Source organism: Camelus dromedarius, chromosome 5 (genome assembly GCF_036321535.1).
Source record: "Camelus dromedarius isolate mCamDro1 chromosome 5, mCamDro1.pat, whole genome shotgun sequence".
NCBI classification, from domain to species: Eukaryota; Metazoa; Chordata; class Mammalia; order Artiodactyla; family Camelidae; genus Camelus; species Camelus dromedarius.
This window is the reverse complement of record NC_087440.1, coordinates 321,988-554,753: the sequence shown is the minus strand read 5'-3', so window position 1 is coordinate 554,753 and position 232,766 is coordinate 321,988. Positions and strand designations below refer to the sequence as shown.

The 232,766-nt window shown below is 39.0% G+C and overlaps 1 protein-coding gene and 1 pseudogene across 9 annotated transcripts; one reads left to right on the top strand and one right to left on the bottom strand.

The window, feature by feature from the left end:
- Nucleotides 1-53,530: 53,530 nt before the first annotated feature.
- HERC1 (HECT and RLD domain containing E3 ubiquitin protein ligase family member 1) lies at nucleotides 53,531-228,179 on the top strand. Of its 9 annotated transcripts, none has more exons than XM_064485448.1 (78): nucleotides 53,531-53,658; nucleotides 92,977-93,932; nucleotides 100,189-100,284; nucleotides 106,045-106,239; nucleotides 107,134-107,445; nucleotides 109,594-109,690; nucleotides 110,279-110,422; nucleotides 111,533-111,660; nucleotides 112,809-112,953; nucleotides 113,057-113,228; nucleotides 114,421-114,555; nucleotides 114,887-115,052; nucleotides 119,067-119,192; nucleotides 120,162-120,383; nucleotides 123,422-123,574; nucleotides 123,704-123,836; nucleotides 125,211-125,402; nucleotides 127,567-127,788; nucleotides 129,722-129,895; nucleotides 132,757-132,871; nucleotides 132,960-133,080; nucleotides 137,499-137,670; nucleotides 140,002-140,314; nucleotides 140,763-140,883; nucleotides 146,216-146,267; nucleotides 153,010-153,278; nucleotides 154,996-155,211; nucleotides 155,617-155,737; nucleotides 155,982-156,219; nucleotides 156,371-156,558; nucleotides 159,742-159,897; nucleotides 161,783-161,889; nucleotides 162,415-162,525; nucleotides 165,229-165,405; nucleotides 168,599-168,838; nucleotides 169,213-169,296; nucleotides 171,115-171,638; nucleotides 173,445-174,220; nucleotides 175,982-176,180; nucleotides 178,824-178,984; nucleotides 184,540-184,656; nucleotides 184,875-185,106; nucleotides 186,318-186,442; nucleotides 187,447-187,667; nucleotides 188,615-188,887; nucleotides 189,668-189,716; nucleotides 190,403-190,603; nucleotides 191,297-191,471; nucleotides 194,092-194,362; nucleotides 194,502-194,715; nucleotides 195,468-195,724; nucleotides 196,446-196,573; nucleotides 197,303-197,430; nucleotides 198,262-198,462; nucleotides 199,696-199,826; nucleotides 200,638-200,837; nucleotides 201,223-201,328; nucleotides 202,850-202,996; nucleotides 203,367-203,468; nucleotides 204,599-204,772; nucleotides 206,010-206,303; nucleotides 207,443-207,508; nucleotides 207,681-207,806; nucleotides 208,668-208,806; nucleotides 209,737-209,918; nucleotides 210,639-210,794; nucleotides 211,503-211,625; nucleotides 212,652-212,754; nucleotides 214,278-214,447; nucleotides 215,822-215,960; nucleotides 217,943-218,112; nucleotides 219,151-219,320; nucleotides 219,582-219,747; nucleotides 220,555-220,631; nucleotides 221,391-221,643; nucleotides 222,144-222,296; nucleotides 224,769-225,074; nucleotides 227,536-228,179. In XM_064485448.1, exons 2-78 carry the CDS (start codon nucleotides 93,003-93,005, stop codon nucleotides 227,719-227,721), a joined length of 14,634 nt encoding a protein of 4,877 aa, XP_064341518.1. In that variant the 5' UTR covers nucleotides 53,531-53,658; nucleotides 92,977-93,002; the 3' UTR covers nucleotides 227,722-228,179. The 9 variants fall into 9 exon arrangements, with proteins under 9 accessions (XP_064341518.1, XP_064341523.1, XP_064341519.1 ...); XM_064485453.1 differs by having other exon boundaries at nucleotides 53,531-53,663; nucleotides 165,232-165,405; nucleotides 173,469-174,220; XM_064485449.1 differs by having other exon boundaries at nucleotides 53,531-53,663; nucleotides 165,232-165,405.
- Nucleotides 84,965-85,347, bottom strand: LOC116153316 (SOSS complex subunit C-like; annotated as a pseudogene).
- Nucleotides 228,180-232,766: the final 4,587 nt, after the last annotated feature.

The following is a 232,766-nucleotide window of genomic DNA, read 5'->3' as shown; positions in this document are numbered from 1 at the left end:
GGAAAAATTCTTCTCTTCCCTCTCCAAACCAACCAACCAACAAATAAACAAAAAACACCATTATCATATGCTTGGGCCCAGTGCAATCAAGTGAGTCTTTCAAGTTTGTCTGATTAAAACAGTAATATTTCCCGCAGGGACGGCAGGGGCTGGAAGCCTCAATCACAGGCTCCTTGATTGGAACGGATTTCACAGGTTCTTTCCCCAGAGCAGATGACGAAGGGCAAGAGAGCATTTGCCCCCTGGTGTGTGCCCGGCGGGGCAGCATGGATGAGGGGAGGGTCTGAGCAGGGCACAGGAGGTAAACACACCTTCTGAGAATTTACTTGGGCCTGGCGGGGAGCTCGGCTCTGTTCCCAAGGAGCCCAGGTGCTTCCTCTAGTCGGTAAGGCTGGAGGCACAGGAGTGGATGAGGTGAGGGACGGGGTGGAGGTGCATCAGGGAGGAGCTGGTCCTTCTGAGGGAGGGGGTTTAATCAGAGGAGGGAGGGCCCACGGAGCAGGGGGCCTCACCACTGGTCACGTCTTGTCTTCAGACAGTGAAGGCTGCTGACAAAAACTTACGCCTGTCTACCACTGCTCACCTCTGGCAAGGTCCCGCCAGCCCGTGGGGCCCTGTGGATCTGGAGTGCAGGGCACTGGGTTTGGTGGGGATCAAATTCTCCTGGGGAGAGAGGGGCCTGAGAAGGAGGCAGTACCTGCCTACCCAGAGAGTCCAGGGATTTTGTAGAAGCTCATCCAACCCCACTGAAGACGCCCAGAGTGACAGGGAGCTCGGGGTCTCCCGGCTGGACCCTCAGCAGTTGGGGTCGAACTGTTCACATTGTTACAAATTCTTTCTCGGGTCAAATCTACATCCCCGAAAATCCATGTTGTCCTGGTTCCATCTCCTGGGGATACATCAGTTTAACAAATATGTAGACAAAGATCAAACAGACAGTCTGTGTCCTCATGGAATCCACAGACCAGTGACAAGGACGGCTAGTACACAGGGCAGGATGAAACAGGGCTAAGCTGGGAGCTGAGGGAGGAGTCCTTTATCCTGACTGACGGGGGCCCCCACCAGGGGGCGTCTAGAGGAGGCAGTATTTGAAACAGGTGTAAATGATAAGGGCTGGGTGTGTGTGGAGGGGGCCGTGGGGGTCCAGGCCGGGAATGAAGCTTGAGCGAAGACGCAGAGGCAGGAGAGAGCAGAGCCTGGCAGGATGGGGACCTGGTGTGGAGGGGAAATGTGGGGGCCATGGGGGCTGGATCCCAGAGGGGCTTGGAGCACGGCCTGGCCTTTATTCAGTGAGCCAAAGGGTGGGGTGAGTCCAGAGGTTTTGTGAGCCGCAGTTTACATCAGTGATTCTCCAAGTGTGTTCCCCGGCCAGCAGCTTCAGCATCACCTGGCCCTTGTTAGAAATGCAGATTGTCAAGCGGCACTCAGACCTGCTGAATCAGAAACTCTGGGGTTGGGGCCAAACTAACTGCTCTAAAAGGGCTTCCAGGTAATTCTGATGCAGGGCTTTGGAAAAGTAACCCTGAGCGCTGAGGGAGATGAGGAGGGGTGGGGTCTGGAGGAGGGAGAGCAGTTAGGGGCTGTTAGAACCACCGGGTGAGGCAGGCCTGACCTGGGCCTGACCTGGGGAGGCAGTAGGAAGACTGAGACGGACCTGGGTTCCCGCGCCAGCCCCTCACCTTCTAGCTTCGTGAACCTGGCCATGGGACTTGCCTTTTCCGGACCTCAGTTCCTGCATGGTCAAAGCGGAGTCCCGGCTGGAGGAAGGTAGGAGACGGTCAACAACCATTTCTGCTTGCACGGGGCTGAGGGGTTTCATGAGACTCCGGACTTTCAGTGCTCAAACCAGGAGCATCCAGGGTGAACGGGGATGGTTGGTCCCCCTTCCCTTACACGGGGCCCACAAAGAAGCACCTTTCAGGATGTTCACAGAGCGAATCGGCCGAGAGTGGGATTACTGGTGGCCCAAAGCTCATTCTGGAGCACTTTGGTGGCAGCTAAAGTTGCCGATCCCTCTGGCCACTGTTTCTGGTGCCTGTTTGGCCCCAGAGCGTGCCCCACAGGCCCCTGCCCCTGTCTGGCTGTGGAGACCAGCAGAAAGGGAGACCAGCAGAGCACAGCCAGGGCAGAACTGTGGCCCAAGTGACCTTGGTATGTCCCCATTTCCTTTGTGAGGCTCCTCCTCTGGCCAGGCTGTTGTCTTTCTACTGCCAGACAGCTTTGAACCCGGGAGTCACCCCTCTAGGCTGTTTTGCCTTGTTCTCTGAACCTTCCTGCCCACAGCCCAAACAGAACATTTTCACTCTAGCGTCTCCCCTCCCCTTGGTTCTGCCATCTTTGAGAAGACCAAGGAGGGAAGCTAAGATGCTTATCTGAATTGAGGGGTGAGGGGTGAGGGGTTAGTGGGCTCTTTAGTTTCATTTTATCAGGAGCTTCTGCAAACAGTGTCGTAAGCCAAAAGAGCAAATGGCCAACTTAGTAACTCCATCAGTGCCTGCCTGAGTCCCTCAACGTCCTGCACATTCGTTGTGATGTTTGCTCTCTTTGCCTCCTGCCCCAGACTCTGCGCTCCCTGAGGGCAGGGACTGCGCCTTGCTCCCCGGCCAGAGGAAGGGTTTGCTGGAGCCCCCAGGCCTGCCCGTACCTGGAGTATGACTGGACCTGGATCTGACTCTGTCTGAGGGGACTGTAGTCACTTTTTGAGCTCCCTCCCCACCTCAGCCAGGCCTGGAATTTATTCTTTATTAGCTGAAGAAGAGGCAAGAAGGAGGGGAGAGTGTTTAGAAATACAAGAAGCACACAGATTTCTCAGTCTTTTCAACACCGGGCCCTGCCATCACTGTGCCACAGAGCTAGGTTACTCTCTTTTGATCAAGGGAGTAAAGTTATTAAGAAGTAACTGAAGGAGGGGGGCGGTATAGCTCAGTGGCAGAGTGTATGTCTATCATGTTCAATTCCCAGTACCGCCATTAAAATAAATAAAACCTAATTACCTCTTCCCCCAAAAAATAAAATTAAAAAAAAATAACTGAAGGGAAGAGAATTAACATTTATCAAGTTCCTGCTATGTGTCAGCATTATTCTAGATTTGTGTGCTGACTTGATCGGACTTCTATCTGTACCCATTTGGCAGATGAGAAAATGAGGACCTGAGGCGTTAAGCCATATGATGGAGCCAGGGTTTGAACCCAGGTCTAACTTGAAAGTCCCTGTGCTGTGTGCTCCTGCAGGCTGCCTCTGGGTGGCTCCTTGGGACAGAGAGGCTGTGGATCTCTATCTAGTTGCTGTGCCTCATTCCAATCAGGATCCAGACAAGCAGCCCCAGAGGGCAACTTTGTGCCCACTGGAGCCACCTCCACCCAGCTTGTGGGCACAGGGCCACGTTACCCTCTGCATCTGCTGGGCATCCCCACAGATTTTTCAGAGGGATGCTTGGAATCATGTTGGACCAAGGCCACCAGGTGGCGCAGTGTAGGTCGTGGGACCTTGATTCCTGAATCTAAGGCCCAGCTGGTTCTAAGGAATCTTCTGTGACAGCCAAGGATTCCCCTAAGAGGTTCCTGGGGAACTCAAAAAATACAGGCCCCATCCCCAAGCCTCTAGTTTGATATTCTGGGAATCTGCCATTACTTTTAAGTTGCGTTTTTTCAATTTTCTGAATTGGTAAATTATCAATCACATAGTTCAAAATTTTTAAAGTATCAAAAGATTTATAGAGAAAACTTCTCTACTCCCCAGCAGGTATTTACCATTATTAGTTACTTGTGAATCTATCTAGAGATCATGCATATAATATTATGTAGTCATCTATATACAAGATTATATGTAAGAGCATACATATATCACATGATATAAGGATGTATATTCTTTCCCCCTTTTTACACAGATGGTTGCATATGTTTTTACTAACTGATTTTTACTTGGTCATATTCAATTTTGGAATTATATGTCTAATCATAAATTTTGTAAGAAAAAAGATATACCACAGTCTTCTATTTAAAAAGACTAGTTATCTTTATTACTTTTATTTATTTATTTTTTACTTTTTAAAAATTGAAGTATAGTCAGTTTACAATGTTGTGTCAATTTCTAGTGTACAGCACAATGCTTCAGTCATACATGAATAGATACACACATATATATATATATATTCGTTTTCATATTCTTTTTCACCATAAGCTACTACAAGACATTGAATCTAGTTCCCTGTGCTATACAGTAGAAACTTGTTTATCTATTTTATATAAACCAGTCAGTATCTGTAAATCTCAAACTCCCAGTTTATCCCTTCCCACCCCCCTCCCCCCTGGCAACCACAAGTCTGTATGCTATGCCGGTGAGTCTGTTTCTATTTTATATATAAGTTCATTTGGCTTTTTCTTCAGTGTTAATGATAAACACTTGCATGATGTCCTTAACTCTTGCTTGCGCAAGTCTGTTGAAAAACTTCTGATTGTTATGCTGGTCCCACTCAGATTTCAAGTGATCATGCTCATTTGACTTAATGGAAGCTAAAATACGATGCTTCTGATGGCTGTGCTGGATTCTTTCCAGAGGTTGCTCAGCATCTTGGCTTTGGGGAGGCTTGGCTCTTACAACCTCCGCTTTGGGAGTTGGGTCCTTAACCTCCCACTGTATGTTGACGCCAAACCACTGACTGTACATTTTCAAGTACCCTTGGGATGGGGTGGCACACGCCCAATTTCCCAGCCACGACAGCCTATGGGACCTGCATCTGCAGCAGGGAGGTTTGGTTGCCCCTTGGAGTGAGAGTATTGCTCATTATATATACTGTTCTGCACCTTGCTTTTATCCCATAACAATATAGAGGGGTTTTTTTTTTTTTTTCCCATATCAGTTCATGAGAAACTTCCCTATTCTTTACTACGGTTGTAGTAGTCCATTGTATGAATGAAATATATTTTCGCTGGTTCCCTAGTGATGATATTTGGGTTGTTTCCCTTGCTGTAGTGAACGAGGCTATAACGAACAACCTTACGTGCAAGTCATTTCATGCATGTGTAATAGCTGAGGATAAGGATCTAGTAGAATTACTAGATCAAATGGTATGTGCGTTTTTAATTTTTACAAATACTACAAAATTGCCCTTGGTAAGGGTTGTACCAATTTATACTTCTCCCAGGGAACTATGAGAATACTTACGTGTTACTCATCAGCTCCACCAAGACAATGTGCTATCACACTTCAGGAGTTTTGCTAATCTGATCATGTAAAAAATGGTATCTCGGCAGTTCTTTTATTATGAGAGAATTTGTAGGGTTTCTTTTTCATATTTTAAGATCTATGTGTATTTCCTTTTCTGTGATTTGTCTGGGGAATCTGTCATTTATAAAATATTCCTCACTTACAAACTTAGGCAAGACTCCAAAACACAAAACCCTAAAGGAAAAGATGGGACATATTTTGCTACCTTCAAATTACAAACACCTACATAATAAACAATGCCATTTAAAAAGTTAAAGATAAAAGAATAAAGTACATTTGATTTGGGAAAAAAAAAGGTTAAGATATAATAAGAAAAAAAATATTTGCAACACGTATGCACAACATAACCTGCAAATGAAGTTTCAAAAAAGGGGAAGGGGCCAGAGTACTGTCCACCACCCCTCACTGTCTTTATAGCTTTTGAAGGAAGGGCTCATACCACCTGACTCCTCACAAAAATCCCACTGAAGTGGGTGTTATCCTTTCACAGATGAAGACTCTAGGCTCAGAGAGGTTAAGTGACCTGCGCAAGATCACACAGCTGGTGAGGAGATAAGGTGGTGTTTCTCTACCACTCACAGCTACCTAAACATGGACACCTGAGCCCTGCTTTGCCTTGGCCACTACCATTAGGCAATGTTGGGCAGGTCTCTTCTCTGTCCACCTATAAAACGACTGGATTTTTAAGGTCCTTGCCAACTCTAGACTTCTGTGTGTGGTGGGGAGGGTGCAGGAGGGTAGGAATAAAGTGTGGGATGCACTAAAGAAGTGGGGCTGGGGGAGGAGAGGAAGAGGAAGAGGGAGGCGGAGGGGAGGAAAAGGGAGAGAGGGGAAGAGAAGGAAAAAAGCCACGGATAAACAAACTTTAAAAATTAAAACCTAAAACAAACATGGTAACAAATTAAGATGATACCTATAGATACAACATAACATTCCAGAGTTTTGCGCAGGCTTACAGGGCTGTGTGTATGTGTGTGTGTGTGTGTGTGTGTGTGTGTGTGTGTATGTATGTGCAGGGGGCTCCATTCCCAGGGCCTCCTGTGGACCGGTGAAGGGTCAGAGGAAGGCCTGCAGGGACCTGCTCCAGGTTCTGTGGCTTTCTGGATGACCCTAGAACGGGACCTGACACTGTATCTGCCTGGAGGCCTCCCCTCACTGCCAAGCTCAAACCAGCCTGGCAGCAGAGCGCCCCCAGGCCCCGCCCAAGCCTCGTGGGAGAGCAGCTGGGGGCAGCTTTCCCAGGCCTCCCCGCCCAGGGCCTGGCCCTCAGAGGCGGTGCAGACAGAGGGTCAGCGAGTCCTGGCCCGAGCTGGGAGGAAGTCCTCCGAAGGAAGGAAGTGGGGCAGGGGTCAAGGAGGGAGAGCAAAAGGGGAAGGCATCCTTTGGGAAACCACAGTGGCTGGGGTTGGGGCTCTCCTGAATGAGGACGTGTTTTTTTCTCAGCGTGGGGTTGGGGTGCAGAAAAATTCATCAAGTATCTTGGACTCCTGCCTTCTCTGTCCACTTAATCCTATGAGAGGCACTAAGAAATAAGGGGAATAAGATTCCATCCCTAATAAAACACACACACACTGGGAGTCCACAAGACAGACTGTGTCAAACGTCAAACAGAGGTTTAGAAACTGCGCCACAGGAGCGGGAAATGGGAGCGTCTTCTTAAAAGCGAGGGTGACATGGTGTCAGATCCATTTTATATAAAGCCCCAAACAGACAGCCCTCCTCTGTGGCTTCAGGACGGTGGCTCCCCTTGGTCAGCGGTCAGGGAGCAGGTGGTGGCGGCTGGAAGGAACATGGGGACGTGGGGGGCTCAATCCGGGGCTGGTTACACAGGTGTGCTCTGAAAATTAACTGGTCACATATGATATGGGTACTTTTATGCATATATATTTCAAAAAAGTTTTTTTTAAAAAATAAGAGCAGCTTAGATATTTCCTCAGAGGAGCTCAAATTTGATAGGGGAAGAATTGGAACCACTGAATACCTACCAGTACAAGCACCTCACGTACGTCAGCTCCCAATGCCAAGCACAACCCCCGTGAGGTGGTGCCGGTAGCCCCACGTGGCAGACAAGGCTGATGAGACCAGAGAAATTTAAGAATTTGTCTGAGGGTTCAGCTACTAAATGACCAAGTCAGGAATCAAACCCAGGCCTTCCCACGTTCTGCTCCACCCCGCTTCATCCCCATCTGGTAGGTCTTCAATAAGCCACAGGATGAGGCTTGCGAGAGGGAGCAGAACAGCCCGAGCAAAGGGGAGAAGCTCCCGTGACGGGGAGGTGGAATTCTACCTGGTGCAAAGCTAGGACTGGCTGGGGGCTCCCTCCCTGTTGGCAAGTTTTAAAGCCAGGCCAAGAATTTGAGCTCATTCCTATAATTAACAGTGAGCCAGGGGGAGGGTGTAGCTCCGTGGTACAGCACAGTGCTTAGCATGCACAAGATCCTGGATTCCATCCCCAGTACTTCCATTAAATAAATTTGTAAACCTAATTACCTATCCCCTGCTCCCTCCCCACAAATGAGCCGTTAAAGGGTGTGGGGCAGAAGGTGACCAGTGTCTTGAATGGAAAGACCCTATTCCTGGCAAACCCAGTGTGGATTTGAACTGTCCCCCTGTCCGTTTGCTGTCATGGTCCACAGAGGACAATGAAAGGGAATCCTTAGAGCAGTTCCCCCAGAGTCCTCCTCCCCCTCCTCCCCCTCTTCCCTCCCCCCCCCTCCTCCTCAGAGCTTAGCACTGTCCTGGGTACCTGGCTGGGGCAGGAGAAAAGCAACACAGAAGGTGACCCTGACCTCAAGGCGTTTATAGCCCAGCCTGAGAAAGGAGACATGTTCATATGCATGAAAGAGATTCTTTCAATGTGAGTGAACCTGAAAACATGATGCTCAGTGTAAAATGCCAGACACAAAACATGCCGCATATTATATGATTCCATTTATATGAAATGTCCAGGAGAGACAAATCTATAGAGACAGAAAAGTGATTGCTTAGGGCTTGTGGGGGAGTTGGGGTGATCGCTCAAGTGTGCAGCTAAAGTGGCAAAAATGTTGTAAAATTGACTGCGGTGATAGTTGCATATATCATTGAATATACTAAAACCCACTGAATTGCACGTGTTAGGTGAGTGAACTGTGGGGTATGTAAATTGCATTTCCTCTGTTAGAGAAAAAGAGAGATTGCTGGAGAGAGTAAGGATCGTAGAGAGCGGCAGGAGCAGCGCCTGCTGGAGGAAGCGAGAGAGGCAGAGAAAGTCTAGCGGGGACAGAAGGCTGAAGATGGGAAGGGCATTCGAACTGGGTCTAGAAGATGAGCAGGATTTCCAACGCCTTTCCAAGAGGAAGCAGAAGCCGCCTTCCTTCCCTCTCTCCTCCAGCAGTGAGTACACTAACCAAAGAGCCATAAATCCAGATCTTAGAGGAAAATCCAGGAGCCCATTTCAGGGTTGGTGGGGGTCCTGACTCTGGCACAAGAGGAGAGGCAGCGCTTCCTGTGGCCACAGGGAGGGAATCTGATGTGACTGGCAGCTTTCCAGCTGGTGGCCTCATGGGCAGGTCCTTGCAAGCCTGAGTGGTTGACAACAGACTTTCATCATATGTTCACTAAACATCTACCATCCTCTGCCTGTCAAACACAAGACACAGGAAGACACAAGTCACCAGCACAAGGAACTTTGAAGACGAGCCTGCTGTGAGGTCTGAAATGTACCACAAAACACTTCTTTTGGAGAGGTCAAGGCTGCTGATAGAATCGTAGAATCTTAGATGTTGAGTACAGCCTCCATTTTATATGAGAATTAAATTCAGTTTCTACCAGCTGTGTGACCTTGAGCCAGTCATGTGACCTGTCTGACCCTCAATAAAAAATGTGATAAGGAAATCTACTCTGCTGTCATCAAATTATCTCATGCAAATAAATATGCTTTGTAAACTAGAAAGTGTTATACATGCATTGGTTATAAAACTAATGACTACACAGGATTGTTCACAACAGCCAAAGGGTGGAAACAACCCAAATGTCCATCAGTGAATGAGTGGATAAACAAAATGTGAAATATACATACAATGGAATATTATTCAGCCTGAAAAAGGAACAGAATTCTGATACGTGCATGAACCTTGAAAATGTTATGCTAAGTGAAATAAGCCAGAGACAAAAAGACAAATGTATGATTCCACTTATATGGGGTTCCTAGAATATTCAGATTCATAGAGACAAAGTTCATGGTGGGTTAACTCTGCATCTCTCAATGAGGACTCGAGTTCTTCCTTTTTACAAATTAGGTTTTTGTTTATTTTTTCTCTTCTTTCTTTTTTTTCATTTTTCAGTTTTGTTAGGTAGAATTGTTACAATTTGACTGCACATATACAGTATATTGCATGTAAATACATGTATACAATATACTGCACATATTTTTAAAATTTATATATATGTACTGTGCATTGTTTCTAAGAACATTTAGAGCTTTAGCTTTTTAAACTTACATAGTTATCAAAGGAATAAAGGCAACCATGAAATAAGAATTAATTTAAAAAGATACATACACTCTGCTATTAACAGCAACATTATTTATAATTGCCAAGACATGGACGCATCCTAAGTGCGCATCAATAGATGGATGGATAAAGAAGATGCAGCATATATAAGTAATGGAATAAAACTCACTCATAAAAAAGGATATTTTGCCATTTGTGGCCCTTTATTCACTTTTTTCCACTTCAAAAACCAGAATTTTATGACTGGCGTAAACATTTCCATTGCATTAAAAACAGAAATAAGCTTAACCAAGGAGGTTACCTATAGTCTGAAAACTGCAAAACATTGATGAAGGAAATTGAAGATGTTACGAAGAAATGGAAAGATACCTTGTGTTCTTGGATTGGAAGAATTAACATTATCAAAATGGCCACACTACCCAAAGCAGCCTACAGAGCCAATGCAATCCCTGTCAAAATACTCACAGCGTTTTTCGCAGAACTAGAACAATCAATTCCAAAATTTATATGGAATCATAAAAGACCCTGAACTGCCAAAGCAAACTTTCGTAGGTCTTTTTTTCCCCTTCTCTTTCTTCTTTCTGTTCTCTTATGGTTTGATGACTAGAGAAGTTCCTTCAACATTTGTTGTAAAGCTGGCTTGGTGGTGCTGAATTCTTTTAGCTTTTGTTTATCTGTTAAGCTTTTGATTTCTCCATCAAATATGAATGAGAGCCCTGCTGGATAGAGTATTCTTGGTTGTAAGTTTTTCCCTTTCATCACTTTAAATATATCGTGCTGCTCCCTTCTGGCCTGTAGAGTCTGCTGAAAAATCAGCTGATAACATTATGGGAGTTCCCTTGTATGTTATTTGTTGCTTTTCTCTTGCTACTTTTAATATTTTCTCCTTAACCTTAATTTCTGTCAATTTGCTGACTATGTGCCTTGGTGTGTTCCTCTTTGGGTTGACCCTGGGTGGAACTCTGTGATTCCTAGAATTGGGTGACTGTTTCCTTTCCCAAGCTGGGGAAGTTTTTCATTACTGTAAATTTTTATTATTAAATATACTAAACACACAAAAAAGGGAAATGAACAGTTATATACTCGACACCCAACTTAATCCCATCTTAGTATTATCATATTTGCGGCCGATGCTTCCCGCCTCTGTTTTAAAAAAGTACAGATACAGACAAGGCTTTTTGTGGACGCTTACAAAACCGCCTCCTCCCCCTTCCCGCTAGAAACCAGTCATGAATATAGTGTATATCAACCCATAAACAGTTTTGTTACTGAGTCCAAACTCGTTCTGCTTGCCACACAACAGGCTAGTAAATTGAGAGACAAGGTGTTGGGGCAAGAAATAGTGACTTTATTTGGAAAGCCGGCAGATGAAGAGCATGGCAGGCTGAAGTCTTGGAGAACCATCCTGCTCCAGTCAGAATACAGGCTCCCTTTATTAAAAAAAAAAAAAAAAAAAAAAAAAATAGAGGAGCGGGTGTGGTTGGTTGGTGCAAACTTCTTGGTGCAGGAATTCTTTGTTCCTGCAGCTGTCCACATGGGCCAGCTCATGGTGCACCTGCAAAACCTCCAACAAAACAAATGTTGTTCTCTGTTCTGCAACTTTGTTGTCTTTACGTGAGTGCAGAGCTAGCAAGACTAAGCCTAGGAAACAGGGCACAGGATTAAAGCTTGAGATCTAATAGTCAGATTTGTTGTTTTCTATTACAGTTTTATGCTTTTGCCAACGTAGCCATAAAGATGATATAATGTTGTTTTGAATATTTCTAAACTTTTTGGTGCACTATCATATTGTGTATTTACTTCTGTAATTTTTTAAATTCGATGTTATATTTTGGGATTGATTCCTAATGATACATGTGGCTCTAGTTCAATGATATTAATTGCTATCTAGCATTCCATCGCCTGAACTTAACCACAGTTCAGCCTTTTTCCTGCTGATGGATGTGTTGGTTATTACAAACACTGCCACACTGTACGTTCTGGGTCATGTCTCCCTGTGCCCATGTGTGAATGTGTCTCTAGTGTGTATACTCAGAAGTGGAATTTGTGGGCCCGAGGGTGTGAACATCTTCAACTTACTAGATGTTGCCCCATTGCTCTCCCAACAGTTCCATCACTGTAAGCTCATACCACGCAGTACTGAACACGTCATTAACACCCTAGTGTGAGTCAGTGTGTCTGATCAATTTCCTTTGGCCAGCTGGGAGCAATTTTATTTGACTTTAAGATGCTTTTCTCCCATAGCATTTTGTGGGGCCAGAGTTTTGAGCAACACACTGGAGACCTTGGCACTGCTGCCCATCCCACCCCCTCCCTGTCACACCAAGAGCAAATCAGCAGCCCGGTAGCCCTTCATCCCCATTTTCCATTTTAATTCAACAAACGTTTATTGGGCGCCTGCTAGAAGCAAGCACTGGGGAAATTCAGTACCAAACAAGACTCATTTCTGGTCCTCGAGGGGATTACAGTCTCGTGAGCAGGAGGGAGCCAAGTATGCAAACCCTTTTCCAAACCACATGAAATCGTCCACGAATTAGAAACAAATCTCTGCGGGTACTTCACAGCAGAAATGAGTATTTTCTTTTCAATGAAGATTTTTGTTTTGTTTTGATTCTAAAAGTAAAGAGTCTTTTTGAAAAGAGACAAAATGGCAACGCTAACACCCAGAGGCAACAGATCCAGTTACTGTCAATGTTGGGGGCTTGCTCTAATGGGCAGTGTGGTCAGAAGGCGGCACATGGACTGAGAGGAAGAGGAGGGTTCGTCAAGACCAAGGTGGGGCCTCTGTTACCTAAAATCTGACCCCCTGGAGATATCAGCCCCTTCCTTCCTAGGGTAGAAATTACAATGTATGGGGAGTGGAGACACCTGTGTTTGAGCCCTGGTCCAGTAAGCCAAGGCAGTCCTGCCACCTCTGTGGGCCTCAGTTTCTCCATCTTCCAAATGATAACCTCAGGGGTTTTTGTAGGTTTCACACTTGAATGGTCTGGCCTACAGTTGGCATGCTGGATTTGTTTCTCAAACATCACAGATTATTCTGTGATCTTGTCTTTACTAACAAATGAAAGGAAGCGACACCAAACCCCCATCACCCTCTGACAGTGGCCTCTGTTGTCCCCACCTTCCTGTCCCCCAGCCGCCGGCTCTGGAGCAGCCCTGAGCAGTGGGGAGTTCCACCCTGAAATTGTCTCACACAATCCTGGTCCTGAAGCTTCTGGAACTGGAGGCACATCTGCCTCTGGGGATCCACAGAACATGCCGGGAAAGTGCTGAGCAAGGCTGGCACACAACAGTGATCAGGAGAGTGTAGCGGGTATTATGTTGGCCTACAAACCCTCCTGGCCCTGGTGGAAAATCCCCGAGTGCCAGGGTGCCTTCTGGAGGCCTGGCGGCTCTGGTCACTACTGCCCTCTCCTCACCCCCGGGGGCCCCCCGAAAAAGTTTGTAGTCGCCCCAGAGAAGAGTAACTTATACAAGGAGGGGCAAAGCTGGGGCAAAAGCCCAGGGATTCCAGCTCCCTGGCTGTCCCCTCGTCCCACCCTGCCCTGCCCTGGCCTCACGGAGTCAGGCCTCACACTCACCAGTCACACTGCAGGCCGGGCTCGTGCCTGGACCCCTCCAGGCTGAGCGCTGTGAGGAAGTCTCTGCAGTACAACTTCAGGGGTCCCCCTGGCCTGCTTATGGACACCCACAATCCAGACTTAGAAATTCTCCTCTTTGATACTTCCTTGTGCAGAAAAATTCTCAGTCTTCTCAGTCACAGGGAATCAGATGGGAATGAACTCAGGAAGATGCTTTCCATGGAGCAGGCTTCCGGGGGAGGGAAGGAGGGCCTGTCCCGGGAAATGCCTGGAACTCGTGGGAAGGGGGCTGATGGGAGCAAAAGGCACAGAAAGGGCTTCCCAGGGCCTTTCTTCCCCACAGTTGCGCGCAGGGCCAGCTCTGAGTGTGCTCTTCAGACTTTGAGAGGTAAGATAGCACACACTTGAACGCTTCTCCTTTGTCAATTGGAAGAATGAGCAGCCTGCCTCAGGAAGGTGCCTCAGCGTGGTCTTTGCAATGAGACACTCTTGGGTCTGACTTGGCTCTGTCACCAACTCGGTATGTGATGCTGGGCAGTCTGCTTCCCTCCTCTCAGCTTCAGTTGCCTCCTCTGTTGGAATGGCCTAATCACACCCACTTCAAAAGGTTGTTATCTGAATAAAGAGAATGTATCGAAGCCCAGTGCCCGCGCATGGTAGGCTTGCACTAAAAGCAGGCTTCCGTCCTTCCCTCCCTCTCCCCTGTTCTCCAGTCTGTTTGGATGGAGAACCAAGTGGTTCTTTGGTTGAAAGCAAAAGCAGAAAAAAGGACAAAACCAGCTTCTGGAAGGATTGGAACCAGAGAGCACAGGGATGGGCCTAGAGCTTAGCAGTGTGGGGTGCTGGCGTTGGAATGGTCACCAGCCTCCCATCAACGCGTCCCTCTGCATACAATGCACGGGAAAGAGCGTGTGATTGGCCGAGCTTGGGTCAGACACCCATCCTTGGCCGTGAAGCACTGAGATGGACAGTTTCTCCAGCACACGTGGAGTAGGGAAGAGGCAGTTTCCCAAAGGAAAGCAGAGTGATGAGAGGCTGGCTGGAGAAAACAGCAGGCATTAGACTCTACAGATGGAATTTCCTACACAGATGAAAACCAGCTGTGGACTGTGCTTTGCATTTAAAGCAGAGGCAGGACTTCAACAATGGAACAGCCAAGAGAAAGTCAGAGTTTACATTTGCTGTGGTCCAGTGTCCTAAGGCACAGGTGGAGTGGAAGAGAACAGAGCAACTGGAAGGGAGCCGGATGCGGAGTCAGGAATTTCAGGTTCAAATCCCAGCTCTGCTACTTCCTATGTGAGAATCGGGCAGGTCACTTTACCTCTTTAGACCTCACTTTCTTCATCTGTAAAATGGGGCTGATCCTCCCACAGGAATGAGCCGTGAAGGAAAACATGTGTAAAATGTGCTTCGGAAACTGTACCCAGCACAATAGAGGTAGCAGTAAAGGTGAATTACTTATAAAAACTCTTGACTCTGAAACCTGGAACCTGACCTGCATTTGCAGCATCTTGAATTACATCATTATTAGTGACTTTACTTCCTGTTGAGAATGCAGTTACCTGGGAATTAGGGATACTCACCTTCAGTCTGGGCTGTTTGGGAAAGTATTTTAGAGGGGTTCAAGGTGAATCAGATCACAGTGTTCTATCGGAACTGTTAGAAGCCCAGGCTACTCTTGCAAGCCAGTGAGGGGAGCAGGAAGAATCAACCTAAGTAGACAAGTCTCCCTTCCCTCTGTCTCAAAGCCGTGGGCTTTTAGCAGGGGTTCTTAAACTTTTTCGAGGCATGGCCCCTTTGGATTATAAAGAGGATTATGCAGGTGATTATAAAAGAAATCAATTATACTGGGATAAGTTTATGAAAATATTTTTGTTAATGAGTGTGTAATATAATCAATGTGTTTCCTAATTCACACTTTCTTTTTTTAAAAAACAACTTTATTGTGGTATAATTTCTGTAGATAAAGCTACACATATTTCAGATGTACAATTTGATAAACTTTGATAAATGTATACACCTATGAGACCACCACCACAATCAAGATACCTAAAAATTCTATCACTTCCCAAGAGGTGCAGATTCCAAGCTCCCAGATTATCCTTTCCCACCCTCTTTACACTCTGCTAACCACAAGTTTGAGTCTCTGTGTCTGTGAGTCTGTTTTGTCAATAAGTTCCTTTGTGTCTTTTTTTTTTTTTTAGATTCTATGTATAAGTGATATCGTATGGTATTTTTCTTTCTCTTTCTGGCTTAACTTCACTTAGAATGATGATCTCCAGGTCCATTCATGTTGCTGCAAAGGGCATTATTTTATTCTTTTTCATGGCTGAGTAGTATTCCACCACACACACACACACACACACACACACACACACACACACACACACACACACACACCACAACATCTTTATCCAGTCATCTGTTGATATACATTTAGTGTTTCCATGTCTTGGTTATTGTAAATAGTGCTGCTATGAATATTGGGGTGCATGTGTCTTTCAAATTATATTTTTCTCTGGATATATGCCCAGGAGTAGGATTGCTGGATCATATAGTAAGTTTATTTTTAGTTTTTTAAGGAACCTCCATACTGTCCTCCATAGTGGCTTCACCAATTTAAATTCCCAACAACAGTGTAGGAAGGTTCCTTTTTCTCCACACCCTCTCCAGCATTTATCATTTGTGGACTTTTCAGTGATGGCCATTCAGACTGGTGTGAGGTGATATCTCATTGGAGTTTTGATTTGCATTTCTTTAACACTAATTCACACTTTCAGAAACAAAATCTAGCATAATAACTGCCAGAATTTTGAAATGATGATGAGTATACATCATATTTTGAGATACTTGCAAGGAATTATAATGTGATAAGAAAATATCTATAATTTCTATTAATGGCAGAGTCACAGATACTGCTACTAGTGCTGTGGTTTAATGCCTGCATTCATAATCAAAGGAAATGCTAGGTTTCAGTTAGAGGTTTGTGATAATAAAGATGTAATTTTAAAAATTCCCATTCAAATTCAAGCCCTAATTTCTACCCACAGATTAAGGAATTCCTGGGCTTACAGAGACTTGTGACATGCCGATGAGTCAGAGACTAGCCCCTCACCTGCCAGCAGGTTCTGGGCGTGGGGCTGGTTCCCATTCCGAGTGTGCAGCAGGGCTGGTGCCGGCTCTTCCTGCAGGAAGGCTTGTCTTCTCAGCTCCGCAAGCTCTTGCTACATCCCCAGGAGCGTGGGCTTTGAGGACCTGCAGGGTGAGGAGGGCCTTGGGATGACCCTAGTTTCCAGCTCAGGACTCAGACCACTGTTGAGTATCACATGCTAATTCAGCTTGAAGGGTGTGTGTGGTGTGTGTGAGGAGCTTGGGAGAACTTTTCTTGAAATTGCTCTTTGAATTAGTTTTTATTTGGAGGATTTTCCTCATGTTAAAAGTCAGAATTCTTAATAAAGAAAATTTGGAAAAATAAAAAAAGAAACGAAATCTGCCCAAGTCCTCAAAATGGCCCTATTCAGATCTAACCACTAGGAATATTTCAGAATTTTCAAAAAAAATGCAAAAATGAGCTCATACTGTTGTAATGTTTTATTATCTTTTTAAAATTCAAGAATATGCATGTTTTTCCATGTCAGCAAATACTTTTTGCTGATATAACTTTTAATGCCTGCAAAACACTTCATTGTTTGAAAGTACCATAATGTTATTTATTTTACTCTATTCTGTTACTCTATTCAAGTAACTTTTAGTGTATTTCCAAGTTGTTACAATTATAAAGGGCACCATGATTGAAAATTCTTATACATCCTGGATTTCTTTTTCAATTGCTTCCTAGGATAAATTCCTCAATAGAATTTCTGAGTCGAAATGAAGACAGAATTTTGCAATAAACTGCCCAATTGCTCTCCTAAAGTTTATTCCAATTTATATTCCCATCCAGGAGTTGTTTGCATGTCATTTCTGCACATCCAAGTCCTTCTGGGCATTTGAAAGCTTTTTCATCTTAGTCAATATGAGAATTTGAAAAATAGTGTCTCACCTTAGTTTTAATTGTTTTGACTGCTAGTGAGGTTGAGTATGTATATTCACGTTGATTGGTAATTTATAACTTGTGTGAATTGCCTACTCAAACTCTGTCCATTATCTACTTGGATATTCATCTTCCAACTGGTTCGGAAAAAACCTTCTCATTGAGAAGCATAGTACCTCCTCATCTGTTGTGTGTGTTGCAAGTATCTTTCCCTTATATCTCATTTGCCGTTTAGGGCTGTTTATGGTGCATTTTCCCCCAATGTGAATAGTTTGAGGTTTGTGTCGTCAGATCTGTCTATCTGTAAGGTGGAGAGATAGTCCTGCTCACTTTGAATTGGTGCCTGACAAGTTTGCATTTATAGAATATGAACCTCTCGTATTTTTTCCCAGTGCCAGTTGGGATCTCTCTTCCTCCTACCAGGAGGGGTACTATTTGAGCTATAAAACAAGGCCCAGAGTATAGTCCTGTCTGTCTATCCCTGGGGCATAGTTAAGCGAAGAACCCTCTCCCAGCCCCACCTGGGGTCACCAGCCCCAAGTTCAGATGCCACTTAGTGAAGCGAATTCTGCTGGTGATGTCAGTGTTCAAGTCAGCCCCAGGTGTTCGGAGCATGTCCACCCACAGGCTACTTTGCTGCAAGTATGATCAAGGCCAGTCCCAGATAGCCCTCTCGGAGCCCTGTTCCAGGCTCCACCTTTAGTATTAGCTGAGACACTCCGAAGGCTGCCTGCGGCTCTCAGGGCACTGGTGCTGCTCTCTGGCTTTGCCCTGAAGCAGCTATGTTATGGGCAGCCTTCCTCTGCCTGAGACCCTGTGAAGAAGGCAGGCAGGCAAACACAATGTCTGAACACCTACTGCATGCCAGGCATCTCCGTTCAGGTGTCTCTACCCATGGTCTTAACAACCTTGGACTCATTACTCCCCCACTTTTGGGATGAGGAAACTGAGACTCTGAGAGATCGGTTATTATCTTCAGTGTATTCAGCTAGCAAGTTGAAGATCCAGGATTTAAACCTGCATTCTCGTTGAGTCTCCCAGGTTACTACCTACTCACCCTAAGGCTTAAACTCTCTCCTTAGCTTCTGGGAAAATGCATACGGGGAACTCATTTATCCTAGAGTGCAAATGACTACTATAGGTTAACAATATCCTCTTTCCTAGTGAGCTCCAAGATATGGGCCCAAATCTGACTTCTCTTTGTCTCACACACAGCCAGTCATGGCCTCGGGTGGCCATGGGCCAAAGAAAGTTGGTTTAATTGAACTATTTCTTTGGGGAATTCCCCCCCAAAAGCTGAGACATTTCCCTCTAGGTGTCACTGGAAAGTTCCCAAGAGCCCGCTTCCCTACCCTGTCTACTTAGTTGGCCCCAGGCCAGACGAGAGGTCAAGACAAAGATGTGGCAGATCAGGGGCTGGGTCTGCCCCTCCCATCCCCAGCTTGTTTGTCTGTGCCTCTGTCAGTGGCCTCAGCTCAGCCTCCCGATCCTTCAGGCTGGGCGATGGGGAGACCCTTGGCAGCCTCATTGTGAGGAGCAGGACTTAAAGGTGCCTGATCCCCCCAGGCCAGGCCTGGGGTTAAAGGAGAGGCGTAGGAATGGAAGCAATGAGGTCTTGCCAAAGCAGCCTGGAGCTCCCAGGAGCTGCTGCGATGGAAGTTGTCCTTCTGGGGGGTCTCCAGGCTCGAGGAGAGATGGGGGAATTGGGCTTGGATTCTGACTGGCTGGATATGAATCCTGGCTCTGCCACTTAGCACTGAGTGCTTTGGGGAAGTGACTTCATCACTCTGAGCCTTGACTTCGTTGTGGTAAAGTGGAAACACTACCTTAATAATGGGCTGTTGGGAGGTCTGCAAGAGGCAGTGCATTGAAAGAGTCTAGCAACGCAGGTGGCAACTTCAGTCACTGGCAGTGTCTGCCCAGAGCACTGTGTGGAGAGTCAGAAAGAGTGCTGGGATCTGGGATCAACCAGCAGTGTCTGCATGAAGTGAGATGCGGGGAAGGCAATGGGGGTGGGGGGGAGCTTTGGGGGTTGAGGGTGTTGGGGAGGGTGGAAGGGTGGAGTTGGCTCATAGTTGGTATTAAATAAATAACTAGAAACTCCCGGATGTCCCTTGTCTTCTCTGCCCCTAGGCACAGACTCGCTGAGCCACTGTAGGTCTGAGGCTAAGGAGCCTGGATTCCTAACTGCAGAAATCTCCCTCCTGTTTGTGCCTCACGGGGTGCATACTAAGAGCCTGGAACGGCTGATAGAATTTGCTTCAGATTGGGGAATGTGTCTTAACGTAACGTCTTTTTTGGGGGGAAAAAAAAAACATATACTTAGCAAATGACAGCAAGTCTACATGATGAAATACTAACAGTGGCGTTGTGCGCATTTCATGCCTCAGTAACAATTGTCTAGATACATCATATACATACTGCCTACATACCGAACTTCATTTCCTTTTTATACATTCGTGTATTTTCCAATGGGTATGTATTATATTTATGAGAAACAAAATCATGTTGAACAATACACTTTCCCTTGAATAACTGTATCAGTGTTACTTTTTCTTTAAAGGACCAATATCTATTTTGGCAGGTGGATCAAAGTACAGATCAAACAGCTTCAATGCCTGGCAACCTCTCCTCGCTCATTTTGATCCTTCCTCTTTTGGGTACCTATGAGAATCGCCAAAGAATGCAACTCAATATCTCGCCCCTCAGCTCGGCACCCATTTTCTGAACTCCATGCCTCCCAGCTCTGTGCCGGGGGCTGGGGGGTTATGCTGAAGACGGGTGATCCCATCCCCGAGTGGTTGGACAGATGAAGGAAGGAAATACGTGCCTTTCAGTGGCTGGCATTTAGAGATGAAAGAGTTATATACAGGAGGAGACGAGGGAGGAGGCAGCTTCCCAGCTGGGCAGTGGGTCACCCCAGCTGTGACGTGGGTCCCCCAGTGTCCTCTCAAGCTTTGCTGAGGCTTGGGGTCCCCAGGAGATCGGTGGAGCTCTCTAAAAAGGGCCCTCTTCCCTGCTGATTCCGAGGGCAGAACTGTTGGGAGCTGGGTCCCTGGGGTGGATGTTCTGGGGAGCAGCCACTAAGCCAGGCTTCTGTTGGCATATTCCCCACAGCTTTCCTGGGGCCCAGCAGGAGTGCTAACCCCGGGGAGCCCTCCGCTGCCTGTAGAGAGCTGCTCCCGGTCCAGAGGAAGAGTGAAGCCACGGTCTTCAGGCCTCAGAGACAGGCAGGCTTGGTGACCTGACTCCCGAGTGAGGGAGAGGGTGCCTGGCAGTTCCTCTGTGGACTGAGCTGCGGCTGTCCTCGCTGCCAGGGGTGAGGGCACTGGCCGCTCCCAGCTACCAACAAAAAGAACAGAGAAGCAAGGCCAGGGCATGGACTGGGTCCGGAGACCTGGGTTCTAGTCCCGGGTCTGCCACTAATTCTCTGGGCAAGCCTGGTAACACTTGTTACCTAGTATGTGCCAGACACTGTGGGAGATAGTTCACACATTTTTTTTTAAAGAATATTTACTTTCTTTTACACATGAGGAAACTGAGGCTCAGAGAGGCTCTGTAAATTGCACAAAGTCACACAACTGGAATTTCAATCCAGCTCTCTGGCTCTAAAGCCATTGCAGGCTTGCCCAGGCGCCACCTCTGTCTCTAGACCTCCCATCTCTGCCTCATCTGATAAAGAGGCTGGATTTGATGGCAGGAGGAAGCAGGAAGGAAGCCCTTCAGCTAAACTAGCCTGTGTGTGCGCCCCTCCCTCACCCAGGGGCTGACTGTCACTGCCATGGGCGCTGCTGGGCCGGGGTTGCCCCGCCATGGCTGAGTTGGCACCAAGGCTTCTGGTTCCCTGGGATTTGGGTCCAGAGTGGCCTCATCTAGTGACCTCAGACACTCCCTCCCACCCCCAGCAGTGGCCCCAGTCCACTCGGGGAGGGGGGGCTGATTTATTCTTTTCCCCTTTCCTTTCTTCTCCTTTCCTCTTCTTCTCCTTTCCTCTTCTTTCTCTTTCCTCCTTTCTTTGTCTTTGACCAGGTGAGGCCAGAAAATCCTCCTAAGAAGGGAAAATACAAATACAGAGCTTTCTCCAGAGAGAAAGGGGAAGCTGGGGCTGGGGCCTGCCTTCCGCAGACTTTCAGGGGTTCAGTAGGGTCTTCCCTTCCCCATCTGAAGCTCCCTGGTTCCAGGCTCCTTCTCTCCCTGCCTCCCCTTGGAGAGGGAAGGCCAGTGTGTCCTGTCTCCTCGGCTTGGCCAGAGGCCACAGTGCCCCAGGATTCTCAGAGAGAACTCCCTGCTGAGGCTCCTTCCTGCTCGTTACTTCACCAACAGCCCTGCTTTGTTGTGGCAGGAGAGAGGGGCCAGTAGGGCACATGTTTCCATGACCATTTGACAGATGGGAAAACTGAGGCTGTACAACTAGTAGGAGGTAGGCCTTCCATCAACCCTGGCCCTTCACTTAGGTGAGTGACTGTGGCTTCTGATCTGGTCATTCTGTGTTCCTTTTTTCCTACCCTCTCGAGTTTTCTTGCTGAAGCTGCCTGGGGTCTGGAAGGCAGCTTGTCTCCCTGAGTTTCCCAGGTTTGTGCCAGCAGCTCCCAGGCTGGCTCTCATGCAGGAATTGGAGCTTTCCTCTGCTCCACTCCTGCCGACAAGAACTCCTGGGAGCTTAGTTTCTCCCCCAGGAGAACTCAGAAACCTGACGGCCTGCTGAGGGCTCTGTCAGAAACTGCCTCCCACCACCTGCCCTTGTCTCCGTCCCCCCACTGCGGGAACGGCAACCCCTGTCGGTGCGCCGTGAGCTTGGCAGCGGGGCTTTGTCACACCCCTTGGCATCACGTGAATCGGGAACCAAACACTCGTGTTTGCTTTCCAGATAAGATAAAGGCTTCATTTTGTTCTTGTTGGGGAAGGAGCCGACCTTGCCAGGTGCCAAAAATGCTAATGAGGCCCCAAGAGAGAACCTGCCTGGTGGAAAGAGCACTGAACTTGGAGTCACACAGGGCTCTGATGATTCCCAGACGTGTGACTCTGGCAAATCAGGTTGTCTCTCTGCGGCTGCCTTAGAGGGTTGTTTGGAGGGGGTGATGAGGCAACACTTATGGCCTTACAAAGATGCTCATGATAAAAAGCAGGTTACAAAAAGATGTGTACAGTAGGCCCCCATCACTGTGAAATACAGAAAACAGCAGAGAGCCGTATACTACAGTGTTAATAGTGCTTATACTGGGTGATGGGATGGTGGATGTCTTATATTTTTCCCTTTTTACTTATCTATGTTTTTTAATTCTTTTTCTACAGTAAGCATGTATTATCTTTAACAGCTATTGCCACAATATTGCTACATAGCAGACCAGCCCCCAAACTCAGTGGCTTATAACGCAACAATTTATTCTCACGCTAGCGGGTTGGCAGGTCAACTGCAGTTTGATTGATGGAGGTTGGGCTTGGCAGGGCTGCTCTGTCCCGGCCGCAGGTCAGCTGAGCCTGCTTCTCACCGCAGGTCTGGCTCCGGTCTGCTCCACCTGTCCTCACTTTGGGACTCTGGCTCAAGGGACAGCAACTATCCAGGACTGGCTTCTCCCTCCCAGATCACTAGAACCTAAGACACAAGCCGAACCATAGGAGCATATACGAAGCCTCTGCTGACATAATGTCAGTAATATATCTTTGGCTGAAGCAAGTCACATGGCCAAGTCCAACATCAGCGGGGCAGGGAGTACGTGCCATCACAGTAGGAATGGGAGGGGAGTGAGCATATGCTGAATCACGACCCGAATTTATTACTTATTACTAGTGTGATAAAACAAACATGATGTGCTTGGTGAGATGCATTTGTATTAGCTACTAGGGAGATTTCTAAGGAGTTCTCCAAGAATAAGACAAGGGAGCCATTTTATAGCCTTGTTGTTGGAGGGTAGAACAAATGTTGAAGGGATGGGCTGACCTTCTCTGCCTTCATCCTCTCTGTTCCTTTAAGGAAGGCGGGCACTACCATTCCTGGCTCCTACCCAGGAAGGTGGGAGGTACCAACACAGGCTCATGGGCAATTGTGGCCAAAGGTCAGACCTTAGATAATTTCCACCCAGATCTGTCTGAATCCCCTTCCTGTTGACTTCCTTTCTTTCGTCTTCTCTCAGTCCACTTAGCCAGTCATTCACGATCTATTTATTGAGCACCTACTATATTCTGGTACTCTTTCAGCCGTGGAGTTATGTTGATGAACAAGGTAAGTGTTGATAAACAAGGAAATCTCTCCAGACTTTACATCCTAGAGGGGAGGTTGGGTGGGTGCCAAGTGTGGGGGCAAATGCCAGTGATGTCGATAATGCCAAGCAGTGTGAATGCTAAGACATAAATGAAATAGGGCAGTGCACCAGAGATGGATGGGGGCAGGGGATGGCTGCTTTGGAAGGTGAAGTGAGGGAGGGCTTCCTTAAGGAGGTGCTGTTGGAAATGATTGGAAGGTGCCTCTTGGGACCTGACGTTTTAATCTGGGCTCTCCAGTCCTTGACTCTGAGTCCCACTCAGGAACCTGGCTTGGCTTCTTCCCACCAGCTAACTCCCCACTTTGGCCTACCTTAAGGGACTCTCCTGTCCTGGCTGAATTTCAGGACTCAGCCCAGCTTCCCCCTGGCTGGCTGGTACCCGAGTCAGCTTAACCAGTCCTCAACAAACAGGAGACCCACCAAATCCCATTAGATCAAGCCAACCACTATTGAACTCCTATTGTATACTCAAATAGCAGGCATTTATTGAGCACTTTCTGTAAATCAAACCAATAAGCTTTTATTGAGTATATACTGTATGCCAAATCAGCAGTCATTTACTGAGTGCTTGCTGCGTATCCAAGCCAGAGATCCACATGGAGTGAGGTAGCCATGAAAGGCTTCAGGCAGGACATGAAGTGTGAACTGGGCTTTAAAGGACAGATAGGACTGAGGTAGGAAAGAAAGACAGAGACTGGGGCGGCATGGCTGAGCCTGGGATGTAGGTGCTTGGAAATCCTAGAACATAATTCTGAGCATTCATTATATGAGCCTTGTGCCCTCTCCTTTCTGGTTTGTCAGCATTCTTGTAACAGCCAGCTCATCCATGACCCCTGTTTCTTCTAGACCACAGCTGGGTTCCTTGGCACTGGTAATAATTTGCCTGGGTGATCAATCGCTGATGTCCCCTGACTAACGTTAGATGGGCAGCCCGGCAAAACAGTGCGTGTGATACTTTCTGTAGATGAGAGCGTGAAACCCACAAAGGTTGGGCTCAGGATGTCCAAGACCAGTGTGTTTCTAGACCAGCTGTCCTTCGGCCACTGAACGCAGAAGTCTCTAAAAATGATTATGTTTCTTTCCTCTGCTGGTGCCTTGAGACAGCAGCCAGGGCTATCTAGAATTGATTAGATTTGAGGGATGGGCTCAAAGGTCTTTTACACTTCTGCAAGCAGGAAGAATAATCTGTTATCCTTTTATTATTCTGATGGCCATTAATATAGTCTATCTTCCAAAAACCAGTCATGAGAAAATCTGAACTTATAAAACAACTCCATTAAGAATAATCATTTTTTTTCCACACTAAAAATATTTTCCTGGCACCCAATCTGAACAGACTGGGACTGGAGAAAAGGAAGAAGAAACCACAGATTCAAGATCCCTGTAGATAAGGAGTCGCTCGACCCTTTGAATATAAAGCTTGATTCAGTTTACGCTAAGAGTCTGCTTATCCAGCTTCTCAGGAAACCTCTTTTTCTTACATCGGAGTGTCTATTCCATCTGTAGAATTGCTTCACATTTTATTTATTTTCAGTTTACAAGGATTGTGCAAAGCTCAGGAGCCTTTGAACATTGTCATTGTAGAAGGAATTGTTTAGACCTTGGGCAAAGTAAAAGCTGAAACTGAGAGGCAGGTGTAAAACAGGCTGCAAGTCTCATTCTGAGGGGAAGCTAAACCCACCCAGGCTTTCCTCCCCACTGGGGCTCCGGGAGAAGTGAGCAGCAGCCAGCAGATGCTCGAGTTCCCTGCAATCGCAGAGGCAGTGCCTCTGGAGGGAAGCGAGCTGCGGAGGCAGGATGGCTGAGGAGCCCTGTCACGCACACGGTGAAAGAGAACCAGGCAGCTGGCTCCAGGTTCATCCCGGACCGGGCGCGTCATAGCAGGTGGCGGAGGAGTGAGTATGAGTTGGCCTAAATCCAGCCGGCTGCTCACCAGCTGTAGGGGCAGCGAGACTCTGCTGGCCTGGCTCTTTCAAGGCTTATTTATATGTGTAGAGATTTATTAGGCAAATGTCTGTGGGCAAAAAATGGGGAGAGGCTGGGAAGGCCAGCAGACCTCAAGGCAGGTCTGACCCATGTGGGAGAGAGAGGGAAGGCAGGCAGGCCTGGCGGGGAAGTTTAGGCTGTTACAGGTCTAAGGAAGGTGAGGAAGGCTGATGGGTGTCCTTGAGCCAAAGCCCCTCCTTCTGAGGAGTCCCCCGATTTCCAGATCTGTCTTGGTGTCCCCAAGGGGAGCAGCCTATGGGAAGTATGGCCTCAGAGCAAACACCTTGGGCAAGGTGTCTCACCTCTCTCAGCCTCGGCTTCCTCAACTGCAAAAAAGAAAGTTGTTGAGAAATTCCAATAAAACAGCATATTTAAAGTGTTTGGAATGGGGTGGAGAGGGTATAACTCAGTGGTAGAGCACATGCTTAGCATGCTTAATGTCCTGGGTTCAATTCCCAGTACTTCCATTAAATAAACAAACAAACTGAGTTACGTCCCCCACTGAAAAAAAAAAAAAACCCAAAACAGCAAAAAACAGTGTTTGGAATGGAATCAGGCACCCAGGAAATGTTCCATGATCATCAACTCCCTTGTCATACCCCACCCGGAGGCAAGTTCACCACAGCGACCTCCCTCCCCGCAGCCCTTCCATCAAGTCCCCCAACCATACACGCAAGAAGGCAGGAGTGTGGGCCCCCAGGCTGGGGCCTGAGGGCTTGTGCTTGAGCAGCCAGGCCCTTGAGCCTTTATCATAGACTACGTGGGGCTGCAGCCCTGATTCAGCCCTGGGGAGGGGAGGACAGAGACCCCAGAAGGACAGATGGCATTCTTACTTTGGGGAACTTACAGGGTATTTGGAACGGTACCGCCTGGGGAATGCCATCAGGGAAGACTCTCAGGCAAAGGCAAGCTCTGCTACCAAGTGCATCGGGCTGAGGTCCAGCTCATCTGTTGCCCCAGGACTACCAGATACCTTCCCTCAGAGGAAGACTTTGGGGATGGCTGTAAGGCAAGCCCCAGCCCCTACCCTGCCCACTATTTCGACCTCACCTCATGCTCCCGCCATGCTATTCTCTGCCTCTGTCTGTCTCTTCATTCCCCTGCCCCAAATAAACCCAGGCCTTTGTGCCTGTGGGTCCCTCTGCCTACAGGGTCCTCAGCCTCTTAGTGGATGCCTTCTTCCCAGTCCAGCTCAGTTGTCTCCTCTCCTGGGCAGCCTTCCCTGACCCAGTCCTCTTGCTACTGGACCCAGTCCCCAAGGCATGTCTCTGTGCCTCAGTTTCTGTATCTGGAAAATGGGGTTTCTGATGATGGTATAGCTAATTACAGTGTAGTGATATTAAATAAATGAAATAACGAAAAGCACATGTTGTAAAGGGCTGTGTAAGTGAGCCTCATTGTTAATGATAGGTGTGTGTCCAACAGCCACTAATCTATGACGAGTGGAGAATGGGGGAGGTGAGAGTCCACAGTGTGGCAACATGGAAGGAGCCCAGGACTCAGAGGCAAAAGACCTGCTTGCATCTTTGTTGCTGGGCTGTGTGTCCCGGAGCCAACTCTTGTCCCTTCTGAGCCTCAGTTTCCTCCTTTGCACATGGGCATAGCCTCCAAGTTGCCCTCCTGGCTGCCCTAGCATGGCTCAGTCTCTGGGTCCCATGCTCTTCCAGTGCTGCCTGAGCTGAGACGCGCCTGGCTTCCAGGCTGGACAGCTCCCGGGGTAGTTTTGGGAGGCAGCGGAGGCTCCCAGCGCTCAGCATTTGGACAGCGCCTCAGGCTAGGAGGATGGAGGCCCTGGGGGACCTCAGGCCTGGGGCTTGCAGGTCGGGTGCGAGAGAGCGGGGAGCTCCCTTCCAGAAGGGGACGGTAGGCGCCTGCAGCAGTGAAGAGCTCCGAGGGTGGGCGGGAGGCATCTGTGCAGACTCCAGCCCCTCAGGGGAAGAACCTAGAGACTGAAGCTTTGGGGGATTTGCCTGCAATCTTTAGGGCCAAGATCACCAAAGTCATTTAGAGTCTGATGTCTTGATTGGCCCTAATACAAGATATAGGATTCTCATTTGATGCTGTGGAAAAGAAAATGTTTCCATTGTGATTGTTCAGAATCTTATTGGCAATCAAGGGCTCTGTCTCCCACACAACTCTGGCATGTCCTAGACTATGGGAATTTAAAAAAAAAAAAAAGTCTTTTCATGTATCTTTGATGCTCGATCCAGTAATTGGCTGTTAGGTTTTAAAGGCTTGGCATTTCCACTGTGAATCATAATTATTCACTGACAAACTTCATGTATTGCTTAATGTCATTTATTGAGCCAAAAGATGAAAAGCACTGCATGAAATTTTTAAAAACTGCACTTCTTTAAACAGATTCTATACTGTACACGTTTCCCAGGTCTTTCACCCATTTGTTTATCAAGTGTTCATCCGGCGTCTCCTGCGTGCTGGAGGCTGTTCTCTTTCACACCCACGGTTTCATTTAATGCTCACAGCCACCCCATGAGGCAGGGGTTGTTACTCTTGTCTCACAAATGAGGAAAATGCAACTCAGAAAGGTTAAGTGACTCGTGCAAGGCCACATAATGAGTGACTGAATTAGGGTTTCACCTTAGGACCTTGAGCTTCTAGTTGTGTGTTATTGGCCTCCCCTCCCTTCCTCAGCTGCCGCCTCCAATAGTCCCCATGCCCTGCCTGCCCCCGACTATTTTGAGCAGAGAACACTGAGGAGAGTTATGGTTTGGTAGAGGAGACCCAGAAGGATACTCTCCAGGGTCAAGTGTATTTTTCATGTATCTATTCCTTCTTTCAACACGGATCCACAAGAACTAGCTAAAAAGGGACACTTGGTCTCAGCCCAGAAACCTAAAGTTGTTGGTCACCTATGACATGCCAGGTCCCATAGGGGTTCAATAGCACCCACTCCTACCCTGAATAAGAAGGGGGAATAAAAATGGGCACAAATAACTAGGACTTAGACAGCGCATGGCTGGTCCTATAGAAGGTGGCCTAAGAGAATGAGAAAGAGAAAATTTACCAGTTAGAAATCGAGTCTGAACTTGAGGCAGGAAAAGTCATCAATTAAAAAAAAATCCATCTTTTCCCACTAATGAATCTGATGAACATTAGATTAAGACGGTTTACATAGTGGCAAGATAGGGTATAAAACCATTTCCTTGGGAAGGAGTTGGGTGGGTGGGGAAACAGGGGCACAGGCGTTGGTACCCATCAAATCCTGGGCATTCTCTCAGGCAAGTAGCTTGATGTTCTGGCATTTGTTTCTTTAAAAGGGAGATGTTCCCCATCTCTCAGGATATTACAGGTAGAGTACAGGAGATAATATGTGCAAAGCCCTTGCTGCACTTCCTAGCACGTGGCAGCTGCTTGAAAATTATTATTTCAATTCCGTGAGTTATGTTAGTGCAATCGATCTGGAGTAGAGGGGGCCCAAAATCTGTCAAAAGAGGCCCCCCAACCAGGGATCTAAGGGTTAATATAGCATAGACATGAATCCTTGCAAAGACACGTTCTCTTCCCTAATGTATTGATGAGGCTCCCACATTCCATCATCACCTCATCATGGAGCTGGTGTAAATGGAAGTGACGTGAGCTCTGAGTTGCGAACTGTAATAGACCCTTCATGTGCCAGTGGTAAATGCTAATGATGATGGCAGAAAAAAAAGAGTGGCAGCTTACATAAATGGTCTTCTACATGTTCTGGAGGAAAAGAAACATTTATGTGACACTCCTGGTCAGGTGTTACAGGCTGAAGGAGACCAATACCATATAGGAAACAGCATGGGGGAGAGAAGCCTAGACTTAGAGCAAGAGGACCGGTTCAAATCCCAGCTCTACGTTCCTACAAGCTTTGAGTGTCCTGTCTTATTCATGGGCACAGTTGTCTTAGTACCTGCCTTAGAATTGTTCTGTCATAGAATAGTTGTCAGAACAAAGAGGTAGCCTCCTCAAAAAATTAAGCATAGAATTACTGTATGATCCAATGATTCCACTCCTAGGCATACACACAAAAGAACTGAAAGCAGGGACTCGAAGAGATATTTGTATACCCATGTTCATAGCGTCATTGTTCACAATAGCCAAAAGGTGGAAACAACCCAAATGTCCATCGACCGATGAATGAATAAGTAAATGTTGTACATACATAACAGTGGGATATTGTCCTAAAAAAGGGCTGAAATTCCGATACATGCTGTAACATTGATGAGCCTTGAAAACAGTGTGCTAAGTGAAATAAGCCAGACACAAAAGGACAAATGTTGTATGATTCCACTTATATGAAGTACCTAGAATAGGCAAATTCAAAGAGAAATAAAGTAGAATTATGGTGACCAGGGGCTAGAGGAGAGGGGAGTGGGGAGTTATTATTTAATAGCTACTGAGTTTCAGCACAGGATGATGAAAAAGTTTTGAAGGTAGATGGTGATGATGGTTGCACAACAATGTGAATGCACTTAATGCCACTGAACTGTACACTCAGAAGTGGTTAAGATAATAAATTTTATGTTATATATTTTTTACTACAATAAAAATGGTAATTTTTTTTAAAGAAAGAGGCAGTATAATGTAGAGGAAAGTACTTTGCAGTCGTAGAGAAATAGGAACCAATTAGCTGTGGTGAAGTGGTTAGGATGCAGTATTTACATTTGTTTATTAGAGCAACCATCAAAATTGGGGCCCTCTGAGGATGCTGAGAAAAGGGAACCCTTGTCCACTGTTAGTAGGAATGTAAACTGGTGACCCAAAACCACTAATTTGAAAGGATACATTCATACAACGTTCATAGCAGCATTATTTACAATTGCCAAGATATGGAAACAATGTAAGTGTCCATCAACAGATGAATGGATAAAGAAGATGTGGGGTATAACACACACACACACACACACACACACACACACACACACACACACACACACACACTCTGAAATACTACTCAGCTGTAAAAAAGAATGAATATTTGCCCTTTGCAGCAACATGAATGGACTTAGAGGGCATTATGCTAAGTGAAATAAGTCAGACAAATTTGAACACTATAAATCACTATAGAATTTAAAGAATTTTTCATTCAGTTAAAGAAAAGTCAATCGAAAAAATTGGGACCCTCACCTAGGACTCCTACTTTCTAATCTGTACAATATCAGAAGAGGAAGATACAAAGAAGAAACGGCCTCCACCACAAGGATTGAAAATAGTTCCTCAGGGAAATGAAAAACAGGAGTGGCGGGGACCGCTGTTTTTCTTAACACGCTTTGGAGAACAATCGAACACTTTAAACCATGTGTGTATACATCTGTTTCACAAAAACAAACAGAACTTTGGCCTTATCAGAGGCCAAATTAGAGAAAACAAAAATAGCAAGTGTTTCCAATTTATCATTTTATAATACTTCTTATTTACTATCTGTTCTAAGCCATTGACTTTCATTCCATAATAAAATGAGCCAGGCCAAGGAAGGACTGTCAGGAGGAGGTAACTGAACAACAAAGAGCACCCTGTGCTCTTCCTGTTTGCTTGCCAGGTGCCCAGCAAGGTGAGGGCCCTGCCCCAGGATCCTTGGTGTGTCCCCATTGATAAATGGATCAACTGGCCTTCCTGTTTTTCATTCAGTCTCTCAGGAGTCTGGAGCCAGGGCCTGGATTCTCCAGAGCTTGGTTCCCATGAGTGAGCTCTGCAGATGGAGTTTGACAACCTCTAAAACTAGGACCAGACCCAGGGTCCCAGAGACTCAACAGGTGCTCTTTGAAGCTCTTCCTGAAGCAGCCCGGAGATCTTGGCCTCTTTAATTACAACATTTAGTGTGAAATTAAATGATGAACTGTGTACACAGAGGTTAGTATATACCAACAAATGAAAGATCACTTTAGCAGTAAGTTGGCACAATTTCTGAACAGCTCTTCACAGGCAATAACTCAATATATCATTAAATTTTTAACTATTTTTAAAAATTGAAGTATAGTTGACTTACAATTTAATTTCAGATGTACAACATAGTGATTTAATATTTTATAGATTATGCTGCATTTAAAGCTATTACAAAATAGTGGCTATATTTCCCTGTACAATACATTCTTCCTACTTATTTATTTTATACGTAGTAGTTTGTATCTTTTAATCCCCTACCCCTATCTTGTCCTCTCCCCTTCCCTCTCCCCACTGGTAACCACTAGTTTGTTCTCTGTATCTGTGAGTCCATTTCTGTTTTGTCATATACATTTGTTTTATTTTTTAGATTTCACGTATAAATGATAACACAGTATTTGTCTTTCTCTGACTTACTTTACAAAATAATACGCTCTGGTTCTATCTACATTGTTGCAAATGGCAGAATTTCATTCTTTTTCATGGATGGGTAATATTCTATTTTATCTATATCTATATCTAATACATCTTCTTTATCCAGTCATCTGTTGTTGGACACTTAGGTTGCTTCCATATCTTGGCTATTGTTAATTATGCAGCTATGAACACTGAGGTGCATGTATCTTTTTGAATTAGGGTTTTCATTTCCTTTGGGTATATACCCAGAAGCAGAATTGCTGGATCTTAAGGTAGTTCTATTTTTAGTTTTTTTGAGGAACTTCCATACTGTTTTTCAGAGTAGCTTCCTGAATTTACAGTCCAACCAACAGTGTTCCCTTTTCTCCACAACCTTGCCAACATTTGTTATTTGTGCTGTTTTTGGTGATAGCCATTTTGACAGGTGTGAGGCAATATCTCACTGTGGTTTTGACTTGCATTTCTCTGATGAATAATGATATTGAGCATTTTTTCATGTGCCTGTTGGCACATTGATACTGTTTGAACTTCTAGATCAAGCCATACCCGAAGTTAGCATTATCTCTGGACTTTCTAATCATGTGAGCCAATACATTCCCTCTTTTTGCTTGAGTCAGTTTGAGTTGGACTTTGTGTCAGTTATTGACATTTAGACACACATAGGACATAGAGTCCCAATAGATACAAAGGATTTTGAACTCTTCCTGAATTTCCATCAGATACCTTTATATAATGACCAAAGTAAAATGCATTCCAAAGGCACTCACAAAAACAAAATATAGGTTATATACATCTCTGCTCATACAAATTAAAAGCTAACTGTGATAAGTGCCTGGGGTGGCAGGGAGAGGTGGGAACTGAATGTATGCGTGAGCGTAAAGAAGCATTTGAGACTTTTGTAAGGGGACGACATGGTTTTCTGAAATAGCTTCCCTCTTGTAAATATTTTTATGGAACAGATCTCCTAGAAAAACTATCCTAAGACTACACAGTTAGTAATATTAGGTTTCTCTGTGTGCTCCATGCTGTTTTCCACTCATAGGAATTAGTTCCCATTCAGGACACACATCTAATGGTTGCAGGTCCACACTGCTGGGCTGCATGAAGGAGGAAGAAAGATGTTTGTGAAGGCGCCAGGAAGAAGACACGTTGCCTGCTTGGCTAACCCAGAGAATGCGTGGTGAATGCCTTTAGCTGTGGCTCAATTTCTTGCTCCCCACACTTGGTCTGGCATTGGAATGAAGTTGCTTTGGCTTGTGACTGGATCTTGGGTGAAAGGGTGAGTGCGAGTTTACCAAGGTTACTGCTGGTTACTTGTCCAAGGTCACATAGCTAGTGAGAGGCTCGAGGGGTGCTTGAACTCAGGTAGTGGGCATCCAACACCCATCCTCTCTCCTCTCTGCCCTCTTCCCCTGTGACTTTTCCAGCTTCTCCAGACTGCAATTGTATGTAGATTACAGGAGTGTTTTTTTAAACAGCTTTATTGAGATGTAATTCACATACCGTACAGTACAAACATTGAAAGTGTATAACTCAATACTTTTTGGTATGTTCCATTATTAATCTTTAAAAATTGTGGTAAAATGTATATAATATAAAATTAGTCATTTTAAGCATTTTTTTTAAATGTACAGTTCAGAGCATTAACTACATTTACAATGCTGTTTCATTTAATCCCTACAAAGACACCGCTATATAGATGAGAAAACTGAGGCTGAGCAAGGATGCTCTATGAGAAAGTGGCCAGGCAGAGTTTCAAACTTAAATCTGCCAGCCCTAAAGGCTGAGGGTTTCCCAGCATGTTGTGTTGCTTTCTACCGAGGCAGAGAGGTTCCTTGGAGCTAAGTAGCCCAGAGTAGCTGGAAAGTGGGCTTATCGGTGCCTCAACAAGGCAAGGGAAATTGCAGAAACGCCTCTAACCCTTGCGGCTCCTCGCCTGCCCTCCCTCCCCTACTTTGGATCACGGTGACTTGTGCTGCCCTTTGTGCCCCATCACCTCCTCTCCTCTGAGGACAAACAGGCCACCCTCCTGATCAAACTTTGTGAAGGGACCCACAATTCTCTCTGCTTCCTCCTTTCTTGTTATTCCTCAGTCCACCGAGATGCAGCACAGATCCATCACTCCTCTCTTGCTACCCCCTTCCCTGTCGTGGTCACTGAGTGGCCTCCATGACCACAGTCAGTGGGCGCCTCTCCTGCATCAGCGCTGGCTTTTCCCATGGCTCATGGCATCCCACGCTAGCGGTTCTCCCAGCTCTGACCGCTCCGCCACCTCCTCACTCTGCCCTTCCTGTAAATGCGGGGTTTCCTGAGAGGTCAGTCCCAAGCCCTCTTCCCTCTGTCCTTCCTTACCCTTGACAACCTCCTGTGCGACCACTGTCCTGGGAGTGGGACATACTGGGGTCCAGGCTGCAAGGGACTTCTTCTGAAATGTTTTGAACTCAGGCTGCAGGACTCTTCGAGAAATGCTCAGAACCCAGGCTCTGAGGACATCCTGGGGAAGTGACGGAACTGAGGTTGTGGGACCTTTTGGGGAAATGCACTAATTCAGGCTGCAAGGCTCCTCAGGGACTCTCAGATTCCAGCTGGGGACTTCTCAGGAGATGTACTAACTGACCGTGAGGATGTCCAGGGAAGGCTACTGGACTCAGGTCCAACAGGACTTGAACTCAAGTGACGGGGCCTTCTCGGAGAGGGCATTGAACTCAGCTTATAAATGTTTCCTCTGGAGTTCACTGAACTCATACTGCAAGCCTGGAATTTTGCCTGCAGATTCCAAGTCCATGTGGCTTTCCTCTGCCACACAAACCCACAGTTACAGGACCTTTAGACAGGCATGGACTCAGACTGCAGTCACCAACAGGGACATTCTCTCTCTTGTGCACACACACACACACACACACACACCCACCTCTCAGCCTCCTCTCCTGGCTCTTCCACATTTTCCTGACCTCTAAACGCAGGCCTGCATAGGGCTCAGTCCTCAGACCTCTCCTCCTCTTGCAGCCACCAACTCCCTAGGCAACCCCATCCAGTCTGATGACGTCAAATACCATCTGTTTTCTGATGATTCTCAACTTTACATCTCCAACTCAGATCTTTCCTATTGATTCCAGACTCGCTCATATCCAACTGCATGCTTGACACATCCACCTGGTTAGCTGACAGGCATCTCACACCCAATGTGTCCAAAACCAGACTTCTAACCTTCTCTCCCAAACTCTTCCCCATCTTAACAAATGGCAATTGCATCCTCACAGTTGCCCATGTCTAAAAGTCGAGTCATCTGTGAGCCCTTCTTTTATACTGTGTATCAACAAATCCTGTTGACTCTACCTGTAAAATACATTCAGAATCCAACCTCCTATGACCATCTCTACCACTTCCATCCCGGTCCAAGCCATCATCACCTCTCCCCGGGTTATTGTTCTAGCCTCTTGGTTACCTAAATAGATCTCCTTGCTTCGATTCTTGCCCACCTCTAGTCTATTCACAATGCTGCAAAGGAGGAGGGTGAAGCTCAGTGGTAGAGTGTGTGCCCAGCATGCACAAGGCCCTGGGTTCAATCCCCAGTGCCTTCAATAAATAAATAAATAAATAAATCTAATTACCTCCCTCCCTCTCACCATTTTTTTTTTTTTTTTCCTAAAGACAATGCTGCAGCCAAAGTGGTTTTTCAAAACTATAAGCCAGATCAGGGCACTCATTTGTTTAAAACCCGTGTGATTTTCCTCCCACTGCGCTTTCTCCTTCTTCCTTTCCCGTCACTCTCTCCCATGTTCAGTCCACTCCAACCATCCTTGTCTCCCTGCTGTTATTTGAACATGTTAAGACCACTGCTTCTTGGGATCTACTTTTGTATTTGCTCTTCCCTCCACCTGCCATCCTTCTCTCTCGGATATCCACCAGGCTCACCCTCTCAGTGCATGGAGATCTCTGCTCAACTCCACTGCATGGAGGGACCCTCCAGGCACCCATTTAAAAGGGCAGTGTCCTCCTAGGCACTCCCCACCCCTTTACCCAGCTTTGTATTCTCTCTGTCGCTCTCATCACCATCTGATATGCTATAGATTTACTTGCTTATTTGTTTGTTGTGCCCCTCCTCAACTAGCACACAGACTCCATGAAGGCAAAGACTTTGTCATGTTCACTGCGATATCCCCAGTCCTCCAACAGTGCCTGGAATGTAGTGGGGCTCAATAAATATTTGGTGAATGAATGAATGAATGAATGAATGAATGAATGTTGGGAACCAAGTAAAATTTTGCTGAATTGAATGCAACTGGATCCCACCCTTGCCTTCTTGTGGGTCTGATGGACCCATGTCTTCCTTCTCAGAGATTATAGGAAACAAAAAGGAATTTTCTAATCAGTTGTCAAGGCTATTAGATGGGAAAATCAATACTTAGTCTGAGGGAACTTAGGACTTCTAGATCAATATGGGGTTCTTGAAGCATGACAGCCGAAACGGTAACAACACCTGTATTGGTTATGTCTGGTTTGGAAACCAACATTACTTTGAATAGTTAAAATGGAGAGATGTTAAAAAAGAGAACTGGGTACAAAAGTGATGGAAGAACCAAGAAACCAGTGGGGAAGATGATGCAATTCAGAGATGAGCCACAGCAGGAAGCCGTCTCTAGTCTTAGGTCAGAAGGTCAGTGGGAGGAGGCTGCCAGGGCACAGGAAACAGGGACACCAATAAAAGCCAGAAGAACACAGGGAAAATCAGAGATGCAGTCAGAGGTGCATGTGTGTGTGTGCACGTGTGTGTATGCATGTGTGTCTATCTTTCTGTGTGTCTGTTGGGGATAAATAGCCTGGCTTTTTCCATCTCCCTCCATTGCTTCCCACTGGCCAAATATGACAGACGCCAGCTGATCCAGGAGCCTGGGAAACACAGGCTGCAGGAGTCACCTCCTAGAAAACAGACCAGAGCAGGGGAGAAAGAGGAATGACATGGAGGGCGAACAGCACAGGCCCAGGACAGGCACTGAAGTGCTCAGTGGCTTCAACAGATAGAAGAGGAGAGGGAGAGACCTGGAGGGGAGGCAGAGGCAGCAGCAGAGTCTATGAGTCTGAGTATGGAGGACAAATCAGACCCAAAGTGCACTTTCAGTTTGGGCGCCCTCATATATGGTTTTATCGCTTGTTTCTGGCAGATGCTTAAACGGAGAGGAGCCTGGGGCTCCCGGCTGGGCTTTCAAAGCTGCTTCTGCTTTTCTGTTTCAAAGTAGAAACACAGGTGTTTTTGTTTTTGTTTTTTGAGTTTTTAAAAAATTTTATTGAGGGAGGTAATTAGGTTTTCATTTATTTATTTATATGGAGGTACTGGGGATTGAACCCAGGATCTCATGCATGCTAAGCATGTACTCTACCACTGAGCTATGCCCTCCCCCTCCTTCACCTTCAAGCTCTGCTGTTTGACATCAGTACAGGGCACTGCCTTTAAGAGCTCTTTATTATGTGGCAGGAAACAGACTGGTATTGTCCATGGGCATATGGGACTCTGATGGCACCCAGGGTATCCACTGATACTGTCAAGGTGCAGGATGGCAGAACACACTGCAGGTGCAACTGGTGCCTTTGATTTAACAGAAGCACCCTTCAAAGTCTTCACTGCCCTTGAAGTCTTGACCTCTAGAAGAGGGAGAGGGCTTGTTCAGCCTCAGTAGAACTGGGACCAATGGGTACCTTTCTGAGGAGAAAGGCTTAAGTTAAGAAAGAAGTTTTTTCTACAGCTAGAGCTGCCAGCAGTAGAAGTGGCTGTCTTGTAAAGGAGTGAGATTTTTGCTCTAGGAGGCACCTGGTTGTGAAGATGAAATAAAATAATTCAGGTAGTAAAGGTGCAGCCATTATGGAGAACAGTATGGCAGTTCCTTAAAAAACTAAGAATAGAGTTACCATGTGATCCAGCAATCCCATTCCTGAGCATATACCCAGAAAAGATGAAAATTCTAGTTAGAAAAGATACATGAACCCCAATGTTCATAGCAACACTATTTACAATAGCCAAGACATGGAAGCAACCTAAATTTTCTTTATCTATTCATAGATAAAGAAAATGTGGTATATGTATAGAATGAAATATTACTCAGGCATAAAAAAGAATGAAATAACACCATTTATAGCAACATGGATGGACCTAGAGATTATCATCTATCTGAAGTGAGAGAAAGACAGATATCATGTGATATCACTTATATGTGGAATCTAGAAAAAAACATACAGATGAACTTATTTACAAAACAGAAAGAGACTCACTGACATAGAAAACAAACTTATGGTTACCAAAGGGGAAAGGCAGAGGGAGGAATAAATTAGGAATTTGGGATTAACAGATATACCCTACTATATATAAAATAGATAAAGAACAAGGACTTACTGTACAGCACAGGGAACTATATTCTGTATCTTATAGTAACCTATAATGGAAAAGAATCTGAAAAAGAATATACATATATGTGCATAACTGAATCACTTTGCTGTACACCTGAAACTAACACAACACTGTAAATCAGCTATATTTCAATTTTAAAAATTAAAAAAAATTCAGGTAAAGTACTCAGCATAGTGTCTGAAACAGGAAAGGCTCAATAAACAATAGTGGTAGTTACTCTTGTCCCACTGGCTGCTACCACTACTACCGCTAGTGCTGCTGCTACCGCTGCCACTGGTACTAATACGGCTAACAATAGCAACGGGAGCACTGTCTGGCTGGAGAACAGAGCAGGTGCCGCGGAAGGATCAAGAGAGGCAGCAGCAGCAGTGAGGGAGGGTGGGATTAGAAAGGGGCAGACAGTGGAAGTCACAACTTCCAACTGCCTTGTGAGATTGACTTCGGAATCTGAAGCCTGGCCTGAGGGCTCTTGAGGCTGCAGAGGCTGACATCCCCATCAGTCCACTCCAGATCTGTGCTGGAGTGTCTGTGTCTGGGGGCACAGCCTCCTGGCTCAGAGGCCTGGACTCAGACTCATCAGCCACGGCCTTCCCCCTGTGCTTCTGTCTGGCCCAGTGCCCCCAGACCAGGCCTTGAGCTGGGGGAACACTGGAGGAATGTGGAGACATGACAGAGCCCAGAATTTCAGGCACTGGTCCTCCGCTCTGGGAGACAAAGCAGAACCCTGAAACCAATACACATCCATTTCCTCGTGTTGTTTTCCGGTTGAGAAATGTCAGACAGCAAAAAAAGTGCGAGCAAGGTACAAACGCCTCCTCATTATCTCCGTGATGCTCTTCCAAGGCCCTGCTATTGTTCAGGGGTTCTCCCTGCTTCTTTTCTTTGATGTGCAGACAGGCACCAGGTGGCTTTTCCCTAAGACACTGGGTTTTGATGAATAACACACTCAGACAATATGTTGTGGGTATTTTTAGCACCTAATAGGGTGGTTAAGAATCTTTCTCTGGAGTTAGATAAAATCTGGCTTCACATCCTGGCTTTGTCACTTTTTAGCTGTGTGGCCTGGGATAAGTTCCTTAACTTCTCTGAGCCTCAATTGCCTTATCTCTAAAATGGTTGTAACAGCAGATACCTTTCAGAGTTCTTGTAAGGAGAAAGGAGATGATTCATACATGGTACTCAGCCTGTTGCCTGGACTTTAGCAGTTACTGAGGAGATGGTGATTATTGTTAGTATTACTGTCAGATTATTATCATTTTCAGAACAAGCTTTGACTCAGGACCAGAGGCAGCCACAAGTCTAGGTGCCAACTTGGCTTTCCCTCTCTGTGTTGCCACAGCAGCCTGAGACTGCATGTGTGGCAGGAACTGGGAGGTCAGGTCCCTTTCTCCTGCAGAGCTGAGGAGGGTGAGCAGCCAAAAGATCTCGCAGGTGGGTTCAGCTAGGCATGGTTGTAAGAGACAAGAAAGAGATGTTGACCTGTTCCAGATGTGCGCCACAGCTGCTGTATTGGGGACTGGTGCTATCTGTCCTATCAAACTGTAAAAAAAAAAAAAATTCGTTACTAAGAAGCTGGTTTCTAACTTCATTTGTCTTTGGACAAAAGGGTTGATTTAGTTGACGGGTCGATTCTGTTATGACAGATGAAAACATACCTGAGAAAGTATGACACTTCAGGTTTATCTCAAAAGTGGTGACTAAGAGCACATTTCCCCAGAGTGCAAATGGAATGTACAGACTGAGACAAACGACATTTGGCAGGGCTTGGAATTCATGCCCCTGGAAACAACAACAATTGATGGGGATGCAGTGAAACACACATTCTCCTTCACTGCTGGTGGCGGTGTAATCACTGTAACCTCTGGGAATGTAATTTTGTTGTTGAACCCAAGTTCATGCGCCAGATGCACAGTGTGGCCAAACAAACGGAAATGCCAGAGTTGGGAGCAGAGAGAGGTTTATTGCGGGCGCCAAGCAAGGAGAACAGGCAGCTCATGCTTGTCTTCTATATCTGTGAGTCTGTTCCTTCTTTATTCTATTCACTAGTTTGTTTTATTTTTGAGATTCCACACATAAATGATAACATACAGTATTTGTCTTGCTGTCAATAAGTGTGTTATTTTATGCCACTAAATTTGTGGTGATTTGTTACAGGAGCAATAGGAAGTGAATATAATATATATAATAAAACTGAAACGATTAATATATATGCTAAAAATTAATTTTCCAAAGTGCCAACTATTACAAGAGTGCTATCAAATACAGTGGAATAATTATATATTTCTTTACACTTATGCCCATGACATTTTTCCTCCGAATGAGGAAGAAGACTGATTTGTAAGGCTTTGGAGGAGGCAGGCCTGAGTTTGCATCTCAGCCTTTCAGCTGTATGACCTTGGGCAAGTTTCTAAAAAACTTCTCTGATCTACATATAGGGGTGGACCATGAAATATGATCATTTTCAGCTGCAGTGGGCTCCAAGAAAGTGCACTTCTTAAATAATTTTTTGAAATTAAAAAAGGATATCACAAACAATAGAAAGTATAGAGGAAAATTCCGTAATTCCTTCAGCCTAACACGATCATGCTTTTGTGCATTTCCTTCTAAACTTTCTCTTATACACACATTGTGTTAGTCAAGATTCTTGGTTGGAGTAACCAAAACCCAACTCGAAGTAGCTTAAGTTAAAAAAAAGAAAAGGATATTTGTTGGTTCAGTAACTGGGATGTGCACTGGCTTTTGGAATAGCTAGATTCACGTGGTCAAATGATGCTGTTAGGGTCCTGTGTCTCTCCACGCCCTGGCTCTGCTTTCTTCCATGCAGCTTCAATACCCAGGGAGCTCTCTTATGTTGTGGGAAGAACAGCCAATAGCACGGTTAGAATTCTGTGGTCCTTAACAGCTCTTGATCCCAGAGGAAGACAAAGTATCATGCTGAGACTCTGATTGACCTTCCATGGGTCACATGCCTTCCCCCTGGAGAAGCCATTGTGGACAGTGGGAAGGGGCATCATGATTGTCTGGGCTGGTGGTGGCACACGCCCACTCCTACAGGCAGGGATTGGGAGAATCTGTGATTGCCACTCAACAGGGGGAGGGGCAGTTTAACAGGCAAGAGCTGGGCATGCAATATCAGGCTGCATCCTCTATGCATATTTTATGTCATGAGTAATTTGCATGTTATTCCACAGTCTTCATGATGATCATTTTAATAGATTTAGGATTTCAGCATACCATAGTTTGCCCAACCCTGGTTAAAACCTGTTGGCTTGTTAGAATCCTTCAGTTATAAATAATGCCGAAATGAACATTTTTGTGGTTATAGCTTTCTCTTACAGTTTAGATTATTTCTATAAGACAGATTCCCAGAAGAGGGGTTGCTGGGTTAAAGGCAGAACAGTTCATTTCGGCAAACTGTTTTCCAGGAAGGCTGCACCAATGCACAGGGAGTGGCGCAGCCGCTGAGACTGAGAGGTGCAACTGTGCTCACTCTCAAGGCTTGCAAACGGAGGTGGGTTAAGAGGATGCCACAGGCTGATGTGCACGAAGCAGCAAACAGGAAACATACTTACCCTGCTTAAAACCGAGATGAAACACAAACTCGCTTGTAGCTAGGGAAATGCATAATAGAACAGTGAGACACTCTCCTTCATCCATTTGAGTGGTAGAACTTGAAAACGCTGGTAACAAGCAGTGCTTGTCAGACTGGGAGAAGAGGCACTCTTTTAGTCAGCTGATAGAAATGGGAATTATTACTACCTTTTGGGAAAGTAATCTGGCCATATGGATTAACATTAATCTGAGAACACCTTTACTGCATCACATAATTACCATTTCTTTTGTGGGGAGAATATTTAAGATTTACTCTCTCAGCAACTTTCGAGTATACAGTACAGTATTGTTAACTAGAGTCACAGTGCTGTACATTACATCCCCCAAAAGTATACATCCTCAAATTGGAAGTTTGTACCTTTGACAGCCATTACCCCCTTCCCCCCATTCCCCATTCCCTGGTAGACACCATTCTATGCTCTGTTTCTATGAGTTAGGCTTTGTTAGAGTTTTTCTAATCTAAAATCTAATGCGGGAAAAGTGCACATCCTAAAAGTTGAGAATTATGTTTTATTTGGGGCATTACTGAGGACTATAGCCCTGGAGCCAGCCTCTCAGGGAGCTTTGAGGAACTGTTCCAAAGAGGTAAGGGAAAAGCCAGGATATATAGGAGTTCTTTCTGGAAAAAAGCAAAACAATACATGAAGTCAAACATCAAAAAATTATTGCTAGTGATAAAAACAGACATCTCAAGTTAAAGAATTTAGTGCTTTTCTATATATGGGAAGAGGCAAGAGTCTGAGCTTATTAAAACCATTCCTTTGACGTGCACCCCAACTATCCAGGGCCAGCATCCTGTTTTCCCCCATCCTGAATTCCCCTCAGGGTGCACCATCGGGGGCGACTGCAGTGGCTGATGGTTTTATGGCCGCAACATCCTTTGTTGACTGAAATGCCAGGTGACAATTATTTGTCCACAATTCCACATATAAGTGACATCATACAGTATTTGTCTTTCTTTGATTTATTGCACTTAGTATAATGTCCTCAAGGTCCATCCCTGTTGTCACAAATGGCAGGATATCCTTCTTTCTTGTAGCTGAATAACTGTGATACATGAGTGTATCAAATGAACACACTGTATGCCGTAAACTTGCACAATGTTATATGTCAGTTATATCTCAATAGAGCTGTAAGGAAATTGATCTGAGAATCCCATTTTTGTGAATACATTCTACAAAGAGAAGGTACAGTTCTGCTTCCTGTTGGCGTGCGTTTCTCTTTCTTTAGCTAGACCAATGGTATTTCTTTAGCCTTATCTCCAGGAGGTGCCACACCCATCTTTGTCTTAAACAAGTAAGCATTTGATATGGACTGTGTGGCGGAGACAGCTAGCTACCTCTAGACACTATTTCCCCCTTCTTCCTTTTAGTAATAGATTGCACAGAGCCTATGACCACCCAGTTACAGACCACATAAGCCAGCCTCCCATACAGCTAAGGTGGAGACATACGATTAAGTTCTGGCCAATAGGAGATAAGTGGAATGGATGTCTGCAAACTCCAGAGGTGAAGCCAGCAGATTTGTTCATCTAGAAACTGTGGCCTTTGAGATGTGAATGAAAAATATTGCAAACCATATCAGTAAACAATGCTGAAACCATCAAGCGGCTGCCGCCACCCTGCAGTGAAGACAAGCCTGCAGCCCAGCCTCTGTGGCCACTCACAGTGGTGCACTCTGAGGGGACTTAGAATAAGAACGGACAAGATACTGGCCCTAGATAGCTAGATGCTTGCCAAAGGAATGAATTCAATGAGCCCAAGTGTTTGCTTCCTCCCCTACATAGAAAAGCACTAAATTCTCTAACTTGAGATGCCTGGTTTTCTTTAGTTAACAAGTAACCTTTTATTGTTCCAACTACCTGGTCTTTGTTGTAAAGCTCCTATATATCTTAGCTCCTCCCCTACCTCTTCCGAGCAGTCCCTCAGAGCGATCTGAGAGAGGCTGTCATACCAGCTCGAGTAACCCCCCGCCAAATAAAACATAACTCTCAACTTTTAGGCTGTGCATTTATTTCAGTCGACAGAGATACCAGTGAATATCTGTAGGACTTTTGAGCTGAGAAGAGATAGAAAAGGGAGCCACAGGGTGGTTGTTTTCTGCCACAAGGACAGGAAACAAGGAGAGATGTTTTGCAAAGAAAGAAGAATGAAGCAGATACACAACAAGAGGCAGGGTGGGGGTACTGTGAGGTCTGAAGGTGCACAGAGCAGCTGTCCCAGTCCTGGCTCTCATTCCTCGTGAGTGAGGCCACGCTACTCCTGTCCTTGGGTCCTTTTGCTACATTTCCCATTTTCGTTCAGAAAAGTTGAATGATTTCCCAATTATTTGTAAGAAAAGGGGATTTACAAAAGATATAGAATAACCAGATAACACTTTCTTTTGTATATGATAGCCCAGAAGTTGTGGCAGGAAAATGTATTAAGATGTTGTATTTCGCTTTTGCTGTTGTGGAAGAATTAGAAAGAATAACAGCCATTTATTTGTTTATTTTTTGGATTTCCTCCTCCACCCACCCCAATTCGAAGAAGGCAGACAGGCTTTGAGCTTCACATCTCAGAGGAAGCTTGAGCTATGGGGCTAAAAGCGGAAGTTACCCAGGGCAGCCTGCTGTCCTAGGTTTGGTTTTCAAAAGTTTAAGTTCTTTGGAGGGGATTATTCTGGAGGGAGAGATAAGTGTTTTAGGGTGGTACAGTTGGAAGGAGAGAGTCAAGGGAGGGGTCTTGAGACAGGAGAAGGATGAAAGTCTGTACATTCTGTGAGTTTTGGGAACCTGCACTCTAACCTGTTCCCAGGGAGATTCCAGGACCTCAGAGGGGATTGGAAGCCTGGTCCATAAAATGAGATGGAATTCTCTTTCCAGGCCTGATTGTCACTTTCTGACAATAAAACTTCATTTATAAAAACAGGGAGGGTTTTTTTTTAATTGAAGTATAGTCGGTTTATAATGTTGTGTTAATTTCTGATGTACAGCATAGTGATTCAGTTATACATATACATATATATTTTCCTTTTCATATTCATTTTCACTACAGGCTATTACAAGATATTAAATGTAGTTCCCTGTGCTATACAGTACAACCTTGTTGTTTATCTATTTTATGTACAGTAGTCAATATTCGCAAATCTCGGACTGCAAATTTATCCCACCCTCCGTTTCCCGCCCTGGTAACCATAAGTTTGTTTTCTATGTCTGAGAGTCGGTTTTGTAAATAAGTTCATCTGGGTCACTTTTTTAGATTCCACATATAAGTGATATGATATGGTATTTTTCTTTCTCTGGCTTACTTCATTTAGTATGATAATCTCCAGGTCCATCCATGCTGCTGCAAGTGGCATTATTTTATTCTTTAAAAAGAGAGGAAGTTTGACATAGGCCACAGTTTGCTAGCCCTTGAATAAAAACATCATCATTAGGCAACCCTCAATGAATTAGTAGATATATACATTAGGCATCAGTAGATGTTCACATCTTAAAAAGGGAGACAACCAGACGTTGTGTGCCTCCTGTGGTCTTGCCAAACACTGCTTGTAGTCTTGCCAAAGGGACCTTATCTGAGTCTAATCCAGTCTCTGGAGGCAGCTCCATGTTTGCAGGAAACTTAGAGGACAGAGAAACATGTTGAACTGCACCACGAGTGTGCAATCAGCAAAATCTAGACTGTGGAAAGTTGTACAAGTCAAAAGGATTCTTCAACAGATTAAGTAAAGGGAGAGAGGGCGAGGTATGAGTTGAAAGAGATTTACTGATGTATCAACTAGGAGAATGGGCAAGACTAAAGTCCGGTTTAGGGATGTACGTTTGGGTGATTATTATAAAAACCAGGATGTAAGGAGGGCTGTGATTGGGAAGGTATCCAAGGATGGGGCTTCTGAAGTAGAGGGCAAGATTCTATTTCTTGATCTGATGGCGGTGACAAGAATGTTCACCTTAGATTGTGCTATGCATTTTGCTTCTGTTTTTGTTTTTGTTTTATTTTGTTGTCTTTAAAAAAGAGAGAGAGAGTGAGCTCTAAGGAAAACATAAGTCTGGGGCTGCTAGGTACCATGCCTCTTTTCTATAGGCAGAGAGCTGCTTTGGGAATGAAGCCATCCCAGAGGAATGCAGGGTCTAGGGACAGAATGTGAGACATAAAGTCCCTGATGATCTTGTTTGATTACCTGCATCCAGCCATTTCTAAAGCTTGATCTATCAATGGAATTTTCAGTTTTATGAACCAACAAAGTCCCTTTTTATGTCTACTGCTTTGGTTTGTAACCAAGTGTTCATTTGCCTATCTATAGGTCCTCAAAACGATCTTAACTATTCTGTCTTGAATATTTCTCAAGGAACTCATGGTTTTGTTGGATATTTGGTGATCGCTTCGGGTGTCTGCAGTAACTCACACTGACCTCCACACACGGGCAAACCTGTTCCTCATTCTCTCAATGCTCTTAAAAGCTTTATTCCGTATCTCATAACAATGGTGGGGTCCACTGTCATTCACTAAGACATGGTTCACTGTGGCCTTGTTTGAGGGTTGGCAGAGCTCACTGAGGGAGGGGATAGGAAGGAACATTCTGCCAAAGGAAGATAAAAATCCTGTTACCTGGAACAGTTGGTACATTTGCTGGGTTAGCCTGAAGTTAGGGGAAGTCATATATTTCAGGTATCGTTCATTTATTAATTTGCTATGTGTTTGTTGATTCCCAGGCACTGAACACGGCAGCCCCAGGCTCCGCTCTCAGGGAACTCACAGCTGGGGCTGGGGGTTGGGGTGAAGAGCTACATGGCACAGACCGGGGAGTTCTCAGAGGCCTTTGTGTCTCTGGCCTGTCTGACCCATCCCCCTCTTCCAGGTTCTGAAAATTCCATCATTTGATTTATTTCTTAAGTATCATTGCAATACTCCTAGGAAGTCCGATTCAGAATGCAAAAATGTGTTCAAAATGTGTTAACTAGAGGGATGAGCACACTTTAGGACACAATAGCGCTATGGTAAAGAGTAGGAGAGGGCGGATATGTTTTTGATGCTATGACAGTGTCTGGGAAGAGCATGCAGCCTGGAGCCCAGGTGTTGTTGAAGATACAGGCAGTATCCCTGCCTTGAGCAACTCTCCCTGGTAAGGAAGTGGGACTTACTATTTTGTATTGTAGACTCTGAAGTCAGACAGACTTGTGTTTGAATCTCAGCCTTGCTACTTACTATTTGGTGACAGGCACCAAGTCACTTCTAAACTCTCAGCCTCAGGTTCCTTATCTGCATAACGCAGAGAAAATATTCACCTTCCTGGATGGCAATGGGGGTAAAAGATATTAACGTTATCTTGAGAGCTCAGGAGTGAGCGCAGGCACATTGGTCTTTCTTGGTGAATGTCAGTTCCTTTCCTTGGTTGAATAATCCCAGTTGTTTGACAGTGTTCAGGTCAAAGAGAAGAGAAATTTCAAATGGCTCTTTAGATCAGCTATAAAGATGAATCTTTTTCGGGGGAACGTCTGTCCTTTGAAAAAGGAAGGAAGAAAAACCTAGTCCAAAGTCATTCAGTTGGCATTCCACAATCACATTTCTCAATATCCCACTTTTTAGTTATTTTGTAATATTTTAATTCCTGGCTTATTTTAGCCCCTATTAAATCAAGCCTACTTAACCCTTCTATGTCAGAGACAAGGGGTCATAGAGTTCTTCCCTTCTGTTTGTCTTCATTTTCTCAAAGTATCAGCTTCTGGTGCCCAAGGCAATCAGGAAATGAGGGGAGTCTCCTCTTCTGGGAGGCATATAATTAAAAATAATGATATATTGAGTGCTGGCTGTGCACCAGGCAAATGGTCTCTGCATCTTCCATGGCTTCACTAATCTTTACAATAATCCTGTGAATGGGGATTATCACCACAGATTTATAGAGCCGTGTAAGGTTGTTTTGAGGAATAAATGAAGTAATGTTTGAAAAGTACTTAGAACATCTGGATTCAATAGATGTTAGCTGTTGTTAGACTATTATTTTTCAGGTTGGCTAAGATACCCACCTGAAGTCACCCAGCTAGAAGATTGAATAAGGATCCTAGATCTTGCTGTGCAATGTGCAAAGTCAATGTGAGAGACCTATTATGTTTTATAACATTTTGATATAAATGACAAAATATGAATCAATTTGAACAATGAGAAAAGTTTCAACCCTATTTTAACCTGATGGTCTAGTGAATGTTCACCATAATTTTGGACCAAAACGCTTCCTCCCCTTCCTGATCTTCTGATCTGCTCCTTGTGTTGATGCCAACTTCAGTCCTTACCAACTCCCAGAGCACAGCCTTACAAGACTCTGCTTTTCCAGATCCATCCCCTACTTCTCATACCATTAGTGAGTACTATGGTGTACATCTATGGCACGCCCTGCCCTTCCTCTTGGCCCCCTGGGATTGTTCTAGGCATGGGCACTGATCCCAGCCTGGCCAATCAGCACTTCTTTCCCCTTCATTTCAAACTTGAATTAAGAGTAGTAGTCCCTTTCTAACGGTGGAAATAGTAAGATGTAAAACTTGGGGGTGCTGATATATGAAGAAAGCCCTTGAGAGAAAGTCTTGAGAGAAAGTGAAGCCAATGCAAAAAAGGAAGCAAAGATGAAACAAAAGAATCCTGGTGGTGCTGAAGTTCCTCGTTCCACTAGTTCCTGAGGCCTTGGTTCATTGCCCACCCTACCCACCCCAGCCCTCCCCACCACTTTACATTGACTGGTCAACACTTTTTTGGACTCCTTAAGCTAATTCTTCTCCTTCATTTTGCCAAGCAAGTTCAGGTTGCAAGTTTCTGTCACTTGCAACCAGGAGTCCTGGATAACATAAATACCGCATAGTCACAACGAACATGGACTGCCTGCTGACCCCAAGCACACTTCAGCTTATGCAGTTCTTTGTGCTTAGAATGTTCCACATTCTTACATGTCCAAGACTAACCACTCAATCTTCAAGGCCCCATTTCTCATGAACTTTCTCTGATCCAACCAGCTGGAATTCAACTATCCCTCTTCTAAGCTCCCCAGTCCTTTATAACTTGTGTCATAATTATTTGTATATACACTCCCTCTACTATTTTCTTTCCAGAACAAAGATTTGCCTTGTTCATTTTGTTCCCACTGAGCTACCGCTGTGCCTGGCATGGGTAGCTCCAGATACATGTTAGTTCCCTTCTTCCTTTCTCCTCATTGTAGCCACACGTATTTCTTTGTAGCTTTGTTTTCTTTCCTCAACATCAACATTCTGTTATTCCCTGCTGCTGAGTGAGAAAATGTTCATCTCTGTCTGCCTCAGGCAGTTGTGTTTTGATGAAACATTACTCACAAACTATAAGTTAATTTACCTAAAAATTGTTATTGCATTGCAGCCTTAAGGAACTAGTGAGGGAAGTTAATACTTTCGAGATAGTGAGTTGCCCTGGTACATGTGATATTTCACTTAGAATATGGATTTCAAGTCGGAACTCGATAAGGTTTGCATTCAGCAAGAAGAGGCTCTACCTGCAAAAGAACTACCTGCCAATCTTGTGGTCCTATTTTTAGTATCCCTGCTTCCCTTCAAACTCTTTGGCAGATCAATTATTCGTTAAAGAGGAAAGAAGTAATCAGTGTGTTCTCATATGTAGGTACATTTAACAAAAATTCTAGGCAATTTCTGTGTCTTGGAGGTTAGTGTTTTGAGAATACATTGTTAAACAGAATATGTAACTTTTTCATTTAGCTGTCAGCTTCCCTCTCAAATTCTATCACCTGGATGAAATTCTCTGTCTAAGAAATCTCTTTTCAGAATTCTGAGAATATTTATTTTCTGCACTAGTCTTTTAGCTCATATCATACTGTTTTTTTATTGATGGCTACTTTTTTTTTGTGCAAGACTTTGTCTTCCAGAATAATTTAAATTGGTCTTTGGTCAGTTTCAAATTTTACTTGTATCCAGAGAAAATTGCAATGGTTACACTCTCTTTAAAGGATGATGTATTCCAGAGGACCTACTAAAATACCTATCACACATCTATAAATAACAAGTTACAATGAACATCTTGTCATTCCTTTGTATCCTGCTTCTCTGGTGGAGCAGTTCAGTAAAAAATTTCAGAAGTAGGGGCCTAACTTTACAATTTTGCTAACTCAACTAATAAAAAATACAGAAGGATGGAATCCACACTGTTGATTATTTAGCTATGTTTTCATGGATATTTACCTCCGTCTTCAGTTTTCAGGACCTGAGAGGGCATGGACCTACTCTGTACAGTCGATAGTCCTAGCATGACGTCTTACACACAGTAGGTACCAAGAATGTGAGAACTGACTGAATGATATATACACTTTCTTGGAGCTTCTTTGTGGGGAAACATGATTAAGAACAAAGTGCTAATATCTATCTTGAAGTCTTTTTGTTAAGTAGAGTATAAATAAACACAAAAATAAAAATAACGTATGGTTTTACATTTTGGAAAAGCTTCTTGGCCTCTGATATGCAGTATTACCTGGATCAGAAAGACTGGCTGAAGGGAACTCTTGGGGACCAAGTTTGTGAGGTAGAATTTATTCTCTTTTTCTGGTGTTTAAACACAAGCTGTAAGAACAAAATGTTTCTAATTAAGATACCACTGATTTTTCCCTCCATTAATTCCATCTTTCTTCAAAGCTAATGGATATATACAATGACTCCACTTCAAAGACTCTTCTCTAATGGCTTAGGAGATGTGAGTTTTATTAGAACAAAGCAGAATTCACAACCCACAACAGAGCAATTTGTTGAAGTTATTTTTGAGTTGATTTACGAATCACTCTTTATGAAATGGGCTGGATCCTCATTATGTATGCATGCTCTCCTTCTAAACCTCCTTCTCCAAGAAGTGTTTAGCTCTGTCCTTCCTCTCACTCCCTTGATCCTTCTCCCCATACCCTTGTCACTTGCAATCTCCTCACATAGTATTATAATTACCTATTTTCTTCCCTATCTCTTCCCATTAGCCCATAAGCTCCTTGAAGGCAGGTATTAAAGCTTGCTCAACTTAGTATATTTAGTGTCTTGCACAAGTACCTGGATTATGATAGGCATTCAACAAAGATCTGTTAAATGAGTGAATAAATAGACCAAAATAATGTCTCACATTTATAGAGTTTCAGGTTCACAAGTACTTTTCTGTTATTTGACTCCCATGATACTCTGATGCAGGCAAGATACCCAGTATTAGCTCTATTTACAGCTGTGAGAAGAGGTTCAGAAAGACTGTGTAACCTGAGGGCAAATAGGTTGCAATTTCAGGAGAAGCCAGGACACCTGACTGTGAATTCCTGCTCTGGAACCGTTTTCTGGATACTGAAGTTGTTTGTTTCCTGAGCCAAGTGCCAAAGGCAAAACAAACTTACTCCCGGAATCCTTGTAACTTTCTCCCTGTTCAGCCTCTACACTTCACTCCTCTTAGGTTCCTTTCACCTCTGACTTAGCCCTACTTTTTATTTAGGAGCCATATATTTCCTATATGCAGATGAAATATGAAAAAACATTTTTTTTCTATTGATTCTCCACTTCCTCTGTCCGGGACCTCCTGGCTGAGATGTAGGATTGTGGAATATTTAGCCTGAGGTGGGGATGATGTGTGTGTGTGAGGAAAGATGTAGCTGACTGGTGTGGCCAGAGTGCATAGCTCAGAGGACTAGCAGGGCAAGGGTTTACAATGCTGAGCTCTTGACCTTGAGATTGCCCTTTCTCCCCACTCCCCTCTCCCATCTCCAACATTTTTCTCCAGGGAAATCTGTATAAAATGAACTGGTAGAGTTTGGTGAATGATGGTGACTCCAGCAGACGTTGATTTAGGTATTAAAGATTAAGTATTAAGTATTCAGGGAAGGGATGGAATGGTCAAGGTGAGGGTGGAAAGTATTTAGGGCTTGCTTGGTGACATTAACTATATTTGATAATTGTATGCAATTGGACTCAATTGTATTCAATTCTTACTTCCATACTGCCCTGAGGGTGGAAGCTAAGGAGAGGGCAAAGGAGGGAACCTCTCAGTTGGCCTTTAAAATAAGCAAAGTTCTTTTCTTGAAAGAGAACAGGCAAAAGTAGTATATTTTTACAAATCCAAGAAAAATGGAATGTCATGGGGTGCTCTGAGTGGCCAAGATGCCTACATCATCAGTAAGTTAAAATGAGAATGACGAGGATGCTTGTTAACCTTGTTTCAGTGTCACACACAATACCCAGATCATAAAGCTCTAGCAACAATGACATCACTCCATTTATACCCAGTCCCTCACATCTAGTTTACCAGACATAGACACACATTTTACACGGAGAAACTTGAAAGTTACACACATATTGAGGCCTAGCATTTAATGAGTAATTAATATGTGCTAGGAGCTTTACATATTATTTCACTCCTCACAGGAACCCTGTGATAATAAGACCTGACTTTTTAAGTTGACAGATAAGGACCTGAGGTTCAGAGAGGTCAAGCACCTTGTCCAAAGTCATACACTTGGTAAGCGTGATTCCAGAATTCTCACCTATGTCTGACAGTGAAACAAATTATTTGACAATGAGTTACATAACTCCTGGGCTAAACTGCCTCTCATATATCCAGTTTAACTCCACATACATCCACGGGGCAAGCACTCCTTCATCTACCTATACCATAATTCTTTACATTAGTGATACATACATGGCTTGTATGTTGTGTATTCCTCATATGTCCTCAATTAGATTGTGAACTTCTGGAGGGCTCCATGACCTCAGTCAATTACACATCATCGGTACTCCTTATAATATTTTCAACGAAGGACACCAGGAAGATGGCTAGAATTGCGGATTTTAGGAGTAAGAACAGGCACAGAAGCAAGACGGGGACAGGTGTAGTCCTTCAACAATTTAAAGAGCACCTGGACCGGTGTTAGGTGCTGGGAATACCATGATGACTAAGCCAGTTAGGGTTTCTCCACTCACGGGACTTCATTGTAGAGGTCGAGGTCAAGACCAAGGATGTAAGTCATCCAAAGGACGACTTACCTCCGTGTTCCTCAGCTGAAGAGGAGTTGCAGGCCCCAGCATATGCAGGGTTTTGGCAGTCCTGCAGGGCAAATACGTGAATAAGACAGAAGTCAGTCTAGTGACACGGTTTCACGTGACTGAACTTGACCTGCCAGAAGTCCAGGGCCGGGTGTTGTGGGCGATAAAGAGCGCAGAGCGCGTGGCGCGCGTCCGAGATAAAGAGGTGTGGCCGCCCGGCCCCTGCAGCCAGCTTCTCCGTGCGTCGCTTCGTCCCGCGGCACCAAGACGCCGGGCGGTGGGGTCTTCCAGGCCCACCACGAGGGAAACGGGGCGCGCTGGCCAGCCCCCGACTCCTCACAGCCCTTTGTGAAACGCCCTCAATTGTGCCTCATAGACGGAGTCCGATCCCCGCGGACGGATGGGGCTGTTCGGACTCGGCGAGGGCTGGAAGGCGAGCGCTGTGCAGTGGCGGGGTGTCTCCAGAAACCAGGCTCCCCACCCCCTTCAAAAATCCCCGTCCCTTTTCCTGTCCTCCGGCAACCTCGACCCGGTGCTCCTCCCCCAGCCCCACTGGCCTCCCGCGCAGTGCCTGGGGGGCGGGGCGAGGACTTCAGACTGCGCGAGAGTTCCACCCAAATCCCGCGAGACTCGCCTGCCGCGGCTGCCGCCGCCTCTTACGTCTTTTCCTTTGACAAGTCGCCGCTGCTGCAGCAAAAATAAAGGACGCGGCCACCGCAGCCGCTGCCGAGCCGGGTTCGGGTCGCTGGAGCCGCGCCCCACCCCCGCCAGCTCTGGAGCCGCGTATGGTAACGCCTCCTCTTATGCCCTCCTGGCCGACTGTGCGTGCGCCCCGCCGGCCGGGCAAGGCCGGCCGTGGCCGTTCGGGGGCTGCCTCAGAGCGGGGCCACCGGGGTCCCGGGTGGGCGGCAGGCGAGGCCTGAGGAAATCCTCCCGGCGCCGTGCGGCTCTCTGGCCCCAGAGGCCTCTCGCCGCCTGGGCGCGTACGGAGGAGCCGCGGTAGAAGCGGTGCCGCTCGCCCGAGAGGGCGAATGGACCCGCCCCTCCAGCGGCTTGCTGTACCTGTCCCTCGACCCTAGGGGGTCGCGTCTCTGACCTTCTCCCCCACCCCTTTATCCGCTAACGAGAGCCCCGCCCCCGGCCGGGGCTCGGACTGGGGGGTAGGGTGGCGGTCCAACTGGTTCAGGATCTGAGGAGAGTCGCGACCCCGGTGCCCCCGTCCCCAGCCGCCTTTTGAGGGATGGAGGTTGGGACGGCTTGTCTTTCCTCTTTCCTCTGCTTTTGGGTGGGGGCAGCTCATCATCTGGTAAACCTTTCTCCAAATCTTCAGGCTTTATAAAATTTTTAAAGCTTCTGCTACCAGGAGGGGAGACGAGCTGCATTGTTTAGTCTCTGGGATGAGATGAGGAGGATGATGACAGGAGCTGTCCCGAGGAACATGGTGAAACCTTTTTTTGTGATGGGTGGCAGGTTCCTTGGAGACACGAGGAGGACCGGAGCTGGTACCATCTCTCCCAGGAGGTTATGTAAAAGACATGATGTGCATCCTCGAGAGCTATGAAACACAGGGTCAGAATTTGCCTCAGTTTAAAAATAATGTCTTTAATACTGTGGAAAATATGGCTACTCAGAATAATAGGAATACCAAATTTGAACAAATCTATCCTTGTAATTCCATTTCCAGAGGTAGCATTTCATGGTTAACATTTTGGTGTAATTCCTAACAGACATTTAATATTTTTAAATAGTATTTGGCTCATCCTTGATTGAGACTTGCAAAATGATTTGTTTTATTTGAGTCACTTCTTTGGCCTGCTTGATTAAAATTGGTTACTTGTTCATTATCACTGGCTGTAGACTGTCATCACTGTTTCTTTCATTGGGACCTCTTCCAAAAGGATTGTTAGCTAAATGGTTTTAAAAAATATAACATTAAAAATTACAATCTTCTTGGATATAGTACATATGTATTTTTACAATTCTGCCTCTGGTGGGTACTGAAAAGAAGTAGTGTTTGTGGAAAGCAAATAAACTATAATTATTCATTGTGGGAAGAAACCTGTTTATCTCAAGGTTTTGTAACATTGATTTCTGTTAGTTATTTTTAGACCAAAATCATGTGACATTATTTTATAGTGCTTTCTTTATTTAAAAATATTTTGTATATGTATATTTTTATTGAAGTATATAGTCAGTTTACAATGTTTCAATTTCTGGCGTACGGCACAATGCTTCAGTCATACATGAACATTCATAGTGCTTTCTGATTGAGATAGGATGTGCCTTTGATTATGTAGGTTTCTTTTCTTTTTTTGGCTTGAGGGTGGGGGAGTGGGGAGGTAATTAGGTCTGTCTATTTAATTATTTTTTTAATGGAGGTACTGGAGATTGAACCCAGCTAAGCATGCACTCTACCACTTGAACTATACCCACCCCCCTGATTATGTACATTTCTATACTGTGTGTTTATACAAGTAAAATTGAGTGTCCTAGGTGCCTGTATGCGTGCATATATATATATATATATATGCATGTGTAGTAAGCATCTATACACATTCATAAATCTTGGAAGTGAGTTGAAATGTATTGTTATACTATTTGAGAAAAGAAAGCATTAGGTAGGGCAAAGAATAGTCTTGTAATATTTCTCCCAAATCACATGACAGGATTAGATGGCAGAATGAGACACCTAGGGAGGCTGGAAATGTGGAGGCTTTTAAAAATAGGATAGATTGTCATCTATCTGAGGTTGTCATTGGAATGGATCAAATGGCCTATTAAGGCCTCTTGTAATTCTAAACTTTTATGAATTTTGCTTTCCCTAAGGTTCTTATCACTTTGCTTCTTAAATTTCTAGTCATGCTGTTTGCATGTGACACTTACCCATTCATTTGCTGGTCATGTATTCCACTCCCAGTGCAGGCATCCTGGTGGTGCATGGAGGAGAAAGCAAATGTAAATGTGTCTCTGAATCTGTTTATTAATATAAACATCTGAAAATCCTATTTGATTAAAGGAATTTTGGAAGACTTGTTGGTTAGGCAGGGTTGGTTAGCAGAGAATACAGATGATAAATATAATACATTTCTAATGTCCCAAGCATTCCCACCCCCTAAAGACTAAATTACTCCACAGGACTGGATACATTGAACAGCTGATTTTTTAAAATTCAGATCTTTAGAACTTAAAATACTAATAATGATGACTTTGTGGTTTGGAGTGTGGAGAGAAGTTTGTATTACAATAAAAGCAAAGTGACTTAGGAAAAAACCTTAAATTTTATGGTTGGACAACTGTGTAATAACAACAAACTTACTACAATTTATTGATAATTTTTTATGGACATAAAACTTCAGCTTAACAGATGAAATGTGTTGTTACGGACACATGCCACAGATTTTCACGGTATTGAAAATATAAAAAAATTGGTCCTCTAAAATTTGCAAAGCCAGTAAAGTCACAACAGCCAGCAAATTTTTTTTCAACTGAAAGATGTATAAAGTATAAAAAACATAGACAATTTACTTTTTAGATGCCAGATCTGGCTTTTATGATTTTAGTTTGTTCTGCTCTCACTTACTGGGCTTTTTAAATTGATGGGAATATCAAACTCCAAATGAGATCCCTGAGCAAGGAAATATGACAGTTGCATAAAATGATCGATTGATGGATTTTATTTATTTTTAACCTTATTTTGAAATAATGTTAGACTTACGGCAGTGTTGCTAAGATAGTGCAGAGAGTTCCTATATACCCTTCACATAGCATCCTCTATGCTGACGACTTACACAACTATAGTACAATGATCAGAACCAGGAAATTCTCATTGGTAAAATATTATTAACTAAACTACAGACTTTATTTGAATATCACTAGTTCTTCTCCAGTGTATTTTTTTTCTGTTCTAGAATCTAATCCAGGATCCCACATTGCATTTAGTTGTCTTATCTTCCTAGTCTCACCTCCTCCAGTCTGTGACAGTACCTCAGTTTTTCCTTGTCGTTGATGACCCTGACACTTTTGATGAGTACTAGTTATTTTGTGTAATTTTTCCCATTTTGTGTTTGTCTCATGTTTTTCTCATGATTAGATCTAAGTTACATATATTTGCAACGAAACTACAAAGTGATGTACATGGTGTTGATATGTCTCATTGCTAGTGATATTTCAACCTTGATTGCATTATTAAGGTGAACTCTGCTGTATTCTCCACTGTAAAGTTACTATTCTTCTTTTTGTAATTGAGAGATACTTTGAGACAATGCAGATACACTGTTTCTTCTCAAACTTTCTCCCACTGATTTTAGCAACCGTTGGTGGATCTTGTCTGCAACAGTTATTACTATGGTGTTTGCCTACTGGTGATTTTGTATTTCCCTCATTCCTTTTACATTTATTATTGGAACTCTTCTGTAAGAAAGAGATGTCCCTTCGTCATTTATTTCTAAATTATTTATAAGTCTGATTTGATAGGTATTTATTTTATTCTACAGATTATAATCAAATACTATCATTATTTTGTTGCTCAGATTCTTCCAGTTTTTGCCATTAGCAGCCCTTTCAGTTTGGCCTCCACCCTTTTTGGAGTACTTCTTTGTATTCTGGCATCGCAGGCTATATTCCATGCGCAACTTGTATTTTCCCTTGTACCTGTCCTGGAATCAACCAGTTCTTTAAGAAGATTTGGTTCCTTTTATTGGAGAATAGAATTTAAGTCAAGATCTGGATGCTAGATGTGCTCACTGGGGTGTCATTGCTCCTGGCCCTCACAGGACAGAGCATGCAAGCGAACACACTCACATACCCATATACACATCTCTATATTTGTCTGTCTATATTAAAAACCGTATTTAAATGCATATTGATGTCTTCTATTCCAGTCCAGCACCACAAGCTTCATTTCAACCTTTTCTTATTTGTAACTTATTTTTTCCTGACAGTGAGAAACTTGGCTCTCATTCATTATCCATAGTATACTATCTTATTTTAGAATGTACATCAAGTAGTCCCCAGTTGCTAAGTCTTACGAAAAACATATTTACCAATTAGAGTGTAGTATTTGTATACAGTTTTTTTCTTATTTTCTTTAGCCTTATAGTATCTAGTCAACATACTGCTTTTCAAAGTTAGTTTTTCTTCCTCACCTCCTTTAGTGTGGTTGTATTATTCATCTGTAATTTAGTTAGGTTGTTTTCTTACTCTTTTTTTTGGGGGGTGTGTGTGTAGGTAATTAGGTTCATTTGTTGTTTAATGGAGGTACTGGGGATTGAACCCAGGACCTCCAGCATGCCAAGCATGTATTCTATCACCGAGCTATACCTTTCCTTGCCTTTTCTTACTCTTTATACTGTTTTGGGTTTCCCCAATTCTGGCTGATTTTATTTTGGTATATGAAACATTACTATTATTAAACATTCCATTAGAAGATACACTCAGAGACAAATACTCCTTATTCCTCCTGCCCCATTCCCATTGCCCTTCCTCCTCCCCTTCCCCACTTGTTTTCCATGCCCAGGTAACCAGCTTCTTTAGTTTCTGGTTTATCCTTCCATTATCTTTTTTGCACAAATGAATAGATTATGTGTGCTTGCTTTTTTTTTTTTTAATATTCCTTTTTTTGTCCTATACAACTTTTGTTTATTGAGATAGAATTCACATACCACAAAGCTCATCCTTTTGAAGTATATAAATCATTGTTCTTTTTTTGGTGGGGGAGGTAATTAGGTTTCTTTATGTATTTTTAAATTAATTATTTTATTTTATTTTATTTTTTAGTGGAAGTACTGGGGATTGAGCCCAGGACCTTGTGCATCCTAAGCACTCACTCTACTGCTGAGCTATACCCTCCCCCTAAATCATTTTTTAGTTTATTTGTAAGGTTGTGCAGCCATCACCACTACCTAATTTTTGAACATTTTCATTATCCGGAAAAGAAATCTTGTATCCATTAGCAGTCGCTTCCTAGTCCCACTTCCCCAGTCACTAGTAACCACTGATCTATTTTCTGTTTCTATGAATTTGTCTATTCTGGCCATTTCATATAAATGGAATCATAAAATATGTGGACTTTTGTGCCTGGCTTCTTTCACTTAACATAATGTTTTCAAGGTTCATCTGTGCTGTAGGATGTATTAATACTTCATTCCTTTTTATGGCTGAATGATATTCCATTGTACGAATATACTGTATTTTGTTTATCCATGCATCAATGAATAGACATTTGGTTTTCCATTTTTTGGCTATTATGAACAATACTGCTATGTACATTAATATACAAATTTTTATGTGGGCATATGTTTTCAGTTCCCTTGGGTATATACCTAGGAGTGGAATTACTGGGTCATATGATAACTTTTTTAGGAACTGCCAAACTGTTTTCTCCTTCCCTTCTTTCTTATATGAAGAGTGGCATGTTATAGATACTCTTTTGCACTTTATTTTTTTTTATGTAATAGTATCTCTTGGAAATCATTCCAAATCAGTGCATTCTTTTGAAGATATCATCTTCTGATATTTTCCATTTTAACAGCTGTATAGTATTCTACTATATATATGTATCCTAATTTATTTAACTATTCTTCTATGTATGGGCATTTAGGTGGTTTTCTGTATTTAGCAGTTATAAACAATGTTGCAGTAAATGACCTATGTATATTCATTTTTGTACTGTAAGAGGTGTATCTTCAGGTTAGATTCCTATAAGTGGGATTGCTGAGTCAAAGGTTACGTGCATACGTAGTTTTATTAGGTACTGCCACATTTTCCTCCAGAAGTGTTGTACTACTTTGCATTCCCACTAGTAATGTGTGAGATCACCTGTTTTCATCACAGCCTCACCAAAAGAATGAGTTGTTGTGCTTTTTATTTTTATTTTTTGGCCAGAGAAGACTGATTTTTAAAAATATCCTACAGTCATTTCAATGACCTGAACCGATTGTGGAAAGGCCTTAATGCCTACCATTGGCAGGTTATTATAGCTTGAAAGTGAAATATATTGTCCAGTAATATTGCACTGATACATAGAGGTTATTATGTGCAGGTGAAATAAACTAGAATGCCATTTCTGGTCTAGCCAGGATCGCTCATTTGAAACTTTCTGCATTTAATGAAGTTGCTGCATTGATTCGTTGTATCTGTGCTCTGAAATACTTGTGGAGTTTAACAAAGGATAACTGAAATTGTAAGGAGAATATTTTTTCCCTCTAGAGTATGTATGAGATAGCAGTTTTTGGTTCATGTTGTGTGCTAGTTATTTTGAACAATACATGCAGTATATTGACACCATAGTATGGTAGTTATTTGACCAGTAATGGCTGTATCTGGAACCTGTTATATTTCCATAAGAAACAAGGCCAGTCTTAAGGAAGACGAGTTTAAAGTTCTAGATTAGAAGAATCCCATCAGATTTTAGTGGTGCTAAGAAATTAAGACAACATGAAAAGCACCCACACTTTACAAGGTGACAAGTTCTGCGAGACTGGAAATTTAGGTTCTTTTCCCCAAAAGGACATCGTTCCAGGTGCCTGGAACACATTAATGAGGAAAAAAAAAAAAGATTCTTGTCCTGGAGGAGCTTACATTCTAGTGGTTTTCTGATGAACTGATGTTCTCAGGAAAACATGCTGAGTGCTGATTGTAAGTGGAACCAATAAAGGTCTAGTGTAGTCTTGTCACCTTTGGTGCTATAACAACCTCAAATAACACTTGATTTTACTAGTTACAAAGAGAAGGCCATGAAAAGTCACAGGATGGTAACTTGGTTGTTCACCAATCTTTTTTCCTCTTATTTTAAATGATTCCTACTACTAATAGTAGTAGTAGTTGTAATGGAATAATAATAATAGGATAATAGTCATATGGTGTAGGTTTTTCCTCAACTGGGATTTTATGAGAGGACTAAACCCTAATGTTCTAGGATATTTGAGCATTAATTGTAAGTGAAGAATTAACTTCTCTCCAGTGCATCTAGAATGGCAGTGGTTATGTGCTGTCCTTGGGAGAACTGAGAAAAGATTCACTCCAATGTTCACTTCAGGTTCTATGATTCAGATGGATGAAACCCAGCTGAGAAAGGTCATGGTCATTATAGTTAATTAGCTCTGTTTTGTTTGTTTTCTAACTTACTACCACTTATTAGCAGAATGATGTTGGATAAGTTTTAATCTCTTAGCATGTTTCCTGATGTATAAAATGGAAATAATAATAGTTATTACCTCACAGGACTCAGGTGAGGATTAAACAAAGAAGTTTTTCCTATCTATGTGTATCCATTTCGGTGGCTTTAAAAACTATCTATATGTTGATTGACTTCCGTATTTATATCTTCATCTCAGACCCCTTCCCTGAGGTAGTGTCATAGTTCATCTGTTTATTCCACATCTCACTTGGCTCTGTAAAAGGCATCTCAAGGTACATTTGCACAACATAGAAGTTGTGAGTCTTATCCTCACCATTTCCTCTGAATGTGCTCTTAGCAAAAATGGCAGGACCATTTGACTAGTCATTCAGACCAAAAGCCTAGGTGTCAACTGTGATTCTTCTCTTTTCTTTGTACCCTAAAACCAGCCTATCAGCAAATCTTCTTGGCTCTGTCTTTTGAATATATTTCTAATCTGATCAGATATCGTTATCTCTACCTTATTTTTCTGGTCTAAACCAGCATCGTTTCCTGGTTAGATAATTACAGTAGTCTCTTAATTGTTTTCCCTGCTTTCTCACTTGACCTCCTACAGTCTTTTCTTCATTTCATAGTTAGAATGATCTTTCTAACTGTCAATCAGATAGGCTACTCCTCTGTTTAATACGTTCAGTGACTTCCTTTTACAATGAAAATAATAGCCAGATTCCTAGCCATGGCCTGAAAGGTCCTCCGCCATGTGGTGCGTCCCTGCCTACCTCCTCTGTTCACTCCACTCTGCTACACTGAACTTTCCTATATTCTTTGATAATCCCAGGTGCATTCCCAGGGCTTGATAACTGTTCTTGCTCTGCTCTTCCCTCAGGTTTTTGCACTGCTTGCTCCTTCACATCATTCAGGTGTCTGCTTACAAAGGGGTTCTCAGAGTCTACTCCTTTAGAGAGATTGTCAATGATCACACTATAGAAAGTAGAGATCACCTTGCCCCTACTCTCCTTGTCTCTCTTGCTTTATTTTTTATAATATGCTTTTTGAAATTTAATGACTTCTCTACTTGCTTATTACTTGTCTTCCTCACTAGAATGTAAACTCCATGAGAGCAGGAGCTGTATATGTCCTGTTCATTTCAGTGCCTAGAAGAGTCTGGCACATAGTAAGGCAGGGATGCAACTCTAGAAAGTTGTCTGTGGAATAAAATTATTTCTGAATTAAATTATGTGATTCTGCCTTTTTAAGATTTTAAGCCAAAGGAGAACTATTAAGTCAGTTAACAATGCTGTGAATTTTTTGCATTGGATACTCACATGTGAAATGTTAAGTTTTAGAATTTATAACATGATTAAGAGCATATAATTGTGCCAAGGATATGCTAAGTAATATGTAAAAAATTAGCTTGAAGTTTAGCTCTTGTGTTTGTTGCAGTGTTTAACATTCTTTGTCCTCTAATTATAATGTTAGTGATGTTAATGTAATAGTAATATTTGCTTTTGCTCTGACAGGGTATTTTTCCTCACTCTAAACTCTTGGTTTAAAGTCTCTTGTTGGGGAGGGTATAGCTCAGTGGTAGAGTGTGTACTTAGCATGCACAAAGTCCTGGGTTTAATCCCTGGTACCTCTATAAACCAACAAACAAACTTAATCCCCCCCCCCCCCATAAATTGTAAAGAATCTAAAAAAAAGTAAAGTCTCTCTTGATCTTGATTTTTGGGAGGGGTACATCATTGTCCAAGGTTTTTTGTTTTTTTTTTTCTTAACACAGTCGCATTTATAGAACTCCTTTTAAATTTCGCCCTTTTAAAGACCTTTCCTGTTAGTCACTATACAGTAAAACTGTTTGGTAATGGGAATTTTTACATGATACAATTTAAATAAGCAGCTTTGCTAACTGATAGCATTAGAAATCTAGGATAACCTAATCTAAAACTAGGACTATTATATTATCCATGTGTTATGTTTAAAAGCATGTGGAGGCCAGTATCTTTTATATAAGATATAATTGAATTTTCTTATACAGCTAAGCATCCAGTGATGTATAATGAAATTTTGTCAGTAATATGGTCATAGTTTCTGATTTTTCAAAATTACTCATTCTTTTGAAAAGAGAATGATGAAGAGATTTATGTAATTTAGTGGAGGTTGTATGGACAGATGCACGTATAAAGGAATGATACTGGGTAGCACTTACTGAGCATTTATTGTGCACCAGGCACTGTTATAAGAACTTTTAAAATCTAGCTGAACTACTTATTATTTAAACCATGTTTAATTTAACCTGTTTATTTTGAAGATAGGAAACTGAAGCACGGAAAGGTTAAGTAACTTGCCCAAGATCACCTAGCTAGAAAGTGGTGGAGCCTGGATTAGAGTTCAGAAACAAAGGCAGGTGTTGGTAGAAATTGTAGTGGGCAGAGCATGGAAACGGCTCACCTTGTTGTGATGGTTTTGGCTGATCTAAAATCTCATCCAAATAACGTCGTTTGGGCAGGACCATTCTACATAGGTGTTCAGCAACTCCTGCTGACAGTGAAACAGAATTTTAGGTGTCACGTGTTGCTTTGACTTCTTAAAGAATGCTTCTGATTCTGTTCTGTCAAAGAAGGGTAATAGATGTTAGAAGAGAGCAACAATTAGAGTAAGGATTGAACTATGCTATATAAAGGTGCATATTAGTGCATCCTTATGCCCTGAAATAAGTTTTTCTTTGTAGACTTTGAAACACAAAGCTATTAGAGAGCAGGTTTATCCTGCAAACAGTCTAGAGTGCAAACAAGTAGTGAAATAATAATGACTTACATTTGGATATAGCTTTTCAGTTTTCAAAGGAGTTTGGTAAACATTTTCTCAGTTGATCTTCATAACACCTCTGTGAGAGAGGCAGGGTAGATAGCTTCCATTTGATAAGTTTCCACAGAGGAGAGAGAACTGCTTAAGGACATATCCCTGAATAACCTCTAGTTGCTAGACCCTCTATTATGAAAGATTACTCGTAAACAAAGTTGCTGTTCCTCTGCAAAACTGCCACAGTGTGAGTGGTGGGCTTCTGCACTGTATGGTATTATGGACTTGATCTCTTAAATTAGTGACTGGAAAGTTGCTTAATTTGGAAGCAGAAGACACTTGGCATGATGAATGGGCAAAGATGGCCTATTATAATTGGCGTGTTCTTAGTGTTTGTGATACTGAAAAATTTTAAGAAATATAATTTAGATTAAAACTGTAATTCTGATAGCAACACTGTTGTAATCTTTTTAAAACCAGTCTTTTTCATTAAAGCCTTCTACCAGTTAGGCTGTAGCAATATTGATCATGTTTTGATTGTGTTTTAGGTTAGCATAGGGGTAGGCCACTTTGCTTTTTTGAAGTCAGAAGAAAGAAAGTTTGGTAGCTTCTGAAAGGCTCATGCAATGTAGCAGTAGTGTAATGCTGATAAAAGTTTAGTATGTCCCCTGTTTCCTCTGTTCATTTTGAAGATACTTTGATTGCTTTGGTTAATTTAAATTGATCTGAGATATATATATTTTTAGCACCTTTATTGTGGTATGATTCCTGTACAGTAAACTACACATATTTCATATGTACAATTTGATGAAATTTTAAAAAATTCAAGTATAGTCAATTATAACATGTCAATTTCTGGTGTACAGCATAATGTCCCAATCATGCATATATATGGGTGTGTATATATATGTGTGTGTGTGTATTCATTTTCATATTCTTTTTCATTGAAGGTTATTACAAGATTTTGAATATAGTTCCCTGTGCTGTACAGAAGAAATTTGTTTTTTATCTATTTTTATATATAGTGGTTAACATTTGCAAATCTCAAGCTCGCAAATTTATTCCTTTCCACCCACTTCCTCTCTGTAACCATAAGATTGTTTACTATGTCTGCAAGTCTGTTTCTGTTCTGTAGATGAGTTCATTAGTATCATGTTTTTTCTTTTTTCTTTTTTTTTTTTTTAAGATTCCATGTATGAGTGATATCATGGTATTTTTCTTTCTCTTTCTGGCTTATTTCACTTAGAATGATGATCTCTAGGTCCATCCATGTTGCTGCAAATGGCATTATTTTATTCTTTCTTATCGCTGAGTTGTATTCCATTGTATAAATATATCACAACTTCTTTATCCAGTCATCTGTCAATGGACATTTAGGTTGCTTCCATGTCTTGGCTATTGTATATAGTGTTGCTATGAACATTGGGGTGCATGTGTGTTTTTGAATTAGAGTTCCCTCTGGATATATGTCCAGGACTGGGACTGCTGGATCATACGGTAAGTCTATGTTTAGTTTTTTGAGGAATCTCCATACTGTTTTCCATAATAGCTGCACCAAACTACATTACCACCAGCAGTGTAGGAGGGTTCCCTTTTCTCCGCAGCCTCTCCAGCATTTGTCATTTGTGGACTTTTGAATGATGGCCATTCTGGCTGGTGTGAGGTGATTCTTAATTGTAGTTTTGATTTGCATTTCATAATCACTGATAATAAGTGATTTTGAGCATTTTTTTCATGTGCCTATTGATCATTTGTATTTCTTCCTTTTCACTTGCTGAAGAGACTTTCTTTTCTCCACTGTATATTCTTGCCTTCTTTGTCTAAGATTAGTTGACTGTAGGGCTGTGGGTCTATATATGGGCTCTGTATTCTGTTCCATTGATCCATATGTCTGTTTTTGTGCCAGTACCATGCTGTTTTGATTACTGTAGCTCTGTGGTATTGTCTGAAGTCTAGAAGGGTTATTCTTCCAGCTTCATTCTTTTTCTTCAGTATTGCTTTGGCAATTCTGGGTCTTTTGTGATTCCATATAAATTTTAGGATTATTCGTTCTAGTTCTGTGAAATATATCATGGGTAATTTGATAGGGATCTCATTAAATCTGTAGATTGCCTTGGGCAGTATGGCCATTTTAACAATATTGATTCTTCCAGTCCAAGAGCATGGAATATCTTTCCATTTCTTTAAGTCATCTTTAATTTTCTTAATCAATGTTTTGTAGTTCTTCATCAATTTGGTGAATTTAGGTAGATGTATACACCAATGAAACCACCACCACAATCAAGGTAGCTAATATTTCCATCACTCCCCAAGATGGTATGAGATATTAAGAGGAACTTTTCAAAACTCTTGAAGATATGCTGTATAAGGCAGTAAAGTCAGATGCAAGTTAACAGAATCACTTCAGTTTAAAGTAATTGATCATTGACAAGATGACATTGTTTTGCAAAAAAATCTGAAGAATTGCTGAATGTTTTGTATTTTTAAGTTGTATCTTTCAGTTCTTAGTGTTGTTTTCTTTTTCCATGGTGCTCTCTTGTAACTGCCTCTGTATTACCACCCCCGCCCTCTCAGTCTGCCATCTGTTGGTTTGGCTCTGTATTTCAGAGTAGGAAAGCAGGAAAGGGTTTTTGTACACAAGATAAAACTAGTCCTGTTTGGAGCTCAGTGAGCTGTAGCACTTATGCAATATGTCTGCTGATGATAAATTCCAGAAGTACCATGGGAGTAGAAATACAGTGATGACGCTGCAATATTATCTGTAACTTAAATAAAAATTAAAAATTAAAAAATAAATCATACTTAAACTATTTTTTTCATGGAAAGCCATAAATTGGCTTGATATTGTTAACAGGCTTGTTAATTGTATAGGAGAGTTTAGCATGTTGCTTGTTAGTGAAATTTTTGTCAAATGGTTTCTTTTAGTCCTTTATAAACATAATTTGATCATAATAAACTTAAATTCACCTGTGCCTGACTGTGCATTAATCTTTTATGAGACTACGTAGAGACTATTTGCAGTCCTCAGCAGGTAATTCAATTTCCAGTCAGTGTTTTTTTTAAGTATTTTTGTTACAAAGTATTTTAAACATACATTAATATAAAATTAAAGGGAATAGTGTAAAGAGCTCCCGTGTACCCATCATTGAGCCTCCAGAATTATTATTGACAGTCTTATTTTCTCTATATTTCTATCCACCACTACCCATCCCTACCCTTGGACTTTTTTGAACCATATTCCAGACATACTTAATTTGTAAATTTCAAATAGTTCAGTAAGATAGAGTCACTCTCTCTTTTTATGAAATAAGCATAATACCATTATCTTACCAAAAAATTTTATAACAAGTTTTTAATATCACATAATCAAGTTTCGTATTTTTCTGATTGTCTGTCACACACACACACATACACTTTGCTTGAAGTGGGATCCAGATAAGGTACATACTTTACAATTGTTTGGCATGTATATTAAATCACTTTTAATCTTTAGATTCTCCTTCCATCTCTCTTTTTTCTTTTCTTTTTAAAAAGTTTTTGTTAAAAGAAACCAGATTTTTGAGAAGTTTCCCATAGTCTCATTTTGCTGATTTCATCTCTGTAATTGTTTAGGTTTGTCATATTTTTTTTTTCTTTTGGTAGGAATACCTCATAAGAGTAATTTGTATTTCTGTAAAGAGATATGTAAGGTCTTGCTACCTTTCTTTGTGCTGTTGGCAGCTATTGATGATCATTGCTTAGACTTATTAATTCATCAGGGGTTACAAAATAGTAAAATTTTATTGTTCATGTGTTAGGTGATGTTCTTTAGGATGGTTCTTCAACATTGTAAATTGTATATTTAAGGCCTTGTTTTTATATCAGAGCTGGTTCTGGGATGATTTGACGAGGTTCTGTGGTGGAATGCTTTTAAAAAGGGAAGAGTGCAAGTCTTTATTATTGAAAATTCAGAGAAAACTTGGGACTATCAAATAACTAAACTTTGTTTAAAGGATGTTTAGCCAATAAATAGCTGAACAGCCCATCATGAGATAACAGCTTGTGACCTAGCATGTGTCATTGGTCATTGGTGTTTGTTCTTTTTAGATGTCAGTGTTCATATTCAGAAATTTCAGCAGTAATTTGTGCAGGGCAGCAGTTACTAGTTTTTTTAGTTGGGTTTCTCAGCATGAATTTGTGAACAGGCCTTGTGTGTGAATCAGATTTAAGAAATATTGAGTTTATGTAACATAGCATATTTTATATTAATAGTTGTCAAAGAACTAGAGCAGCAGTATTTCCCAATGTGGTTCCATGACAAAAGGGTTTGGGGGGTCAAATAAACTTGGTGACCAGTGTGCACTTTTTCCTCTCTTAGAATGAAATATAGTACATATTAACATGTAGAAGACCTACAGTAGAGGAACCTGTTAAACATTAACTCAGCATTTTCTAAATTTTTTGACCACTGAACGTTTTTTCCCCCTCATAACATCTTGAGGAACTAGTGGAACAAATTTTCTAAAGGAAACAGATTTTGGGAAATGTTGGATTAAAGGGTTTGAACAATGGCTAAAGAAAAATGTCTAATAATGATGAGTGTGTGTGACTTTACTAAAGTGATATGGAGAAATTTTTGATAGGCAAGACATTTTTTAAATGAGAAAAAAAGTAAGAGGCAAATGTTGCCTGTTTGTTTTAGCTTAGCCTGAAAACATTTATACTTTTAGAGAAGCAATGTTAGAAAAAGACTTTAGTTATATATAACATTTACTACACGCCAGGCGCTGTTTTCAGTCCTTTATATATAATTTGTAATTTGTTTAATCTTTACAACAAACTTTTCCAGTAGGTACACTGTTGTTACCCCAATTTTACAGATGAGGAAATTGAGACAGAGATTAAGTAAATTGGTCAAGGTTGCCTTGCGTATTTGGTGGTGCAGCAGTGTCAGGATCTGGACCTAGACACCTGGCTCCAGAGTCCATGTGCATAGCCACTCCTCTACACTGCCCGATAGGGCAGATGGAGATCATGAAATATAAATTAGATTAAGAGGGGATTTAAAGTCTGTTTGGAAGGACCATACACATTTTCTTTAATTTTCAGGCAATCAGGGCCTAAGAGAAGAACGTGGAGAGCTGGCTGTGTCCCAGTGAAGATAGAAAACATGGACACCTGGGAATTGTTATCCATAAAAAAGGTATACCTCCCAAAGACATAGATTAGATGCAAATAGAAGGCTGAGTTAAGAGGACATTGTTAATACTAGAATTTCAGACTTAGAAGGGAATTGGAGCTCATTTTATTAAGACCCCCTCATTTTATGTATGAGATCTGAGGTTACATAGTTTGTTCACATGCTTGTAGTAATAGTCATAGTTCACATGAGTATGCTGCATTAAAGCATTTTCAGATAGATTCTTGTTTGTTCCTCTAAACAATCCTGAAAGCTAGGTAGGTTCTATGTTTTCCACAGCAAAGCTGGTTCTTGAATTTAGATATTCTGCATCTTAAAAGCTAAAGTTTTCTGCACCATATCACATAGAAGTGTACATATAGTAAATGTACAGTACAGCTTGATTAGTTGCACAGAGATGGAATTATTTTCAAATTCTGCTACTTTCTGTCAACCTGAGAGATTTTTAGGAGGGAAGGTAGGATTCAAGGTGAGGGAACGAGAAAAACTTTCCATTTCCTCCTTAGTTGGGTCTTTATGGTGTGACTTCGTTGTTTTGTTTACAAGTGAATTCTCAGTGCACAGTAGGTATAGTCAATGATAGTTAAGTTCATTTCCAAATGAATTTTGCCATTTAGATTTTCCCTGGTATGATTTACCTCTACTCATGTTGCAATAGAGATAAACCTAGATGTTCTCTAATATAGGAAGATTTGAGTTGAAGATTTGTTGATCCCAGCTAATTGCCTGCCCTTTAGCTTTCTTCTGTGTAGTTTGTGCAGAACACAAGCTTAAGTAAACTTATCTTGCTGTCGGGCTTTTATCTTCCTTCTAAGAAGGGTAGGCAACTTAGAGTCTATGTTTATGGGAGCAATGTTCCCACCCTCCTAGTCCTTTCTGAGTAAGATTTGTAAATCTAACTCTGAGTTTATAGAGATGGTATCACTGTTATTATTTAAAGGAAAATTATGTTGCAAGGACATTAAAAGTAAGATTTGCTTAATACAGACACTCCTAGGAATAAATGAGTTTATTACATGTGCTCCATCAGGAAGGGCATGGTTAGTAATAGAAAAACCATATTTATCATTTAACTCTATGTATACTTTTATAACAAAAAATAATTTTTTTTCCTTGTTATCATCACTGGGGCTCAGCTGTGCATGATTTAGCTGTTCTGCCTTCTTACCTAAGCTTTTACCTTGAAAAATTTCTCAAATCTGTAGAAAAGTTGAAGAATAGTACAGTAAACACTCATATACTTTTCACTTAGTTTCACAGATTGTAACATTTTGCTGCAGTAGCTTTTTTCTTTTCTCTAAACACACACACACACATTTTGCTTTAAGTGAGAGTAAATTGTAGTCATGAAGACACTCCCCTACCTCCTCCAAAAAAGTACTTCAGGTGTGTATCTCCTAAAAATGAGGATATTCTCCAACATACCCACAAAGCCATTGTCATGCTTAAGGAAAATAACATGAATTCATTATCTCATATGCAGCGTCTATATTTAAATGTTTCCATTTGCTCCTGCGTATCTTTTACGACTTTTTTGTTTGTTGTTTTTTTTCTGATCCAGAATCCAATCACATTTACATACTGCTTTTGGTTTTTATGTCACTTTAGTCTCTTTTAATCTAGAACAATCCTCAGCCTACCCCCCCCCCCCTTTAAAAATGACATTAACTTTATTGAAGAATCTAGGTCATTTGTGTTACATAATGTACTACAATTTGAATTTGCTGATTTTGTCTTTAAGATTATTCAAGATAAACATGAACTACATGAACACTACATAGGTGATACGTACTTTTTGCATCACATCAGGAGGCACCTAATTCCATTTTTTTTCCATTTATAGATGATGCTCAGTTTGATCACTAATTTAAAATGGTGGCTACTACCAGATGACTTAACTGTAAATGTACATTTCCCCCCTTTGTAACTAATAAGTAATCTAGGGAGTGTGGTATTTTGAGATTGCATGAAAATCCTTTCTCCCACAACCTTTTCCCAATGGTTTTAGCATCCTTGGGAAGATTATCCTTGCCTGGATAATTCTTTTCCTTTTTTTTAAAATAAAAAAATTCTTAAGCAATACACCGCATGTACAAAAGGGGTTACAGCAAAATGTTTATCTCCCTTTCATTACCCTATCTCCATTTTCCTAGTTTTTCCTGGAGTTAACTGTTAAACAGTTTCTTGTGTATCCTTTCCGAGATTCTAAACCTCTCCAATCATGCAGTAACATATATTCTCTCTTTTTTCTTTTTATACAAATGATAGCATACTGCAGACTTCTTTACATCTTATTTTTTTATTGTGGTAAAATATAGATAGCATATTTAAGTTTTAAATTATTTGTAAAGTGCATAATTCAGTGGCATTAAATGCATTCACAATGTTGTGTAACCAACTATTTACATACCAGACTTTTTCATCATCCCAAACAAAAATTCTGTACCCATTAAATAATAATTCCTTCTTCCTCTGTCCTCCCGGCCCCTGGTAACCTCTATTCTCCTTTCTCTATGATTGCTTATCTTTGGTATCTCATATAAGGGGACTCATACACTATTCGTCCTTCCATGTCTGGCTTATTTCACTAAACATAATAATTTCAAGGTCCTTCCATGTTGGAGCATATATCAAAATTTCATTCCTTTTTATGGCTGGGTAATACTTGATTTTATGTATATACCACATTTTGTTTCCCTTTTTATCTGTTGGCAGACACAGGTTGTTTCTGCCTTTGGGCTATTGTGAATAATGCTGTGAACACTGGTGTACAAATATCTGTTTGAGCTCCTGCTTTCAATTCCTTTGGATGTATACCTAGGAGTAGAATTGCTTGATCTACATCTTAACGTGTTATTAACTTAATATATCATGGTTATCATTCAATATATTCCAGATTGTTGAAGATTTTTCTTAATCATTTTAATGATTGCCTTGAATCCCAGTGTTATGTTTATGATTTATTTAACCAGTTTCTTATTGGACTTTAGATTGTTTCCACTTTTTTGTATTTTACCTTTTTTTCCTTTTTGGTATTCTAAACAAGGCTGTAATGAGTAGAATATTTCTTGGTTTAAGCAATATCTTATTCTTCATTAAAATTACAATGTGAAAATGTTGATTGAGCCTACACTCATTGAGTATACTTTCTAAATATCCTTAAAATTCATTTCCTCACAGACCCAATACATTATTGCTCTTTTATTTTAGGCCCTCATCTCTCAGCTCAACTTTTGGGGTATTTCTTGTGTCTTGGCCATTCTGTTCTTCTCTTAATTCCTTGGAGTATTATCCATAGCTCCTGCTGGGTAACTTTGTTATGCAGTGTTATCCTGTTGCATTAAAGTTGCTTACACATCCTTATTCTCTTCTGGGTTCTGAGTCCTTTAGGTGCACTGTGCTTTGTATATAATACTTTCCTACTGTGGATATATTTTACACATTCTTTTCAAGTTTCTAGTAGTAATAAATTAGAATACCTTTGTTAAAATTAACATACAGTTACAGAAAATTTTTTTCAAATGTGCAAATAAGACTGACCTTAGTTCATTAGTGAATATGGTAGGGGTACATTCCTTTGGGTTTGTTCGTTTGCTTTTTTGTTTTGTTTTGTTGGATGAAGAGGTAGAAAGGTTACTTTGAAGCCAGTTGTTATTTGGCGCTGTTGTGTCTCTCCCTGCCTGCTCCCTGTTTCTTTTAATGCCATTAGGTCTTTCAGATAGTCTCTTAAGTTTTATTTTTCTCTCCTCAGAATCATAATCACATACTGCTATTTGGAGATTGTGTGAGGAGCTAGCTATAGAACCCACTTCCTACATTTTTGCTATTTCTCTATTTTTTATTTTAGAGAGCCTCGTAAGAATGAGTTCTTGAAGTATGAATTAGATATATCACTGGGAGTTCAGTGAGGATAAATTTACCAAAAATGTTATAGTTGCCATGACTTAGGCTTTAGAGGCTAGCAAATAGATGGTTCTAAAGAAGGGGGAGGAGATTTTCCCTATAAACAATATATGATGAGGACCACTGACCTCTTCATGCCTCTAGAAAATCTACTTTTGTTGAAGTCTGTTGTCTGGTTCATGGCCACTGGTCAGCTACAAATTAAGGTATCCTACATGTGCTGACATTGCTATTTGCATTTCTGGAATAATTGCATCTATTTGCATAACAGGTTGTTGAACTTGACAAATTGATAATTTGCTTTGTTCTTTTGTTCTCAAGGGTCCTTTTATTAAAAAGTGCTTTGATGTACTAAAAGCCCCAAGGTTGATAGCAGCCATTATTTAGAATCATTACATTGAACACAGAATAATTAAAAACATAGTACACTTGTGTATAGCTAGTTATCATAAACTTTTTGTACTAGAACACTATAGTGATATATTGCTATTTATTATTTTTCATCAGCAAGAATACTGTATTTCTAGTGTTAGTGTATACTCTTGATGGCATAAAAAGAAGGAACTTACAATAGTTCAAATTACTTCCCTTTAGGAGATATATGGTAAACGATTAAAGATCGTACAGTACAATACTTCACACTTATTTTTACAGTTTTCAAAGTTCTTTTATGTAAGAGAAATGGAAATTCCAAGATAGGAAAGATAATTGTAGGTTAAGGTTATTAGAACAAGTTTAATTGGAGGGGAGGAGTAAGTAATGTAGGATCTGAATTTGTATGTGAAGGAAGTATAGGATTTGTTAGGTAGAGAGCAGGCAAGAGGTGGGCCTTCTAGGGGGCAGCAGCGTGAGTAAGGGTGCAGAGGTAGGAGTGAACACATCCCAGCTGAGTGATGGTAAGGATTGGAAGGGATGCCTGCCTGACTAGAGCAGGGGGCTGCTGAGGAGCATGTGGTGGTTAAGATTTGATGGGTTAGAGGGAGCAGTTGATTATGCGTCTTGGGAAACAGACTGAGGAACTATAAGCCTAGGGAGCTGTATTACTGAGGGCCCTGGCAGGAAATAAATGGACTAGTTATGAGATTTGGGTATGCTTAAGGAAAGCAACAAGGAGTTGTGAAATTCCCAAGGCCTAGCAATATCAGGAAGCCATTGGTACTTTTCAGCCAGAGGGGCAAGAAGAGGAACACTGAAGCCTGAAGAAAATTGGAGCAGTGGAAACCAAGGACCTTTGGCCGTAGAGGAAAGAATTCCAAGGTGGGGAGGGAGCCAGGGAAACAAGGACCCCAATTTCCTTTTCTTCTTATCCTGTGATTTCCTGATAGTGCCTCTCATTGGCCCAACCCAGCTAGAAGCTAGGGCAAGTTGAACAATGTAGTCCTAGAGGTCAGCCTCAAAGGGCAGAAAGCAGAGATAGAAAGATAGGTGGTTAAGTTTGTTTGGGAGACTAGGATCATGTAGAGAATGCCTAGCCCAGGACCCATGTTAAATTATTGTAAATTTATAAGCAGAGGAATGTCATACTGGCAATGCTCTTGTAGGAAGATTGGTTTAGTGGATTTTGAGGGGGTCTTTTAAGAAAAACCTCTTTTCAGGCAAAGTTCCAACTTGTAACAAAAAAGGCAGAATGCCGTCTATTGTCTGAGTAATCCTTATAGTCCCCATGTGCAATATAATTTTTTAATTTCTCTGTAGACTTCTTAGACCAGAATTACCTACTGCAGAGAGTTCCTGAATTCCTGCAACAAGAAGATAGGATGCCAGCGGCTTAAAGGGACAAAAGAAGGAGCAGTACAAAGTGCTCGCCTTGAAAAGCTTGTCTGGTTGTAGAGTAGATGGGGCAGTGGTGATGAAGTGGTATTATTACGTGAATAATAGCAAATCAGGCAGAGTATGACAAACGCTATAATATGTGCAGCAAAAGTGTTATCAGAGTTTAGAGGAGGAAGTGATCAAATCTTTATTGGTGAGTATGGAGTGATTAAAACATGAAAGGCTTCATGGAGAAAGTGATCTTTGAGACAGGCCTTTGAAGGAGAAATATGAATTTTGACAGGTAATTAGATAGGTGAGGACCGTCAGCTATAGAGAATAGCGTGAACAAAGGCGCAGAGGTGGGAGTGTTTGGTTTGTTAAAATTAGTTGGTATTTAGGGGAGTTGCGGAAGATGAAATCAGAAGGCAAACTTGGCTCCCTCTGAGTGGACTTAAACCTACAACATTGTCTTATTTTCAATTTCATGGGAAATGGTGAGCCATTGACTTCTTTATAGGTGGGTAATGATATAATTGGATAGAACTGAGCTTTAGGAAGATTAATCTAGCAGAAGTGGGTAGAAGGCAGTGGAGTGGGGAGACTCCTTGGGAGCCCACTGCAGTTTCCCAGGGCACGTTATGAAGGCTGAAGCCACTGGTATGTTAGAAGAGGCTGGAGTGTAAAGGAAAGGCCTGAGTCAAAGACTGCTCTATTGTTTTGAGTCAGGGTAAGTGAGTGATGTATCAGAAGGAGCTAGTTTTGTAAGGTTGCAGAAGGGAGGGTAGGAGAACATTAGAAGGTAGGGAAGCTGGACGAGATGGTGAAGTTAATTTTGAACATGGTGAATTGGGGGTGGGAAGCATTGACATGGTGATGTCCACCAGGCATTTGGAAACAAGACTGATACTCTGTAGAAGTTCTGTCCAGAGATGTGGATTTGGGAGATACCTGCAGAGTGATGGGTTAAGCTTTAGCAATGAACAAATAGAGTTGATGTGAAAAAAAAGAAAAAATATTTTAAAGAAAAAGAGGAGGTCCCAGAACCTTTGGGCATTAAGTAGACAAGAGGAGGCAAGAGGTCTCCAAATTATTGTTTTTTTTAAATTTATTTGTTTGTTTTTGGTCAGCTTTAATGAAGTATAATTAGCATACAGTAAAATTTATTATTTTAAGTGAAAAATGTGACAGACTTTGACAAATATATAGTCATATAGCTACCACCACAATCATGATATAGTCCATTTTCATCATCACCAGAAAGTTCCAGCTTACCTCTCTGCAGCAGTTAATCTGTTCCCCCTGTTTCCTAGCCACTGGGAACCACTAATCTGCTTTCTGTCATTATAATTTTGCTTCTTCTAGAACTATATATGTATGGAAGTATAGTTATGTAGTCTTTTGTCTCTGACTTCTTTCATTTAGCGTAATGCTTTTGAGATTCATTCATGCTGTTGCTTGTATCGGTAGTTTATCCCTATTTATAACTGAGTGGTATATTCCATTGTATTAATATACTGTAATTTATCTATCCATTTATCAGTTAATTGACATTTCAGTTTCCAGTTTTAAGCTATTCCGAATAAAGTTGCTGTGAACATTCATGTACAGGTTTTTATGTGTTTTCATTTTTCTTGACAAATACCTATGGAGTGGAATTGCTGCATATGTAGTCAATACAGTATATGTTTAGTTTTATAATAAACTGCCAAACAGTTTTCCATTCTACATTCCCATGAGCAGTTTATGAAAGTTTTAGTTGCTCTGCATCCTCACCAATACTTGGTATTATCTGTTTCTTTAAATTTAACCATTTTAGTGGGTTTGTAATAGTATTTCATTGTAGTTTTAATTTGCATTTCTCTAATGACTAATGCTGTTGAGTATCTTTTTATATGCTTATTTGGTATTTATATATCTTTGGTGAAATGCCTGTTCAAGTATTTTGTCCATTTAAAAAAAAATACGTTTTCTTGTTCAGTTGGAAAGGTTTCTTTTTATATATTCTTTGTTCTCTTTTTTTGTGTATATATATTTTTTATTGACGTATAATCAGTTTACAATGTTGTGTCAATTTCTGGTGTACAGTACAATGCTTCAGTCATATATGAACGTACATATATATGCAGTTTTCATACTCTTTTTCACCATAAGTTACTACAAGTTATTGAATATGTTTCCCTGCGCTATACAGCATGAACTTGTGTTTATCTATTCTATATATATCAGTTAGTATCTACAAATCTCTAGCTCCTAATTTATCCCTTCCCACCCTTTCCCCCTTTGGTAATCACAAATTTGTTCTCTTGTCTGATAGTCTGTTTCTGTTTTGCAAGTAAGTTTGTCTTTTCTTTTTTTTTTTTTTTTGTTTTTAGATTCCACGTATAAGTAATATCATACGGTATTTTTCTTTTTCTTTCTGGCTTATTTCCCTTAGAATGACAGTCTCCAGTTCCATCCATATTACTGCAAATGGCATTATCTTATTATTTTTTATGGCTGAGTATATATATTCTTTTTTTTAAACTTTTTTTATTGAGTTATAATCAGTTTACAATGTTGTGTCAATTTCCACTGTAAAGCACAATTTTTCACTTACACATGAACATACATATATTCATTGTCACATTTTTTTTCACTGTGAGCTACCACAAGATCTTGAATATATACAGCATAATCTTGTTTATCTATTCTACATATGCCTGTCAGTATCTACAAATTTCGAACTCCCAGTCTGTCCCTTTCCACCCTCCTCCCTCTTGGCAACCACAAGTTTGTATTCTCTGTCTATGAGTCTGTTTCTGTTTTGTATTTATGTTTCTTTTTTTTTTAGATTCCACATATGAGCAATCTCATATGGTATTTTTCTTTCTCTTTCTGGATTACTTCACTTAGAATGACATTCTCTAGGAACATCCATGTTGCTGCAAATGGCATTATGTTGTCGTTTTTAATGGCTGAATAGTATTCCATTGTATAAATAAACCACATCTTCTTTATCCAGTCATCTATTGATGGACATTTAAGCTGTTTCCATGTCTTGGCTATTGTAAATAGTGCTGCTATGAACATTGGGGTGCAGGTGTCTTTTTGAAGTAGGGTTCCTTCTGGATATATGCCCAGGAGCGGGATTCCTGGGTCATATGGTAAGTCTATTCCTAGTCTTCTGAGGAATCTCCATACTGTTTTCCACAGTGGCTGCACCAACTTGCATTCCCACCAGCAGTGTAGGAGGGTTCCCTTTTCTCCACAGCCTCTCCAGCATTTGTCATTTGTGGACTTTTGAATGATGGCCATTCTGGCTGGTATGAGGTGATACCTCATTATAGTTTTGATTTGCATTTCTCTGATAATTAGTGATATTGAGCATTTTTTCATGTGCCTATTGATCATTTGTATTTCTTCCTTGGAAAATTGCTTGTTTAGTCTTCTGCCCATTTTTGGATTGGGTTGTTTTTTTCTTATTAAGTCGTATGAGCTGCTTATATATTCTAGAGATGAAGCCTTTGTCAGTTTCATCATTTGCAAAAATTTTCTCCCATTCTGTAGGTTGTCATTTTGTTTTGTTTATGGTTTCCTTTGCTGTGCAGACGCTTGTAAGTTTAATTAGGTCCCATTTGTTTATTCTTGCTTTTATGTCTATTGCTTGGATAGACTGCCCTAGGAGAGCATTTCTGAGATGTATGTGAGATAATGTTTTGCCCATGTTTTTTCTATGAGGTTTATTGTATCTTGCCTTATGTTTAAGTCTTTGATCCATTTTGAGTTAATTTTTTGTGTATGGTGTAAGAGAGTGTTCGAACTTCATTGATTTACTTGCTGCTGTCCAGTTTTCCGAACACCATTTGCTAAGAGCCTGTCTTTATTCCATTGTATATTCTTGCCTCCTTTGTCGAAGATTAGTTGACCAAAAGTTTGTGGGTTCATTTCTGGGCTCTCTATTCTGTTCCTTTGGTCTCTATGCCTGTTTTTGTACCAATACCATGCTGTCTTGATTACTATAGCTCTGTAGTATTGTCTGAAGTGTGGGAGAGTTATTCCTCCATCCTCTTTCTTTTTCTTCAGTAATGCTTTGGCAATTCTAGGTCTTTTGTGGTTCCATATAAATTTTATTATGATTTGTTTTAGTTCTGTGAAATATGTCCTGGGTAATTTGAATATATTCTTGATACTATTTCTTGATATATCCTGGCAGTGTGACCTTCGGTAACTGTTTAGCCTCACTGTGCCTCCATTTCCTTTCCTTGCAAATGGAAATAATAAGAATCTCTATTTCATAGAGTTGTTCTGAAATTAAAGTAATACATGTAAAGGGTTTAGCACAGTGCCTGCCACATAGAACATGCTCAATGAATATTAGTGGCTGTTATTGCTCTGTTCACCTAGGGAATGTTAGAAAGTTTCAGAATTTGATAAATTCACTTGTAGGAACTATTAAGTCTATCTCTGTGCTCAAATCCTTCAGTTTCCCTCACTTATTTCCATTTTAGAAAGATAATGCTATTTGGTTTATTTTCCAGTTCTTCGGTAGTTTTTCCAACCCAACTTTTCATCAGTGAATTTAGCAGTTTATGTATACAATTAAATTTGGATTTGTGCATTGGACCATGAGTGGAAGAAAGAACAACTGGCCTTTGGTGCTATAAATCACTACTGTAAATTAAAACAAGACAAAATAAGACAACAGCAGTTTCTTCTTCTTCTTTGCCAGTATTTAGCTGGTTCATCAGGATCGTGAATTGGTAGTTCTTGAATACAAGCAAAAACCCATTAGTTTGATTCAATTTTGTCTGTAGTTCTTGCTGAATAAGCATGTCTGCTTCCTGATTTATTTGACTAGTTCTCATTATTGATGTAGCAAAACAATTTGTTAGCAAACTCAGCAGGTCCTTTCGTTTTCTAAGTGTACTTGCTTTCTAAACAGGGATAATAACGAAAAAAGCTTTTCCCTTTTTATCAGCTGTTTACTTTTGTGCAGCTAAATATGGGTAATTTGTGTGGTTTAATGAATTACAGTGCCAAAATCAGTGTCAGCCTAATGAAGCCCTGGAGAAGGGATGTACTTGGGGCAGGGGTGGGAAGAGCTGAATCACAGTGTGTACTTCATTTTCAGTTGCAGAACTTTGCTAATAGGCTGTCCCTCCTGAAATGCCCTTGATAAGTATCTTTATTGATGCCTTATATGAATCTCTAAATTCATAAATGTAGAACTTCATAAATTTATTTGTGGCTGTGGGTGTGGCAGAGGGGTAGTAGGGAATGCCAAGTTCAGTTTTAAACATGTGAGTTTACGATTCTTTTAAAATTCCTTTCAATTTAAGATTTAAGATCTGAGTGGTTATATCATGTTAGCAGTGGATGTTCTGGTCTGGAGTTCAGAGGAGAGAAATTTGGACTGAATCATTAGTATATGAGAGGTTAGTGAAAGCCTTGGGAGTAACTGAATTACTCCAGAATTGTATGTACAGTGAGAGGAGGAGACAGAAATGGACTGAAGACAGAATCCATGGCATCTGTCCACTGTGGTACCACCACACTTCAATCAGTTCTTTTAAAGCACTTTGATTATATTAGTTCATAGTAAGATAATACCTGGGTTTAAATTAGATTCTATGTAAATAATGAACCATAGACCCAAATTGCTCAGCTCATTTCAGCAAATATTTGTTGAGGTCCCTTTGTGTGCTTTACCTTTGCTAAACATTAGGAGTATAAACAAAATTGACACTGTCTTTGCCCTCATGGACTTTATAGACTGATATGAGAGGACACTAAACAGATTATCACATAAATAGTGCATAACTGCAAACTGTGCAGAATGCTGTGAGGGTAAAGTACCGGGTTCTGGTATGAGCATTTTAAAAGAGGGACTTGATCTCTTGTGGATACAGTTAAGGATAGCTTCCCTGAGGAAGTGCCATTTAATTCAACTAACAATTATTGCATACTTAATGTGTCCCTGGTACTGGGCTGTTTAAATTGAGATCTTATGATAGACATTAACTGGGTGAAAGAAGGTAGGATGAAGAAGCCAGGCTCTAAGTAGAGGGAACTGCATGTGCAAGGTTCCTGCAGTGGAAAGAAGCATGATGCCCTCTAGGAATTGAGCATCTCAGGTGTACCTAGACGAGGGAGAGCAAGGGGAGAGGTCTGTTCCTGGCCTTCTCAGCCATTGGAGAGATTTTGTTCTTTAGAGCAAAACTATTGAAAAGCTTCTGAAAATTTTTTTTAAACTTTTTTCCCTTTTAAATAGACTTTATTAACTTTTTATTATAGAAAAATATTAAACATATACCCAAGTGGAGAGAATATTTCCCAGCATCCAATTTCAACAGTTATCAACTCATGACCACTTTTATTTCATTTATACCCTCCGTACTGTTTTTACTCAACAACACTTCTGACACCAAATATGTGGGATTTTTCCCTCACACCAGCCAATCCTCTAACTCTTTAGACACTGTGTGTCCTCCAATTCAACTCTATTCTGACACTAATTGGAATTTGTGCAGACTCCACAGAACTGTCTGCACTTCAGATGCCATTTGCAAGTCCCAGATTGCCAGCTATACTTCTGATTACCTGGCTGTAAATTGGGCATTCCCAGTACTTCCTCGTCAGGTTTGGTAATTTGCTAGAATGTCTCACTAAACCCAGGGAAACACTTTACTTGCATTTACTGACTTACTATAAAGGATACAACTCAGAAACAGCCAAATGGACGAGATACATAGGACAAGGTACTTGCAGGGGGTAGGGTGACGGAAGGATGGAGTAAAGAGCTCCCACGCTGTGTTGGGTATATTTGAAGCTCTCCAAACCCTGTTGTTTAGGGGTTTTTATGGAGGTTTCATTATTTCAGCATGATTGCTTAAAGCATTGGCCTTTGGTGATTTAACTCATAAAGCATTGGCCATTGGTGACTTAACGCAATCTCTAGCCCCTCCCCCCTCCTGGGAGTTGGGGGTTGGAGGGCTGAAAGTCCCACCTCTAATTATGGCTTGGATTTTGAGGGCCTGCCCTATCCTGAAGCTGTCTAGCAGCCCCCAGTCACCTTTCATCTTGTTAGCATGCAAAAGATACTGTTACCACTCCAGTGATTCCAAGGGTTTTAGGAGCTATGTGCCTGAGCTGGACAAAAACCAACTATCTGTTTCCCATCGTGCCACATGATCCCATTCACTTTTCTTGCCTCTTGTATTATTTGAAGTAAATCTCAGATAACTTATTCCAAAGGACTTAAAAGCAGGGAAGGAACACAATTAGACTTGTTTTTTAAACCACCACTCTGGTTAGGGAGGCAAAGGAGGATTAAGAGATTATTTTGGTGGTCCATGTAAGAGATTAAAAATGTTGGTTGATTGAATATGATATAAATTTTGTGAACCTACTGTATATTTTCTTGGAGTTTCAGGGAAAACGAAAAAATTAAATCAGTCATCAATTATCACACCTTGCCCGAACTTGACAGTTGTTGATAACAAGAACTACAATGAAAATTGGTTGATTGAATCAGATATTTTGGTTATTTTTGAGCATTTGTGGGACATCAACAGTGGAGATGCTACAGCTAGTAGGTAATTTAGCTCTGAAATGGATGGCCTGAACACTAGCTTTTATACAATATTTTGAAGAGATACTAACTTTATTAAGTATCTTAGGAATAAAATTAATTTATTCTTGTCTTTCGCATTTAGAGACAGTCTTGATTATAGCTGGTATAAATGGGGCTTACAGCTTGAAAAACTTAGACATTCCCATTGATTTTACTTTATTACATGTTTTAGTACTGAAGGAACCAGAATTTGTAATTTGATGTATTGTTTTTATTCTTTTATTTGCCTACAACATAATATGTTAAAGAAAGGACTAAACAGAATTTACCCCATAACTCACAAGTTTTATTGAAAATGTTATTAGATTGATGGAGTATTTTGTTCGTTGAACCTTTCTCTGCTGATAATTATTCTAGAAGACATCTTATCTTTGGCAAATCTTGCTGCATTGATGCTTCATCTTTCTGTTTTATGAATGCATTGTCAGAATATACCCAGAGGTTATGGTTGTGATATTTATGTATAACACGGATACAAAATGATAAATTTTAAGTAAAACTATCACAGAATGTCTAAGGTAGCAGGCTGATGAATATATCATCTCAATGGTATCTGTCCCCTAACTTTGCAGATTTCTGTGTGCCTGAGGAAAGGACAAACACCATTAAGCTTATGTTATTTAATTTTTATTTTTCATACCTTCTGTATTATAGTTAGAAACAATATAGATAAAATAAATTCTTAAAAATTTTTTTTGGTTGTTAAAGTGTTTATAAAAACAAACCTATTGTAAAGATAACTTTGCATTTTTATAAATCCTAAATTAAAACAATAATGGGACATTGATAACTTTTGATTATATTGTAATTGAAAAATAAGATGATACAAACTTTTTTGTTTTTCCTTTTCTTGAGGAAAATTTAAGACTCTAGAGAAGTACAGAGAATAAAAAGACTCCTATATTTCTTCTACTATCAGTTAACAAGTGTTAACATTTTGTCATGTTTATGTGACCATTTTTAAAATAAAAAGAATGAAAACATAACACACTAAGTTGATATCAGTCCTCTTCGATACTTGCCTCTTGCACTCCCCTGCAAAATCACTATCACTAGTTTGGGAGTCTATCCCACTAATCTTTAAAAAAAAAATACTTTTGTATACAACCCTTTTTACATTTATAACCAATAAATATTAGAGATAGCAATAATGAACTAAATGATAGTGATTATAATAGCAGTACATTTAGTGTATATTGAATGTGTATTGAGTTCTAGGCAGTGATTCTAAGAACTCTATTTGTGTTATTTAATCCTCATGAAAATCATAGCGTGTCTCTTACTGTCTTTTAATTTACCATAAGCAAATGAGCTGTAGAGAAATCAAGGGACTTGGCTTAATAGCCAGTAAGCGGTATAGCCTAGATTCAAACCTAGCCATTCTGGCACATTTGAGGGCTTTTACTTTTAACTTATGCAGTATAAGCCCCTCTAGTATTGTTTCTTTTATTCCTTAAACACTAAATTTTATTTTGAACATTGAAAAATTATATTTTTGTTGATTTGCGTGTGTTAACTTCTTTACAGTATAAAGTTTATACTTCGACATTATCAGAATATAGCACATTTTAGTTATCTCTTCCCACTGATGAATATTTAGTTTTTTTCCCTATTATGAAGAGAGTGCAGTGAACACTGATAACACGTCTCCTTGTACACATTGGGATGTAGGGTATATGCATTCATTTGGAATAGCACCTTTATCATATGCTAACGTTCATCGTATCCTGATTTCCTTTATGTGCTTGGATCTTCTTTTAGACTCTCAACTCTTTTCTATTGATAATTTCTAATCTGTCTATTCTTGTGCCACAACTGCATTAATTTAGTTATTCTAGCATTGTAAATTTTAATGTCTAATAAGCTAGGAGCTTTCTCAGATTCTGATTTTTTTCAGAGATTTTTCTTTTTCTTTTTCTTTTTGCAGTTCTTATGTATTTAATTTTACATACAATCTTACTTTTTTTTCAAGTTTTAGATAAGTCCAGGGTGATTTCGGTTGATGTTGAATTAATTTTATACTTTAACTGAAGGAGAATTGGCTCCTTAAAATGTGAATTCTTCCTAAGAAGAGCACTGCTAAGCTCTCCATTTATTAAAAGAATATTTTTTGTTCATTAGCATAATTTTAGGTATTTTTAAATAAAACTTTTGCACATTTCTTGTTTAGTTTATTCCTAGGTATTTTATGTTGTTTCTTACAACTTTACATGGAATTTCTTCCTCATTATATAAAATTCTTCTTTATTATAGTGTTATTTAAAGATACTTTGAAGTTTTTTTCCTTATAACTTTTTAGTAGCATTTAGTCACATCATTTATAAAATATGTTTAAACGTATTTATAAAATATTTTTAAGACTCGTTAGGTATTTAGTCTTACCTTGGGTTTTCTTTTACAATTGAGAATTAGCTATACGTTAAAAGAATATTTCAGGATGACATGTTTACTAAAATCAAAAGGGACACTGCCATCAATTCTATAAACCGCAAATATGAATACAACTTATTTAAGCCTATTAGTTTATATTTAAAAAAGAAAACAGACCTTGTTTCTTTAAAGTACTATAAATGATTCTTGAAAGTCTCTGTGGACACGATATGCTCAGTCTAACTTCTTGGGGATTAGGGAATAAGTTTATGTAACTGTCCAATTTCAGAGTCTGATTTAGAGTTAAAATCAAATTGTATTACCCAAAAGTTAGTCATTTACGTACAATTTTCTTTTAAAGAAACAAAAAGTATAAAAGTTTGCCAAAATTCTGGAAGTCACATTTTGTACAGCACCGAATGATAGTAGCTTTGGCATTTGATGTTACAAAGTTGTCATCCTTGTAAATGTGTTCTGTGTCAAGGTGAGGTAAAATGGGAAGATTAAGATTTTCCTGCAGAATCTTGAGTTGTGAAGTATCCATGTGAATGCACCTGTGCATGCTGCAAAGCTGCCTTCTGTTGGGCTGCAGGATGCTGCTGCTCAGCATGCTAGCTCCAGGATGATTTGTTGAAGATTGGTTCTGCTTTAACAATTTTCTTTTCTCTTTGTCCCGTTCTGCCAAGATTGTAACTCTATTTTTGTTTCGAAAACTTGTCCTGAAGGGTTTCCTGCCATCTTCCTATTTTCTCCTTCAACTATGTTCAGTGACAGCTGGTCAGCAGGATTGAGAGTTGTGGAACCACCTCACTGTTGAATTGCTGCTCTCAAAAGGGGAGAGTAGATACTTTATGTGCTCTGAGAGCAAGATACTTTTTAGTGTTGATTTATATTTGTTATGTAGTCAATCGCCTAACTGTGCTCTTGTTTCTAGTATTTAGTCAGAGTCTTCTGATGGGTTTTGCAGGTATTAAATATCACCTGCAAACAGTAACAATTTCTACAATATATAATACTTAGTTTATGTTTTTGCTCAGTTGCATTATTGGTAATAGTGATAAAAGTGGGCGCTCTAGTCTTATACTTGACTCTAAGGGCAAATGCAGCAGCAGGTGTTTTTCTTTTATGGTATGAAATTTTTAATCATTTAAAAAAGAGAACCTTTATTCTTGCCTTAGTAGTAGATTTTAATTAGGAATGGATTTTGCATTTTATCAGATGCTTTTTAAAACATAGTCTAACATGAATTTTGTTAATTGATTTGCTTGTGTTGCACCATCATAGTTCTGGAATAAACCCCACTGATATTCCATGTGTTAACCTTTTAATGTACTTCTCACTTTGCTTGCTAATATTTTAGTTGTAAATTTTTACAACCAACTTTATGGGGCAGTATTACAATTGTATTTTTTGTGCTTTGTTGAATTTCGTTACTGTTACTTTTATGAGCTCTACTTAAGAGCTAAGACTCTTTCTTCATTGCCCTCAAACATTTCAAGTGATTTAGGAATTGTCAGTTTCTTGAACGCATGACGAATGTCTCCCTTTTAAAACATTCAGAGCTTGATTTTTGTTGTTAGCTTCTTTGAATCTCAGTACTGATTTATTTCAGTAGTATCTTAACTATTATTTCAGCTTTCCAATTCGCTGTAAATGTCTATCAAATTGGTCTTCTTGAAATGTGTCCTTCATTGAGGACGTATGAGATACCAGACACTGTGCTAGGTACAGATAACATTTTTGTTCCCCAAAACACCAGTGTTGAATCATCATATATTATAGAACTAAATGCAAACTCATTAAATTTTTTTCACATTCTGAACCTAATGTTCATTTTCTTACAATTTTATATGAACATCTTTTTGTTTTCTAGCTATTCTGATCTACTTTCTATTCTTTAAATGCTCATGACTTTCTTGCCTTTGAATTCACAATTTGATGAACCTGGAATGTCATCCTATAATTGCTTAGAACTGTCAAAGTCATTCTTGGTGTAAATTTGTTTATATATTTATTATGTATTTGTTTGCCCACTGTTGATCCTGTCTTTCTTTGTTAACATATCCTAAGTTCATTTTTGGGGAAGCACTTCCTGCCACATTCCTTAAAAAAAAATAATTTATTGAGTTGAAATTCATACAACACACAGTTAACCATTTTAAAGTGAATAATTCACTTGTACTTAGTACATTCACAGTATTGTATAACCACCATCTCTCTCTAGTTCTTGTCAGTTTTAATAATATAATAGTCAGTTTTTTGACCAGCAAAATGAGTTTATTTGGGGATAGTCAGAAGAGTTGCAAATTAGGATATGTAGACTATAGTGGACCAAAGTCAAATCTAGAGAACAAGGAAGGGGAATTTGCTTTTATAGGAAAAAGGGAGGAGTTGAGAGGGATTGTAATAACCATCCGTGTTGCTGCAAATGGCATTATTTTATTCTTTTTTGTGGCTGAGTAATGTTCCATTGCTTATGTGGGTATATTTATCTATATAAATATATTTATGCCACATCTTCTTTATTCATCTGTCATTGGACATTTAGGTTGCTTCCATGTCTTGGCTATTGTAAATAGTGCTGCTATGAACATTGGAGTGCATGTATCTTTTTGAATTAGAGTTTTCTCAGGATATATGTGTAGGAGTGGGATTGCAGGATCATATGGTAACTGTATTTTCAGTTTTTTTTAAGGAACCTCCATACTGTTCTCCCTAGTGGCTACACCAATTTACATTCCCACCAACAGTGTCGGAAGGCTCCTTTTTCTCCACACCCTCTCCAGCTTTTATTATTTGTTGACTTTTTAATGATAGTCCTTCTGACTGGTGGGAGGTGATAACCTCATGGTAGTTTTAATTTGCATTTTTCTAATAATTAGCAAAATTGAGCATCTTTTCACATGCCTCTTGGCCATCTGAATGTCTTCTTTGGAGAAATGTCTGTTGAGGTCTTCTGCCCATTTTTTGATTTTTTAAAAATATATATTAAGCTATATAAGCTGTTTATATATTTTGGAAATTAATCCCTTGTCAGTAGCATCATTTGCAATTTTTTCTCCCTTTCCATATGTTGTCTTTTTGTTTTGTTTGTGATCTCCTTTGCTGTGCAAAAGCTTTTAAGTTTAATTAGGTCCCATTTGTTTGTTTTTGTTTTTATTTCCATTACTCCAGGGGATGGATCCAAAAAAATATTGCTGCAATTTATGTCAAAGAGTGTTCTGCCTATGTTTCCCCCCTGGAGTTTTAGAGTATCTCCTCTTACATTCAGGTATTTAATCCATTTGAGTTTATTTTTGTATTTGGTATTAGGGAATGTTTTAATTTCATTCTTTTGCATGTAGTCCAGTTTTCCCAGTAACACTTCTTGAAAAGATTGTCTCTTCTCCATTGTATATTCTTGCCTCCTTTGTTGTAGATTAATGGACCATAAATGTGTGGGTTTATTTCTGGGCTTTCTATCCTGTTCCATTGATCTATGTGTCTGTTTATGTGACCGTTTGGATTATTGTAGCTTTGTAGTGTAGCCTGAAGTCAGGGAGCATGATTCCTCCAGCTCTATTCTTTTTCAAGATTGTTTTGACTATTCAGGGTCTTTCCATACAAATTTTTAAATTTTTTGTTCTAGTTCTGTGAAAAATGTCATGGGTAATTTGATAGGATTGTATTGAATCTGTAGATTGCCTTGGGTAGTACTGTCATTTTAACAATATTAATTCTTCCAGTCCAAGAACATGGTATATCTTTGCATTTGTTTGTGTCGTCTTTAATTTCTTTCATCAGCATCTTATAGTTTTCAGAGTATAGGTCTTTTGCCTCCTTGGGCAGATTTATTACTAGGTTCTTGTTTTTTTTTTTTTTTTTGATGTGATAGTAAATGGGATTGTTTCCTTAACTTCTCTTCCTGATATTTCATTGTTAGTGTATAGAAATGCAGCAGATTTCTGTATATTAATTTTGTATCCAGCAACTTGACCAGATTCATTGATGAGCTCTAATAATTTTCTGATAGTGTCTTTAGGATTTTCCATGTATAATATCATGTTATCTATAGACAATGACAGTTTCACTTCTTCTTTTCCAGCTTGAATTCCTTTTATTTCTTTTTCTTCTCTGATTACTTTGGCTAGGACTTCCAGAACTATGTTGAATTAAAGTGGTGAGAGTGGGCATCCTTGTCTTGTTCCTTAACTTAGGGGGAATGCTTTCAACTTTTCACCATTAGCTGTGGGTTTGTCACATATGGCCTTTATTATGTTGAGGTATGTTTCCTTTTTGCCCACTTTCTGAAGAGTTTTTTTTTTATCATAAATGGATGTTGAATTTTATCAAAAGCTTTTTCTCCATCTATTGAGATGACCATATGGTTTTTTTTCTTCAGTTTGTTAATGTGGTGTATCGCATTGATTGATTTACAGACACTGAAAAATCTTTGCATCCCTGGAATAAACCCCACTTGATCACAGTGTATGATCCTTTTAATGTATTGTTGGAATAGGTTTGCTGGTATTTAGTTGAGGATTCTTAAAGCATCTGTATTTATCAGTGATATTGGCCTGTGATTTTCCTTTTTTGTGGTGTCTTTGTCTGGTTTTGATATCAGGGTGATGGTGGCCTCATAGAATGAGTTTGGAAGTGTTCCTTCCTCTGCAGTTTTTTGAAATAGTTTCAGAATGATAAGTGTTAATTCTTCTTGAAATGTTTGGTAAAATTCATCTGTGAAGCCATCTGGTCCTAGACTTTTGTTTATTGGGAGTTTTTAAGTTAATGATTCAATTTCTCTAGTGGTAATTGGTCTGTTCATATTTTCTAATTCTTCCTGGTTCAGTCTGGGGAGATTGTACCTTTCTAAGATTTTTATCAGTTTCTTCTAGGTTGTACATTTTATTGGTGTATAGTTGCTCACAGTAGTCTCTTATGATCCTTTGTATTTCTGTGGTGTCGGTTGTAACTTCTACTTTTCATTCCTGATTTTATTGGTTTGGGCCCTCTCCTTTTTTTCCTTGATGAGTCTGGGTAAAGGTTTATCAATTTTGTTTATCTTTTCAAAGAACCAGCTCTTAGTTTTATTAATCTTTTCTTTTTTTTTTTTAAGTTTCTATTTCATTTATTTCTGCTGATCTTTATGATTTCTTTCTTTCTACTAACTTTGGGTTTTGTGTGTTCTTCTTTCTTCAGCTGCTTAAGGTATAAGGTTAGGTTGTTTATTTGAGATTTTTCTTGTTTCATGAGGTAGGCTTTTATTGCTATAAACTTCCCTCTGAGAACTGCTTTTGCTGCATCCCATAGGTTTTAGATTGTTGTGTTTTCATTTTCATTTGTCTCTAGGTATTTTTTGATTTCCTCTTTGATTTCTTCAGTGATCCATTGGTTGTTTAGCTTCCATGTGTTTGTGGGGTTTTTTGTAATTTTTTTCTTGTAGTTGATTTCTAGCCCAATAGTGTTGTGGTCAGGAAAAAATGCTTGATACGTTCAGTTTTCTTAAATTTACTGAGGCTTGCTTTGTGGCCCAGCATGTGATCTATCCTGGAGAATATTCCATGTGCACTTGAAAAGAATATATGTTCTGCTGCTTTCCCAATACCCTCACTTTAGAATTTTTTAAAAACTATTTATTTATTTATTTAGCAGTCATTTTCTGTTTTAGTTTTTGAATTTCTTTTTTAAAAATTTATTTCGTTTTTAAAGCTCTTTTTTGGGGATGGGGAGGTAATTAGGTTTAATTAATTAATTAATTATATTAAATGGAGGTACTGGAGATCGAACCCAGGACCTCATGCATGCTAAGCACACACTCTACCACTAAGCTATATCCTTCTCCCCTAAATTTCTGGTTTGAGTTTTTTATGTTCTCAAATGTTTGAGTGTGTTTAATTTTATTTGGATTTTTAGCATTTATTTTCTTACAATTTATTGTTATCAGGAAGATTTCCATCATTTGATATATGTGGACTTTTCTTTCCTTCCTGTTTTTCTGCAGTAGTTCTCTGTGGATTTTTCTCTTGTTCATTTTTATGGTATGGGGTGTTTTATAATGTTTGTAATTTAATGACACTCTCTCTGTCTATATAGCAAAGTCCAAATGGATTTTTTTGTGTGATTTCTTTGTTTTGCTTGAGAGAAGCTTTGTTGTATCTCCAATTTTATGTTTCTTTTTTTCTTACACAACTCTTAATGTTCCCCCACCCACCCTTTTTCTCTTTTACCCTTCACCACCCAGTTGCCAAAGAATGCTTCTCTCTTCTTTTTTTGTCTTTTTTCTTTCCTCTGCATTTCAAGGAATGCTCATATAAATCACCTTTTAAATCATATAATCAACCTTTAAATTAAATGTACTTTGAAATCTTTTCCTTTTAGTGTGTGCTCTGATTTGCTTGGACACTTCATCAGTATTTTCAGATTTAGTGTGGATTTAATCTTTCTATTAGTTATTCCATATCCACCTTTAGGCCCCTTCACTATCCTTCCTCTTCTCTCTTTTGTATAGATTTTCTTAGTCTGCTTTTGCTTGCCACAAAGCCTTGTGGCTGGATGGAGGTGAGAGTGTGTGTACTGAGATTGGTGGTATTTCTCTCCCCCCACCCTACCTGGTTAATTTGCAGTTGGTTTTGTGTAGTATTTAGTTTTTCCGTGTCTTTTTTCTTACTGTTTGGGAAGAAATTTGAGGATATAGTTATGCAGCTGTCATTGTCTTCAGCTATTTTAGAAGTCCTGGATTAGTTAATAAATAATGGTGGCAAAATTAGGCATCCACCTGGAAATAATAAATTTAGAATCCAATTTTAAACAATGCAGAATTTATTAAAATTCCAGGTGAATCTAGAATCATTTAAATTCTGGTTGGATTAAAGACTCATGTGCAAAAGAATAAAAAAAACCTCAAGAAAATCTGAGTGAATGAATACCTGTACAACCTAGAATTCACATGTAAGGGCATGGAGGTGTTGGGGTGCTGTTTTAATGAAGAATGGAAAGCAAGAGCTGTAAAAGAAGTGTGTATATGCAAAAGGCAGATTTAGAAGAAATGTTTCTGGTGTTGAGGACAATGATAAAATACAAAAACCTTTTACATGTTGACAAGAAATATAACCCAATAAAAAAATATGTGACTAGAAGGACATGAATAAGTATTTCCCAGATGAGTATATTTAATTGACCAATATACATATGATATTCAGATTTATTAGTAGTCAGGGAGATTCGCATCAGAGCAACATTGTATTCCATTACAGCAATCAAATTAGCAGGATTAAAAAGAGCAAAATTACCTATGGCTTGCAGGGAAGGAGGTAAAAAAGATACTTTTATATTCTCTGCACACTGTTTAATACTTCACCAAATGAAGTGAGAGGAAGCTTGTTTTTTTCTCTTACCAAGTACATACTTTGCAAGTATCTAGTGGAGTTAAGTATAGTAATCATAAGCTTCAAAAGGGGAGTATCATCAGATTTTATATTTAGAATTTAACAGGGCTTATTTAGAAATAGGAAACTCCTTTTAATTAGTCTAGGATCTGTATCACTGGAGCTCTTTTTTTTTAAGCTGTACCTGTGTCATGAAAATAAAATGCCCTTTAGTTTTTGAGGATCTTTCTCTACCACCACCTATTAAGACTGCCATTTTGGGGACTTGCTTGAAAGGCAGAAGTTAGTCCCAACTCCCCCCACAATATTTTATAATGAAAAATTTTAAAAATACAACAAGGTTTTAAAAATGACAGGCATGTATTGACCACTGAGATTCTGCCATTAATATTTTATTATACTTGTTTTTATCACATATCTAGTATGTATAAAGATGTATACACACATATCAGTGCATCTTATTACTTCAAAATAAATTATATATATCAGTATGCTTCTCCCTAAGTATACCTCAATATATTTATCAACTGAGTTCAATATGTATTAAGGTAAAATTTACATGCAATGAAATGTAGAAATCTTCAGTGTATATTCACCAAGTTTTGACAAATATATAACCTTTGTAATCCAACATTACCATCACCTTAGGAAGTTCCATCATGCCCCTTCCCAGTCTATCCATGCCTCACCTTCTAGGAGCAATCACTATTTATCTCTAAGTCTTTTTATGGACATATGTTTTCTTCTGGGTGAAGCCTAGGAGAGGAATTGTTGGGTCATTGAGTAGGTATATGTTTAGTTTTGTAAGAAACTACCATCTTATATAACCACAGTACATTTATCAAAGCTAAAACACTAACATTGGTACATTACTGTTAACTGAAGTCCAGACTTTGTGTTTCATCAGTTTGAAATCAGTAATTGTGATACAAGATGGAAATTCAGAAACATTTTATGAATCATCCTCATAGGTTTTTGACTGCTTCTTCTTCTTCCTTTATAGAACTGATGGCTGAAGAGTAAATCAACATGGCAAGTATGGTTCCACCAGTGAAACTGAAATGGCTTGAACACCTCAACAGCTCCTGGATTACAGAGGACAGTGAATCTATTGCTACAAGAGAGGGGGTTGCTGTTCTGTATTCTAAACTGGTCAGCAATAAGGAAGTAGTACCTTTGCCCCAACAAGTTTTGTGCCTCAAAGGACCACAGTTGCCAGACTTTGAACGTGAGTCTCTTTCAAGCGATGAACAGGACCACTATTTGGATGCCCTTCTTAGCAGTCAGCTAGCACTAGCGAAGATGGTATGTTCAGATTCCCCATTTGCTGGGGCACTTCGAAAACGACTGCTTGTACTCCAGCGTGTCTTTTATGCACTTTCTAATAAATACCACGACAAAGGCAAAGTGAAGCAGCAGCAGCATTCTCCGGAGAGCAGCTCTGGTTCAGCAGATGTCCATTCTGTTAGCGAACGTCCCCGGTCAAGCACTGATGCACTTATAGAAATGGGTGTTCGAACTGGTCTAAGTTTATTATTTGCACTTCTGAGACAAAGTTGGATGATGCCTGTGTTGGGACCTGGTCTCAGTCTTTGCAATGATGTTATTCATACTGCAATTGAAGTTGTCAGCTCTTTGCCACCATTATCTTTAGCAAATGAAAGCAAGATTCCTCCTATGGGCTTGGACTGCTTATCACAAGTAACAACATTTCTTAAAGGAGTAACTATTCCCAATTCTGGGGCAGACACTTTAGGTCGTAGATTAGCTTCTGAGTTGCTGCTTGGTTTAGCAGCTCAGCGAGGTTCTTTGCGGTATCTCCTTGAATGGATAGAAATGGCTTTGGGGGCTTCAGCAGTTGTAAATTCCATGGAGAAAAGCAAACTACTATCAAGCCAGGAAGGGATGATCAGCTTTGACTGCTTTATGACTATATTAATGCAGATGAGACGTTCTTTGGTACGTATTAAAATTATCTCGTTTAAAATTGCTATCTAACAATTTTGGGAAATGTTAACCTAGCTTTTAATGAATTGGTGGTAATAGCAAGTGATTTGGGGATTCTACTGGTGATTATTAGGTTAGTTAAATATTTTATATATTTTGAGTGAAAAAACTTTTATACATTTTTATACATGTTGATGTGAGTATGTAATTTAAAGACAGACTAGTTTGTACAACGTTAAGACCACTGGATCAAGAGTCAGGATTGTATTTAAGGTTTTATGGCTTCCTGTGTGAACTTGGGAAATTCATCTAACTTCTCTGTGTTTTAGTAAACTCATATGTAAAATGACGGGCCTTGGCAAGTGAGTGTGGCGGTCTTTTGAAAGAAATCTCTAATTTCATTCTTCTCAATTTTTATTAAGCATTTACTATGTGCTAAATGTTATTCTAGGCCCTAGGGACACAGCAGAGAAATAGTTTCTGCCGCATGGAGCTAACAGCCTAAAAGGAGAATCAGACAATAAATATACATTTCAGGTAGTAAGAAGTTCTAAGAATTAGAATAAGAGAGAGAAAGGGAATGTAAAAGATAATAAGCTCAAGCAGAGACTGGGGAGGGCAGAGCTGTGCTATTTTTAGTTAATGTGGTCAAGGAAGGACTCTGAATTATGACATTCGGCCAGAGACCTGAATGAAGGAGAGTGATGAACTGAGCATAATAGATCTAGGGAAAGACTGTTTTGTTCCTGAAGAAACTTAATTGCTTGACTGTCATAAAGAAACTAGCTTTGGATACCATATTAAAGAATAAACAATAAAATAGAGTGTAGTATGATCAATTTCAAGAATTTCTGAGACCAGAATGTAATGCCTTTGTGAAAATCAAGAAAAAAAGTTTGAATAAATAATACAAATTTAGAATATAAGGATAGAAACACTTATAAATTGACTTAATTTCAGTTGCATTACATTGATCAACCTTTTTGGTGTCCTTTATTACTAAATATCAGTTAACAAATTCATTTAGTTTAAATAATTAAAAATGACACTTTTAAATTTTGTGTATATATTTCAAGACTTCCCTCCTCACCCTCCTAAACAGAGTGGGAGAGTGGGAAGCCCTTGGATTGACAGGACCGTTTCATAAAATAAAATAATACTGAATTTATTTTCAAAGTAGGGTATTTAAATTTTTACCTGGCTTACATTTTGTATTTGTGAACTGAATGGTAAATATTGAGTTATTTTTTTACGAGTAATTTTATTGTAAGTAAGTACTTGGAGATTTTAAATCATGAGATCAATGAAAATTTGAATTTCTTAATGTTAAATAAAACTTAGACAAGAAAAGCATGTGATGCTTTGTTTGGGATCTGAAATGTTGACAAGGGACCCATGATCTTTACCTGAAGTGGACACCTAGAGCAAGAGATGCAATGGTCTAAGTGAAAAAGGGTTGAGATATGAAAGGCAGTTAGACCTCTTTGTGGTTTCCTATTCAATATTTAAACTTGTTCACTTTGCAGATCTGTTTTTCTCATTTTATTTTCCAAGTCTTAAGACTTTCTGGTAACATTCTCTAAATTTATACCATTTTCAAAAATGCGAGGCCATATAATGACCTAAAATAATATATTTATGGTCACATGTTAATATTTCTGTGAGAAGTTACTTAATTCTTCATTTTACAGTTTATTCATTTTGCACTGCCTTTGTTACAAAGAAGAGATGTTGTTATTGTGCAATCTAGTTATATGATTATACGTTTGCCCATGGTGTATTTTCTTCTTTTTAAAAAAAATTTGTTTATTTATTTATTTATTATTTATTTATTTATTTATTTATTTATTTATTTATTTATTTATTTATTTATTTAAATAGAGGTACTGGGGATTGAACCCAGGACCTTGTGCATGCTAAGCATGCACTCCACCACTAAGCTATTACCCTCCCCCCGGTGTATTTCCTTCTTAAACAAAATGCTAAATAGTCTGAATCTCAGGCCTCCTTCCCACCTTACCCTCTAAGGCCTTATCCTGCAGTGTTGTTCCTAATGGTAAGAGGGTGCCCCAGGAAACAAGATTGCTTTTCTCAGTATCTGCTCAGCCTCATTGTCTTTTAGCATGTTGGAAATACGTTTGTGTGCATATTTGGCTGTTAGTTTAAATTGGCCCAAGAGGCGTAAGAAATCTTTACAGTAAATACATTTACTACCTGTATAAAGTGTTTTAACCTTCATTTAATTAACCTGTAATAAACTATCCCATTCATTTTTTGGATTCTATTTACTGCTTCCTAATACCTGGAATAAGAGAGGAAGAGAGCTAACCTTTCTTGAGTGCCTACTACCTACCAGGTGCTTTTATAAGCACTGTCTCATTCAGTTACTTACCCTTATCTTAAGAATGGAGAAACTGTGGCAATTACCCTAAATTTACATATCTCTTTGGGAGAAGAACTGAAAGTGTAATGTGCACTCCTGATCAAGCACTGATGGGTCAGGCACTGTGTTAACTAATTCTTACAACCTCTAGTCTGTCTGCAAAGCCCATGTTTTTTCTGACTACTGTATGCAGCTTTTACCCTGTTTATGTTAAATTGACTTATTTTATTTACCATGAAGGCCTACCTTAAAGTAAATGTAAAGTATAAATTTATTTTATTGCTGGATTTCCAATTTTCTCTCCACCTGGCCTCTTTCATTTCTTAACAAAATGTCAAATACACCTAGTCAGAAGGAGCCTCCGTCCTTACCCTCCATGGCTGTGCCCTACATTATAAATTTCTTTTTGGACGAGGTACCCAAGATAGCTTTTCTCAGAATTCTGGATATATTCTGGGGAAGAATCTTGTGTGTTTGTTTGATTTAGTGTAGCTCTTCCAAAGTCATCACAGGCCAACATGAGATTGAATTTAATTTAATTTCAGATTGGTTTTAGGGGAAAGAAATGGTTATTTAATTGAATTTTATATTTATTATTCCTTTATGCACAGTAAGTGATGGATTCTGATGCTCTTGGTCTCCAGAACCCATATTTCTTAAATTTTACAGCGCTGAGAACTCATAAAATATCTAGAGCCTCTCCTGGTGCACTGGACCCCATCCTGACCTGATCCTTCCTGTCTTAAGTTTCTCTACTCATGAGCAACTGGCACAAAACTTATCCCCAAGCGAGAATGGAGAGAGACACATAACCATCAACTGAGTACTGGGCATAAGGCTTAATATCAATGAGTTCAGTCTGTAAATTTACTTCTGTGGTTCTTAACCTCTGCTACCCATGCACATAATAATTGTGTTTGAGTGCAAGCACACAAGATACTCATTAACTTACATTTAAAGAAAGAGTAGGGAAATTATGTCACTGTACTTCTCTGAATTCTAAAAAGAAAACTAAAAAAATAAACAGCAATAAACACACCATTGGCCTTTGATGCCATTAGGTGTTTACTGTGTGCCAGATTCTGTTAAGCTCTGGGTTAAAAAGATGAACAAGCTTTGAGGCATCCATGCCCTCAGCCAGCTCACAGTTTAAGAAAAGAGAGAGAGATGCGCAGAAATTCCAGTTAACAAGGATGAGCTGTAGTAGAGTTCTGGGCAGGGAGAGGGTGATGGGACACAGGAGGAGGGCTGGAGGGGAAGGGGCAGAAAATGCCTTATGGAGGAAGGACCTCTAAACTTAGTTGAAAAGTGAGAAGAGTTGGCCTGCAAACATGAGGTGTGTGAGTTGGGGAGCTGGAGAAGTTTTCAGGTGAGAGGATGACAACTCACAAAATGACTGAGGTGTGGTAGAGCAAGCTCTTGGGGTGGAATGGGATGAGCTGATGCTGCCAGCCGGGGCAGGGCCTTGTCTCCCATGCTGTGGGGTTTTAAGCTTGATTCTGTAGGCAGTGAGGAGTCACTGAAGCAATTTTAAGTGGAGAAAAACCAGATAGCAAGAACATAAGGAAATGTACTCCAAGTCTTAGTATCCTTGTCTGATCATCTTAAAAGGATAGATGTGAAAAAAAAAAAAGTGTTACATTATTTTCAATGGTAGGTAAATAAGAGGAAGGTAATTAAATGAAGACCTGTGAAACTATGCATTTATGTTATTTTAATTTCCACTTTATCTTTTGACCATTGAACTTTTTATGATATGTTAACAGTGTATGAAGTTACACATTTAATGTGTTTTATTTCCCAAAATTTAATTTCTTTAAAAATGCCTAGGTATAGCCTTTTTCTATTATGCAGTATGTTTACAAAACACGTTAAGAATTCTATATAGAATGGGTAATAGAGATATCTTTAATCCTAATTGACTAAGGTTGGATTAGTCTCACTCTTTAACTATTGACTTTTTGGGGAGAACAGAAATCAATGACAGTCACTTCAGACAGTTTTTGAAGGTTGTGTTTGTTGTCGTTGGTGGTGGTGGTGGTGGTTTGGTATTTTAAAATTTAGCAAGAATTTATTAAAGACCCCCCTGTCTTTTTCCTTCTTTCTCAGTATACATGGTACAAAATAATAACAATTACTGCTACCAGTTTTGAGTTCTTACTATGTGTTAAGAACTATAAAACTAAGCATGTTTTATGCATGACTTCAATTATTCTTCCCAATAGTCCTAAATAACAGAGGCATTGGAATGAGGAAACTTATCCTTAAGGCACATTGCCAGTGATAGAGCATGGATTTAAACTCAGCTCTGTTTGTCACTGAAAACCTTGTGTTATTTTCAGCATTTTCCTTCCTACTGTAGAAAGGCATAAAAAAAGAGTCATGATGGCCCTGGTACCAGCTCTTAGGAAGGAATAGCAAGCTGTTATTTCTCGTCTGTTTTTGTTTGGTGATCCCTAGAGGTGGCCTCTAATAATGGAGCCACAGATGTTAATTGTGTTTTTCCCAGAAGTGCTACACAGCTGATTATGGAATTTGGAGAGGCTGTGCTTCAAAGTATTTGCTGGTATAGCCACGTTTTGTGTGTCTAGGGACTAGACAGTTTTGAACACTCAGCTTCTGATGACTCTGACACCTGCAAGTGGCTCTCCAAAGCCTTACTGTTTGAAGTGTGAGCCTCAGACAGCAGCGTTGGCATCACCTGGGAGCTTATTAGAAATCCAGAATCTCAGGCCCCCACCTGTATTTACTAAATTGGAATCTGCATTTTAACAAGATTTCCAGATAATTCATATACACATTAAAATTCAAGAAGTAGCACCTTAAACAATTACGGAGAGAAATTGATTTGGCAGCAGTAGCTTAGCACCTGATGAAGCAGCAGTAAATTAAATAATCAACATATTAATTTCTTTCATCACTTAGGAATTACATTAATTAATTAAAGTAGTTTGAATTGATAAAAATCATATAATCTTAGAGCTGGATGGAATCTTACAGGGCCTCTAGGCCAACCTCCCTTCCACAGTAGAGGATATACTTCTCTATGGTATATTGGCCAGGTGATTATCTAGAATCTAATTATTTTTACAATATAATGTCCTTTGAAACAGAGCCACCAATGAAATTTCACAATTACAGGATTAATAAATAAGAGAAAGAACTTGACATTTGTGATGTAAAGATTTAAGAATATGGGAATTTCAAGGATCAGTGGAGATCAAGTTCACCCTCTGTTGGTTTTCCATGAGAGAATGGCTTCTGGTCATAGCCATTGGACCCTATTGTGGAGAGTAGACATTTAGTTCCAGAGAGGTGCTATACTGGGTACCATTTCCCAGCTGTACTGGGAAAAAGGTATTTTGTCGCTAATGTAGTCAGGTAGCTACATGAACTGACTTTTGAGGACCTTTGTTGTGCTGAACTAAGAAGGGAGGAACAGACATTCTGCTGCTCTGTGCAGGGTCATCACTTAAGCTTCTGGTGTTCTACTTGCCTGTATTCTTGGGAGCAGATGGGCAAGGCAGCCCCAGGAGAGTAGAATATTTGCTGGGACCCCATTTACTGGATATGGGCCACCCAAAGAGTGTGCAATTGGCAAAATTTCACCTCCTGGACTGTTTCTGAGACAAATCTTGTGGCCCTTAGAACAGAGCATAATTTAATAAGGTAATTAGTGGATTCGTACTTTACTGTTTTTCTTTATAGCTATGTCTTTTATAACACTTGCATGTAAAGTTGGTTCCATGACCTAATGTTAGGATTTGATCTTAATAAACATAATCATACAAACAGTTCCTCAGATTTTTGTGGACCCTTTAAGTGATTTTTAATACATATGTCTCTCTTCTTCCCAAACTGTATCCCACGATGTCTTAATTATAGGGTTCATCTGCTGATCGGAGTCAGTGGAGGGAACCAACACGAACATCCGATGGCTTGTGCTCGCTCTATGAGGCAGCTTTATGTCTCTTTGAAGAGGTATGTAATAATCATGGCTTTTACATTAAAAATTTCTTTGTCTTAATGTGCTCTGGTATGTATTTATCCCTTAAAAATAACCCATTTAATCTCTGGAAAGGATGCAAAAGAAAGTGGCATCAGTAGTTGGTTACCTCTAGAAAGTGGAGCTGGAGTATCTCGCATCAAGGGTGGGAAGGAGGCATACTTTTCAGTGTATACCTTTTTATTCATTTTCAACTTTGTACAATTTGCATATGTTAATTAAAAATTTATTATTAAATAAAACAGAGAGAAAGACACACAAACACATGGCTTAATGAATTATTATAAAACAAGTACCCTTTTAATCTGTGTCCAGGAAAGAGAGAAAACTTTACTAGCAACTCTAGAAGTCCTTTCATGTCCTGATCACTATCCCTCTCCTTCCCTAAGTAACCACTATCCTGACTTTCAGAGTAGTCACTTTCTTGCATTTCTTTATAGTTATGTCACCCAGGTGTATATCCCTAGACACTATAGTTCAGTCTTGCCCGTTTAATAATGTATCTTTTAAATTTCTTAATCTGTAGGTTCCCCCTACATTTTTTTCTTTTCCTTCAACGTATTTGTTCAGGAACCTGGGACTTTTGGGCTGTAGAATTTCTCACCATCTGGATTTTGTTGATTGATTACTCATAATGTCATTCAGTGTGTTCTATGTTATTTCCCACATACTGGCAGATGGATCCAGAGACTTGAGGAGTTTCAGATTTGATCCCTTTGGCAATACTATACATGGTGTCTTGAGCTTCCATGTGGTTGTCTCTCTTGTTGAAGTATTAGCAGCCCTTTATTCTTAATGACCAGATCTATTAAATCATTGGTGGTCAGTTGCAAAATGATGATATTCTAATTATATCATTCCTCTTTCATTTATTAATTGTAGTGTTTTTATAAAGAGATGATTCCCTTACCGACTGTTTGGTTACTTTGCCACAACTCTTATAAGAAAAGCAAAATAAATGCTTGATTCTCCCTGTCTAATTTTTAAAAAAACTCCATTACTGATTTTTATTTACTAGTTTTCAGTTTAATGAATTGGTCTCCTGTCATCCTTCAAACTGAACCAGTTGATTTCATTTGAAAAATATTGTTATGAACTCATAGATTTAAACCTATTCAAGTTTCATTCCATTGAATTATTATCTGTAGTGAGGCTCATGTTGTTTTATCTTTGGTCAACAAGTCTTTCAGGGTAGTAGTCTCTTCAGACTGGTTCCCAAGTTACTTTGACATAGGCCTAATAATCTTTGATAGCTTCCTTGTTATCTGACACATCAAATTGTTCCAGACTCATATGGTACATTTCTTGATCTGAATTTGGGATCAGCTTGCTATTTCCCTATAAGCCCTGGTTTCTTTTAGTGGAAAATAGTATTTAAGGACCCCAGTCAGGGTACAGGTACTCATTGCTACTGGGTCGGTATTATTTTTCTAGGCTCTTACAGTGGATAGAGCTAGGAAGTGTGTGTGTACATAAAGCTAATATACCTCATGAGTTGATATTAATACTTTCAAATTCAGGGCTATAGAATTTTTACTTAACATTTTCTGTACTGCATTTATATCTCCTTTCTTCCAAATTAAGAATGCTGATTCTCAAGAATACAGGGATATAGAATTAGAGTATCCCATAATTATCTATTGTTTTAATCACATATTGTGCATGCGCACGCACACACACACACACACACAAACAGCAATCCTAAAATAAGACAAATAGGTATCACTGTATGATTACAGAAAATATTAACTTTTTATATATGCTTTCCCCATTTTTGTAGTTGTATTATATCTACATTCTTAGAGCATAGATACTCTGCTTTTTACTGTCATTTAGTATTATACAAATAACTGCATATTTAATGCTTACTTCCAATTTCTCTGTCAGTGTTTCTCTATTCTTTTTGATTGTCTGAAGCTCATTCTCTAGTAGATTCCACAATAAAGACTCATAAATAAGATTCTCTTAGTTCTTACCTCTTAATTGCTGTGCTCTTTATTCTTGAAAGTCTGTTTTGAGAATATAAAATTGTTGGCTCACATTTTCTTGTCTTATATTTTCTTGTCTTATATTTCTTAAATATATTCATCCGTTTTCTTCTGGCATAAGCCTTTGCTTCCAAAGTCTGAGGTTAATCTGATTTACTTTCTTATTTATGGTCATGTGCTTGTTTTGCTGAGATATCCAAAGGATCTCTTTTCTTTAAAGATCAGTAATTTTGCTAGAATACATGATGTTATGCATTCTGGGTCAATATTGTCAGAGATGTGAGGATTTCAGTATATAGTTTCAAATCTTTTTTATTTCAGGGAGCTTTTCCTAAATTATTGTTCTTAGTATTAATTTTTCTCTTCATATTTGGTTCTCTTCTAGGACCCTTATTGTCTGTATGTTGGATCTTTGCATAACTTTAGTAATTGTCACTTTTTCTTGAATACTCTTAAACTTTTTCATTTCTTAACAATTTTTTTCCTTTTTATCTTCTACTGCTCTTAAGGTATTATCTATTGTATTTATTTACTCTTGGATTCTTTCTAGTTTAGTCTTCATTTCTGAAATGATTTTTTCCTTTTGTTTCTAATTCTTCCTTGAGTCTGTTACCTCATTTTTGAGTGTTTCCATTTCAGATTTGCCTGTCTGAAACATATCTTGTTTCATTTTCTTAAACCCTTTAGCTTGCTTTGAAATAGATTACAGATCTGTTTTGTGGGCAGTTTCCTTCTGGCATGCTTTTATTACAGGGATGTTATTCTGCCTCTTTTCCCTTTTTTTTTCCTAATGATAACTTAGTATGACATTTGACCTTGATACTTTTCTGTTTCTTATGTTTATGAAAAATTTATTTTCCTGAACTTTTAGAATGGGATGAGATCAAGATAGCTTTTCTAAATCCATACACTCCCTTGCTCTTTTGTTTTTGTGTAGTGTTAAAAAAAAATATGGTGGTTTTCAGCATATTCCCCTCCCAAGCTTTTATCTTGACCTTCTATCTTTCCTCTCTGTTGTCCCCATTCTGCTCAATTTTTATTCTACTCCCAGAAAGTTTCTCTACAGTGTGAGGGCTCTGCCCTGGAACGTAGTACTGGCTTGTCAGTTTCAAGAGCTCACAAGAGCTTGATTGCTCTAGGTTCTTTCAAACTTCTCATCATGGACCCTTTGTGGTTACCTGCTATCAGAAAGGGCAAAGGTCTTCCCAGTTGCAACTACTGTTCTTAGATTGGCTCACTCTTCTTTCTGGTGAGTACCTGATCGGGTGGTTTGGGTTTTTCTTGGTCTGAGATTTGTCAGACATTCTTTGGCTTCCTCCTGAACAGATGTTATTACCATGAAGATTCTGTGTTTGGTAGGGGTTTTTCCACACCTGCTTTTATTTTTGAGTTATTGGAGCTACGTTTGTCGCCTAGTTTTGTTGTAAATGTTAAGCATGAGTTTGGAGTTTTGCTTTCTATTTGCTCTGTGTAATGATTCACAGTGTTAAGAAAACTGTGTTGCTGCTACTATTGTCATCTTCCCAGAATTCTACCCACCCCCCAGTTGTTTTTAAAAAACACATTTCTAAGCCCTGTGAGTAGGTTTTTTGGCCTCTCTTCTCATTCTGTCTCTTTTTTTTTTCTTGTAGGAGTCGGGGAAGGTGGGCTATGATTTTTTTTAAGCCTTATTATAGTACAGTAGTTCCCCCCTTATCTTCAGAGGATACATTCCAAGACCCTCAGTGGATGCCTGAGACCGTGGATAGTACCAGACCCTATATATATCATGTTATTTCCTATACATACGTACCTGAGATAAAGTTTAATTTATAAATTAGGCGCAGGAAGAGAATATCCAGATTGCCAGCATCACTACCCTCGCACTTTGGGGCAATTATTAAGTAAAATAAGGGTTACTTGAACATAAGCACTGAGATACTGCAGCAGTCGAGCTGATAACCGACATAGCTACTAAGAGACTAATGGATGAGTAGTGTATGCAGTGTGGCTATGCTGGACAAAGGGATGATATTCAGAACAGTATGCAGTTTAAAACTTATGAATTGTTTATTTCTGCAATTTTCTATTTAATATTTTTGAACAGCAGTTGACTGCCGGTAACTGAAACAGCAAAAAATGAAACTGTAGATAAGAGGGAGGGGGACTACTGTAATAGATTAGAGCTTTAAATAAAAAATATTACCTTGCTTGGCCCCATCATCCCCCTTTTGTCGGCAGCAGAATTTCAGATCTTTCACTAGGCAGCCTTTACTTACACATATTTTCTATGTCCTCAAGGCTGTCCTCATATTCACTGGAAAGTATTTGTCTGACAAATTGTGTTGCTTGGGGTACTATTTAAAGATTCTGACTAAAATTACTCTATCCCTTCCCATTTAATGATCTGATAATATAATATATTGACTTTTGAAGATTCTTCATTGTTTTACTTGATTCAGAGAAAAAACTAAAAGGAGGACAACAAATTGACAGCAGCTGTAGTCAGAGATAATACCTTACATTGTATGGGATTCATACAAGTCAATTAAAAATTCATTAAGTTCTAATAAATAAATGAGTGGAAGTTAGTGATAGGAAAATAGATGGAGAAACTTTAGTTCTGGTATTAATAAGAAAGTGTGAAGTTAAAAGACTGTGTCCCCCCCTCCCCCACTTTATGTTTGCAAAACAAATTTGAAGCATAAAACTTATTATTGGTATGGTTGCAGTGAGACTGGTACTCTCACATAGACCAGTTCATTGATTAGGGCAACTGTAATAACAACCCTGGGTCCTGTGCTTTTGGCAGGGTTTAGAGGAGGTGGGAGGGGAGAAGCCGGTTTTTATAAAGCATTATGAATGACAGTAGACTTTACCATTACATTCAACACAAATGGTAAATAAGCCATGATTTTTTATATAGCTATAATCTATATATACATATATAGTCATATATATATGTGTGTGTAGGTGATGAGTTGCTCTGGACGTTTTTTTTAGGACAGCCTTCATTTTACATATTGCTGATAATAAAATAATATTGTAACACCAGTTTTGAAAATGATCTAGTATAATATGTTTCAAGAATCATAAGATTGTTGTTATTTTTTTGGATATAGTAGTCCCATTTCTGAGGCTCTTCCCTAAGGAAAATAATTAAAAATGTAGTAAAAAGTATATTCCTAAAAATGGCTTATATAACAAATAAGTAGAAAGAATCTAAATGTCCTCTTAAAGGAAAATGATTAAGTAAATAGTGATTTTTACGTTAGATGGAATATTAATGGGTTCAATCATGAAGATTAGGTAGACATAGAGAAAACTTTGCATGGCTCTTTTGTATGATCACTTTTTATGAATCCACTATGATAACTATGTTCAAGAACATGTATATACAAAACTCTGGAAGGACATATGTAAAAAAAAGATAACATTTATTAAGGTGATGGGATTTCAAAGGTGGTTTTTTTTCTGCTTTGTTTTTTAAGCTTTGTTTTTCTGTAATGCTGTTATATGCATTAATAAAATATTTAGTTGAAAAAGAATTGTCTCCTCTCCCCATTTTTGCCACTTTTAAAGTATTTTTTAGTGTTTTATTCTGTATGAACAAATAGTCTAGCCATTTTTGTTTAAGATGAGATGTGTTGTTCTTAGATTATTTGAACAATTGAGAGTTTTAGAAGGAAAGTCAACAATCATTTCAGAGAATATTTATAAAAATATATGCACTAAAAATGTCTTGTTGCATAATTCTTATTTTAATAGGTTTGCAGAATGGCCTCTGATTACTCAAGAACATGTGCTAGTCCAGATAGCATTCAGACTGGTGATGCCCCCATTGTCTCAGAGACCTGTGAGGTTTATGTCTGGGGGAGCAACAGCAGCCATCAGTTGGTAGAAGGCACACAGGAGAAAATATTACAACCCAAACTGGCTCCTAGTTTCTCTGATGCTCAGACTGTGAGTTTTCTGCATACTTTACAAATTGATAGATGACAAGGTTTCCTTTGAATAACCTTAAGAGTGTTTTTTTTTAGAAAAAATTTATTTTTAACTTTTTTGAGCTATATATACACCTGTGAAGCCACCACCACAATCAAGATACCTGATAACTTTTTTTAATGAGTGAATGTTCTTGCTTGTTTCTTATCTGTATTGTTGCTATACCAACTGCATCAGTTTTTTTCATTTTCATAGAAAAAATATTTTTAATCCTCCATTTCCATACAGTGTTTCCAAGTTTCCAAAAATTAAATTTGGATATGGAATTTTAAAAGAATTGTGAATGACAACAGACTTAACCATTATATTCAACACCAATGATGAGTAGGACTAAATACAAATTAGAATTTTCCCTTTGCCAGATTGGCATTTCATTTTCTTATTGTGACACTTTTTTACATTTATTGCTACCTTTTAGGCAACCTCAAATTTTCCATTTTATTATTTTCATTAAAATGTAAGTTTTTCTTAAATGAATTTAGAATACATATTACATGGCTCTTGCTATAATGGACCCTACTGAATTATAGGAAAAGTTTTGTTGCCATTTACAAGTTGTGTAAAAGGATACTAAAACATTTTGCTTTGAACTATGTTGTCTCATTGAACTATGACTGAATAGATAACTTGAAAAGATAAAATATGCATTAATTTGAGTTCAACAGTAAAGTCAACATAAGCAGGCCATTAATAGTTTTCTTAGTTTTCTGTTTGCTCCTTCATCTCTATGGAGGTTCATATTCTGCTTTAAAAGATTTCCTTTGAGCCCCTTTGGTAAAATTAGCCTTAAATATTATACTTTGATTCTCATAAAAGCATTTTATATTTGTGATTCTGTTTGTTTGCTTATAGATTGAAGCTGGACAGTACTGCACTTTTGTCATTTCTACGGATGGCTCTGTCAGAGCTTGTGGTAAAGGCAGCTATGGGAGACTGGGCCTTGGAGATTCTAACAATCAGTCTACTTTAAAAAAGTTAACATTTGAGCCTCACAGGTCCATTAAAAAGGTCTCATCTTCTAAAGGATCTGATGGCCATACTTTAGCTTTCACAACAGAAGGAGAAGTCTTCAGTTGGGGAGATGGTGATTATGGGAAACTGGGACATGGAAATAGTTCAACACAGAAATATCCCAAGCTTATTCAAGGCCCTCTGCAGGGAAAGGTATGTGCTTTCTTTCTGGGTTTAAAAATAATTAGATGCACTGTTGCTGTAATTGCTATAATTAATATCTTTCAGATTTTGATGTACTGTTTCTGAAGTAGCCTGCCCCTCCCAACCCTTTGGCTCATCTTTTGGTATCTGCTTGATGGTTTACAGACCACTTTCACATACATTATTTAATTTTAATCCTTTTTTTGGGGGGGTGGGATGAGGTAATTAGGTTTATTTATTTATTTGCTTGTTTGTTTTTAGAGGAGGTATTGGAGATTGAACCTAGGACCTCGTGTATGCATGCGCTCTGTCACTTGAGCTATACCCTGCCCCCTTTAATTTTAATCCTTATAACAGCCTTGTTAGGGTAGCTATTATTCTCTTTTTGCAGATAAGAAAACTGAGACTCATCCACTTAACAAATATTTATTTAGCACCTTCCAAGTGCCAGGCAGTGTTTTAGGCACTAGACATAGAGCAGTGAACCAAACAGACAAGATCCTTTCTCTCATGGAGCTTTAATCTGTGGGATAGAGATAATAAATGAGTAAACAATCACGTAAAATAATTTCAAACAATAGTAAAGAAAAACAAGTAATGTAATAGACACTGACTTGGGTGGAGTGTGATATTAAATAATGAGGTCAGAGAGTTCTCTTGTAGTAGGTAGCATTTTAACAGAAACTTAAATGAAGCATTTAGAGTGATTAAATAACTTGCCCAAGGTCACACATAAATAATTGGCACCATTAGAAACTGAACGTAGATCTCTTCTTTTTATTTCTATTTTACCTTTCTTTAAAGAAATGAAGCCATTTTCCTAACTTAAAGTTATATGCAATTTTGTGGGTTCCTCCATCCTAAGATTGTATTCTTTCCATGAAAGTTTTCTTGTATAAAAAATCTTTTAAAGTTTAAATTTTAATGTTATACCAGAATTACGAGTGGGACGCTTTTCCTTCATGGTATTTTGTCTGACAAAGTTGGCTATCAGATGAATTTTGCTTTATTGCAACTTTCAGTGTTTAGCTTAGACATCAGCCTCAAAGCAAACGAGCCTTGGAACATTGCACTTAACATCAGGGGGTACTTGATAAGATGAATATGGGGCTTATTCAGCTTGATAAATTGAATATGCAGCTCTAAGAAACTTCAGATCTTCAGATAAATACTCTTGGAAGTTGTATTTTTTTAGTTTTTCCAGCACCTTCTTTCTTAATTCTCATTGTTTTCCATTTTCTTTACTAATATTCATTTTAATGTTCCATTTTATAATGGAAACATTGCCAACTGCAAATAACTTAGTATGAACATCATGAAGGAAAAAGTCCCAAAAAGTAAATTAATAATTTACAGATGAAATTTTCAGAAGTTCTTAGTGTATTATCTAGAATGTATTATTTTGAATCTGAATTTTGAATTTTCTAAAGTGAATTCTAATTTTTGGAGTTTAAAAAATGTGGAGTTATTAGTGTAGATATTTTTCTATTTGTCTTTTTTTCAGTAGTTAGTGATTTTGATCAGTGTTAAAAGGTTTTAAGTGATCCCCAAATTATGCTGCTGTATACCCTTATTTCCCTGATTCTGCTGGCCAACTGTGTAGCTGTTTGAAGATAAAGAGATCCTGTCAGGAGTTTTATTAATGTAAGCTTATGTTACTGCTTAGATCTTTCTTCACTGGTAATAATCAGTGTGTTTTTGAGAGTTATCCCTATTATGTCATGAGTTTTTCTCGATTAGCCAGGACTGGAGGTTTTGTTTTAACGTTATATTTAAAATTTTTTCATTATTCCGTGAATGTTCGGCCCCCTCCAACTCTTTGAGTAAAGACTTGATTGGTGGTATAATACTGTTGCAAGTGACTAGATTGATGTATTTAGGGGTGAGGGGACCGCCAACCTTTACAGTGCCTTTTTGTGAATAAAGGAAAGTTGTCCTTTCCTCTGGGTAGAAGCCAGAGTTCGTGGCTTCTAGCCATGAGCACAGGCTATATATTTCAGCACTTTCTTGACCCTTTAGCCAGCCTCCACACTGTACATGGCACTTCCTGAATGAGTTGTGAATATCAGTATCTCAAGTCTCTGCGTATAGAATCAAATGTAGATTGTGTGTTTTAGCATCTTTGTGTTCATCAGATTCGCTTTGTGTGCAATGCAGGTAGTTGTTTGTGTGTCAGCTGGATACAGACATAGTGCTGCTGTCACGGAGGACGGTGAATTATACACGTGGGGTGAAGGAGACTTTGGAAGATTAGGTAAGATTTTTTAAAAATTGAAGTTACTGTCACAGGGAAATAAATGATGATGGTTACTGAGAAGCAGTGAGACTAGATTTAACAGGTCAAAGACCGTCATTTATTTTGCTAGTTTTACGCTCAGAGGAAGATAATTTTATATAGAGAATACTTAGCTTCTGGTGCTGAAAATTAAGATGTAATTAAATCTAGAAAGTATGTACTGCCTTGAGCAGGCACTGTACGATTTCAGGGATAACAAAAATACCAGCATGACCCTGAAGTGTATGATCTAGGGGGTAGTGAAAACAAGTCAACATTCACATGATGGTAGAGAGCATTGTGTAAGTGCTGTGAGAGCAGCATAAGTAAGAAGGTTCTACTGATTCATTGAAGGGACTGGGTACCTCAAGTTGGAGCAGCTAACTTGATAAGAAGATATTACAAATTATTCTTGGATAAGAAGATATTAGAAATTATTTTGCTTTCGTATTTAATTGCACTTTAAACTTTGTTATTAACTTATAACGTTTATTCTTCTTGTGAAGTAATGGCCCTAAGAAAAAGAGTTCACATTATTTCTCTGTTGTTGTATGTGTTTTATCCTAGGTCACGGTGACAGTAATAGCCGTAATATTCCAACATTGGTAAAAGACATTAGCAATGTAGGAGAGGTTTCCTGTGGCAGTTCACATACTATTGCTTTATCTAAAGATGGGAGAACTGTGTGGTCTTTTGGAGGAGGAGACAATGGTATGTAAAAAATTATTTTTTTGATAGTTTTGGCCTTTTTTCCTTGAATTTTTAAAAAAATTTATTTTTCAATTATGCAAGCCTATTATAGAAAAGCTTAAATGTAAATGAGCAGAAATTTTTAAAAAATTTAAATGAACTGTTTCTACAAATGTTGCTATAATCATTGTTAAAATTTTGTTAGATAAGTATCTAAATATGGATACATTTATACAAATATGTACATATATTTCTACATAAATATCTTTAAAAACCAAAGCAGACTTATCTATTACCACAGATACTATTTTATAACCTGTTGGTTTTTATCTAATGATATCTTATGAATATCTTTCTATGTAAACAAACATGGCTCTACATTTTTCTTTTCAGTGGCTCAGAGTATTCTTTCATGTGATTGTAGTAAAAATGTATAAAACAATTTACTAATGTTGAGTATCTAAATGGCTTCCAGTTTTTTTCAGTATTAAAAACAGAACAATGAATGACTAAATCTTTTTCTACTTTTCTTGGTCAGTCTTACCAGCAATGAGAGAATGCTCACTTTCCCATATCCCTCAATAATACTGGCTATTACAATTAAGATAATTAAAAAAAATTCTTTCAGTAGTGAAAATGGTATCATTTAAGTTGTATTTCCTTGGTGAGGTTGAATTTATATGTTGTGGGCCATTTGCTTTTTTTTCTTTAGTGATTTGCCATATTTTCTATTTGGTGAATTATTGAATCTTCCAAAAAATTAAAAATAATTATATACATACACATTCTTGTCTAAGATCTGTTTATTATATCAGTAAATCTGAAGTAGTATTATAAGTATGACAATTAAAGGGGAGAAAGCAAATTAATTTTCCATATCTCTCTTAAAGTGGTTTTAATTACTTGAAATTAAGATTCAGGAGACTTGTTTGTTGGTTTCGTTCTTATAACAAAAGCATTCATTTGTTAACATCCTCTGCTATCAGAAACTTAAAGCCTTCTAAGATGTGGACCATCTGTCAGGTTATCAATGGAAAGAGTAGCAAGATTAATCAACATTTATACTTACAGAAAGAATAGAGGTTCTTTAAAATAAGTAAATTGTTTACTTGTATGTGTTTGTTTTTACAGGCAAGCTTGGCCATGGTGATACCAACAGAGTGTATAAACCTAAAGTTATTGAAGCTTTACAAGGAATGTTCATTCGCAAAGTTTGTGCTGGAAGTCAGTCATCACTTGCTTTGACATCAACGGGTCAGGTAGGACTGAGGGATGAATATAAAGGCTTAGAGTATTTCAGAGGACCAGGTGACTAAGAAGTAATAATCATATTTAAAATTTAAAGTTAAAAAAATACATTTTAAAGTTGATTTACTGAAATGAAATAGTTTTTCCTGTTTGAAGAAGTAGGGTATCTGAGAAGGAAATAGGTTTCCTGACTTGGCCTGTGTGAGCCAGATAAACTTGCCTTTAGCCCCATGTTCTTTGAGTTAAGATGGTTTTTAAAAAGCTTTTAGCACTAAGCACCCCTTAAACCCTTTCCCAAAAATCATGAATAGTGGGGGAAAGTGAGACCAGAGCTTGTTGGAACCAGTGATATGAACTAAAGAGACAAGAAGATGATCAAAAGAGAGGGTAAGGAGAACTTTTCCAGATGGAAAATAATCTGAGGGGGTTAGGTGTTTCTGAGCAAGAGTTACCCAGGCCTGGGATAGCCAGAATTGTATAATCCCTTTTTATAAACTTTTGATTTTCTACATACGTATTTTGACTTCCTTCTGTTTGTTAGTTGGTGAAGGACAGAGTTCTGATATGGTGATAGACTAACAGTAATTTTCCTTCTTACATCCATCAGTGATGACAATGAAAAAGTGAGCTGACCACTCATTCTCATGTGTAGAAAGCTATTATGTACCAGGCAGTTGTACTTAGATGTTTCTGATATTGAGATGGCAGATGAGCGGCTAAGCCAAAATTAGCATATAATTTAATTATTTGTGAAATACTGGAATGCCTTGTCCTAAAAAAATCTAACTCAGAGCTACTCATCATTTTATATAATTACATCAGTCATTTGTTACAATGCTGGCTGCTGTCTTAAAATTTAAAATTTCCCTTTTACATCTTTCTCACTGTGAATTTTGTGGTAAAATCCATGAATTGAAGCCAAAAGATGCTCACTTATTTGATATGTAGCCACAGGCAACTCACAGACCTTCCTTGAACATTATGTGCTGCTTTTTTATGAGAGGGGTAATAATGTCTGCTTTCAGTGATCATATATAAATGATCATATAGTTATTTGAATTAAAAGTTTCTATAACTTTAGTATCTAACCACACTCTTGTTTAACCCAAGTTGTTAACCTACTACCTCAGGGTATTTGTGGTGTGTCTGCTTGTTTCAGGTCTATGCTTGGGGTTGTGGAGCTTGTCTGGGTTGTGGTTCCTCAGAGGCTACTGCGCTGAGACCCAAGCTTATTGAAGAACTGGCTGCCACAAGAATAGTTGACATTTCTATTGGAGACAGTCATTGTTTGGCTCTTTCTCATGGTAAGGTCATTTGTTTTTAAGGAAATAGTATTACCTATTACCTTTCATAAATATTTTACATTTAAATTTGGCTTTTCTTTTTTTCTTTGTGTTTTGTTTTTAGATAATGAAGTTTATGCCTGGGGCAATAACTCAATGGGGCAGTGTGGCCAAGGAAATTCCACAGGACCTATTACTAAACCAAAGAAAGTGAGTGGCTTAGATGGCATAGCTATTCAGCAGATCTCCGCTGGAACTTCACACAGTCTGGCATGGACTGCTCTTCCTAGGGACAGGTAGGGACAGATTTAAAATGCCTTGTGTTTTATTAACAGCAGAAACACCAATAAAAGCTGAAATAATTTCACTTTGTTCATAAAATACCCTTCTGAATATTTCTAGTATTGGTTTTTTTACTTCAATAGACGTGACTTCTAGATTTCTTTCAATTTGATTGTTGAGGTTAGATATGTTTCATAACTAAGAAGTTATACCTTATATTTAAGACAGTGTCTTAATTTAAGTGTCTTCTAAACATTTTGAATTCCTTCTCTGTCTCCAGATACTGATCTTAAAAATGAAGTGTCTGCGTATCAGGAGGAAGTTAAAATAATCAGAATCAGAACTCGGCTTTATTATTTTTAATAGTTAGCTTCCACGCCCTTTATCTGGTTGGTTTTTGGAGAAGAAAAGCAGTGGCTAACGTTTAAATAAAGGAAGTTACGCTTTACAGATACTAGCTTTTTCCTAAAATGATAACTATAACTTTCTTAGGTAATCAGGTAATTTTTAGCCAATATTAGGAGATTGAATTTTAAGGAATTTGTGTGATATTTCAGGTATTTCAGATGCTTGTGGGCTAGTTAATAACTTAGAATATATTGTATTTCTATTCTAAACCTGATTCAGATGGGGTTTATTCTGATATTCTAACCAACTGAAGATGTTTGTGGCTAATTATCCTCCAAAACAAAAGCTGAAAATATAATAAATTGAATTATAAATAATTTGCTCTTAGTATTAAATGTGCAGCTTCCCACCTTTTATGTAGAAACTTGGTTCCCAAGACCTTGAAAATTTTCACGGAAGTTTTCAAGAGGTTTTCTTTTAGTAGATTCCAGTATATCACTTTATGGAGTCAGGCTATTTTTCTTAAAATGAACTATGCACACCTTATAGACCCTAAGAACCAGAGGGGGCTAGAGTAGATCATATGGCTCAGCCCTCTGCCTTCAGGTGAGTGAATATCCAAACCCTCCAAAATAGGTCGTGATATATGTTTTCTTCTTGAAGAATTCTAGGGCTGGCAAATTCTTGGTTTTCCTCAGTTACTAAAAGGAAGGATTTAATCACCTTTATTATCAAAAAGGTCTTCTATATAACTTGTTGACATCTTTCAACTTTAGTCCTGGCTTAATTTTTATGTTTGATTGTGTGTGAAAATTTCACGTTACAGCTTTTTCATGATTTTCTTACGCATCTTTCTAGACAAGTTGTTGCCTGGCACCGACCTTATTGTGTAGATCTTGAAGAGAGTACCTTCTCACACCTTCGTTCTTTTCTTGAAAGATACTGTGATAAAATAAACAGTGAAATTCCCCCACTTCCTTTCCCTTCATCAAGGTATGTAACATATATGTAGATTTGTGTGTATGTGCACGTGTGCATATACATCTGTTAATTCCTCATCTTGAATTTTGACTTACTCTTCTTTCTTGTTCAACTTCCCCCTCAATTATATGCAACTTCTTTATAACTTAAAAAAGAGCTTAATTAGGTACTTATTGATAATAACCTTTATGAAAAATTATCCATAATTTCATGAATCATGTTTTTAAAATTATTATTAGTCATAATTTGACAAAATTTTTTAAGAGAAAAAAATGTTACCCAAACTGGATAACACATGCTCTTTCAGAGTTCCAGAAGTTCATCGCACTTTATCTGGTTTCAGGGAACACCACAGTTTCCTCAAGCTGTGCCTGAAGCTGCTTTCAAATCACCTTGCTCTTGCACTTGCGGGAGGGGTAGCTACCAGCATTCTTGGGAGACAGGCAGGTCCTCTTCGAAACTTGCTCTTCAGACTGATGGACTCAACTGTCCCAGATGAAATCCAAGAGGTAAGAATATAGGACTTGTGAATCTGTATCTCGAGCCGTATCTTTTTCTGAGGTTGTAGCTCTTAAATTCAGCTATGTATTGCAAAACTTCCAATTGGATGCTCTTTCTGTTACTCTTCTCTTCTTGGCGGGAGTAAATTTTTTAGTGAACTTGTCCTTTAAGACGAAGGTCAGATGTCACCTCTGGAATACCTTTCACACCCTGCTCTCCTGCCAGGTTGGGTTTCTCTTATGTATGTTCTCATCACGTCACATTGTTTTGTAGTTGTCTTTTTACAGATATGCCTGTCTTTTCCACCAAAAGATGAATTCCTGAGGACAAAGATCCAGTTTTATTTTTATTTTATTTTTTATTGTGGTAAAATGCACGTAACATAAAATTTTCCATCCTAACCATTTTTAAGTATACAGTTCAGTGGTATTAAATACATTCGTAATGTTGTGCAACCGTTGCCACCATGCACGTCCATAACTCTTTTCGTCTTACAAAATTAAAATTCTGTACTCATTAAACAGTAACTCCTCATTCTCCCCTCCCTTCAGCCCCTAGTGACTACCATTCTACTCTCTCTCTCTGATTTTGACATTCTAAGTATGTCGTAAAAGTGGAATCATATACTATTTGTCTTTTTATGACTAGCTTATTTTACTTAGCATAATGTCATGGTTCATCCATGTTATGTAGCGTATGTCAGGATTTTCTTCCTTTTTAAGGCTGGTTAATTTTCTGCTATATGTATGTATCATATTTTTTGCTCATCCATCATCTTTATGACCTTGGATTAGGCAGTGGTTTCTTAGATATGATACCCAAAGATAAGCAACTAAAGAAAAAAGAGATAATTTATAAATCATATGTCTGTTAAGATTCTAGTTTCCAGAATAAAGTATCCTTACAACGCAACAATAAAAAAGATGAATAACTCAATCAGAAAATGAGCAAAAAATCTGAGTAGACATGTCACCAAAGAAGATATACATAAGGCTAGTAAGCAAGAAAAAATGTTCAACATCATTAGTCATTAGGGAAATGCAAATTAAAGCTACAGTAAGATGTTGCTTCACACCCACTGAATGGCTATAATCAAAAAAACTGACAATAACAAGCATTGGTGAGGATGTAGAGAAATTGGAACCCTTTATACATTGCTAATGGGAATGTAAAGTGGTGCAGTCACTTAAGAAAATAGGTAGTTCTGTAAATAGTCAAACACAGAGTTACCACATAACAGCAATTCCACACCTAGGTCTATACCTAAGACAATATATAACATGTGTCCACACAAAAATTTGTGTGTGAATGTTCATGACAGTATTATTCACAGTAGCCAAAAAGTGGAAACAAACAAATGTTTGTCAACTGATGAATGGATGAACAAAATGTGGTATGTCCATACAATATAATGTTATTCAGCCATAAAAGAGAATTAAGTGCTGATACATGCTACAGCATGAGTGAACCTTGTACACATTATGCTAACTGAAAGAAGCCAGACATAAAAGGCCACACACTACGTGATTCCATATATATGAAATGTGCAGAGTAGGCAAATCCATGGAAACAGAAAGTAGATTAATTTGTTGTCAGGGGTTTTGGGGGAGGATGAGGTGGAGAGTGGCTGCTAATGGGCACAGGTTTTTTTGGGTGGTGATGCAAATGTCCTAAAATTAGATAGCGGTGATGGTGCAGAACTCTGCGAAAACACCAAAAACCACTGAATTCTGTACTTTCAAAAGGTGAATTTTGAGGAGGGGGTGAGAAAAATAGGTGAATTTTATGACGTATGAATTATATTAGTTTTTTAAACGCACAAAACATAATAGTGATTTTTCCACTAGAAGGACATGTCCCTGGGATGCAGATAGAAGGAATATTAACTTGGTGGTGAGTGGGAACTTTGAGGATTAAATATTATCAGGAACAGGGTATTACGATATTTTTAAAAGGTTGAAAAGTATTGGAGGAAAAGAAGGAAAGTAAACTTGAAGTTATTTTTAGAGTTGTTTGTTTGTTCCTTGAGCCTCCTTGGTAGCTGGCTACTCCTTAGGCGCGTCCTTAAGAGGTGGATTTCCCAGGATGTCTCCAGGGTTGTTTCTGTTCCTCTTTCCTTATCCCTGAAATTTCCAGAAATGTATCTATTTGCCAGAATCAGTGCTGCTGCTGTTTTTTGTTTCTTTCTTTTTTGATGCTTTATTGAAACTAATTGTAGACTTAAGGAAAAATTGCATGAATAATAAGAGTTTTCATGTTTCTCTCAGCCAGCTTCCTTTTAATGCTGATGTCTTATATAACTACAGTACAATGATCAAAACTAAGAAATCAACATTGGTTTAACATTATTAATTAAACTAAACATCTTATTAGAAAGTTAATCAGTTTTCCACTAATGTCCTTGTTCTTTTGCAGAATCCTACTCAGAATACTATATTGCATTTAGCTGTTATTTCTCCTCTGTCTCCTGCACTGTGTAACAGTTACTCATTCTTTCTTTTCTTTCATGACTTGGACATTTTATGCATACTGGTTGATTATTTTTTGAATATCCGTCTGTTATTTTTTTCATGATTGGACTGAGGTTATGCACGTTAGGCAAGAATACCACAGAAATGATGATGTGTCCTCAGTACATCACGTCACAGAGTTCATGATGTTGATGAGTCTTATTACTGGAGATTTTGACCTTGATCACTTGGTTAAGGTGGTGCTTGCTGGCTGTCTCCATCCATCAGTAGCTTCTGAGAGAGGATAGATAGAAAATACATTCTTTGAGACTATACTCACACTTGAATAGTTTGCAAATTGAGTATCTTCATGAACAGTTGAGGCGTGGTATTCTAAATTGGAAATCATTTTCCAATAAGAATTGTGAAGTCACATTCTAGCTTTTAGGTTGTTACTCAGAAAATCCATGCTATTCAGATTGTTGATCCTTTTATGGATATCCGTTTTTCTTTCTGGATTCTATGGCAAGTTCTGCTTGTCCTCTCTATTCTCATACTTCAAAATGATATGAACTGATATGGGTCTGATTTTATCCATTGTTGTATATAATTGAGTAGACTCAATCTGGAAACTCATAACCTCAGTGTTAAGAAACTATCTTGAGGTATACTGTTGATTTCCTCTTCATTGTTTTCTCTCTCTCTGGAACTCGTTATTGGGATAATAAACCTCCTGGACCATCCTCTTAATTTTCTTGTGCTTTCTTTCCTATTTTCCATCTTTTGCCCCCTCTACTTTATGAGAAATTTAATTTTTATATTTTAACCCTTCTGTTGAAGTTTTTTATTTTTTATATCATATTTTAAAAAATTTATAAGAGCTCTTAATCATTGTGCATTTCTTTTTTGTAGTTCAACCCTCATTTTAGTGATAAAGAAGCTATAACCCAGAGACATTGTGATGCACAAGATAAAATGGCTATTCTTTATGTTGTTCATGTTACTTGGACCTTTGTTTGGCTAAGGCCTACTCATTTTTCAATTCTTAACCTAAATGCCTAATTTAGGAGGCCTTCCATGAGCCCATAGGCTGTATTAATTGCCTTTATGTATGAATGCTCACTCAAGTTTGCAATTTCTTTTACTTTCCCTGTGTGACTCCGTTCACACTTAAAATTACTTGCTCAGGGTCTCTTTTTTTCACTAGACTACATGCTCATGAAAGCAGGGCTTTTATCTGTCTTGTTCACATCTACATCATAGCACTTTGCAGAGAGCTTTACCAGGCTCAGCGCTGTAGATGCAACACCAAATATTTCTTGTGTGATGGTTAGCTATTTAGTGGCAAATCCAAAATACGTATTCTAGTTTTCTTAAAGACGTCTAAAGAAGGTCTCATCATGCTTTCTTCTAGTCTCCTCCTACTCTCCGTCATGCCTCCTCCTTTAGATTTCCATGATCCACCTTTCTTAGACTTCTATCATCTTAATAGTCAGTGGGTTTATTTTTCATGTGTTTCTATTAAAAATAAGAACCAAACCAAATAAATCTACTTTTCTTTTTTTATATTAGGTGGTAATTGAAACTCTGTCAGTGGGAGCAACCATGCTATTACCTCCATTACGTGAACGTATGGAATTACTTCATTCTCTTTTACCCCAAGGACCTGATAGATGGGAAAGCTTATCTAAAGGACAGGTGAGCCTTTGCATAATATCTAAGTAAACTAGTAATATTATAAAAAAAAAAATAGACTGAGAGGGAAATAAAGCTAATTGATTTATGAAATAGTACTTAACTTGGTAAGTTTGGTAAATCCTAGTATTTAATGTTTTCTGCTGGAAGAGTTCCCAGATTTCTAATGAAAGCGAAGCAAGTGATAATTTATTAAATGATTTGGGGCTAGTTATTAAAATTATGTCTGATTTTTCTAGTGTTGTTTTCACTGTCAAACCAGAGACCTTTTAGTTTATTTGTAGTGTGCTAAGTTGAAATCAAGGGCATAAGCTACTGTTGGTTCCATGCCCAGAACTTTGTTTGAAATAGCTTATATAAAAAGTAAAAGATGACTGTAATGAAAAAGTAGTTGATGATATGAGTATGCTTATTATTTCTATTTTTGATATCTTATGTACATTAAAATAAGTACATTTTGCTCAACCAAGTAGAACAGTCAATTGTAGAGTTACGTATTTGAGGGGAAAAGTGGTACTTACTGGCAATAAATATAATATCCGCAGATGCCTTCCAGCGAGTATTATGCATTAGTTTAGATTTCAAGTGATTTATTTTAAATATGTGAATAAATAGTTTCATTGGTAATTCTGTTGAAGAATGTATAATATAATTTTTCTGTTGACATTTTCTACTCCTCTTTACTTATAGTGCTAAAATTATTGTGCAGATCGTGCCATTTTAGCTTAGAGTTTCAGGTATTCAAGGATGGAATAAAACACTATAAGTTGCATTTTCCCAAATGGTATTGGTTGGAAAGCTTTTTAAAAAATTACACACTTCCTAAAAGATTATTATTTATCAGAATATTAAGTGAATTAGTTAGCATCATTAGTATAGTTTTTTTTTTCTGGGATCCTTATTTTTACTTTTCTAGTGCAAATGCTAATTATTATTTGTTCCTATTTCATCAATGGAAATATTTTTCTTTAGAGAATGCAGCTGGATATTATTCTGACAAGTTTGCAAGATCATACCCACGTAGCCTCCTTACTTGGCTATAGCTCACCCTCTGATGCTGCTGACCTCTCTTCTGTATGTACTGGTTATGGAAGCCTGTCAGATCAACCTTACGGCACTCAGAGCTGTCATCCAGACACCCATCTGGCTGAAATTTTGATGAAGACTCTCTTAAGAAATTTAGGATTTTATACAGTAAGTTGCTCTTTTTTTTTTGGTAGAAAAAAGAATAAAGCTTGGGCTTTTTTTTTTTTAAGGGGGTGGGTCTCACTTCAGGTCAAAGTATTTTGACATTTCAACACTTACGAAATAAACTCTAGACTTCACTCGTTCAAAGGGGGGAAACATGTCAGACCTTCTGAAATATTGTGGGTGCCAAATGACTTATACTTGAGAATTCCAAAGAGATTTATTTTGGAATTCTACCCAAATTTTCTGATGTTTAAGAAAATAAGAATAAGAATAAACAGACATTTTGCAAGAGAAGAATAATAAGGAAAGATTAACCTTACTAGATATAATTTTATAATTAAAGAATGTGGTTGGTACTGACTAAAAATAGGGTGGTTAATAGGAGAGAAGCTTTCTCTGTCTTAGGGTGCCATTAATCCTTACTCTGGTATTTGTTAGATCCGTCTCTTTTTTTCTTACAGTCTCTGTGGGTTCTAATCCGTGCCATCATGAGCAAATGTTAACAGCAACATTGTAGCTGTTGTCACAGTTTCTGGTGTCTTCTCATCATCTTACTGCTAGAATCACCTTGTGTTAAATGACCTTCTTTTATTAAATTAAAACTTCTTCAGACGCTTCATCATTTGGCTTTCACACCACACTCACCTGAGCTCATGCATGACATACCCATCTCCTGCTCTCTCTTCCTGTCTACCAACCTGTGGCTGCCTCAAGACTTGATTGTTCTAGGAAGTCTTGCCCAAATAACCTTTTCTAACTATGTAGTTATAACTGCAGACCTCTCAGCAATTTTTAGAGTCAGAGTTTACTGTGCGACTTAACTTTGTATTGTTTGTGTATCACTTCGTATTATCTCCTATGCCTCTTCAGGGTTAGGTCTGTATATTCCTTTTCTTCTGTACAAGTCTTAGTGTTCTGTTCTGCCCAACTTAAACGGTTGTTGACTAGCCCAGAGTGACAGTGGTTCCTATAGAATTATTTTCTTTCAGGTTTAAGAATGTAAATTTGATTTGATGTTTGGCTGCAAATGGAATGGGAACAAGGTTATGATATATCCATTTGTTATTGGCTGAAATATTTTTCCAAAGTTGTATTAAAGTAGTGCTGTGTTAAAGGAACACCTTTCTTCTGCTATTAGGTCTGAGGTAGATGAGTATATTATATGGAAATGAAAGTAAAACACTAACTGCTTTTGGGCTAAAAATTATAAATTATTGTTTCTTTCTGATATAATTCATACCAAATTTGTCATGTTCAGAGATTTTAAAATAATGGTGCTTATCTTAGTCTGTTTGGGCTGCTATAATAGAATATCATACACTGGGTGGCTTATCAACAACACACATTTATTTCTCACAGTTACGGAGGCAGGAAACCCAAGATCAAGGAGCCAGCAGATTTAGTGATGTCTGCTTCTTGGTTCATAAACAGCTGTCTTGCTGTGTCTTCACACAGGGGAGTTCTCTGGGTTCTTCTATAATAGGGTCACTAATCCCATTCACAAGGGCCCTCATGACTTAATCACCTCCCAGAGGCCCCATCTCCAGGTACTACCACATTGGGGATTAGGTTCAACATAAGAACTTTGAAGGGACGCAAACATTCATTCTCCAGCAGTGCTTATTTGGCCACTTAATAATGGTGTTTGTATAGCAAGGGCCTTAAAATGTTCTGAGACTCTCTCTTGCATATTAGAAACAAAGACTATATGCATAAAGATGTTCACATCATTATTTATAAGAAGTAGAAGTTGGAAACAACTGAAATATCTAAAAATAGGGGAATGGTTAAATAAATTATGATATATATGCTCAATGGAATATTATGTCTTAAAGTTTATATACACGTGGTTTATGAAAACAAAATATTTGTGAATCTATTAGAAAACAGAAGACTAAAAGTGGAATATGCAGTATTATAAAAAATGAAAAACATCACAAAAAATCAGAAAAGAAATACACAAAAAATATTAAATACAGTTGTTGGCTAAATGGTGATTTAAACTTTTTAAAATAGTGCTGCTATGAACATTGAGGTGCAGGTGTCTTTTTGAAGTAGGGTTCCTTCTGGATATATGCCCAGGAGCGGGATTACTGGGTCATATGGTAAGTCTATTCTTAGTCTTTTGAGGAATCTCCATACTGTTTTCCACAGTGGCTGATACAGTTTTGGAATTTTCTAAATTTTTTACACTATTTCTTTAAAAAATTTTTTTTTGCTTGAAATAACTTGGAACTTACACAAATATTGCAAGAATCATTCAAGGAACTCCCCTGTACCCTTCAGCCAAATTTGCTTTATCTATCTATCTATCTGTCTATCCATCCATCCATCCATCCATTCATCCATCTCTATATCCATCTTTTATTCTAAATCATTTGAGAGTAAATTGCAGATGTCATGCTGGCTATTCCTAAGCCCTTAAGCATGTATTTCATAGGATGAAGGACAATCTCTTACATAATAGCACAACAGTTACTTACTTCAGGAAATTTAACTTTGATACAGAACTATTGTATAATATATACTCTATACTGAAATTTCTACAGTTGTCCCAACAATGTCCTTAATGGTGCCTTCTCCCTGTCCCCCAAATCTGAGATCATACAGTGTATTTAATTGTCATGTCTCCTTAGATCACTTATTTCTTTTATGATCAGAAACAAATATAATTTCTAAGAATTATGTTCTTAGAAATTCAAATAGATAAAAACAAAACCTTTACATAGGAAGTCTGGAAAGTAATAGCAATAAAATGTTGAAATGTGTTGTCTTTGGGTATTGCATTGTTTTCCTTTTTCTTGTTTTCTGCATTTTTAAAGCTTTTGTGGTGAAACATTATTACTTTTTTAATGGAAAAATAGATTGAAATTCCTTGCTAAATCTTACCATCTTACAGCTGATAACAACATAGCAAAGATTTAAAGATTAATAATGAGAGAAAGGAGACAATGGCTTCTTAAATCAGAATCATTTATGGTAGGACATTAATTTCATTTCCAAACACTTCAAACATAATCTTCATTTATGTATCATTTTAGGATCAAGCATTCGGGGAGCTAGAAAAGAACAGTGATAAATTCCTCCTTGGAACATCATCTTCGGAGAACAGTCAGCCTGCTCATCTTCATGAACTGCTGTGTTCACTGCAGAAACAGCTGCTGGCATTTTGCCATATCAATAACATTAGTGAGGTGTGTGTTAATCTTAGCCTTTCATGGTGATCTCTCAGGGACCTTGAAACTCAGATATTTGGGGAAGCTATGATATTTTTATACCTTGAATCTTCCGAAGTATAATAATTTAGGACATTTTTCCCTCAGAACTCAAGCAGTGTGGCGTTGCTTCATAAACATCTTCAGCTCTTGTTGCCTCATGCCACAGACATTTATTCACGCTCCGCAAATTTGCTCAAAGAAAGTCCTTGGAATGGCAGCGTTGGAGAAAAATTAAGAGGTATGTTTGGTGCTGGGTTTCATATTTAATCAATGGTTGTAAAGCAGAATTCTTAACCTTTCCAAAGCCTCAAGAGAGGCTGAGACCTCTGAGTGGCATAGGAATGGCCTTGACTCTCCTTCATACTGAAGATCCCTTTAATCTTGCTTTGGGGGTAAGGGTAATAGCGTTTGATTTTATTCATCATGAAAGAGGCTAATTGGCTTTACAGAGGTATAATTGAAAGAAATTGGATGATACATACTCAAAAAGATTAATATTAAATGGCATAAAATGAGATTTTTCTCTGCTGTTTCTTTGTCTTTATTTAGCATTTACCAGTGTTCCTCTTTCCTTCTTGAAATGCTTTCTTTTTTCTGGGCTTCTATGTATGTAGTCACAATCCTATATTTACACGTAGTTCTCTGACCACTCTTTCTCTGTTAGTTCATGTAAGCTCCTCTTCCTTGGACATGCCATTTAATGTTAAGATCTTCTGAATTTTGCCCTCAACCCTGTTTTCTTCCAGAATGATCTTACTTGGTCCCATTGTCTTCAACCACCATATGTATGTTGACTCCCATATACGCATCTAGCTGAGAATTTCACTAGAGCCTTTCTCTAGTTACCTACTAGATGTCTTTTCATGATTGTCCCAGAGATAACTAAAATTCAGTAAGTCTGTTCAAAGCCAACTTATTTCTGAAGTTTCCCCACTAAAAAAAAGAAATAAACAAACTGAGAAATTAAAACCATTGCTTACTAGACATTTCTATTGTTGTTCCACAGGCATCTAAAATTTAATTTGTTCGGATTGAACTCATCTCTGAATGGTTCTCCCAGCCCCCAAATACAATGAAATATTGAAACAGAATTGATTTAAAACCAATACATATAATAAAAAGACAGATGCTTTGAGGTGATTTTAATTTTTAAAGGAGGAAATTTGTTGTAAAAAGCGTAAAAGACTTTCCTCATTAGAACATAAGCACCATGAGGGCAGGAATTTTTAGCTCTTTGTTCACAGCTGTATCCTTTTCACCTAACAGTGCCTGATATGTTGTAGGTCTTCAATAAATATTTCTTTAGTAAATTGGAAAATGAGAATAAATTTGTGAATGAGAAATTCATAATGCATTTTAAGGGAAGTAGCTATAATCCTTCGAATTCGTTGGCACAAGGGTATGTGTGCTTTCCCATGAAGTGTCTGTGGGTGGCGCTTTCTGAAAGTGAGTAAATACTAACACTGCACCAGCTACCAGAGAGTTATATAGTAATTTAACAAAGCGTTATTGAATTAGTATATTCCAGTTCTAGGCAAAAATAATATTTATTAGTTTTTTTTAAAGTTTGTTTGAAACAGTTGATCCATGTTAAATTTCTTACCTTTCGTAGATGTGATATACGTCTCAGCTGCAGGCAGCATGCTCTGCCAGATTGTTAACTCCCTACTGTTACTCCCAGTGTCAGTGGCTCGGCCTTTATTGAGTTACCTCCTCGACTTGTTGCCACCTCTCGATTGCCTTAATAGACTCCTGCCAGCTGCCGCTCTTTTAGAAGACCAAGAGTTACAGTGGCCTCTTCATGGTAAGTAAAGATAGTAAAGGAGCAAATCATGCTTTTGAGAAAAGTTGTTCCTCTTGCATGCATGAGGCAAATCATATCTGACACTTGGGTATTTAATGTAATCAAAAGATAAGGTTGTTATTGTGTAAGAGCTTACAGTCTAAAGTGGGCAACTGAGATGGGAAAATTTAAGAAAGTTGCTTGTATCTAAGTGTCATGAATAGAGTCTTTATCTGATTGTCAAGTATGAATAGTATACTTCATTGATTCTGACATGCATTTTTCATATTTTGACATGTTTAATTGGGATACGTCTCACACTGGATAACAGGAAAGCATTGTTTCATAACTTAGCAGCATAATGATATATTTTACAGTCAATGGATTGATTTGGTTAAGTTTTATTTCTTAAATGCAAAGATTCTTAGTTTTAAATCTCTATTTGACAGTAAAATACTTTGTATTTTGGTTGGGTATATAGATAACTGAATGTAAAAGATGAAAATTGGAAACCTATCTTTCTATGTTTTTCTTTTTAGATACTTTATAGGAAGTAGCATTTTGATTTTAGTCATGGCACGTGAATTCCCTCTTAATTTATAAAATTGATGATTTTATTTTATTGAATGTAGCTTAGAATATCATGTCTAAAAAATATCAGTGTGGTTTTCCATTGAAGTCTTATCTGTCCTAAGGCTACCATAAGAGTTTCAGTAGTGAAATCTTAAAAACCTTTCAAGTGAGGTCACATGTTTTATTAGAAAGGATCCTGGACTAAGGCATAAAAAGATTTAGATTTTAGTATTGGCTCTGCTTCTAACTTGGCTGTGTGGTCTTGAGCAAGTCTCTTGTAGCTTCTTAAAGCCTTAGTTTCTTCTGGCAAGATTGGAATTGGACAGAATACCTTGAGGGCCCGTCCTCTGGCTGTGACAGCTGGATTGAGACAAGTGCTCAGGTTACAGCTGTCAGGATGTTGATTAGACTTTATCTGGAGCCATTCCAGGCTTATTTCTGCTTTTCTAAGGCATCTCAGGATTTGCTAAGGTTTACTCTATTTGTATTAGGTGAGTTGGTGTTATTTTATTTTGGATGTTTGCATCTGTGTTCGTAACTGATTTTTTCCCATAATTTTCCCTTTTCATGCTATTCTTGCATCATTTTTGCTACCACAGTTATACTAATCTCATAGCATCAGTTTTGAATCTTCCCTCCCTTTGAAATAATTTGTGTAATTTAGGGGTCATCTCTTCTTAAAGGTTAGAAGACTTCATCTATAAAACTATCTGGCCCTGGTGTTTTTTGTAGGTAGATTTGGCCGTTAATTTTATCTCTCTCTCTTTTTTTTTTTTCCAGTGATTATGGTTCTCTTTCAGCTTTTTGTTTTTTTCTCAAATCCATTTTGGAAATTGATATTTTTTCAGAAAATGTGATTTTGTTGTTTTTCAAGTTTATTGACACAAAGTTGTGTATAATATTCACTCATGGTTTTAAAAAATCTCTAATGTATCTGTGGTTATATACTCTTTTATTTTAAATTTTAAAATTTATGCCATCTTTTTTTCTGGATTATTTTTATTGGAGATTTGTCCATTTTACTAGTGTTTTCAAATAACCAGTTTTGGGATTTGTTGGTCTTTTCTTTTTTTTTTTATGATTTCATTGATAGCTATCCTTATCTTTATGGCTAAGTGTAGTTTTATTTTTTTTTTTTAAACGAAGAACTTTTGAAAACAAATGTATAAAGAGAAACTATGGGGCTGTATCTTAGTGCAGGACAATCTGAATTCAGGCCTTAAAAGTGTTAGACAGTACTAAGTGCCATTTTACTAGATCAACTCTTGTTTTGATTTTGGAGAGATGAATTACCTCAGTTACTCAGTCTTATGGTGAAATTTGATCTGGATAATGAAAAGGAGAAATAGAATCCCTTGGGATAATTCTGCCATATACTATTTCACTGTTTATCTTAAAATTGGTAACTTTACAAAGGAAAATTTTATTTGATAGCAGTCGTATTTGAATATATTTTAAATTAGCCTAGTAAAGAGAATATATACAGAAAGTATTATAATTTGTGTTTTCATTATAAAATTATTTTTGCTTCAGTATCTTATTGCCGTGCAGTAGAAATGAAAAAACTTGAAAGTATGGATGTCAGATAAATTACTAATGATTTTGTCTTCAGGAGGGCCGGAACTGATTGATCCTGCTGGTGTGCCGTTACCTCAGCCAGCCCAGTCCTGGGTGTGGCTTGTGGATCTGGAAAGAACAATTGCTCTTCTTATTGGGCGATGTCTTGGTGGCATGCTTCAGGGTTCCCCTGTGTCTCCAGAGGAACAGGACACGGCATATTGGATGAAAACACCACTTTTTAGTGATGGTGTAGAAATGGACATCCCTCAGTTAGGTAATGTGCTTCTCTGCATTTAGAATACATGCTCGTGTTTGCACCTCAGTTGGAGATTTCTCTTAATCTGGGTTTGCTGAATGGAGAACTGATAGAAAACAAATTCAGCATTTGCAGAGTAGGGGATCTGAGACTCAGAAAAACAGTTAATCCTGCAGCATTGTATAGTGAAAAGAGCCCCTGAGTTAGGGAAATGTAGGTCTGTTTCCACTATGTCATTATTTGTTACTCATCGTGAGCAAGTCATCTAAGTAATAAAAATGGGAAAATGCTCGACTACTTGTGTTCTGGGGCTTGGAGGTTATGAAACTGCTTCATAGAATGTAAAGCTCTGGAAGGTTACTTACCATAATTTACCAGAGGTTCACGTCATCAATGCCTCTCAGATGTGAGTGCCGACCCCTTCTGCTCCCAGTCTGTCCTGTTTTCATGCTGATGCTACCTTGTGTGATTCCTCCCCACTTTTTGCTCCCCAATTGTGGTATTTTTCTTCTCCATTTGTGGTATTTCGGGGTTTCCTTTCCTGCCTCATCTCCCATTTGCCTACTTTACTAGTAGGCTGGCTCTCAGGCTGTCTGAACTTGAGGATTTCTCCAGTTCCTCAACAGATGATCTAGTTGTTTTATCTAGGGTTGGTCCTTTAATGTTTCTGGGCCTCTAATTTCACTCCTTAAAATAATGAGTTACATTAGAAGCCTTGGTCTCATTAGACCTTAAATTTATTATTTCTCTGTTAAGAGAAAGAGACTCAGAGAGTGTCTAAGAAGGAAAGTCTGAGAGAAACCTCAATCTAAGAGAATCTCAATCAAGAGGGAAAACAAAAATTAGAAACCGAGATGAAAGTCACAAAGATTCTGCTTTGGAGTTGGAGGGTTGGAGAGTAGGAGTGAGAGCTGTTGAAGATTTTCATCCTTTTCCAAATAGAAATGTATATTCAGTTTCATTTATGAACCAGAAAATGATTTTGGCCATGGCTGAGGAATGTTAGACTGTACTTAGGAACCTTTGTATAAAAAAAGTAAAATCATAGTTTTTCAAGGGGTATTTAACATCATAAAGTTGGTTCCAGTGCTATCAGTGTTTAACTCTGTATTAGTCCCAAATATCCTCCTGAGGACGAAAGTGTTTGTATCTCTGTCCTCCTCATATTTCTGTTATATCTACTGAATTCAGTACCTGGCCTTTGGTCTGAATAAGATCAATTTCAGTCTTAATGTTATTTTTCAGTTTTTAAATTATATCATGAAACTATTAAAATGTTGCACTTTATGTTTAAATACTTACATATACTAGGAAAAAAATGTAAATATATGAAAATTCAGTTATTTGGGTTAAATTGACTTTGGATATTAGCCCAAGAACCTATTGCATAGAGAACTATTTTGTTTGCTTTTTAAATGGAAAATGAATTCTGAATGCCGTTGAAAAGTTAGGAACCACCTGAACAAATGTAAATATTAATTGAGAAACTATTCATGTAGGTATCAATATCTTTGATCTCTCATGAATCATACTTAAGTGATTATTTTCCCCAAGACTAGAAAAAAGAAAAAAATCTTGTCTAGTCTCTTTCCCAATGGTCTCATGTTTCTCAACGAGAATATCATTCCACTGTGAACAAGAGATTTCTTTGTTAGACAAGACTGTGCTGCGCATGCAGGATGTTTAGCTTCCCTGGCCCCTCTTTACCGTAATGCCAGAACTCTTCCCTCGAGTGCTACATTGGGTCACGTACCCTTCTGGAGGGGATGGAAGGAGTGATACTGCCTCCAACTGAGAAGCATTAAAGGACTTTACCTTTGTAGCATCTACTTAAAATGGTTTGAAATAGATCATTTCATGTGCATTATGTAAATATGGTAAGATTTTATTTGTAGCACCAGAATTTATGAGGCTTGATATTGATAACTTGAGTAAATTTTTTTTTTTTTAGATAAGTGTATGAGTTGCCTATTGGAAGTAGCTCTTTCGGGAAATGAAGAACAGAAGCCTTTTGATTACAAATTGCGGCCTGAAATTGCTGTCTATGTAGACTTGGCTTTGGGTTGTTCAAAAGAGCCTGCTCGAAGCCTTTGGATCAGCATGCAGGATTATGCTGTTAGTAAAGGTAAGATGAAGAGGATAAAGGGGTAAATATGTAGATATCTCATAATATGACAAATATGTATGTAATATGTGAAATAGAAAATTACAGGGGCCACCTTATTACTTTTTTATACAAAAGGGAATTTTACAGATAACATTTTAAAAGAAGTTTCTTTTTCCTCTTTGTGGAAAATACCCTGTGTATTTTTTTATATGCATGTATCCCACTTGAAGAAAATTCGCTGTGGGAAAATTGAGGTTTATATGAAAGATAAATCCAGAGGCAACATTTTTCTGAAGGATTCTGTACAGTGTAAATAGATCTAGTGGAAGAGTCTGTTTAATGAATCCCTTGGCAAGCCCTCGTATAAGAACAGAAGGGATGTGTATGGAAGTCTGAGCTCTGGGCCTGGTCATTTTCCTCCTCTGTACAATGCTTGCCCATTTTAGAGTGCTGGTGAAGATATAATTTGAAATACGGTGTTCTATTAAGTACAGTAGTAAAGTGTTTTGCAGATATGTAGTGGTATTTCAATTTCTAATATTATTTGATTACTATAATTAATTTTATGTCCAAGTTTTCAAAGGATATACCTGGTTTCTTTTTAGCACCCATGTTTTCCATTATTAACAAAGACCTGGATTTTTCAGAATCACATACACCTAGTTGTCTTTCTCTGTTACACTTTCTTATCTTATCTCTATTTCTTTAGGTTTTCTTCCTTCTGTGATAAAAATAGTAAAAAAAAAGTTCCATTTTGTGTAAGAAAAATGAGAAGAAAACACCAGTGAGCTGATACCTTTGAAAGTTTAATCTCATCCAATTTGTCATTCATTCATGTATTCATTCTATCGTGTTGAGTCCCACCAGTGGTAGAAAAGGATGATAATGGAGGAGGAAAAAAAAGTTTACTTTCTAAGTTGAATTTTCTGATATTCTCATATTTGTATCATTTTCTAGGAATGTGCAGTTAGATTTTCTTTTAAATAATACTGTCACTTGTTACATTGCATTGAGAACTTTTAAAAAATACATATAAACATAAGATGAATAAAAACTCACTGTATGGCTTTGTTTGCTTATACCTGAATAGTGGGAACAATAAGTAGTGCTTCGAATGAAATGACCATAACTTTAATCAGGGTGTTGTAAAAGGACACATTACTTTAAAAATTGCATAGGAGGGTAATACCTGCTAAATTTGAAACACTGCAAAGGTTACTTTAGCTTGCTTTTAAATTGAATATTAGCCTTCTTGAAATGGAGTCTTGTTTGATTTTAAATCATAGCAGTTCTCAGAATAGCAAGCAGTCCCTTGAAACAGATGATCTCTCAAGAATGTAATGTTCAGAAATTTGTACTGTTATTTTAGGATTCTTTGTGGGCTATAAGATTTTCTTAAAATCTGGTATGTTTATATTCATTTTTTCACCAGTAAAAATGGTAAATCTGAATTTATTTTTTTACCTAGGCCTACAGAAATGCCTGGAAAACCAAGCTGTAACATTTTTATCTCTTAAAATAGGGGTTTTAGGAAAGGATTAAGAATAAATAAAGTTAACATGGGGCTTAATATTTTCCAAGGGTGTTTTTTGTTTGTTTGGTTTTGTTTTTAAGTAGCATGGTAAATCTGTCAAAGTAACAGAGTGTAGCAGACGTTCGGGAGTAGGGAAAACAAATAAGCCTCCCATCCCCACTTGAAATCTGCTGAATGTGCTGCATTTTTAAAGTACAGTGCTGGTATGCTGATTAACATGGAGCTAAAGAGAGCAGCTGACTAGTTCTCATCATCTAAGGCTGTGATTTGAATTTTCAGTTGCATGTACTCACCTCTGTCCAAATGTTGTTTCCTTTCTTACCCACTGAAATATACAAGTATTCACAGTATCTACTTTATGGCTTCAAATACCAGTCATGCACATACTTGACTAGTCTACTCCATATCTCCACTAGGATGTCTAGTAGAGAGTGTTCAGAACCACACTGCTGATTCCAGATACCTATCTCCCAGAGTGTTCTTGTGGTCTTCTCTCAGTAAATGCCAGTCACATTCTAAATACGTTTGTTGTCATCCTTGACTTCTCTCATTTTCACATCTGACCCATCAACAGATTCTTTCAGCTCTGCCTTCAAAATACGTATGGAGTCTGATCACTTCTCACTACCTCCACTGCTACTACTTTGGTCTGAGCTACCATCATTGCTCACCTGAATTACTACACTAATTACTTCTGCTGTTGCTGTCCTTGTAGAAAGTTCTCTACTTGGCAGTTAGAGTGAGCCCTTTAGGGCACAAATCACATCATGCCATATCTCTGTTCAAAGCTTTCTAATGGACCTTCCCATTTCCCTCAGAGTAGAACCTAGAGGACTTTCAATGGCCTGCAAGGCCTCAGGTGATCTGGCCCCCAGACAGCTTTCTACTGTCTCCCACCGCTCCTGCACATGCACACTTTGCTTTGGTCACACTGGCCTCCTTGCACTCACCTCAGGGCCTCTGGACCTCTCTGCTAAACTGTAGCCTTCTCAGAGACCTTCCCAAACCAGCCTATGTAAAATAGTAAACCCTCATAGTACAGTATTCCCTGTTGTCCTTACCCTGCTTTATTTTTCTCCATAGCAATTATCTGTCATATTAATGTTTTTGTTTATTGTCTCCCCCTAACCCCCACCTCCCAACTAGAATATAAGTTCCATGTAAGATCTGGGGCTCAGTTTTGTTCATTGCTGTGTCCCTAACACAGTATGCAGGATCTAGTAGGTGCATTTGTTAAATAACTACTTAGGAAAATGATAAAATTCAGGTGTTTGATTACTAAAGCTATTAAAATTACCTCTGAACTGTTTTCTGTTAAATGTCAATGCATCATTTTTATTTTCAGATTGGGACAGTGCAACTTTAAGTAATGAATCACTCCTGGACACTGTGTCTAGATTTGTTCTCGCAGCTCTTCTGAAACACACAAATTTACTCAGTCAAGCATGTGGAGAAAGCCGGCAAGTAACTTAAAACTATCCTCAGACAAATATTTGCTCTCTTGATGTTAGAAATTAGGTAACTTTTCTATTTTGGTTCTTTATTTAGATATCAACCTGGTAAAAGCTTATCAGAAGTGTACCGCTGTGTGTACAAAGTTCGAAGTCGTTTGCTTGCTTGCAAGAACCTTGAACTTATTCAGACCAGGTCATCATCAAGAGACAGATGGGTAAAGTTGGAAATCAGTTAATATCTATGTTTTTCTGCAAGTTGTGAGATATGCCACCATATTGGTTTGTGTGAGGGAAAAAAATTGTGCCTTAATTATTGCAGATGTTCAATAAATGTCAAATAGTTCTTTTTCTAGTGAAAAAATTGCATGAGTAAGCGACTGGGGGTTTATTTAACCCCACATTTATCAAGTATGATATGGCTGCTAAGAAAGTTTGTATATTCTTAGGCTGAACAAATAACAACAAATTGAATTGTCCAAACCATATGAAATATTATTCCTTTTTTTTATTCTGATCAGACCACATTTGAATTATCTTATTTGATCTGTAGTGCTATAACTTATAAGGGTTATTAGCAAACTACTTTGGATTGGTGAGGGTCTGAAAATCTTCTTACACAAAAACTGAAAAGTGTCAAAAATGTCTAGCTTAGAGAAGGAAAACAAAGGGGAGCTGCATGATAGCTGCTTTAGAAATACTTAAAGGGCTTCCATGTAGGAGAGAAATAAATGTGTTCCTTGTTATTCCAGAGGGCACAGGTAGGACCAAAGGGTAACATCTGAATGGAGAATCATTGTTAGCTGAAAATATGGAAAAAAGCTTTCTAATAATTAGAATTGTCTACCACTAAAGATAAAGATTATGAACTTCTATTAAGGATGTTCCAGAAGTAATTCTTGCAACAAAAATGAGATGATTTCTAAAGTGCTTGGTAATTCTGATAACATGATCCTGTAATTTTGAGTATAGCCTGATACATCACCTTCGGAACTGCTTGCTTTGAAACTTCATGCTTGAGATGCTTTGTACTCCATTATTTAGATCTTAGGTTTTAAAAACCAAACTGTCTCTACTTTGTATTATAGTATTCTTTTGGCTTGCACTGATTTAATATTTGTGGATCTGGCTATTTGTTAGTGACCTTGAAAGTCCATGAAGTGTATTAATTTACCATTTTGTTGAGGCTCAAATTTTTGAAACTCACACATTATGGCAATAAATACTTACAGATTGTGTGAGTCTGACTGCCTAGTATCCTCATCCGGCCATGAATAACAAAATAACTTTTAGTATGCATCTTAGGAAATCATTAAGAAATTTGTGGGAGAAATAATATACTGTTATGGTATTTGTGACTCTCTTAGCACCTGTTGTAAGGACTCTTTTCTCTGGATGACTGCTAGGTAGCATAGCCACCATGGGAAATAAAATTAACATTGTCCTTACCAGATTTCTAATTTTTGGTTTCTTCAGGAGCAAACAAAGTAAAGAAAAAAATTAAAGACAATACTGTTTATATAATTGAAATATTCTAAGAGAGTAGAACTTAAATATTCTCACCACAAAAGATAAAAAAATGCTGTTTTGCTTGAAAATAGAATTCTTAAACATTTATTTTTTTAACATTTTTTATTGAGTTATAGTCATTTTACAATGGTGTGTCAAATTACCATGTAGAGCACAATTTTTCAGTTATATACGTGAATATACATGTATTCATTGTCACATTTTTTTTTGCTGTGAGCTACCACAAGATCTTGTATATATTTCCCTGTGCTATACAGTATAATCTTGCTTATCTATTCTGCATATGCCTGTCAGTATCTACAAATTTTGAAATCCCAGTCTGTCCCTTCCCACCCCCTGCCCCCTTGGCAACCACAAGTTTGTATTCTATGTCTGAGTCTGTTTCAGTTTTGTATTTATGTTCATTTAAAAATTTTTTTTAGATTCCACATATGAGAGATCTCATATGGTATTTTTCTTTCTCTTTCTGGATTACTTCACTTAGAATGACATTCTCCAGGAACATCCATGTTGCTGCAAATGGCGTTATGTTGTTGGTTTTTATGGCTGAATAGTATTCCATTGTGTAAAATATACCACATCTTCTTTATCCAGTCATCTATTGATGGACATTTAGGCTGTTTCCATGTCTTGGCTATTGTAAATAGTGCTGCTATGAACATTGGGGTGCAGGTGTCTTTTTGAAGTAGGGTTCCTTCTGGATATATGCCCAGGAGTGGGATTCCTGGGTCATATGGTAAGTCTATTCCTAGTCTTTTGAGGAATCTCCATACTGTTTTTCACAGTGGCTGCACCAACTTGCATTCCCACCAGCAGTGTAGGAGGGTTCCCTTTTCTCCACAGCCTCTCCAGCATTTGTCATTTGTGGACTTTTGAATGATGGCCATTCTGGCTGGTGTGAGGTGATACCTACCTTATTGTAGTTTTGATTTGCATTTCTCTGATAATTAGTGATATTGAGCATTTTTTCATGTGCCTATTGATCATTTGTATTTCTTCCTTGGAGAATTGCTTGTTTAGGTCTTCTGCCCATTTTTGGATTGGGTTGTTTGCTTTTTTTTTTCTTATTATGTCGTATGAGCTGCTTATATATTCTGGAGATCAAGCCTTTGTCAGTTTCATCGTTTGCAAAAATTTTCTCCCATTCCGTAGGTTGTCGTTTTGTTTTACTTATGGTTTCCTTTGCTGTGCAGAAGCTTGAAAGTTTAATTAGGTCCCATTTGTTTATTCTTGCTTTTATTTCTATTGCTTGGGTAGACTGCCCCAGGAGAACATTTTTGAGATGTATGTGAGATAATGTTTTGCCTATATTTTCTTCTAGGAGGTTTATTGTATCTTGTCTTATGTTTAAGTCTTTGAGGCATTTTGAGTTTATTTTTGTGTATGGTGTAAGAGAGTGTTCTAGCTTCATTGATTTACATGCTGCTGTCCAGTTTTTCCAACACCATTTGCTGAAAAGACTGTCTTTATTCCATTGTATATTCTTGCCTCCTTTATCGAAGATTAGTTGACCAAAAGTTTGTGGGTTCATTTCTGGGTTCTCTATTCTGTTCCGTTGGTCCATATGTCTGTTTTTGTATCAATACCATGCTGTCTTGATTACTGTAGCTCTTTAGTGTGGGTTCTGATCATCGTGGGTTTTGTCCAGCAAAAGTCCCACCGTGCAAGAACGAAATTACTCAAGACTTTATGAAGTCAAGAGAGTGAGAGGGAGCTGGAGACCAACTCCCCGAGCTCCTCCAAAGCTCTTGTATTTATTGAGAATAGTCAAACAAAAGAATCAAAGTGAAATACGTCATAGGAATAAAGGGCGTGGTATACGTGCAGGGATGCAGGTCAGCAGTTTCAGTTCATGAAAAATAGAAACATTATAATCTTGATTTATACTTAGAAGGTTACAATATTGATAGTACGAGCAATTATTTTTAGCCTCAAACAATCATGAGCAAGGTTACAGTGTTCTGAATAACTGATAACGAAAACCCAGACCACCAGAGTCTCCACACTATGATCAAAAATCATCTAAGCATGTGAAGCAGCCCACCTATTCCCAGCTAAGGGCTAAGTCACAGTTTTCTGTGAGCAAGAGCAGCCTACACTATCCACCTACGCCTGATAAGCAAAGCATGTCCTGCCGGTTAGGGCAAGGGATGAATTATGGTTTTCCATAAGCACAAGCAGCCCTGAATCTATGACCTCTAGCTAAGCAAAGCGAGCAAAGCATGTCTCTGCTTTTTATGGCAAAGAGACAATTTGTAGCAGTTTTCTGCAGGCAAAGCAGCTTCAAGGCAACTAAGCTAAGTTCCATTGATAAAGTGGTGACTGGTATTGAGAGTTCAGTCTTTTTTGCTTTTAGACATTTTACTTTGTATTAGCAGTATAATGACAAATATAGAAAGCATTGGTTTTGATTATACATTTTTTATGTATTTACATAAAGGTGAAAGTACATAAAGGTGAGAATATGATTTGGTAAAAGCAATTATTACAATATCAAAGTTTGTTAACCCAAGTTTGTGCTCCCACACTGTAGTATTGTCTGAAGTCTGGGAGAGTTATTCCTTCAGCCTCTTTCTTTTTCTTCAGTAATACTTCGGCAATTCTAGGTCTTTTGTGGTTCCATATAAATTTTATTATGATTTGTTCTAGTTCTGTGAAATATGTCCTGGGTAATTCGATAGGGATTGCATTAAATCTGTCATACAGAGTAATAACAACACACACAACTTGAAGTGGCTAACTGGAATCAAATTTCATGTTCTTTAATTACCTTTTATACTTGGTGTCATACTCAATTCATTTTAAGTTGTAGCTCTGGTTAGGAGTTTATAGCTGAATAGCAATATATATGAATCAATTTATAGTTTGACATTTTAATCAAAATACTGAGGAAGAGAGCATAGTTGGGTGTCTCTGTATGTGTTTTGTGTGCATACATTCTTTCTAATCTTTACAGATTTATCCAGTGTATCTTTTGGGTTTTTGTAGTAAAATTCATGTGTTATTATTGTTAGCATTATTTTCCATGATAGAAATCAAGGTCTTAATGGAGTTTTTCAGAATTTTAGAAAAATATATTTAGTGTAGCTCTGATCGTTTGTTTAAGATCTCAGAAAATCAAGACTCTGCAGATGTTGAGCCTCAGGAGCATTCATTTACCCGGACCATTGATGAGGAAGCTGAAATGGAAGAACAGGCTGAACGAGAACGGGAAGAGGGGCACCCGGAGCCGGAGGATGAGGAGGAAGAGCGGGAGCACGAAGTGATGACAGCTGGCAGTGAGTACACCCATCCTACTTTACAGATACACACGTGGCACTCTTTTTGGTAGGGCAGATGACTGGAGAAAAGAAAGGCAAACGTTTCTTTACAGTTTTTCTGAAAGGATCTGATGTTCTGTGGTGATCTGAACTTACATTAGCTAACATTTCAGCTCTTAAAACTGTGCTAGTTCCATTCTGAAGCTATTGGGTTGCATGTTTTGGGCTGAAAAGCTCTGGAAGCAGGCTTTTGGAAACAGTGCCTCTTGCACTGAGTCTCATTCATGAAATGATGCCCGTGGTTCATTGGATAGGGTCATTCAAAGTACGTTCCCTGGAGGGTACCAAGTTGTCCACTGGCCTGGCTGCCCACTGGGTGGTAAGGAAGAGAGCCCTTTCTATGCCTGTTAGGGGAGCCCAATTACTTTCCATATGTAGAACTTTTAAAATGATAAATTTCACCCACTAACTGACTGCACTGCTGTTTTCAGTAGGGAACAAGAATATTATTGGCTAAGTGAACAACATTTTTCCTATTTTTATATTCCAAGGCTACAGATAGTTTTTAAATGTAATCATTCAGATGTTTAAAGAGAAATATCAAAGCTTTTAAACATTCGTTAGTATCTTTTGAGTGATTTCAAGTTAAAATGTATATTCACTTTGTAGCCTAAAACATTATGGCCAGCTATGCATTTGATATTGGGATTGTCTGTGTATTTCGATCAATTTGACACTTACTTATTATTGACTTATTTGACTTATTTGTGTTCTGCATACTTCTAAAAATGATTTTCAGGTGGCTCAAAACAAGACCAAAACCCATTAGAACAAGAGGAAAGAGACAAGGTCCAAATGGAGAAAAGGGAATTGGAGATGAAGAGGGAGAGAATAATTATATTTTTAAAACCTAGGCTGAGGGAACTTTTGCAGATGAGCTTAAGACTTAGTTTAGAAATTCCTGAAAGCAAAGACCAAAGGGGAAACACAGTAACAAAATATAACCTTCAATTATAGAAAAATGAATTACAATAGTTACCTGGGGAGTAATAATCTTTAAACTAGTTAGCACTTTTGAGTACTGTTTTTTATGCTGGGCACTGGGTCAAATGCTTTATATAGAATCCTCTCAGTCTTATGAGATGATTTTAGTATTACCCTATTCTAAAGGTGAACAAACTGAGGTTTAAGGAGACAAACCTCCTTAACTCCTGTGCTTAGGGCCAGAGTTAGTAGCAGCTGGAATTAGAACCAGGTCTGCCCCAAATTCCAGTAGTCATTCTCTTGATTACTTTGACTGATTTCCAGCTCTAGACTCTGGATTTGTTGCTTTGATTTTTCATAGAAATAAGGGTCTTTCAACAACAAAATGAGTATATTGTAATAATAATAGTTTGAAATATACACATCCTTTTTTAAAGATTATTCTTCCATATTGACAGATGAATCTAGTATTTTACTAACTTACTTGCCTGAGTTCCCATTAAGAATACCATCTTCACTCCAAATTTGAGCAAAAAATTATTTTCATATTGTGAAATAGCTACCCCTGCATCAGAACCTTGTTAAACCCACTGACTTGTGAACTGGGAAGGGCTGGCATTGGACATTCCTGGTGATGCCATTTGACTCTGGAGGCAATCTTGACCATATATTATAACCAGATTGTGTGCCAGCAAAGACTTTTAATGGTTGTGCTTATTTTTTAATGTGTTCAGAATACCACAAAGTGGAAGTGTTAGGGATTATATGGACTTTGGAAGGGAAAGGGGACTTTTCATTATAACTAATACAACTTAAATTTTGTCTGTTTATTTTGAAACCTGACAGTTTTCAAACCAAGGTCATGAACATTTCAGAAATAGGTGCCTAGTTATTTTTATTTAACCCAGTGCTTCTCAAACTTCAGCGGCCTTCATAATCAGCTGGAGGACTGGCTCCAACACAGATTGCAACCTCCAAGCCTAGAGCTTCTGATTCTGAAGGTCTGGGGTGGGCCCAACAATTTTAATTTCTAACGAGCGCCCAGATAATGTTGGTGCTGCTGTTCTGGGACCACACTTAGAAAACCACTGATTTAACTCATAAAAGCACAAATAGAATTAACCAAATCTAAATTCTATAAAGGTATGAGTATTTCCTATTGTAATTTTTATGAAAAGTTTAATAATATACATGTATTTTTTATATAATTTGAATTTAGTTACTACGCTGTATTTAATGCCTTAAAGTAATTTTTCCCTCTTTCGATAAGTTTTTGGTCCAAACTTTTTGACTATTTTTATTGTTATTTTCTTTGCTCTTCTCTCCCCATGTGTTAAGACCTTGTTTTTGTGTTGCATGTTACAGAAATCTTTCAGTGTTTCCTCTCAGCCCGTGAAGTAGCTCGTAGCCGAGATCGAGATAGAATGAACAGTGGGGCAGGGTCTGGGGCTCGAGCTGACGATCAACCTCCTCAGTCTCAGCAAGAGCGAAGGGTCAGCACAGACCTTCCCGAGGGTCAGGATGTGTACACTGCTGCCTGCAACTCCGTGATCCATCGATGTGCCCTGTTAATATTAGGAGTAAGTCCTGTGATCGATGAGCTTCAGAGGCGAAGGGAAGAAGGACAGTTGCAGCAGCCTTCCACAAGTGCCTCTGAAGGAGGTGCACTTATGACCAGGTGGGACTGACTAGAGTCTTAAAACACTTCTCTCCTCCTATGCGTTGAAATGGTTAATTCTCAAAATTTATGGTATTCTGAAATTAACAGACATGGAGGAGGAAATATAAATTGATATGGATGAATTTAAAGTAATGTGAAGAGTGATACTAATTCAGTCTGGAATATAAATTTCTGATTTAATGAGTAGGCACAATTTTTCATACATATAAACAACAGTAGCTGAGAAACATATGAAGTTATTTGCATATCTCTGTGATTTAGTGGCATGGAAGTTTTTCTGATGTAATTGATAAGGACTTGGTGCTTAGACCTAAGAGTCAGGATTTTCCAGCAACAAACATAATTACTCCTCACTGTGTGTTTTATCTCTGCTGCTAGTTCCATTCAATTTTATGTTCACTAACAGTCCCAAATCGAAAAACTTTTCTTTGTGCATGTGAGACAGGAGTGAAAGTCTTACTGCAGAGAGCCGGCTAGTCCACGCAAGTCCAAATTATAGACTGATCAAATCGAGGAGTGAATCTGATTTGTCTCAGCCTGAATCAGATGAAGAGGGTTACGCACTGGTAGGTATACCTAGATTCAGTAAAGAAGTATTTTTTTTTTATAGATACATAAGGCTTTGATTAGAGTAAGTAATGCACATTTGTTTTAGACATACAAAAATTTTTTTAAAATGAGGTAACTCTGTTGCATAGACATTTATCATTTGTATGTTAATGACTCTCAGATTTCTATCTTTAGTTCTGATTTCTTCCTAGACTCCAAATTCATCTATCTGACTCCTTGATGAACATTCTGCCTGAACGTGTCAGGTGACCACCATCTTAACCTATCCAAAAATAAACTCATCTTTCTCCCAAACCTCTTTTCTCATATTCCCTATCTTAGTAAGTGCTACTATTAACTACCCAGCTGGAAACCTGGGTTTGTCCTTAACTACTTTTTCTTAATTCCTGGTCCCTGAAACCTCACTCTCACAGTCCAATTAGTCAAATCTTAAAAATTTTACTCTTAATATCTTTCTCATATGTCCTCTCCATCCCTCCTGCCATTGCTCTTTTTCAAACTTTCCTTCTCTTTTGCCTGGTCTAGTACAGAAGCCTCCAGACTGGTTGCCCCATCTGTCTTGTGCCTACCTTCAGCATTTCACTAGAATAATATATCGAAAATACAAATCTGTTTATATCTCCTTTACTTAAAATCTTTCAGTAACTCTCAGTTACCTGTCAAAAAAGCCTCAGGACTTGGACTGCAGGCATTTAAGGTAAAAGTCAAATAAATGAGATGCTGATTTATACAAGAAGTAGGAAGTAAGGGGTGCTATAGTGTGATGGGTAAAATAAGTTATAAAATGGAAACTGTCCAAGAGACTGCTTCTATGCGAATAGTGTTGGACTTGGGATTGATAGCTGAATTTTCATTTTGGCTGTTTCTCTGCCTTATGTGTGAATCTGTATGTGCTACTTGACCTCTCTGGGCGTTAGTGTGATATATCCCATGGTGTGATATGAAGACTTAGTGTCCCATGGTGTGATATGAGGATTGTTGTGCCTGTGGTAATGTGTTAGACTTGGCTTCTACTGCTGAAGAGCTTTGAGACCTTGGTCATGTCACATGACAGCTCAAACAGAAACTCAGGTCTTTGTGGACTGAATGATCGATAAGATCCATTTTAGCTCTGAAATTCCTCTTGTGTGAATTGAGAAAATGGACATGAAAATATTTTTGAGAGTGTAAAGTGCTACATAAACCTAAAGCTATTGTTTAAAAGAAGTTTAAAGGAAGCATGAAAGGTTCCTCCTCTAAGGAAAGTAGAACAGTGTTTTCAAGCAGGTTTCATTGTGTTTTTGTTTGTTCTTCCTCCTTTCATTCTTCGTTCCCACTAGTATCTCTTTGCTCACAGTTCACGTTCCCAGTCTTGTAGTCTACCGAGATTCCTCTCTGTCCATTTATTTTTCCAAGTTGGTCAGTCTCATTACCCAGTCTCCCAACCCTTTGCTAATTTTATAGCAGGTCATGTCAGTTCTCTACTCAAAGCCGCCAATGACTGTACTCTCCCTCAAAGTAGAAGCCTCAGTCTTTCCAGGGCCCGTAGGACTGCATGTGTCCTGGTCTCACTCCTCTCTGATCTCCCTGCTGCTACTCTCTTTCTGCCACAATGACCTCTTGGCTCTTCCATGAACATACCACACAGCTTCCCCATGGGGCCTTTACGTGGCTGTTTCTTCTGACTGGGATACTATTGTCTGCAGGCAAATTCTCTCACTGCAGGTCTTGATGTTACTTTTTCAGTGACTCCTACCCTGACCACTCCATTTAAAATTGCAGTTTGCCCTCCTCTCCAGGTGTTCACTCCCTCTCCACCTTGCCTTGCTTTGTGCTTTTTTTCCCCCCACGGCACATAACATTATTTATTTACTATATTTATCAGTTTCTGTTAACCTACACCAGAATATAAACTCCCCGAGGACAAATTTTTTGCTGTTTTAGCCACTATTGTATCCCAAGCATCTACAGTGCATGGCACACAGTAGGCAGCCATTAATTTTTTTTTTTGTAACAAATGAGTGTCTGTCTGATCTATTTTGGTGAAATTTCTGTGCCTGTTTGTTCTTTCTACTGTTTAATTCAGACCCTTGATACCTTTGCCTGGACTGGTAGTTTTCAAACTGATCTCCCTCCTTTTTCCAGTCTTTCTCCTTCAGGGCTGCGCCCAGAGCCAGAGCTCTTAAAAACACAAACAAGAAGAACAACACCAAAACACCCGCTAGTCATGCCACGTTCCCACTTAAAAAAACTCAGAGACTCTGCACTGCCTACCTAGAAATCAGATTCTGGAAAACATTGCCTGCCTGCTTTTGAAGTTTTCCCCTGCAGTAGTCTGCATTTTTGCCATAGTAGTCTGTCTGCCAGACCCCAAACATATCTGTTGAGCCTCTGCTCAAGCATCATTTGCCTTAAATGTCCATCTTCTGGGTTTTGTTGTTGAAGTTCTGCCTCTCTCTTAAGGACTGGTTAAAATGTCAACTCATCCGAAAACTTTCCTAAGATTACTGACTGCAGACTTAAAAAATTGCACAACCTAAACGTTGAGAGCTGTATTTTATTCAGTGGGCATTTCTGGGTTTCAGCCCTAGATACAGCCTCTCAGATAGCTTGAGAGACCTTTCTGAAGAGGCAGGGGAGAAACCAAGATATACTGGAGTTTCTGCAACAAAGACCAGGTAGTTGGAACATCAAAGGATTACTATTAATTAAAGAAAACCAGACATCTCAATTTAATGAATTTAATGCTCTTCTATGTATGGTAAGACACAAAAGTCTGGGCTCCTTGGTATCATGCCTTTGGCATGCCCCTACCTATCTATGCCCTGTATCCTGTTTTTGCCCATCCTCAGTTCGCTCAGGGTGCACTGTTAGGGGTACTGCTGCTTGTCTCCATCTTGAGTTCCCTCCAGCTCACTATTGGGGCAGTGATAGTGGCTAATGACTTGATGGCTGCAGCGTCCTTTGTTTACTGATATGGCAGGCAGTATTTTTCATTCACATGACAGTGACTCTTATTTCCGTGGCCGTTTGTTAGTGCCTTTAATAAACCACTAATGGTTTGTCTCATGTTGGACTTATTTATGTATTATTAGTATTTCTGTCCAGTAGACCTCTTAGGATGTCTAGGGAATTTTTTTTTAATGCCCCTCGTATCTCCTACATTGTGCTTTGTGTGTTGTAAGTGATTGATAATTCATTTCAACTGAAATGAAAAGATAAAAGATGAAGATAAATGTATTAAAGTGGCATAGTTTTCGGAAACAAACAATGAAATCTGAGTCAGTCACTATAGACTCTCTTGATTTTGACCTGGGACAAGGCACTTAATCTTCCTGAGCCCCAGATTCTTTATCTTTGAAATGGGGAATGACATTACCTCTTATACTTGCCTCACTGGGTTGTTGTGAAGAACAAGTTTGGTGATACAGTTTAAAACATGTTGAAAGCGATGTTTTGAAAACATAATGGGAAGACGGATAAATGGATGTGGGCTGAACTTAGATTTAATTGCCAAGTTTAGTTTCTGTAGAACTTTTAAATGGTTAATAAGCAGATTTTTGAAGAAGATAGATTCTTGATCATGTTTCCTTATGAAATATTTAGAAAGATAGTGTCATAAAAGGTGGAAAATTCAAGAACTAGAGAGAGCAGATTCCATTGTAGATGATGGTAACCTGCGCTGAGCCTTCAGCTTCAGAGAGCCTGGTAATAGAGGAAGAGGAGCAAGCAGTGGGGGCAGTTGGGTTTTTCCATCTGAAATATGTTACCCTTTTGCCCGAGGTTATCTAGGATTACCATTCATATCTTAGATATCTAGTAATGCTGAATTATTAGTGAATGAAGTGTTCTTAAAATAACTGAAGTCAACCAGTTTAATGCTAAATCTGTGTCTTAACCTTCTTTCGTAAAGAGTATTATGTGATGTATTATCTACTTTACTGTCTTAGTAAACAGAGAAACCTCAGTAAACAGTTACACAGTTAAACCCAAGTTTAACTGTTTAATACAGTTGTCATACTTATCAGCATTTCTTACTACACTATCTCCTAATCCACCTCCCTCATTTCCATACTCCTGTCTTTCAGAAAGAATTTGATTTAGCATAGAAAAAATTAATACTACTTATAAAAGTATAAATTAGGTGAATGAATTATGGCTAAAAGAAGTTGAGAGAGGAAAATAAAGCCCTTAGTAAGCTTTGTACACCTCTACACTTACCCTGTGATGTTCCACTAGAGATGGGCCACCGAATAGGAAACACATGAGTTACATGGTTCATAGTGTCTAAAAGATGAAAAAAAGACTAGGTTTTCCAGAGAAACTCTGATATTTCTGGTTCCTAGGCCTGAGATAAATTTCTTCCATGGGCCCTCATGGCAAACGTACTGTGTGATACAAATGTTACAGTGCATGACATGGTGATGTCTTCAGTAGCTGTCATGACAACTGTTTGGTGTTTTGTCTAGCAACAAATGGCCTGAGAACATACTTATTTCTGGGTGTGTGTGTGTCTGTGAGATAAAATGTGTTTATCCATGATGTGTCAATATGTGTTACCAGGAAGATTTTCTAAATGACATTTCCTAAATGGATCACTTCTGCAGCCTTTCTTCTTTGCCACCGCCTTTTTTATTGTGTGACGGAGGATAGCTGAAATGTCAAAGACCATAATGTCAAGTCTGTGCATAAGTTTGTCATATGGTTTGCATATGGTTGGCTGCACGCATGAGAGGGTAGACAGTTGTCGGCAGTGCCTCCCCATCACACACACACACAAAAATGTATTTTCTTTCTTCCTGAAAGCCTTCACTGTTTTATTAGCTGTCTGCAATTTCACCATTTGAGATTTCTTTATTTTAACAAGTTTTTAAACAACGTTTTAAAATATTTAAAAATACTACCAGAAGGCTTAGGACTGTGTTATTTTTCTGTTAGTGTGGACTCCTCAGATTCTCTTCGAAACACCTGGCCAAGGCTAATGGGAGTTTTGAAAAGAATGGGAAACGAGGGTAGAGAGCAGGTAGTAATTTCAGAAAATGAAACTTTGCTACAGGGACTTTAGACATCTAGGGGATATTAATAAGAGATCATACTGTGTTTGGAGGATGAAAGACAAAGATTCCAAAGAAGAAAAGGTAACAACAAAGAAAATCTATTGCTATTTTACAAGGTTAATGAACGTGAAAGTTGACTTTGTCTTTTAGTGTCTCATAGTCACATGCCTGAGCTTTCTTATACCTGTTTTTAGTGGGTTTTTAGAGACTCTTTGTTCTTAGCCTGACCTGACTGGTGAATAAGTACATAATTTTCACAATTAAATTTTATTATTTATTTTTAACTTAACAGAGTGGAAGGCGAAATGTTGATTTGGATTTGGCATCATCTCATAGAAAGAGAGGTATGTATCAAATATTAAATATCAGGTTAAATTAACTGTTTTTATATCTGATGTATTTAGATCTGACTGTCATTGAAATATTATTGCAAAAAAAATTTAGAAACACTTAATCAGAAAAGTTAAAAGGAAGATCATTTTGTTTAAGATATACACCCTTTGAAAAATCTGGGAATGTCTAGGAGTTAATAGTTCTGTTTCTCATTTGTCACGTGTTTTGGCTTTTTAGAAGTCGTGTGGGAACTCCAGAAACTTTACACTGCGGGGGCTTATGGGCATAATGGCCATGTTTTAGCTCGCTGGGATAGTTGCTGTGACTTAAATGGTGTTACAGGGAGAGCTCTTTACCCCAGTCACCTTCCATACTCAAGCATACACTTTAAACCTGAAAGTTTCTACTTTTTTTCCCCTTTGCTTTCAGGATAAAGCATGTAAGAGATCAACAGATGATTTCTTAAAAAAAAAAATTCCCATGAGAAATAATTTTAGTGTCATCAAGAGTTAAGCTCATTTGTTAAAAGCTGTTATCTTAGTGAATAATGTAGTTAACTCTTGGTTTTACGTACAGATAGATGGAAGGAACAGCAGTTTTCAATAATATAAATCCAAAGTAAAAACTCTTGTTATTCTCTGTTAATTGACACTTTTATTAAACCCATTTATTCTATGGTTGTGAAAATGTGAAATGTTAAAAATCTCCGCTAGTGGCAGTTTCCTAAAAGCCTGTGGCAAAACCTTTTTTCCCATGATACTAAGTCTTTTATATTTCAGAATTAAACCATTCTCTTGATAGCTTCCTCGGCAGGATGTTAGTTTCCCCTACAGGAAAAAAAAAGTGAGAAATGAGGTAAAACTGAGGAATGAGAGGAAGCAATGTGCACACAATTTTTTCATTTTTGTGTTTATAACTTAGAGCAAGAAAAGTTGATTCTTCTGTAGAGTAAAATATGGTAATACTTTATTCTCCACTTACAATTAGAATGTGGAGAATGATTTTTCTGAACTATTAAGAATTGTAAGAACTAGAGCTGGTGCTTTCTTTATTGAAAAATCTTTGAAGACTACAGCATATTAAGGCTGTTCGGTTTTTAAAAAAACGATAAGGTATTTCTGATAGCAAAGAAATTAAATGATGTTTAATACAGTGTGCAGTATGTATTTTATTATTTCCTAATTTTTTTTGAAAATTGGTAATTTGTATGCCATAATTAGCCAGAGTGTCCTTTTCTTTAGCCACTTGACTTAGGAATTAACTTAAATTTTGGGGACAGTTTAACTTTCCTAATGTGGTTAGCTCAGGTGAAGGTAGTTGCTACAGTTTCTATGTTATATTAGTGAAAAGATGGCTCCAGACTTACTGAGCAGCATAAGGGGTCCAACCTGTCGTTTAAGAGCTTCCTGCTATACTAATTATTTATAAGTGATAGTCTGTTGGCTAAAATTACTCTTTTCTCTCAGATCTTTATCATGCTTATGGAAATAAAAATTTGAGATTCGGTCTGTGTTAACCATGTCAGCATGTGGCAAAGTAATCTTTGGAATAAAACAAAAAGTGGTATCTTTACCTTTGAATTAAGAATAACCTAGAATTCGAGTATAAATTACTTAGGAGGAATTAATATAACATTTAAAAATCATTATCCTAGAGTTACTACCTGTTCAAATTTTAAACAATCGCCCTACAAGTAGATGTGGATTTCCTATAGTTTTAGAGCGAAGTAATTACAAATGAATTAAGCCGTTAATCCAAATTTTGTTTAGAGATAAACCAACTTCTCCAAAAGCTCAAGGTAGTACCAAGACCTTCGAATTTAACTTTATTTTGTTGGAAACAGAAGGGCAAATACAGGACCTCATAAGAAAAGTTTATTTTTTTTTAAATTACCCATTTAGAAAGTTGTAATAGGGGGCAAAACTAGTTACGCCAATTTATTATCACTTAATTTATTCTAGTAATCATTACATTTTAACGTTCCCAGGGAAAAAACTTTGCTAATAGCTTTGTTCCTAGTAATAAGTGACTACAGAGTAGAATTACTATTTTAGGAAAGGCAGCAAAAATAGTTTTCAATCTCATGAATCGTAGTACTTGTGGATTTAATAATGGAAATGTACACTTAATAGTTTCATTTATTGTATTATAATGGATTTCCTTCTTTAAAAGAAATTAACATTGAAAATACATTCGGGACATTATATTTTGAAAGGAATTTAAAAAAATCATGTATATTTAGAGACTACCCTCTGGATTTTTTTTCTTTTTAACCACAGTGGGGGTTTTTTTGCTTGTTTTGTTTTCCTCTTTAATGATGGTAAAATAAACCACCTGTTTTTTCCTTATTTATTATTAATATGGGCCAGATGTCATAAGCCATAATATGCCTGTCATCAGTCGGGCAGATGAACTACTAAGTCTGAGAACTTTTAGGAGCCATTCAGGTGTTCTGATTCTGACTTGAGCTATGAAGGACAGGCAAATGTCCAGCCAAGTGAGAATTCTCCTATATGTTTTTTACCCCTTTCCAATATTTTGAAAAGGAAATGTAATTTTTTCCCCTTCAGATTGCTTTTTCATCTATTAGCCGAATGGTCCAGAGTTATTCAAAGAGAAATTGGAGATTACAGTGTTTAATTACGTCCCATTTACTGAGGCTAAATGGATATATCAGTATCAGCTGATGGTTGTGTGCATTTCAGCTGCCCTTACTATGCCTCCAGAGGCTCCTCCTGGAGAGGGCCTAGTGCCTCTAATTTCAGTATTTGGCACTGAGGATACTGGGATACATGCTGTTGAACCATGATTGCTGCTTCTCCCCTCACTCCAGTTAATGTTTCACAACTGGTCTATGCTCTTGGTCCAAGAAAGAGTAGAGCAAAGTAGAGAAAGGTAGGAAATGGTAGAGCAAAGTGAGCAAATAATTGTAGCTCAGCCAACTCGCTCAGCTCTTTTGAGGCATCAAAGCTAAATTCTAAGACCAGAAATGTCATATAATACTTTAAACAGAGACAAGTGAAACATATTCCTGCTTAGAGCCTCAGAAGCAATATGAAATTTATGAACACTATAAACTGCTTACTATATGCCAGTTATTGTTCTAATCACGTCAAACATAATAACTCATTTAATTTTCCATCAAATTTAATTGTCAAAATTCTTGGCAAAACCTGTTAAACTAGATGTTGTATTTTGGTACTTTGATAAATACTTTAAAAATTTGCTGTAGTTGTGCAGAACTGAGCTCATCCTTTGCTGAAAGGCAGTACCTTTTTGCACATACTTAACTTTAGTTTTCATGCTTAAGCTGAAGCTGATACAGTGAAAAATGGGAATACCAAAGCAAAAATTTAAGGAGATTATAGTTTGATTTAATCCCCACCCTAACCCTACCCCGACTCCTGCTGCCCCAGGTCTTTAAATATAATATTAGGGTTTTATTGCTAAATAATATTGGGAACATTTATCAACATGTGTGTTTCATGGTGTAACTTGTATGGGTGAAGTGCTGTTTTATCTATGCATTTCAAATTAGATTTATAAAGAAGAACAAATGTGAATGTTGTCTCCTGTATCAAATTTCTCCTTTTGTCTTCTGATTCTTGTTGTGGTAGTGTATTTACTCCTTTTTGGCCAGTTGAGCCCCAGAAAAAAGAAGAGCTTCAAGCAAGTACATGATGGCATGTTTAATTTTTTTCCCCTTTTAGCTTGCCTACATATTTTATGGTTTATAAAGTATGTATTGCAGTTCTGCCATGTTCATTTTGAAAATTCCATTTAAGAACCAAAGTTGTAAGGACAAGTAAACAATCTCAAATTTCTTGTTGAATTATATTTTCTTTTCATAGTAGGAGACTCTGACTTAATATCAAGTAAGAATTGGGCTCAGTTACTGTTACTCTGTAGAGACTTTTGATATGCTTTTCAGACACAATATTTTCTATATTCAAATAAAACAATACAGAACAAATCACTTATTAGGTTGTTACAATGGTTTACAAGTTAGAGTTTTTTCATCTCTCATTTCCATACCGTAAATTTTTGTGTTTCCAAGTATTTTTGCTGTCAGCCTAAATATTTTGATTGCAATTATTTAATTTATTTATTTACCCTAATGCTTTCAGATAGTGTCTTTCCTGTACTTTCCTATATTTTATTCATACAAAGTTTTGTTTGGGTTATACACTTTATAGGTTGTATCCTTTAAATTAGGCGTCAGCAAACTAACTAGTGCACCACATCTGGATTGCTTTTTTTGAAAGTAAGGTTTTATTGGAACACAGCCACACTCATGTATTATCTGTGACTGTTTTCATGCTATAACAGCAGAGTTGAGTAGTTGCATGAATAGTTAATGACCCACGAAATGTAAAATATCTGGCTTTTTACAGGAAGAGTTTGCTGACCCTTGCTTTAAATCTCAGGGAGGATTTAATTGGGGATTGGCCACCTAATCATAGAATATTTTGGAGTATATGAAGACAATTCACTTTTTGTAGATTCTTCACAGTTGAATCTTTGGATAGGCAGGCAGTTGAAATTTTCATGGATCAGTGATTTGTGAGTTGATTAATAACAGGAATATGTAAACTTAGGGAATTATTGTCATTAACTTAGCAGATCATTTTCCTTGAGCCTCTATTTCCTCAAGTGAGGAAATTTGACTAGATAATCTTTAAAGTTGCTTTTACTTCAGTGGTTCTAACATTAGCTCATTGCACATTTTATTTTCATTTTGAAAAGTAATTCATAAATATTGGAAGAGAAAAGAACTTTTTATTCTGAAATTTTATTACTGAACCAACAAGCTCAATGCTAAGAGCCAAAAAATATCATTTGTGAGTTAAGGTTAAATCCAGATTCTGAATTTGGGCTACTTAAAGAAATGGAAAATGATTATTTGTCTTTATTTTCTTTTTTTCCACATTAGCTCCTGCTTTATTCTTTAAATGTCATTTTTAATTTAATACATTATACATCCATGACATCATTGTTTGGATTTTTACTCTTTTCTGTATTATATGAAAAAATATTCAGCTATACAATTTGTGTAAATTTTCAGATTGGTTATTTTTTATGTGCATGAAAACCAAAAATCCAGTATTTTTTAATCTAAGAATTCTTGCTAAAACATGAAAGGCAGATAAACCATATATTCTTTGCCATTCTAAATTATTTTAGTAGAATCCATATAAATTATTTCATAACTACTTTATAATTTTAGCTGCCTATTGTGAATTTCTATGTCTGATTTTGAAGTTGAGGTTTTATTGACATCAATGTAATAATTTAAAAATAATTTACACAGTCAATATTTTCTCTGTGGGCAATAGTGTTTAAATAGTTCTCTTCTCAAATCTTTTCCATCTAGTACGTAACAAATATAATTTTTATATAATATAACTTTTATTGAGTGCCTTAAGATACATTCCTAACAGGGAAATTTGGTATGTTCACACGATAAGATACACAGCACTCAAATGAACCATGGCTACATACAATAATGTGAATGAGTATTAGCAATACTATATTAACTGAAAGATATGTCCAGAAAGACTACATAGAATGATTCTCTTTTATAAAGTCAAGAACAACTAAAACTAAACACTGTTTATCTTGGGAATACATATAAGATAAACCAGTATTTAACAACAATAAAAGCAAAGGAGTGATAATGAAAGCCTTAGGTAGGAAGACACAGAGGGAGATGGGTTCAAGGAGGAACAGATAGATAGATACAAGTTACTGTCAGTTTTCTAGTTCTTGTGTTCACATTTACTATAAATAAATATAAATACAAAAGCAAGCCATGCATGGACCAATGATGAGAAGACATTATGAGCCAAGGAGTACGATTAATCTAATTTGTGTACCTGAGATCAATTAAATTAAAAAAGACAAAGCTTGTAAGAATTAGATAGACACTTACATGTTTACTTGAAGCCAATATTGGCACATGACTTGGACAGTTGTTGTGTTCAAACATATTAACATTTTTGCTGTCTAATGTAGATTTTTGCCTATTGGCAAAACTAATGGTATGACACTACTTGGTAATTTTATGTAGATATTTTATAGTAAATCTTACATATTCTTGTCTGTGAAACTTTGCTTCCTCTGTGTAGGAGTTTCACAACCTGCAATAAATACACATATGACACAGTGACAATGTTCCTTGTATTAATGAAACCCAAAGGGTGATGCTTATGTCTCCTTTTTGTGTAAGTTTACTTGCCCTTCTGTATTCATTTTTTGGTAATGTTTCATTGCAGATATGTAGACACTCTGCTCAGTCTTAACTTTTTGCAATGGTAATGTTAAATCGGATGAAGTCCTATTACTAGTAGGTCTCATAAGCAGTGGCCTAAGTGCCTAGTTCCTTTTTTTTTTTTTTTTTTTTCCCATAAATGATGGTCTGGTTTAATACTGCAGGGCATTTTAAGCTAAGCATTTTGAGAGCAGCTTCTGCCTTTCTTTTTCTTGTGGCAGCGTGTTGCTAAAGCGCTTACAGAGACACTGGTACATTAAACAGGGCCTTTTCTTTGTTTTCTTACATTGCTCTAGTTTTTTTTTTGTTTGTTGTTTTTTACCAAAGCATTTTGCTCAGATTCACTTAATGCATGCATGTATTCAAACATGAGTATCCATTTCTCACCAATTGGTATGGTAGCAGCACTCAGCCCTCAGCTAGTTTCAGACGTATGCTCTACTTGGTTGCCATTGATGCGTGTTTGTTCTGTTTGTATGTAGGTCCTATGCACAGTCAGTTGGAATCCCTGAGCGACTCTTGGGCTCGCCTGAAGCATAACCGAGACTGGTTATACAGCTCCTCTTACTCCTTTGAGTCTGATTTTGATCTTACCAAGACTTTGGGAGTTCACACCCTGATTGAAAATGTTGTCAGCTTTGTGAGTGGAGATGTGGGGAATGCCCCAGGTTTTAAAGAGCCAGAGGAAAGTATGTCTACAAGTCCCCAGGCCTCCATCATTGCAATGGAACAGCAGCAGTTAAGGGCAGAAGTAAGTCTTTGATATTTACTCCTTGTGAGAGACTGTGGAAACTTAAACCAAGCTACAGAATATGTAATTGTAGGAAAACCTTCCCTTTCTTCTATTCCTTGCTTCCCCCTTTACTCTACCTGAGCTTTTTGATGTCGTTGTCTTAATCAAAACAGCCTGATAATTTTGTTTGAAGGGAACAAAAGTGCATTTTAAACTGCTGTCTTTTAGAACAAAATACTCTAATCATTAAGTCTTTCCTTGTCTCCAGAAACTAGAGTGAGACTGATTGGTGACCATACGGATCTGCTCTCAGAGTCTCCATTTTTGACACACTTGACTCTGTTTAAAACTAGATTAGAACACCATGGTAATAATGATAAGTGCTATAATTAGTGAGCATAGCCTCAAAATATCTCCCTCAAAATATTTATTAAATATTGTGTTTTTAACATGTCCACACATTCTTTGATGCTCTTCCCTCCAGGAGGTGGAGCTTAATTCCCCTCCTCTTGAGAGTAAGCTGGATTTAGTGACTCAGCCAACAGAGTAGGAAAAGGGGAAAATATAGCAATTTTACGTTGCAGAAACTTGGCAGACATAACCCTAACCAAGTGATCAAGGTCAATATTACCAGTAATGGGTTATGGTGATACCATATACTCTGATAATAAGATGATGAGAGGGCGACTTTATAGTATGCTTCCTCAAAATCCATACCTGTAGTCAAACATGAGAAGATATCAGGCAAACCCCAATTGAGGGACATTCTGTAAAATACATGAACAGCCCTTCCCAAGCATCAAGGTCTCACACACACACACACACACACACACAAAAGACAGAGAGACTTTCATAGACTAAAGGAGGCGTGACAACTAAATGCAACGTGATATCCTGGATTGGATCCTGGAACATACTAGGGACATTATGGGACACTGGTGAAACCCAAATAAAGTCTGTGGTTTAACCAGTAGTGTTGTACCAATGTTAATTTGTTTTGATATATGTACCATAGTTATGTAAGATGTTAACATAGTGGAAGCTAGGGGAAAGATATATAGAAAGTCTCTGTGCCATCTTTACAACTCTTCTGTAAATGTAAAATTATTTCAAAATAAAAAGTTTTTTTAAAAAAAGAGGGATAGGCTGATTGACTGTGGTGGTGGATATTTGTCCTTTTAGGGGAGCTAGAGCCAGAAGTTTAAGAGAACCACAGAGAAACCATTCCAGGATACTAATGCTTCTAATTCTTGAACTAAAGAGTATTCATTCTGTATAACTTTATTATAAATGAAGGAAGCAGTAACCATACTACTTGACGGTTTTGAAACCTTCGCATGTATCTCCTCATGAGCATCACAGTAGCTGTGTGAGTAGGTTAAAGTACTGTTAGCCTCATTTCACACATGAAAAACTGGGACTCAGGAAGTTAAGGGAGTTTTCCAAGGCCCACAGTAGGTGGAAGACTCTGGCCTTGAAACTAGGTCTCCTACATCCAAATCTACTACTTTTCCCATTGTATTTTGTAACCCTTTTTATACTGAACTATGCTTATAGAGATCTTTGAGATATGTTAAAATCATAATAATGAAATAAATGTTTATCTTAATAGAATAGATTCCTAAGAAATGTCAGAATCTTCTGTGTGCTAAGTAATATATTGTCTGTGATACTCAGAGTTGTATCTCAAATTCAGCAAAAACCTCTAATACATGTTTATTTTACTTTTCTCAAGCTTCGTTTAGAGGCACTTCATCAGATTCTTGTTTTATTGTCTGGCATGGAGGAAAAAGGTAGCATCTCTCTGACTGGAAGCAGGTCGAGCTCAGGTTTCCAGTCGTCCACACTGCTCACATCTGTGAGGCTGCAGTTTCTAGCAGGGTGTTTCGGTTTAGGCACTGTTGGACACGCAGGAGCCAAAGGAGAGAGTGGCCGATTGCATCACTATCAGGTGGGTGACAGGTCTGTCGTATAAGGATGACACCTTACAGCATATTCAGATTTTTAACGTCTTTTTACAATACCAGTTTAATAATGCTAAACTTTTTGGTGTTTAAGATTGAGATTTTAAAATATCTCATTGGTTTAGTTTCCTGAGTCAGAGTGGTATGGTTGGGATTAGGTAAGCCATGGTTCTGTTGTACTTTAGATTCTTTGCTGGCTCAGTTTTAATAACCTTTAGCCAAATCGCATAGAGCTAGATCTAAGTTGGAATAGATATTGATGTTTGGGAGGATGGGTGTCAAGACCAGCATAGGGCTCTAGCACAGACTGGGGATAAAGTGCTATTACTTTTATTTGGGTAGAAGGTGTCATTGTTGCTAATAGAAAAGGAAAATCTTTTTGTGTAATTTAGGATGGAATCAGAGCAGCTAAGAGAAATATTCAGATTGAAATCCAGGTGGCTGTGCATAAGATTTATCAGCAATTGTCTGCTACCCTGGAGAGAGCCCTGCAAGCAAACAAGCATCACATTGGTGAGTAACTGCACCCACAGGTAGAAGATGCAAGCTACACTTTGGCCTGAGATTATGCTAGGTGCCTGATGTTCTCTACCTTGTGTTTAATGTTAGTAGGTCAGCTTACAGGTAAAGAATAAAGACTTGCAAGTGTAATGGTGTTCCATATTATTATTTATATTTTGGAATTTGATTTCTTTTAGTAAATTCTTGTTGACTTCAAAGAAGATTCTCAGCTGTCTTTCTTTCTTTGTCTTTTTAGAAGCCCAGCAGCGTCTCCTTTTGGTTACAGTTTTTGCCCTAAGTGTTCACTATCAACCGGTAGATGTTTCTTTGGCAATTTCCACTGGTCTGCTAAATGTATTGTCACAGTTATGTGGCACAGACACCATGCTGGGACAGCCCCTTCAGCTGTTGCCAAAAACCGGTGTTTCCCAGCTGAGCACAGCTCTGAAAGTGGCCAGTACAAGATTGCTCCAGATTCTAGCCATCACTACGGGGTGAGCACTGTACCTGTCCTGGTAGAACCGGGTGGAGGCTGGTCTTTCACATTTTATTAACTTTCATTTCCCCCTAATCTCCATTATGTGTTTAAGCACATTTGCCCTTCTATGGTATTAGTATTTATTTTTCCCCTGTTATTTCATACAGGACCTATGCTGATAAACTGAGCCCCAAGGTAGTTCAATCCTTATTGGATCTACTCTGTAGTCAGTTGAAGAATTTGTTGTCCCAGGCTGGTGTGCTACTTATGGCCTCTTTTGGAGAAGGAGAAGGAGAAGATGAAGAAGAAAGAAAAGTGGACTCCAGTGGTGAAACTGAGAAGAGAGATTTCAGAGGTGTCGTAAACTTTTTTCTCTGTCATTATGTAGGAGCTCTTATTGAATCCCTATTGTGTGCATATCATTAGAATGTAGACTGTTTTCTGTTGTGAGGCATGAAAGCATTTAATTTTTTCACTTCGGAACCCCTTTTTCCTCCAAATACATGTGATTTAGATAAGCTTATGACTGAACCTCCTCTCTCAGAGTCCGTTAACCCTGGTGTAGTGACCGTACTTCCCACTGTTTGAGTTCAGCCTCTCCTGGGCTGTTGGGGCTCTGGAACCCAGAGGTTCTAGGTAACTGTTTCCTGCAGACTTTGTTTTCTTGGCATTTGATTCTGACAGCCAGTCTCTAACTACAGTCTTGGCTTAAGTGTTCCCTCAGGACCAAGAGTTTTAATATATGGAAACTGGGTTAGAATTAAGGGGAGTTGAACTTCTTGCTAGGCTGCTCTGCTCTCCAGCCACTAAAAAATTCTTCATTACACATAGCCATCAGAATTTTTGGTTGCTGTAATATGGTCATCTGTTTATAGCTTTAAAAGGCTGTTGTGCACATTGTATTTCAGTAGGAATTAGACCCTGAACAGCAGAATTGCTACATATGTCTGTTACATAATTAAGGGAATAAAGATTTAAAATTGGTCATATATTCAAAAATTTTTGTGTAACTACCATGTCTTATTACCATAATAATAAGGGACCTCTTAATCCTTTCTGCACTAGATAGATAGACAGACAGACAGATGGAGAGAGCAACTTACTTAATTATTCTGTGCCCCAGTTCCCTCATCTATAAAATAAGAATAGTAGAACCAACTTTCCAAGATTGTTATGAGGATTAAATAATTTAATACAATGTAAAGGACTTAGAGCAGTGTCTGGCTCATAGTGAGAGCTCAATGAATGTTAATATTAATATTAAAATATTATAATAAATAATATTTAAATAAATAAAATAATATTTAAATAATGTTAATATTCTGTAGATAGATGGGTGGATAGAGGAAATATGTTGGGGATACAAAAATGACAAAACATTGTCTCTGCCCTCAAGGACCTTCTAGGGTAATGAGGGAGGCAGACATGTAAACAAGTAATTACGGTGTAATACAATAAGCTCAGAAGAAACAGCTAAATCTCTTAAGTCGGAATCTAGGAAGATGTGTGAATCTAATTCAGGGCTAGCTTTAGCTTTCAGAGGCTGAACCTGCAGCAAGTTCCTTCTCCTTGTTTATATGACGATTATCTTGCTTATACAAAGAACATAGGCAAACTCACAAAGTATGTTAAAATAAAAACAGGCTTTTAAAGCTGAGTCTTGTTTTCCTGAGATCCAATACGGGCATATAGTATTGTTAAGATAATAGTTTCTTACCACTTTGTGCTGAGTATTGGATATGTGGACAGCAGGGAAGACAGAGTGGAGTTATTCTTTAGCCTATAGTTCCCCAAGGGAACTGGATCCTTTTGTATCCAGGTAAAAAAAGAAAGTTCTTCTATGATGAATCTTGGTAGCTGTAACAGCAGACTGAGTCCACATCGGATCCCTGAGGTTGTCCTAGAAAGAAGGCCATTGGCACCCTTTCTATTTATGGGGATGGCTAGGATTGAGACTGATTCACAGCAGCAGTGGTCATGCATTCAGAGGCAGGTTGCCCAGTATTAATAACTGTATAAACTCTCTAAAATATTTAACTGAAAGTAAGATGTACTCTTCATTTTCAAACGTATAGTGTTGGTACTGAAACAAACTGTATCATCAAATTGTATCAACTTGCTTTATATTTAAGGTTTCATATAATTGTCTTGTTACAGAAATACTTACTTGGAGTAAGGATGGGGTAGGATGGAGGCTCCTAAAAGAGATTTTCCCGTGTATCTCTACCAAGAGAAAAGGCTACATAGAGGAGTTAGCTTTTGAACTGTATTTTGAAGGAATGTATAGGAACAAGGTTGGAGAGAGATGTGGGTACAAGGGCATGCTAATAATTTTATATTCTTCCAACTAATATTATAAAAAAAAAACCTTTGCTTATTAGCAAAGAGTAAAGAAGTAAAGAAGAGGTAGAGTACTCTATAGAGAAAATGTAGAGAAGGAGTTCTTAGATTTTTCTCCAATTATCCTTAGCAGGTTAGTTCTGTCATAGACCTGCACACCCATCTCAACAAAACAAAAGCTCTCCAGTTAACAAGGTTTCTGTGAAGATAGATTACCAACCATCCAAGCATGACCTTTGGCAGGAGGCAGTATCCCCTCTATCACAAGTGATTTGTCTGTGTATTTCTTAATCTGATATGCCAGGATCCCCCTGAAAGGAGTGCCTGTCTCCAGATTGTTATGTTTTCCCATGTTTTAATGGCCCTTAGGGATTGACATTCTGGGAATCTTCCTCACTAGCACACTTCTTCCCCTGGCTCTAAGTGGGAATTAGCCAGGCTAAGGAGGTATGAAAGGTGTTGGATGATATGGAAACATGGTGTGTTACAGGAAGAGCAGATAGTTCTTTGGCTTCAAAATGCACAGGGTGGAGGGAAACTATGAGGTGATGGCAAGAGAGAGGCTGGTATTGATGGTGGTGGAAAAACTGGGAAGATTGTATAGAGTAAATTTGTGGAAAGATCTTATACATGGAATTTGAGCTCAGGCAAACCAGACTCAGGCCTAGAAATTTGTTCCTTTGTAGAATATAAAAACACAAAGTCGTTTTTTAGAGATGTGATTAATTTGACTGGGACAAGGGGTGGGGCAGGTTGTGGGTGGATTATGGACTTTTTGAAAATGTGGTCCAAATTGTCAACTCTCTTACTAGTCAAATGCACATACATACATGATTTTTCATACAATTTTAGGGGGTTCATAGACCAGCTCCCTCAAATTCTATCCAGTAGAACTGTAGACTTGGGTAGAGAACTGTTGCTTCTTAGTGGTAAAAAAAAATGCACAAAACCAAGTACACATACTTTATTCTAGCTAGCCCACTGTCATTGTACACAGACATAAATGGTGTTTTAAGTTTGGCCTTATTTACTGACCTTTCATCATTGTCTTTTAAATTTCAAAAATTCAGGAGCTAACTGACAACATAGATTTTGAATTGGGTTTGTGCTTACTGCATTCTAAACGTAAGTTATTTACTATAAGACTATTTCCTGTTGGTTTTTGGTTGTATTATAAACTTGTCTCTTCACTCTTTAGCTGCTCTTAGGAAACAACACGCAGCAGAACTGCACCTGGGGGATTTTTTAGTTTTTCTTCGCAGAGTTGTGTCTTCAAAAGCAATTCAATCAAAAATGGCTTCTCCAAAGTGGACAGAGGTGTTACTAAATATAGCTTCTCAGAAATGTTCTTCAGGTACATGACCTTTGCCTTGTTTTAACGTATTTTATACGTCACATCTGTTTTATTCAGATAATGCCAGACTTTAACAACATTGGATACTTGACCTTGATTTCAAGACTTTTTTCTTGCCTTATGAGTACTTATTTGATTGAAAGAAAACTAATTTCCGGATTGAAAATTGACAGGAGTTAATAATAGAGAGTCGCACTGGAGAAGATCATGAATTTAATGTAGAGAACTTGTACAATAATAAAAACAAGCAGAGAACATCCTCTTTAATATGATAATTTGGCACAGATTTTGACCTTCTTGGATTACCAAAATGCAGATCTGAATTTGTGCATTCTTTCTTATTATAATGTGATTTCTATTGCCTTGATTGTAACTTCTGATTATGTGCTACCTATGAGAGTTCTATATAATAAGCTTAATTCCTGGTTTTTAGCCTGAAAGTTTGGTCTGCTTGCATAGATTACTATTAGCCCTTTCCTAGTCTGTTTTTTTAAAGTGTTATAAGTATACATAAAGTAAAATTTACTATTTTAACCACTTAGGTGTACAATTAAGTGACATTAAACCCATTCACAGTGTCGTTCATCCGTCAGTACTGGGAATGGGAGCCCCACTTCCAGAACTTTTTCATCATCCCTAGTCTTTTTTAAATATGCTAAAACATAACGTAATCTCTTATGGTACATATTATTTTATAAGTATTACAGTCTCAATATAATTTACTAGTGTTTCTTTTTCTATTTTTGCATACATTCAGTAGTTTTAAAATTCAGAACCTGTGTCTTTGTTTAAAGACTGGTGTAAACAGAAATAAAATGCATATAACTTGTTATTAACCTAACAGCTACAGTTATTAATTGCGAAACTACAATAAAATGGAGTCATACTAAATGTTAATATTCTTCAAACAGAATTATCCCAGTCATTTTATGATAGCAAATTCTGTTAAGAAATTATAAATTCATTTGTTAAAAGTATTTAAAGAATTTCTGAAATTGATCAGCTGTGGTACAAATAAAACAACGCTTTATTCAAAAGAACCCTTACCTTTCTCTTACTTTCCTAAAAGATCTAGTGTTTATAAGTATCTGCTATTTTCAGATCAGTTGTTCACACCAGGGTTCTTCTTAAATACACATCTTAGCTTTATGTGTAGTAAACTTATACTCATTTTCCTGTTAGTTTTTCTTAACTAATGTAACTTACAACAGCTTTTTTTTTCTCTTTTAATAAGATAAGGCTTATATAATATTGATTAGGGTCTTAGAGCATAAAGGAAAATCAACTGGTTTTATTGTAGTAATGGATAGAAAAAATCATCAGTATCCTATCTCCATCTTTGCTTACTTTAGAAAAGTATAAACTGCTTACTCCCCATTAGCCCTAAAAACCTCTGTGAGGCAGTCAGGGCGTGAATAAAGAAGAAGCAGTGAAAGGGTATAATAAGCCTGAGCTTTAGACATTAACAGACCTGTTTAAAATTCTACTTCTTTCTCTCCTGAGCCGTGTGGCTTTGGTCACGTTACTTCCCTGAGCCTCAGTTTCCTCATCAGTGAAGGATGTAATGTAGGATTTGTGAGGAACAAGAGACTTACTAATATGTATGAAATGCCTAGCAGTTTTATACACATTATGAAGTACCTGGCACAGGTAGTTATTATAGAGCTGTTCCTTACATACATGTAAGAACGGAAACATAAACATCAGTATTCATATACATCAGTGGGTACAGGATGAATCCAGAGTTCTTGTGATAATATGCTGAAGTGAAGTTCATTCCATCCTAAATGCTTAGCAGGCTCAGGGACTTTGTTCAAGAAGTTCATTTAAACTTTGAATTTCAACCACATTGATAATAGCAAAATGTCTTTTTTTCCCCCTCCAGGTATTCCTCTAGTTGGTAACTTAAGAACGAGGCTCCTTGCCCTCCATGTCCTTGAGGCTGTGCTGCCAGCTTGTGAATCTGGTGTAGAAGATGACCAGATGGCTCAGGTTTGTATTTTATAAGATGTGCTTTACATCTGCAGCATGATTCACCCAGAATCTAAACTTAGAGTCTCTTCAGTTTTAAATGTGTTATTTATTCAGTAGCAAGACTTCTACTTCTGAGATTGCTTTCTTTATTTTTTCATCTCTAAGCAAAGAGAAAGAGAAAGTAAGTTAGTCATGGGTGTGAGGAGTAGTATAGTGAATACTTTCAAGATCATAAGGAAAGGAAAATCGAGAATTTCTTACTAGGTTTGGGCGTCTAGATTGAGAAAGTTGTGAGGCTGCGTGGCCTAATTAGAGGTCCATATAGTGAGGCAACATGAGGGCAGTAGAGCCCACTTTTTAGTGGGTTAATGATCTTTCTAAAAAATGATGTTTAACTTGCAGCCACCCAGAGTAGCTGTTGAACTTTGGTATAATCAAGCCTCACATGTGACTTAGTATTACGGTTACATGGTATATTTTTTTCTAACAATACTTAAAATTATCCTTTACAGATTTTATCATTTTTTTTCCTTCAACAAACAGGTTGTTGAACGCCTGTTTTCCCTTCTGTCAGATTGTATGTGGGAGACACCCATTGCTCAGGCCAAACATGCTATTCAGATAAAGGAAAAAGAACAAGAAATAAAATTACAGGTAATTGATTCTTCTAAAAAGGTATTTTTAGACAGCAAAAGTGTCACCTTTCTCTGAATACTTTCTGTCTGAGGGACCTTGTTCTATCAGTTATCCCGTGTCCTCTCTGCACTGTCTCCCTTTCCTCTGGTTCCTTCTCCTCAGTTTTTAAACATGTCTTATTTCTAGCCTCTTAAATCCCTTTTTTATCCACAAAGCCTTCCCTATATTCTCTCATCCTTTGTTGCTAAGGTTCTCAGAAGAGTAACCTTATATATGTTTCAGCCACTTCCTCACTTCTCAGTATCTCTTCAGCCCAACTGCTTATCTTCCATCAAAGCACTGAAATTAAGTATCAGAGGAGTGTTATTGGTGATGTAGTGTACGCCTTTTTGTCCACATCTTACTTGACCTCTGGAAACTCAACCCTTCTATTGTTTTGAAAACTACTTTCTCCTACATCTCCATATACCCTCTGCCAATCCTTGATTCCTTCTGGAGGCATCTCTACTTCGGTGTGACTTTCTCCTTGCCTCCATCCCAAATTCTGGTGTTCCTCAGCGCTTTGTCTTTAAGTTCCCAGCAGTCTCAGTCGTACCCATGACCGTTCTCAATACTTGCATTTACTTCCACACTTATAATGATAGCCCAGGTGTCTCTCCTGCAAATCTTTCTCCTTTTCTTCCCATCTCATTTTTTTATTCGTGGCACTATCATTTAATTAGCTTCCCAATTCCTGGGAATTCTAAGCTTTCCTAATGTCCCCATCCATGTAGTCAGTAGGCCTCATTGATACTACCTCCTAAATAGTCCTTGAATCCATCCATCTAACTGCCTTAATCCTTCTCTTGGTTTTTGTGATTCCACACTTTTTCTGATTTTTCCTCTATCCCAGTACAGTGGCCTCTTCTCATTCTCTTTTATTGATTCTTCCTCTTCTATTTAATGTTAGTGCTGGAGTATCCTAAGGTTTGGTCCCAAGACCCCTTTTTTTCCTCAGCCATCACCCTTATTCCGTTTCCTATAGCCAGCAAAACCTTATTCAGATCCATATGCTATTGATAACCAAATTTTTAACTCCATTTCTGACATTTTTCCTGAATTCCAGACTTATAGACACATCTTCTGTTTGCCTTACCATTTGAATAATAGCCTAATAGGCATCTCATACTTAGTAGCATCCGTAGTTCTGTCATATCCTGCTTCTTCTCAGGCTTTCCCATCTTCCTAGTAAGTGACTCAATCAAAAAATGGAAGCAGCATCCTTGGCTCCTCCTTTTTATCACACACACACCCCATTTCCTCTATTCATATTCCAAGTCCTGTTGCCTCCTCCGTAAAGCATAATGTGAATTTTCCCACCTCCTCATTTCTCAGCCACTATCATGTCTGACCTAGACTATGCAATTGCCTCCTAACTGGTCTTCCCGCTCTCATTGTTAACTTCGTGTAGTCCATTCTCTACACAGGATCCATTGTAATCTTTTAAAATTGTAAATCAGAGCATGTTGGTCCTCTGCCTAAAATCCTCCAGTGGTTTCTTGACATTCCTGTGATAAATTCTAGAACTCCTTGTTCTCTCCCTTTTGCTTACTACACTGTGGTTAACTTGCCTTCTTCCTGTTTCTTGAACACACTAAGCGTGTTGCTTCCACTGGGCTTTGCACTGGCTATTCTTTCTGCCTAGAATACTGCCCTCAGATATGTTTCTCAGAAGTCAACTTCTTATTTTTAAGGTCTCGAATTAATTATCACTTCTTGAGTCCTTTCCTGACCCTCAATCTAGAATTAGTTACCACACATTCTTTGTTACATCACCTGTTTTAATTTTAGCAGAGCACTTATTACCTGATATTTTCTTATTTATTTTCTATCCCCACCTTCTTTGAGAGCAGAGACCTTATCTAGTATACTGCTAAATATGTGGGTCCTGGTATAGTGCCTGGTATCTCGTACATGCTTAATAAGTATTCAGTAAATGAGTAAGTTTAAGTCTTCGGTATTTCTTACCTGAACTCTTGCAGTAATCTCCTGATTGTTCTCTCTCTCTCATCCTGTACACTCCTAGTCAAACAATGTTTACAAAACACAGATCTGATCAGAAATCCTCTATATAAAATCATTCTGTGTAGGCACTCCCTATTGTCTATAAAGTTCTGACTTAAAATGGTACTCAAGACCGTCCATGATTTTGTTCCATCTTCTCTTTCTAGCTTTTTATCTGCCAGTCTCATCCTTTAGATATCCCATGCTGCTTGCAGTTACTTTAAATCACTGAAGTCTGTTTCACCTCCATGCCTTGGCACATGCTGTACATACTGCCTTAAATTTTTTTCTCTTCTTTGATCAACTGCTTAACGCCTTCTCATCATTCAGGATTCAGTTCAAAAGTCATCCTTTTTTGAACCCTTACCGTATGCTTCCCAAGCATGGTTAGACACTTACACTTTTATGTGTCTGCTATATCTGTCATGTAACTTCTGTTATTCTCTCACTACAATACTGGTGTTATTTATTTGTCTCTCTGTCCCCTAACTGGACTGTAAGCTCTTTATGAGCAGGGACCATACTATATTTATGATTGTGTTCCCATTGCCTGCACAGTAACTGGCACATAGTAGACACTTACTAAACATTTGTGGAATCAAACCACAGAGTCTTAGACTGTGTACTAACTAAGATCTGAGTTACTCCAAAATACTGACCCAGTTTCCTTTATGGTAGAAGCAAGGAGAATTGGAGGAAGAAGATGAGAATCTTCCTATACAAGAAGTATCCTTTGACCCAGAGAAAGCTCAGTGTTGCATAGTGGAGAATGGACAGATTTTAACTCATGGCAGTGGAGGAAAAGGATATGGATTGGCATCAACTGGAGTAACTTCTGGGTGCTATCAGTGGAAGGTGTGTAGAATTCCAAGTACGCATTTTGTCTGTTAGTCGTTTCCTGCTAGATTCTTATAAAATATATATGGAAAGACTTAAAAAATCATCATATGTAAATGTTCTATTACTATGTAAGATGTTAACACAAATGGAAAGTGAATGAAGGATGTACAGGAACCCTATATTATTTTTGTTAACTCTGATAATTCTAAAATGGTCTCAAAATTTTTTTATATGTATTGTTACATTATTTTTAAAATCATGATCATCCCTCTTATGAGAGGTCACATAGTGCACACCCAGCAATGGAAATGCAGTAATACGTGTATGATGTTTCTTCCTGAGAAAGCACATTAAAGACTGAGTTCCCAAGATTTTTATTGGGTGCTAGTCACATACCCTCTGTCTGGTATATATTAAAATTTTAGTTTCCCAGAAGGAAAACAGATGTTTAGTGTAAACCATATGGTTGTACAGTCTAGGCACAATGAGCCACCCTTATCAGTAGGGAAACTTTTTATCAGCGTAGAGGACTGTTTACCAGTCTAGTTCCCAGGTGCCAGCCAAGGACCAACATTACAAGCAGTTCTTTCTAAAGACAGCAGTCTCTGCTATGTTACTTCTTTTTTTTTGCACGGTCCATCTCCTTGGCCCTTGGCCACAGTGTTTTTATAACAAAATTACTATTATTATCTAGAAAGACTCCAGGCAGCAGGATGAGACCAACTTCCAGTATTAACTTCAGTTATGCCTTTTAGGGGTTTGAGACTTAGCCAGTTAAAACAAATCTCATTAACCATAAAGTTCTATTTTTTTAAAAAAAATTCTTATTTTTTTATTGAAGTTTAGTCAGTTTACAGTGTTAGTTTAAGATGTATAGCAAAGAGATTCAGTTATGCATATATTTACATGTATATATTTTTTCAGATCTTTTCCATTACAGCCCATTACAAGAAATTGAACACCCAGTTCCCTGTGCCCTATAGTACATAAAGTTCTATCTTAAAAAGTGTGGCTTTGTCCTTAAGTTTATGTATTAACTTTCAAAAACTGGCTTAGGCATCATTTTAACACAGCACAACTCTGGCCAGTCCAGAGCTCAGGATAGGGTGCATACACAAAAAATACAATCCCAGAGGGCGTAGGAAAAGAAGAGTTCATTATTGTTAAGATAGCCCTAATCAGAATGTATAGTAAGTAGTCAGGCAGAGTAAGTTAACAAGACCTCAATGTCACCTTCCACCACAGGGCCTCCCTCCTTCTGTTCCCTTTGCAGTCTGAATAATTTAGTTGAGTCCTTGGTTTTAGAGGGAATTCCTCTGAAGGGCAGTTTGTTAAATGGTTTTGTTTGACTGTGACATCAGTTTATCTGCCTCAAGAGTATGGATGACATCTGGAGGTGTTGTGTAGAAATTTCAGGATTGGGGTTACCTTCTGCTTCTTATAACCTGTTAGATGTAATGGGAGACTCTGAAGTCGGTTTGGATTTAAAGTGCTCAAAACAGCCTTCAAGACACAGCATGGATTTCTTTTTCAGCCCCTTAGGAGGACGAACAGTTCTGAAAAACAGTGGTCATATATGCCCTCCCTGCTCTTCCGTACTTCCCCAGGGCCTGGGTTTTTAATTTTTCTCCCTAATTCTAAAACCTTCTACTTCTTTTATGGTAATCATTTATCCAGTGAGCAGCTTAGAAAAGATCAATCTATTTCGGGGGAGAGCTTCCTCTAATAAACTGCGTGTGCATCGAGAGCATGTGTATCGGAGACGTAGAATCAAGCCATCAGTCTCCTGTTGCAAACTACAGCTAGCCCAAAAGGCTGAACATAGTAAGTGAAGAGAGCAAGAGTCCAGTCTATTATGAGAGTGGACAGAGGGGTCTTGCTCCCTGTCGTATGCCCTCCTCCAACTTGCAGCTTTCAATTGGAATCACAAGTTAGGAATGTAATTAGTTTCTATGTCAGAAATATAAAGCCAATCAGCAGCTCAAATTAGATTGTTCCTTCAAAAGAGCAGGCCCTTTCCCAGGGACATATATGTTATAGACCTGGACAGTCCAGCTAGAATCCATGATATTTTCAGTTTACGGCCTGGCAGACTAAATCCACAACAGTCCTCATGTTTGATTTTTGTTTGTTGGGCTGATGCCTGCTTTTAGTTGAACACTGCTCTTGCTGGATTGAAACAGCTCATTGCAGACAGTATCAGGTTTTAGCTTAAAATCAGATCCAGTTAGAATTTGTGAACTCAGGATTCTAAAAAGCTAGCAAATTTTTTGGCAGCAATAAAGCCTGGATGGTATAGGACCAGATAGCTGTGTTTTAAGTGATGAGCAAGGCTTTCCTTTTTGCCTTCTCAGTCTTAGAGGCCAGATTTACCCACTCAAAAATTTGTACTTCAGGCTGGAAAACCATCAGCTTCTAAGGGTTAGACATCTGATTTTATAAGAACTCATTGGCAACTACTAGCTTTTTAAATTAACTGAATAAAGAAGACACACACACACACACACACACACACACACACACACACACACACACACAATGGAATATCATTCAGCCATAAAAAAGAATGAAATAATGCCATTTGCAGCAACATGGATGAAAAGTAAGCCAGAAAGAAAAAGACAAATATTGTATGATACCACGTATATGTGGAATCTAAAAATATGATGCAAATGAACTTATTTACAAAACAGACTCACAGGCATAGAAAACAAACTTAATGGTTACCAAAGGGGGAGGGTGGGGGGATAAATTAGGAATTTGGGATTAGCAGATACACACTACTTTATTTAAAATAGGTGAATAAGGACCTACTGTATAGCACCAGGAACTATATTAACTTTGCTTTCTGTGTCTGTGAGTCCGTTTCTGTTTTGTAAAGAATTTCATTTGTATCATTTTTTTAGATTCCATATATATATAATTGATACCATATAGTATTTGTCTTTCTCTGCTAAAATTATTTATTTTAAATAAATACTCAAAGGTTATTCTAAATGTTCTATAAGGTAAAGATTACATTTGTTTTAAAATTTTTACAAAATGATGAAATTACTTTGTTATTTTTACTTAAGCTGAAAATAAGTTTGTCATATTCTCATAATGCATAAATATTATTTATAAACATATTCCCCATTATTGGTTTATACAGTTAATGGTATCTAAATGGGTTTTCGAATATTAGTGAACATTACCACTTTCATTTTAGTTTTACATTGTGAAGGAAAATAGAGGTAATGAAGGCACGTGTGTTGGAGTCTCTCGTTGGCCAGTGCATGACTTTAACCACCGCACCACCTCGGATATGTGGCTCTACCGGGCCTACAGTGGTAACCTCTATCACAACGGAGAGCAGACTCTGACGTTGTCCAGCTTTACTCAAGGAGACTTCATTACCTGTGTGCTAGACATGGAAGCCAGGACCATTTCCTTCGGGAAAAATGGAGAGGTACTGAAACTCAGAAATGTTGCATGTTTCCTTGTTTTTGTTTATCCTCAGCTCTGTTATTCAAGTGCTACTTGTTCAGTTTATAGATTTTTCTCTGCTTTTTCTCTAATAACTTGGTTCTTACAGTATTTTCAGCACCAAACAAACAACAGAAAGATAGTGAAATCCTAGTAAGATTGTTGAAATTGAGGAACATGTTAAGATCATTTATTATATGCAGAATTTCCTAGGTTAGCAGGGTTAATTGAGATTTAGCTCTAGTAACTTTCGTTCTAAGAACAGCTTAGAATCTTAGTATGATTGGATATTACTGATTTTTTAAAATATTTTTATTTTTTTTTTCCTTTTTTTCCATCACCTCTGCCATACTGTAGGAACCTAAATTAGCTTTTGAAGATGTGGATGCAGCCGAGTTGTACCCGTGTGTAATGTTCTATAGTAGCAACCCAGGGGAAAAGGTAATGAAACCTCATAACTTTATAATTAAGCATAAAGGATATTTGTTATTTTTTACTAACATTGGTTAGCATCAGATAGAGTTTACAAATATAATAAAGCTATTTCTACCGTTAAAACTACCTGCTTAGATAATTTACTCTTCTATAAATAGGTTAAGTTACTTTTAGAAATTGCCTTTACTCTTTATTAAGGCAGTATTTGATATTCTGGTAATTTGAATATAGTGAGTCAACTTTCAAATGTATGTGCGATTACAGGAATTACAGGAAATAGTTTAGAGATAATCTGGTTCATTGGCAGTTATGCATATTTAAGAGAAATCTAGAAATAATCTTAACTGTAATCAGATAGCGTTAGGTGAATAGTGGAAGTTCCAGTTATGATAGAGAAGCTGCCTTTCATTCATTCAGCTGAAGGGGTTCTCAGACCTTGTAGATGGTGTAAATTTGAACCCTAAATCTTCAGGGGGACAGTATTAAAGAGATACTCTCACACTAAAAACTTTTTTCCCCCTCATCTGAAACACAGGCAGAGACAAACCTCTTTGTGGTCTCCCTGTACTGGGGGGTGGATTTGTTTCCTACCCCGTCCTTTAACTTGAGGATGTAGTGGAGCCTAGGTCTGGTCTCCAGAATTTCTAGTTATTTTTTAGCAGAAAAGTTTTCAAGCTATCTCGTATGTAATATTTCTACAATGGAAATGCTAGACTTGGTAAGTCCTAATAACTGTGAAAGTTACCATTTATTCTGTGCTGTTATATACTTTTTAAATTTTCAAGGAGGTATACGTTCAAGCTAGCCATTCGTGAGAGAGGGGAACTGTTCCTTTAACAGGTAGTCAACAAAACTGAATTGGAGATAAAGTAAAATGGCTGTGTTATCATCCCTTTCCTTGATGATACTCTTGCAGCCCCAAATGGGTTCTGGGATGTTCTGGTTAGAGTGATGGCCTGTTGCTCCCTGACGTCTGTGAACTTTGAAAGAATTCATTTAAGCTTAGATTCTGTATCAGTCCATCTATTCTACTCTGAAGCCTTTTCTTTTAAGTTTCAGAATCTCTCTGATTAAAAAGCAATGTTAATAATAGTTAACATTTTTTGAACATTTACTGTCTGGCACTGTACTGATAAGCACTTTATATGCCTAGTCTAATTTAATCTTTAAAATAATAAGAGACATACTATTATTAGTGCCAATTTTTTTCAAATGAAAAGGCTGAGATTTAGTGAGATTAAATAATTTCCCGAGGTTACATAAAGATTTGAACCCAAGTCTTGCTCTTCATTAACCTCTATATGTTATATGAAATGTGTGTCCAGACAGAACACACAATTATGTAGCTTTATGATTTTATCTTTGAGCCCCTTGAGCAATATAAGATGGTCCTGGGACTCATTATTATTCTGGAGAGTGGAGGATTAGAGAAAATAGATCCTCAAGACTCTTTTTTTTTTCTTTTTCTTTTCTTTCCTTTTTTTCTTTTTTCTTTTCTTCACTAAATTAGGTCAATCACACACACCTTGGTTTCTGTCTGTCATTCGGGTGGCCGCAATAGCACTCCTACCCAAAGGCTGCAGGAAGTTTAAATGACAGGTAGCTTATTTCAGAGGACCATGCTGCTACTAACTTCAGTAGATCTGTAGTATTTGTTCACTCCTTATTGGGGGCCAATGGTATAATACACATGTATCAGAAGACCAAATATTAGTTCAGCATGGGATTACATGTGCTAGAATTCATAGTTTTATCATTTGTAGGATTAATAGTTTAGGAGAACTATTAATAATCACACACTTGCCACCCTCTTCTCTTTTATAGGTGAAAATTTGTGATATGCAGATGCGTGGCACACCACGAGACTTACTTCCAGGAGATCCTATTTGTAGTCCAGTCGCAGCAGTGCTGGCAGAGGCCACTATTCAGCTGATTCGTATCCTTCATCGAACAGACCGTTGGACTTACTGCATTAACAAAAAAATGATGGAAAGGCTGCACAAAATTAAGATGTGTATTAAAGAGTCAGGTCAGAAGCTAAAGAAAAGCCGCTCGGTTCAAAGCCGAGAGGAAAGTGAGGTCAGAGAGGAGAAGGAGAGCAAAGAGGAGGAGAAAGGTAATAAACATAATAGACACGGCCTCGCTGACCTCTCAGAGCCGCAGCTGAGGACCCTTTGCATAGAAGTGTGGCCTGTGCTGGCAGTGATAGGCGGCGTTGATGCTGGTCTTAGAGTTGGAGGTCGGTGTGTTCACAAGCAAACTGGGCGCCATGCCACACTGCTGGGAGTGGTCAAAGAGGGCAGCACATCTGCCAAGGTCCAGTGGGATGAAGCAGAAATTACCATCAGGTATGATTTTAGCAAATGAGTATTTAATGGTGAAATGGGCCATTGCTTATGGACAGTGAATAATTTTATATTTTAGGTGAACTGCCAATTAACTTTTTTAGTTAATCTTTCTCATACAGCTGGTATGGTTTCATAAAGAAATATTTTCCAAACTGTGTTCCTTGGAATACTAGTGGTTTGTAAAATATGTGATTTTTTTGTTTTGTTTTGTGACGAAATGGTAAGCTCACTAGTTCAGGTTTAACTGAGATCCCTCTTTCTGTTTTTCATTTGGCTTCCTGCTTTTTAGTCATTTCTGTTGTCCAGTGGGATAGCAAAAAGCCAGAGAGAAGATTCATCAGTTACATTTTGTGTAGGAGGGCTTTGAAAATAGAGTGGGAACATTTGAGTGACTATAAGTAGGTTTTTGGATTATCTGTGATTTTAAATATTCTTGCTTTTAAAAAAAGAAGCATATATTTCTATTCCCTCAGTGTGCAACATTTTGGATAGATATGAAAATTACATGTATTTGGCACAGACTGCACTTAAAAGCTTGAAGATGTATTTTCAATCAGATAGGGCTTGTGTGAAATAGAAATTCCATATATTTAAAAGGAACTATGTCAGGTATCTCAATTGATAGAGAGTCACTTATCTAATGACTACATAATTGTATCATTTGAAAATATGGCTTTATTGATGATATTATGTAGTTTCATTATACTCCCTAAAGTGATTTCTTTGTTAATATAACATGGGACAATACAAAAAAAAAAACGACGGTTCTTAAGTATTTTTTGGAGGCAAAAAATACTGTTTTAGAATCTAACGATAGCTATGGACCCTCTCAGCTGGAAAGTACACACGGATGAAGTTTACACACAATTTCGGGAGTTAATGGACTCTGCCTTCCCCAACTCCAAGCTAAGAAAGCAATGAAAATTTTACTTGTGAAAGTATCTACCTTTTGTTTTATTCTTTGACTTGTTTCAGAATTTATGATGCCTTATTAAGATGCATACAAGACAGCAAAATAAGTAAATTAAAACAAATAAGAAAAATGACACAAAGGGAAAATAAGATTGGAAAGGTTAAATTAGAACCAAGATTTAGGTTAATACAACAAATGTATGCCATCATACTTTGGATACTTGCTAAAGCTTTCTATTCCAGTTTGTTTAATTATTACATCTTTAAACTTCCAGAAATTCTTGCCAAATATCAGGAAATAGGTGATCATATTTTTGCTTAAACTATAAATTAGAAGCATTCATTGAAAACTACAAACTAATTTTTTGAATGAAACAAAGTCTTCTCTAGAATAGGATGTAAATGACCATAAACCATATAATAAACTAAATTTATTACACCAACTTTCCAAATAGCTTACATCAGGGATTGGCAAACTGTATCTGTTCCCACTCCTGTTTTTGTAAATAAAGTTACATAGGCACACGCATTTGTTCAGACATATCAGTGGCTGCATTCATAGTATGGCAGAGACCATATGGCCTGCCAGGCCTTAAATATTTACTATTTGGCTCTGTACAGAAATTTTGCTAATTCCTGACTTACATTATATAATAACGAATATTCTTACTTGAAAGCACATGAACATCTCATTGCTTTTGCTTTTATCATCATATCTCCCCATTTTCTCATATTAGATTCATTTTTCCATTTGTAATGGCTTATTTAGTTTTTGTAAATTATTCTCAGTACTGTGTACATGATACATCTTATTTTGTCTACATTATTTTCTGTACCTTCCTCCTGTCTATCCCTCACTTGCTTCTTCCTGTGTCATTCTGATCTTTATTAAAGCTTCCCAACTTTTTGGTCGCCTAGTGATACTCCGTTGTATAATCTGGAACCCTGTGAACCGCTTCCTTTTGACGTGGCACGATTTCGAGGCCTGACGGCTTCTGTGTTGCTGGACCTCACATATCTGACTGGCATTCATGAAGACATGGGCAAACAGAGTACCAAGCGACATGAAAAGAAACACCGACATGAATCTGAGGAGAGAGGGGATGTTGAGCAGAAAACTGAGAGTGATTCTGCTTTAGATACACGAACAGGCTTAACATCTGACGATGTCAAAAGTCAGGGTACCACAAGCTCCAAATCAGAAAACGAAATAGCTTCATTTTCTTTAGATCCAACAATGCCGGGTGTGGAACCCCAACATCAAATAATGGAAGGAAAAAGAAAAAACCATGAACACATGTCCAAAAACCATGACATCGCCCAGTCAGAAATCAGGGCAGTCCAGCTGTCCTATCTCTACCTCGGTGCTATGAAATCCCTTAGTGCTCTTCTTGGCTGTAGTAAATATGCTGAACTGTTGCTGATACCAAAAGTTCTGGCTGAAAATGGCCACAACTCAGACTGTGCGAGCTCTCCAGTTGTTCACGAAGACGTAGAGATGCGAGCAGCCCTGCAGTTCTTGATGCGCCACATGGTGAAGCGGGCAGTCATGCGGTCGCCCATAAAGAGAGCATTAGGATTAGCTGATCTGGAACGAGCTCAAGCCATGATCTATAAATTAGTGGTCCATGGGCTCTTGGAAGACCAGTTTGGAGGCAAAATTAAGCAAGGTATGTTATCTGATTTTTTTAAATTTTTGCTCTGTGCTGTTGAAATTTTTTATAATTTTCAGAAGTGATGCATTCTGTAAGTGATTTATACAGATTTTTTTTTTTTTGGCTAAAGGGTTTTCACATTATTTTTCCTTTGCAAAGCAAACAGTTCCTTTCTGCTTCTTTATATTAATAATCATCTGTGTACAGGCATTCCTTATTTTATGGCGCTTCATAGATAGTGTGTTTTTTTACAAATCGAAGGCTTGTGGCAATCTTGGGTTAAGCAAGTCTGTCGGTGCCATTTTTTCAACAGCATTTGCTCACTTTGGGTCTCTGTTACATTTTGGTAATCCCCACAATATTTCAAACTTTTCCATCATTATTATATTTCTTACGGTGATCTATGGTCAGTGATTTTTGATGTTGCTGCCGTGACTTGCTGAAAGCTCAGATGATGGTTAACACTCTCCAGCAATAAAGTATTTTTTAATTAAGGTATGGACATTGCTTTTTTAGATATAATGCTATTGCACACTTAATGGACTATAGTATAGTGTAAATATAACTTTTATATGCCCTAGGAAACCAAAAAGTCACTTTATTGCAATATTTGCTTTGTTGCAGTGTCTGGGTCAAAACCCGCAGTATCTCTGAGATATACCTGCACCGATAGTTTTCTATTTTAAACCTATGCAAGTGTTAGAACTTAATAATTATTACATTTTGTAAAACTGAAATTTGACTCATGCCACAAAAGGCACCCAAGTATTTATTGATCTAATTCAAAATATATATTATTCTGATAACTGCTCAGAAACATTTTAAAGGACATTTTAAATTACTCCTTTTGTAGATTCTATATTGTATGTAAAAAAGCTTGTTTTGTCTTTTATCCTTACCTTTGAGGATAATATGAATTCTGAGATAAAAGTGACTCATTCAGTAAATGTTTATTGAACCTACAATGTGCCAGCTACTCTTCTAGATTTTGGGGAGTCATTAGTGAACAAAACAAAGCCACTTGCCTTCATGTGCTTCCATTCCTTTTTTCTTACTTCCCTCCTTCTTCTCTTTCCTTTTCCCTTACTCCCCTCCTTCCATTCTTAGCTTATTCTTAGCTTAGATAGTAAATAGGCAGAGAGAGGTGTATGGTGCATGGAATAGGAGTGTTAAGATCATGAAAGATATATGATCATTTCACCAGCCGACAGAATTAGCTGTCTTTGTAGAAACTATCATTATGGTTATATTTATTTTTGGTTCCCTTATCAGATAAGGGAAATTATGAATACTTTAATTTTTTTTTTAACTCTTAGGAGTAATTTGTTTTGTGAGGTGTTGTCCTTTTTGGAGCATGGAGTTTTTGTTTAGTTTTTATTCTTGTATTTACATAACTTCATCTTTGCTTGTTTCAAGACTAAAGGTAGGCATCAAAGTGCTAAGGAAACACAGTTTTAATTAGATTAGATATCTTTAGAGAATCTCTGGTTAAATCTTGCAAGTGAGACTTTTTTTTATTTTAAGAAAACTCTAAAACAAGAAATCAGTAGTTACAGGGGCTTGTTATGTTATTGTCTGTAGAGTCTACAAAAACAAGTACAATAGCGAATACAAGAGTGTATATATGTAAGAACATTTTTTCTGTAAATCTTTCACAGAAATTGATACTTATTAACTATGTTTAGAAACTTTAATTAAAAGGTAAAATTTTTCCATTCCCATGTCACTTTTGAAAAAAATTCTTACTACTTTCTTAACTTTTACCTTGGTTTATAGAGATTGATCAGCAAGCTGAAGAAAGTGACCAAGCCCAGCAGGCACAGACGCCTGTTACCACTAGCCCATCCGCCTCGAGCACAACTTCCTTTATGAGCAGCTCACTGGAGGACACCACTACTGCCACCACTCCAGTCACTGACACAGAAACAGTGCCTGCGTCTGAGTCCCCAGGAGTGATGCCACTTAGTCTTCTGAGGTAGGGAAGTTGACCTTTAATGTCTGTCATATTGATGCCTGTGGTTCTGAACACACAATTGTTCTCTTGTGAAGAATGTGCCCAACTGAGTCAAGGTGTTCTAGAGCTAGAGGGAACCTAAAATGTCATAGAGTCAAACTCATTTTACTGAAGTTGGAAATGGCCCTCAGAAGTGTAATAACTTGCCCAAAGTCTCACAGTCAGCGGTGGTCCCAGATCTAATCAACAGTGCCACTGACAATTAAGTACTGTAGCACGCTGTCTCCTTATGATTTTGTAGGGGGGAAGGGAGGGTCTAGGCTTTTAATATTTTTTTCCTGAAATGTAAATATTTGTATGTTGAATATTAGAGCCTCCAGAAAGAGCTTTCTCCATGAAAATAATCTTCTCCTCTCAGATTATTTCCCTTTTAAACATAATTCTTTGACTATACTTTTATTCTTGCTGTAAGATCAAACAAGTCTACTTTTCAAATGAAAGAGCATGTCTTATGATGCTTCTTCAGCCAACCCTATTTTAGTAGGTTTGTAAATTCAAAATAATGCTTAAGTTTCTTTTTGCTTCAGCTTGTCAGATGTGTACACAAAATGAAGATCTTTAGGTGAAAAGCTTTAGGCGGGGACTGTTTTGTGAGATCTCTTAACTAGGGCTTAAATGAAATAATGAGAAACAAAATGGTTAGTGTCCTTTTTTTCTTATTTCTTTCCCCGCGTCCCTTAATTGACAGGTCATTATTATTCCCAGTGTGTAGACTGACATCCTAGAGGGGAGAAGAGAGTGGCTGTTATGTAATGATTCTAAATTTGAGATGTGCACAAGAGCCACCTGCAAGGCTTTTTAAAGCTCTGGGGCTGTGTCCCCCAGCAGCTGTCATTCAGTAGGTCTGGTATGGCATCTGGTTTGCATTTGATGTGAGTTTCCCCAGTGATTCTGACGCAGTGGTCTTCAGCTCACACGTTAATAATTATTGCTCTGGTCTTGGGCAGAAGGAGCACTAATCCTAGTAGCGACCGGCGCGGAGCCCTGCACATCTCCTGCCTCTTAGCTCTCTGACTTAAGTTACACGGTTCCAGGAGGTGCTTCTGTTCAAGAAAGGAGGAAGAGAGGAATGATAGGATATCCAGTATGGTTTTTAGTCCTGACAAGTACAGAGTTCACGGCATCCACGGAGCATCAGTAGCACTGTGACTCTTTGTTGCCTTTCAAGCTTCATAGTGTAGGCATGGGGTGCAGTGGTAAAATAATGCTCTCTTGCTCCCAGACACGTTCACCAGAACTGTGACTCCTTGCTTCTTCTTAGACTTCATTTCTTGGCTGTTGGCTGGGACTGTATTAGAGCTACAGTTGTCTTTGCTTGGCTCAGCATCATTTAACATGAGAAAAATCAGGGAACAGCTGCCCCCTATGTGAATACCATCATATCACAGTTACTTGGCTGAGTCAAAGTGCTTTTCTGTTGCTTTAAAGTTGTTATTACTCCTGTTGGATAAATCTAAAGAGCAATCAGTCAGTGAGGATCTTCCTGGACTTATTCTTTAGCTAATGCCTGCCTTCTCAGCGTGAGAGGGGCTGCTTCTCCTGTACGTTTTCCCCACTACACAGCTCACATACCATTCATACACTCTTTTTCTGTTGTGCTGGGTGACTGGGCAGTTATCTATACTTTCCATAACTTACCTATAGACTATTACTTTGAATCCATGTGAATAATTTCATGGCTAGCTAGTGAATTTATATCTGAAGTAACCTTAGGTTATCTATCTTTAAAAATCTTCTTTATTCTCTAACTACTATATGCCTACCAAAATACCCCTGTCATCTTGGTATAGTAGTAGAATGAAAGTTCCATGAGGGCAGGGATTTTTTTAAAATTTATTTTGTAAATTACTGTATTCTCTCACCTGCTACATGGCTTTCATTTTACTGAACGAATGAGAAAGTATTGTTATTTTTATAGTAAAAACATCCTATGAGATAATGATTTTTTTTTCTGAATAGCAAATAGTTTATTAGTAAGTACATGGTTTCAGTGACGGTAATAAATTCACTTGAACAGAAGACAACAATCAAATCAAAAGAATAAGTGCTTGCTAATCATCAGAAAATCTGTGGCCATTAGGACTGTCTCGTAGAAATCCAAAATCACTCAGAGGCCAAATCTTAAAGAAGATACGGCCTCTTATTAGTCCATATGGAACAGGTCCGTAGTACCTGGAGTCTGTATAATTCTGCCGATTATCACCTTCTAGCCACACGTGACCTGTTGGCACCATAGGTCTGTTCAACAATAAATTGAATTTTTAGGGTAGTTGCTGGGCTTCCAGAAAAAAAAAACCATCTGAAGAGTGTCTCAAAGCATACATAGGTGATCCATGGTTTCAGGATTCCTATAAGGAACTCCCCATCAGTGTTCTTTCCATTTAGAGTAAAGATTTGCTCTAGCCCAAAAAACCCTGGAAGTCTCTCACCAGGACTCAGGTGGGCCTTTCTCACCTGAGATAATGATTTTTTAAACTGTGGAGTCTCTCTCCCCTCCCTTCAGTTAAACTACAGCTAACTCATATCATTTTCCTGATCGCATATTCTTCTATAAGAAGATTGTGATGTATATGTTGTTTTCTAACCATTGTTGTTTTCTTAAAGGCAAATGTTCTCTAGTTACCCAACCACCACTGTACTTCCTACACGTCGTGCACAGACTCCTCCAATATCATCGCTACCAACCTCTCCTTCTGATGAAGTAGGAAGGAGGCAAAGCTTAACTTCTCCTGATTCCCAATCAGCAAGGCCAGCTAACCGCACAGGTGCGTGTACTATTATGCACTGTGACACTCAGACCTTGGCATTCCATGTGTGTGGGACTTTATTATGTGAGCATTGTGTTTTGTCTTCACTGAAGGAAAAAGTGATTTTAATTAAGGGGGATCTGTCCCATCAAACTGACCTGTCTTCTCTATTTTGAAGCTGTAGATCGAGTTAGGGCTATTTGGGAGAGAAATATGTATTGTATATCTGTTGTATTAGACCTTCTTTTCTAATACAGGCATTTTGAATGCTATAGATTTCCCTCTAAGCACTGATTTTGCTGCAATCCATACATTTTGAAATGCTTTGTTTTCATTTTCATTCAGTTTATAGTACTTTCTAACTTACCACTGTTATCTTCTTTAACATATGGGTTATTTAGAAGTATATTATTTCATTTCCAAATATTAGGGGATTTTCCAGATATCTTTCTATTGTTATTTCTAATTTAATTTCATTGTCATCCAAGAACACATTTTGTATAATTTGAATTGTTTTAAATTTATTGAAACTTGTTTTGTGGCCCAGAGTATGGTCTATTTTTGTAATATTCCATGTATACTTGGAAAAAATGTGTATGTGCTATTGTTGAGTGGTGTGTTCTAGAAATTGTTGGTTAGCTCAAGTTGATTGATAGTGTTGTCCAAGTCTTCCTTACCCTTACTTGTTTTTTTGTCTACTTATTCTTTCAATTACTGAGAGAGTGGGAATGAAATCTCTGTAATTGTGGATTTGTCTCTTTCTCCTTTCATTTATTAGTTGGATTTTTTCCCATGTAATTTAAAGCTCTGTGTTTAGGTCCATAAACTTTTAGGATTCTTATATATTCTTAATGAATTGACCTCTTTATCATTATGAAATGACTATCTTTATCTCTGGTAATACTCTTTGCCCTTGAATATGCTTTATCTGGTATAAATATTGTCACTTCTGATTTTTTTTATTAGCCTTCTAATGGTATATCTTTTCTTTTCCCTTCATTTTATTTTTAGCTTATTTGTGTCTTTGTATTTAAAATGTGTTTCTTAAATGTAGCCTATAGTTGGGTTGGGCTTTTTAAATTCAACCTGATGTTCTCTGCCTTTTAATTGGGATATTTAGAGCATTTAAATTTAATGTGATTATTGGTATAGTTGGGTTTAAATCTGCCATCTTTCTGTTCTTCTCATCTGTTCTCTGTCCCCTTTTTCTACCTTCTTTGAGTTAAATGAGTATTTTTTAATTATCCATTTTATATCTTTTTGTTGTCTTATTAGCTATACTTGGTATTGTATTTTTAGAGATTACTTTCAGGTTTATGGTATACGTTCTTAGTTATCACAGTCTGCTTTCAAGTAATGTTATACTACTTCATGTATAGTAGAAGAATCTAACAACAGTATGCTTTCATATCCCTTCTCAGCCTTTATACTTTTGTTGTTATAAACCTAACTTCTATGTATCTTTTAAAGCCCCATAATACATTATTATTTTTGCAGTAAACAGCCAGTTATCTTTTAAAGATATTTTTAAAAACTAAAGTATATATTTTGTATTTACCCACATGGATATTTCTGAGATTCTTTATTCTTTTATGCAGGTCCAGATTTCCATCTGGTATCATTTACTTCTGCTTTAAAGACTTCTTTAACGTTTCTTGTAGTGGTCTGCTATTGATGAATTCTTTTGGCTCTTGTATGTCTGAAAGAGTCTATTTCACCTTCATTTTTGAAAAATATTTTCACTGGGGATAGAATTCTAGGTTGACAGCTTTTTTTTTTTTCAGTACTTTAAGATATTGCTCTACTGTTGTTTCCTGTGATAAGTTTTCTATTGTTCTAATATTGATGTTATATGCCTTTTTCTCTGGCTGCTTTTAAGACTTTTCTCATCATTGGGCTTAAGATTTATTATGATCTGTCCTGGTATAGTTTTTTTTCATGTTTCTTGTGCTTGGGATTTGTTGAACTTCTTAGATTTGTGCATTTAAAGTTGCCATTAAATTTGAGAATTTTTCATTATTTTTTTCAGATTTTTTTCTCTCCCACTACTCCTCTATTTCAGTGTCTCCAGTTACATGTATATTAGGCCACTTGAGTTTGTCCTACAGATCACTGATGCTCTGCTCTTTTTTTTCCTTAAGTTCTTTTTTCTGTATGTTTCATTTTGGATAATTTTTATTGTTGTATCTTCTTGTCACTGATATTTTCTTGTGCAGTGTCTAATTTGTTCTTGATCCCATCCAGTGTATTTTTCCCTTCAGATATTGTAGTTTTCATCTCTAGAAGTTCTATTTAGGTCTTTTTTTTCTTTAATGTTCCATGGCTTTTTAACATATTCAGTCTTTCCTCTACCTTATGGAATACATGGAATAACAGTTCTCATTATTAGAATAGTTATGGTCTGTAAAGTCACTGTGAATGTAAGAGTTAGCAAAAACTGGACCATTGTTCTTAGGGAAAATACAGGGCTAGGTTTCTGTGAGCTTCTGGTCATACTTTGTCAACTAATCAATATATAACCTTATTTTATGTGTGTTTCAATTTGAAGACACTGTATTTAATATATAGTAGCATTGAGCTTATGGCCAGCAACCCTATTAATTCATGCCTAGGGTGAAACTTATCTAACACATATATTTTCTCTATAAGGCACATTGCAGCCTTCTTGCACTCAGGAACCCTAGATAGCATTTCAGCACTGTACTTGGGGGCCATTTTAAGCAATGAAATCATCCAAAAAAGCACAAAGATGCAAAAAAGTAGCACTAAGTAGCATAAAAATGCACTGAATAGCTGATACAAGAACACAGAGAACATCACCTTGTTTGACCTTAGCTGAAAACAAATGCATCAGGAGACTGAACTTTTGTCATTCTGCACGGGAGTCTGAAGTTTATTATCACCTGTGCATGTGACTGATTGTGAAAGTGCCATGTGTATTGATTTTGGAGTTACAAATTAATTTTAATGAGTAGATGAATTTGCACATACAGTAATGTCCTCTGTACTTAATTTATCAATTATATCATTTCTAGGTCTGTTTTTATTAACTGAGTTTTCTCCTCATTTTGAATTGTATTTTCTTGTTTCTTTGTTTGTTAATTTTTTGTTGTTTACCAGACATTGTGAATTTTTCCTAGTTTGGTGCTGGGTATTTTTAATTTCTTCAAATGTACTTTATTTAACTTTGTTCTGAGATATAGTTAAGTAACTTGAAGACCACTAGATTCTTTCAAGGCTTCCATTTAAGCTTTGTTAGGTGGGACCAGGACAACATTTAGTTTAATTAGTATCCTATCCAGTGCTTTATGCATTACAAAGTTTTGCCATTCTGGCTTGTGGTAATGCAAACTCTTCCCAACCCTGTGTGAGCTCAAAGGATTGCTCTGCCTGCTGCTGCTTGGCAGTTCTTTTCCTCACTTTGGTTAGTTGCTGCATTTGTAACAGCTAAAGATTTGAGAGGAAGAGAACCCTCTGCACATCTCTGGAATTCTCTTTCTGTGTAGCTCTCTTCTTTAGATACAGATCTTTCCTTTCTGGTATTCAAATTTCAAATTCTCTACTCTGTCTCCTCTATTCAGAGACATCATTGAGTTTAGCTTGAAGTTACCTTCCCTGAACTGCATCTTGGAAATTCTTTCCAGGCAACAAGCTGAGACAGTTGTATGCCTCGTGTCATGTGATTTCCTTCTCTCAGGGATCACTGTCCTACACTGACTGTTGTCCAATGTCTGCAGACTGTTGTTTGGTATGTTTTGTCTGGTTTTTTTTTAGTTGTTTAAAGTGAGAGTAAATCCATTCTCTGTTACTCTGTCATGGCTAGAAGGAGAAGTCCATCAACTTCATCAGGACTGTGACCACTGTAACAGTAGTGACATTTTTAAAGCAAAAATTAGAGTTATAGTTATCCCTACCTCCATTCTTTCCCTTCTTCACTTCTTTCTTCCTAATTCAATTAAAAAGCCATTAAGTGGAGCCAAGCTAGGTAGGCATTCATGCTGGCATGGTGTGGAAGGTGGGTGGCATGGTAGCCCAGAATGGATTGTCAGAGCCAGATTGGGGTGAAGGAGACTCCTTGTATGTGGGGGAAGTGATCTGGCACAGAGTTTTGGAGTCTTAAGTTGGGTGAAGAAATGTCCACATGGCCCAAGAACAGGTGTCAGCCATACAGGGTGAAGAGGACCTCCACTAGCAACTGTGCAGTCAGAGGGCCTCGGAGCAGTGATGCTTCAGTCGCGGTACACACACATAATGCCAAGATCCTAGCTTCTAAATGCCACTCTCTACTAAAAGGAACCTTAATCTTCTGGGAGAAATGGTTAATTTCAGAAATGAGTATGAAATGAGCCTAGAACAGCTTGTGCTAGAAAGTGATAAAGTGCTCAGAGGATGATGGGCAGAGGCCTGAGGAATACAGAAATCAGAATGAAGGGGCATCCACTGGCCAAATCTGAGAGGTTTGGGACATCAGAATAAATAATCATAATTATAATAACAGATAATAACCCATGAACGCAATAAGAATCAGTAACCCTATACTAATGGAGAAAGGAGATGCTTTGCTTTAGAGTGAAATACCAACTGATGAATCTAAAAGCAGTGATAAACTTAAAAACCATCATTTGTCAGCCACAATAATAATTAATTCAGCCAGTAAACATAAATGGATACTAATGAGTGAAACTCTGATGAAGAATGAAGTGTTTACGTATTCTCATAGTTCCTCCCCACAAATACTTATTAAATACAAAGGGGAAAAAGAAGAGTACCTTTACAGTGGAGAAACCTGGCCAATAGCAGCTTAACTCAAGTGATCAAAGTTAACATTACCAGTAACGGGACAAAATGAAATCATGTACCATCTAATAGAACACAGTAAGAAGAAGGTGCCATCAGTTTTGTGCTACAACCTGAATCTAATCGTGAGGAAACAGTAGACACTAGGTTGAGGGACTTCACACCATATAACTATAATCTTCAAAGAATCAAAGTGATTGAAGGGGACTGAAGAGACATGAAAACTAAATGTAAAGATGATCCCAGATTGGATCCTTTGCTGTAAAGAGCATTAGCAAGAATTTTGGCAAAACTAGAATGGGATCTGGATTAGACGATAGCATTGTTAATTTATTGACTTTGATAGTTGTGTTGTGGTTATGCAGGAGAGTGTTGTTATTTGTAGAAGTGATATATTAGTGTATTCAGGGGAAATGGAACACTGTGTCTGCTTCTTGCTCTCCAGTGGTTCAGGGGTAAAAGAATTCTTTGTACTATTCTTGCAAATTTCTGTAAAGTTTGAAATTATTTATAAGTAGGAAATGATTTTAAAAAGCATTAAAATTTTCTCAGCAGGCTTATTTTGTAATAACTGATTTATCTTTAAGAGAAACCTTAAAAAAGCTGTATCAAATTTAATCACATTTAGTTATTCATTTAGTGAATTCTTAGTAGAATAAAATTTCATTACATGTGGACAGTATTAAGATGTTGGGGATTATGGTTACCCTAAGAACACTTTTTACTCATGATATGTAGTGATATTTAGGCCTTTACTTCTCTTTCTTTTGTCTCAGCCTTGTCAGACCCGAGCAGTAGACTTTCAACTTCTCCTCCTCCTCCAGCAATTGCAGTACCTTTGTTGGAAATGGGGTTCTCTCTCCGGCAGATTGCCAAAGCCATGGAAGCCACAGGTAGGATAAATTTTTTATACGTCAGTATATGCAGTTATGAGAAACCTGATCTTTATTAAGGGCAACATATTTTTTAAGAAGCCATAAAACTTGGTAAGATTTTTAACACCAGATTTAATTACAGTGGCATCATAGCAGGCACTCTTAAACTGATAGCATGAATAACTAAATGAATTTTGCCTGAAGTAGGTATTAGAACTTTTTTTTCCCCTTTTCAGGTGCTCGAGGAGAGGCTGATGCCCAGAACATCACTGTCCTTGCCATGTGGATGATAGAGCATCCTGGGCACGAGGATGAGGAGGAGCCCCAGTCAGGCAGCACAGCAGACTCAAGGCAAGGAGCGGCGGTTGCAGGCAGTAGTGGGAAGTCAAATGATCCCTGTTACTTGCAGTCACCAGGAGACATACCATCAGCTGATGCTGCTGAAATGGAGGAAGGCTTTAGTGAAAGGTGAAACTCCAATTTCCGTGTTTCTGTTCTGTGTGTTGTAAATGGTGACCCCCAAGAGCCTCATTTATGTCCCTTCGTAGATGCTTCTAATGGTATATAAAGTTGACTGACTAGAGATATATAAAATGATGGAAAATTCAGTTATAGGTTTATGTTTCTGTGAAGGGTAAAAATGACAGGTTTTGACTTGAATGCTATTTTGTTTTCATGAAAATTAAGGAAATAATTTTTATATAAAATTGAGCTGAAAAGAAGAAACAAAAAATTAAAATCAGTTTATTCTGAAATAATATGTTGATAAAATAAATTTATCTACTAAAAGTGATATAAAATAGAATGTTCATTTTAATAGAAATTGATTTAATTAATACATTCAATAGAAATGGACTTTTAAATCTTTTCTATCTCTTAATATGGATTTATATTTTCATCTTTTCTTTAGTTTTTAATGTCACCTCTTTTTAAAACATTGTAAAACGAATTCTGTGATAATGCCTAGCTTAAAGAGAAATGTAATTAAATATTCTATTATTCTAAAATCTTCCCCCTTCAGCACTTCTTATGACTTTAAATCTTTGTTTCAGTTTAGTTCATTAAGTCGTATGGGGTGGGGGGTTGTGTCTTATGTTAATATGCAGACTTTTTCTGATAAGCACAGTGAATATTTTCATAATTTATTTTGAAATATCTGTTTCTCCACAGCAAGGATTCCCAGTCATTTCAAATTTTAAGTATTTGATCGTTTAGGATTTAGTTAAGGTCATTGATCTCATCTGAATTTGAACTTGCATTAAGCATAGTTTAATTATTGGCATAATTCAAAATCAGATAAAATTATTACTCAGGGAAATATGACATATTTATAACTTAGGTGCTTTACCAAACACAAAAGATGTTTCAAAGCTTTATCATGGGGAACTATATTCAATATCTTATAGTAACTTATGGTGAAAAAGAATATGAAAACACATAAATGTAGGTTCATGTATGACTGAAGGGTTATGCTGTACACCAGAAATTGACACAACTTTGGAAACTTCAATAAAATATATATGTAATACAAAAAATAAAATAAAAAAAAGCTTTATCATAAACATATTTTGTTCTCGATAATGTTTGGAGGAAAAAGTACTACAAGCAAGTTTGCACCTATGCTTTCTGTTTGTAATGGTTTTTGAAAACGTATGTTGCTTTTAAACTTGCACTTGTAGCCCTGATAATCTGGATCATCCAGAGAATGCAGCTTCTGGAAGTGGACCACCAGCTAGGGGTCGCTCAGCTGTAACAAGAAGGCACAAGTTTGATTTAGCTGCTCGCACATTGCTCGCAAGAGCAGGTAAGTATATGTTTCGCATCCTTCTCTTGGCAAAAGTATCATATAATTTGTTTATATTTTAAAGTCAGTGTAAAAGCAGCATTAAAGAAGATGTAAACTAATCACATGAAGTATTCAGTACCTCCACATAAAAAAACAGCTGTTTGCTTATTGCTTTCTATGCATTTATGTGATTTTACATTATTTAAATCATAGCATACATTCACAGATTTATTTTTAAGTTCCCTCTGAGTGCAGAAGGCTATAGTGCTCACTTGTAGATATGGAGACATTTTGTAAATGCTCTCTCTGCCCTCAAGCAACTTGTAATGTAAGAAGTGAAGATGCATGTTTAAGACATCAGTGGTCAGAAGGAGCTAGAAAGAGCACTGTGCCCACGGAGTAGCCCTGGCTTTTTTGATGTACTTTGTGGACTTTAGGGCTTCACTGATAGGTAAGGCCCTAGATAAGCAAAAATAAATTTTTTCATGACAGTAATAAATAATTTGAAGATTATGTTCTGGTCATGTGAAGTTTAAGTTACAGGGAATTTCTTTTCCAAACTGAAAACTAGAAAATGTCATTTGTCAAAACAGATTTGATCCTTGAAATATTAAAACATAAATAACGGTTCAGTAATTTATGGGAACAGAGAAATTAAGACTGTCCTAGAACATACAAGATGCATATTTAATACATAATGAAAGGGACTGATTTAAAAAAATAAACCTAGAAGGATAACAACAGCCCACGTTTATGGAGTGCTCTGTGTAACAAACATTAGGAAGTATTTCACATGGATTACCTTATTTAAACCTGTCAGCAGCCCTGCAAGGTATGAGTGCTTACCCCCATTTTACAGAAGAGGAACACATATGATAGGTAAAATTTTATGTTTATGGTCTGGAATCCAGTAAGTCAGCTGAGATAGGCTCTCACCTGCATGTATGGCAGTTAAGAACTGGCGAAATATTCAACATTATTTTATACATGCAAGTAAAATGCCTTTTTTGTTTTGTTCTGAGCGGGGTTATACCGCTCTGTGCAGGCCCACAGGAATCAAAGTCGGAGAGAAGGAATATCTTTGCAACAAGACCCAGGGGCGTTGTATGACTTTAATTTAGATGAGGAATTGGAAATTGATCTTGATGATGAAGCGATGGAAGCTATGTTTGGACAAGACCTGACCAGTGACAATGATATTCTGGGAATGTGGATCCCAGAGGTACTGGATTGGCCTACCTGGGTGTGTGTGACTGCAGCGGGGGCTGCTCTGACTTACTTTCCTGCCCTCCTGTTCATACAGCTTACTAACAACAGCCTTGCCTAGAGTTGTAACACTCTAAAAAGCCTGACGTCTCATCCTAAAGTTTGGGGCTCTAACACTTAGGTTTCTTTGATACTTACAAACTAATAAGACAAAAACTCTCTTGTTGCTTTCTCTGTGCGATTTTATTGCTTCTCTCCCCAGACTAGATGGATAGAGCCATATCGTGGTAATTTGATTCTAACATAAAGTGTAGTTTGCAAAATAGGCCTCAGGTCCCAGTCGACTCTGCTGGGTGTGTAACATGGCTGCTCTACTCGCCTTGCTGTCTGAATGCATGCTCTTCTCCTTCATAAGTTCTCTTTGATCACTGTAATGCCTCATTCTAGGAACCAGTGCCACCTAGATCTTGTAAACTCCTCCATCCAAGGGCAGGGTACATGGTGGGTTTGTATGTTCACATTGTTTAGCATTACGCTTTTTGTAGCAGGGAAACTGAGAAGTTCATGGGTGTAAGCCCTACAGGAAAGAGCATCTACCATATTAAGATAAATGAATCCAAATGACTTCTTAGAAGTTCAGAAAATAGGTATGCATGTTATGACCAGATGGAAAGTAGTTTTCATTAGAGGGATTTTAACAAATCATTTGGGATGGGGCAGATTGTCTTTTTTATTAATAACTTTTTCCTCAATAGAGTAGTTAGTTACTTTTATTGTAACTTATTAGAGTGAGGAAGGGCAGAGAACACCTTCAGACTGTGTGATCTGAAATCTGATTTGAAAGAACTTTGTTATGTAGCATTGATGAACATCTTGCAAATATTCCAGCATATGTAAACAAAGTAAATTTAATATAATCTATCTACCTCTTTTTAATTTTGTGTTAACTTGACTAATAATTTGATATGAAATCATTTTGTGCAGCATGTTTGTGAGTCTGAAGACAGGGAAGAAGTAGTGGTGTGTGAACTGTGTGAGTGCAGTGTCGTCAGCTTCAATCAGCACATGAAAAGAAATCATCCGGGCTGTGGGCGCAGTGCAAACCGCCAGGGCTATCGTAGCAATGGCTCCTATGTGGATGGCTGGTTCGGCGGTGAATGTGGGAGTGGGAATCCATACTACCTGCTTTGTGGCAGCTGCAGGGAAAAGTACTTAGCCCTGAAGACCAAATCCAAGGCAACAAGTTCTGAAAGGTACCTTGAAATTGTGCAGACATCCAGACCCTCTGAATGAAGTATATAAAGTATCTCTCATTAAGAATGGGAATTGTATATTTTTTTCATGAGAGGGGTTACATTTAACCTTTCCTAAAGTCCTGTGATTGCTGAATTGAGGGCAGGAAGGATGGAGGAGGTGAAGGAATTCATGTTCCTGCCCCAGCTGGAAGCCTGTAGTCTGGGAACAGCAGCATGGCCTCAGGTCCTTCACTGGAATTTGATTGTGTTAACCTTTGATTTGTTGTCAAGTTATAGGTGGGACCTTTGCATTAGCCTTCAGGAGGTTTATGTTCATTTTTTTTTCTTTGGTGTTTTTCACCATATTTTTGGCATCTTAATTGAGATCTTTTTTCTTGATTAAAAAAAAAGCAGACTTCAGATTAAATGAGCTTCCATGAAAATAGTAGTTCTTTATAGCCGTGAATAGCAATTAATTGCTAACAAGTAGGGTTTTTGCCCTTATTATCAGCTATTAAAATCTTTAAGGTGTTCTAGAATAGATTTTGATTGAAAGAATTGTTGTAGGTAACCCAGAAACCTCCCCAGTAATTTGGTAAAATAGTCATTGATTTTGTAAGCATGTGAGTACCTACATGCCAATAATTTTTTTTATCACGTTAGCCCATAATATGACACACACTTTTTAATTTTGTGTTGCTTTATTAATGACCTTTTAAAATGTCCTAATGACTTAATTTGCATTTTGGGTACTAACTGTTTTATATAAAAACACAATGTTTTTCATGTTTGGTGCAGGTACAAAGGACAAGCTCCAGATCTAATTGGCAAGCAGGACAGTGTGTATGAAGGTAGTTGTTTTGAGAGCTTCTTTATTTTATGTGTATTTTTGTATATACCTTCTGCTTAACATCTGTTACTAAAATTTACCTTTGTGTGTGTGTTTGTGTTTATGTACATGTTAACTCAGAGTCCCCCCAAAAAGCTCAAGATAGTTTGGTAGCAAAGCCTTAGTTTTAAAAGTCGAAGGAAAAACACCTGGCTTCTAATACTAGCTTTACCACGGGAAGCTAATTTCTATGTGGCATATATGTTTTTTCAAAGTAGAGAAAGTATGTAGTACATTTTGAATTTCCACCCTAATTGAGGAAAGTAAAAAAATAAAAATTGAGGTATCTCAGTTTATCTGGAGCATTCATTTAATTGAAATAACTCATTTCCTTGTGGTTATGGACAAGGTCAAGAACTCTTTGTTAGCCCCACAACAGTATTTTTTATTAGCCGAAGTCCATTACCAGCTGTAACGTGTACTGTTAGTTTAAATGGATTTGATGGCTCTGACTCCCTCTCCCTTGGTTTCACTGTGCCTCAGGAGAGCAGTCTGGTTGGGTCACCAGGAGATGGTGCCCTGGTTTATTTTGTAGGCACTGGGCTTTCAGTCCAACTGCTTCTTAAACATACCTCACAATAACCATTGCCAGCAGAGTTCTGTTCTGTTTATTTTCACATACTGTACATTTGTTTATTTAAATTCCAGAAGACTGGGACATGTTAGATGTTGATGAAGATGAAAAGCTAACGGGTGAAGAAGAATTTGAATTACTTGCTGGACCACTTGGTTTAAATGACCGCCGCATTGTACCAGAACCAGTTCAGTTCCCTGACAGTGATCCACTGGGGGCATCAGTAGCAATGGTAACAGCAACCAACAGTATGGAAGAGACTTTGATGCAAATAGGTAAACTTGAAATGCTGATTGACATGGATTTTATAGTCTATATTAATTTGTTTCTTAGGTTAATAATAACAATAATAATAATACAAAGTTTAATCATAATAAGCGTTCTACATTTCCTACCCCATCAAACATCTTTAGGTGGTTGTATTAATATTTTGAAGGTATAATGTAATACTATTTTAATTTTCTGTTTTTATAAAATGTTGAAGCATTTTTTTAACTTTCTGTTAAAAGAATCCTGGAAATGAATAAAAAACTATTTTGCAGTCTTTTTTAATTTGAGTAAGAGGGTATGGTAACTTTTTGCTGTACAGAATGCCAAATAAAGAATTGAGGCAGTATTGGTGATTCAGCCCTGTATGTGCACTCAAAGCATATTTTTTTCAAAGCATTTTTAAAAACTATTTCTTTCCTATATTTGTTAATATCAGTAGAAGTCATACATGAGCGAAATAAATAAAACCAAAAAAAATTTAGGAGGCATATTTTTCCGGTAATAGATTATTGACCTTGAAATGTCTGTTTCTCCCAAGCAGTTTTCTGTATAACAAAGTTCCAAATGAGCAAAAATACATTGGTTTGCTATATATTTCCCTGAAGCCTAGAACCCAGGTAGAATGGGTAAATTTTTCAGTAGTACGGATATTTTTTTCTTACCTTTTGAAGAACTAAGCAAAGTCTAATGTTTTTCAGGATGCCATGGTTCTGTGGAAAAGAGTTCCTCTGGGAGGATAACGCTAGGTGAGCAGGCAGCTGCCTTAGCAAGTCCTCATGACCGGGTGGTGGCTTTGAGGAGAGTGACTGCTGCTGCTCAGGTTCTTCTGGCCAGAACCATGGTCATGAGAGCCCTGTCTCTTCTCTCAGTCAGGTAAGTGTCATTTTGTGTCAAATAATGCTAAAATAGCTTCTAGTCTATATTAGACAGAAGTCTGATACTGTTTGGGAGGATGAGATGGGAGTTTTAGAAACTTGAGTATCTACTGTTGAATGAAAGAAGTCAGACTTAGTCATCATCATTTTTCATTCATTCAATCAGTCAGTCATTCAGTTAATGCTTAGCTCTTTTTAGGTAGAAAATATTGCCGTTATAGTAACCAAGAAAACTGCAAACATTTTATTTTATTATCTGGAATGGGAAACGAAGGCTGTTGATCCACTTGGTACAGGGTAAAAATAAAAGGCCAAGTGAGTTTCTCTGCAGAGTTGACTAAGTTTGTAGCTAAGTCAACCTGCATATTCCATCATGAGATTCTTGCTATGTTCATACCGTGGAGTATAATGTTAGGAAATGGGAGAGAGCCAAGAATACCTAAAAGACATCCATTTAAGAAATGCTGAGCAGGGGTATTTAACAGTAAATCAGTGAAGACAAAAGGACCCTGAAAGAAAAACTCAAAACTTGGATAAGACCATATGGTGTTGGCTCAAGAATGGATGATTTGGACCGTGGAGTATAACCAAGTTGGAAACTGGTTCACATATGTAGATAAACACTTGATTTATGTCTGGTTTATGACAGTGCTTAACATTTCAGAGCAGTGAGGAAAGGATGGTCTTTTCAATAACTTGGACTAGGTCAGATGGTTTATTCACTTAGGGAAAAAAAAATGGGTCTTGGTACCAACCTTATTCTATATAAAACAAATATTTCCAAGTGGCTCTTAGATCTAAATGTGAAAGGTAAATCAACAGAGTTTCTATAAGGTAACATAGGAAGAGTTTATTCTTAATCTTTGGACAGCCAGAGATTTCTTAAGCAAGTCATGAAAGGCATTTCACTTTAAAGGGAAAGACTGATAAATTGGACTACATTAAAAAAAGAACTTCTGTTCAGCAAAAGTCATTTAGAAAGTAAAAAGTCAGAAAGTTAAAAAAAAAAAAAAACTACTGAATAGGAGATGATCTTAGCAATGTGTTTAACCAACAACAGAGTATGTAAAGATTTCTTATAAACCAGTAAGAAAAAGACAGAAAACCCAAAAGAAAAGTGGACAGAAATACAAAATAATACAAAAGAGAACCTCATGGCAACAAACATGAACAATGAGGTGTTTAACCTCATTAGTCTTGAGAGAAATGAAAATGAAAACCTCATGAAATACTGCTACACACTCGTCAGAATGGCAAAAATTTAAAAGACTGGGGGGAAAAGTGATCATGAGGATGTGGAACACCTAGAACCCTCATACACTGCTGGCAAGAAAATAAATTCGGACAGTTACTTTGGAAAACTATTTGATAGTGCCAGCTAAAGGTGAATATTAATATAGTCCGTGACCCAGAAAAACACTTCTCAGTATATGTTCAGTAGAAATGCTTAAATATGTCTACCCAAAGATATAAGCAAGAACATTCATGGCAGTATTATTCATAATAGCCCCATGCTGGAAACCACCTGACTGTCATCTGTATGTACATTTGAGTTATACTTTATACAGGCATTAATTTCATTTGTACAGGCGTATCTTGTTTTATTGTGCTTCATTTTATTATGCTTCACAGATAGCATTTTTAAAAAAATAAATTGAAGGTTTTTGGCAACCTTGCATTGAGTAGGTCTATTGGCACCATTTTCTCAACAGCATTGGCTCACTTTTATGTCTCTGTGTGACACTTTGGTAGTCCTTGGAATATTTCAGACTTTTTCATTATTATATTTGTTAGTGATCTGTGATCAGTGATCTTTGATGTTACTATTGTAGAAAGATTACTGTAGGCTCCTGTGATGGTTAGCTTTTTTTTTTTTTAGCATTAAAGTATTTTAAAATTAAGATATGTACTTTTTTTGGCATAATGCTATTGCATACTTAACAGACTGTAGTGTAGTATAAACATAACTTTTACATGCACTGGTAAACCAACAAAATCTGTGTGACTTGCTTTATTGCAATATTCGTTCTGTTGCGATGGTCTGGAACTGAACCCACATGTCCATGGTCTGCCTCTGTGTCAGTGAAAATTAATGACTACTACTATAATGCAACAATATGGATGAATCTTACGAACAATGTTGAGCAAAAGACGCCAGACATAAGAAAATACACACTTTATTATTTCATTTATAGAAAGTTCAAAACTAGACAAAACTGGCTTATGGCCTTAGAAGTCAGGATAGTCGTTACTTTGGGGGGCCGAGAGACAGAGAATGATCCAAGTGGGTATCTGAGGTGTTGGTAATGTTCTTTTTCTTGATCCAGAAGGTGGTTATATAGGTTTGTTCAGTGTGTGAAAGTTCTTCATTTGTGAACATTCCTGTCTGTTATACTTTAGTAATTCAGGTACACTTCAAGTGTATGTCAATATTTATTAAAATTTTAAACAATTACCAGCTTACATAATATTTTTGTACATCTCTTAGGACATGTATCATTAGTGATAGTGCAACTTGCCTTTTATTTTGGTTTTTCTGGGGATAGTATGTGGGGCTCTAACAAGTCCCTAAAAATCTGTTTTCTCTATGCATCTAAAGTGTTTTCCTTTCCTGGCAGTGGTTCCAGTTGTAGCCTGGCTGCTGGTCTTGAATCTCTGGGGCTCACAGATATACGAACGCTGGTTCGATTAATGTGCTTAGCTGCAGCAGGGAGAGCTGGCCTCTCCACCAGCCCTTCCTCCATGGCAAGCACTTCAGAACGCTCACGAGGTGGACACAGCAAGGCCAACAAACCCATCTCTTGCCTAGCCTATCTGAGCACAGCAGTGGGATGTCTAGCATCAAACACTCCTAGTGCTGCCAAACTCCTGGTGCAGTTGTGTACACAGGTAGGCTAGTTTTCAGTGCTTTTCTTATTGCATTGCTTATTTCTAGCTGGTTCTGAAAGAAGCTTTTGAGGTAAAATCTTCTTTTTGTTCCAAAATTATATGTAAAAATTAAACCTGTTTGTTCTGATTGCCTCTTCAGAATTTGATTTCTGCTGCAACAGGTGTAAATCTAACCACGGTCGATGATCCAATTCAGCGAAAGTTTCTACCCAGCTTTCTCCGAGGAATTGCTGAAGAGAATAAGCTTGTAACCTCCCCCAATTTTGTTGTAACTCAGGCCCTTGTGGCATTACTAGCAGACAAAGGGGCCAAATTGAGACCTAATTATGATAAGGCAGAAGTTGAAAAGAAAGGTAAGTTTCATACCATTTAAATCTACAGTCTTCTAATCAATTTGATGTATGTTTTTAAAAATGTGTTTTTGCAATGTTGTATGTGATGAATTATATAGCATCATGTATACTTCGTAAGTTAGGTTGCATGGATACTTTTTCATTGTGCATGGAAATAAATAATAGAAAATGTACCAGGTTAGTCTGGGTTTGATTATAGTATTTTATTAGATTATGGTTTGGGTCACCACAGATAATAATCCCAATAGGTTTCCTTAATACAATTTTTATAAAGTAGTGGTATTTTTCTCTTTGTCTTAAGATGATAACACTTTGAAGGGACTACTTCAACACTATTGTGTATCCTTCTCTTCATCAGGACCATTTGGCCAAGAGAGATGGGCTTTTGGAGCTATCATTGTAGTCCCTTGACTGGCTATTAAGATCACTTTTGAGCAGCAAAAGCCAAACTCTTATTCTTTAGGGCATGCTCCCTCTGCCCTGGCCTTTAAATGATTTCTCCTGCATTCTCATTCTACATATCCTTAAAGCAAAGACTATTGATTGATACATATATAAGAGTACATTTGCAGTGACTCATATTTATTACAGAACTTGATGTGAGATAAATGCTTTTTACCTTATATGCATATCTTAGTGAAATGATTGCTTAAAAATGTGTTAATTCTTAAAAGATATGGGTTAACCCATTTTTGTTTGTTCACCACCACCAGCTCTTACCTGGGCATGATTTCGTTGTTTTGTTTAAGCAGGTTTAATTGCCCAATTGTATGCCCATCCTTCCTATGATCCTTCTGCTGTAGGCCCTCTGGAGCTGGCTAATGCCCTGGCAGCCTGCTGCCTCTCCTCCAGGCTGTCCTCACAGCATAGGCAATGGGCTGCTCAACAGCTTGTGCGCACTCTTGCTGCACATGACCGTGACAACCAGACTACTCCACAAACCCTCGCTGATATGGGAGGAGATCTCAGAAAGTGCTCCTTTATCAAGTTGGAAGCTCATCAGAACAGGGTATGTGTTTTGAGCCCCAGGTGTGTTAATCACCTTATGTAAGAGAAAATAGCTTAAAGTTTAGATCTTGCTCTGTGTGTGTGTGTGTGTCTGTTTCTCTCACACACACGTACACGCACACACACAAAATTACCAATATTTGTATGGTAGTTAACAACTTTCCTTTGTATGTATATGTTTATACTGTCTGACATAATATACAAATGGGAAAATCAAATGAGGGATGAGAAGAAAACCAAAGGAACAGCTTCATGAAAGATGAAAGCTTATACATGCAAGAGGGACAGAAATTGGCCTCGTTCTAATCCATGGGCCCCTGAGCCATGACAAGGCAACTTTAGGAAATGAAGTCTGACCTCTTTTTAACTAGTTTTAAAATCATTTCTTAGTCTGTGTTATTTGTTTTTTAAAACACATTGAAGTATTTCTATTTTATTAAATTAAATAAATGTTTTTTAATAAATAAACATGTTTAGTAAAGATTCTAACAAGTCTAAGATAACTCAAATGTAAGATAGTACTTTAAAGCTATACTTCAAATAAGTGTATATCTACAAGCCAATTAAAAAAGAATAAAACTGTGCGTGTTGCGTTATAACGTGTCTACTTTTCTATTATAATAGAGGAGATTTTTAAAAATTAAATAGAACTCTTTCAAATGATAGAATCATTTGAATTAAAACTTGCTCAAATATTGCTGGATTTTTAAAATCTTTTCTAGGTAATGACTTGTGTTTGGTGTAATAAAAAAGGACTCTTGGCTACAAGTGGCAACGATGGCACCATCCGGGTGTGGAATGTCACCAAGAAGCAGTATTCACTGCAGCAGACCTGTGTGTTCAACAGATTGTGAGTGCTGACATTAACTCTCTTGGGTAATGTTCAAAATAAGAGAATCCCAAGGGTGGCTTCATCTTGGTTGTGTTAATGTAATTAAATTGTCACTAAATTTTTTTTACAATTCTTCTTTTAGAACAACCTCCAGTGAGTTGTTTTTTTTTAATTTCTAAGATAGTAATTTAGAAAATAAAAATATTAACTGTAAATATTTGGACTTAGAATTAAATCAAGGTCTACTATGCTAGCATTATAAGTGTTCAATTCTATAAAACAGTAAGCTAATTTTCATCATTCTTCAAGGATTATTTGGGAATTAAGAACCATGATGTTTTCTGTAGCAGAGTGTACCCTCTTTTATATTTTACAGTTCTTGAGCTAGCTATAGGTATTTCTTTTCTGAAAACTTCCTTAGCAATTAAGCAAACAAGAATCAGTGTGCTCTGAGTAATAACCATATGTACCACCCATACAGAATCAGAATATCTTTGTTGATAAATTGTATATTACATTAAATGATGAATTATCTAAGTATTACTGTTCTGTAATTCTACATTTTTCACGTTATGACAAACACTGGCCAATGTGTGATCGTCAAGTACTGTTAGCCATGCTTTTGAAATGCAGGAACCTGTCATTATGTGCTCTGGTCTATATAAAACCCTTTTTTTTAAGGTTTCGGGTTTAGTTTACTTTTGGCTGATGGGGATTAGAATTCTATACTTATCTGTCATATACTAGGGAAGGAGATGCTGAGGAAAGCCTGGGGTCACCCAGTGATCCAAGTTTCTCGCCTGTTTCCTGGAGTATCAGTGGCAAATACCTAGCTGGAGCTTTGGAAAAGATGGTGAATATCTGGCAAGTTAATGGTAAGAGTCACATAAATATTAGTAAACTACTGAAGATATTTTTTTAAAAGCCTTTCTTTTAGCTTTTCTGAGTTCAAACATTGCCTTCCCTTCACCTTGAAACTCAGAATCTGTTCATCAGCTGTGTAAATCTATGCATAGTATAGTTTAAATTAAAGTGGAAATGTTCATTTCTTGACTTTCTTTTCTAGGAGTTTCAATTAAAGTGGTAGTTATAAACTAAAAATTCTTTTTATGTGCACCTAAGTGTTTAAAGTAGGATTTGAAGAGAAGGAGCAATTAATGTATTTTCACCTATGTCTTGTTTTGAATCACTTGAAATATTTCTATTAATTTTGTCTGTGTCACAGGTTACAAACTCTTGTCAATTTTTAATAATACCTGGCTGGAAAGTAAAAGTCATTATTATAGTCTTGGGCTTATCAGTATTATTGTTTGCTTTTGCATGTTTGAGGAATAGCTGTTCTGCTTTGTATATTTGAAAGAACAGCTAGCCTTAACTGTAGGTAAATTTCATATGTTTATTTGGTTTTCAGTACTTATTAGGAAAGGACTTAAGTGTTTGACGTTTGTACACTGATTATTTTCCTTTACTCTTTCTTCTATAAAGCTATCATTTTTGTCCCATTAATAGTTTAAGAAAAGCTGTTAATTTGATAGTCATATGTCGTATATAAGTGAAGGATCCTGCCTTGCAGTCTTACTCATTAGCAGGCTGTTATGAAATTGGGGACTACTTTGAGTATATTTAATTAAGTAGTACTTATTTTTGTTCTTGTTATTGTTTTTAACTATTAAGTGACAACTAGCTAACATTTTCTCCCTCTTTAGGAGGAAAAGGGTTAGTAGATATTCAGCCTCACTGGGTATCTGCCCTGGCTTGGCCAGAAGAGGGTCCATCTACAGCCTGGTCAGGAGAATCTCCAGAATTATTGTTGGTGGGACGGATGGACGGATCTCTAGGACTAATTGAAGTTGTTGATGTATCCACCATGCACCGTCGAGAACTGGAGCATTGCTATCGAAAGGACGGTAAATGACTAGACTCGTGTCTGGTTGTGAAAGTGTTCCCTCCAGTCAGATACCTTTTTTGGCACATGCTGAGTGAATATTACATTTGGTTTTGTTTTCGGCATTGTCCAGTTGATGTTTCATTTTAATTAGTTACTAAGTTGAAAGATATTTCTCTGCAACCCCTACCACACATCGCTGCCAAAATAAGATCTAATAGTATTATATTAGTCATTTATCCTTTGTGTAAGTAAGTGTCTGAACACCACAGTGGGCTCCAGGTTCTCCCTAGAAAGTTAGGAATGTCCCAGAGGAAAAAGGACACTAATCATTGGTGGATATGAAATTGTTAACATATGAGTTAAATTGAGGAAATAGAGGAAGGAGGAGGCGGGGAGAAAAGTTCTTGATCTGAGAAGACATAGTAGGAAGCCTGCTTTCCTATATTTTCTCACTGTGTTCCTTTTGGATGGCTAGGTGTCTTAATAGTTTGTGTTAAATATTTTGGGGGAGTGGAGTATCTCAAAGATCCCAGTCCTAACTTATTTATATGGTACTTTTTTTTTTTTTAACAGAATAGAACCATTTTGGGGGTTTTTTTGAAAATAGACAGTACATTCATAAGGTTCAAGAATTTTGAAGTTTAAGAAGGTATACAGTAAAATGTGTCTCTCCCATCTACTCAGCTTCCATGTCCCCATATACCCCCACAGATACTGTTTCTTTACCTCTTTTGTGGCCTTCCAGTGTTATATACATGTAGAGAAGCAAATATGAATATAGATTGTTAGAATATAACATATTTGATAGAATTTGGAAACATACTGAATAGGGAATATTAAGCAAAAAGAGGGCCAGGTAATTTTTTTTTCTCTATGACTTGGGTTATTTCGCTTCTCAGTTTCATTGTAGATTTTGGTCCAAAAGGGAAGAATCTGGTATGGTGACTTAAAATCAGCAAGGGAATTCAATTTTGGTCTCTCTTTTTCAATAACCACTGGAAAACAATGAGAGATTAAAAATGAAGTAGTCCTCTGTCACTTATAAATGCTTTTAAAAGTGGATTACATGGAATGCCTGCTATAAGCCTGCATTTTGTCTAAATGTTAAAGAGATGTTGGAAACTTACTTGCAGTGATTCTAGTGATATATATTTGTTGCGAAGTCTCTGTCTTTTAGGTTAGACAATGACAAGTCAGTCTCTTCTATTTTATTGTATTTTAAAATTTTTTTATTTTGTTTTTATCATGTTAGTGTCCGTAACTTGCATTGCTTGGTTCAGTGAAGATAGACCATTTGCAGTGGGATATTTTGATGGAAAATTGTTACTGGGAACAAAGGAGCCACTTGAGAAAGGAGGCATTGTTCTCATAGATGCACATAAGGTAAAGCTTTACCAAATGGTTACTTTTTCTTGTTTATACTGTGGTATTGCTTGATACAGGTTTCTCAAAAAATTTTTTTACACCAGTCATTTATGATTTAATATTCTGTTGTTATACAGTTTTTTTACCATGTGTATAAATGGAAAAGTCTATGTAAGAAAGCCATTGAGCTAAGAAAGAGGTAAAAACCAAAGCGATAAAGTAGGAACACCCCCTGTTAAAGTACCTACCACTAACGCTAAAAATTCCATCTATGAAGAATGTTCTTCCACCTTGAACAGAGGTTGCCAGTTCAGATGCTTGTATGACCATCTAGGCAAGTAACATAAATGCATGAAGCCAGGAGTTGGAATGTGTGAAGGAAGGTTAAAAAAAAAAATCAGAAGAACCCAATGCTGGCAACCATATAAACACAAAACATGTCCCAGATTTTCGTAGTATTTGCTGTTTTGGTGTAAGAGGTGCTATTTTTTTTCAAGTCTCTTCTTTTTACTGTTTTAATGATTACTAGTCAATAAAAATAACTTTAAAAATGCCAATGAAAGATAATATATCCCTTCTGAATCAGAATTTCATACTTAATTCATTCAGTTAACATTTATTGAGGTTTGACTGCAGCAAATATAATGCAGACTATATTAAAGGGTGAGTTGGTCTGGTGATTGGGAATAATGTGACAGCATCTGATTTGCATAAAATGTTGATTTCAAAGTCATTGAGTAATAGAAGTATAGGTCATTAATTATTAAGCTTAAATTATTTGTGAAGGAAGCATACTGTGATTTTTTTCTTCTCCCTCTACCATTTTCAGGATACTCTTGTTAGTATGAAGTGGGACCCAACAGGTCATATTCTTATGACATGTGCCAAAGAAGAAAATGTGAAACTCTGGGGGCCTATTTCAGGATGCTGGCGCTGTCTGCATTCACTCTGCCACCCATCTATTGTGAATGGCATTGCTTGGTGCAGCCTTCCAGGGAAAGGATCGAAGTTGCATTTACTGATGGCTACGTATGTTGTAAATTTGTGTGTGTGTGTCTTAACTTTTATGTTAGTATAGACTGTTACTTGCGTTAAATGTGGCTTTTCCATAATCTTAAACAGTTTATTGCCAATTACTGTTCTTATAATACGTAATATCATAAGATCACCTTAGAGAAATAAAGAGCAATTTTCCAGTGTGAAACTTGACATGTAATCTCCTTATCTACATGTGAGGTAGTTAGAATATTGGTCCTACTTGTATTTCTTGTGAAAGATTATAGCATACCTACTACAAATAAATTTTTAAATAATTTTGTAGTAGCTCTATCAGGTCTTAATTGATTGCTGTTTGAAAATATTTTTACTTCTGCTTATTGACGTGTTTTGATTTTATGTGATCAAATTTTTTAAGTGGCTGTCAGAGTGGCTTAGTATGTGTTTGGCGTATTCCGCAAGACACCACACAGACCAGTGTGACTAGTTCAGAAGGATGGTGGGACCAGGAATCAAATTGCCAGGTAAGTGTTCTGATATTTTACAAGACCTTACTTGAAACCATCGATAGTGTGTGTTATCAAGTAATCGTCCCTTGATTACAAAGGTACTTACTACTTAGTATCTCAAACGTCAAGAGCCGTTAGGGAAATGTGAATAATTGTCATATTTTGTGTGCTCTCTGAATTAGCTTAATTTTTATAAGTCAGAGATACCATAATTGCTCTTTAAGTTGAGATATTCAGTATGTTTTGAGTGGTGATCATTTATGGGATATAATCAACACCACAAATAGATGAGTGCTAAGTTAAAGTCTTTGATACAGTGAAGTAGCAGCACCACGGGAGCACTCCTATCCAAAGTATCTTCTAGTAATACCAGAATTCCACCTGTGAAGAACAGTTCCTTTACCTTAAACAGAGGTTAAAAATTACGATAGATACTCACAGAGCCATTTAGGTAAGTAACATAAATTCACAAAGCTGGGCGTTGGAATATGTAGGGAAGGTAAAACACACATGTGCGCGCACACGCACACACACACTCACACACACAAACAAACCCAGAAGTGCACATGCTTCATATAAAGGGCCCAGCTGCCACAGAGCTGATTGCCACTATCCAGAAATGAAAGCCTGTTGTTAATAGACTGTCCAGTTTTTATTGATAGAAGCCGAAAATTCAGTGTTTTAGGTTAAATCTCCCAATATTAAGCTTTGACGTCTGACTTGAAATTCTTTAAAACCTTGGGTAGCTAGTTGAATTGCGTCCCTCAGTTACCAATTTGCAACCTCTGTTGCTTTCTTTTTTTGTTCATGATACAGATACTGGAAGAAATAAATTATGTCATCTTTGGGTAAATGAATGTATCTGGGTTTATACTCTCTCATAACTAGAAGGAAGAGGGAATTTAAAGGCAGGAAGAAATGGTTGAGGAGGAAGAAGTAGGTAGCTCACAAATGGGAGGATAATAACACAGAAGCGGAGGTGGGAGCACTAGAGATAAGTCTGGTTTGCTCTCTGTGCTAAAGAGTAGCTCTTTTGACAGGTCTCACCTATCTCACTCCTAAAACCTGCAGAGCAAATGTGATGTTAGATACCATGTGAGAAACAGAACCATAAGCCGACAGGACAGAAAGAAGAACCTGCTTGTGTGGAGCCAGCTTGTGCAATTCACAAATGTTAGGGGCTCAAGAGGAAAATTACGTAAACTGAAATTTAAAAATTAAAACTCATTAAAAAAATAGAAGATAGAACTTTCCTGTCTCTGAGGGATAATTGGAACTTAGAAATGTAGTCATTTCTACCAGTTAGAAGAGTAAGGGAACCCAGCTTAGAAGTGTGTCAGGAAAGAAGAAGCAGCATCAGCAAAGGAGAGCCAGGTTGATGCTTTATTATTTTCTCTGTCAGGCTAACACTTACGAGAAAGTTGTCCTTCTGTCTTCTCCAATTTTATACTGAAATATAAAATTTCCAAGAATGAATTGTAAATCTTGAATCTGTAAATTGCTTTAATATTTGTTAAAAATAAAAATGAATTGCAGGATGGATACAGAAAGTCAGTTGGAGCCAAGTGTGTTTATCAGTTGCGGGGACACATCACCCCTGTGCGGACCGTTGCCTTTAGTTCTGATGGGTTGGCCCTGGTGTCTGGTGGACTAGGTGGCCTCATGAACATTTGGTCTTTAAGGGTAAGAGTATAGATGTTATTTTTATTTTAAGAAATGATTTTACATTAACTTACATATGATAAAATTTAACCCAGCCAATCCTAGGAATATTTTGTGGAATAATATCTTGAATATTGAAGATATTTGAATATTGAAGATAATTATCCTTTCAGAATTATCTGCCCTTTAATTTTTCTTTGTGATGTATTTTTGAAGTCATATAGAAAAGGCCCTAAAAATTGGACAGTAAGTAGTCTGCCATTGGGCATTGCCAAATTTACCTAAAGTGTAGGTTTTAGAAAAATTTTTGTGAATGTGAAGTATAAACTGAAAATATAAATAATGACTAACTAGTTAAATAATGTGTATTGATAAGTACCTCTCATTTTAGGATGGCTCTGTCTTGCAAACTGTTGTGATAGGCTCTGGAGCTATTCAGACCACAGTATGGATTCCAGATGTTGGAGTGGCTGCTTGCTCAAATAGATCAAAGGTGATTTTGCAATTATATTAAATTGCAAGGTGAAAACCTATAAGGGAATCTTAAAGGTTGTAGTCCAAGCATCCCACTTTACAGAGGAGAAAACTGATATCCAGAGGGATTATTACTTGCTCAAGATAATAAACGTATTGGCCATTTTTTCTCTCTCGGATTGGCCTGCTCCCAGTTCTCGGGAGTGTACTATCTTTTACTATCTTTTTACCTCACTAATAAAAATCTTTCTTACATATTGGAAAAAAAAAGATATTGCAAGTATTTAGTGGCAGAAGGAAAGCTAGAACCTAATACTCTACCATAAATCTTGGGGAAAATGCTTAATTATTGAATGACTTTCAAGTGGAAGTTGTAACGTGGATTTTTTACTTTCTGCCATGATCTTTGAGATAGCACTAAAGTGTCTCAAAAGAATTTTCCTTGAAAAAGAAGAACCACCCCAAAGACATTTAACTCAAGTATACAAAATGTATCTTGGCTTTCAAATTTAATACTCTAGTTAAAAATACTAGTTCCCTACTGTGAAGTAATTCTACAATATGACATTATCCCTTATAGTATTGCTTTTCATGACCCTAATGAATAGCGCCAGTGTTCTGCTTTGGTTGACATTTTATGTGGTTAAGTGATACTAAAATAGACATGTAAACCTGCATGAACAGGCCTACTAGAAGTAAAATATAGAATCAGACCCTGGTCAGTGGTGGCCTGCACAGGATAAACCATAGAGCCGCAGAGCAGTGCTGCTTCTGCAGACGTGTGTGTCCTCCAGCAGAGTGCTGCTTCCTCTGGTCTTCCTGTGGTCACATCAGACTTTTGAAATGTACTACATACCTTGTCCTACAAGTCCTATGAAATAGCAAATAATTAATGTCTCTTTAAGAAGAATCAGCTAATCCAAGGTGGTTCACTAATTTCACAGTTATTTCTTACTCACTTGTTTTTGCTTTGACAAAATTCAGGAGGTTTTGAAGTTCGTAGGCATTAAAAGCACAGCATAAAATGTTCACAAAGCAAGAGTGTTTAATGCAGTTACTGGAAGGGATTTCTCATACATGAACGGTGATAGAATTATGTCTATTTTATTTAAACAAATATTTCACGTGGCGTGGTTTATTTTCCATCAGGATGTTCTGGTCGTGAATTGCACAGCAGAATGGGCTGCTGCCAATCATGTTCTAGCAACCTGCAGGACAGCACTGAAGCAGCAGGGCATTCTGGGATTAAACATGGCTCCCTGCATGAGAGCGTTTCTGGAGCGGCTGCCTATGATGCTTCAGGAGCAGTATGCCTATGAAAAGGTAATGGATTACACTCACTCCTGCACGTCTACAGATGACGGGTGCTTTGGAATTTGAATTATAGCTTTGAATTTTTCCCTTAAGAGCATGAGGCCTGAGTTAAATAAGTGGGGTATTTGGGCAGAATCAAATGAAGATAAATCATGCCTAAAACAGTTGTTCAATAATCCTAAGCCTACTTTTACTTTATTTTAGTGGGAGTAAAAAATTTAAATAACCCTCAAATTTGTGCAGTTTCTGTCATTCTTTTTCAGATTATTTATTCACTCCAAAACTTCCTGAAAAACCTGTGCTCAGAATATCATCTTCCCTTTTCTGACCCATTTATCTATTTTTGTGTGGTTTTGCCATCCCAGAGTTGGGAAGTAGGGGTGGATATGGGTGTCAGACATCCTCTCCACTTATCAGGTGAATCCTTGTGAAACGTTTAGTGGAAAAGCTAAGGCTGAAGTAAGTAGAGTCATTGAACAGTAGAGTGAGGAATCATGGGATTTAGACCTACTGCCCAGGCCATGATCCTGTATACCTGCCTTCCATCCCTCAGTAGTCACGGTATGCTGCCCCTGGGTAGAGCTCTTTGGGTTTTTTGCCTTTTTTCTTTTTGCCATGCTACATTAATATAGTCAGCTGTTTACCGCACCCAGTTAATTTCACTGACCCATCTGCCCGGGTTTTCTTTTTTGAATCGCACAGTGTCTCAGAGTTGCTCTGCTACAAGTAGGGAAGGCCGTGGAAGGAGGCTGCTCCTTTGATGGCTACCAGGGCTCTCTTGGTAAAGGAGGAAATGTGAGAGGGAGCAGATCTCCATGGTTCAGTGATCTGCTTTTTTTTCTTTTGATTCAAGAAAAACTTTGTAATGAAAACATACTCAATGAAATGTCATATCCTAGATTGAACCCTGGAGCAGAAAAGGAGCATTAGTGGGAAACCACATAAAATTTTGTTGTTTAGTTAATATTGTAATCAGGGTTAGTTTCTTACCTTTGATGATTGCACCATGGTTATGTAACATTTTGTAGATGTTATAGAGGAAGTTGGGTGAAGGATTAACAGGAATTTTGTGTACTATCTCTGCAACTCTCTGTATATCTTAAAAAAATTATTTTAAAAAGCTTCTAAAAAAGGTTAAAAAAAAGGTAAACTTAAAACTATGACTGCAGGCTTTCAGAATGCAGTAGGCTAATGTATAATATTTGGCACAGGCTCTTTGGCATAATATCCTTGCATCTTCTTTTAGCCTCACGTGGTTTGTGGCGACCAGCTTGTCCACAGTCCCTATATGCAATGCCTGGCTTCCCTTGCTGTGGGACTGCATCTGGACCAGCTGCTGTGTAACCCTCCAGTGCCACCACACCACCAGCACTGTCTCCCTGACCCTGCATCCTGGAATCCAAATGAGTGGGCCTGGTTAGAATGTTTTTCAACCACCATAAAAGCTGCTGAAGCCCTGACCAACGGAGCACAGTTTCCAGAATCTTTTACTGTTCCTGACCTAGAGCCTGTTCCAGAGGATGAACTTGTATTCCTGATGGTAAGTGTAATATGAGCTGCTGTTATATGTAACCGAGATTATATCATGGATGTCTAGCACATAGCAGACCCTCAGTTAGTATTGGCTAGCTTGCATAGCCTTTAGGTAAGCTTAAATATTGTGCTTTCAGATAGTCACTTTCAATCTGGTGGGAGGCTTCTGTGGTGGAAGGGATTGATACTGACACTGTGGAGCTCTTATAAACTTGCTGGTTTTCAATGACATAGTCCCCTATTTTCCCATTTTCTTGTCTGTAGGAACCCTGTGAGTACCTTGTTTGTAAATACAGTTTAGTGTCCTTTCCTGGTCATCTTGTGAGATTTATTCCACATATAGATTCTAAATTATTTGGCACTTCAGTCATGTTTAAGTGATATGGAAGAACATTCTAGTTGTCATTTCTTTCTGATTGTATGTGAGAGTGTCTAGCTTCAGAAACTGTGGTGGAGGTAAAATGCCTGTGTCAATAGTGCAGGCCAGCACCCGATCTGACAACCTCCTTACCAGCTAAGGTATATACATGTATATGTCTCTTTGACTATATAAATATAGATACAATATAAAACAGACATGAATTGAGAAAAATTATCTAAATATAGAATATTTTAATTAGGAAGTGTCCTTCTGAGCCCGTTTGCCTCAGATCTGTCATTTTGTAGATGAAGAATCTGAAGCCTAGAAAGATGAAGTGGCCTGCTTACAGCTGTACGAGTTCATGGGGCCAGTGGCTCCTGCACATGACCTTGTATCTGTGGGTCCTCAGAAGTGGTTAGCTTTGAGTCATCCGTGTGTTGGTGATAGTGATAGTTGAAAATATTTATCGTAATAGGAAATTTGTGATAAACAATGTATAAAAATCAAGTTTGGCATGACTGTAAAACTGCTCATAATTTCTCATAGCATTGCCAAATTCTTTTTTGGAAAGAAGGCTTTTGCAAAAAGATTTCCCCAGAAAATGGCTTGGAAGAAGGGAACACTGCGTTCTGGTCTTCACTCTGCTGGTAGCTGATCATGTGATCTTGGGGTTTTCCTTTCCTATTTTTAAAAAATAAATAGATCATTTTAAGGCCCTTTTAAAAAATGAGAAAGATAAATCTTGATTAAGCGAAACTGATCCTGATGTTTGTTGTATCTTTCAGGACAACAGTAAATGGATTAATGGCATGGATGAACAAATTATGTCTTGGGCAACTTCCAGACCTGAGGTCAGTGAAGGTGCAGATATGTATGTGGTGGTTCTTAGTAAATCTTTTGGTTCTAAGTGCTTGTGTGTTTGTGTCTTGGTGTCTCCCTGAGAGGCTGGCACACACTTGTACCCAGTACATGCTTGTTTGAATTAACCAATCAAATTTTGACATGATTGTGGTTTTTTTCTAGGACTGGCACCTGGGAGGTAAATGTGATGTCTACCTCTGGGGTGCTGGTCGGCATGGACAGCTGGCTGAGGCTGGAAGAAATGTAATGGTACCTGCAGCAGCTCCCTCATTCTCACAGGCCCAGCAGGTAACTAACAGGGTAAAGAAATGGAGAAGAAACTTGGGATCTGACAATTCTGATTCCTTTGCTGTCAGTAACTTATTGTGGGATAAAGTTTGTCCATTGCATAGTCTATTACGAGGAATCACCAAAGAAAGTCATGCTGTGTAGCTTCCAAAGTTTTTATCAGACTTCAGTTTTGTTAGTAAGTTTCTAAATTTTTCTTATTTTCAAGTGTAACGAATTAACAGCTTTATGCATTAGGCCTGCCCAGTACATATTTATAGAAGTCAAAAAAGGTAAAGTACATATTTATAGAAGTCCTAATTATTCATCTTCTCTTGCGACCATAAACTTACTGGGAGCTTTAGCCAGATTTCATGGACACCTCTCCTCTCTCCTGATAATCAATGTACCGTATTTCCAAACCCTTCTTGAGGCCACTGCTTTCTCTTCCATTCTTCTCTCCCTTAGTAAGTCCCGGGATGCACTATTCTTTCTTGTGTATAGTCCCTCCAGTTTCTGCTGCTTGCTGATCTCCAGCCAGCCTTTACTATTTTCCTATCACCCTTTCCTTTTTCTTCTGTTTATTTGTTGTTAACATTGTTTAAATGCTGCGCAATTGGCTGAAGTCCCTGTAGATCACAACATGTTTCTAAACTATCTTAAATAGTCAGATGAGCCTCATATACCTCTTGGTTAAGTAAGCAGTTTTGTAATAATCAAGGGCTTGTAGGAACCCCATAGTTATGTCAATCCTTCCGCTTTAGTGAAAGGATGAAAGAGTTGATAAAGGTATCCTAGGTATACATGGAATCATTTAAAATGTTTACATGTTAAAACTATATAATAAAAGATAATGTACTTAAATATATGTTTTTGTACTAGGTCATATGTGGTCAGAATTGCACCTTTGTCATCCAGGCCAATGGCACAGTGTTGGCTTGTGGGGAAGGAAGTTATGGCAGATTAGGACAAGGAAATTCAGATGACCTTCACGTGCTGACAGTTATTTCAGCCTTACAAGGTAAAATTATCCTCAGTTAAAAGCTCATGGGAAACTATGGGCAAACTGTAGGAATGTTTGCTTATGTTGGAACTCATCTCAAACCTTTGCTAGGTAAAGTCACATAAGGTTTTCACTTACATTTAGATTTTGTAGCTGAAGATTGTAAACAAATTCTTTAAAATTGCAAAACTGTAATTAGGCAACTATTAATAGCAGTAGTAGTAATCATGCATGTGTTTTGTTAAAATTAAAAATCAGTTTATATGGAACTGTGCATACGTACTATAAAGACTTTAAAGGACATCTCTGTCAGAATGGTCTGTGACTTGGAGAAAGAATACTTCTGGAGAACCACTGCGGGAGCCCCTCTTGGCTTGTTTCTTAAGTTAACTTTTACTGACGCTGAAGTCTACAAGGAGAGCAGATAGAGTTTTTTAAGCCTTCAAGTCGCATGAGTTGAGAACGAATTCCTGAGTACTCTGATGTCTCTTCTTTGAGATCTAAGTGTGAAGAGCGCAGCCGTGGGGACTGGGGGGCTGGGCTCCTGTCCGGTTCTGTTGCATCCTGCCTCTAGGACCTTGCACAGCCTAGCCCTTTTTGTGACTCAGTTTCCCCAATTGTAAATGTGGTGATGATAATATCTGCCGCATAGGTTTTTTGTGAAAATAGAAAATGAGCATTTGTAGGAGTAGCTAGAACATAGCTACTCCTTAATGACTGTAGCTGCTTCTCTCACCCTTGTCCTCTTCCTTGTCATCATTATTTTACGTGACTATTCCCAATTTGCTAGATTATGGCTGCAAATTTTATTTAAAACTAAAGAGACTTCTTTTTTTCAGTAGTCCTGTTTTGGTGTTTTTCGATTCTGAGGCCATTCTGTAGCAGCTGCAAGTCAAGAGGGGACTTTTAACACGTAGTGACTGTTGTTGGGTTTCTGCTCTGTTCTAGGCTTTGTCGTAACCCAGCTGGTGACTTCCTGTGGTTCTGATGGGCACTCGATGGCCCTGACTGAAAGTGGTGAGGTCTTCAGCTGGGGAGATGGTGATTATGGCAAACTCGGCCATGGGAACAGCGACAGGCAGCGGCGGCCCAGGCAGATCGAGGCTTTGCAAGGAGAAGAAGTGGTGCAGGTCGGGCAAGAAATGGATAAGTTCATCTGATTATAAACATACTAGGTGTTGAGTTCTCAAGTTTAGGTAATGAGAAACAGAAGTTAAAATATATTACCCCATCATAAAAGATCCATTGTTTTTGGTTGTTCAGATTCATTCTTGAGTTTGTCAGGAGTTTGAATGGGCTTTGCTGTTGGAATGGATTCCTCCTTCCTGAGCCAGCTGGTTGGCCCAGCCTTGAGTGCTTAAGGTCCTTGGAAGAAAGGCAGTGGGGTTTATAGCTCCTGGCCCACAGTTCTTGATACAGTGATAAATGGAAGGCTTTGCTTTCAACCTTTCATTATTGCAACAAAGGTTGAGTGTTCATATACATATTCTAGAAAATCAGTTAGTGATCTAAAATGACACTGTAAAATTGCATAGCACCATGGAGTTTACAAAGAGATTCGCCATCCATTAGCTCCTGTAGTCTGAGTCATCTCTGCGTAGCTGAAGGGTAGCCCTAGGTCTTCCAATGGGCACTGTTTACCTTAGTCTTCCTGAGGATGATGAGGTAGATGAGACTTGGGGGAGCAGGAGGGCCACATGGGTGGATAGGACATAACTGGCCTTGAAGATCCTGAGTTGTGAGTGAAGTTTTTTTAAAGAATACTGCTGTATTAATAACCCAAAGTGACTGATGTCTTTCTTAGTATACCCTCTTCTTCAAATTTTTTCTCTTATTGGTTCTGTTCGTAGATGTCTTGTGGCTTCAAACATTCAGCAGTGGTAACTTCAGATGGCAAACTGTTCACCTTTGGAAATGGTGACTACGGTCGTCTGGGTCTTGGAAACACCTCTAACAAAAAACTCCCAGAGAGAGTGACTGCCCTGGAGGGATATCAGATTGGACAGGCATGGAATCAGTCAATAATGTGTTCTGTCTGATCATAGTTTTCTTATTTCCTCTGTGTGCACTTAGACACCGTCCTTTAGGAAGACCAGAATCACCAGTTGTACTTAACCTGATGTGCATTTTGTTTGGCCTAATTGATAACTGATAAACAAATGAATGTCTTAATTCAGGATGTGAATATTCAGAGTCCCCTTCAGGATATAACTTGTTATAAAGCCTTACACAATACAGGTTTTCTAACTCCTATTCTGGAGCCTGGAAGTAGATGGCTGAATTGCAGCATTAGTAGATACCGCTCTTAAGCAGTATTTGTCCCTGTCTTGTACACATTGAGACGGTATCTTAACAGGGAGATGAAATAAGATACTTTTATCTTTTACTATAGCATCCCTTAGACTGTTTTTGGTATGAATGAGTATTTTTTAATCATAGGTACTTTTTCCTATCTTTTGTGTTCTCTGATTCAGAGTTAGCCACAGGGAAGGATTTTACTTTGAAGGAAAAAATTATGTTTTTTGTTTGTAGACATTAGGAACTTTTTCTTCTTGACACATTTTGGTTAACATATATAGAAGGCCCTGAAACTAATAAAAAGTTTTGGAAACATAGCCAAGTTTTTCACTGAAGTGGAGGAAAAGGGTCCCAGTAATAGGCATGTGTTTTAGGTATTGTGATTTGCCTCATGGACCACCCTGTTATTTCTCCAGGTGGCTTGTGGCTTAAACCACACTTTGGCGGTGTCAGCAGATGGCTCCATGGTGTGGGCGTTTGGAGATGGGGACTATGGAAAACTAGGCTTAGGAAATTCCACTGCAAAATCTTCACCTCAGGTCAGTACTGTCTTTAATCTAGGGTTTCAGACGGTATAGTTTTCATCTGTCACTCCTTCTTTTTAGTTGGAAGTAATTTACCTTTAACATTTTCGGTCATTTATAATGAAGTTTAGAAATTTTCTTTGCTTATTCTTCAGTTTCCAGCATTCTAGATCTTGATTTTAAATAAGCTATTAATTACTGAACTGGATATAAACATTCTGCAAGGACAAGCTGCTGTCTTTGTCACAGGCTGAACAGTGTAAGACCACCTCCCATGTAGAGAAGGTGTAGTTACAAACGTATCTCCAGGGTGTCTTGAGGGGGAACCATGAACAATCTTTTGTAACTCTATACTTGCAGCTGCCATTTCAGCTTATTATTTCTGCTGAATTATACAAGTATGCACCTCCTTTTTAAAAGTATTAGGAAATCCATGTGTATAAACAAATAAATTAGAGGCTGTTATTCACATTATAGGTTTCTTGGCTCTTTAGAAGACTTCCTGTGCAATCCTCCTATGTGGGTTTTTAACACACTTAACAAGCAGCATAATTTACAAATATTCAACTTTTATTCAACTCCATATTCACTGTCATATCTATTCTGTGACATCTTGATAGCTAGACTGGTGAATATTCAGCTAGGGATACATACAGCAAGGAAGCCCTCTCTGGGGAACATACAAAGCAGTTATTGTCAGCTCTGAAAGCCGGAAAAGTAACTGGGTGCAGCCCATGGCTTTAATGGTCTTGCAGTGTTCTTTAAAAGGCCACAGGATTCTCTTTGGTCTCTGTTACCCAGAGGAATGCTTCCACTTCACATGGGGTCCTGGGGATATTAGTCAAACACCCCTGCCCTCTTAGCAGTACTCCCCCAAATTCAAGTAGTTTGCAGAGCGATACAAGAAAATAACATTTAGGAGTGTAGATTTGGCTAGAAACAGGTAGGCGACTATATTAGTATTTTTACTGGAAGATACTCTGAGTTTATACATGCCAGTAGGCAGAATCAAAGTATGTGTCTTATACTTTTATTTTGCAGAAAGTTGATGTCCTTTGTGGAATTGGAATAAAAAAGGTTGCTTGTGGAACCCAGTTTTCTGTTGCGTTGACCAAAGATGGTCATGTGTATACCTTTGGTCAAGGTAAGGCATTTTCCAGGCATTACATTGCTTGTTTTATGTACACATGTATTATGGAAATATTTGCTTTCCAATTTTATAGAAAGTGCACTAAATTGAGTCATTTTTCATTCTGGATGATTGGCCACTATGACCTTCATTCATTAGCTGCTTTTCTGCTCCTCTTTCATGATATTTGTCATAAGGACAGACTCTCCTTCCCATTGATGGCCCCTCATGCCAGAGCCTTCATTCTTGCTAGAAGAGTCCCTGCCAGAGCCCTGCCCCTCCTCCTCTCGGCTGCCTTTGCCATGCTGCCACAGACACTGTCTCCTCCAGTCCTGCCTCACTTCCTGGCCCTCATGGGGACTGGGGGTTCAGGTCTTAGAAATTCATAGGCATTCCGGATTCAAATCTTGAGTAAATTCATAATCCATGGCAATATATTCACCTCATAAGTGGGACTTCTTGGCAAATCGTAGTGACTGAGGGGTGTGTGAGGCAGATGTGAGGAAGAAGTAAGTCATTATTGAAGTTTCTAGTCTTGGAAGAACATTGATGCCACTGACTGAGGACAGTGAGTTGGTTTGGGAGAAAGAGGTAAGGAGGTTAGTTTTAGTTATATTGAATTGGAACCATTTACTCTAGATACATGAATGGCAAGTTACTAGGGGTTTGGATATGGAACTCCAAAGTGATTGGTTATGGAGATGTAGGTTTGCATGATGCATAATAGTAGTAGTTAAAGCCATGTTAATAGGCTCTAAGAAATCCAGGGAGAGAGTGTGGAATGAAAAAAGTAAAGGATAGGACTCTTAAAAATGTGAGTAAAGGGCAGGTGAGCACAGGAAGAGGACTTGGGAGAGATGACTTTAAAAAGATGGAGACAGAGGTAGCCGGTGAGCCAGATAGGGCAGAGTCTCTGAGGGGCACAAGTTGCAAGGCCACATTATCAGAAGGTGAGATGGAGCTCTGTGGGCTGGAGCCGGAGAAGAGGCTGCTGCAGTGGGCAGCTAGGAGCTACTCATGACTTCTGAGAGTACAGTTTCAGTGCAGTGATAAGAGGGGAAGTTCGGCTGCAGAAGGCCAAGCCAAACAGGCTTGCAGTATGTGGAGCAGCAGGGGCTGGCCTGCGCTTTCTAGAAGTTTGGCAGCAAAGGTAAGGAGTGATGTTGGCTAGGAAGTTGAGGACAAGACAGGTTGAATGATGTCTTGTCTTAGAATGCAAGAACTTTAGGGCCTTGGTGAACTGAATGCCAGTCCTCTCAAGCATTAGGATGCTAGAGGTGCCTTTTGGTTTGAAATAAGCTACTAACTTAAAATTTAATTTTATTAATTTTTATAAATAAGGAGACTGACATTTTGCAGAGAAATAGGTTCAAACTTTATTCACTCAGAATCCAGTATACCTTCCCAGAAGAGCAGCTTTTTCCCCAGTGAGTTATATACACCACTGGCATACCACTGTAGACATTAAATGACTCGTTAGGAAACATAAAAGGACTGTGGGGTGCCATGCATAAATGTCCTCCTGCGATTTTTTTCAGATCGTTTGATAGGCTTGCCAGAGGGGCGTGCTCGCAACCACAATCGACCGCAGCAAATCCCTGTCCTGGCTGGAGTGGTCATCGAAGACGTGGCAGTTGGAGCTGAGCACACACTTGCTTTGGCATCGACTGGAGATGTGTATGCCTGGGGGAGCAACTCAGAAGGGCAGGTAGCTATTTATCTCGCTTGCTGCTCTCTCGTGTTCTAGAAATCTGACCACATTCCTCCTTTGGCAAAGGGATAAGTGAGGAGACTCATAATTCCTACCCAGATGCCTCACGTACGTCACTGCCATTTTGTTGATTGAGTCTAGTTATGCTTGTCTCTCTCTTGATTGTGGCCAAGTAGGTGTTTTATCATGGTTTTTTAAAAAATGTGACAGTATAGCAAAGTGGATAAGGGAATTAATGAGTGTATGCGTGTGTGTATACACACTGGTAAGTGCCTGGCACATAGTAAGTGCCATATGTAAGTATTTGCTACTGTCATCATTATCTTTGTTTTCACTATGATAATACATGAGGTTAGGTCCTAGGAACATCAGTTGATCTGGAAAATGGAAAAAATGAAACAACAATACTTTTATATTTTATAATAGAACAGTGTACAAAGTATGTTTGTGTTTGGGCAGAAAGTCTTGTTACCCACATTATGCAGAGGAGCAAACCGAGACTCTAAGAGGTAGAGAAAAGACTCAAGATGTTGATGTGTTCAGCCTGTCCTGTATATGTATATGGCAGAGGGAGACACTTTGGTGGGGGATGTCTGAGGTGTCTGTTATGACACTGGCTTTCAGGTCCATGTGCAGAGCCACATCTCTTTCCTCCATAAATCTTCTCTGCATCTGGCTGCCCTTAGAGCCAGGGGCCTGCAAGTTCCAGGTCCAGTATCATTCATAGTAGCCTCATTTGGCTCTGTGGTCTCCTTATCACTATATTAACAGATGAGAAATCCGCTCATCATTGTGGTTGCACATTGTCTTAATGAGGAGAGGGCTGATGTTGAAGACACCTTTGGGAGGTCCCTGGTAGGGCCTTGACAAGATCCTCGCTGATGACACTGAGGTGGTCAGCCTCTAAAACACTGGGTGTCCCAATCAGACTCTAAGAACAGAGATCTGGAGATGAGAATCTGCTTCTGTGTATGTTTTTATGATTGTTTATGTATTGTTACATAGGCAATCGATGTTGAAAATCAAGAAACCGATGTATTTTAAGGGAAAGCTCTATAGATCACTCTGAAATTTTTTTTTAAATTTCCAAGAATTTATTTCCTCTCCAGAAGTGGAATCCAAAGATGTTTTCATTCATTAAGACTCCTCTGCTAAATTCGGCCTTGTTGCTGCTCAGTTTTTAGGAGACACTATAAGCTGTGAGGATCTTTCTGTTAGAGAAAATCAGAATTAATTTCATCATTTTGTCGCTGTTGCTTGATACAGATAGTAACTTACTTATATCTGCTACCATCGAAGACAAATCTTGTCATCTTGTCTTCCTCTCTTCCTCTTTCTAATTGAATCTGTGTATTTGTAATTTATTACCAGCTTGGCTTAGGCCACACCAACCACGTTCGAGAACCAACCCTGGTAACAGTTCTGCAGGGGAAAAATGTTCGGCAGATCTCGGCTGGCCGCTGCCACAGTGCTGCATGGACAGCGCCGCCTGTCCCGCCAAGAGCACCAGGTGAGGGGTGAAATGTCCACGCTCCTGCAGCTTCTCCTTCAGCAGTCGCCAGCTGCACACTCTGCCTGACAGCCTCAGGCTGCATCCAGGCACCATTCTGAAAGTATCAAACCTTCCCCCACACAACCAAAGCACTCTGTGCTGCAGCTCTGTGAACACTTTCAGAGCGGATGATTCTCCTGCAGGTTTCATTACAAAGCACTCCCTCTCTGCTCCCCCCAAAAAAGAAAAATACCATTTAGGCAAGCAAAATGTATAGTTTTAGAGCACCAATTAAGTATAACTAAGTATTTTTTTATATGTAAAAGTGATGAGTTGTAGCTTTCTAAGACATGCTGTTAGGAATAAAGGTGAAAAGCCCTGAGATCGCTTGTCAAATTCTTCACCCCAGTCAACCGATTGAAACATGATGTTGTCTGTACATTGACAGAGGAAAAAAAAAAACCAGACTGTTAACCATTTTACTCCAGGGTGTGGCAGGACTAATTGGCTGTTTCTATGTTTTGTGTGTTTTTCTTTTTAGTTTATCATGACATCCTTATAGATCTACAACAAAATAAAGAAAAGAAAATGCATATTTGTGTAGTTAACACCCTACTCAGCAACTGGATCCATCTTCTGTTCCCCACAAACGTAACCATTGCCTTAAGTGTGATATTTATCATTCTTAATGCATTTCTTCATATTTGGGCTATTTATTCCCCAGACCCTCAAGCTCTTTCTAAAACCATCCTCTGGCATCTGAGGCACTAGAACGTCCCTGAAGTGACCTTGTGCCTGGGAGCTCAGCATTCTCATCCCTTTTTGGGAACCTCTCTATTTCTTAGAGGGGTCTTTGGGAAGCACTCCCTATGGAGATTATTTTCTCTTAGATACCATAAGAGAGTGAGGTAGGACTGCCAAGTAGATTTCAAACAAGCAGGAGATGGTTTCTGGTTAACAGAACCCAGAATGATCAGCGCTGCCCGTGTACTGACAGTTTCAGGTACTCAGGGGCCTCTTCAGCTTCCAGTGGGATTTCCTCTTCTGCTTCAGGACAAAGACCATACAGCGTAGGGGCTAAAGGTTCAAACTCTGGAACCACATTGCCCAGGTTGAATCCTGGCTCCTCCACTTTGAGCTGAGTGACATTGCGACTCAGTTTCCTTGTCTGTAAAAGGAGGGTAATAATAGCACCTATTGTATGTAAAGAGCTATAGGAGCGAATGAACCAATTCATGTGAAGCTCTTAGAACAATGCCAGGCACACAAAAGTGCTCAGCAAGTGTTAACTTTTAGTAATAGTAGGAAAATGCCTCTGAGAATTGAGCTGTACGAAGCTTTACTTACAGGAAACTCAAATAAGTTGAGTATCTCATTCTTAGTCTTTTGTGCATTTGTGTAAGAGGATAACCACGGGTACTGTCCTTGTAGTCTGTGCTTTTATAGAGCTCTTATGCTCGTAGTAGAAAGCCTCCATGAGTCCTAGGCCTGTATCTTTCATTCTGTCACGGTCACTTTCTGTCAGATCCCTGGGGAGTGTGGGAGGTGGCTCTGCTGAATTACCCATTTCCACTTTCCAGAACTGCCTACCTAGTCCTGGCCCACATCTTGTGTTATTATGAAGATGACAGTTACTGAATATGAAAGAAAGAATTTGTTTTGTTTTTTGTTTTTTTGTGAAGGGACTGTTTAAGTCTCAGTGTTAAATGGGAAACTAAATTAAAGGAGGAAGAAACAAATTTTCATAATGATAAATAAAAAGATGTTTTTAAAGACCAGCACAAGTACATCAAAAAATTAAGGTGAATTGATGGATAGAGGAATTGTTAAATACATAATAAAGCAAATATAGCAAAATATTGATTATCAGATTTAGGTGGTTGGAATTGGTATTCATTGTACACTTATCTCAACTTCTGTGTACGTTTGAAATTTTTCAAAACACTACAAATGAAAACAATGCATTTTCCTTTACAAGTGTACATTTGCATCCTGGGCAGGTGTGTCCGTACCCCTGCAGCTGGGCCTGCCCGACGCAGTGCCGCCCCAGTACGGGGCCCTGAGGGAGGTGAGCATTCACACCGCGAGGGCCAGGCTCCGGCTGCTTTACCACTTCTCTGACCTCATGTACTCGTCCTGGAGGCTCCTGAACCTCAGCCCCAACAACCAGGTAACATGCTGGCGTGGGAAGAAGCAGTGCCCGTGGCATGCTCGCTAGGTCCCAGGGCCTTTTTCTTAGCCTTCAGAAAATTCTTCCAAGGCTAATGCTTTTAACTCTCAGCTCTCAAGAGATGTAGAAGGGGCAGCAGTTCTGTGCCCATTTTACTGCTGATTTAAGGGCAGTCCAGATACAGGTAGTCATGCTCTTGGGCACAGAGTGGTCTTCCTTCTGTGTTTTGGTTTATCCAAAGTTCAAGGAAGTATGAATGCCTAAGCATGTATTCTCTACAAAATCTAGTATATGATTTTAAAACTTAAGCACAGAAAGATGTTAGCACCACAGTCATGGTGGTTATGTGAGTGAGTCTGAGAAATTTAGGAGACTTCTTGCTCTCTCTTGTAAGTGGGGGAGATAAAGTAAATTTGGCTATTTGATTGCCTTTATAGAACACTCTAGTAATTTAGGAAGAAGGCAAGCTGGCTGTGTTTGTTTGTTTGTTTAATGTGTAGACATGCCTGCTACAATGTGTATTGGTCTGTAAATCTGTCAGTCAAGAATCCTTTGGGTAACCAGTCATGAGCATATGAGAGATCTGGCAAATCATTGTTAGAATTATATAATCAACCAGGCAACAGAATACTGTGAAGCACTAAACAGAGCATTAGAAAACTGTTGGTAATGAGTGGGAGAAATGTTATGATATAAAGTGAAGTGAGAAAAGCAGCAGAAAATCGTATAAATTGTATGAGCTGAACAAAATGCGAAAAGGAAGGAAACTGGAAGGAAATAGATGAAAGTGTTCATGGGGCCGTCTCCATATGGTAGGATTATGGATGATTTTATTTGTGTGCTTGTGGGTGTGTCCTTTTCTGTATTTTCTAAGTTTTTGAAAATTATGTTTTATCAGAAAAACATATTTTGAAAAAGTTGCTGATAATGACTAATACTCAGGTTTACGCTTTTAAAGTACATTTCTAAAAGTGAGAAGTGTTATTTCTTTTAAGCCTTAGCTTGAACCGTCTCTGCTAAGCTAACTTTCTGTTACAGAACAGTACGTCTCATTATAATGCTGGAACGTGGGGCATTGTGCAGGGACAGCTTCGGCCTCTGTTAGCTCCAAGAGTCTACACCCTCCCGATGGTGCGCTCTATAGGAAAAACCATGGTTCAAGGCAAAAACTATGGACCTCAAATTACTGTAAAGAGGATATCAACCAGGTTAGCATATGCATATGTGTTTCTAACTAGCATTTTTTTAGGTGGATGTTATTACTAATTCCTGTGAGCCTTAGTTTCCTCACTTGTAAAGTAGGATAGTAACAGTATTTATATCAGTACCCAGTGTGGTTACAGTGGGCCTCGCACAGTGTTTGGCTGTTGTTAAGCTGGCCTGTTCATTCATTGATGCGAAAATGTTTTCAAGTGACTTTTGTGGTTTGGAAGAGTTGTATTTCACTCCGTTTTCCCTTTCTTTTAAAGAGGACGGAAGTGTAAGCCCATCTTTGTTCAGATAGCGAGACAAGTAGTTAAACTGAATGCATCAGACCTCCGCCTGCCCTCCCGAGCGTGGAAGGTTAAGCTGGTTGGAGAAGGGGCTGATGACGCTGGAGGAGTGTTTGATGACACGATCACAGAGATGTGCCAGGTACATTCATGCAGTGTCCCTGCTGAGTTGTCCACTCAAGCACTGGCCATTTTACTGTTTCCAGTGATTACTCTGTCTGGCATGTCTTTATAAATGTAAGCAAGAATGCATTTGTGAGCCTTGCATGAAGTCATACTGTTAATGATGTAGAGGTGAATTATTGCAAGAGTCTGTGAAACTTTGTGACGATACCTTACTGAATAAGTGCCATCTACCAGTGACCATCTGCTGTGCCGCATAACACTGGCAGAGGAACCAGCAACACCACACGTTTGCATTTATTTACCAGACAAATCCAGGGCCACCCATGAGCTCCAATTTATTTTGGTGCTTTTAGAATAAAGTAGAACTGCCAGGAAAATGAGAAAAATAAGTCTTAAGAGTTTGAACCAGTTCATATTTTAAGATCTGCACTGGCAGCTTTGCTTCCACAGATCAGCTCTGACCCTTCCAGCTTTGCCTGGTACCAAGAGTTTTCTGATAAATCCTGTGATTGAAATAATACTTGACTGTCATTTATTAAGTTTGTTTGAATATCACTCTACCCTGCTCACAGATACCCCAGCTCCTGCCTGGATTTACTTTTTCATCGTAGCTCTACATACTGTAGGATATTTTCTACATGGAGAAGTTCCTAAATTCGTTTCAAATTACAACCACAGAAATGACTGTAGAGATATCTGGTTGTCATCTAGCATTACAAATTCTTCAATATGTCTTTTCAGTATGACCTTTAATGTAATTGGTTCATTTTCTTGATGCATTTGTCATGTCTAAAAAAAAAAAATGTTTTTCTTTCTTCTCCAGGAACTTGAAACTGGTATTGTTGACCTTCTTATACCCTCTCCCAATGCTACTGCAGAAGTGGGTTACAATAGGGACAGGTAAGGGCAGTCAGCAGGTGACTGCCTGCAATAATACATTTATTGAGTGCTTACAGTATGCCAGGCACTGTTCTAAGGGCTTTGCATGTATTATCGCATTGAATCCTCACTAACTCTAAGGAATAGGAACTGTAAGTACTCCCTTTTCACAGATCTCCTACAGATAGGAAGCTGAAGCACTTCCATCATGACTTGTTGTTTATTATGGGACCAACTCAAGGATAATATAGAGAGGTAGAGGAAACTCAGACTTGGTAATGAAACCAGATTTGTTTTGTGTTTCTGAAGGCCTACATGGCCGCCCCTCAATGAATTAAAATTCATTAAAAAGCTTTGCTATGCTGTATCATAGTACTTCATATTTGTAATTGTGTATTATTCCTATATTTGTCAAATTTTTTTTTATTTTGAATCCTGCTTCATGGACTTGTGAATGATAAATGAGATGATTTGAGGAAATAGGGCATCCTTGAGCAGACAGCTTAAAAAGTAATAGATCTTTCACTTATCCTTTTTTGGTTCTTCCAAAAATAATTCAAACTATAGTCCCTGTGCTGTACAAAACAATAGCCACAGACCACATGTGGCTGTTGAGCACTTGAAATGTGGCTAGAGGAGCTGAAGAACTGAATTTTAAATTTCATTCCACTAAGTTAAGTAGCCCCATGTAACTAATGACTAATGCTGTAGCTGTTTGATAACTTACTTCTAATAGAAATGAGGAAAACTTTGTTTGAAATATTTCCTTTAATTCTGCAGGTTCCTTTTTAACCCCTCTGCCTGTCTTGATGAGCACCTAATGCAGTTTAAGTTCTTGGGCATTTTAATGGGGGTTGCCATTCGCACAAAGAAGCCTCTGGACCTCCACTTGGCCCCTCTGGTGTGGAAACAGCTGTGCTGCGTCCCACTCACACTGGAAGACCTGGAGGAGGTGGACCTGCTCTACGTGCAGACCCTCAACAGCATTCTTCACATTGAAGACAGCGGGATTACCGAGGAGAGTTTCCATGAGGTACATCCTGGCTGGTCCATGTTACTGCTGGTGTTGACTAGAATTTTTCCGTGTAAAACTCAGATGCGGTCTTCTACTTGCTGTCTGGCTGACCCACGCCATAGCCCATTGCTGTCCTTGGCAGCTCAACCCCAGCAGTTTAAATAGCTGCTAACAGATAGAGTCAGCACCAGGACCCAGCTTCTGCTCCTTCCCTTTTGATCCCATTCTCTGCCTGGTAGAGTGCAGGACAGAGAGAACCCAGGAGGAGAGGGAGGCCTTGTGTGACCAGAGTTCATCAAACCTGGTTTGGAGCCAGAGGGATTCAACCTCAGTTTTTAATCACTGCCAGATTAGTCAGCACATTCCCTGCTGATCAAGTAGCCTGACCAGCTCTCTCAGTTGCCTTGTTTTTATCCTTAAAGTTTTTGATTTTGTTGCTGATTTGCTGTATTTGTGTGAAACACACTTTTTGTTGTCATTTCTGTCATGGAGTAAATTCTTTTTTCTTGTATTCTTAGATGATTCCTCTTGATTCTTTTGTTGGCCAGAGCGCTGATGGCAAAATGGTTCCTATAATCCCTGGTGGGAATAGTATCCCACTCACATTCTCCAACAGGAAGGAGTATGTGGAGCGGGCCATTGAGTATCGGCTTCATGAAATGGATCGGCAGGTGAGTTGAAACATTTTGGGAGGTGCATGTGAGTTTGCATATTTGTCTCCAAACAAGAGCAGTCTGCTTTCTACTATTTGGCGTATGAATTCACTGTTGATTAATTTGCATCTATATTTCAACCCCTATTCAGACACTTTTCAGGCCATTTCTCAGGACCTGCTATGTCCTTACTCAGAGCCTTAGGTGAGCTCTGAATCAATCACTGGTTGGATTGAGGCCAAGCTCTCAACTCAGGCCTTCAGAACCTACCTTCTCACTCTTCCCCAGTCCTGTTTGTCTTTGTGTCTTACTGCCCCCCAGCCCAGGGTCCCCACTCGAGCTGGGTCAGTCAGGGTCCATGTGAATGACCCCCTAAACACTGGTCTGGCAATTCCACATGAGTGCCTTTCCCCCTCCTGCTGCAGTCCTTCGACCCTCAGCTGAGAATGCTCCTCTCCAGACCAACCTTCCTCCAGGTCTGTAACTGTAGAGGTCTTTTTTGTTACCTAGAAATTCCTCAGGGTATCACATACTCCTTGTTGTGGTCTAAGAACTAGACTACAGAGTTTGGTCTTTTTTTTTCAGTTAGCGTGTAGGATATTGAATGAAGAATGTAGTTCCTATATATAACCTGTATATCCTTGTTTTATGCTGATACGTAGTAAGCATTTAATAAATGATGGGAGTATGATGAGTGACCATAGAAATGAATATTATCTCCAAAAATGGTGGCTTTCATTATACAGTCCTTAATAGCTACTTCAGTAGTATCTTATTTGCAGAACATGTTGGGCTCTTCCCAAGAGCTGGATGCGGGCTCTGAGGCTGTATGCTAATTGGGAGCATATATATCCTACACCCTTCTCTCCCGGTTTCTTCTTTGACTCTGACTTTGGGCCACGTCTCATCAGAATACTCTATCCCTTAGCTTAGTGAGGGTGGGTCCTGTCAGTGATGCTGTTTACACAGGGCTTAGGGCTTATCTCCAGTTCTTGAATATTTTTCAATCTGCACAGAGTGAACAACTGACTAAAAATGTATCGATCAGCTCCTGCGTGCCAGGTGTGGTTCACGGCACCCTCGTGTGCAGTTTCTCCCCTAGTTGCTCTGTGACGTAGGGATTACCGTCACCCCTTCACAGAGTGCAGAGGAATGAAGGGTGTACTCAAGGCAGAGCCACGTTCAGCTGCGGGGTCCAGGCTCGTGCTAGCCCGTCCTCTGAGGGTCAGGTTGACCTTCCGCTCTCCATCAGCTGTGCTCTGCTCTGCCCTGGCTTTGTTCTGTTCTTGGTAACAAGGCCTTCTTCCTCTTTCACTTCCTCTTCGTCTCTTAGAACCCCATATTCTTCCCATAGTTCTCCCCAGTTGTCCCTCACCCAAGCAGCCAGCCCTGTACTTCAGTCTCTTTTTTTTCCAGACAGCTTTTGGTTTCTATCCTACCAGGCATGACAGCTTGGTTTTTGGCAGAATTTGGCTGGGGTATTCCCTTTATTGTCAGTAGAGACTACCCTTGCTGCCAGTCCCTTCTTTATCCCTGGGCATGACGGCCTTGTACAGTCATAACTCCAGGGCCTTCCCCAAGGGGTGGCTCCTGTTCAGGGTCTCTGGTTTTGTTTTGTTTATGGCAGATGGTTTTGAGTTGGCCAAGAGTGGAGAAGTATTTATGAAACAAACCTCAGACAGTGATGGGTCTGTGTATAGAGGAGGCACTGCTGTGCAACCTTGGAGGGGTTTTTCCAAACAGACAGTGTGGACAGCCTCTAGCGGCGCCCTCTCGGCATTCCCCTCCTGACTACCCAGTCACACAGGCTTATTTAAAGTTCTCTTCATAATGTGAGCAGCCATTATTTGCCTTATTTTTTAGATGAAAAAAATTAACAGAAGTGGTGGAGCTGAGATTCAGGACTCAAGTCTCCTGATTAAATTCTCTGCCCTTTCTACTGGCTTCCTACAAAAGGACTTCTCAGTTTTACTTCCTTCTTTGTACTTGTCCAACTTTTTTTTTTTTTTTACAATTACCACAAATTATTTTTACAAACAGGATATAACTATTTTCAAAAGAAAATACAAATTATAGAAACAAAAGAAGCTCTAGACACATTCTCCAAGAGCTTCTCACCCTGATGAGAAGACGGGGTATACCCCACATAGCATAGTTGAACCGCCCACAGCCTTGTGTGATGAGGAGTATGAGTGGGTGGGGCTGGCCGCAGGGAGGGCCCCAGAGGACTGGGATGTCATGGGGGGAGGGAAAATGGGCTCCTGAATTGATTTGAACAAGGACTAGAAGGAGTGTCTGAGTCCCACAGGCAGAGAGGAGCTCAGACAAAGGGTCAAAGGCAAGGAAGGAGGGCCATGTGCAGTCACGCCAGTTCTGAGGGACAAGTAGAGGGTCTGGGAGCAGGTGAGCAGGCACGAAGTGCTCAGCCCGGTTGGGCCCACCAGGGGTGCCCAGTCCGCACACTGAACACACGCCCTCTCTGGGGAATAGGTGGCTGCGGTCCGAGAAGGGATGTCCTGGATCGTCCCTGTGCCGCTGCTGTCCCTCCTCACAGCGAAGCAGCTGGAGCAGATGGTGTGTGGCATGCCCGAGATCTCTGTAGAAGTCTTGAAGAAAGTGGTGCGGTACCGGGAGGTGGACGAGCAGCATCAGCTGGTGCAGTGGTTCTGGCACACGCTGGAGGAGTTCTCCAACGAGGAGCGGGTGCTTTTCATGAGGTTTGTGTCTGGAAGATCTCGACTACCAGCCAACACTGCTGACATTTCTCAGAGATTTCAAATCATGAAGGTTGATAGGGTAAGTAAGGTATTTTTTCCTTCCTTGATAACACCTGTCCTTACTGCTTCCTGTGGCTTGCGTGTTGGGAATACCAAACTGTGACCGTCAAGTAGGCCTGCCAGTTCAGGTTTAATGCTTGGAATTTCCAGATTTTTAAAAAATCATAGAAAAACCTGTTCAAAAACATCACATAACTTCAGTGAAAAAAGCCCTAAACGGATGTAGGAAGCACAGGATAACTAACAACCTTTGGTAAATCTTCCTGAGTGAAAGCTAAGCCTGGCAGAAGGGTCATCATGTTGCCTCTGCCTCTTGCTTCCCGCGCCTTTCCATTGTGTGACTTGCGCACTGGGACACGGCCTTGTTTACTTGTTTTCATGAAGATACTGTTCACTGGTGCATGTGCTGCAGAAGGAACGTGTTCCGTGGCTGCTTTGTGGTGTGTGCATCACGGAGCAGGCAGTGCGGCTTCTCGGTGGCCTGATGAAAGGCCCTGCCGCAGAGCCCCGGCCCAGCTGCTGTTTTGACAGATGGCTTAGGAATAAAAGGGCTTAGAGCCTTAAGTGCACGTTGCTGCCAGAGTCATCTTTCTCAAGCACCCATCTGACCATGTCACTCTCCTCCTTTCACACTGTTCAGGGGCCCCTTGTGTTGACTCCAGGACAGTCAGTCCTGTGCCGACTTTCTGATATCACCCCTTGACATTCAATGTGTTCCGGCCATAATAGGCTGCTTGCCTTTCTCCAGACAGACCATGCTGTTTTTAATCTTCTATGCCTTTGTGTAGGCTATTCCCTCTGCTTTAGTGAGTTCTCCTCCCACCCTTTTCTATCTGTGCCTGGCAAGCACTTATTCATACTTTAAGCCCAGCATCAGTGTCATCTCTTCCAGGAAGCCCTCCTGAATGCTTTCCTGTGCCCCTGACTATTTCTGATGGCAGACTTAGATCTCCTTATATCCACCTCCTAGACACTTGGTATACCCCCCAAATCCAGCATAAAGTTTGAAGTGTCTGTGTTCCCTCTTTCTCCTTCCCCTTCTCCCCAGGTGCTGGGTCCACGTGTTTATTCCGGAAACAGAAAGGGCCTCTCCACACAAGGGCCCTTCCAGCCAGTTTCATCAGGTTTCACTGTGTGTCTTTCTGGTGTTTTTCCAGTGACTATTCCTGGAAGTTGCTGTAGTCAAAGCTGTCCCTTGCCTGCTGCCTCCCGAGGCTGCCTGCCTGGGTGCTACTCCTGGGCTAGACTTGCTGGAGAGGCCATGCACAGGAAGGGCTATGAAAGGGCCTTTCCATAAATTTTCTACATGACTTGCCAGAAACTATAAGTTGTAGATCTGTTTTGTTGCTTCAGAGAGAGGTAGGGAGGGGGAAATGGTTTGCTTCTATTCAACTTTGGAAAAAAGCCTTGCCTTCTCTCTGTCCCAGGCTACCCTGCCATCCCAGGATTTAATCCACCACTAATCCCCTGCCTGGGAGGTTTTTAGCCTCTGAAGGCTGACCGCTATGGGTCTCTCCTTTGTGGCTTTTAAACCATTTCTCTAGTTTCCAAATCAGAGCCACCTGCTGACATCACTGGTCAGTGTCTGTGGGATGGGATTTTTCTGCATTTGAGCTTTCTGTGTCACCGCTGGCTCTGGCACCACGAGGCTTCTGGGCCCTCCATCTCCTGCCTCTTCGAAATGCACTCACCTAATGTTGGGCTTTGAGGAGTTTGAGGAGGGCTGGTTTCAAGGAGGTGAACAAGAAAGAGAGGGTGGCTTCTTTTTTAAAAAGTAGTCTTTAAAAAATTATAAAAACAATGTAAAGTTGTTACTGCCATTACAAATAGTTTGGGAAATAGTTGTGTTTACAGAGCAGGACAGTGTTTGCAGGGAGGGACAGGAGTTCTGTCTCTTTAGTGGTCGCCATTTTCACCTTTCAGCTTTGTGTACTTCCTCCCAGTCTTTGCCTCGAGCACACACATTTTTGCATGAACGCGTTTAGAATTTTGTATTCTGCTTTTTTCGCCTAACAATCTAACCCCAGCCCTTTCCTGTTTTACTGCTAATTATCATAACTATCATTTTACATAACCACATCGCCTGTCAGTCAATGGATGGGCTGGGATTTCACTCGCTGCCTCCTCACCTGGGCTCTGTGCTGGCAGCCATGGCACTGTGCAAACCGTGTGCCCTCAAATAACCCTGCCAGTCAGGGCTCTTCCTCACCGTGCCCGTGAGGGCACGGGAGGAGTGAGGACAGGAAAGAAGCGTCTCCGCCAAAAGCCTAGATGGTGCGGGACACCAGAGCCCGCACCCTGCCCGCTACGGCCAGTCTCTGCTCCCTCTCGGGGTGGCCGTGTGGTCAGCCGTGTCTGTGGGACCCACCTGAAGGCAGGGAGGATGCCCTCCCGACTCTGGGGGTGGTGGGAACGGGCAGCCCCGCTCCCCCATGACACCCTGCTGCTGCAGCCACGGCTCTGGGTCTTTCTCTCCACAGCCTTACGACAGTCTGCCTACCTCACAGACCTGCTTCTTCCAGCTGAGGCTGCCCCCCTACTCTAGCCAGCCGGTCATGGCCGAGCGCCTGCGCTATGCCATCAACAACTGCCGCTCGATCGACATGGACAACTACATGCTGTCGCGGAACGTGGACAACGCCGAGGGCTCCGACACCGACTACTGACCGCCAGGGCGCCGCCGCCCCATTCTTCTCAGTAATGCTCACTTCCAATTTCATGTTGATAGACTTTTATGGTAACTACATAGATGTTTTAGGAACATAAATCGACATTATAAACAGTGGCCACATTTAGTTACTCTAAATGTAACAAAGAAACTAGATGTTTTTATTTTTCTGTGATTGTACAAAAAAAAAATGACAAAGTGCTCTCAGTCAGGTTTTTTCCTCCATATTTTTGGTCACTTTTGATAAGTTTGCATGGAACCATTTTGGTGCATTTTTAGTTGGGAATGGTACATTTTTGTAAACCCACCCAGTGAACACGAAATTGTACATTGTGTATAATTGTTCATTAGAAAGGACAGTTTTACATGAATATTCATATATTTATTTTGTTTTAATTTGAATTGCCTGTGCAGGGTTCCTTATGCAGAGAAATAAAGCCGATTCAGGAATCAGCACATGGAATGCTTTTGTTATTGGAGCTTCTGATGGAGACAGAGTGCGCCTTCAGGCTAGTCACACTCTGACAGCTTTCTGACCCTCGGAAACATTCTTCACACTGGGCTTTGCTTGGTGACATAGCAGAGGGCCACATGGGTGCAGCAGCCCCCGAGGTGGAAGCCCCTGTCTTCACTTGTTCTGTCATCCTTGGTCTGTCACTGTGTTCCCTCACTCCAGGGCCCTTGTGTCAGCCACGTGGCCCTTCCTTTTCACACTACCCTTTCTCCTCCTCCGTTGCTGGCTTAAAATGTCACATGCTAACAGGAGCCTTTCTTGTAGCCCCAGGAGACCTGGTACAGGATGGATCTCTGCTAGGCAAGGAGGAAGATACCCAGAGGAATGCAGTTCTGACCCCGCCTGTGAAAAAAACCACTGATGGAAATAAAAAGCAGGGCAGTTTACAGTAACGTGTCATCTGCACTGGAAGGGCAGCCAAACGGGAGGCGGACGGAAAGGACAGCTAATGCTAGGTAGGCACTAAGCATACATGAACAGGTGACCATGTGAATGAGTGAGTGAATGTGTGAATTAACATGAGAACGAATGAGTGGCTTCTGTCTCCTTGAATGAAGGATGGAGGGGAGTTGTGCAGGGCGGTGGGGAAGGGGTTATACCCTTGGTGCTTACACCCAGCCCTTGGAGGCTCTGGGCAGTGTGCTTGCTTGCTCAGTCATGTCAGAATGAGCGTGTGGTTCTGGGAGAAAGGGCCGTCTGGAGAGCAGCCATGAGGCTCCAGCTTCTGGGAGTGGGAACAGGAAGAGGGCAAGGCCTTTGGGTGGCTTGTCTCTTTTGTCCACTACAACTTCATGCCACGAGCCGCTTCTAGTATGCTTCATAGCCAAGGTCACGGCTGACAGCCTGCCCAAGGGAGGCACCAGACAGGGAGCCTTATGGGCAGTCATTTTCCACAAGGAAGGGAAAAGGCGTGTGTTTGTAAAGAGAAACTGGAAGGAAAATACGGTTCTGCTGGCTAAGATAATGCAGTGCGTAGATATTTCCCAGTGAATATGCCTGATAATATTTAGAATGTTGACATCTTGGTTTTATGAAAGAGACTTCAGTTGGAGTTGTGTTTCAGAGAGAGACCGCAGCTTCTGGCGACCCCCGGAAGCCTTTAATACTTGATCTGAGAGCTGCTCTGAAAGGCTCTGTGCTTGAAGCACTGACTCGGCGGGTCGGAAGGCACTGCCCCGGCCACTGGGCCAGGAGGGAACTTTTCTTATAGAGGCCTCTGTGCTGCTGAGATCTGGGCAATGCCAGGAAGGGTCTCTTAGGGTCTTCTCAGATGGCTCCTGGTGACAAGTGACTCTTCCCTCTTGCTGGGCTGGGCTGAGAGTGTGCCGAGCTGAAGGCTACACCTGCAGTCTCGGAGAATATTTTAAATCAGAATAAGGCCTTGACCTTCGTGTGGCACTGGCCTTTGCTGCCTGTTTGCCCTGGACTGAGGGGACGGGCACTCAACAGCAGGCTGACAGTTATGGTTCCAGGTCTCACGTGCCAGGCCTAGTGGATGGGCTTCTCAGGAGGTCTAACCTGCCCAGACATCTTGGCTTTATAACAGATGCCATTTCTTTGCTGGAGACCTGTCATTCTTCTTCATTCTCTTGACTTGTGGAAGCTCCGGGAGAAAGGGGGAGGTGTGAGTCCCTGATCTGAGGAGTTGAAATGGGCCTAGTGCAGCTGTGTGTGTGTGTGTGTGGGGTCCCATAGTTCACTTTCAGCCCCCATTTAGGCTTAGGCCATTGTGTTGTTGTTGTTTGCTGGGCTCATTCAGTTAACAAGTCCTTGCAGTTTTTGTCACCTTTAAACAGTCTTGAGAGAACTTTGACCCTTAGCCTTCAAAATTTAAGATTTCCCCAGAGGCCCCTCAAGGTGCAGCTTGGTTCTCGGCCTCCCAGCTTTGTGGCCTTTGCCCAGCACTACCAGCCAGGTGAAACCTACATCTGGTGTACTTGGCTTTTAGCAAAAAGCAAGTCTTGGGCATTGTATCCCACAGCTGGAGGCATCTTAGGGCCGAGGGGTCAGATGATCTCTCCCTTTACAGACCAAGAATCTGAGTCCAGGAGAGGGAAAGTGCTGGATCACAGGTACTTACAGACTAGAGCGGGGAGTCCTGGCTCCCTGTCAGCACACCAGTGGTGGCCTTGAGGGGGCTCAGTCAGTCCCCTGCAAACAGCCTGCGCCAAAACAGGCCAGCATGTCCCTATAAGACAAGCCTCAGAGCACGATGCCCCCCCAGCAGACTCTGCCTCCCAGAGAGCAATCTGGAGTCCCTGACCTCAAAGCCTGTGGCCCCAGTCTCTGCTGGCGCTGAGGTTCCTGCACAGACCAGCCAGTAAGACGTGGTGACTGGGGTTAGCCTCCCACCAGGGGGCACTGTCCTGTCCTGGTGCTGAGGTTCTGCACCTTCCCCCTGACTTTCACTTTGCCTCGGCCAGAACTGAGTGAAAACAGCATTCAGGAGCTGGGGCGCGTCTGCAGTCTGTTCTAATGGAGGCTGTGAGAGCACAGATGACTCCCACGCCATCTCCAGGCAGCTCTGGAATCGAGTCAGGCTCCCAGCGCCCCCAGCTCAGCCTTCTCTGGACATGCATTGGGCTTCCTGACTCTGCCTTCGCTGAGCTGTGCCTGCTGATAGTAACCTTATGGGAGCTGGGCTCAGTCTTCCAGGCTCAGCTCAAAGGCTGTGTCCTCCACCAGGTGTTCCTATGTAAACCCAGCTTGCTGCTTCCTCAGGCCTGAGCCTTGTGGGTTCTGGCTTGGCTTTTCTAGCTCCCTGCAGATGTGGGATGCCTTTCCCTATGTCTGCCTTTCAGGCACCACACATTTGGGCACAGTCTCATCGCAGTATCACAAACAGGGTACGGTCCTATTTTACAAATAGAGGAACGGAGGCTCAGAGAAGTCATAACTTGTCAGAAGTTATGGATGGCAGAGCTGAGAGAGCACTCCAGACACCCTGCTCTCTACCTGTCTTCTGACTAGAGGACTCTCTTGAGGTAGGCCTGGCCCAGCCCATGGCCAACAGCCTGTAAATGTTTGTGAGATGAATGAGTTGGTGGATTAATCAGGCATGCAGTGCCCCTAGTTCTATGAAAATCTAAGAGAAGTCATTGAAAGGTGTTTTTAGATTAAGCAGGGCACTGTGTTCTGTCCAGTGCTCTACTCAGTGCCTGGTGATGTGAACAGTGACTGTTAGAAGGCAGAGTGGAGAGTCACCTCAGGTGGCCCCGGGCTCAGGGAGCCAAAGCTCCCGAGGAGGGGGCGGAGCCGAATTAGAGCCTCAGAAACAATGCTGGACACAGCTGTCCGCACAGCTTTCGTTCCGTGATCACTGCAGTCCTGGTATGTGGGGGTTTACTATGCATCAAAGGGAACTGCACCCTTATTTATAAAAGAGCTTCTGTGGGAAAAGGAGCCTCAGGGGAATGCAGGTTACCCACATTCAAGCTGAACTTACAGTGACCTCTGCTTTACAAACACAGTCTCATAATCCTTAAAAGAACTCTGCAAGGAAGATTCTTTAGCCATCCCAACACACAGATAAGAAAGCTGAGGTTTAGAGAGGGTTCTTCTGCCCTTGGTCAGGGGAGAACTAGAAACCAGGAACCCATTGTTTCCCAGACTGAACCACCAATTTAAGGCAAACATGACCTCTGGGAATTGGGGCTTATCAGAGATGATGAAAGCAAAGCCCTGGGCTTTAAGTGGCTCCATTTTAAACATTTAACTCCCTGGAAGGCAGAGCTTTCTTTCAACATTGTTTGCAGTAGTGGTTGAAAATTTAAATCCAGGCAAAGCCTCTCTCCGGAGCCCAGAACAGTGATGGGTAAACTGCAAAATCATGGAAGCAGCCTAGGTTTCACAGGCTAGTGGTGGGCCCTCCCATTCCACTGCAGCTGGTGGCCTGGTGAGGCTGGCTCTCACCACCCAGGAATGAGGAGGGATTATGCCGGCCGGCCTGGCTACTGTGGCTACTGTAGCTACTGGTTTCTGGGCTAAGCTCTGGTGCAACCAGGGGCCCAGGGGCAGCAATTGAGGCCTTCAGCAGTCCTTGGAGGGGTTTGAGCTGGTTGGAGTGCTGCTTGCCTGCCCACAGGTTCTGCCTGGAGAAATTAGTGCCTCTGGGCCTTCACATGGATTATCATCTTGGGGCCTGGCTTCTGCTGGGGTAGGCTGGGTGGAGCATCTTCAGCTCTCATTTCATCCTCATAATGATAATAACCTGTGAGGCCTCCCTCATCCCTTTTTTCTCTGCCTCTCCTGCTCGCCTTTCCTCCCCACTCTGCTGCAGCCATACTGACCTCCAAGGTATTCCTGTAACATAGGAATGCATACACAGGAATAACAGCCATGCTCCTAGTCTGGGGCCTCTGCATTGGGCAGTTCCCTCTGCCTGGAATATTTTCCTTCCAAATGCTCCCTCTCTCACTTTCTCAAATGCCATCTTCTCAATAGGGCTTAATATTGGTCGACCCCTTTTAAGTTGCTTCCCCCCTCCCAGCACTTGCCAGCAATCCTCAGATACCCTCTTACCCTGTGTT

What these genes read in the sequence shown, in the direction of transcription:
- HERC1 (XM_064485448.1), top strand. Translation starts at nt 93,003, where the DNA reads ATGGCAAGTATGGTTCCACCAGTGAAACTGAAATGGCTTGAACACCTC. An exon ending in AAGATGACCAGATGGCTCAG is followed by an intron (nt 161,890 to 162,414) that starts GTTTGTATTTTA and finishes TTCAACAAACAG; the next exon opens with GTTGTTGAACGCCTGTTTTC. An exon ending in CCGAGGAGAGTTTCCATGAG is followed by an intron (nt 221,644 to 222,143) that starts GTACATCCTGGC and finishes TTGTATTCTTAG; the next exon opens with ATGATTCCTCTTGATTCTTT.